General features: G+C 39.1%; 5 protein-coding genes, 1 long non-coding RNA gene and 1 pseudogene across 12 annotated transcripts; 3 read left to right on the forward strand and 4 right to left on the reverse strand.

The window, feature by feature from the left end:
• The first annotated feature begins 5,383 nt into the window (after window positions 1-5,383).
• On the forward strand, window positions 5,384-7,896 carry LOC149001062 (uncharacterized). Of its 5 annotated transcripts, none has more exons than XR_016170861.1 (5): window positions 5,384-6,211; window positions 6,623-6,974; window positions 7,119-7,197; window positions 7,323-7,459; window positions 7,669-7,896. It is a non-coding gene; the product is annotated as an uncharacterized LOC149001062 (long non-coding RNA). The 5 variants fall into 5 exon arrangements; XR_016170860.1 differs by having other exon boundaries at window positions 5,384-5,887; window positions 6,079-6,211; window positions 6,623-7,197; XR_016170858.1 differs by having other exon boundaries at window positions 5,384-5,681; window positions 5,772-6,211; window positions 6,623-7,197.
• An 11,927-nt stretch (window positions 7,897-19,823) lies between these two features.
• Window positions 19,824-34,140, forward strand: LOC149001063 (elongation factor 2-like; annotated as a pseudogene). Its single transcript, XR_016170856.1, has 8 exons — window positions 19,824-19,928; window positions 20,029-20,281; window positions 20,376-21,939; window positions 22,084-22,153; window positions 26,954-28,902; window positions 28,996-29,042; window positions 31,704-31,761; window positions 31,894-34,140. The product of XR_016170856.1 is annotated as an elongation factor 2-like (transcript).
• A 25,229-nt stretch (window positions 34,141-59,369) lies between these two features.
• On the reverse strand, window positions 59,370-99,796 carry LOC149001064 (formin-like protein 14). The gene is given in 20 exon segments (XM_089139827.1): window positions 59,370-59,844; window positions 62,295-62,361; window positions 62,440-62,508; window positions 62,696-62,812; window positions 62,976-63,047; window positions 68,796-68,890; window positions 68,978-69,059; window positions 69,336-69,386; window positions 70,032-70,112; window positions 70,190-70,231; window positions 78,435-78,533; window positions 89,939-90,010; window positions 95,230-95,353; window positions 95,903-96,126; window positions 96,129-96,271; window positions 96,274-97,702; window positions 97,788-98,009; window positions 98,087-98,790; window positions 98,954-99,122; window positions 99,222-99,796. Coding segments are annotated over 19 exon segments (3,900 nt in total). The 5' UTR covers window positions 99,027-99,122; window positions 99,222-99,796; the 3' UTR covers window positions 59,370-59,710.
• Window positions 99,797-101,102: 1,306 nt separating this feature from the next.
• On the reverse strand, window positions 101,103-197,499 carry VPS54. 2 transcript variants are annotated; one of them, XM_089139668.1, is made up of 19 exons: window positions 196,011-197,498; window positions 185,724-185,786; window positions 177,621-177,700; window positions 173,873-173,990; window positions 170,601-170,675; window positions 161,085-161,241; window positions 160,860-160,948; window positions 152,538-152,791; window positions 146,030-146,201; window positions 145,876-145,959; window positions 145,358-145,782; window positions 144,344-144,497; window positions 140,681-140,762; window positions 134,462-134,541; window positions 130,137-130,298; window positions 129,903-129,970; window positions 126,331-126,411; window positions 125,962-126,223; window positions 101,112-102,740 (listed from the first exon to the last, which is right to left on the reverse strand). In XM_089139668.1, the coding sequence occupies exons 1-18, from the start codon at window positions 196,917-196,919 to the stop codon at window positions 126,088-126,090; spliced, it is 3,189 nt and encodes a 1,062-aa protein (XP_088995794.1). In that variant the 5' UTR covers window positions 196,920-197,498; the 3' UTR covers window positions 101,112-102,740; window positions 125,962-126,087. The 2 variants fall into 2 exon arrangements, with proteins under 2 accessions (XP_088995795.1, XP_088995794.1); XM_089139669.1 differs by lacking the exons at window positions 125,962-126,223; window positions 126,331-126,411 and having other exon boundaries at window positions 101,103-102,740; window positions 196,011-197,499.
• A 5,494-nt stretch (window positions 197,500-202,993) lies between these two features.
• Window positions 202,994-205,674, reverse strand: TMM (Leucine-rich repeat (LRR) family protein). The gene has a single exon (XM_089141034.1). The coding sequence runs from the start codon at window positions 205,528-205,530 to the stop codon at window positions 204,169-204,171; it is 1,362 nt and encodes a 453-aa protein (XP_088997160.1). The 5' UTR covers window positions 205,531-205,674; the 3' UTR covers window positions 202,994-204,168.
• A 4,966-nt stretch (window positions 205,675-210,640) lies between these two features.
• On the forward strand, window positions 210,641-213,929 carry LOC149001067 (structural maintenance of chromosomes-like protein, putative (DUF3531)). Its single transcript, XM_089139941.1, has 8 exons — window positions 210,641-211,066; window positions 211,170-211,257; window positions 211,405-211,490; window positions 212,058-212,136; window positions 212,251-212,310; window positions 213,075-213,196; window positions 213,289-213,360; window positions 213,475-213,929. Exons 1-8 carry the CDS (start codon window positions 210,711-210,713, stop codon window positions 213,575-213,577), a joined length of 966 nt encoding a protein of 321 aa, XP_088996067.1. The 5' UTR covers window positions 210,641-210,710; the 3' UTR covers window positions 213,578-213,929.
• A 1,003-nt stretch (window positions 213,930-214,932) lies between these two features.
• On the reverse strand, window positions 214,933-242,934 carry MIA40 (Cox19-like CHCH family protein). The gene is made up of 4 exons (XM_089139333.1): window positions 242,300-242,934; window positions 229,771-229,802; window positions 229,562-229,687; window positions 214,933-216,100 (listed from the first exon to the last, which is right to left on the reverse strand). Exons 1-4 carry the CDS (start codon window positions 242,397-242,399, stop codon window positions 215,927-215,929), a joined length of 432 nt encoding a protein of 143 aa, XP_088995459.1. The 5' UTR covers window positions 242,400-242,934; the 3' UTR covers window positions 214,933-215,926.
• Between the last annotated feature and the right edge of the window lie 859 nt (window positions 242,935-243,793).

A 243,793-nucleotide genomic window follows, 5' to 3' on the forward strand; every position in this document is an offset into this window, starting at 1 on the left:
CATGATTTCATATTGAAACAATATAATTGTATTTATAGTAAGTCAATTACATAATACATATGAAACCATGAGACTATACATATGATAAAGATGTATCTAATAATGATTTTGACATGAATAGGAGTTGTAGGTCACCTGAATCATGACTGATCTAGATGTACGTTTATCATCTCCTTCAATCCTTGGGTAGTATAATTTATGTGAAACATTGAGTCAATTTGTCCCATTTCCAAAGAGATGTTAAATTTCTGGTTTCTCCCAAAAACATTACTATGGGAATACACAAAACTGCAGTTGAAATTCAACATGAGTATAGCAGCAGATCAGAAAAGCTGTATCAAGCCAGACATTTAAAAGTGTGACACCCTTCAAAAGGACCATGGTCTAACATTTCATTCATAAAAACACATTGAATTGTGGCCAACTCTTTGTTATGGATTATGTTTCATAGAAGAGATTATAAGAGGTTTGGGATACAATCACTTACGCACTGCTATACATTCAATAGCAGCAAAATTTTTAAGAGAAAACTAACATTCCTTACTCAATTCATCTCTAATTGATGTGGGTACTATAACATAAATACAAGACTCAAATTCCTAAATTGACTCAAAAAGATTACTCCAACTCACACACACACTCAAATGCTGCACACAAGACCCAAACCTTAAGGTTGGTTTGCTACGGGCCTAACCAAGATCAAGTATTAGATATAGCTCCAGGCCAAAAGGGTTAGGTTTGGTTAGGTGCAGCTAGGACTTTGAAAGGTCTCCTGGGTTATGGGAGAAATGGGATGACTTTCAGACTGAAGTTTGGGGTAATTTTATGTAAAATTGCCCATTGATATCATTTGGGTATAAAATTATCCATTCATATCATTTGGGTAGGTTCGGTAATACTCCAAGTTGATTAGCTTAGGCTTCAACACAAAATATGTGAAGTCTTGAAATGAGGAGAGCAAGGAAAAACTCCTTGGGATGGGTTCGGGGACTAAAGGTTCTCTGTTGGCCTGAAACTTGGACAGAACCTGGGTTGTAAGCCCTAGGAGATGCTGGCCGAGTTTGGTTGAATTTTTTATTTTAGTGACTCAGGGATTCAAATCAAGAATCTGATATATAGGGTTTGATGGTCACAATTGAAGGGGTTTTGGATCAAAAGTTCTAGTCTGTGAGGGGCTTGAGTTGTTGAAATTTGAAAGAATCTTGCTGCCTGGATTGGGTTCTTATAGAGTTTCTTGAATTATAGGTCAAGGATGATTGAATGGGGTACAGGGATTCAAAAAGAATTTAAAGGGGACAGAGAGAAGGGGATGGGATGCTGGCTGCCATACATCTGGATGGGGGAGCCTTGTAAGATACTTTGGATGCGTTAAGAGTGCTGATGTAGGCTGATTTCTCAAACAAAAGAACTATCTCAGCATGTCTTCACCAAGAACCATTTTATAAGATCCTTGAAAATACCATACCTAAGCTGAAACACTACTCTGATCCAGATAATAGCAGTAAAGCTGGGAGAATTTCATTAATATCATCAAGGTAAGTAGAATTAAGACTTAAACTGATTTTAGATTTTAGACTTGGACTAACATTTGGTCTTAAAGCTGACCTTTACTTAAGACTCCCAACTGAGGCTGGGTATTACAATTTACAACTCAACTTAAACAAAAGATTGACTTAGGCTCGATGACTTAAATAGAAAGCATATAAGGAAAACCCGCGCAGAGGGGGAAAAACCAACACCCCCCACCCCCCCCCCCGGGAAAAGGGCCGCGGCAGAAGCTGGACTAAACTGCCCCTGAATTAAAATTGGAATAATTACAAGTTGCCCTCACCCAACAAAAAAAAAAAAAAACTGAAAACAACTACGGAGTACTAGTATACAACTTCAGCGCTGCTGGGCAGCAAAATCAGGGGTTTCCTTGGGAATTAGGCTTCCACATGTCGTAGGTCTTGGGACCTATATCACTCCTACTATACTAATAAGAAAAACAATAAATGAATTGAGAAAATTTTGGTTTACATCTAACTTTTTAGGGTTGAAGTCATGAGTATATATTTTTGTATTGTTGCTTTAATTTTACCTATATTTTGTCAAAAAAAAAAATCATTATCAATAATTTATAATTTTTTTCAAATATGTGTGGGCCCCACAAAATTTTTGTGGTCTATTATTTAATTTAATAAAATAGTTTAGAAGTGGGACCCCAAATGGAAAGGTTATCTGGCTTTCATTCTTCGGCCCCCCACTATTGCATCCTGGGTCCGCCACTAGATGTAGGCAACTACTGAACCACATGTGATATGCATTCTGCTCGTGGATAGAAGCATTTTTAATTTGTAGGATGGACATGCAAACTTGGTACTATCTTTGACTGAAGAGTGCAATCATTAAGGTTGTTTACCTACCTCGAAATACCTAACCACTAACCAAGAATTCTAATTATTCCTAACCACTAACCAAGAAGAGATGATTGCAATCAAATTATTCCTGAAGAGGGAAGGGTTGGAGGTTGCAAAACGGAGAGCGAAGGCATTTGGGAGACGCCATTAGCTTGTTTACCTACCTCGATGCACTCACACGGAGCGATGAACAGTTAGCGTTTGATGTTCAGGAATTTGGATTTGTAAATTGTTAAAATATAAAACCCTTTAGTATAAAACAAAGAAAACCTATTTGCATTTAAATCCCTACATTTTTAATACCTACGCAGAATTCACCGATAAAAATTGTTGATTTCTTTTTTTTTTTGGTAGAATAAAAATTATTGATTTCGCTGGATGTGAAATCTGGTCCAAAGCCTTCATTCTCGATTCTTTCTCTAATCAGACAGATACTTGGCTACTACAATAGTATTATATTGCATGAATGAATTGGCAACCAATTGAAAAGAATCTTTAACTCTTAAGGATTACAAAAACACAACAGACAGGGTTCACATGTAATTATCTAACTGCAGCAACTTCAGCTCCCAAAGTAATTATCACTTAAATATTTGATATGTGAAATGTTCGTTTACCAAGGTGTTTTATCTATTAAATATTAAATTTTAAAAACTAACACGTAAACTACAAAACACAACAAGGGATGAGATTGCATTTAATAGGTTAGAGAAAATGGAAACTGATAAGACACCTTGCGTATGAAGTTCACAAAAACAGATTAGAAAAACACATCTTTTAGATTTTGTTGCCTGTTCATCTTGTTGCAGGGAAGAAGTTGGGAGGAAGTTCAGTGTTTGCGACTCCGACGAACGAGATGAAATTTATGATTTCTATTTTCAATAGTTGTTCCAGGAAAAAAAGCCAAAAATAAAATTCGGATTCTGAAGATGTCTCTTTCTTTTTTGAATGTTTTACCTCTAATTTCTCATTTTTACCTCTAATTTCTCAGAAGCAAAGTACCTGATATCTTGAGATTCATAACCTTTCTCACCTTAATAGCAAAAAATTCAAGTTCTTTGCCTGCAAAGATAAAGGAAGGAGTAGCAGGGAAGAAAAGCGATTCTACCGAATGAATTTTCAACAAAATTTCGATTATGTTTTGCCATTTGTCAGAAAATCGCCGTGGCATTTCTGGAGATCCATCAAAAACGGTTGATCAACTCGTTACATGTAGGATGAGATAACCAGATTATAAGGTGTGGAATCGAAGCACCTTTAGAAACCTTCATAGGAAGATTGGCCAACAACTGAATTTATTGCCCAATTGGAAATTTGGCCCCACACTGATGGAGTTTCATATCTGATCCAACACTCGAATAGCGGTTACAATTCAATTATATAAACCATAAAGATTTAGGTTTAAATTTATCATTGTAGGGTTAGTCGGTTGTGGTGGAGATATTATGGGATAAATAAATAAAAGAAGAAAATTTCAGTAGAAAAATTCCCTAAGCCACCTCATACCCTAAGCCACCTCATACCCTACGCCACCTCATACCCTACGCCACCTCATACCCTAACCCACCTCATACCCTACGCCACCTCAAACCCTACACCACCTCATACCCTACGCCACCTCATACCCTAACCCACCTCATACCCTACGCCACCTCATACCCTACACCACCTCATACCCTACGCCACCTCATACCCTACGCCACCTCATACCCTACGCCACCTCATACCCTAACGCCACCTCATACCCTAAAGCCGTCGTCACCCCAAGACCACCGGCACCCCAAGACCACCGGCACCCCAACACTTCTGAAACCCCCAAGACCGCCGGAACCCCGACTACGCCGGCACCCCAACACTGCTGAAACCCCCAAGACCGCCGGAACCCAAACCCTAAATTTTGGCAGAAAGGATTAGAAATCTTCAACAGACGCAATCCGAACCCTATAATAAAAAAAAACACAACAAAAAACAGAAAAATAAATTTACAAAACACGAACGATGCAACACAGTAGACACAGCAAGAAACAGAAAAGGCAATTAAGACAGCAATCAAGAGAGCGTAAATTAAATCAGATGGTAACAAACCTCGGTTGAGGGGATGTCTTAGGGGGGCTTCAAGTGCCCTAAAACATGTAGTTCCTCACTACAGGGAACCGTTTGCTCAGAAAAAAATATTAAAGAAACTAGGTCAAACAGAGATGATTCTTGTTGTGGTTTAATTGTCAGCATTAAATCGGATCACTAAACCTTCACACTTTGAAGCTGATAAAGCTGTTTACATGAGCTCCCTTAAAACGACACTCATTCGAAAGATTGTACTGTCAAACAAAAAGTCATAAAGATCAAACTTACTCCATGCTTGCTTCAGAGCATCATTCAAAACAGTCCGGCTAAGTGGAAGAAACGGCAACCGCTACACATAGAGAACCCTTCATCTTGTGTGAGAAAAATAGAATCCCTAGATCCGTCCAAATACTTGTATTACCATCACCCGATAATTTCTCGATACGAGTTAGGCCACCAGGGTATGGCTAACTTTCTTGTCAAGAACCAAACCTTTAACAAGCTCTGTGTCATCAACAGTACCGCCGACCTTCTTCACGATCTTGACGGAGAGAACAGCGTCGACCGCGAGAGGAATATTCACAGTACCGCTCACACGAAGTTCAACAATCAAAGACCGTTCTTCCGCTGACTCTCTCCTCCGAGCGCCGCTACTGACGAAGCTGTTGAGGTATTACCCAACTTAAACCCTAACCCTAACAGCTTCCCTCTATGCTTTTCTCTGTCTTTAATTTAACTAGCGTTTCATTTCACTGCTGCGTGTTTTTTCGGGAGCTGCGAATGGTGGAGATCAAGCCGTGTCGTTCAAAAGTCTAATAGCCGTTGATTTTGAGCATATGGTATTTTGGTTTTTTTAAGTGAAGTAACGGAGTATTTTGGCTCGGCTCAAGGAGATTTCAAACCAAACCAATTTTAAAGGTCCGAACCAAGCATTTCAAAATATGCCAAATCGAGGGAAAGTTTCTCCTTCGTTCTTCTTCTTCATTCCACCTTGCGAACGGGTGGGGTTCCGACGACGACGAGGGAGAAAGAGAGAGAAAGCTCCGATAAGGGTTCCGACGACTTCCTGTTGAAACCTGAAATCGTGCGAACTGACCGTGCGAAGGAGAGAAAGAGAGAGGTTAGGGTTTCGACGATATTTGCGTTTCCTTCTCCTTCTGCTTCTTCATTCTCAAATAACCGAATGAGAGAGAGCTGAGAAGGTGATTTCCTACAATGGTAAGGACGAACACAGAGGGACAATATTCTTGTTTTGATCGGTTTGTTCTATCGATTTTGTTTCACATCTTCTCTTTTTTTCCTTTTCAGGGGAAAAAAATAAGAAGAAGAAACCTTAGGGCTTCCTACATTTTCTTTACTTGATAAGGCTCCATTGAACAAGTTGTCTCATCCCTTAATTTTACCCAATATTTCAGAATTTTTTGGTATAGTAATTCTATACTTATTTTACTCTGAATTTCTATTTAAATGGACTTATGTTTTCAGTTTCTTTACCGATTTTTATTATTCTTTGCATATCCTAGTTGAAGCTAACTTGGAAATCTACCAGTCCAGTCCTTTTATGCATAAATTTTGTTTCATTACGTTAACTGCTGCTTCGGTTAGGACTCCAAAGAAGCTACAGGTTGTCAATTTTGTAACTAAGAGCTGTTTTGGTATGATTGCTGTTAAAATCTGAGGACGATGTGGATGTTGGGTGTTCTAGACTTGCTTCTGGATTGCTCATATCAAATGGCAGATACAGACAGGTAAATTGCTACGGAAACCAGTGAGAGTAAAAAGAAAAGTTGGAACTTGATTTGTTGAGGAAATTTTTTTTTAGTTCTGACCTGTGTATTGAAACTTCCCTTCAGAAGTTTTTTGCAATATGATTTTGGAAGTATGTAGCAATTCCATAGCATCTACTAATCCTCGGGAGGAACGAGTTGCTTTTTAGAAATAGGGATTTTTTTGTGGGAAAAGATCTTGAGGATTACTTGCCCTTTCGCATAATGTAGCGGGAGCCCACTCTAAAACACTCTATCCATACATAAATTGTAGATCCTCTACTCAGAGAATCTGTCTGTTGTCCTCTTATTGGGATGCAGTTCCATGTTCTAGCATTCAGGAATACTTCTGCCCAATTTTTATTTATACTTTCTTAGTTTTTTTGTAATTAGCTACTTCAAAGGGAGCACCCAAACATTCACCTAATCTGTTATTTTGCATTACGAGTGGCATCTCTGGCTTTAAAAAGTTCAATGGACTGGAGATACCTAGGGGCTATATTATCTGAAAATAAGCACTTGAGGTGGAATTGGCATTGTCTCCTATACAGAGGTCTTCTTATTCCTTTGGCATTTTATATTATGTGTTGTTTCAAGTTATTCTATTTCGAGTCCCCATACATGCCTAATTCCCCCTCCCCCAGTTATCACCAGTAAAAGTATTTCCGGAAGAAAGAGAGGTAATGTTCGACTTACTGCAGGTCAACAACGAATCAAACGGAGTAGGATAAGCGTTACCTCCAAGGTCGCTGATTAGTTTACCATCTACAAAAATCACCATTCTCAAGCAATGAATTATTTACTATGACAAAAATATTTCCACAACATGATTTGTCTTCATCTTGTCTTCTTTGATTACTCACTAAATTGCTAAATATGATTCTTGAAGGTAGTAGATATAATTAATGGCTCACAAGAAGATGCCCGGCCTGCAGTTTTGGTTAGTGCAACAACCATTGGTCATTATGGTCAGTTTTCAACACATAATCTGCTTATTGTTATTTATAGTTATGTTTGAGCATTGAGTCAATCTTTTGTTAATGTTTTCTTCTTGAAATAATTCCACTGATATAACTGCATTCATACTGTCAAGTGTTAGGTCTTGGTCATGAGAGAGGATGGCAATTGTAAAATCAGTGAGTTACCAGTTACTGATTTAATCTTTTGTTTTGCGTGCGTGTGTGGGCGCATACACTTCTTGTGCATAATTGCACTCATACATTAAACATGGTATGTTTATCTTTTATATTAAAAATAGATAGTGAAGACATATGGTTTTCCTTCTATTATATCCAGTTGAATAACCTTGAATGAATGTGCAGCTTGTGTAATTTGGATTTTTAGATTTGTCTGGCATTGGAAACACATGCAGTACTCAAATTTGTAGCCAGATCTACTGGGGTAATGAGTCCTAAATTCTGAGTTTTCCCCCCTGGCAGGTGGAAGGAAGGGCTTGTTTGTTTGGGGAGGTGAAAAATGGGGTAGAAAGTTTGAAGCGTAAAAGGCTTCGACGGCTAAATTCGGGAAATTCTCCTGAAATTACAGCGCATAATAATATGATGACCAGAAGTGGAGGAGACGGTTTAAGAATGTCTGCATCATGTGGAATGAAGTTTTATGGAAGTTCAGATGCCCATTTTCAATCTACTTGGTACTTCAAAAGAAAAGGAGGCATTTTTAAAGCGCAAGGTGGAAAAGTTTGACACTTCTAATCGGAATGGACTGATCAAATTCGGGAATGCCCCGTATTCTGATCCAACAAAAGAGGAGTTTGAGGATCCTTTAGTCTATCTTCAAAAAATTGCCCCTGAAGCATCAAAATATGGTATGTTTGTCGATTCTGTTTGTTTATAATCCAGAGAATTTAGAATTTTCTTGTCATTGGACTACTCTGTGCTTTGAACTTTACTTTTGCCAATAAAAATTATATGTTGAATCCTGTAGAAATTATGTTCTTATCTGATCTTACTTAACCGATCTGTTTTTGAATTCCTCTTTTCAATCCATTTGCCTGATTTTAATTGTTACTGGTGATTGCGGCATTCCTCCACTTTTCCTGGATTTTATAAAAATGCGTGTTCTTTCAAATTCTTTAATGAGAGCTTGGAGCTTGAATCATTAGTTATACAACTCGACTACTTAAATGTAGATGCCAGAGTGTTTCATTTAAACATGAATGTAGTATTCATGGCATCATGACATAAAGTAGATCATTTCCTTGTCATAATTAGGTTAAGTTGTTCTTTAGTTATATTTTACTCTAGTCTGTACATGCAAACAGTATTTTCTTCTTTTTTTATTTTTATTTTAATTGCTTCATCTCTTATGGTATTGACAGTAGTACCAATCTATGCTGTTCTAAGTTATCTATTTCATAGAGCCTCCACATGTTTCTTAACCCCCCCCCCCCCCACCCCAAAAAAAAATAAGAAATAGAAGAAAGAAAAGAAAAGATAGAGCCTCCACACTCTGAAAAAGTAGGAAATGTAGATGTGCTTTCTTAATTGCAGCTACTGTTCATATTTATTGTTCATATTTATCTGCAGGTTATGTGATAGAAAGAAAAGAAAAGATAGAGCCTCCACACTCTGAAAAATTTGGGTGTTGGATGGCAAGCACCAAGTGAACACCTGCACATTCAAATTCAAATTCTGATGGACCGAATCACAATGTTGGCTATTGGATTCTTGTTCTTATGTGTGTGGGTTTTGTTACTTTATTGTGATGTATTTTTTATGCAACCAAGATGTAAAAACATCTCTTTTTTAAGAATCGAATGTAGCTCCAGGTGGCCTTAAGACAGCGGTGGGTCCTGTGGGAAACTGAAGACCTAATTGAATTCTCAATTTTGTTATTTTGGCTTCGTTGTGCTAGTTTTTTCATGATATTTGGGACAAAGATGGTATTTATTTTGAACTAAACTCTTATAGGTACTGATTGAATCATACAACAAAGCTATTGTGTCGACTATTTCATGATATTTGGGACAAAGATAGGTTTTTACATTCTCTCCAAAGTTTGCATATTAGTACATTTCAACTCTCTAACTTATTTAAGTATTTTTTTCACAACAAATGAGAGATAGATAGGTTTTTAACCTTAGATCCAATTCAATCGAACATGAACATCCTGATAAGTTTGCTTGGTCAATTTATAGATAATATCAAGATACATCTCCTTAAATAACTTGGATTGTGATGAGGAGTGAATACATACATTCATACAACTTCATGTATTCAACTTAGGATCCTAGTCTTTACCAATTTTTTTAATTAAAAAATAAAGGTAATTTTTTCCAAACTCAATTGGCTATAAAAAACTATCATATAAGGACAATGATTGATCAAATTTAATTGACTTAAAGATGACTTTCAATTTGGGGAAAGTTGCAATCACGCGTTCTGAAAACCTATCTTGATAATGAAAGAAAACAACAGCCATGGTTCATTTCCCAACCATTAGGATCTCACTGGAAAAAGGTTATGAAGTTCATAGTACTTTTGCAAAGGATTTAATGAATAACTAGGTACCAAATCACCAACCTACACATATAGCTAAGCTTTCTTATATCATTCACCAACTCTAACAATAATAGTTGAATGCTTTTAGACTTGTTTCAGCACAGATTACAAATAAATATTCTATATACCAAATCCTGATGGAATCGAACCATCATCCCCTAGATAATATCTAGGTGCTCTCCCAGTTGAGCTAAGGATTCACCTAAAAAATCAAATATGTGAGAACTCTCTTAAGTTTTATAATGGAATTTCAATTTTAACACCACCGTTCACCCACGTACTCAGAAAATTGACCAAAAATCTTTACCTCAAATGATGAACTGTTAACTTGAGTGAAGTCTATGATCTCATATTCAAACCATATAATTGTATTTATACTAAGTCAATTACATAATACATATGAGAACCTCTTAAGTTTTAGAATGGAATTTCAATTTTAACACAACTGTTCACCCACGTACTCAGAAAATTTACCAAAAGTCTTTACCTCAAATGATGAACTATTAACTTGAGTGAAGTCCATGATCTCATATTCAAACCATATAATTGTATTTACAGTAAGTCAATTACATAATACATATGAAACTATGATACTATATGCCACCTCAGACCCTAACGCCACCTCATACCCTACGCCACCTCATACCCTAACGCCACCACATACCCTAACGCCACCACATACCCTAACGCCACTTCATACCCTAAGCCACCTCATACCCTACGCCACCTCATACCCTACGCCACCTCATACCCTACACCACCTCATACCCTAAGCCACCTCATACCCTACGCCACCTCATACCCTACGCCACCTCATACCCTACGCCACCTCATACCCTACGCCACCTCATACCCTCGGGCACCCTACAAACCGCCGGCAGCCCCAACACCGCCGGCCGCCCAACACCGCCGGCACCCCAAAACCACCTTCATGGCGCCGGAAGCCCAACCCAAGAAGCCGGCCGCCAACAACCGGAACCCCAAAACCACATTCATGGCGCCGGAAGCCCAACCCAAGAACCCAGCCGCCAGCAACCGGAACCCCAAAACCACCTTCATGGCGCCGGAAGCCCAACCCAAGAAGCCGGCCGCCAGCAACCGGAACCCAAAACCACCTTCAGGGCGCCGGAACCCCAACCCAAGAAGCCGGCAGCCGGAACAACGTCTAATCTGGACCCCCGCCGACGGTCCACATTTCACCATATTTATAAAGATGGCGATTCATCATCTTCCATGTTGGACAGCAGCCCTATACTTTCCTTCAGCTCTTGGGACTTCTCTTGAGGTGGTCCTGCAACTTCACATCAAAGATCTTGTAAAGTACCAAAAGGCTTCCAAACATGGACCTGTAACGAGTTCGGTTAACTTCAGCTGCATCGCCATCTTTACTTAATTTGCACCCAATTTGATGGGAGTTCCAACTGCGTTCATAAGCCCAGAATTGTTGAATACCTAAATCTGAACCTTGCTGTTTTGGTTTTAGATTCAAGTTCCAAAAGTCTAAGGTTATGGGAAATTATGGTTTCAATTTCTAGGGTTTCTACAGGGTAACCATGCTAGGGTTGAGGTCAAGTACTAGATGGGAGAGGAGAGGTTGTGTTTCTAGAAAGCAAAGGGATTTGGTGGAGGGAATTAGGAGATATGGGATTCTAGGGTTTTGGGGAAGAAGACAATATGCCGCAGAAAGAGAGGGGAAATAGTAGGGTGTGATGGGGAAATATTAAGGATGGGCACTTCTTGAATTTAGGAGGTTAGGGATGAAGAGTTGCTGAAGAAAAACACCAAACCAAGCTGTCGCATGAGGACCCTACTCTGCTATAGAATCCAAGAAGCTCTACCTCTGCTGTAACTCTCTCTGCAATATTTTTTTCATCAAAAACTCCTTTATTATTGTGTACTCATAGCCTTTTATTGGATGACTCCTACTAGGACCTATCTTCAAAACAAAATCTAAAGAGGACTTCAATTCTAAATATAACTTCAATTTAAAATAAGACTGCTAGAAAATTACTCGACTATAATTAGGCTCATTGGCTTGAATAGGTCTGCCCCTAAATTACCAGAATACCCCTAGAGCCAAAACCCTAAACACGAGTGACTTACATGTTACGCTAAGTATATCTAGCCATACAATTATACAAGTGGCAATGTTAAAACCATCAAATTGTAAAAAATTATTAAAAAATTACTTAACGTGTGGAACAATGAAAATTGTACGTCTAATAGACTCCCAAACCCTAAACCCCAAAATTCAAAACCCTAAACTCAAAACCCTAAACCCAAAACCCTAATGACCAAATTGCCCTTTATGACTAAAAAGGCCAAAATACCTTGTAAGGCCAAATCACCTAAAATGTCCTTTATGTCCAAAATACCCTTTATACTAAAAAAAAAAAACAAATTGTAACTCATGAGCAAAATCCCCTTTCGGATCAAATCACCTAAATGTCCTAAATGATGAAAATACCATCTAGGACCTGACCCAAAATGTTGTTTATGACGGAAATGACCCAAGTAAAATTCCAAACTGTCTCATACGAGCAAACTACCCTACATGACCAAAATACTCTTTATGCCAAAATGACTAAATTATCCCTGAATGACCAAAATACCCTTTATGCCAAAATGACCAAATTATCCCTAAATGACCAAAACTTGCTTATGCCCTAATGACCAAAATAACCTTCCTGTCTATAACATTTAAAATGACCAAAATACCCTTATGCCAAAATGACAAAAATGTACTTATGCCCTAATGACCTAAATTACCTTCTTGCCCAGAACATTCAAAATGAACAGAATGCCCTTCATCCTATTGACCAAATTGCCCTTTATGACTAAAAACGCCAAAATACCTTGTAAGACCAAATCACCTAAAATGTCCTAAATGATGAAAATACCATCTAGGACCAAATGACCCAAAATGTTGTTTATGACTGAAATGACCCAAGTAAAATTCCAAACTGTCTCATTGGAGCAAACTACCCTAGATGACCATAATACCCTTTTTGCCAAAATGACCAAATTATCCCAAAATGACCAAAATACCCTCAATGTAAACCTCTTGAAAGAGTGAACAGAATAAAATCTACAGACAAATGGGGAAAAGAAAGTATGATTTATGGGTTTCCCTGGTTTCTTATCCTCCCTAAGGATGCAACTGCTACGGGCGCCAAAATGATTTTCTTCCGTGAGACCTTCTCTTACATGGGTGCTCAAGAAGGAGATGCTTTGAAGGTCGTAGAGAGTTTAGATGGCCCCATCATGCAAGGATACGGTGCTCTTGCTAGGTCAATATCCAGTAACTTTTAATCTACGCTTGAGGTTTTTGAGTTCTTTTTTGCTTGCAAGCGATTGTAGTGTCAATTGATTGTGTCTCTGATTCGCTTGTCAAAAGCTCGAATAAACGGAGTTCAAATTCAGGGATTATCAACGGTGAGGCAGTCCGTCGGATAGAAAGGAATAGGGTTTGATTTTGTAAATTTCTAAACTACAAAACCATTCAAGGTAAAAAAATAAAATTGTATTTACATTGATGCCCCCGCACTTTTAATCCTAGCCGTTGGATCTTTCTTTTTCAGTTTTGTGGAATTTGCACCGTTAGCCGCAAATAAAAATCCTGGTGAGAAGACATCATTTCAAGTATATGGGTGTTTGTGCTGCGAGCAAAGAGAGGAGAGAGAGGGGAGAGGGAGAGAGAGAGGGAGAGAGAAAGTTTTGTTTTTTTTCAGTATATAATTGAGAAGTGGGACTCCTAATGGTTCATATAACGGCCCACATTGCGAAAAACCGTTAGTGCTTCCCCAAGGGAAAGTTATCTGGACTTTCATTCTTCGGCCCCCCTCCCCAGTGTTGAATCATGGTTTCGCCCTTGCTCTTAACTTAGCCTATTCTAACCCTAATGTTTAGAAGTCTTTAAATTCCTGTCACTGACCATGAATCCTGAAACTTGACGAACCAGCCAAACCCAAATCTTGCACTGATTGTCCTTGATTGGGTTGGGTCTTTATGATTGCCTTGTCCTACCTGACCTGGCCCTAGCTCTAACAAATTTGACATAAATTTAAGCATGACTGTGTGCTTGTTGCCTGTAATTTCCGTCGTTTTCTCCATTGTTTAATTTTTTTCCCCCCTTTACTATTTATTTATTGATGTGAGACATGTCAAGTTTCTGTTCTAACATATGCCATTAAGTTCGTTGTGATTTAAGGGTGCATGAGCCTAGCTTGTAGGAGAGTTCATATTAACTGTGAACTCTTAGCGTTATTTATAAATCTACTAGGTAGAAGCAATGGTTCGGATACTCTAAATTAGATATTCAGAATATAATGTATTAAGCAATCATGCGTTTAAATCACAAACCCTAATATTATTATCTTAACTATTGATGGCTTATCTTCATCTAGACATGTAGTGAGATGGTAATGCCCATCGGCCGAGGTAGCAACGACACCATGTTCCCAGCTGCACCATTCAATTTCACTGCCTACGTACAAAACTGCAAGAATTCATATGGTGCGAGTCCTCGGCCTCATTGGATCACAGCTCAGTTTGGTGGTCACGTAAGTCTTAATTACTTAGCATGACTAACAAAACTTCCTTCTTCTTCTTCTTCTTACAACTTCATTCCTGAGATTAATGGATTAAAACTGCAGGATGTTAAGCGTGTTCTTGAACGTTTTGGAAGCAACGTCATATTCTCCAATGGACTAAGAGACCCATATAGCATTGGGGGGTTAGTAACTTACAATGTGTTTTAAGTCTCTATGTATCAATCTATTATCTGTTTGTTTAGCAATCTGACTTTGCCTGTTCTAATCACTAGGGTATTGGAAAGCATATCTCCTAGCCTTGTTGCGGTCCGCACGAAAAATGGTTTGTCTTCTACTTCTTATTTTTCTTTGGCATTTTAAAAGCGAGTAGGAAGTTATATCAGTTGGCAAAGAAGAACACCTCATAATGAAAAATCATGAGTTCATCCTTAAGATATTTATTTACGAAAATCTTTGTGCATCATCTCATTGCTTGGACATAGTAAATTCTTCGCCAGAAGACCAGAGTGGTTAGTAGAACAAAGGAAGACAGAGATAAGAATAATGGCTGGCGAAGTATTATATGGATCTTGAAGCAAAAATATACTAGCTAGGATCGAAATTGCTTCTCAAAATCTTTTAGAAAGGATGATTGTCGAGTAATTATTTTTAGAAACTTCTTAAAGTAATTATAAATTGAAAATGAAGTACCACTTAAATAAAAGATTTCTCTTTTGCACTTCTTGTCTTTTTGCTTTTTCCATTGTCATACTTCTTAGTGAAAAGATCATGAAAAAACGGTGTTAAGTCGGTATCAGTTTTGGGCTCTTCAAGTTCAAATTGAAAACACTCAACCCCAAATTACACCCAAAGTTTTGGGTTGGGTTCAGGTTGAGCTAACAATTTAGCTGTGAGTTGGATCAACTTTGAGAATATTTCCACCCATTTCAAGTTAAATTATGGTTTTTTTATTAAGTCTTGAACTTGGACCATAATACATTAAAACTGCCTATGAATAATCAAATCCCATGGGCCAAACAAAAATTTTCTTCAATAAATAGATCAATCCATTATTACACTCAACTTATAGGGGAGGTTCCGGAGGGAAGATCACTAATTATTTTGTTTATTTCAGTTAATTTATAAGTTTTACCAAGAAGAATCTTGTATTCCATGATCTATAACATTGGGAAAAACATTGGGAAAAACTAGAAGGCCAGAAGTGACGGGGTAATATATGTGGAAATTTGTAGAATTATACATGGAATCTTCAAGGTTTCGCAATTCAAGGGCGGAGATAAAAGGGCTTGACACAGTGTGCTCGTTCCTTGCAATACAAACCCTCAATGTCTTTCCAATAGTAGTCATCGATACCTCCGTAGTAATACACCGTCTGAACTAGATATCTTGCTCCTTTGATCACAGGAATCATGTAGCAATGCTTCTTTTCAGATTTATCAGGAAACCTCCATAGTAATATGTCGTCTGAACCAGATATTTCGCTTCTTCGATCACAGGAATCGTGTAGCAATGCTTCTTTTCAGATATGTCGGGGAAGAACCTCATTGTAGTCAAAACTGGTACCAAATTCGGCTGGTCCATGGTGGCTTTGCTACTGCCGGAGACAAATCCTTCGTCTGTGATCCATCTGAAACTACCCACACTGGCATCATTCGATGAGCCACAGTTGAGGTAGAAACCTGCAATATATTTATTTATTTATTTTCGAAGTCTCAACGAAGGAATCAAGACTACTCTTGTAGGATGGACTCCCCTCCCTAATTCTTCACCTACAATAAAAACCAAAAAGCAGGAATCAGTTGAGGATGTTCCTTGTGGTAATACAGTTGAGGTCGTGTCTTTGATGGCAAGGTCTCTACAGGTTTGAAGGTTAGAATCATGGGACCAAACTTTGTACCTGGCCAGAAGAAGGACTTGTATGTTAAGAGTGTCCAGAGGACTGTCATCTGGATGGGAAAGAAGCAGGAATCAGTTGAGGATGTTCCTTGTGGTAATACAGTTGCTCTTGTTGGTCTTCACCAGTTCATCACCAAGAATGCTACCCTGACAAATGAGAAGGAAGTTGATGCTCATCCAATTCGTGCTATGAAGTTCTCCGTCTCACCTGTTGTGCGTGTGGCTGTACAATGCAAGGTTGCTTCAGATCTTCCAAAACTTGTTGAAGGTCTTAAACGTCTGGCCAAATCAGATCCTATGTTTTTTTTTTCATTTACAGAGGTTAATGGGGTGAAGTGAGAAGCAAGAAGTGATGCAAGTGTGAGAAGCAACAGCATCCCAGATAATAAATCTTGAAGTTGAACGACCCAGGTGATGATAATGTAATGGATCTGAATTGGTCTTAACTGGATATCCTAACCAGGAACTCTTGGTCTTAACCGTCAAATCCATGGCATTGGTTAGAAGAACCTTAGAAATGTTGTATGCACCCTCTCGAAGTTAAATTACTTGTGAAGAATCCCTACTTTATTTTGTTTCTGGTCTCAGACTCAGATTGAAAAATTATCTGGTCTTTATTCTTTTTCACTTTGTTCTCAGTTTATTTATACTTTTCTTTTATTACATGTAGGGCTTTCTTCACATGGCATTGCAATATTGGCTCCCTATTGTTCCAATGGTTTTCACAGGGACACCCCTAGCATGGATAAAAAGCAGGTTTACTGTTAGCCCAGCACCTCACTGTGAAGTTTCTTCCTCCCACAATCAAAGTGCCAATTACTTTCCACTCAACACCCTTGTTAAACAGTTGCAAGTTTGCAGTTGAAATCTTATCTCATAGCTTAATAGGAAAGATGAAAAAGGGCCAATGGATATAGCAATATCTACTGGTAGTTATCTGGGAATCAGTTTTATGTTTTTCTGTGTGGAATCTGTCACCTTGGACTGTTTATTCCTTAATTTTGTAAATAGAAAAATGTTGACTTTATTTTTATTTTATTTTATTTTATATATTTATTATGTAGGCTCCAAGAAATGTAACTCTTGGCTGCTGTCCAAATGATCTTTTCAACTTAATTATGTCCACAGCTGCTCGCAATTTTCAGCAGAACAAACAAGTACTTCAATGGTTTCTTTATTGACAACAGTGATCTCCACTCTTATTGTTTTCAATGTTAGATCTCCGCTCATCATATCTTATGAAGGATCAAAGTTCGTTAAGTAGCTGTTCTCTTACCTCCATCAAACTTGGTTATTAAGTAGCTGTTCTCTTACCTCTCATGAAGGTCAATGTATAAAGCCAAAAATTTATCTCTTTCGGCTGGAACTCCAACTTCCTCTCTCCATATCATTTTGCAAGTCGGGTGAACATGGAAGCTATCGCTGCCCTACCACTGATGATGAGGTTCGTATTGGAAATATAGTGTTCATCGTGTCACGCAAAAATTAGAATGGGCTCCAATGCTAAATAACAATAGATTTCCTCTTTGAAGGGTGAAGATCTGTATCTTATTTACAGTATATTTACCTAAACATAGTGTTGCTTATGTACAATATTTTACATTGGAAAAACTTGTACTGCCAGTGCACCAGTGTTGGATAATACTTGGGCAATTGAAGATATGGGCAGCATTCAGATAGGATCTATCTCTTGCTTGCTTTGTTAACCAAGTAAAACTTTTATTTATTTTTCATGGATGAATGGTATCCATAATCTTCTTAATAAATTATTACAATACACTTCTCCATGATCTCATATTGAAACCATATAATTGTATTTATAGTAAGTCAATCACATACTACATATGAAACTATGATACTATACGCCACCTCATACCCTACCCACATCATACCCTAAGCCACCTCATACCCTAACGCCACCTCATACCCTACGCCACCTCATACCCTAACCCCACCTCATACCCTAACCCCACCTCATACCCTACGCCACCTCATACCCTACGCCACCTCATACCCTAACGCCACCTCATACCCTAACGCCACCTCATACCCTAACGCCACCTCATACCCTAAGCCACCTCATACCCTACGCCACCTCATACCGCCGGCAGCCCCACAACACCGCCGGCAGCCCCAACACCGCCGGCAGTCACAACTACAACGCCGGCGGCCCCAACACCGCCGACACACCTACAACACCGCCGGCACCCCAACACCGCCGGATGCCGGAACCCCAACCCAAGACCCAAAAACCCTCAAAGTCTTGGTTATCAACTCTAGTTTTACTCCGAGAACACCTGAAACAAGCAAAATAAACAAGTTACAGAGAAAATTGATAAACAGTTTAAAAGTTATCATAACAAACAAGATGAACAATACTACTGCAAGGATAAGGAGAAGAAACACCGGATGTTATTTCACCCGTGCACTTGTTCTCGGTCTGTGTTTCTTAAAAGTAACGAAACAGAAACTAACATCGCCCTTGGTGCGGCTTCTGAAATCGACGGCGAAATTGGTGGCGGTGTTGGTGTCGTTGTCAGCAGGTAAGGAAGGCAAGAATGGTGAAGTGGAGCAACATGGCGCAGATTTCTATTGAAGAATGGCGGTGCTGTTGTCGAATGGTGCACCTTGAGCACTGTTGTAAGCACGAGCCGCGGTGTAGTAGCGGGCGGCGGGTTGTCGGCGGTGATGAGAATGTCAGTGGTTTGGCCTGGCCCAACCATCAGCACGATGGTGCTTCTGGTGGCGATTGTGTTGGCGTGGAAAGACCTTGGCCGAGATATGGAACAACGGAGACGGCTTCTTTTGCCTTCCTTCTCTTTCAACTTATCTCCAACGCTGAACCACCTCGTCCTTCTTTTTCTTCTTCGGGTTCCTCCTTTGCCTCACCGGAAAATTTGTCGCCACGAAAGACCTGATTCTTGGGATGAAGCTTTGGGGTGTAAAGGAATTTCTTGAATATTTTATGACCAGTTAATGCATACCCAGGTGGCTTGGGAAGAATTTTGGATGGTTCTTATTACTTGTCGGATTGAAAATTTCAATTCTAACCCAGAAAGGGAATAACCAAACAAGTCTAGCCTGCCAAAGAGACCATTCTCTAAATTGGCATTGGCCTAATTAGATGAGCTTGAAGCTGGTTAGACTGGGTGATTACCCTATTCTGATTTCTTTCTCGTACTCAACCACGATTAACCGATGCTTCTTTGACAACCACTTCTTCTTCTCTTGTTTTCTTTCTCTCTGTTTCCAATGCCTCAGGTGGTTTCGACCATATAGTAGCTGTTGTAAGCGATGACAGAACAAGAAACTAACCATTCATCGATCATCTTCGCTCACCTAGTGTGAAGAGATAGAACGGTAGCTCACAGAGAGTACAATCTCCCTCTGCCTCTCGCTCGCCGCTAAAAATGAGGAAGAAGAGGGTGTGAGGAAGCGATGCATACTAGGGTTTTTTATTTGCCGACGGTTTAGATTTAGCCACGTCATCACATTTGAATTAATGGTTCAGATTCAAACTTAGATATTAATTTTCCTTTTTACATTTTAAAGAATGAATTTTTATTAATTTACAAACTAGTCCTTCCTTCGCCCAATACGACGAGGGTTCTTGCTTCGTGCTGAAACCGGAAATCGTGCGAAGGAGAGAAAGAGAGAGGTTAGGCATCTGCTTCTTCATTCTCAAATAACCGAATGAGAGAGAGCTGCGAACGGTGATTTCCTACAATGGTAAGGACGAACACAGAGGGACAATATTCTTTTTTTGATCTCTCTCCTTCGGTTTGTTCTATCGATTTTGTTTCACATCTTTTCTTTTTTTCCTTTTCAGGGGCAAAAAAAGAAGAACAAAGCTTAGGGCTTCTATTTACTCTGAATTTTTTTGTATAGTAATCCTATACTTATTTTACTCTGAATTTCTGTTTAAGTGGACTTATATTTTCAGTTTCTTTACCGATTTCTATTATTCTTTGCATATCCTAGTTGAAGCTAACTTGGAAATCTACCAGTCCAGTCCTTTTATGCATAAATTTTGTTTCATTATGTTAACTGCTGGTTGGGTTACGACTCCAAAGAAGCTACAGGTTGTCAATTCTGTAACTAAGCCTTTTGTTTAGTCTTTATTTGTCAATTTTGTAACTAACAGCTGTTTTTGTATGATTGCTGTTAAAATCTCAGGACGATGTGGATGTTGGGTGTTCCAGAGTTGCTTCTGGATTGCTCATATCAAATGGCAGATACATACAGGTAAAATGCTACGGAAACCGTGAGAGTAAAAAGAAAAGTTGGAACTTGATTTGTTGAGGATAAATTTTTTTTGTTCTGACCTGTTCCTAAAACACTATCCACTCTGAGGAGCCTCCATTTTAAATTTCGAAAGCAAGTTTTCCTGTTAGATTTATTGCCAACTATAATATGAAGGCCATATTTATGTCTATTCATTCTTATTCTGCACTTAAATGGTCCACCCAGCTGGAACTCAGGGCTTGTCTCTTTTGTAATGGACAGTAGAGGTTCATTATCAATGACTACAATTTTTTTCGAAACTTGTGTTGTTATGGAAGCCAGTATGATTATAACTCTCTTTATATTCCTTTTCCTTAGTTTTTCTAACATGTACTGGCTCCTTTGTCTGCTTTATGTACCTGTTTGGTTCAGGACTTTCCTGGAATCATAATTATAGAAGAACCAGAGTGGAGAGGTTGCATTCAGGGTTCAACTGTTGTTGTTAAATTTGCAAGAATGCCTATAAGTACAAGATGGTCTTTCTTAGGTTAGTGAGATAAAATATTAACGTATTCAACTTCTTGGTTTCTTCCCGGGGTACCAATGTCCTCTCTTCTACTTATAGTATGTCGAAGTAAGGGGGCAGGGGGTGATTTTTTCCCTACATGAAAGGAAAGGATCAAACCACACTATCCCATGCAATCAAGCCAATTTCTTTGATGAGGAATGTTAGTGTTTGAATATTTTGGAAATGCTCTTTTCCCCTGTTCATGGAAGGTGATGATTTTTTTTGGAGATTATGCATTGGCAGTAACATTATTAATGAGAATCCATCTCTGTATTCAAACTTCCCTTCTTTGCAATATGATTCTGGAAGTGTGTAGCAATTCCATAGCATCTACTAATCCTCGAGAGGAACGAGTTGCTTTTTAGAAATAATGATTTTTTTGTGGGAAAAGATCTTGAGAATTACTTGCCCTTTCACATAATGTAGCAGGAGCCCACGCTAAAACACTCTATCCATAGATAAATTGTGGATCCTCTACTGAGAGAATCTGTATGTTGTCCTCTTATTGGGATGCAGTTCCATGTTCTAGCATTAGGAATACTTCTGCCCAATTTTTATTTGTACTTTCTTAGTTTTTTTTTTGTCATTAGCTACTTAAAAGGGAGCAGCCAAACATTCGCCTAATCTGTTATTTTGCATTACGAGTGGCATCTCTGGCTTTAAAAAGTTCAATGGACTGGAGATACCTAGGGGCTATATTATCTGAAAATAAACACTTGAGGTGGAATTGGCATCATCTCCTATACAGAGGTCTTCTTATTCCTTTGGCATTTTATATTATGTGTTGCTTCAACTTATTCTATTTGGAGTCCCCATACATGCATGCCTAATTCCCCCCTCCCCCAGTTATCACGCATAAAAGTATTTTTCAAAAGAAAGAGAGGTAATGTTCGACTTACTGCAGGTCAACAACGAATCAAACGGAGTAGGATAAGCGTCACCTCCAAGGTCGCTGATTAGTTTACCGTCTACAAAAATCACCATTCTCAACCAATGAATTATTTACTATGAAAAAAATATTTCCACAAGATGATTTGTCTTCATCTTGTCTTCTTTGATTACTCACTAAATTGCTAAATATGATTCTTGAAGGTAGTACATATAATTAATGGCTCACAAGAAGATGCCCGGCCTGCAGTTTTGGTAGCCATTGGTCATTATGGTCAGTTTTCAACACATAATCTGCTTATTGTTATTTATAGTTATGTTTCAGCATTGACTCAATCTTTTGTTAATGTTTTCTTCTTGAAATAAGGCCACTGATATAACTGCATTGATACTGTCAAGTTCCTTTTTTTTTTTTTTTCCTTTCAGTCTTTGGGGGGCATTGAACTGTTTTGTTGGATTTTATATAAATTTGTGTGTGTGGTTAAAGTCTGTAGTAACTGCTTTTACCTGCTTGTGAACCTTGAAAGGGAATGGAGAGTGAATGGATGATCATGGAACTGTTCTCTTTCTTTTCTTTTCTTTTTCTTTTTTTTTTTTAGGATCTAATGAAAAGACAATCTCACTGTGTCTGAAGATTGCAGCCCAAACTAACTTAAGAGACCACTTCACTGTATCTTGCTAGCTATGCAGACCTACTTTAGTTAATGGATTATTCATTGAAAGAAGAAGAAAAGGATCAGAGATAGTGGTTTTCTGCGATGAGAAATTTGTAGGTAACTTTGACACTACTTTTCTGCGATAAGAATTGATACAAAAAGTGCCTTCATGCAAGCATGTGATAGGAACAGTTTCTTTAAAAAAAAAAATCATTTCATTTCCTTTAAAAATGTAACCAAATGAAATCACATAAGAAAAGAAAAATAAGTACCTTACACAGGTATTTCTCCTTTTTAACTCACACATAACACATCGAGATTCGAGAGTATGTTTGGTTGCAGTGTAAGAGGGGATTGTAACTGGAATAAAGTGAGATTAATTTTACCAAACTGTTTGGTTTAATTTAAGATTAATGCAATTTTTTCAAAAAATCTATAAATGATAGCATTCCATGACACAAGGAGCGTATTGCATTAAAAACATCACATTCTTGTCGGTAGGCCTACACTTCCCATACGTATTGATGATTGCATTGCTAATGTGCACAGTCAAATCCGTTCGCTCCTGTAACACGATAGATGGCCTTGTCCAGCTTTTGTAATTTCAAACTTTCAAAATGCAATATGGAGAAGCAAATTGAATTACTTTTGGCTACCAAGGCTCTCATTCAAGATGGAGAGTCAAAGACATGAGACATTATGTGTTTGATTTACTTGTATTTTTGACAACTAAATTAAAATTACATTCTCATTTTGAAATGTGAAAATTATTCTACCTGGAATATATAATATCTGGCATCCAAACACCTAAATTACTTTCCTTTTCTCTCTCTCTATATATATACCCACACTATACAACAACAATTTGCATTTCTCAAAACGCTTAATCCAGCAATTCTCACCCCATCTTCGTTGATTTGGCTTCTGGCCTTCGACACTCTTCTATGACTTTAGAAGTCTTGGAGTTGAGTTTGATGCCAATTCCACCTCAAGTGCTTATTTTAAGATAATATAGCCCCTGGGTATCTCCAGTCCATTGACTTTTCAAATCTATACTCATGTTAGCCGTTTAGGTTTAGTGTTTTTTTTATAATAATTCCATGGTTATAACTTATAAGTGCTTACATATTAAAATTACCGATTTGGCCCTTGTGGTGGATTTCAACAAGGTTTTCCGATTTTTTTTTTTTTTTTTTTTTGGCAACACGGTTTTGGATTATTAAATCATATATTAAAATCGGATAAATCCTAATCGGACATTATTCGATCCGATTCTCTATTATCATCTGTTGCATCTTTCTTTTTTTCTTATTTTTGGGGTACTCTCGAGTCAAATGAGAATATCAGTTTCTCTTGTATTTTCTATTTTTACCTCTCATCCTTCGTTTGGGAGGAAAAGAGTGCTTTATTGGATTGTCTTGCTCCAAAATCTTTTTGACAATGTAAGTGAACCAACTTGAAAAATCATGCTCGACTAGTTTGATTGAGTAATTAACGACCATCAAGTCAATGAAGCTCACAATTTTAGAATACAAAAACAAAATTATAGATCTCAATGTTTAAGGGAATAACTCAATAATGCGTACCTGATAATGTTGAAGGTTATAACATAGGAAGTTACTTGTGTTGTGTGGTGATGGAGTTCAACTTAAATTCTATAATTGTTGCTAACTTAAAAGAGGAGAGAGTATTACTTGGGTTGGTTGTAATCAAGTAGTCTCATCTAAACTCTACTATTACCAAAAAAAAAAATCTAAACTCTACTAGCAATTCAAACTATTTCACTTGATCATAATCATTCTGATCATTATCTCTATCATAAAAATGTTGATTATAATTCATATTGTATATATATTGCTTAGTGCCTTCGTTTCATATATTTATTTATAATGTGATTTGGTCATTCTAGTCCTCATTTGGTCGTTTATTGTGTATAATGATGGCAAATTCTAACAAATTAAAGAAATTAAGTGAATAATGTCCATAAGATCACCGAAGATAGCCGTTTTAAAATTCTAATACATATGATGAACTGTTAACTTGAGTGAAGTCCATGATCTCATATTGAAACAATATAATTGTATTTATAGTAAGTCAATTACATAATACATATGAAACCATGAGACTATACGCCACCTCATACCCTAACGCCACCTCATACCCTAAACGCCACCTCATACCCTAAACACCACCTCATACCCTAAACGCCACCTCATACCCTAACGCCACCTCATACCCTAAACACACCTCATGCCCTAAACGCCACCTCATGCCCTAATGCCACCTCATACCCTAACGGCACCTCATACCCTAACGGCACCGCCGGCACCCCAACCCCGCCGCCGGCACCCCATACCCTCCGGCGGCCCCCCACCCCGCCGCCGGAACCCAACACCGCCGGCAGCCGGAAACCCCAAAAACCAAATCCGGCCGCCGGAAACCCAAAAACCAAATCCGGCCGCCTGAAACCCCAAAAACCAACACCCAACACCACCTTCAACGCAGTAGAGTAGGTGTTCGCATCCACCAGAAACCCATTATCAAGATAGCCTTCATTGCATTGCTGCCAGAACTCCCATTGCAGTTGCTACCAGAACTCCCATTGTTCTCCATAGCAGGTGGAGTCTTCACCGTATCATCAAGAAAGTAACTCTGATTCCTGGGTGGAATTAAGAAGTGATGGGGAGTATCCAACAACGAGTTTTGGACATGAGGCGAATCGATCGTAATCGTAACGGGTTTGCGTTGATTGATCTGATAAGCTTGCTGGCATCGAAGAGCTGCCATGCAAATCAGTTGGGTCGAAACCAATCGTTTCATTTCCATCTCCAGTTGCCTCGGTCACTTCAGACTCCAATTTTCTGAAGCAGTTTCTTCACTTTCTGCTTGCATCCATCACAATCTATGTTCACCTTTAGAACACAAGTCTGTACAAATACCCAAACACAAACAAGAAGGAAAATAGGTTAACGATGCCATCATATACAGCAAGTAAAAATGAGAAAAATTCATCTTTCTCTTCTTTAAACTTTCTGAAATCCGAATAGAAACCTTCAACAGATGCAATCAGAACCCTATAATAAAAAATACACAACAAGAAACAGAAAAACAAATTTACAAAACACAAACGATGCTAGACACAGCAAGAAACAGAAAAAGAAAAAACAAAACAAAAGCAAAGTTAGAAGAACTTACTGTTGAAGGAAAAGGAGGGACTCAGGTTTGAATTTGTCGTCACCGTGATAGCGAGAGTCAGAAATCTAAGACCCTAAAACCCAGTGACATAAATGAAGAAAAAGCAATATCTAATGGACTTTGTTGACCAAGTTTGCTTCTGAGGTCCCTCCATAGAATAGAGTAATGCAGTGTCTCCTCTGACAAATGCAATATCCCCCAACTCCTCGTCCAGGCACCGGAAAGATCCACAATCACCCGAATACAAACTGTTGGTGTGACACGAGCCATTTTCACTTCCACATCCACTACATATTCCCCGTCCCCGAAATTCTGATGGTGCACAAACCGCAGAGAAGTCATTGACCATCTGATCAGCATCCTTTCCTTTTGGACCAACCACTTTCTTCAGATGATTAATGGGGTAGTTCCAGCCTGTAACTTCCTGGTAGAACTTGTGAGGCAAACCCTTATGAATGACTCCATTAACGTTGATATCAAGGTGATTGGAGTGAAAGCGATGTAACCCTTCTTCCTTGAAGGGACGAGCAAACAAATCTCTTGTCCTCTTCTCTTCCCTCCGCACCAGGAACACCAAGAAGTCGGCTAAGAAAGGGTTTCGATTCTAATCCGCTCCAAAGGACGAACAAGTATAGAACGAGGAAGTGCAGAACCTATCTCTGTCCTCTGATTCTTCGAAGCGACGAGGTGAGATGAGTTTCGGCTAAGAAAGGGTTCTGGATGAGTGTTTCGACTGGGGATTTGGCATTTAGGGTTGTGAGTTAAAGGGATTTTTGTGCTTCGTGGTCACAATGACTTTCTCCGCAACTAGGTAAGCCGAGTAAAAACCGACACCATACTCACCGATCATGCTCGCATCAGCGCCAGCCTGAAGGCCTCCATCAACTCTTTGGTGCAGGAGTTAACGAACGAGTAAAGAACGACGAAGGGTTTGAAGCGGCGCGAGGTGAGAATCGTGAGATGAGTTTAGGGTTTAAAGGGTTCGATTTGGGTATTTAGCATTTAGGGTTGTGGGAGAGTTAAGTCTAGCGATTTTGCTTCAGTCCAGCGGGCCGTTGGATCAAAATCCAAACGATCTCAACCGTTTGTTCACTTTTAAGAGGTTAAATGTAGGGAAAATTACTAGATTAACCATTATTAGCTTTACTTTTACAGTGTTCTACATTTGGTATACCTACTCTGTCCTTCAAATCGATGAAAACATTAACGTTTTTGTTGAACAGGTTGCACCGATCGGACCTTCTTTCTCCGAAATAGTAGAACTGCTCGACCAAGATTATAAGGATAAAGAAATGGTGGATCAAAGATTTCAATCACTTCAGTATTGATGGATGGTAAGCATTTTTCGTTTCCAATCTTTCCTTTGTTGGTTAAGTTTGTTCCAATCCATCCACCCCTCCTTTTTTTTCCCTTCCTCTTCTTCTTCTTCTTCTTTGCTCTCACTACACCCAAAACCGGATTGCTGATGCAAATCAGGTAGGTATCATTTTCTTCTTTTGGTTACTAACGATTAGTTTTCTTCCTATTTTCATTAAACATATTGAACCTTCTTTCTTTTCTATTAAGTATTGTTAGTTTTCTGTCTGTTGTTCATTCTCGATCTTCACATTCAATGGTTTTGCTGCTTAATCAAAAACAAATTAAAAGGATACATTTGTATCTTCTAATGTTGTTTGTTACTTGTTAGCAATACAAGTGTTCGATGTAATGCCTCAATGGGACAAGGGAACTCATAAACCCTTGTATATTGCGAAGCTCACTTTTGCTGGACCCATTCTCAGATGAGAACAATGGGAGAGAAGCAATTTTTTTTTTTTAATTTTTGTCAGAAGAAAATATTCATTAAATGCAACGAAAAAACTTACAAATGGTGTAATTCTAGGTGGTTTAATTTTAAGAGATTACATAGGAAATCACTATAAGGAGGGATACAGAGAAATGTTCTACCATATTTTGCACTCTATGTCATTTCATTTTCATTTCAATGTAAAGTACACGGTTAAAGATCGAGAAACAACACCTAAGAGAGAGATTTTCTCTTTATATGGATTTCTATAACGATATGTCTATGTATAAGAGTAAAATGATAATTTTTTGAAGTCTGGAACCTATTAGAGTATGCCAAGGAGGGCGTAAACTAATCTTCAGACTTCTAAAACTGATTCTAACTATTGAAACTTCAAAAATAAATAAAAAATAAAAAAAAATTTGTAAATCTGAAATATAGTATGACTATCATTATTGAGAGAGATTTATTTTTCTAATATGGTTTCTATATATATATATATATATAGGTGGTTTTCGTAATATAGACTTCTTTTGATTGATCTAGCATGTTGTTTTGTAGGTAAATCTTTAGCTCAAATGGAAGAGCACCTAGATATTTTCTAGACAATCATGGTTCATTCCCATCAGGATTCATTGCTAGCAGTAATATTGAATTCTATAGAATACGGAGAATTCCTTGGTGCCTCTTCATTTTACTTTTTTTGAAATAATGGGGACATGGATTGAGTTCTTGTTTTTGTTCTTTTCTGAATCTTCACGTATATGTGATCCATATGCTTTTATATGTTCAAAAGATGATTTTCTTAACTTATTACTTCACTTTTTAAGTTGTTTCTTGCCTTACAAATCTATCCCTATTGAATGGAATACCCTTATATGCTAGTAGCTCCCCTGGAAGGCATAAGAACTGCAAGTACATGTTTGGTCATGGTGCCTAAAATAAATGGTTGGGTCCTCAGCAAGGTGAGCTTAAAGTGTTTGTGGTATATTGGGCCCCATTCACCAAATGAAGCCTACCAATGCTTTTTCTTTACAAAGATGATTATATTGCTCTTGACAACTGCTATTTTATACATTGCAGTCTTCGGCATTATAGTATTCAATCTACAATTTGGATTTGCTTTCTTTCTTGGAGACAAATTTATTGGGTCCTCTAATCTGTCTTTTGTTGACTGTGGGGAAGCAGGGTTGCCTTTTCTGCATTCCAAGTACCCTGCATTTAATAAAGATTCTTTCTATATGAAATAAGATAAGCCAAGGTACATTTGATTATTCACCCTTCATTAATGGATGGATAGGTACACTTCTTTGGATGGGAGTTGGGACTTGGGCACCCATACTAATCAACCGGCCTAGTCTTTCATAACAGAAGATGCAGCAGATAGTATGAGTTTATTAAGGTACTTTTGGGCTTCTATTGTTTGATTTTACCCTCTAACTGATTTTTTTCCCTCTCTCTTACTTGGATGCATTACAGTGAAAAATCATGCTAGCAGGGGTATCTATATGAAACAAATGAACAAGGTAAAATTGTTCTCCAACTGTATTCAACTCTATTGTGACATTTTCCACATCTTCTTACTGAACTTACAAAAATTGGCACAAATTTCTGATGCTGCACGAGGATGCATGAGGTAGGCCGTGAAAACGAACATTACTTTTAGCTTCTTTAAATCTCAGCTTCCTTTTTTGGGTGAATAAATCATAGGTCTTCTGCTTTCATTAACCCTTCTTTTCCTTACATGTCTCTAGATAAAGATGTATCTAATAATGATTTTCACATGAATAGGAGTTGTAGGTCGCCTGAATCATGACTGATCTAGATGTACGTTTATCATCTCCTTCAATCCCTGGGTAGTATAATTTATGTGAAACATTGAGTCAATTTGTCCCCGTTCCAAAGAGATGTTAAATTTCTGGTTTCTCCCAAAAACATTACTATGGGAATACACAAAACTGCAGTTGAAATTCAACATTGGTATAGCAGCAGATCAGAAAAGCTGTATCAAGCCAGACATTTAAAAGTGTGACACCCTTCAAAAGATATCTTATATCTAGCTAGACCCACTTTGAGATTTAAGAGCCAACTTTCCCCAAAAACCCTGCATGAATTACAGCCTCCATCACCGGCTTAACTGGAAACAAGCTTCCTATACACACTTAGAAACCTGAATCTACCAACTGATGCCCATACCTATTAATCCAAAAGCTAAGTTGTCCACTAATCCCATAATCTTCATCAACAAGTGGCTTTCAAATTATGTTTCCAGAGTACCATATTCAAATTTGAGCAAAACATTACCATCAATGGTGGAGAGGCAATCAGAAATAGTACTCAACTTCCACCACAGCAGAGCTTAAATTAGGGAAGGAAATTAAGGGCAACTTACTACATGTACATAAGACTCATTAATTTAATTTCACTGTACTCAAACAACATGCACATCATACCAAAATCTGGAGCCTTATCTGAGCTCCCAAAGTCTATAAGATTAAGTAGAACTGCAAACAAGTTAGTAACAAGGCAAGTAGATCAAACTAGAGTACAATAGAAGCTCATACTTTTTGGTACAATAATTACAGATTCTCACTATCATAACCTTCATTACCATCATCATCAGCTTTATCCTCTGCTTACAAGAGGAAACCATCTCTCATCAGCTTTATCATCTGCTACGAAGTATTTAGGGCCACTCATTTCAGGTCACAAAGTAAGGTGGAAATCATCTTATGAGATCATAGTAAGGTGGAGTAAATTTTCTATTATTGTAACAGAGTAGGGAAATCATCTTATGAGATCATAGTAAGGTGGAGTAAATTTTCTTAATGGAAAAGGCATTTAGATGTAGGATACCTTGCAATGCAATTTAATGCAACTGATGGATTGCTAGATATACGTTCCTTTCACCTCCAACCATTATTTCAACTTAAGTCTCTCTTTCTTTTGTTTCCATTCTTGGTGGTTTGGTTTGGAATCTTAAAATTATTTTTATATTTTATTTCATTGAAGCATGTGATTTAAAAGAATTGGAATAAGGACGAGTGAAGGAAGGTTTCCATGCCCAAAGCTCAGCCAAAACAATTCAAAAGTCACCTTCCCATAACAATTTTGTTTCTGTATTTGCCCAACCTTGTAGTTGAAACCTAATGTCAAGATGCTTAAGAGAAGAGTATAGCATGCATGATTCTTGTATTTTGTTAGCTGCTTCTGACTCAACCATGCAAACTTCATGGGAAAGTTATACTAGATCCAAACTACTTAAAAGAATTTAAAGAATTAAAAAAGAGTGATCCATACTCTAAAAGTAGAAATCAGTGAAACTTAAAAGGTGGTTTAGGCATCGCTTTAGATGGAACTTGTTAAGACCCTGGATAACTGGTACCAATCACACACAAAAACAGCACTCAATACACATTCACAAGAATGCATAAATAACTCAGAGCAGAATAAGATGGGAATGCTTCTTAATTGATTTCAGAGAACCATTACAGACTAATAATCTGCCCAGCATTAATAGCAAAAAATTCACACAAAACCTACGGCACAAAAACTTCAATTCCCAAACACTCACATGAGAGCTAAGCTCTACCATAACAAGCCCATCGATGTTCTATTCCTTCTTCCAACTGCATTGTTTTGATCAGGTGATATTCTTAGCATGGTATATTGTGGAATGCCTTGTTCCTGAAGGAATTGAGCAAATGGACCTAACAACATGCATGTAAAGAACAGCAAAGGAAGTAGAAAGCCATTTATTACTCAGACAAAAGGAACAAATACAGTAATCACTGAATCCTGAACGTGGATGAATGAACCCTCTAATTTGGAGGCTTTGGGTTCTGAAGCTCTGGAAGTTATCTAACCGTTGCCTCTAGAATTGAGTCAAAGATGGATAAACTTATCAAACTAAGTGCCACTGTCCCTGCACCAGTGGTCTAGCAGTAGAATAGTACCCTGCCAAGTAAATATAGCAGTATAGGGCTTCTGAAATAGTTGTATAAACAGAACAGCAGTTTCCTGCCAATATATAGACTACCTAGTTTCATGTCTACCTTGCTCATGATTAAGTCCTCTTCACAACCACGAAAAGAAAACTTATCACTTTATGGGTGAATTTGTTGGTTCTTTAGCTTCATATTGGTTGTATTACTAATTTATGTCTAATGATTATTGTTTTTCTACAGGAACTTTTCCTTGCAATATCATTTTTAGGGAGGTTGCTTACTAAGAACAGTCAAAATGGTAAGCTGATTAATTCTCACCTGCATCGGTAATTTTGTTTCTGTAATTTAAGTCGCTGATTGGTATCTTTCAGAAGTTATGTTGAGTCCTGCTGCTACTTTGTTTTCTTACCTTGTATTTTGAACTTGTCAGGGAAGTCTACTCTTACCGATTCTCTTGTGGCTGCTGCTGGAATCATTGCTCAAGAAACTGCTGGAGATGTTCGGATGACTGATACCCGTGCGGATGAGGCAGAGTGTGGTATTACTATTAAATCAACTGGTATTTCTCTCTACTATGAGATGACAGACGAGTCTCTGAAGAGCTACAAGGGAGAACGTAATGGGAATGAGTATCTGATCAATTTGATTGATTCACCTGGGCACGTTGACTTCTCATCTGATGTCGCAGCTGCTCTCCGTATCGCTGATGGTGCACTTCTAGTGGTGGACTGTATTGAAGTGTCTGTGTCCAAACCGAGACTGTTCTTCGACAGGCACTTGGTGAGAGGATTCGTCCTGTCTTGACTGTAAACAAGATGGACAGATGTTTCCTGGAGCTCCAGGTGGATGGAGAAGAGGCTTATCAGACCTTTCAGAGGGTCATTGAGAATGCTAATGTGATTATGGCCACCTATGAGGATCCACTTCTTGGGGATGTTCAGGTTTACCCAGAGAAAGGAACACTTGCCTTTTCTGCAGGTCTGCATGGTTGGGCTTTTACTTTGACCGATTTTGCCAAAATGTATGCATCCAAATTTGGTGTAGATGAGTCAAAGATGATGGAGAGGCTCTGGGGTGAGAATTATTTTGACCCTGCTACCAAGAAATGGACCAGCAAGAACACTGGTTCACCTACCTGCAAGTGGGGGTTTGTTCAGTTCTGTTATGTACCCATCTCAATACTTGCATGAATGATCAAAAAGACTAGCTGTGGCCTATGTTGCAGAAGCTTGGTGTGACAATGAAGTCTGATGAGAAAGACTTGGCTGGGAAGCCTTTAATGAAGCGTGTTATGCAAACATGGCTCCCTGCTAGCACTGCTCTACTTGAAATGATGATCTTTCGCCTTCCATCTCCTTCCAAGACCCAGAGTTATCGTGTTGAGAACTTGTACGAGGGTCCTATGGATGATGTCTATGCTAATGCTATTAGGAACTGTGATCCTGAAGGACCTCTTATGCTGTACGTGTCCAAGATGATTCTAGCCTCTGACAAGGTAGGTTCTTTGCTTTTGGTCGTGTCTTTGATGGCAAGGTCTCTACAGGTTTGAAGGTTAGAATCATGGGACCAAACTTTGTACCTGGCCAGAAGAAGGACTTGTATGTTAAGAGTATCCAGAGGACTGTCATCTGGATGGGAAAGAAGCAGGAATCAGTTGAGGATGTTCCTTGTGGTAATACAGTTGCTCTTGTTGGTCTTCACCAGTTCATCACCAAGAATGCTACCCTGACAAATGAGAAGGAAGTTGATGCTCATCCAATTCGTGCTATGAAGTTCTCCGTCTCACCTGTTGTGCGTGTGGCTGTACAATGCAAGGTTGCTTCAGATCTTCCAAAACTTGTTGAAGGTCTTAAACGTCTGGCCAAATCAGATCCTATGGTGTTGTGTATGATAGAAGAGTCTGGGGAGCACATCATTGCTGGTGCTGGTGAACTCCACCTTGAGATCTGCTTGAAGGACTTGCAAGAAGACTTTATGGGAGGTGCCGAGATCATTCAATCTGATCCAGTTGTCTCTTTCCGTGAGACTGTCCTTGAGAAATCGTGCCGTACTGTGATGAGCAAGTCACCAAACAAGCACAACAGATTATACATGGAAGCAAGGCCCATGGAAGAAGGTCTTGCAGAGGCTATTGATGATGGTCGTATTGGTCCAAGGGATGACCCAAAGGTTCGTTCTAAAATCTTGGCTGAGGAGTTCGGGTGGGACAAGGATCTTGCCAAAAAGATCTGCTGTTTTGGACCTGAAACCACTGGGCCAAACATGGTTGTTGATATGTGTAAGGGAGTGCAGTATCTGAATGAAATCAAGGACTCTGTTGTTGCTGGTTTTCAATGGGCTTCAAAGGAAGGAGCGTTGGCAGAAGAAAACATGAGGGGTATCTGTTTTGAGGTTTGTGATGTGGAACCATAGAGCTGGCGAGGACCTAGGATGTTGTAGAGCACGCCCAAATGGTGCCAAGGATCAACCAACAGACTGTTATGTTTGTATCTATTTAACTCACTGGTGTGATTATGGAATTCCAATGAAGAGTTTCTAGAGATCTGATCCTATAACCCTTGTGTCCAGCACTTGAACCGGAGTGAACCTCAACTTAAGCCGATGGGGGCTTTTTGCTTCTTTTTTTTCCTGCGCTGTTGGTGCTTTATCTACGCAAGCTTGAGGCTATCATAAATGTAACTATTTAATTAAAAAAAATATATGGAAATACGATAATCCTTGTTTGAAGTTGAAGGTGAAATGTTAATAGTCTCACTAACAAGATTTATATGTTCATTGACTAAGTTAAACTCCCTTCAATTTGGTATTGGCAGTAAAGATCCTACCTCGTCCTTTGAAAGGTGGAAGATGCTTGAAAAAGAAGTGATTGAACCTCGAAATGTTGAACGACAGCATATACCCTAAACCCTAAAGCATGGAAAGACAATTGAACACAGTGAACTAGTTTTACTGAAATACTTGAGAGATCAATTTGAAGAAAATGCAAATAGTATTACTCCAAGTCCCAAGATTTACACAATAAACCACATACGATGGTAGAAAAAAAGGCATAAACCGCACATATATTCATAACATCAACTACATAATTGCAAATACAACGTCTTCATCTGAGACTCCGATGCATTTGACAATGTGTAACTCTTGGTCCTTCCATTGGGTTGACATGTTAAGTTCAGCTGGTTTCCATTTTGAGTAGACTGCAAAAACAGGTAGAATTATGTCAAGAAAAATCGTATATTTTGAAAATAAATACAAGAAAAAAATTTCCCTAACCCACCTCATACCCTACGCCACCTCATACCCTACGCCACCTCATACCCTACGCCACCTCATACCCTAAGCCACCTCATACCCTACGCCACATCATACCCTACGCCACCTCATACCCTAAGCCACCTCACCCCTAAAATTCCCAACACCGGCGGCACCCAACATCGCAACGCGCACGCAACATCGCCGGCACACCCGCAACACCTGCACACCGCCGGAAAACCTACGAAACCCTACACCACCTTCAAGACCGCCGGAACCCCAAAACCACCTTCATGGCGCCGGAAGCACAACCCAAGAAGCCGGCCGCCTGCAACCGGAACCCCAAAACCATCTTTTCGATGAATTATGCATTCCCTCTCACGTCTCTCTCTTGTAAATGCTAAAACCACTCAAACACATCACCTTATACACAAAGGATTCTGCATGTGGAAAATCATTATCGGTTTCCTCTATTCACCAACACTAATGATATAATCTTTGGCGCAAAAAGATACCTTCACCAGCATCATCTTGCTTCCTAAACAACGAAACCCTCGAAGAAGCTGCAGCAGCAGCAGCACAGCCTGGCCTTCTTTGTGGCGCTTCTCTTTCCTTCCCCGTTATTTTTCTTTTCTAAGCTCACAGAGATCTTGATTGACAAGTGCAGCATCCCACTTTTGATTCCTTACAGTGTCCATTTCCTCAGGAAGACATTTTGCGACCCTAAAAATCAAATCATCTGCAAGGAAGTTCATCATGGACAGTACGGTAAAATATTTGGGAAGACCAGTAACAAAAACAAAATTAGAAGCAAACAACTACAACTTTTAAAACCTGAGTTCAGCATCTGAACTCGAAGACTGCAGATCTGGAAAGAAAATTTTCAGATCTGAATCTAGGATGAAATCTAGAGAAAAGGCGTGCCCAACAAGATGCTTGAAAATAAAGAAAGAAGCGAAAAAAATGAGAGATAGATAGGTTTTTACATTCTCTCCAAAATATGCATATTAGTACATTTCAACTCTCTAACTTATTTAAGTATTTTTTTCACAACAAATGAGAGATAGATAGGTTTTTAACCTTAGATCCAATTCAATCGAACATGAACATCCTGATAAGTTTGCTTGGTCAATTTATAGATAATATCAAGATACATCTCCTTAAATAACTTGGATTGTGATGAGGAGTGAATACATACATTCATACAACTTCATGTATTCAACTTAGGATCCTAGTCTTTACCAATTTTTTTAATTAAAAAATAAAGGTAATTTTTTCCAAACTCAATTGGCTATAAAAAACTATCATATAAGGACAATGATTGATCAAATTTAATTGACTTAAAGATGACTTTCAATTTGGGGAAAGTTGCAATCACGCGTTCTGAAAACCTATCTTGATAATGAAAGAAAACAACAGCCATGGTTCATTTCCCAACCATTAGGATCTCACTGGAAAAAGGTTATGAAGTTCATAGTACTTTTGCAAAGGATTTAATGAATAACTAGGTACCAAATCACCAACCTACACATATAGCTAAGCTTTCTTATATCATTCACCAACTCTAACAATAATAGTTGAATGCTTTTAGACTTGTTTCAGCACAGATTACAAATAAATATTCTATATACCAAATCCTGATGGAATCGAACCATCATCCCCTAGATAATATCTAGGTGCTCTCCCAGTTGAGCTAAGGATTCACCTAAAAAATCAAATATGTGAGAACTCTCTTAAGTTTTATAATGGAATTTCAATTTTAACACCACCGTTCACCCACGTACTCAGAAAATTGACCAAAAATCTTTACCTCAAATGATGAACTGATAACTTGAGTGAAGTCTATGATCTCATATTCAAACCATATAATTGTATTTATAGTAAGTCAATTACATATGAGAACCTCTTAAGTTTTAGAATGGAATTTCAATTTTAACACCACTGTTCACACACGTACTCAGAAAATTTACCAAAAGTCTTTACCTCAAATGATGAACTATTAACTTGAGTGAAGTCCATGATCTCATATTCAAACCATATAATTGTATTTACAGTAAGTCAATTACATAATACATATGAAACTATGATACTATATGCCACCTCAGACCCTAACACCACCTCATACCCTAATGCCACCTCATACCCTACGCCACCACATACCCTAACGCCACCACATACCCTAAGCCACCTCATACCCTACGCCACCTCATACCCTAACGCCACCACATACCCTAACGCCACCTCATACCCTAAGCCACCTCATACCCTACGCCACCTCATACCCTAACGCCACCACATACCCTAACGCCACCTCATACCCTAAGCCACCTCATACCCTACACCACCTCATACCCTACGCCACCTCATACCCTACACCACCTCATACCCTACGCCACCTCATACCCTACACCACCTCATACCCTAAGCCCTACGCCACCTCATACCCTAAGCCACCTCATACCCTAAGCCCTACGCCACCTCATACCCTCGGGCACCCTACAAACCGCCGGCAGCCCCAACACAGCCGGCCGCCCGAACACCGCCGGCACCCCAAAACCACCTTCATGGCGCCGGAAGCCCAACCCAAGAAGCCGGCCGCCAACAACCGGAACCCCAAAACCACATTCATGGCGCCGGAAGCCCAACCCAAGAACCCAGCCGCCAGCAACCGGAACCCCAAAACCACCTTCATGGCGCCGGAAGCCCAACCCAAGAAGCCGGCCGCCAGCAACCGGAACCCAAAACCACCTTCAGGGCGCCGGAACCCCAACCCAAGAAGCCGGCAGCCGGAACAACGTCTAATCTGGACCCCCGCCGACGGTCCACATTTCACCATATTTATAAAGATGGCGATACAGCATCTTCCATGTTGGACAGCAGCCCTATACTTTCTTTCAGCTCTTGGGACTTCTCTTGAGGTGGTCCTGCAACTTCACATCAAAGATGCTGTAAAGTACCAAAAGGCTTCCAAACATGGACCTGTAACGAGTTCGGTTAACTTCAGCTGCATCGCCATCTTTACTTAATTTGCACCCAATTTGATGGGAGTTCCAACTGCGTTCATAAGCCCAGAATTGTTGAATACCTAAATCTGAACCTTGCTGTTTTGGTTTTAGATTCAAGTTCCAAAAGTCTAAGGTTATGGGAAATTATGGTTTCAATTTCTAGGGTTTCTACAGGGTAACCATGCTAGGGTTGAGGTCAAGTACTAGATGGGAGAGGAGAGGTTGTGTTTCTAGAAAGCAAAGGGATTTGGTGGAGGGAATTAGGAGATATGGGATTCTAGGGTTTTGGGGAAGAAGACAATATGCCGCAGGAAATAGAGGGGAAATAGTAGGGTGTGATGGGGAAATATTAAGGATGGGCACTTACTAAATTTAGGAGGTTAGGGATGAAGAGTTGCTGAAGAAAAACACCAAACCAAGCTGTCGCAGGACCCTCCTCTGCTAGAGAATCCAAGAAGCTCTACCTCTGCTGTAACTCTCTCTGCAATATTTTTTTCATCAAAAACTCCTTTATTATTGTGTACTCATAGCCTTTTATTGGATGACTCCTACTAGGACATATCTTCAAAACAAAATCTAAAGAGGACTTCAATTCTAAATATAACTTCAATTTAAAATATAGGACTGCTAGAAAATTACTGACCATATTTAGGCTTCGCTGGCTTGAATAGGTCTGCCCCTTAATTACAGGAATACCCCTACAGCCAAAACCCTAAACACGAGTGACTTACATGTTACGCTAAGCATATCTAGCCATACAAGTGGCAATGTTAAAACCATCAAATTGTAAAAACTTGTTTACCAAAAAAAAAATTGTAAAAACTTATTCAAAAATTACTTAACGTGTGGAACAATGAAAATGGTACGACTAATAGACTCCCAAACCCTAAACCCCAAAATTCAAAACCCTAAACCCTAAACCCTAATGACCAAATTGCCCTTTATGACTAAAAAGGCCAAAATACCTTGTAAGACCAAATCACCTAAAATGTCCTTTATGTCCAAAATACCCTTTATACTAAAAAAAAAAATCAAATTGTAACTCATGAGCAAAATCCCCTTTCGGATCAAATCACCTAAATGTCCTAAATGATGAAAATACCATCTAGGACCTGACCCAAAATGTTGTTTATGACGGAAATGACCCGAGTAAAATTCCAAACTGTCTCATACGAGCAAACTACCCTACGTGACCAAAATACTCTTTATGCCAAAATGACTAAATTATCCCTGAATGACCAAAATACCCTTTATGCCAAAATGACCAAATTATCCCTAAATGACCAAAACGTGCTTATGCCCTAATGACCAAAATAACCTTCCTGTCTATAACTTTCAAAATGACCAAAATACCCTTTATGCCAAAATGACAAAAATGTACTTATGCCCTAATGACCTAAATTACCTTCTTGCCCAGAACATTCAAAATGAACAGAATGCCCTTCATCCTAATGACCAAATTGTCTTTTATGACTAAAAACGCCAAAATACCTTGTAATACCAAATCACCTAAAATGTCCTGTATGTCCAACATACCCTTTATACTAAAAAAAAATCAAATTATACCTCGTGAGAAAAATCCCCTTCCGGATCAAATCATATCATACTACTATATAAAAGGAAAATCTCCAACACTTGTGGCATGTATTTTCTTAGACCAAAATATCCCTCCTAAATAAACATGAACCTTCTCAAAAAAACCCGAAATCAAACGACCGCACCCCTTCCAGCTCTTCATACCCATCCAATCCCACAATATCATACAACTATATAAATCATATCATACAATTATTAAATTTAAAAAGACAAACACAATTTATGTTCTTTTCTTTTAGTTGACTATAATAATATCCATCCGGTTACCAAAAATAAAATAATATCCATCCCTATTGTAAAGTACCTTTTCGATAGATATTATAGCCCTTTCATTTCTTTCTACCAGAAAAATTGTCTAATTACTTGATTTCCAAAACCACGTCTCAGGATAAAATAGATAAGAAAAACCATACATCTTCACCCGACTTTTCGTCCACCATACATCCCCATATGGATATACATAGTTCCCAAATATCATAAGATTCATAACCTTTCAAATACATATTATAGCTGTTTAAATCATAGTAAAACTTGAACCGGTAAGCGTGAGTCGCTCTACCAACCGACGTCACCTTGAAGCCATCAACCCAACGCCCCGTTACTATCCAACGTTCTAATGAGGTTTTAGCGTCGATCAAACCTCATCCGACGGACTGGTTCTTGAATTCTGTCATTACTACGGCCACCGATTTGTCGATAATCAATCATTTGTATCCCCATCTAATTGCTAACCTTACTAGATTTACTTTGGAATGCGAGTTCGGCATCCGTTGGAATTGTATGGTGGCAAGCTCATGATGATATAGTCCAGCGGCAAGCTCTTGACGATATACACAATGGTGAAGGACACCACAACTAGATGATCCAACAAACCAAGGAGAAGGGCCAATTCTATAGGAATCAGCAGAAGCAAGCGTATTGAGTCTGTGACGGATGAAACGGCATAGACGTCGTCATCGACCATGCCAAAGAAGCTGAGCACCTCTTCACTGTTGAGAACCCCATCCCGAACCTACTCATCGACGTGTAACTACTTCAAATCGTTTCTTCCATTCAACCAGGAACTTTCTGCCAGGGAGGCTAGGTTGCCTTATGCTACCCTCATTTCTGTCGTCACAGTGGCCATCGTGAGTTATTGACTGAGTTTAATTTGCTTCCCTAAAACTCCCAATTGCTTAATATTAATCTCATTCAATTAGTTATAATCTTTCAACTACACCAATCTGCTTTTGAAGTGGAGACGTGAAACATTGTTTCATAATTTAATTTTGTTGGTTTGTACTTCGATTAGCCTCCAAAATTACAGGCGGAAGAACGCGGGGAGTGGGATAGGGGGTTGGTATTAACTTTAACTAATGTCACTAAAAAATGATATTTATCTTGAAGAACATTTAATGTTAGTTTACCCCCCCCTAAAACTTTAAACGGTGTTCATTGAACAGATCCTGATTTTAAATTGTTGGCTTGGTTGAGATTCATGTTTTGATTGGTAATGCTTAGATCATAAACTTCTGAAATTGGGATGCTACACGTATACCCATTGAATTTTAAACAAAGACGATGAAGATGTTGGTGTGGAGTTTGTTAGCAAATGTTATTCCTCAATAGATGAGAAATTAACTTTTATAGTAACTATTGCCTTTCAGTTGATTCTGGATGCTTCAACGGTCAGGAGTCGTCTCTACTTGTGAATGTCCACAAACGGGAAAGTTTACAATAAATTAATCTCTAAACAAACATTGGAGCCTGGGAGGTATTTACAATTTTCTGTTATATGTTTTCCTTATGTTCTGACAGGGTGACCCAAGTTTCCATCTATTTGGCCTTTTAATGTATAGGTGCTACTACGGTAAGGGCACTCAAGTCAGTACTTCAACATTCTACCCAAAAAAAAAAAAATTCAGTACTTTAAGGGATCGATTCTGCCGTCTTCTGAAGGGTAAGGAATGTCAACTTACTTCTCTGTCCAGATTATTGGGCAAATCGTTGGATTATATTCAAATTTATGATGAAACTATAAAGATACTGAAGATTTACAGTCTATGTTTCCAGATAAAAGTTGAACTCATCCATGAAATCCCTTTCATACATGCCTCCCTACGCTGTTGTGTTCCTTCATCCTACATCACTTTTGACAGAGGAAAATATGGTAGGGATCACGCTAGCACTTGTTAGGGATGATTTTAAAATCATTTGGTATATTGTCTTCACTTATGCACTTGCACACCAGTGCGCTTACTCTCTACGTATGCTCCAATGGTGAGAGTAAAATACATTGCTTATTTCTATGAAATCTTATTTGTTCTATTAATAGGTTCATGTGAATCCATTTTAGAATTTCTAAGTTCTGCAAATTGAGTATTTAAGTTAGTATTGACTATTACCACCTTCTGACATTTTCTTCTCTGATGATTTGGCAAGTTTCTGGTTTACATTCAGCTTTCTGAACAGTGAGAAATGGGGGAAAATCTCTATAATGAATAAAACACACTCCCTAGATATTAAAGAAAAATGAAAGAGACTTAAAAAAAAATGATGGGACAGAAGAATTATTGAATTGGAATTACATGTGTTTATTCAAAAACTTTCCAAGATTGTGGAGAAAAACAATTAAAGAGACAATTAAACAATGATGGGATAAAACAATATATTACACGTGTTCATTAAAAAACTCCCCATATATTTCACAACCTTGTGAAAAAAACAATTATCGGACGCTAGAGATAGCACATAGGTGAAATGAAATAAATAAGAAGAACCTTTACCACAAACTGAAAATGAAGGGCTTAAATTTAGACGAAGGGAAAAAAGAAAAAACAACAACTAAACAATGATGTCAGAAAAGGCAAAAGAAATGCAGGCACTAACTTTTATTAGGTTGTAAAATTAAAGTTTGGACTGTTTATTTGTCAAGGTAGAAGTATGTGCTTTCTTCACAATTCTTCACCACATATCAGCTAGCACTTCTAAGAAAAACATGAAATGTCTCTGGGAAGAAGGAAAAAAAAAAACCAATATTTTGTCTGCCAAATATTTAAACTATAATTAGAAAAAAGACATACAAAACGTCAAAACCTACGTACATTTGCACTTACTATTGTACCAGTCACCTAAAATGTCCTAAATGATGAAAATACCATCTAGGACCAAATGACCCAAAATGTTGTTTATGACTGAAATGACCCAAGTAAAATTCCAAACTGTCTCATTGGAGCAAACTACCCTAGATGACCATAATACCCTTTTTGCCAAAATGACCAAAATACACTCAATGTAAACCTCTTGAAAGAGTGAACAGAATAAAATCTACAGACAAATGGGGAAAAGAAAGTATGATTTATGGGTTTCCCTGCTTTCTTATCCTCCCTAAGGATGCAACTGCTACGGGCACCAAAATGATTTTCTTCCGTGAGACCTTCTCTTACATGGGTGCTCCAGAAGGAGATGCTTTGAAGGTCGTAGAGAGTTTAGATGGCCCCATCATGCAAGGATACGGTGCTCTTGCTAGGTCAATATCCAGTAACTTTTAATCTACGCTTGAGGTTTTCGAGTTCTGTTTTGCTTGCAAGCGATTGTAGTGTCAATTGATTGTGTCTCTGATTCGCTTGTCAAAAGCTCGAATAAACGGAGTTAAAAATCAGGGATTATCGACGGTGAGGCAGTCCGTCGGATAGAAAGGAATAGGGTTTGATTTTGTGAATTTCTAAACTACGAAACCATTCAAGAAAAAAAAAAAAAAAAAAAATTGTATTTACATTGATGCCCCCGCACTTTTAATCCTAGCCGTTGGATCTTTCTTTTTAGGTTTTGTGGAATCTGCACCGTTAGCCGCAAATAAAAATCCTGGTGAGAAGACATCATTTCAAGTATATGGGTGTTTGTGCTGCAGGCAAAGAGAGGAGAGGGAGAGAGAAAGTTTTGTTTTTTTTTGAGTATCGACTCTCATTGTGTTTAATTTCAAGAGTCAATTCAATTGTTTCTGGGTAACCGTGTGCGTGTGTGTCTTCCTGATGGCTCCCTCAATCTTTTTAGCATTTCCCTGCAAAGGCAAAAGGGTCTTCTTCTCTCTTCTTTTCCCCATCAGTCTATTCATCTTTAATCTTCATCACTGACCTTCTCTCTCTTCTCTCCACTCGCTGAGTCAATCACGTACAGAGTATGTATAAGTATAAGTTCTACTCACAAAAATAAATTTAATCATTACAGTGGTCTCTTTCCACTCATTAAAAAAATAAAATCAAAAAGCTTCAACCCAATGGCTCGTTTCCCTTTTTCCGTCTCTTTCTTTGATTTTTTTTTTCAGCAATCTCAAACAAGATCGTTTCCATTTTTATTTTTCAACAATCCGTTTCGATTTTTTCTTTTACCGATCTGACTAACAAAACACCACAAGAAATAAAAAATAAAAGTAGATTTAGAGTCGGTGGAGGAAAAGACAAAAACAAAAAACAAAAAACAAAAAACACCTTTTTTTTTTTTTTTTTTTTTTTTATCGAATAGAATATGTACCGTAGAAATTTCTACAAGAAAAGAAACCTTAACAATATTAAACAGCTTAGAATTATTTTTATGTGGCCACCTTAAGTGGGGTAAAACTAGTGGGAAAAATTATTAGTGATTCTCTCATGATTTTAAATTTTGAAAGTCAAATCTTAATAAGGTGTAATGACTATAATGCCCCTCTCTTATTCAATCCCTAGGTAGGTGAAAAAAATCTTCCTTCGCTCATTTTCTTCATACACCTCGTCGAAAACCGCCCACCACTTCCCCCTGCCACCTTCTCCCCCTATCGGAAATTAGGCTTTTAGGTTTAGGATTTAAGTTTGGATTACATACTCTTGTTTTGTAGTCCATCTCAATACATAAACTAACTCCATTAATGGTGATGATGAGCAAGCTATGGGGATGCACAATGGAACCCCATAAGAAAATCACAACATATTGTTCATTACACTTGTAAGGGACGAATCAAGTTGGAAGCCTTCCTTTTCCATATATTGTACATTGTTGGCCTACAAGTATGAACCAACTGAACCCCTCCTTCAACAACAAAACCCAAATTTGATAGAAATAAAAACTGAGAGAGGAAGATAGAAAGTTACATTGAAAATGCAAACAAGAAAACAAATATCACATTTCCTATAACTTATGTCAAGAATAAAAAAAAATTAAATATGTGTACATTCTTAATAGTGATTGTACCAAAAAAAACTGATTTATTTATGTAAAAAGTAGAGGAATTCAAAATCAATATCTAATGAATTAGGTTTAAGTAGTAGTTGGAGTTCAATGTTCTACGGGCCCAACAAGTACATTGAACGTATGTTGGTTATGAAAAACTGGATGGAGAAAACCAAGCTTATAATCATTGCCTATAAACTATTATGAGAAATCTCAGTTGGTAACAACCACTTAACACCTTAAGAGGTTAAGCTTTGCATTTATAGCCACACACGTGGCATGTTAAAACCATCAAATATATATATAAAACAATTAAAATGACACGACTAACAAGACATTTAGACAATTAAAATATTACTTAACGTGTGAAACAATTAAAATGACACGACTAACAAGACATTTACACAATTAAAATATTACTTAACGTGTGAAACAATTAAAATGACACGACTAACAAGACATTTAGACAATTAAAATATTACTTAACGTGTGAAACAATTAAAATGACACGACTTACAAGACTCTTAGACAATTAAAATATTACTTAACATGAAAGTCACATGACTTGTTACTTGTTTGAAACCCGAAACCCGAAACCCGAAACCCGAAACCCCCGAAACCCTCTATGGTGACGGGTAGTTGGAGCAATATCCCCTCCTGCACTTCTTTTGGTCCCTTCCTTCCTCTCAGTGAAGGAACCTGGGTTTAGACGATTCAAGCTGTTGCTGCTCTCTGATTCATTGTCATTGTTACTAGCCCCATTTGTCTTTGTACCACTGGCTCTGCTATCTAAATCCTCACGGTTCTCACCATATTGTTTGTCCTCAGTTCCAGATAAATTCACCGACTCCATGTTGTCCAAGTTCATGTATGAACAAGTCATCAAAAGCTTCCCCTTCAGATTTTCTCTCCACCATTCCCTATCCCAGTCCGTTTCCCTTTTCACTAACTGAGCAGGCTTACCAGCTGCCTACTATTTCCGTTACCAAAACCAAAAGCAAAAAGCTTACGATCAAACCCTAGAACATCAAAAACCAAAACTCACAGAATGTCTAATCAAGAAAACCAAACCACAACATTACATTCAGGATTCACAAACCAGAATATACACCATTCGGTTCCTCAATCCTCAAACGCCATAACACTAAAATGTTCTGGGAAGGGGATAAACATACACAGTTCGTACCTCGCCAACAAGAAGTACTACGCCATTACAGTCTTAACCAGAGCATGACCACTGTAAGCTACCTTAAATTCTCCGCCGAGTTCAGAACCGATTCAACCGAAAATAAAAAATTCGTCGAACAAAGAATAGAATCGCTTACTTCACCAGTTACTTAAGAAGCCTCATTACATAAACCTCTAACCCATAGCCACCTCATACCCTAAACCCCAACACCACCGCCGGCAACCCCAACACCACCGCCGGCACCCCTACAACACCGCCGGCACCCCCACATCGCCGGCATCCCTTCAACACCGCTGGCGGCCCCAACACCGCCGGAACACCTAAAAAACCACCTTCAAGACCCGCCGGAACCCAAAACCCAACACCACCTTCAAACTTAAACCACCAAATTTTGAACCCCTGTAGTCAATCACCTTCAAACTTAAACCACCAAAATTCGAAACTACTCACTTCTGAGTGAGGATTTTAGCCCGCTTGAGCCCTGAAAACTGAAAAAACTCATCCCAAGCAAAGATGGAGCTTGGGAACACAAAGACTCCTCGTCCAGGCACCGGAAAGATCCAGAATCACTCGAATACAAACTGTTGGTGTGACACGAGCCATTTTCACTTCCACATCCACTACATATTCCTGTCCCTGAAATTCTGATGGTGCACAAACCGCAGAGAAGTCATTGACCATCTGATCAGCATCCTTTCCTTTTGGACCAACCACTTTCTTCAGATGATTAATGGGGTAGTTCCAGCCTGTAACTTCCATGGCAAGTCTGTACATAAAGATTGTGATGGATTCAAGCAGAAATAGAGAAGCTTGAGAACACAATCTATGTTCACCTTGACAACTCAAGTCTGTACAAATACCCAAACGCAAACAAGAAGCAAATTTTCAGTCAGGATAAAACCACCGCCCACGTTTGTGGTCTTAAAAAAACAGAGAGCTTCAAAAGTCAGGCAGAAGAGAGAGAGAGAAACCTGGATCCTGAGAAGCCTGAAGTCTTCATCTTTAGTCATTTCTTCAGTTGTCTGCTTAGGATCTATCACTCTACGCAAAAAGAGGAAAAAGAAGAGAACTATGGTGGTGAAAAGGGTTGGGTAGGAAGCTCTTGAACAGATTCTTCTTCCCCAGTTGTTCTTATCAGCAAAAAACCAACCAAACCCACATGGGTTCTTTAGGTACAAATCAATTAAAAACTCCTGAATAAAAGAAAAATACAGCTTCACTAAGCAGGCTGCCAAGTACAAAACAACACCAAAACAAAAGTGAAAAAAATTTCAAAATAAGAAACACGACACAGTGGCCAGTGGGGGAGAAGAGAGATAAGAGGACATAAGTGAAAAATATTTCAAAATCGACTTTCGATTTAACCCTTCTTCCTGGTGCGGAGTGAAGAGAAGAGGAAACGCAGGTCATGGTCCGAAAGTCGAAACCCTAGAGAAGTGAAGAACGAATGACTCTCTCTGTCCTCTGGTTCTTCGAAGTGAGTTAAGTTAAGTCATAAGTGGTTACATATTATAAATTTACCGATTTAACCCTAGTGGTTGATTTCAACATCAGTTTTTCCGGTTTAGGATTATTAAATCATAAATTCTGATTTAAAGGTCAATTTATGACTAAAATCGCCAAAATGCCTTAAATGACCATATTACACATAATACCCTTTATAATCAAATATTCAAATTGTCCCTTACGACTAAATCACATAAAATGTCCAAAATACCCTTTATACCAAAAATTTCAAATTGTCCCTCGTGAGTAAAATTGCCTTTTGGATCAAAACACCTAAAATGTCGTAAATGACCAAAATACCCTCTAAGACCAAATGACCCAAAATGTTGTTTATGACTTAAATGTCCAAAGTAAAATCCAAAATGTCGAATATGAGCAACTATCCTAGATGACCAAGATACCCTTTAAGCCAAAATGACCAAATTATCCCTAAACGGCCAAAACGTGCTTATGCCCTAATGACCAAAATAATCTTCCTACCTAGAACATTCAAAATGACCAGAATACCCTTTATGCCCACATTGACTAAATTATCCTTAAACGAATACCCAAATGACCAAAATAATGGGCCCATAACATTCAAAACGACCAGAATACCCTTCATGCCCAGAATGACCAAATTATCCCTAATGACCAAAATAACCTTCTTTGAATAACATTATTCATTGAAGCATAAAACCTATGTAGATGTGAGCAAGAAAAGGAAACCAAAATCTATAAAGAATCCCACCAATGAATCAAAAAGGGAAAACTAGAAAACAAAAGCATAAATTACCTAAAGGAATTCAATTAAAGCTATTATTTCTATGAAAAGTTATTTTTGTTGTTTTTTTATGAATCGTTTCATTCTCTCAAAAGTCTTTTATGAATTATTGGCGTTCATGTATCACTTCATATGCTCTCCATCAATATTCTTACATCCACTTAGCCGTGGTGAGAAGACACCATTTCAAGTATATGGGTGTTTGTGCTGCGTGTAAAGAGGGGAGAGGGAGAGAGAAAGAAAGTTTTGTTTTTCTTGGGTATCGTAGACTCTCATTGTGTTTCTGGGTAACCGTGTGCGTGTGTGTCTTCGTGATGGATGCCTCAATCTTTTTAACATTTCCCTGCAAAGTGGTCGGCAAAAGGGTCTTCTTCTCTCTTCTTTTCCCCATCAATCTATTCATCTTTAATCTTCATCACTGACCTTCTCTCTCTTCTCTCCACTCACTGAGTCAATCACGTACAAAGTATGTATAAGTATAAGCTCTACTCACAAAAATAAAGTAATCATTACAGTGGTCTCTTTCCACTCATTAAAAAAATAAAATAAGAAAGCTTCAAACCAATGGCTCGTTTCCCTTTTTCCATCTCTTTCTTTGTTTTTTTTTGTTTGTTTTTTTTTTTTTTCAACAATCTCAAACAAGATCGTTTCCATTTTTATTTTTCAACGATCCGTTTCGATTTTTTATTTTACCGATCCGACTAACAAAACACCACAAGAAATAAAAATTAAAAGTAGATTTAGAATCGGTGGAGGAAAAGACAAAAACAAAAAACAATAAAAACACCTTTTTTTTCTTCTTTTTTTTCATCGAATAGAATAGGTACCGTAGAAATTTCTACAAGAAAAGAAACCTTAACAATATTAAATAGCTTAGAATTATTTTTATGTGGCCACCTTAAGTGGGGTAAAACTAGTGGAAAAAATTATTAGTGATTCTCTCATGATTTTAAATTTTGAAAGTCGAATCTTAATAAGGTGTAATGACTATAATGTCCCTCTCTTACCCAATCTCTAGGTAGGTGAAAAGATTCTTCCTTCACTCATTTTCTTCATACACCTTGTCGAAAACCGCCCACCACTTCCCCCTGCCACCTGCTCCCCCTATCGGAAATTAGGCTTTTAGGTTTAGGCTTTAGGTTTGGATTACATACTCTTGTTTTGTAGTCCATCTCAATACATAAACTAACTTATTAATGGAGCAAGCTATGGGGATGCACAATGGAAACCCATAAGAAAATCACAACATATTGTTCATTACACTAGGGATGAATCAAGTTGGAAGCCTTCCCCCGCCTTCATTTTCCATATATTGTACATTGTTGGCCTACAAGTATGAACCAACTGAACCCCTCCAACAACAAAACCCAAATTTTATAGAAATAGAAACTGAGAGAAGGAGATAGAAAGTTATATTAAAAATGCAAACAACAAAAAAGATATCACATTTCCTATAACTTATGTCAAGAATTAAAAAAAATTTTAGATATGTGTACATTCTTAATAGTGATTGTACGAAAAAAATCTGATTTATTTATGTAAAAATAGAGGAATTCAAAATTAATATCTAATGAATTAGGTTTAAGTAGTAGTTGGAGTTCAATGTTCTACGAGCCCAACAAGTACATTGAACATATGTTGGTTATGAAAAGCTGGATGGAGAAAACCAAGGTTCTAATCATTGCCTATAATCTATTATGAGAAATCTCAGTCGATAACAACCACTTAACACCATTAAAAGTGAGGGGGGCATACAAGGGGCAACATTCATTATTCTTTAAAATAAAAATATTAAAATAATTACTAATGGTCAATGTACATCAAAATGGCTAATACAATTGTTTCAATTGGAAAAATAGAAGTTATTCACGTTTAGTTTGGACCATATACAATATAAATTCATATTTGAACAAACATTGCATTTGTATGTGTAATTTTTTTTTTGAGAAAGGTAGCTTGTATTAGACTAAAGGAAAAATTACATGTGATGGAAAAACCCTCCTGTTGGCATCCTCCATTATAATTTTGGATAGAGCCTCAAGGATGTTTACAGAAGTATAATACATTTCAGAAATAGTAGAGGAAGCCTCTAAACATAGATTGAAAAACCTCAAAAGGCAAACACCGGTTCCAGTAACTTAAAAAGATAAAACAAAAGAAGCTAAAATTACCAATCAGTACAAGGAAGAACAACAGAGAAGCGAATGTTCAATCGCCATGCCTCACTCACTTCCAAACCCCCCCAAAAGCCAAAAGAAAGAGAACATAGAGGGAAACCGAGAAACAACTCATGAAAACCCCATCACAAATCAATGCGACTCCCAAACCAGTACCTCCACACAGGGGTAGTAAAAGAAGAATCGAAACACAACATATTGAAGGACCAATATCAACACAACCGTGCAAAACAGATTAAAAAGAAGATCTTGATTTCCTACATGGGTTCAAACTCCTCGACTTTAAAACAAACAACGAACAAAACAAATAGAGAACAGAATGAGAAGGAGAAAACCAAACGATGGTTTACCGTTTGAGATTGCTAGGTTAGCTGACACTCCTGAAGTAGTATCTACCCTTAGTTCTGTCACGCGCTTTCTCTCACTTACCTTCTTCTTCTTTCGAGATGATGTAATATTTCGCACAAGAGCTTCAAGAAAAGTAACTAGTTCTTTTTAGAAGCTTGATTTTGAAATAAGTGGGAGGCTTGACCTTGAGAATATGAGATTGATATGAGACACAAAATGGAGATGAGTTTAAATCCAAAAACAATGGAAGAGATATGAAACCGGAAACCCTTATTCGGCAACAACAACACATCACGAAAACCCCCTTTCTTTCGCATTTTATGAAGTAGGTTCGAATAGTTTAGTGCATGCATTGCGCTAACCTGATGCAATTTCCGTCGATGATACTTTAAACCTCACGGATGACCTCGAGATTTGGATTGAAACCGATCGAGTTCGTGAGAGGTAGAAGTATGCCACTGGTTAGGTGAACATATTAGTGTGAGTGACGACCGGATTAACCATATTAGTGTGAGTGACGATCGGATTAACCGGCGTCCCCTTCCGAACATAGAAGATTTTCCTGGACTGAATCTGAAATGGATTCCGCGAATCAGAACCAAGGTTTAAGCATACAAGCGAACTCCAGGAGCTAGTCAAATCCAGTTAATCGTGTTTCCCAAAATAAAATTCCAGTTAATCGTGGAGTCCAACCGAAGGAAAAGGCAAATGCCTAGTGTAGCACTAATGACAAAACTCCCCACTTTATATATTCACCCTTTTTTTTTGGTAACCTATATTTCTACTTTGAAGTATTAAAAAATAATGAAAATTCTATGAGCTTGCTACTATGGACGGCTCAGATTCAATATATTGTTATCCCACGGATGAGGATTATCGCAAGCTTTGCCAACCATGTGAAGTTTGAAATTAAGAGGGGAGTGGAAATTGTAAATCTTGAGACCTAGGGTTCGACCAGTGGGCTCACCGCAAGTGCTTGTTTGGTAACGGTCTTTCTTGATAATGATGTTTTTTGCTAGAATCGTTTTCTAAAGTTTGTATCAAGAAATGGTGGTCTAAGCACAATTTTAGCTGTTTTAAAAATTTTGTATTAAAAACATTTGAGATGATAGAGAATTAAAAAAAAAAAAAATCTTATGAAGGCGGAAAAAAGTTAAAAGTTAATGAAGTTTCACTTGAGTGTCCCTTTTTGATGCACTTTTAATATACTTTTTGTTTTTAAGAATAACGAAATAATTCGAAGTTGTTTTGCAAAAAATACACGACAATTGGACCAATTCATTACCTGAAAATGAAAGAGCAACCCAGTACCAACCATTTTTTTGCGTTCTTCAGTGTTCTGAGATCGAAAGAACGCTAAAAATTGTTCCTTGGCCCCTACCAAACGCACCTTATGATCAAGAAATAAAAACAACGATAAATAATAATTATTATAAATTAAATTAATTACATAAAATAAAAAACAGAGTTCGTCTCATTTAAAATAGCCCAAAGTTCTCATTTAAAATAGCCCAAAGTCTGGTGGGGTCCTCTGTTTCTTACTGTCCCTTCCCTCATTAGAGCAAGAAAGTTTTCTTTTGTGCTATTTGAATAAAAATAATTTCTATTGATAAAAAACAAAGAAATAATATGCAGCAAATTTTTTGTAAGGCTGCTACCAAGATTTTGTAAAATGGTAACTCATTATCTACATGCTCAAGACCATAGGGAGTACAAGGACATATTTCAAAAGGGATGAACTCATCCTTGGATGTAGGCCTACATGTTCGAACTAAGTAAAATGTTGTGTGTATTGCTTTTGATTTCTTTTCTTTGTTAATTCCGCTACTATAATGTATGAATTTCTTAACATATTGGCATCAGAGCCATGTTTTCGTCATGTATATTGTCTGATATGATCTTGTATGTTCTTGATTGCTTCAATCGCGTGTTCCTCTATTATTTTCTGGTTGATTCTTGATCTCTATTTCAAGCATCTCTATGATTCAGTGGTTGTACACTAAAACCCTAATTTTACCTAAACCCTAACTTAGAGTTTGACCTGATTTCTTTAGGGCTTTTATTCCTAATCCTAATTGACGTTGATTGCAACCGAAACCCCCAATTTATTGCATGAAATTGTGACCCACAAACTCAGATTGGGTCACTTGAGGGTTCGACTACTAGAGTTTCTTGTATTTCTAATTCTTTGATGTTAGAAATTGATTCTCTCTCTTAAATTGATTTGAGACTTTTGCATGTTGTATGTTGTATGCATGAAATTGATGCTTGAAATATGTTTATAATCTGATGGTTATGAATTGACTGTTGTTTACTAATTACATATTGTTTGTAATTGGAAATTGATTATTTCTCTCTGTTTCACATTCTTTACTAGAAAAATTAGCTAAAGAAATATTGTCATTTTTATGACTAAAATGCCTTTATACTATTTCCATTTCTTTTCTTCAACTGATTTCTAACGGTTAAGATAATACCATGTCTCTAGATTAAATAACAATCATCAAGTAAACCACTTACCAATCAAACTAAAATAACCAACCCAAAGAAAAACCAAATCCTTTTTTCTAATTTTCATCCTCAACACTTTCTCAAGCGTTGGCATCCCATTTCTCGACGAGTTGCATGATAATACATCCCAAATTCACTCCAAATGAGAGTAAAACCGGGAATTCAAATGGGGTGGAAATAGTTAAATCGATAAAAAGGTGGGTGAAGATTATGGTTATGTAAACATCTCTATTGATTTGAGAGTTTTACATGGTCTGAGAGAGGAATGGATGAGCCGCTATTGTCTGACTAGACTTCTCCAAATGATTATATTGTAGCCTACCTAGACAAAGCTGGTGTCGTATCTTAATGGGTGTCTATTTAGATAGAGACTATGCATTGGTTAAGAGTATAGAAGCATTATCTCATTACATTGCATATCATACCATGTTATCATATATTAACTCATGTTTTGAATGGCAGAAATTATACACTATCTACACGCCCTTTTCAAAAATTACAAGTTACCCATTATATTTTGACCATTTGACTGTTAATTTTTCAAATTTAAAATGTTTGAAGATAAGAATACCCTCAATTGTTCAAATTACGTTATTGACCCTGCTTCCCTCCCATTGTCTCTCTTTTCTCTCGCAAATACCAATTAGGCAATTATGCCCTAACACTCAAAACCTTATGTATGGAGGTGGTGTGACTCTGAGCAGTTCCAGTGGAAATCTGATAGTTCTGATGCATCCAAAACTGGATTTTAGGGTTCATTCGAGAGCTTACATTCAGGGCAAGCTTGTTAAACCAAATTTCTTCAAAAACATCGATTGCACCGTTGTTTGACCCCAAAAAAATCAATGTTGCGATTTCGCTCAACAAATCTTGCACATATGATTAGATTTGCTTTCACCTGTTTAGATTCTAAGAATAGAATAATCCCAATCTGAATTATCACTCCAACAACAATAGATAGGCCACGGTCATCTTCGCTGTAGATCACTAAAACGAAACGAAAAAAAAGAAAAAGAAGAAGAAGAAGAAAACAATTCTCGACAGTGTGAGGAAGAAGGGGAAGGTGGAAGAAATTGATTAATGGATCAGATGCCTCTCTCAAAAACGATTCAAAACCCTAAATCGATGTTTCAAAATCCTAGATGTGAAATCTCAACAATGTCGATACCAACTAGGTTAGATTTGAACTTTTCATTCGTACCGACTTACAATACAACAGTCGCGACCTACTTTGATTCAAAAAACAAAAAACAAAGGCAAACGGTTTTTTTTTTTTTTGATACTGAAAGAAAACTTAGTATTAAATAAGAGAACAAGTACACAGACTATTAGCATCTATGACTTCTATTCTCCCTTGATGTTCTATGGAGGATATATATGCTATATATATAAGCCATTCCTGGAGTGTGGTCTGGGTTAATTGTTTCAGACTAGGTTTCTTAATATTACAAAATATATTTATCAAAATTGGGACATAATCTATTGGCCATTTCATGTGGTTATGTGGTGAGAGTAGTTCTAGCACTTCCTTTTCATTGCTCCATATTTCTTCTAATTGTATGTTGTAAGCTAGTGCCTTTTCTATTCCATCCATCATTCCACTTAGGATAGCCTCCACGATCTTTCCCTTCTTCAGTCCTCCTGCACTGAGATACCTTAGGTGTCCTTCCCAGAATAGTCCCACACTCCATCCAGTACTCTCTAATGCTGCATTATGTACCCCTGCACACATCAACATAGGTAAATAGCTTAAGTTAGTCATAGTTTTACATAAACATGTGTGTGGTTTAGAAACCATCGTCTCTCTAGGTGTGGACCCTAACGGCATCTTTGTGTTGGTTTCTAGAAATTGGATCCAATTGTAAGTGTTGAACAACACTTTTTCTGGGTTTGGATTCAGCTTCTGAAAGATTTTATTGTTTCTTTATTTCCAGATGAAATAGCAAGTGATAATAAAGACCGATACTACCCATTTCTTATTAGCTTCATCTTGCCTAGCGTCAGAAATAAAAGAGTTGCACAGATCAGTGATTGATGCATGTGTCACTCTCTCTGTTCTGAGGCCTAAGGGTCCTGTCGCCCAGATTCTTTTTGTCCATTCACAAGATAAAAAAATATGCCAAAGAGTTTCAACACAGTTACCACACATCTCACATATTGGAGATATTGAGGTCCATTGGGCAAGTGTCTCTTTTATGGGAAGTCCTGTATTTATCAGACGCCAAAAGAACGTCTTGAATTTCGGGTGTAAGGGTAGTTTCCAAAAAAACTTCCACCAGTTGGTGAGTGGATTGGTTTGAAATAATGTTCTCAAACGAGATAGTGATTTCCGTGCCAATTTGACAGTAAAATCTCCATTGCTTGAAAGAAGTAGTATCCAAGCATCATTATCAGCATTGAGATTAATATTTGACAGATAAAAAGATTGAGAAGTTTGAGGCAAAGATAACTCCCTGTCGTCAATATTGACTAAATTTCTCACTTCCGCTACTGTTGAATTTCTTGCCCACCTATCATTTTTCGGAACTTGAAGGAACCTGTGATCTGGATTTTCAATCCATGGATCAAACCAGAAAGATGTGTTCCTCCCATTTCCTACTTTTCTCCACACCATTTTTTGAAGATCTGGCAGTACTCCGCATATGCTATTCCATGTCCATGATCCCTTTTTTTTCATCACTTTCGGATCGAAAATAGAACTGTTTGGAAAATATCTTGCCTTCAGAGTCTGTACCCACACGGTTTCTGGATTCTTGAGCATTCTCCAACCTTGCTTTAGTAACATTGCTTTATTTATGTCCTCCATTTTGTTGAACCCCAGTCCTCCATTTTCTTTAGGTTGGCAGCATCGGTCCCATGAGATGAGTGTAAGTTATTTTTCCTTGGTTGGATTTCCTAGCCAAAACCTTTGGCATAAAGAATCGATTTTTCTACACACCGTACTTGGGAAGGCGAACGGTTTGGCAACAAGCAAACGGCTTTCTATCATAGTTGCAAGGGGGGCTGTTCGCCTTAACTACTTAAGTACCAAAGGCTGCTTTCGGTTGGTTTTTTAAGGGGGCTGTTCACTACAAGCTATCAGCGCTGTCTTAGATTGAACGGCAATAAGATAAGTCGACGTTCAATCTCTAAGGCGGGTTTCCGCTGAGAACGGAATAGTGTTCGTGTCCAAAGGTGAGCAAAGCCTTAGCTTCTAGAGTTCGCTGCTTTTCCCAGGTCGGAGAAGGGCTTGCACACCAATGCACATATATACCAAATGATTGGCTGAGAAAACAAAGTAAATACAAGACTATTGAAGATTTTTAAATTTTAAAATTAAGCTTTTAATCTCAGCCAATCATTTGGTACAAAAATGCACTGTTGTGCATAGCAGAGGATGTTTTTCCATTCTTCTCGGTTTTCGTTTGGAAATTTTCCCAAATGAAGCCTTACAATTGATTTATGTGTCTAACTAGAATAATCTTCACCTTTTGAAACCCAAAGATGAAATTTTAAGGAAGAGAGTATAGAATACAAGGCAAAACTTAATCGTTTTCAATCTGATGAAATGCGGTGTACGAAAGACCGCCACTTTTTTTGTCAACCTTCTCGCTTAATAGTGAGTTCACATTTGCACTCAACTTGGGCTTAACTATGCGTTTCAGGTTTAAACCAATTCTAGTACTCTGAAATGAAGGAGGAAAAAGAAAGAAGTGTGATAATTAATGATGAAAGATGAAAAGAATCCCCACTTTTCAGCACAAAACATTTAACGCATAATTATTGTCCTGAACCGAAGGGAGAAATTTTTGGTATGATATCAAAATCATTTAATCCAAACAACATGAAATTATTCAGAATCAAGTGAACAAGGAGGAATTTTGTACATTTGAAAAAAAATTAAGTTTGGTAAAATAAAAAAATTTATATTTTCCTTCACCTTCAATTTCAAAGTTAACAAAAAAGTGATTATGCGTTTGTAACTTTTGAAAAGGCCAGTGTGACAACTTGTAATTTTTGTCACTTAAATGGAAAGTCAAAAAACTCAACCATTTTCATTCATGACCAAACACAAATTCTTGTACCCATTTCTTTTCAATAGGTATAGTTGAGAATGAAAATAGACACAAAAAGGTCCTTAGTCCACCAATCTAAAAAGCTTGGACAAATTACATATAGACTCCTACGTTTGCAATCAATTACATCTAGTACCCCTAAAAAAATAAATTACAAATGTCCCTATTGTTAAGAATTGAAAACTATCTACTGTTACGAAGACAGTTGTAATTAAAAAAATTTTCAAGAATAATAGATGTAATTAATTGTAAATACAAGTTACCTATATGTAATTTGCCCTAGAGGTTTTCCTAATGGTGTTCACAAAGTCAGAGCTTAATGATTTAGATTAGATTCAGACGAAAAGAACTTTCGATTAGATCATCAACCATCCAAGCCTCATTAAATAAAATTAAAAAACCATTTTAAATCTCTGGTTCAATGATACAAGCATAAAACATATCCTTTTGTCTTGTCTAAATGAAGTTCAAAGTGTTCTCTATATGTTCTGAATAAAATTTATACAATAAAAATCATCCCTACACAATTTTCAGGGCAAGTCCCCTAGCTTTTGTGATTGCGAGGATCAGCGTGTAGCCCCAAATTTAACTTGTAGAACGGGACCGCTGAAATTAAGTTTGAACCAATACACCTAAGGATTATCGAAATCTTGAGATGGATAACCCAAAACGAGGGTCCTACTAGGTATTTGCAATGAACCACAAACTTCTTATATCATCCATCCTCCCAAGCAATGATTAACAAAAGCACTAGGATATTTAATCCGAAAAAATATTTAACAACTACAGTTGTGTCCACAAGTGATGTAGAAAGACTGCTCAGAACAAATTACAATTCCCCCCCCCCCCCTTTTATGGGGGTTGCGCTGCACGTATGAAATTCTGTTCTAGCCTACTGATGCACGCCTTCTGATTCTTCCAACCAATCAATACAGGCCAGAAAAATTAATCAGTCATCTAACAGTCTTTGAAAAAACTATTAAAAGTCTTTTTTTTTTTTTTTTGGTAAAGACTATTAAAAGTCTTTAGGGGCCTAAAACAAGATCACCACAAAGGGCTCCACCCCAGGAGGTCTCATCCTCGAGGGTCGTCAGAGTCCCAAGACTTGACCACATAATAGATCTGTTTAAAAAATAAAAACAAATTAGTGAAGTTACAGCGAATGCACTGACACAAGTGCATGACCAACTTTAACCAAAAAAAAAAAAGTGCATGACCAACTTACACAAAGGAGAATAATACTGGGATATTACGTCTTAAAGGCACATGCAAGTGAGTTTGTATACTCGAAAATATAATTGGATAGCAGATCAGTTAGCCACCCCCCCCCCCCCTCCCCCCAATCCCAACTAATACCACACCAGTTCATATGAATATGAAAAGCAGTCCTTGCTTTGTCAACACTGTAACACAACATTGATCCCTATACACTGAGCTACAAGGATGTTGAAAGGAGGAAACCAAAAGCCACTGATGCTGTATGGAAATGAATAGAACTAATCCTGTTTCCACAATATATAACGAGAAATCCTGTGAAAAACACAATCGCCTACCAAGGAGGGGGGGGGGGGGGGGGGAACCACTATGGTCCTACTGGACCCCTTGATTTTTTTGCATAGTCCAGGGGCCGGCCGCAGCAGAGCAACGGGGCATAGTGGTGCCCTCGCCTGGCACCATTCCCGGACCTAGCATCAGATGGCGGGCCGGGCCTGAATTCAGACTGGACCAGACTCTTCTTTGTTTGAGCTGCTCCTACGCATGATAACCGGAAAATCTCAGTTGTCCTGGACTGGACAAGTACGTAGATATCTTCGTGGGACCGGAGAAGGAGTCTCAGTTGATCTTTTCTAAGATTCCTTATCATGCCACGCACGGAGATCTTCTCATTGATAGAGTTGACCCCCCCCCCCCCCCCCAACAGACTCTACAAGGATGAATGCCAACTTGCTGCCAACTGTTATGAAAGTGGATTTTCATCACCTCTTCGGTGCCTGATCTACGACCACCCTCCAGCATAGAACCCAAGGTGAAGAGTGTACTTTTGGGGGTTTTCTGATCCTCTCAAAGAATGATGCATTGTGCTTGTGAAATTTTTATATGGAATTCAAAATGCAACTAAGAAGTTTCACAATTATCAAGCCAAAACATTGCTTACAGTATAACACTCCCCATAAGCTTTCTAGAACATCTAATCCTAGAACGTTGACCACCCAATTACAGAGGTACTAATTATTAATTTATTTTTAATTTTTACTTTCCCACCCTGTACTATGATATTGCTTCGATGATCTTAAAATAGTAGATGACCATTCAGGTTTGCCACAACCCCTGCAAATATTAATCAAAAATAAGGATGCTATTCAATTTTCATATTCTTGATCCAAAAACTATTTGACTTGACTCATTTTAGGACATCAATACAAAACCAAAATCAAAATTTAACACAAAAAGCTTTCATTCATATGGCAAAAATAGGATTTCAATTCCTAGAATTCCTTTACTTCAGCATACTATCACCCCCGGGGGAAAAAAAATGAAAAAACAGAGGTTAAAACCCTGTAAACTTAATCTAGATGAACCCACAATGTACCAATTACAACATAATTTGTTGTCTGCTTCTCCCAATGGCTTAAACTCTCACATTTTCTTGTCTCATCATCCATCTTATTTTGCTGAAGAAATTGCTCGTTCTTTCATGGCATCCTTTTCCAGCTTCTTTCTTTCAGCATCAGCTTGCTTAGCATTTTCCTCGCGTGATTTATTGAACATCCTAATGAAGATTACCAATATTGATGTCACTGCACATGGGAAGAGGGGAATAGAGTTACTACACAAAAGGGGGAAAAAGTTGGGGAGGTAGGGGGGGGGGGGGTGCATGCACGGGGAAAATCAGTCATCCATGAACCCTGGATTCTACTCAATTGCTAGTCCAGAGAAAATAGTGTCTATTTACAGGCTTCTTTCATCTATATACCAAAATCGAGAATAGTTGATTATATCTCAATGCCTCAGGTTAGATTGTAAGAATCTCCAAAATGTTTCTGGTCTGACAAGTGAAAACTGCTAAGCAGAACACGTGAAATCCTGAAAAACTGTCATCTTATGGTGGAACAAATACATGTCAGTATGGTGGCTGTTGAAAGAAGCATTCCCGTTGATGCTTAGCAGAAAAAGACACAGAACCCAAAGTGGAAGATCAGTTGGCAAGGACCAACACCTGACAACCAAGAAGTCAAGAATTAAATTCTCCTTAGGGCCTACTGATGTAAATCAAAGTCCATAAGTACCCACAGAAACAAGTCCAGCCCAGTGAGGCTGTGGTATGCAACTTCTGTGAAGGGCACTGATGACGTGGAAAGTTTTTGTTGGTTCAGCAGAACACCTCGTAAGGCAGCCCCAGCACTAAAAGCAAATGGATCCAGGCAGAAGAGAGTTACTATTCACAAGAAAAGTGAGGTCAAATATGGACAACTTTTTTCCTACTTTCGTTTAGTGATGTTAGTTTACCTTGTATCTATTGTCAGTTTCCAGTTTGTTTGTTATAGGAGATTAAATACTTTCCATGTTCAGTTTTATCAGGTTAGTACAAATACAATTTTTTACTTTAATTATTTATTTATTCTGGGTAGGGGAGGGGGGGACCTTGTGAATATCATTTATGTTAGGGATGGGGTTATCTCCAGATTCTCTACCACAGGTTTTGATGATAACAAACATGTAACATCTTATGCAGCATCAAATTGATAGTCACATATAAAAAGAAAGCCAAAAGTAAGACAGAACTAAGACCAAAAGATTACCTTCATATCAACTCTAGATCATGATGGTTCAAGGTGCTTGCACTCCAAGGATCAAGCACCACCAAGGGTTCATTTGCACCTTAGAACACTTTAAAAATAGTTGTAACATTGCATACTCTGTATGTATTTTGCATCACACATGCACATAACCTAGATAGAACCTAAGAAGTGCCTGCTTTATGTAATATCCCACATCAAGAATTTCTTTTCTTTTTGTACTCTCTTGTTATTCTAAATCAATACTGACAGTGTCTCCTTGACACAAGTCATGATAGACTTTGGAAGCCCAAACCCAGAAAGCAACAGTCAAATGGTTTTTGGTCCAACAAGGATAGGAGTTAGTTTTATTCAATTAGCATTATATATGCTTTGGGTTACCTATGTAGGAATAAGTAAAGTTAGAATCTGAGTTGCACTTTGTTTTTCAGTTTAATAGTACATCTAGAATGCATTATATTACTTTCCTTTAAATACATGGTTGTAACCCAGCAATTGACAGAGATTTTTGAATAGAAGACTGTGTTCATTTTGAGCTGAGTATTTGTGTAATCCATTTCCCCTGGCAACTTTTCCTTCTCCTTACAAGCCAGCCACTGCAAATTGGTGAGTCACTTCCTGTTCAGCCCAGCTCCTTTAACTGTCAGTCAGGGTCACTTGTTATATTCGTCTAACCATCATTTGCTGGTGAATTCAAAGTCACCTTTTGCCCTATTGGATTCCTCAATTTCAAGAATTCTAAAAGGGAAATTTCAGTCACAAATTTAGCAAAAACCATCAATCTGCGCATGCCTAGTCTTCAAGGAGGGATAGACAATGGGAGACAAGAATCTAGGTAATGAGAGGCCCGGATATGTAGAGGAATCACTAAAAATTTTACCCACTTTCTAGTTCATCAGAGTCATCTGCATCAGAAAATGAAAGAGGACCATGAATTCAGTTGGATATCCAAACCCAAAACATCTGCCACGGGTTTGTATGCTGAAAACATACTTTCTAAAATTGTAAATGAGGACAGCCAACCCTTGGTCATTTATAGGTAACAGATAAAACAATTCAAAGGCTCCAACTTCTTTTAACCCAACCCTTGCACTCAGAGGTAATCAATAAATCTAATATAGAAGTATCCTCAAAAAAGAAACATTCCTGTCCACACCATCGAGAATGTCAATGTACCAGCAGTTAAAATCTTGAAATCACAATTAGCAGATCCCAGTGGCAAATTCTCAGCCAATTAATTTGGACCATCTAAGCAAAGCAAGTGATGAGCAACCACTTACAAGAACACAATGTTTCCAAGAAATAAACATCAGAAAATAGTGAATCACAAAATAAATTCATGAAAAAATTCGATCAGTCACAGCATCAGCCCACAGAGGTAAGAGTACACAGTGAATTTGTTTACAGACTGTGTAGACAAAGCACTAAAGTAATACGAGTAAGATAGCAACCTTGCTCAAATGGACAACGAGCTGGATCCTCCCCAAAATACTGGGATAGACAATCTGCATTTCTTCCCTATAAGACAGCGTATGAAGTGAAATCAGAAATAATCTGTGCTTTCATAACCGTCAACAAATCAAATTATGAACTCACCACTTCAGAATATAATGATATGAGTGACCTCACTTCAGCTTCAGCGGTATCAAGGAAATTCTTTAAAGCCTGTGAAAAAGAAACTTCACAACATTAAGAAGATACAAGCTTTTAAAAAACTACACTGAACATGGGAATAACTAAATATTAGCAATATAAGAACTGTTAAATCAACACATATGGGAGAATGCTACTGTAAGCCTAAAAAAATTAGATTTATCAGTTGAATGACTTCATTTTCCGTAATTCCCCTGACCTTCTGAAAACCCGTAGAGATGGCACCATCATTTTCGGAGGTAGTGAGCTCTTGCTCAACCTTTTCCAGACCTTTGCTGACTGCTTGCATTTCTTCAGCTAAGGACTTCAATTGGATCTAGTCATTTTCAATAAAAGTATTGGTCAAACATGGGAAACAGAAATCATAAAACAAAATCTACTTTCTTCAGGGGTAAGAAAAATAAATGATGGAACCAAACCATGGTTGCAACAAAACAACTAAAACAAGAGATAAAAGGTTAGCAAAACATCAACTCCACCTTAGATGCTGCCTCCAAATGAACCAGGTCCTTATCAAAATCCAACAACTCTGGCATTTTCTCCGCAAGAAGCTATTGATGATAAGCAAATAGGTACAAGTAAGAGTTAGCATAAAAAAGGCATTAAATTTAATCACCAAGTAATAATAAGTGAAATTGTATGAGAAGTCAAGAAAAAGATCCAATCCTATATAGCGGACAGATTATAATGATGTAAAATTGTAAATCCCAATGCCCCAAGTTGCCAAACATCCATTTGCCTAGTCCCAAGGATGGCTATGTATTGACTTATACAGTTATACCACAAATGTAAAATAACAGAGGACTCTTAAATAAGAAATATCCAAACTAGATGGATGCTTGCACACTGAAACCAAAATCTATAATCCTACACAGTCAAAAAGTGAAAGTGTGCTGTAATTTGGGTACAACGGTATATTTGTACAAGGATATAATAGTATCTTTTTACTTCATATGATCTATCATAAATAAAGAAGGCATGTGCCTCATTGACATAAATTCAATTCTATAGATATAGACCTCTGACAATGATGAGCACTACTCAACCCACAAAGATAGATCCTAGAAGACCTACATATACAGGGGAGTATTGAGGGATTTCCACATCAATTGTGGGTGCTTTGACTATCAAGTACAAGATTTAACCAAGCCGTCCACTTGGAACCAGTTGGTTTCAAAATGGAAACTTAATATGATATCAGAGTAGGGAGCATGGACTTTGCGATCCAAGCCTAGTTACTTGCGAAACCCTAAAAACTTATGCCATCTTCCTTTTCTCCCTCACGCCTTCACCACCACCACCACTCATTACCGCCCTCACTGTCATTAGGCCTTTTAGTTTCAACCCCTAACTTCCACCTCTCTTTCAGCTTCTCAATTTCAACCCCTGATGAATGCAAATCTAGGCCGTAATCAAAGTTTGAAATTTTGCCTCATCTTGCTATCTCGCCCTTTGGCAAGATGACCGAAGTACCGAAATTTTGCCCAAATCTAGGCAAAATTTCATATTCTTTTATTTTGACTCAATATTTCGGTGGGTTTTTTGTGTTTTTTTTGTATGGTTTTTGGTGTCCAGCCTAATTTGAAGTCAATAAACACAATAGAAGTGTTATTTTTGCCTAAAACCTAACCCAAAATAGTGTTTTTGATTGGCACATGCCCCACTGTATGCAAGCAAAACTTGTGGTTAGGAACATGCATTTTCACAAATGTAAATATGGATATTATGCGAGACAACACTGAGATTTTCAATAAAATGCAACAACAAATACAACAAGTAGAATTCAACATACAAGTATGTTTTGGGCTGGATCCATTCCCTGGGTCATGGAGTACTTTGAATAGAACATAAGCAAGCCATGACATGGTACGAATAAAGTTATCCATGTAGTTTGGTATTCTATACATAGCATCATCAACATTAAGTAGATATTCCTCCCTTAGGAATGTGTTGTACGGGCATGGACTGTAACTTGGTCGCGAAATTGGAATAACTGGTTGTCCTGGTCCTAATGGATATCCAAAGATGGAGTCCACAAATAATTCACCTGATCCATCTCTATACCCATAGGCAGACATGCTATTGGAATCAGCAGATTAATCACCATATCCATACCTATAGCCATAAGCCCTATATGGTACAAACCTTTCGAATTTTCAAAATTTTCGTCAAAATCTCACTAAAAGTTTTGAGATTTTGGAAAAAATTCAAAAATTTCATCGAGATTATACCAAATTTTAATTTCCCCAAGATATTGAACTCTTTCATTTTGAGGCTTATTTCGTTTCAGTACTCACTTAGATGGCAAAATTTCATATTATGGCCTTAATTAGGGCTCTTAGACTTGTCGCCTTGGCTTAGAAGCCTTTTGAAGCCCCTAGGCTTTCTGCCTAGGAACACTCCATGTCATTATTGTTTTTTTTGTAGATTTTTTTATCTGGATCCGTAATTTCAAGGGCAGTTTAGTAATTCTACCAAAATTTAAGTCACCGACAACAAGGCCAATTAGGTTTGTTAATATTTGACTTTCTATTTTGGCTAAGGTTTCAATTTGGTTACTTTCTAGTTTTCTCAATGCTTGGTTAACAAATAATCTCCCTAGGGATAGTTTCTTTTTTTAGTAGAATTGGGAGATTTTATGAAGTATCTAATTCTACTTTTGGCTGTAATTCAGTTTAGGAAAACTTCCTAAATTGAGATTTGATTTTATATTATAAATAAAGTACCAAGGACAGCCAATATACACATGCAAGCTCTCCCCCACCTCCTATTTTTCTTTCTAATTTCCTTTTAGTCCCTACACAAGGAAAAAATTTCGGTTGAAACTTGAATTTCAACCCAAGGAAAGGCCGAAATTTTGGTCGAAACATGTGATTTTTTTAATAAAGTTTTGATCAAAATGATCTGTTTTCTTGCATATTTCAAGCATAATAAACAAAATGAAACTACTAGTTTACCAAAAAAACCGTTGAAAGGGTAACATGCAAGCAGGGGCGGAGCCAGGATTGAACATTGGGGGGGCCAAATGTATGTGGGCCAATGTGGGACCCATTGTAGGTCCCATCTCAGAATATATTATTATATTTTAATATGGAGTCTATATTAAAAATTAGGTAAATTAATAGAAAATTCGTGAGTTTGAGAGAGAGAAAGGAATAATTTGAGAAAGAGAGAGTGAATACTTGATGTGGAGAAGATTTAGGAAAATTCCAAAGTTTGCTTACTACTTCAATATTTTGTGAGACGCGTCAGAAAAAAAGAGAGAAGAAATAGGAATAAAAGAGGAGATTCATGAGAGAATATAAAATTAGAAATTCATGGATCGTGAGTTAGTTTTTAAGTTAGTTTTTAATTAGAATTTAACCTTTTATTCCTTAAAACTAGGGATTTAATGATAACCAAGAGATAAAGATTATGAATGATATTTGTACCCATCATCTTTATCTTAAATTTTTTTAAAAAATTTTTGGAGGGGGGCCAAATAGTGGTTTTTCACATTTAAAGATAGAGAAATAAGGAAGAAAACAAGGATATTTACAATTTCAAAAAATCCAGGGGGGGGGGGGGGCATGGCTCCTTCCGGTCCCAACGTGGCTCCACCACTGCATGCAAGTATATAGATATATGAGAAGAACCAAGAATATTACCAAGTACAAGTCTGCCTAATACATGTCTCCATCTTCCCTCTGCACTCCATGCAAATGACAATACACGTCCCATGATGTTTGCTTCATATAGTCGACAACTGCAGCTCTGCAAGTGACCTTATCCACATGCCTAAGATGTCCTGATGTGGGAAGTTGGGAATCTTCGGATTAGGAATTGGCTCAACTGCATATGGAAGGGCTGGTGGTGGCTGTGGTATAGAATAGAAGATTTGCTTAACAAATGAAGAAACACCCTGGTCGTCGGCAGTGGGAGGGACACCATAAGCTCCATAATGATAATAAGGTTCCAGTGGCTGACTCCGATAGGTGACAGTGGGAGGGACACCATAAGCTCCATAATGATAATAAGGTTCCAGTGCCTGACTCCGATAGGTGACAGTGGGAGGGATACAATTAGCTCCATGACCATAAGGCTTCAACGGTGGCTGACTCTGAGTCTGATAGCCAGGGGGGACACTATAAGGTCCATAACCATAAGTTTCATAAATCAACTCAATCAAACCAAAATTCTCCAACAGTATCATATGAGGACTTTGCACGCCTATGCATTCGGATCCTCAGAGGCGGAGTCTTCTGGAACCATCTATGTTCATCAATCTCATAGATCCCACCATGTTCTTTGCATCAGCAAGATGGTAAGACCCATATGATGGCATGTCCTCCATGCCATATCCATGCTGTCTCCCCTTCCGCTTCCTCAAATATGTCGACGAAACATTTTTGCCTTAAGATGCAGCTCCAACTGTCCACCATGGTCTGAATCCTATGTTATATAGGTGAACTGACTCTAACCTATGAATCTCAGTGGTTGTCCTCCCGCTCCTTGATTCTCACATACTGCTGGAGTTGCTGGTGGTGGTGGTCTTTCCCTAGGATCAGTTGAATCCTGATCATGAGGTCCAACACTCTCATTATCCCCTCTGTCATCATCATTGTCATCATCATCGTGATGCCTGAGTCGCATCATCCTCGGTGTTAAACCAGGCAATCAAATTCTCACTCTGCGTGGCACTAGGGTGTGGCATGAACAGACGGGCAGGAGCTGCATGTGCACTCCCTCCTGGGCCATGAACTCCGCCACATCAGTCCCTATCTCCTTTGCAATCTATCTATTGGGACGACCTCCCTCCTCATCCAGCAAGGGCTCTCCACTGTCCCTAATCAAGTCAACTACTAGGTTATCATCATCATCCATCTCAAATATGTAGTTGAGCCAGTTTCTTATCCGGAGATTCTTAACTTCTCACCATCAAGACATCTTAGGCATATGGATGAGGCCACATATAAAGCTACAGTTGCCGTCTACGTCGCCAAATATATGGAGCAAACATCATGGGATGTGTATTGTCATTTGTATGGGGTGTAGAGGAAAGAGGGAGACATGGAACAGAGCAGACTTGTACTTAGTAATATTCTCGGTTCTTCTCCTATATACTATATACTTGAATGTTACATTTTCAATGTTTTTTTTGGTAAACCAGTAGTTCCATTGTGTTTATTATGCTTGAAATAGGAAGTATGCAAGAATCCAAATCATTTTGAGTCCATATGAGGTTCGAAATTGATGTTTGAAACTTCAGGAAAAAATCACCTATTTCTACCGAAATTTCAGTTGGAACCAGAAAATTTTGACCTTTCCCTGGTTTCGACCAATATTTATTCCTAGTCCTACAGCAAGCTTAATTCTAGGGCGTAACTCCAAAATCAAAACCCTAGAATCTGGTTCACATCGCTAATCCGATACCTAATAGGAATTAAAGACCCTTCCCAATGCCCTACAGTCCACCGTTAGTTACGGGCTGACAGCCCTTCCTTCCACTCCAAACCCTATATCTCTGCAACTCATCTTCTTCTTTAGAAAACCCTAAACCCTATAACTTCAAAACTCTAAATCTCCTTAACCGGTCATCCAAATCTTAATCCCTTTCAGGATTAGCATCCTCATCACCGATTGAACACTTGACCCTAACCTTAGCCTTAACCAAACCCTAGAAACCTTAATTTTCCAAAACCCTAGTCTTGAATTCAACTCTGAAACTAAACAGCAAGGATTCAAACTTGGTTCATTAAACCCTAGCTGAACCTAACCCTACCCTTTTCCAAACCCTAGAACCCTTTAACCCGCAGAATTCCTTCAACGTAGGGTCCCAGAAGATTGCCGATTCACTTGAAGAGGATCCTCAGACCTAGGGGTTGCATCAGTCTATTGAATCCTAGATCTTGGTTCACATCATAACCATATTGTTTACCTTCCCTTCTCACATCTGTGAGGTATCTTGGTTAGCATAAGATTTACCCTCCATTATGCACAAAATATTACTGAAGAGGGCAGGGCTTTGGAGAGCGATGGGGTAAGAAATTCTGATTGCCACGTCAGCTGGCAATCCCCTTTAATTATCCAGAGTTTGTCTTCTCATTTCTCCCACCCTGGCAACCAAAAGAACATGGTTTTTGGTATGTGGAAATTTTACCTCTTTCCCACCCCCTATTTCTTACAAACAGATGCTTCCCCCAAAGTTCATGGGCATGTGATCAAGTAACATTAAGTTAGAAATTTTTGTTTATTTTGCGGTAGATGAATTCAGAAGTTTTACTATCAGTTTTTGAATAATAAAATTTTTCCATCTCTACCTTGCATAAATAATGCATTAGAGTCAATTTATTGTTTCTTGCACGTGTGTCTGACAATTTAAGAAGGCTGTCCAATTTGAATCCTATTGCTGATCCTGCAAAGAAATGGAAGAAAAAATATGACGTTGACATATTGCCTTCAGTATGTACCAAATAAATATGGAAGTATTTCAAACAGTTACCTCGAGTTGTTCCCTGATTTAACGCATTTCCCAGAGTGAGAATAGTCTGCATTACCTGACGCAACTTTACAGATTCTCTTACCTATGGTGAAGTAGTACACATTAGAAGTACTCAACACATGTCACATAATGGTCATCTCAGTATTTGGAAGGTGACAGCAAGTTTCAAAAGCAAACATTGTGCCCAGTCACTGGTAAGATCAGGGATTGAGTCTCTTGACCTTGAGCAATATGCACCTAGCTCCCTCTCTCATATCAAGGTTGAAGGGCAGCACTTTTACATGTTCATATTGCACACTGACTACACTTGACCAGAAAGTGTAAAAGAACAAAGAAAGATTTGAATTTGGATGCATACCTCTTTAGAAGCACTGTTGATTGTAATCAGATTAGATCCTAGCTCCTTCACCTAATCAATTAAGGATAATAAATATAAATTACATAACTAATTTTACTTGAACAAAAACGGATTCTAACCACCTAACTACGAGATCAACAAAAAACACAGTGAACTAGTGAGGGTAGCTTACTGGGAATGTTTCATCAGATTTTTAGATATGTACATCTAGTTTCTACCGTCAGAGAGTGAAAGGAGAATCTATAGCACAGACCTGCTCTGCCTATAGGAAAGGGTGACTCGACCAGAGTGGAGATAATCTATTTCGTTGTTGGTATGAAATTTGTCTTAATAGAAGGTGATTCAATTATTAGGGCAAAGGGAATACATCTAACCCTACTGACCTATTGCACGAGTACCCTCACATGTGGATCTTTGATGGAGTGTTACACTGGTCATTGGACAAGTGGCCCCTCTTGTGTATTACCATTTCATTCAAAGCAAAGGGCAGTGAATGACACAGCAAATCTTAATAACAACGCAGGTGGCACTTACACCAACCATGTAACTGTAATTTGGTTGGCACTTACACCTACCTTGTAATTGTGATTTGGTTTTCATTATATGATTTCTGATGCCAGTTGGCCTTGCCCCTCTGGGCTTTAATGCTAGTTGTCCATACTTCATTCTTAATCAATAAATTGTTAACAGGAATACCTGAGTAGAAAAGTTGATTCTGAATGAGAAAACCCTTAACTTGGATTCTACTCGAGGGACCTTCATCAGCTCCAGGAAAAACTGAAAAGTTTGTTGACTAGGACAAAGTTAACCAATAAGATAAAATGATAACATGAACAAAGGCCACAAGTATATACCTGTTCACACCTTCCAAGCATTTCCTTGTTGCCAGTATAATTCTAAAAGAACAAAAAAGACAAATAATAAATAAGTGAAGCTTATGAACCATTCGTTCTATAATTAATGAAAGACAATAATAGCTCCTAACATGAACTCAATGAATACCTAACCTAGGGATAAGAGAGAAGCCGGTATGACCCTGGAATACAAGCCAAGATTTCAGTATCTTGGCTGTCTCAACACAGCGAGATGAGACAAAACTTCAAACATTGTCAACACTGCTCTTACAGAAAATAAAGGCGAATCCATTTTTGCTGATGAGGGAGGAATGACTTGACAGTGAATTTAATTTGGGAATGAGACAGCGGAATGTTTGGTTAATAGAGAAAAGCTAGGAGGGATTGAGGAAGAAGCTGCGAACTGCTTTGATAGGATCCTCCATAAAACTCCACGAAACTCTATACAAATACTAAAGCCATCGGGGCCAGAAGCATGATTAGGCTTGTGGAAGTTGATGGTAGACAGATTTCAGCATTTGTGAGGATGGCTTGGTGGGAATCAAGGACAGAGGAGGTACAAATTTGTTGATGAGGTTAGGAGTGATAAGGGGTCTGGGAGGGACGGAAGAGGGGACAAGCAGAGATGAGAAAAAATAACCACTTCCCTCTTTATGCTGTCAACCGTAGAGATCCAAATGCCATCGACAGAGAGGTGATTGGGATGGAATTGTAGTTGCGGCAGGCTTTGAGAGAACACTTCATTCTGGATTTTTTATGGAGGAAACTCTCTTCTTGAGTGCTGTTCGAAGGGTATGATGGGTAGAATAGGGCAAGTTAGAAGATCTTGGGTTACTCTGTTTCAGGGATCCTAGTTTCCATTTTTTGAAGTTTCTTTTTGGTTAGTTTCCTGTTCTAGTTGTAATTGATGACTGCCCTATAAAAAAAACATCGGCTGTAGGAAGTGCATGCGATGAGTAAGGCCTCCTAGCCTATTCTCTAAACTTCTTCCTCTTCCTCTCACTTTTCTGTTCTCCAACATACATGATATCAGAGCAGCAGACCGTACCTATAATTCTTGGTGACCCATTGCCGCAAGTTGAGGGGCCTTTAGGTCATGATTGCAGGGGCAACAGCACCTAATGCTGTATCTTCCTGTTTGTTGAACAATTGGTGAAGCCATCTAGCTCCATTTTTCATGGAAGGAGAGCTGCACAGCACTGCGTTGAGGTAAGAACCTGTTTCTGCACTTTTACGAAAGTTTTTCTTTGGAGATTTTGAAGCTGTTGAGTAGAATCAATTGTTTTTTCCGGAGATGAAACTGCTGGTAGAATCAATTGCATGATAGAGTAGTGTTGATTGTTTGAATCTGTGTTTTCTTCAAGCTGTGCATTCCTAGAGGTTTACCTCTGACTTATGAAACCCAAGAAGAAGTCGGTTGTTGGTTATGGATAATCGATGGTTCAAGTGTGGTTTGGTTTGCTGGTCTAAGAATATATGTTGGTTTTGGCTCAGTTCTCGTTCAAGTATTACCTATTCCTGATTCAAAGTTGTGGTCCAAAATTTGGTTTAGTTTTGTTCAATTTCTGGTTTGGGCTGTTTTTGACCTATTTCTTAGTTAAAGAAAAAGGGTTGTGGTGGATGAAGCTAAGATAGAAAGGAAAATCATGACCGAAGTGTTATCCTCTTCCCCCTATCGGCTTACCGAGCATAAACTTGAAGGGGTTAGTAATTTCCAGCAGTGGAAGAAAATTGTTCGAGTAGTAATTCTTGGTAGAGGACAGCGGGACCACTAAACCAAAAACCCTGATACTTCAGACCCTAATTGGGAGACAATGGATGCCCATATTTTGGGACAAATGTTTTTTTTCTGTGGAGAAACATATTGTGGACCTTGTTACCCATATTGATATGGTCAAGGAACTGTGTGAATACTTGAATGTATGAGCTATCCCAGGAATTCTATAAAGTTGATAGGAAGGGACAGCCTTCAACCCAGTATTTTGCAGATTTTAAGAGGATATATGAAGAGTTGAATTCCATACTTCTTATTATTTCTAATGTTACTAAGATGCAGAACCAACGTGAGAAACTGGTTGTGATGAGTTTTCAAAGGGGACTTGGGAAGGAGTTTGATTCAGTAAGATCTCAAGTCCTCAATGGTGACAAAGTGGCCACCTTATTTGACACCTTGTCCAGGTTCCCTGAGTATCTAAAGAGAACTCCCATGATACTACATCTAATGACACATCTGCACTTGCCACACTCACAAATAATCGTGGACCTGGTTCTGGAAGTACTCATGGTCGCGGGATTGCTACGAGAGAACCAAAGAGAGAGAGAGAGAGAGAGAGAGAGAGAGAGAGAGAGAGAGAAAGAGAACAACTACCACCTCTCAGGAGTCTACAAATAATCCAGTTAGGACATGTCATCATTTTGGGAAGCCAGGTCACATTTAGAGATTTTGTTGGAAATTGCATAGCAAACCCCTCAGGTTGACAACAATGAAACTGCTTCAGAGACCACATCTCCACCCCATAGTCTGAAGATAAAACAGTGAAGATGTTTGCAGAAGACTTTATTCGCTTTACCCAGTTTCAGGTAGCCCAATCTCAACCACTTGCAGCTATATTTGCACAGACTAGTAATGCAACAGCTTGCCTCTCATCCGATTCTAGGCCCTAGATTATCAATTCTAGTGCCACTAATCACATGACTAACACCCTAGGTATCTTTTCTTCTTTTTGTTCCTCCATTTCAATGGTCACCCTTACAAATGGTTCGCGTGCCACAGTTAAAGGCACTGAACTATTCATCTTATCCCATCCTTAACCCTATCCTCTATTCTTTATTCACCAGAATTTCTATTTAACTTATTGTTTGTTCATAAGCTTACCATAAAATATAATTGTTCTGTCTCTTTTTTTCTTGGTTTTTGTCTCTTTCAAGATCTTACGATGAAGAGAGATGCTTGGTAAGGGTCGTGAGTCTGGGGTGTTATATATGTTCGACACGTCTGTTGCCTGTTCAAGCATCTCTCTACCACACTAGATTCATTGCCAGTTGGGTCATCCGTCTTTGTGAAGTCTAAAATTACTAAATAGTTGCTTTCAACATACTTTTGAGTTACAATGTGAGTCATGTCCGTTTGGGAAGCTTCACCATGTGAATTATCCACCTCGGGTTGTGAACTGGTCTTCCCACCCTTTTGCTTTAGTTCATTCTAATGTCTGGGGTATGTGTCCTACAGTTTTTACCTTGGGTTTTAGATATTTTGTTACTTTTTTGGATGACATTTCCAGAGTTACCTGGCTTTATTGAATGAAAAATCATTCTGAATTATTTTATATGTGGAAATTCATACTCAGTTTAGGATTACGGTTAAGATTCTTCATAGCGATAATGCTAAAGAGTACTCTTTGAATCGATTTACCTCCTTTATGAGTTCTAATAGCATCCTTTATTAGTCCTCTATTGCCTGCACCCACAACAAAATAGTGTTGCGGAGAGAAAGAATCACTATCTTATAGAAGTGGCACGTTCTTTGTTGTTTGAGATGAAGGTGCCTAAACCTTTTTGGATTGATGTAGTATTGACTACTTGTTTTCTTATTAATCACATGCCATCTTATGTTTTGAAGGGAGAATTCCATATTCTACTTTGTTTCTTATTAGTATTGATGCATTGCACCCGCACAAAACAAATTAGATCACGGGCAGGACAATGCTTTTGTCATAATCCTTCACTTATTTTGGTCCACCTTGTCAATGCTTAGAAGTAAATCTTCCTTCTAAATGTATGGGAAAAACCCCTATGGGTAGAGGATCTAGACTCCTACAAAACTTCCACTCCTTACTTAACGGAATTTGCGTCAGTTATGTGCAGGACTGTCATGTGGTACATCTCGGTCTGTCGGATCGAGATCTTGGTCAAAATGGTCAAGATTGAGATTCAACGTTTGAGATTGAAATCTTGACTGGAATTTCGGATCCAACGGTCCGAAATTTCGCTTGTTTGTCATGCGCATTAGAATAATGCGCATGACTGAAGCAATTTCCTTATTCAATATGCAAAAGGACCGGATTGCCCTATGCCTAGCTTCTATCACTACTGTACAACAGAAAAATTTTAAAATTCTTCTCCCCACTCCAACACACAAAAGCATGCAAAAGTACTACATTGTCCCCCATAAAGGTGAAAGTCCCACCCAAAATTATGCTTGTGTTGGGGGTGTAAATGAATAATTGAAATCCGCTCCCAAATTCGCATCCTCATCCGTTTAGCGATATCTGAATCTGTCCCGTCCGTTTACTAATAGGATGCGAATATGATATACTACTTTAAAACCTATTATTCTATTTATCCGTCCGATAAATTTTTTTTTATTTCTAACCAAATACAAGCTTACTACCTCAATAAAATTAAAGGAAATAAAAAATTTGGTTAGTGATTTGGTTGTTTACTTGTTTATAAATTATAACTTATAACAAATTAACAACGTAAATTAAAGTATACAACAAAAACTTAACGACTTAAAAGTGACTCACCAGTCAAGTGCAAAGGATGCATCAAGTGTGTCTCCCATCTATCATCGATGATCATCTCGTAGGATCTGAAGAAGCCAGGGGCAGCAGCTTTAACCAACTCTTTCATTTGCTGGAGGGCAGCATATATGTGGGGCATTGTGGGCTTCTTCTCCGAATCCACCACAATAGGCTCTAAAATGCCCACTGTCCTATTTAGCTGCCTCCAAAAGGAATCATCAATAATGGTTTGTTGAACTACTACTGCATCAGGATGGCTAGATCCACGCCAATTAAACCACTCCTCACTTGCAAATATGTGCTATAGACCCACCACTTTCTTCTGGAAGCTTTTCAGAGCTACATAGTTGGTGCCGAATCTAGTCAATCCAGGTCTAACTCGATCACCCTTACATTGGTTCCTCATCATCTTCAGCACATAACCATGGTTATAAATAAAATTACTAACCCTTCTAGCCATGTCAACCACATCACTGATTGACATTCTTTTCCCCAAGTCCTTCAACATAAGATCAATCGAGTGTGTTGCACATGGTGTCGAAAAGAGGTGGATCCTGCTGCTCTTATTCATCAACATTTCACCAGCTTTTTTAAAATTAGCACCGTTATCTATGACAATTTGGACAACATTGTTTGGCCCTACCTCGAGGACCACCTACCTAAGAAGCTTGTAAAGGTGGTCATCATCTTTAATTTTATCTAAGGCATCCACTGACTTAAGGAAAGATGTCTTTCCATTGCAACTTAACATGAATTAATGATGGATTGGCTAGTATGACCAGTCCATCCATTAACCATCACAATAACATCATATGTAGTCAATCTTTCCTTCAATGAACCAATGTATTCCTCCACCTCCAGCTTCACCTTTGGCAAATATTTATTCATTACTTCCCAAGTTGTTGGGCCTTTAACCCCTACACCTGCCTTAGAAACTGCATTGATCATCCCCTGATAGTATGGAGTTTTGGCTACTGGCTGCAATGTTGTTGTAGAGCATGAATTTGTTGATTGCCAACCTAGCTTCCTCCTCCCTACTGCCTTCTCTACCTCCAGCGAACATATATGGAATACTTCTTTGATAGGTGTCTTGATGCTTGAAGAGGGAGGGGTCTTGGTCAAATATGATAGTCTTCCTCCTCCTTTTGGTCCTCACTTCAATGAAAACTATGTCTAGGTGGCATGGATGCCCCTGACCCCAAACCACCTGCTCCTTTTGTTTGTTCATATTGCCTCACATTCTAAAAATGTAAGGACTGTGTGCTAGCTTCCATTGCAGCCTTCATCTGTCTCCACTCGACCTATGACTCAATATCCATAACCCTCCTCCTCTCCTCATCGTCGTCTGATTCCTCATCAACATCAACAAAAGGTCTAGCCAGCACTGTATCCTCAAATTCCCTTTGCTTTTGTGCCATCTCCTCCTTTTTTGTCTCCCACCCTCTAAAGTTGTTGTAATTGCTTTTTGCAATTCATAAGGAACCTTGGGACACTTGGAAACATCTTTGTAGCCACCAGCCAAATGTTGCTTTAATCTAGTTGAACCACCAGAATTCAAAGTCTTGAGGCAATACTTGCATCGGGATTTTTTCTTGTCGGCAATCAGTGGATCCCCATGTTGCCAAGCAATGTCCTAACTCCTAAGTCCCACTGCCAGTGCCGCCACTCTCACTAGTTGTCATTTAAGATAAAAGTCTACAACACTGAAATACATATATGAATGTTCCCAAATAATCATTAGAATAACTTTTAGATAAATAAAAACATGTAAAAATAATTTATAAAACAACAAAACACACACTTTGTTCTAAGATAACATATATACAATAGTCAAATAGACATAGGCTATTTAAAAAAAAATCAAATTTTGGGAAAAATCTTACATTTGTTGAAGATCTAGTTGAAATAGGCTTGAATGATGATAATCTGATGTTGTAGCCAACAAATTTCGGCAAAAAATAAAGTTTCCGGCAAATTTTGAGGGTTGTAGTGAGAGAGAGGCGAGAGATGCCTCTCTCGAGCGAAATAAGGGGTTTTAAAAACCCTTAAACTAGGTGGTTGGACCACCTTTGGCGAGATCTCCATCTCTCCCATCTCGTCTCTCCTCTTGTCTTGCTATCCCAAGATAGCGAGATATCTTGCGAGATCTCCCACCATGCATTTATCATCTCTAGACCCTCCCATACCTAAATGCAGCCCTTTATTTAAGCTCTTAGGTGATTATGTGTACCTCAAAACCATCCTACAGGGATTTTGCCCTAACCTTCTCAAAACCAACCCATATCAAATTAGCCAAATCCTAACTTGGCTCTAAGATCTTCCCAAGGTCCTAACCCATCCCATATGGCCATATCTTCTCAACAAAACCTTAAATCTATCCTAATTCCTTGGTTAACCAAATTCTACAGCCCATTAAATTTTTGTTAATCCCAATTTTTTACCAAAACCCTAATTCTCCTATACATTAATCATCCCATCTAGGATTGTTAAAATCTCCCATTCCCAGGTCTAATAATTACTTTGTTGGTTCACAAAAGAAAGGATTCTGGGCTAACCCTAATTCTAGGGGGGGGGGGAAATCACAAAACCTTAACCAGAATTGTGGTTGAATTGTGTCCTCAAAGAAAGTCACATTGGCACTAACAATTTGTCTACGGGTGATAAGGTCATAGAACCGGTAACCCCTTTGAGTGCGAGAGTGAACACACATTTGGTTGTCTAGGGGGGAAGTTTGTCATCAACCAGATGATTATTTGCAAAGCAGAGACACACAAACACCCTAGGTTGTGCAAGAAATGGGGATAAGGTGGGAATGCAATGGAACAAGTGAATTTATTTGAGAGCATAATAGAGGGCATCCTGTTAATGAGATGTCAAGCAGTCAAAACCCCAGCACACCAATATTATTTTGCACATGCATATGCACAGGTTACCTCAAGGACGTGGTGATTTCTCCTTTCGGCAACCCCCTTTTATTGTGCGGGTAAGCAAACAACTGGTTTGGTGAATAATCCCATTGTGCTCACAAAAAAAAAATAGAAATATAACGTCAAGCATAATCTAAGCAGTGTGAGATTGAACAAAACTAAATAGGTAAAGAGAAATGTGTTTCAATAGATGGGTATACATATTGCTAGAATAACCGGGACCTGTAGGATATTAGGCAGGTGGTTGCACACCAGAGAAGAAAAGGCCAGAAAAAGTGAGCAGAGGAAGAGGGTTTTGGAATAACCTTAGGCTAGTTATAGAAGCTCTGATACCAGGACCTCTGTAACTAGCCAAGAAGCTGAGAAGAAAGAAGAACCAGAAGAAGAAAAGGAGAAGCAGCTGCAATAGGGTTGAGAAACCTCCTAATTGCAGGATATATATTTATAAGATCATAACAACTAATGGAAAGCCAGTTCTGTCCTTCCCTGACTACCGGCAGAATTACAACAATACAAGAAGATATAAAAAGTTAGCAGCCATATGCATCTAGGATACTAGTGAACACAAGATAATTAAACTGCATTCTTTTCTTATCAAGTGTTAAGTCTGCTGTAATTAAATGCAGCCGAATATTGGCATGAAGGTTTGATGAGTCTGCAAGGAAGCAAAGCAGTAAATCATGCCTGAAAAAAACTAGCCAAGAAATAGATGACCTCTGGTTTTGGTTGCATGATGCTTACAACATCTAAAGCAAAAAGAAGAAACTGGAATGTTAAATAAAATGGATGCCATACCTTCAATGTTTCCATTTCTTCTTTCGTAGGACAAAATTTTATGAGATTCTCAACTTGGTCAATGTCTAAAGCTGATGTATCCAAAGCTAGCACTGCATTCTGGCACAAGTCAATAAGAACCAAGTTATGCACTTACAAAGAAGGTCCAACCAAAAATGCTAAAGATTCTCTGATCCCCAAGGACCTCAACGTGATGCTAAAACAGTTAATGGAGAATCTGGAATCTAGCCAGCTGTGTTTTAAGTCTTTCTCGAACTAACATGAAACTCCTATGCAATAGAAGACGTATAAATGGTTTGCAAAACCAGTCCCGTAATGAGAAGAAAGAAAGGATGGGTAACTTCTATATCTTAAATATATGATCACCCTTCGCATATTGATCTACAAGATACAACACCAAAAGGTAAAGCATACCCATAAATTATAACTATCTGACTGAAGGTTTTTTCATATAAATGTCCTACTAGGACTAAATGCAACCATAGCAAGTAGCGATATGGCCCAAGGAAGAAAACACACCAATAGAACAACAAAGAGAGCGAAGATATCAACCCAAATGGAATGATGACATTGACATGGTTGCATAAGGGCCTAAAAAAATAATACACTTCGTGACAAAAAATTTGTATAATAAAATAGACATGGCTCTATACATTTTGTATAAAGGAAAATATATTTTTAAATCATAAAAATAAAAGAATAATACACTTAGCAAAAAACATTTCGACACTGTAAGTTTGTAGATCGGCCCATGGAGTTCAACATTGAACTACACTTCAACATGCATTTTCGAAAAATAAATTAGTTTATGAGAGAATAGAGTACATTCATAATAAGAAACCTGCAAAAGTTGATGAAATCAAGCTCAATCCACCTCCATATTGCGTTTGTCAGCAAGATTGATGTAGAAACCCCAAGATTTGAGCAAGGAATTACCCAAAAGGGTGAATATTTGAAGAAGAAACAAAGAAGGGAAGACTAGAAGCTGAAACATTGGTTTGGGGCTCAGTCTGAAGAAGTTTCACACGAAATGTGCAAATTTCACTGAGTTTGAGTTTATAAACCCCCTATTTAGAAAGAGCTTGCTCCTAAAACCTATATTTTGTAATTTGACCATCTTGATTGGAACTTCCCGATATGTTGACAAAATATTGCCGAAACAATGCACATATTATCACATTGTCCCGTTTCATCTCGCCATGGTCAAAACAAATTCACTCTGAAATTCAACAACATTTTGCAAGATTTTGTTACCATTATTATTAAAAAAAACAGTCTAAAATACTCAATTCCACACATACTATAGTCATAAAAAGTAATTAAATCATAAATTTATGTAAAAACAACAAAAAACTTTAACAAATTTCAAATTACATCCTCTTGGATGTGCTTTAGTTTAAGCTAATTTTGGTAATAGATGTACGCTAAATCAAATAACAATTATTTGCAACAAAAACTCCAACAAGTTCTTTAGCAAAAATAAACCAAAATCTCCAAGAACAAAGATTTTAGCAGCAAATTCAAGCATATTGTCAAGGCGAGGCGAGGCAACAAAGGACAATGAAAAGCAAGGCGACACCAAGCAAGGCACCAAGACAAAGCCTAGGCAACATGGCGAAACCAGGTCGCCTTGACCCAAAAAAGGGCTAGGATGCCTAGGCGTTGCCAAGGTGACATAGAGGCGATGCCTTGAAAACTATGAATTCTAAGAACTTGACTGAGTTGGAGCAAGATACCTTGTGTTGATTAAGTTATGGGTTCTCTCATATGTAAACATGGTTCAAAATCTAGTCAAACCGACATCTTGACTCTGAAGGTGACCATGATATCTAAAAGCATAAGCTCTCGTGAGATCTCGGCAGAGATCTTTTTTTAAAACATCGAATCAAGATCTCATGCTAGTTAAGCCAATTAAAAAACTACAATACCTCAACCTAGATATCAATTTGAAATCTTGGATCTGGTAGGATCTTGCTCAACCCAGTCTTTATAAATACCCCATCCTAGTCGAGATGAGTCAAAATATCTCAATCTCAATTTGACCTGATCTATCTCAATACTCCTTCCCCTTTTGTGGGTTTCGGTGTTTTGACTAAATTTTTCAATAGAAAGTTAGTCTAGTCTTTTACCTAAGCTGCATCAACAAGTTGCTAAGCTCATCTACAACTAAGATTAATTAATTTTGAAGCCAATCCTGAAGCAAGGTGAGTGTTCTACCCAAACTTCATTTTTTTGTTTTCCTTTAATCTATATACTACATTGGTGGAGCAGGAGTTAGAGGAGTTGCCAAGTTATTGATTTCACTCTTGTACTCTCATGACACAACTTAAAAGTACACCAATGTTGTAATGTAAAATTATAAATAACTGAACATGTTTAATGTATTATTTGGCTTTAAACCTTTATGCTTTCATTTACATCAAGTAATGGTTGTGTAAATCATATTTTTAAGTCTGCATGTTCAAACGTATCGATTTCAAAGTCAAGGTTGAGTTGGAACTCATATACACACTTGTTTTCTTAAAAAATCAATGCCACCACTCTATTTAGAGGGCCTAAAATAAGCTAAATACCAAATTCCAACACAAACTGAGTCCTAATACCCACCGAGATGGGCCTTAAGGTTAGGTTGAGTTGATTGGGGATTTCCTAGATCTCAGTTTTTTAAGGGACCGAGATACCTATCGACACCAAGATCTCAAACCATGCTCACAAGTTGGAGCAATGTCTTAATTCATCGTCTATAATGTCTCACCATTTGAAAATAGTGAGATATCTCTTGAGATCTTACAAGTTCTCAATTAATGTGAGTAACACGCACCAACTTAAGGGGGAGTGTTGAGAACTGTAACCCATAATGGTATCCTTGGGCTCTTTTGAGGTTTTTACTCCTTATAGTTAGACTCTATCTAGTTCCCAGAGCGTTAATTTGGCAAATATTAGAGAAAAAAAGTGTTGCAAGCAAATATATGGACATAGTTAAGGATATGTATGATGGTTCATGACAAGTGTAAAACAGTGAAGGGACAAAGTAATGACTTCACAGTTACAGTTGAGCAACATCAAAGACCAGCTTTAAGCTCAAACTTATTTGCACTTATAATGGATGAAATAACCAAAGACATTCAAGACGAGCTTCCTTGGTGTATGCTTATTTTTATGATACTGTGTTGATAGATGAGATTCTAGTGGGATAATACCAAATTAGAATCATGGAAAGTAGCTTTGGAATCAAAAGGCTTTAAACTAAGCAGATTGAATGCAGAATATCTAGTTTGTAACTTTGGCCATGATCGGGCAAATGATGAGGTGGTGAAAGTTGACGATAAAGAGACTCCTTAGAGCAGTTAGTTAGGTACCTTGGTTCAATCATAAATAAAAAAGGTGACAGAGGATGAAGTGGATAGGTTTGTCTGGCGTCTTGTGTGATCGACTATTCCTTTAAAGCTTAAAGGAAATTATATAGTACCGACGTTTGACTAGTTATGATGTATAGTGCAAAGTGTTGGGCTATTAAAAAGAACCATATAGATATGCAGTAGAAATGAGGATGCTAAGATGGATGAATGGCAAAACTATGAAGGATAAGATAAGGATGATCATATTAGAGTTGGTCTGGGAATAGCTCAAGTAAGTGATGAGCTATGAGAAAGTCGTTTAAGGAGGCACGACCACTTTCAATAGAGGCCTGTAAATGTCCCTGTACGGAGAAGTGATATAATCCAAATTTGAAGGAATTAGAGGAGCTAAGGGCAAAGCTAATATAATCCTAAAAGAAGCGGTCAAAAAGAATATGCATAGTTCAAGCCTTGTATCTCTGTTTTACTAAGTTTATCTATATAATGCTTCTTAATAACCCACTATACATCATAATTAGTCATATGCAGTCCTACAGATTTTCCTTTAAGCTTTAATGGAATAAAATGGACCTCGAGATCTACCTACTCACAAAAAAGAGCCCCATTTGACTTACAGCATTGCAGATATTTGGGCTACACATGAAGTGCATCAAAGCGGTCCATGACATGAGATCTCCAACATTTATAATAGTATATTTAATTATTGATTGGACAACACCCAAAAGATGGCAAAACAAGCTTGCAACCAGCCTGCCCTTATCCCGTATTCCTCATCGCACCACTGATTCAATTTTGATGACTAAAGCTTGCTCAAATGCTTTGAAACCATAGTTTGAAATTTTGACTCATTTCGCCCTCCCAAAAACCCACCGAAACATGGCACCAAAATTTGAAAAAAAAAAAAATTTACTTTCACCCAAAACATTGTTGTTTTTTTTCTTTTTCTTTTTCTGTTTTCAAATCTCAATGCCATGTTTTGGAGGGAGGGGTTTCAACTTGCATTTCAGTGTCCAACCTAATTTGAGGGCAAAAAACACAATAGAAGTGTTATGTTTGCCTAAAACCTAACTTAAAGTGGTGTTCTTAATTGGCACATGCTCGGTTGTATGCAGGCGAAACTAGAAGTTTGAAACATGAATTTTAACAAATGTAAATAACTAAATATGCATATCATGCAAGAGAACACTAAGATTTCCATTAAAAAAAAACAACTAGAATTCAATATAAAAGTAGAAGTGATGTAGAAGTAGAACTAAGTAGTCAGTACACGGTTACAAAAATAAACCTAGCAATAAATGAATGAATTACATTTTACAATGAATGAGAAAGATACATATAAGAACTAAGAAGTCCATAATTACAATACACATGAGACCTACTCTAACCTAATAATAGTTGTTATGGCGGGCTGGATCCATCCCCTGAACCATAGAGCTCTATGTATAGTGGACACACTCGACTAAACTAATTGATGTCAATAGTTATCAAGGAAGTCATTCATTTCCCTTCTATAGGTAGCATCATCCACATAAAGAAGCCGAGCAATCATAAGCAATGTGTTATAAGGGAAACAACTCGGGTAGCACGGCTTTAGCTGTGGTTGTGGCTATGATACAGTATAACCAAAAATGCACTCCACAAACAATGTGGATCCATCCTCAAATCCATATGTAGTAGAGTGGTATGATCCATATGTAGCGGCACTACCCGATTAGCTGACAAGCCACCATATGCTCCACAATATCCATATGCATACTTGTAACCAAGCCCACAAGCCCTGCATGGTACAAACCCCACACTATCCCTGCGATCCAAGCCCATTGATCCTATCTAGTCAACCAAGCTACCTACATCCACGTCCATCTACCCCGATGGGTGGAACTGGCCACGTAGACCTCTAGAATAACCCATTGATGTGGATGCCCTAGTCCTATGACGAGGTATGTCACCATGGTGCTCATCCTCGGTGGCATGCACGGATTGTGATTCCCCGGTGAATCTAATGGGGCTCAGCTCTATCTCCGATAATGGAACCGCAATTCGCTCTGAAAGTTCACCACCACCATTAGCATAATCATCATCATCATCATCATGCCATCATCATCACCCCAAGCCTGAGTCTGACTGGGAAGCTAGGTCTCATCCGCTTTTTGTGCATATATGGAAGGTACAACCTTATCGTCGTGCAGGGGCATCAACCAATCGTTGTCTACAATGGCAGCACCAATTGCCTTATATGCATGTACCCAACCCTCTTCAGTCATGAACTCGCTAACATCAACGCTCATTTGCTAAGCAATATATGGATCAGGGCTCCCTACAAGCAAGTCCAGGACACCCCTATCCCTCACCAAACTAACAAGGGGTCCTCATCATCTGAGTCCACCTGGAAGATATCTGCGAGATCAATGATGTCTCGCTGCGCATTACCCTCTACTCAGGTCCGTACATGTTGAGCTTCAATCTCATATTGTAATGGACAAAGACAAGGTCATTTAGGCACTTATAGCCCAATCTGTTCCGCCTCTTTGCATGGATCAAGGAAAAGGTGCTCTAATTCCTTTCAATCCAAAGGTGGAGCAAGTTGCGAGAGGACCTTGATTACCACTCTCTTGAGGCTCCTGCACTCCTACCATAGAGAACTGACCACTCAGTTGCATTATAACAAAAACGTTAAGTTATTACTTAATAGATAATCTAATAATTTATAGAAGGCAATAATTCTAACGAGCTATTGATCTAACCTAAATCTATGCATCTCCATCCCTGCATAGCAAAACCAAAGGACCCATATCTGTCCCTAAAAACTTTGATCTACAATCATCGCCTCAATTAGCTCCATATTTAACCCTAAACATTTGCCTATTGGTCTTTGGGGTTAATATAGTAAGCTGCACAGTTATAAACTCACAAGTAGATAGGCTATGGATTTAACATCAAATGAATGAATTACCAATACTTTGCATATTCACTTACTAGCCTTATGTAGTAGATGATAATATGTGCAGTCCATCTATCATCTATGAACTTCTGGAAGTTCCTGTAGACTCTTTGATTTGCTTGAAATATGGCATCCCTGATCGCCTAAATGGTTGGGTATAGATGGAGCAAAGTGGGCCCTTTCATAAAGGAACCCACCATGTGTAGGACCTTTATAATGAGGTCCATCATCTCCAACATTATCCCTAATTGTCTCCAGAAGTTCTCTGATGATATATTAGCTTGTGTTGTGCGCCTGCGTTGGGTGTCGGATCCTCTCCAATGAAACCACCCCTAAGATTAAAACATCGATCTCAACCCCGATCTCTTACCCTCAATACTCCCCAAGGCAATGCAGTTCATGACTTTGTGGCAAATATCTTGATACTAGGTCACACTATGTCACCCTTGCATATCCCCTTCATCATGTGAAGAGCATTAAGTACATCACCTGTCTAGCCCTATCCACCATGCTCTCAACAATCTTGATCCTCCCAATGTCCTTCAACATAACGTTGATGCAATGAGAAGCACGCGATGTCATAAAGCCATTGTAAGCTTTGGACCGCATGACCTTCTCTTCAACCTTTTTGAAGTTACTGCCATTATCGGTGACAATCTACATTTTTTACGCCCATCGCCACCACCCCTTACAAGAGCCCAAAAATGTACTTGTGGTTTTTCACCGGCCTCAATGCATCCACAGATCTCAAAGATATGTCCCTTCCATCAAAATACACCATTAAGTTGATGATGAACTTTTTAGTCGGACCGGTCCATCCATCACACATTATGGTGACCCTATATGTCTCCCAGAGGGGCCTCATCAATGCAATGTACTACATAAGCTCCTTTTGTTGTGTAAGATACTTGTTCATGACCTCATGGGTGGTGGGGCCAATGTTATCTAGACCTACCTGTGCAATGGTGTCAATCATGGACTGATAGTAGGGGCCTTGTGCTATGTTAGTTCGAATGGTGTTCAAGAGCATCCACTTAGCCACTGCTTCCTTCACCTTCCCCTTTATATTCTTCCAAGCTTTTGAGATATTGGGCTGCTTCGCCCCCTGCAATCTTGTGATCGTGAAATATCTATTGATGGAGGAGCATTCCTACTCTTAAATCTCCTAAACATCCCAAAATCACCACTAGACCCAAATAATCTAGCTCCTGCAACTCTAGAGGGACCAACTCCTACAATGCCTCTAGCCCTCTCCTACTGATGCAGCAATGCCCTACTCCCTGCTATAACCCGGGTCAAATCCCCACTCAACTCTATTTAAATCGGCAGAATCATCATTGTCCTCATCGGAATCAGAATCACCGGGTAAGCAGAAGGCCCTCTTACTGCCTCATCAAGTGCAGCCGCCACTCTCTATTTCTCAGCCTTCTTCTTTCTTACCCCCTTTTTCAACTCTCTTACTACCCATACAACCTTAGATGATACCATGTTGCACACAACAACATCCTTCGAACTAGCAGCGAGGTGCGTCTTAAACCTACTGATGCCACCTTCCATCACCTTACACCCACAAAAGTTACACTAGGTCTTTTGCTTATTACCATCAACCGGTGCCCAGTACGGCCAGACAAGGGTCACTGTTAGGACCCTAGGATGAGGCCATGTGAAGGAGAGAGAGAGAATTAGGGTTAGTTGGGGGTAATAAATAGAGGGACAATGGAGTGGGAGAGGTTATCGAATGTTTTATGAGAGTTCTTGGGCAGCCGTAGGCTGAGGGACACCACTGTGAGGTGTGGGGGTGAATGCACCATTAAAACCAGTTTATCAATGTTATTTCTTGCATTTTAGTATTGATTTTCTAAGGTATTAATAAGGGTTTTATCAACTGGCATCAAAGCATTCACCATTCCATGGAGGTGAAATGGTTTTGTCACCGTTTTCTGGTGATGGAAAGGCACAGGAGTGGTTAATAGAAGTTGAGCAGTTTTGTTGTCAACACCAGATTAAACACGAACATTGGCTCGCAATAGCTCTCAAACATTTGGTTGGGGATGCGTTTGATTGGATTTATCAGAAGACACGGTCAGAATTCAACTGGACAAACTTCAACAAAGGCCTGAAAATTGAATTCGATGGCGGGACAGAGGCAGAAACGAGACCAACTTTGATGAGTTTTTGTAGTGGAACAGCGACCAAGGTGAAGGAGAACGATTCGCAAAACCACCCTGTACAGTCAAAAGCAAAGGCGGTGGGAGTTGCAGCCGGCGTGGATGAGTATCACCGAGCATGGAGAAGAAAGAAGAAGAGAGGGAGAACTTTGGGTATCGATGTCTACCGGATTAAAGATGCAGCAACGAGAAATCATGCTGAGATTCGATGGAAGCCAAAGCCAATCGGTGGAAAACTCCCTACAGCGGCTGAGGTTCCTGTTTGCAGAAAATGGGGAAGACGACGATGGTGTTTGGGGATTTTTAGGGTTGGTTTGAACCAACTCAAACCGGTTTACAGGTTCGTTTCACTCATTAAGAACCAAGGTTTTTCTAATTTGGGCCCAACTTAGGTACGCTTATTTTCACACATAGGGCCCAAACGAACCAAATTTAAAGTCTGGGCCATCTGGTTCCCTAAGAAATCCCCTTGGGCCCAACCCATTCCATTAACCCCAAGCCCATCTCATTTCATTAACCTGTATTTTTTAACCCGTTCAAATGAATTATCATGGGCCCATTCCACTTTTATGGCCCAAAGCCCAATTTAGCCCATCAACCTTCGTTTCCAGTGATTTTTTGTGCACTTTTGGGTAGGGACGACCCATTTACACGGGCCCTACTTGGATGACTGGCACACATGTGAAGACTCAACCTCAAATTTTCCATCATCTTGAGGACAAGGTGATTTTCGAGGGGCCGGTAGTTGTTAGGACCCTAGGATGAGGCCATGTGGAGGAGAGAGAGAATTAGGGTTAGTTGGGGGTAATAAATAGAGGGACAATGGAGTGGGAGAGGATATCGAATGTTTTATGAGAGTTCTTGGGCAGTCGTAGGCTAAGGGACACCACTGTGAGGTGTGGGGGTGACTGGCACCATTAAAACCAGTTTATCAGTGTTATTTCTTGCATTTTAGTATTGATTTTCTAAGGTATTAGTAAGGGTTTTATCAGTCACCCTCAAGTCTAGAGCAACAACATGCCTCAACTCTTTGCCTTGAACCAGACTCTCCTCTCTGTCATCCCCCTACCTTAAGGGACGGGAACCACCCACTCACTGTATCTATGATGTTGATCGCTTCATACTTCTAGGCATTATAATGATTGCATACACAAAATAAATGCATAAGTCATTAAACAACATCAAAATAATCTTTTTTAGATAAAAAAACACTGATGAACCTAGCTAGTAATTTTTCCCTTGCCCATGTATTTCTTTTAAATATAAGACCACTTTTTAAAATTTTTTGACAATAAAATTGGCTGCCCATAGCAAAATCGACGATGAAACCATATGGACAACACTTCAAAAACATATAGAAAGCCATTACATATTTTTCTATAATTTTCAAAAACCTCTTTCCCAATGTTTTTATAATTATTTTACTACTTTTTGAAAAATAAAACAATTATTTATTGGGTGAAAAAATATTTCAACTCCGTGAGACTATAGATCATACCTGGGAATTCTACATATATTTATACCATCACCATACAAGGTCTATATCATATCTTTTTTACATTTTATATGCAGGATCATAAATTTTTTACTAAAAAAAAATCCACTTTGCGAAAGAAATTTTCGACACTATGAGTTCATAGATCGGCCACGGTGTTCAAATTTATTTTCATTCCCATCCAACAACTATCTAACATGCATTCTAAGATTTAGTTTAGAGATTAATGGTATACCACAAAGATGAAAAACTCCAAGGTCTACTTGAAACAAGGCTCAATCCCACCTGATGCATGCGTTTGCCAACAAGATCCACGCAAGAACACACGAAAAACCAAGAAGTTCGAGCAAAAAATCACCAAATCCAACTAGGGGGTAAAAATCCATTGGGACTATCAGTTGAAATTTCGCTCTAAATGAACGAAATTTTGCCCAAAGTCCAGCTTTTATACACTTTTTCACCCAACATCTTGCGAGATACTCACTAACTCGCGAAATCTAGCCCAATGGTTGAAAATTCAGCCGAAATTTTGATGTCTCACATTTTGATCCTGATTTCATTTTGCCATTGTCAGAAACTAGAGAAATTCGGCAAAATTTCAAACCATGTTTGAACATGTGATGTGAAGGATTTTTATGTTAACCACCACAAACCTGTCCCGCCCATTCAATGTATCTCTAGACTCTTATAGGTTCCAGCACCATGGTGCTCTCACCCAAGCAAAGCCAATCAATGTTATTGAATACTCAATATTCATCTTCAACAACCACCAACTACTGGCAAACGAAATGTTTTTCTGCTCTGCTCACCAGTGCAGTATCTCACACAATTAGAGATGTCAAGGATATTACATCTGAAATGACAACCTTGCTCCACCAGATGACCAAATTAGGAAACCTAATGGCAGAAGACAAATAGACAGACAATCTAGCTGTGCAACATACACAAGAGGACAGCAATGTAAGGGGCAGAGGATCAGAGATGTATATCCATGATCCCCTATATGCTTGTTTTAGTCAATTTAGATTGTTCTTGGTTAGACTGTTTACCTCACTTGTACATTACCACTCTTTCTAAGGATTTTTCTGTTAAACATACAGAAGCCTGAAAACAACAACAAAAATTCCCCAAGTACACATTTGCCACATGAAGAGCAAAGCAGATAATCTTTCAGAAAATAGTAGAGATGATAATAGAAAGTACATCATTTATCTAAGTCCCATTTGTGTCTGAGACAATTAAAAAATGAATCATATTCATCAATTCCCAAGAAAATGCATAGCATGCGTATGGCATTAAAGTGTTCCGATTCTGTGCAAAAAACAATATCAAATAAATATAGGCAGTCATGTTCTAAAAGGCTTTGACCTTACGTGTGAAACCCATCAAGATCATGTAACTGAACTCCACCACAAGTCCATGTTAATGAATGCAGAGAAAACTACAACAACTACAACACAACAATAGATGAACTCTACAGTAAATGCTCAAATTGATGGAGCATAGCTACAATTGTTTGGATACGATGAAGGTGGACTCACAATCATATCTGGCAGAGGCATTTTTATTTTTGTAAGCATTATTTCACAGTTATATGCTCTACGCAACTCAACCTGAAAATTAATAAATGAAAACAAAAATACATCATAAGACAATTGGAAAAATATTTTTAAATACCAGTTCCAATAAACAAACTTCTTTGGGGGAAGGGTTGAATATTTGAAGGTGGTGGTATGTATTCAGTAATATCAGTATTATACAACATCTTTCGAGTCCCATGATCTAGCTATCATTAATCTTTAAAACTTAAACCAAAAATAAAATGCAGCATTTCATCTCACAGTGTTTATGCAAGGAATAAGTACTCATACATATTGACTCAAAGAACCTAAGATCGAATTAGATTCATTCTGGAAGAGAGACAAAAATACCACTAATAAAATTGAGGATAGCCCTTTTTCAAATAAAAATGCAAGCTTGAGTTAGATCAGCATCCAATCATCATGCAGGTGCTTATTTATGAAATATCCATTTATTTTCCATCAAATCATAATCGTGTGGCTTGTGAGTTGACAGCCTTAAGCCATCCTCCTTCCTTGAACATTGTTAGTCCCAATCTCTTTGCCTCCTTCATCAAGACAATGTTGTGTGTAGCACCCATGTCAACTGTCAACAATACCTTGTGGTCTTCGTGGAATGAGATTTCTTGAGATCTCAGTTTTTTGAGGTCTCGAGACGATCTCTAGCAAGACCTCCAAAATGCCATAACTCAACCTAGATCTCAGAGTGATCAAGATATCAGTGCATTCCCTAATTTAAAATCCCACATTTCAAGCAAGACATGTCGAGATCTCGACCTATCTCGCCTCCACTCGCCGACAGCTTCCCAAGTTCATTTTTTGCCTCCTCTTGCTAACAGCTTTCTTAAGCAACAACAATTATTCATGGGCCCAAGCCAAACCGCAAAGGAATCCAAGGCCTAAAGGGATATAAGACCTCTACAGGCCCGAGGGCACTGCCCTTTGCAACCTTTGTCGAGGCAGCCCCCCGGACCCCTGCCTCTCACCAAGGAGTGGGACCCTCATGTACGTTGGGGGAAGGTCATCGGCAACAAAATGTGAAGCATAAGCCATACCCAACACTTCTGTTATAAACTTATAATTTATGTTGAACTTACAATGGTTGTATTATTATATTCTTGAGAGTCGAGAATGTGATGTTGTATTGTACTTATATTAAATTCTGTTGCTATTTAAGTTATTTGATGCATCTTATCACTTGATTTTCATTTATATGTCCTAATGGTTCTATATTTCAGGTTTTATAACCTTATATGTTAATTCTTGTAGCATTTGCTTCAAATTTAGGGTCGCATAAGAACTTATACTTACATTTGTTTTTCACAAATCTAAGACCACCAGCATATTTAGAAGCCTAGAATAGGCTAAATACCAACTTTAAGCCCAACCTAACCCTTAAAATCCCTGAGATGGGCTCTAGAATTCACTCGATTTGGCTGGGGGGGGGGGGGAAATACCAGATCTCGAGTGAAATCTAGCTTTTTCTCAAAGGCGAGATTCACCTCAAGAACGTGATCTGGTACCATCGTTGTCTTGACGTTGACACTTGCTTCCATATACATCAACCCCTTTTGAGAGGTAGGGACCTTAACCTCCACTGGTTTGGCCTTAATGGCACCCATTTGTTTACGGGACCCCATTGTGCATTGTCCACACCTTTCTCTTCGAGCAATGCATAGACAGCCTTCCTCTTACAGCAATCCCTAGCCCAATGGGGGCCATCACAAAGGAAGCAGTTGTCCTTGGGTGTGAACTTACTCTTCTTATCTTGCTGTGACATGTCTTCTTTAATTGAAGAGGGCTTACCTGTGCCTTCCTCGAAGTGATTGGCCTTGGACACTTTTTCTCCCCCACCTTTGCCAACATGCTCCTTCTTAGCCTTCAAGTGGTCTTCTCTTTTGAACTCCACCAATGACTCTGCCGCTGCTATGGTTTATGCAAGATCTTATACACCACAGCATTGTAGCTCTTGCGAAGCCCAACCTTGGAGACCATACATGAATTCTCTAAGAGATGTAACCTAAACTAGCTACAAGAGAGAGAGAGAGAGAGAGTAGTGTTCTCTCCTTCCCCTATAATGCTTTATTTATATTGTAGTTTACAGTCCTAAGTTGTCTAGGAAAGTAAATATTGATTAGAGAACAACTTATAATAACCAAAAATAAAATAATGAATCAACCAAAATCTTTGACTTGTGGTCCACATTCCAGCTCTAACGTGTGCTCCAAGTTAATTCAACAAATTCAAAGAGAAGTTCTTCTTCGATCATGCTCAAGACCTCTAGCGTAAGTGTAGAGAATTCTTTGACATAGCCGGAATAGACCCCATGTGCTTCAGCCTTTTAATACTTCTCCGAGCCAAAAAAGCTACATTTTATGGATATAATTGTTTCTTCAGTCCCTTCTTGAAATCCTCCCATGTTTCTATGGTGCATGTAGCTCTCACCATGTCAGCATGCCTTCTTTGCCACCATAGAGTTGCCACATCGGTGAGGTAGAGAATAACAGTCCTTATCTTTGTTGGCTCATCCTCGATCACGATTGCATCTCTCTTCTGCTCGAACGGCTTGGGCTTTGGCACCTCCATCTTAGGCACCCCACGAGATATAGTGGCTCCTTCGGCCACCGTCCTCCTACAACGACTGCGTCCAACCAAGGCTCTAATGCCAAATGTCATGGTCTTAGTCTTTCACTAAGCCAACAATGCTGGCATGTAGCACCCGGCTCATAGTAAGTCAGCCTTCAACACCTTAAAAGAGTGAAGAGGAGAAAATTTAGAAGAGAGTTTGAGACAATAAAGGTATTCTATTGCTTGAGAACTTGCTACAAGCTTTGAAGTCAATTTCTTGATGCTCTACACATAAGGCCTCTCCTATTTGTAGGCTTTCTTCTATACAATGAATGGTTATGATATGTACAAGGGTCCTCCATCCAACGAACAAATGTGGAGAACCTTCTAGGTCTTACATATTTTTTTGGGGAAGAATTCTAGAAGCTAGATATTTTACAAAAGAGTTAGATCTTTTTAGATTTCTCCATAGGTGTAGGATGTTCTAGATAATGGGCTAGTCTTAGCCCAACAAGAACCATCTAGGACTAGACCAATGTGGCCCTTATAGGTTAGGCCCGCTGGGCCTATAGTTCGGTAAGCTATGACGGCTGGTCTAGGATGATCGGAGGCTTTCTTGGATCTAACTTTATGGATCTCAAAGGATTCTTGATATTTTTAGTGATTCTTGAATGCTTCTTTCTTTTTCTTTCTTTTCTTTTCTTCTCTCTTTCTTTCTTTCTTTCTTTCTTTCTTTCTTTCTCTTTCTTTTTCTTTTTTTCTCTTTTTTTTTTCTCTTTTCTTCCTTTTTTCTTTCTACGCTGCCACACGATCAAGAAAGGGGAAAGAAGAGGCAAAGAGGAGGGGAAGGGGTGAAGCTGCTGCCACTAGGAATGGGGGAGGGTTGTGTGGGCTTAGGAGGTTGGGAAAGGGGCAAGTTTGTACTTACTTGGATGAGGAACTTGTAGCTTGTTGTAATGCTTGAATTAGGTTGTTATCATCGGCTAGGGAGAGGAAGAAGATGAAAAATTGCAGAAAATAATCAAACTCTCAGCCATTGGTTTCCTCTTAAAACAAGAGGAAACCCATGACTCCACACTTCCTTCAATCTCAGATTTTATTCAATAATTCAAGTCTGCCGTTTATGGCTGGGTATAGGGCATTTATATAGCCTTTTAAAAGAAGAAAAGACACTTGGACTCTAATTAGGGAATCCAATTTGGATTGGGAATCCCTTTACAGCTCAATAACTAATTAACAACTCAATAACTGACAACTACGAGCACAAAAATAACATAATAAAGTAATAATTATCCAAAAGGAATCTTTTGAAACTAGATTTCAACTAAGACTCCCACATGGCCTAAGACTCTTCAATAACTTGACCATGACATAATCAACTAAAGAAATAATCTTAGATTCATAAGACCCTCAGGAGGAATGTGAAAATGACCAAAATACCACTTGGGACCATGGTGGGAGATCTCGCGAGAAATCTCGCTTTTTGAAAGAAGTGAGACAAGATGGAGATCGATAGCTGAAAGTTGGGATATCTTGCTCGAGGTCTCGCCATGTCTCACCTAAATCTCGTCATATCTAGTTGGAACTATCAATTTTTGCGGATTTTGGCTGGATTTTCACTTGCAACTACTCTTAGCACATCCACAACATTGAAGGAAGATCAATCATTCTTTGCTTGTCTTATGAACTTATGATTTAATGACTTACATAGAACTTATAATGTTTGTATAATTTTATTATTCTATTCTTGAAAATTGAGATTGTGATACTCATATGGATGGAATTTTGATGACATTTATGTTATTTGATGCATTTGATACACTTGCTTTTGATTTATATGCCTTAAAGGTTCTATATTAAATGTTGTATAACCTTGCATTCCATAATCTTACAACATTCCGGTTTCACACTATAGGTAGACTTAGAAATCATACTTTAAGGTTGTTTTCTAACAAATCCAAGGCCACCAATATGTTCAAAATGCCTTAAATAAGCTAAATACCAAGTTTCAACCCAATTGGGACCCTAAAACCCACCGAGATGGGCCACCGAGTTGACACAAAAAAATCACATAGCTTGACCGAGATCTTGCCGAGATGGTAGAGATCTCGGTTTTTCAAGGTGGCGAGATCTCGCTCTTCTACCATGCTTAGCATATTTGGCCAGCTCTAGCCGCCACATGGTTAGGGGGCTATTTTAGGCCCAAATTTCGATCCTTTCTTGGTATCCTGAACCTGGTTACATCACTTTCGTTTTCCACATGAGAAAATGAAGACTTTAGCAGGCACAATATGCAAAAATGTTCCAGCAACATGACATGAAGAGCATTGAGTTAGTGCACTTAAAGTATACAGCGTGTAAAGATATAAGAAACTGGAATCTTTAAAAACATAAGTTGATAAACTGGCAAGTAATGGAACGTGAGCCACCAAAGTTTATATATTACACCCCCCCCCCCCAAAAAAAAAAAAAAAAATGTGACATGTTTAACACGGCTACATTGAGTAAAGAGAAGGTTCAGGTATCTTAAGTGTGATTTCATGTGAGATCTTGCATTAATACTTCTTAACACAACAACCGACTCTTCAGCCAAAGAACTACACAAAAAATGTTTGATTTATCCAACTACTTTTAGCCCATCAAATTTTTTTTTTTTTTTGGAACTCAGTAAAACATATCACTACCAATTGCACTTTCTCTGGTTTGTTGATGTTAGAACCTCGACGAATTCCACCAATGTCCTTGCCACTCCCGTCAGAATTAGCTGAAAACAAACTTTCAAGTTCTGAAATATCTATTTCAGGGGCCCTGTGCAAAGAAGAAAAAGAGGGGGGAGTAAAAGAAGAGAATAAAAAGAATCAGCCATTTTGTGTTCAAAATAGGAATTATAGTTTAGACAGTGTGAGTATGAGAAGCCTTCTCAATGCATGATATGAGAATTAAAGATTCTAACACCACATAAGAGGTCATCATCATAACCACTCTATCCATGGACAACCACACAAGCTAGCTGCAACTCAAAAATTATGTTATTCAAGGCATTTCCCGTCACTCCAATTGTAGCATGGACATGTCACAGATTATCATTTTACTATAAGAATAAATACCTGAAATCTACCCTTTGGGAGGGAGGTGATCCTCTCAAGAAGTATTTGGACACGTAAGATCCGCGGATAAATTACAAAGTGTGTCATTCACATGAAGCATGGGCAATGTATTCAACATCAAGTGTATCTACCAGAAATCTAAAACTTAGTAGTGCATGTAAAATACATAGAGATACTGACATATAGATGTTACAAGCATGTTAATACACAAAAAGCATTTTCAAGAACCAAGAGAAAAATTCATGCATACCTGGACTCATTTTCTTGTCTCTGGGAATCAGCCCATAAGCTACCTTGCATTGCCCTGGTAACTTTTACCCAATGTAATGGCTTTAAAGAAGCTTTCTTGGCTGCATTAGGAGCACCACGACCTCTACCATGGCTTACAGAAACTGGAACTGATGAAGCTCTTCCCCTTCCAATAGACTGTGGGGGAGGTGGCACGCTAAAACACTTCCCATCAGGAGGTGGGGGTGGGGGGGGGACCTTTTGCTTGTGACGGAAGTGGAGGGATTGAAACTTGTCGAGCAGGTACCATGGGAGGTGGGGGTGGAACAGGAGGAGTAGAACCACCAGAAGCTAAGGGAGGTGGGGGAGGTGGAGGAGGAGCCCCATGCATAGGGTTATTGCTAGATGCTCTTAAGCTGCCTGAACTAAAAGGAGGCGGTGGTGGCAGAGGAACATTATTATATGAATTATGCAAAGGTCGTGGTTGATGACTAAAACTACTAGAGCTAGAGGGAGGTGGCGGAGGTGGTGGAGGGCCTTGACGAGAACCAACAGGAGGAGGTGGAGGAAGCCGCACATATGGGTTGTTACTCACGATCTTTGGGGGAGGTGGGGGTAGAGGTGGTGTGCATCTATAGGTGACACCACCAGAAGGTGGAGGAGAAAGGCCTCTTGTAGAAGTAGAAAGGGATGGCGGAGACGGAGGTGGAGGTGGAGGCATGGGTGGTGATTGCAGTGGAGGAGAACCTCTACCAGAAACAAGGGAAGCCGGTGTGCTAGGGGTTAATGACACGTCTTTGCAAGAAATAGAAGAGAGAGGAAGAGGAGGCAATAGGGGATTTACATCAGAAATAGAGGTCTGAAGAGTAACCGAGGTTTGAGCATCTCTCCCAGAATAGGACAATAGAGGTAGGGGAGGTGGGGGAGGGGCCCTAATAAGAGAGGTAGAAGAATGTGATGTAGCTGGAACTTCGAGAGATACACAATGTAGGGGTGGAGGAGGTGGTGGTGGAGGGGGCTGTCCACCAGAAACAGTAAAGAAAGGTGTCATCGTGGATTGAACACAATTAGTGATCCTCAAAGGAGGAGAGGGGGGTGTAGTTACTCCACCTAGAGGGCGTGGTGCACTAGAATCTGAAGTAAATCCATTCTTAATTGCAGGAAGAGGTGGTGAAGGGCTTTGCAATAGTTTAGTTGTATTATCAGCATTATCTTCCAGAGTTTCAAGTTGAGCTGATAGACATAGCCGTGGTGGTTGTGGTAAATTTGGTGGAGCAGAATCTGTAGCAGGGGTACCATCGCTTAGAAAGTGAGGAAGGACAAAACAAACTGGACTTGATTCTGAATCTCGAGTTGGAAAAACAGAAGGGGGGGAAACAAAGTCCTGTGGAAATGTAACATCTTTTAATTCAATGTCTTGAGCTACAGAATCATTAAGGGAATTCATACACGGTGTGGCTGCAAGTTCTGCATCTGGACTGGTTTCAGATTCTATAAGATTCATTCTAGCAATCTTTGAATTATTCTTTTCCTCCTCAGAGTCTGTTGGAGATGTTTCTACACTAACCTTACTCTGCAGTCTTGACAGCTCACTCACATCAGTTAAAATTAGTTTTTCAATTTTGTCTTGTAAGGCATTTGCAGAGATTTGCTTGATTAACCATAAAGCAGCATCCTCATCACTATCAACCCATTCAACACCACTGAAGAGCTCTTGAACCCTTGAAAAAGCTTCAATGGGCAACCCACCTTTCTCTTCGCCATTTAAAGTTACAATTGGAGCTCTATGAGGAGATATGCTCTCAACCTCAGCAAAGAGAACCTGAGTCCATAAGATTGAAGTTAGAAATGATGGAATTCATTTTCTTCATAAAAAATTCACACCTACAGAGAATTAAGAAATTCACCTCAGCCCGAAAGCCCTTTGGATACCGCTCTTTTGAATCCCAAAGAATGTCCAAATCCTCAGAATTCAGCATCAGAATGTTGGATCGGATAAAAGCAGTATTGAACATTATGCGGAACATCATGATTTCCCTTTCTGAGTCCAAGTCTACATGGAGGCACTCCAATACAACATCCCCTTTAACCAAACATTGTATGTCAATTTTGATAACATCACATTCCACCTGTGGAAGGAAACCACCCAATCTTAACACCAGCAAACAAGCTGGAAACCAGAACTCTCATATGATAGGCATTTTACCTGTCGGTAATGCCGAAGGGCTTTGTTCTTCTTGGGCAAGGAGAACAGCATCTGAGTTGAAAGTCCATCCTTGCTCAGGAGGTTTCGACCAAAAATACGAATCATTGGCCTACATCCAGAGTGGGAGTCAAAGCTTGGAATTGCTCGAAGAATGAGACAATCCAAGGAAAGAGCCCGCTCTGAAGGTGGCCATTCAGGGGAGATGTTTCTCCGGACTACATAATGCAAGTAACGAAGCTGAGATGGTAATGGGTTCAGAGGGGACAGAAGCTGTAATAAACCCTTGGGAGCCTCGCGATGGACAATTTCAAGAATCCTCTGCTCACTAATGTGCAGCTTTTTGAAAACCAGGAAGCTAGCTAAGAGAAATGCCAACAGTGGCCAACCACCCCTCTCACAATGAAGCAAGATAATATTTTGATGATTCCCAATAGAAAGCCAATTCTCGCAAACATGCAAGAAATGCTGAATTAAAGATAATGGAAGGAGGGGACAACCTTCATACTGCCGGGGATAATCCAAGACAGTGACATCGTGTTCACACAGAATTTCCGCAAATTGGCTTCTTTTTTCTCCTTCACGGAAGTTGAAGACAAGAAATGAAGAGCACGAATACTCTTCATGAAGCTCAGTAATAATCTCATGCAAGTAGATATGATACATTCCCTCTCGTAAGACTTCTGTTGAAAAGCATGAATCAAAAACTGCAAAGCCAAACGAAAGAGGACAAAAATTAATTAATTCATAAGGACGAACAGCAGTAGAGTAGACAAATAAATGTGCTTAAGGCATTAGTGCACCTTCTTATCTTCCTAAAAAGATGGGGCAACAATACCCAGTATTTGAACAAAGGATGATGATACTCACCGTATACTCTGTCAACAACTTCCAGTAAGCCATCAGGAGGCCTTCTATAAAAGAATCGACTAAAGAGGGACATCTTAACTGCAAGATCACAACTCCGATTGTACACTATATATGATTCATCAGGCTGATTCTATCCCATTGCCAACAGCAGCGCCAAGTGCAACCAACCCTGCAAATGCGACTTGAACAATATAAGAACGAAAACTAACCAACTCATCAAAAGCATTATCCCAATCAATACAAGTTTGGGTCGGCACCAGGATATTACAGCTTAATTATTATTAACAGTGCATCGCAAGTACGCGAGTAGTAAAAATTAGGGCAACCTGCAACCTTCTTATTTCGTTTTCGAAACAAAGATGAAAATTAACCAAAACTTTCTGTAGTTCCCGGGTAAAAAAGGAGGAAGGAACTCATCCCTACTTGCAAAATGAAAACGAGGATAAGAGGATGGCTCAAACAAGTCAAAACGGAGCTTGGTTGCGTTGTAAAGTTAAGTTCGGTCCAACTAAAAACCACCAATAGCAACTAACCAGTGATTCCTGAACAGTGACTTGTTCTGCGATCAAAAATTGAAATGATAGATTACAGGTAAAGTGGAGAATGAGAACGATGTAACTGAGTACGGTGAGCGTTGGTGGTGACACCAGGGTGGTGCGGATTTATATAGAAATACATTCACCTCCAGTCTCGGGAACGTAAAAGAAAAGCTGCTACCAGTCAGAGGGATGGTGCGAAACCTCGACCATATTTCGATTCCAAACTCACCACCGCGCAATCTCAAAAATTTGATTGAGCTTTTCAAAATCGAGTACCCAATGAAACATGGCATGGAATTTGAGTTTGTAACATACAGCCCCAAATTTGCAAAATATCCCTCCCAACCCCAAGGCCCCAACTTCCCCCCCCCCCCCCCCCTTTGGCAAATCTTAAGGCTGCGTTTGTTTGCAAAGGTGGGGTGGGAAAAAAAAAACATGTGGGTCCCATATGTAGTGAGGTGAGGGAGAAGGAAAAGAAAGAGTTTTGTAAAAAAGTGATAGGGGTGGGTCCCACTTTTTACTTTTGCATGGGGTAGAAAAGTTGGGCTGCCATATCAGCAGACAAGTTTCCTTGATTCAAGGAAAGTTGTCTCCCACTTTCCCACCCCAAGCAACCAAACAATGTACCATTTTGGGATTTAAGGCTACGTTTGTTTGCAAATGTGAGATGGGAAAAAAAAACATGTGGGTCCCATGTGTAGTAGGGTGAGGGAGAAGGAAAGGAAATGAAAAGATTTTGTGGAAAAGTGATAGGGGTGAGTCCCACTTTTTACTTTTCCCAACTTTCCTACGAAGTCCCACCAAATATGTAGGGTTTTAAAATGGCATGGGGTGGGAAAGTTGGGCTGCCACATGCAGACAAGTTTCCTTGATTCAAGGGAACTTGTCTCCCACTTTCCCACCCCAAGCAACAAAACAATGTACCATTTTGGAATTTAAAGGAAAAGTAAGAAATCTACACTTTTTTCAAGAATTTTCCCACCCCTTTTTTTCCACCCCACTTTATTCCAGCAAACAAACGCAGCCTAGAGGAAAAAAAAAATTAGTCAGCGCTTCTTTTTTTTTTTTTTTTTTTTTTTTTTCTTTTCCCTTTTTCTTTTAGAAAGCATATTTATTCAATCTGATAAAACACCTGACAATGAAAAGAGCATAACAGTTACAAATAGCCAAGTAATGGATATAGGCCATGCTCCACCCCCAAAGGGAAAGAGTGGACCTTGTCGATTCTTAAGTTAACCCCCAAAGGCAAAAATCGTTGACAAGGTCGAAAAAAGTGGACCTTGTTGATTCTTAAGTTAACCCTTTGAGGGGACGCGACATCAATTCAAAGATCCGGCTCAATGATGTTGATCCAAATGATGATGAAGTAGAGCCAAAATGAAAATGAAAAATTTGAGGTAAGCATTAGATCCAACAAATAGGTTAGATGTGGTAGAAGTTGTAGTTGTGGAACTTGCAGAGGTCAAGGAACCAAAGAGTGGTGTCTCGAATGAGAAGCCACCAGTAGATGGAGCAGTAGAACCAAGAAGAGATGAAGAAGGTGATGAGGTTGATCCAAATGTAAACCAGACTGAGTTTGCCGCGAGGAAGAGGTGGTGGTGGTGGTGCCGGTGATGTTAGGGAAGGAAGAAAAAGGAGATCCGAACAAAAGGTAGACAAGGAGAATCGTTGATTCAGTTGGATATATTTAGTTGATTTAATAACGTTGGATGCTTTGGCATAATCTCAATCTTTAGCCGCAGACAGCAAGACTGCTGTAAATAAAAATCCACTCAAATAGTCTGGAGTGTAATAAAAAAATATATCTTTTAGGGCGGGCTGGGCTTCCAAAGGGGGCGTTGGCCGAGTTTGCTGAAGAATTGAATCAGGGCTAACAATCAAAAAGAATGAGTGTGGTCTACTTCCATTCAACGTTTTTCGTATACGAATATGGTGTACCTTGGGAATTTTCTTTCCAACAAAATCATTTCCATTTGTTTTCGTTGTCCGTGGGGGTTAGGAGCACGAGGAGATCAGGGCATGAATAGCTAGTTTTCCGAACTCAGCAAAGGGTTGCAGTGAGCAAAAGACCACGTTAATTGCACGCTTCCCAAACGGGTCACCAAGCTTACACCTCACGCATCTAAGATAATTCAAGCTCACTTAAACTTCGCAAGATTCAAACTCACACTCACTTCCACAGAGCAACTTCTTTCGGTTCGTGCAAAGCTCTCATCTTGAAAAACAGAACAGGGGCATCATTAAATTAAACACAAATTATATTACATCATTATGTTTGCATACAAGTATACAACTACGTTTACAATCGTGGGATGCTTCCTGCAGTTACAGACAACCTTAGCAGGCCAAAAGCAAGATCTGGATTTTTCTGTTTTTCATTTTAAGCCAAAAAAGTCTCTCCGGTCTCCAACAACTAAAAGAGGTACCCCTTTATATATATTTTTTTTCCAAAAACAAAAATTGTATCAGGAATATTTCCAAAAATCAATTCCAACCTTCAAGCAAATGCACCAAAGAAGCCAACATTTTCGTTCATCTCTATCAACCAATGTTAACCAATTTGTTAATATAATAGGCAGACGCAAGATTATAAGCCTACCCTATAACAGATTAGGAGGCAATTTTACCAAGCCACATAAACGCCTGACTGCTACCACCATTCCACGACAAATCATGCATTGATGATGATCACCATTCGGTAAAATTGACCTTGGAGATTGTGTGATTCAGTTGGCTAACATATTGGCTGTATCCGTAAATTCCCAGCATTTTGCTGTCGGGTAATTTATCCAAAATGGGTAAACCAACAAAAGGTGAATACAGATAATCAACAAATGAATCTCAAACGCCAAAATTTTCCACAAACTAAAAATGAAGACTAATGATCTGAACAAGAAATCATGCAAGCAAACAGGAAACTTACATCAAAACAATACTCACAGATACAATTATTTTCGATGACAAATGATTACTGACCCAGGAGAAAATGAAAACAAAATTTGAAACAAACGCTCATTTTTGTTCAGTGTAACTGAATCATTGAACAAAAAATTGTTTTGACTAGACCTAGAATTTTGATCATGGAAAGTGACCATGAAGTTCAGTAATATTCGCAATTGTGTATGCAGCAGTAGGTTAACATGATCACCTGATGAACCCATGTATTTCTGGTTGAAACCCCACTTTACAGCAAGAGAAAACAGGGGTCAAATCCTTTGTCAAAGTAATGGCTGGAGCACATAGAACATCTGGAAGGTAACAGTAACTACAAGTCAGTAATTCATAGTTCAACACTGAAGTACACATATTAATAACAAACTATACAGAAGGAACACCAACCAAAAAGGGAGACAAAAGAAATGAGAGACAGAGAAGAGAGAGAGGGGGAGGGGGGGGGGGTTGGGAAGGGACAGGAGAGAACTGCAATAGACAGGGCCATTCATTGAACCTTGAATGAGTATCATAATGCATATGTGATCGGAAATATGTCCAGTCAATTAAAAAGGTGAAGCACTTAAATCATCATGAACAAACAGATAAGAACTAATTTATGAGTAGTCTAGACTCTCATGCATGATAAGTGCATTGTCATGATGGAGTAAAAAGATCCAGGGACAGGCCTAAATGACTCCAGAAGAGATGGTAAGAAAAGGCATGCATAGTTTTTTTTTTTTTTTTTTTGGGTACAAAGGGGCTTTATTAAGCCGGGGGATGGGGATATTAATATGCCTCAGCGAGAGTTGAACCCACGACCTCTTCACTAAGAGGTGTTGGTTTCAACCACTAGAACAGCTCTGCGTTGGCAAAGGCATGCACAGTTAAGTGGTTAAGACTGATAAAAAGTTTTGGCACTGCTTTGACAGAGTTGATTGTTGAGAGAACATTCATGCAGCTCACTCCATTATATGGGACCAACATTGATCTGAACGATGTTTAAGGATTCTTTTAGGGAAAGAGGAGAAATAAAAGGCCACAGTAAAAGAAGGACTGCTGTTCTCAATTATAGGGAATTTATAGAAGGCAGGAATATATACAAGGGACTCCAATTTTGCACGGAGTGTCTACCCAAAATGTTAAGAATAATCCTTTTATGTGATTTATCTTGAAACACCTATGAACAAGACCTTGAGATTTTCTGTCTGAAGGTATGCCCTGGAAACAAACATGACTTAAGTGTGCTTTCTAGATAAAGACTCTGCCTGACATGTCAGCACCCAGAATTAAACACTGTCATGTCTAAATTGATCATCTATGCCAGTCATAAATTTGAACATTACCAAGATACTATCATCCAAGTGCAAAAAGCCCAACTTGAAACATTTTGATGCTTACATTATAAGGGAGCCTTTCCGTTTCTTATCCCTCATTATAATAGATAAGATTATGCATTATAGATACAAAGAATCAATGATAAATAAAACTAAATACATTTTGCTACAGCAAATCTAGGGGAACGGTCCAGAGGAAAATAAAGGCATAAAAAGTTTCCCCCCCCCCTTTTTTTTTTGGGGGGGGGGGGGGGGTGGAGGGGGTTGGGAGTTTAAAAGTTGAAGAAACAAAACCTAGCCGGCACCCACAACTTATTCTAATCCAACAGCAACCTACTTAGGCTAAGAACCCAGTCAATTGCCAACTCATAGAAACTTATCGAGCCTAGCTGGAGTATCATCTTTTATGCTTACCTTCAATTCTTATTTGCCCTTAATTCAAATCCTAGCCAGCACCCACAACTTACTCTAATCCAACACCAACCTACTTATCCTAAGAACCAAAGTCAATTTGCCAACTCATTGAACCCCTGGAGCTAGCTTTGTATCATCCTTTATGCTTACCTTCAACTCTTATTTGCTTTAGCTTAATTCAAATCCTATCCTAGACTTAAGTTTTCCGATCAAAATTGTTACTATGCTGCCAAAGGAAGTTCGCTATCAATAAGAACTTTGATTTTGCCAACCATCCAGGGCCCCTGTAAATCTGTTTTCCATGTTTCAAGGTGATGTGAGGATTTTGATTTTGCTAACCATTGGATATACAAATTAAGATTCACAATTTGGATTTGAATATTTTTTCTTCTATTTCCAGCTGTCTGTTTTTCTCTCCCAACTATTAGCAGGAAGCTTAAGGCGACAAGTTGAAGGCAAAATCAGTGGGCCTAGCCTTCGTAAGTCCGCATCTGAGAAGTAGAGTTGATTCCTTTGTGTACTTGACTCCATGGAACAATATGCTATGCTATTCTTCGCGGTTTCCTACCTTGACTATTTGGATATTGAAACTGGATAAGGGGCTCAGGCCCCACCTTTGGTACGGAGAAGGGTTAGGTAGGAAGTCAAAATCCAACTCAGATGGAAAGATGAAACTTGACTAAATTTCCAAATCTCCTGGATTAAAACCAAACTCTAGGAAGCAATAGTTAATAGGAAAGACAAGCACTTTTTGGAACATAGGAATGATCTGACTAATGGTTTAGGAGAAATTTATGAAACCATGATCACAAGGGTGCAGATCCTAGAAACAGTAGAACTATAATTAAACCCAGTTTAACCAACAACATTGAATTAAAGAATGGGTTGATTCTCTACTTCACCAACCAAATTCAAATCCACAAGCTATCATAGAAATTGGATGACGGGACCAAAAATAATTTGAAAACTCAGGTCTTATATGAAAAATAGGACAGAAGTCAGAGACTTTAAGCAGTTGACCTAAATCAATGGGCCATCCTAGAGGGCATTTTCTTTTTCCAGGCAAAAAGGCTTGAAAACAGGGTATCTCCCAAGTCTATTTGTGAGGGTTCTTGCTATTAAATCTTATCATGAAAATGTAAACAGTACTCAAGGAGACAAAATTTCACAATCTCAGGTTGTAGTGAATTACAGCAAAACATACAAAGAACAGATGGTAGAAATACTTAAGTGAGAAGGAGAAAATAAGAGTTAAAAGAAAGTGATAACCAGATAACTATGGGTTATTTTCACCAAGAGGGTAGAGAATCTCACTGCCTCCCAGGGATAAAGAGAAGAAAGAGAAGAAAGAGAAGGATAAATATGGCTTCTCTGAGCATGTTTGAGTAGGCTTTTAACAGCTTTATGTAAAGGGGAAAAAAATGTTCGAAAAGAAAACCTAATCTAACCAGGAATGAAATTCTATCGCTTATTACATAAACATAGTTTAGAAAGGAATCAAAATACTACTGGGAACACTTCAAATAACGAAGTACAATCCCGAATACCTCCCTTCTGCCCATATTTTAGGCCCAGTAAAATAGCCCATTACAATGAAAACAAATGGAATAAAAAAGCACAATACAACCATAATCCATCCTGAGGTTTAACTGTTATAAACTAAGTCTATCTTGTGATTTACCTACACCACACTGATAATGACATGTGGAAGATATTACGGCAATAGAGGAAACCTTTCTTAGGTGTGTTATCAAAGAAACCAGACCCATTATACAGTATATGATGATACATACAAAACCATGAACAAAAGAAAATATTCGGGAGGTAAAAGTGAGACCATATAAATGTATTTGCATAGGTTATAACGGCAAAACCAAAGATACAGAAAATACCCTTTCTCTCCACCTTTTTTTTGTGTGTGCGTGTGTGTGGAGGGAGGGGGTGAAGGGGTGCGTGGGACTGTTTGGAAAGGTGGGGTTGTTAAAAGTGGAACTCAAAAACTAGTAGAAACTTTTTTTTTTTTGGGATGGATGAATAATTAAATTAACTGAAAAAAGATAGAATAAACAACCTTCAAACAGGAGGCTGGAAAGAGGAATTAGACCCCAGGAAACAACAATAAGCCTATTCCTTGGGGTGTCAATAATAGGGGGATGGGGAGAAGAAAAAACTTAGCAGAGACATCAAAATAGATGGCCTTCCAAATCATGTCAATAGAGCAGGATTTGGAGGTCAATCTTCTGAGATTGCGTTCCCACCAAAAACGATGAACAATAGCACTGAATACAAGCTTACTGATCCAGTCACAAATAGAGGAACCTGAAAAACTTATCAAGACCCAAGACCAATCTCTAGCAAACCCAAAGGAGTGACGCAAGCAGGGCAAAATAGAAGCAAGGGATTTCTCCAAAGGAAGTTGGAGAAAGGGCAAAGGAAGAATAGGTGGCCAAGGTCCTTATGGTTACACCAATAAAGGGTACAATTTGGGTTTATAGGGATGTGACGGCTAATGAGGAAAGCTTGGGTGGGAAGGGCAAGCATGAGGGCTCTCCAAAGGGTAAGTGAGTGGCGGGGGATGTGACCTTTAAACCAGATCAACGGGGGCTAGGGGGTGGGAAGGGGTACGGAGGAGGTCCCAGGCCGAGGACGAGGTAAAGCTTTTAGTGGGGGTGGGGAGCTAGACAGTATTATCATGAAGGGAATTAGAGAGTGAGGAGGGACTTCCAAACTTGTGTGAGACAGGGGTGGGGGGAATGGGACCAGGAGCCATAAAAAATAAAGGAGGATAGGGGGGTGGATTTGGGATAAGGGTATTGTACACAGTGTGGGGGCCAAGGAAGGTGGAAAGAATGCCCATCGGATGCCACAGGTCTAGCCAAAAGGAGGTGGTGGTGCTAGTGGAGATAAGAGTATAGATCGCCGTGAGTGCACGCGGCCTCAGAAGGAGAAGCTGTCTCCAAACTCAAGAAGGGTTGGAGGGGATGGGAACGATCCAGAAGGAGTTAGAATGGAGGAGGTAAGAGTGAACCCATCGGACCCAAATGGAATCTTGTTTGGATACAATCTTTTAGATGAGTTTGACGAGGCAGGCCATATTGACATCCAGGATGCGGAGAACACCAAGGCCCCCTTTAGATTTTGGGCAACAGATAGCTGACCAACTGATGGGATGAAGGAAGCGGGAAGCTTCTTGACCCTTCCAAAGGATAGCACAAAAAAGAGATTCCATAGTAAGGATTGTGGATTTGGGGAGGGAGAAGATACCACATTAATAAAGGTAAGAAGAGTGGAGGATTGAATTGATGAGCACGACTTGACCAGCAATAAAGAGAAGCTTACCTTTCTAGAGTTGAAGGTTTTTGCGGATATGATCAAGCATGGGGGAACAGTGGTGATAAAGTCTACCAGGAATAAGGGGAAGACAAAGATAGGTCACCGGGAAAGAACCAGACTTGAACCCTGTAAGCTGGAGGAGATGAGTGTAGGGAGTCAGGAATACCAGAGAAAAAGATGGTAGACTTATCAAAATTAACTTTGAGGCTGGAAAGGGACTCAAGGGACTCAAAGTTAGAGAGGGCTGATAGGATGGAGGAGATGGATTGATGATCAACTTTGGATATGATCATTAGGTCAACGGCAAAAGCAAGGCAAGTGAGATTGAGGGACTTGCATTTAGGCATGGGGGAGATGAGACACTGATAAGAGGACCTAATGAGAACCTCTAAGGCAAAAGAGAAGAGGTAAGGGGAGAGGGGGCAACCTTGACGGATACCAACACGAGAAGGGAAGTAACCAACCAGAGTGCCATTGGTGATAATGGAGAAGTGGGGGGTAGAGATACAAATCTCAATCTAGTTGATGGAGGGCGGGAATCTCATGTGAGAGAGAACATCGTTGATAAAGTCCCAACGGATATAATCAAAGGCTTTGTGGAGATCAACCTTCATAAGAGCAGCGGGGGAGTGGGAGGACCTATCAAATCCACAAATAATTTTCGCACAAAGGAGGATATTATCTGCTATGCTACGACCAGAGATGAAAGCAGATTGGTAGGAACTCACAAAAAGGGGCATAACCTTCTTGAGTCTATTCACAAGGACCTTAAAGATGAATTTATAGAATAGATTATAGAGGGAGATAGGGCGGAAGTCTGTGAGAGAAGAAGCACTCGGCTTTTTGGGGATGAGACAAAGGAAAGTTTGATTGATGGAGGAGAGTTGGGAAGGATTAAGGAAGAAGCTACAGATGGCTTTCACAAGGTCATCCTCAATAAGGTCCCAGGCTGAGAGGAAGAACACCATACTGAATCCATCAGGCCCAGGGGCAAGATTAGGCTTATGGGAGCGAATAACGAGAAGAATTTCCTCTACAAGCATTGTCATCAAAGCGTCCGCCAAGGCGCGGCAAAGCGGTTTTTAAGCTGCCTAATTTTCGACCGCTTAATTGATAGGCTGATTTTGGCCGCTTTTTTGCCTAGGCACTACCGCTTTGCCGCCTTGTGTGCCTTATTGTTGCCTAGACGCTACTTTTTTTTAATCATATTTATTCTACAAAGCCGTATATAAATTTAAATAGGTGAGTCATTTCGGAATCGAGGCCCAATTTGCAAATGAACTCTGAGGCCCAAAGTGCTTGTCGGCAACAGAATGTGAAGCATGAGCCATACTCAACATCGATAATCAATGAATCATTAAATAAACAATGACTTGGAAATTGGAATAATGAGATCTATTAATTTATCATGTCGGCACTATTTGGTAAAAAAAGGAAAAAATGGATACATCAATTTTGATTCCAATTCGAATATTATTCATGTATATTTAAGAAAAAAGTTATGTAAAAAATAATTCGTAAAATAATTTCACTAAACAATATATGAATAATATTGTTGAATGTTTGTTTAGCTTATAATAAAAAGTATTTTATTAAAAAGTAGTTGTATTAAAAATTTTGACCCAATCACTTTAGTCCCTTTATTGCCACCTAAGCGCCGATTTGTCGCCTAATTGCCTAAATGGAGCCCCAATCACTTTGGCCATTTTGCCGCTTTGACAACTATGTGCGGAAGGGATAACACAGAGGGAAGGGAGAGAGGAGGGGTCTAGAAATTTGTTAAGGAGATTGGGGGGAGGGGGAACGAGGAGAGAGAGATGAAGGGGAGAGGAGATTGGAGAAGAAAGAGGCGACTTCGGCCTTGATACTGGGAGGATCGGAAATCTAGGAACCATTACTAGAGAGAAGGATGGGAATGGAATTGTAATTTTGGCGAGCTTTGAGGGACGGTGAAAATAAGCAGTATTGGAGTCCCCAAGCTCGAGCCATTTGATTCGAGTTTTCTGGCAGAGTAAGTTTTCTTCTAGGAGGCAAGAGAGGAAAGCTTCTTAAAGAGCAAGATTTCAAAACCAGCCAAAGAAGAGTTGAAAGGGTCATCATGAATGAGGGACTGGATACAGAGAAGATCCAATCGACAATAAGTAACCCTAAAGGAGATATTACCAAAGGTGGAAACATTCCAAGAATGAAGAGCTTCTTTGGTGTTTTTGAGCTTACAGGCGAAAGCAATAAGGGGGAGAGAATGGCAGTGAACCGGTTTTCCCAAGCCTTAGCAACAATGGGCATAAGGGAAGAACTAGTAGTCCATATATCAAAGAATTTAAATGGCTTTGGACCAAAGGATAGAGGAGGAAGAATATGGACAAGACAGGGGAATGATTGGGAAGGCTAGGAGGGGAGGACGAGGCATGGGAGGAAGGGAAATTGGAGAGCCAAGAATCATTAGTGAGGAATCGATTTAGCTTAGAAGCAATTCTAGCCGAGCCCACACGACGGTTATGCTAAGTAAGAAGATGGCCCGACCAACAGAAGTCAGAGAGGCCAAAGTCTTGATGTAGGAGTTGAAAGCATCAACCGCAACCGTGTGAGGGGGGTGCCCACCAATACACTCATGGGCGGAGCGGACAATATTGAAATCTCCACCAATGCACCAAGGCTGGTCCACAATGGATGAAGAGATCGAACGAATATCCTCCCAAAGCGGGATACGGTGGGAAGCACGATTGAATCCATAGATGATGGTGATGAAGAAAGGGTGAGAAGGGGATATGTTGGGGTGCATAAGTTGGGGAGAAGAGTTTATGAGAGAAATTTGGAATTTTGAGGGGTCCCAAAGAATCCAGATTCTCCCATTAGAGGAGTGATCATAGTTTGAAATGAAGGACCAAGAGGGGGCTATAGCTCGAGCAATCCAATGGGCATTATTTTGGAGGACATGGGTTTCAAAAAGCGCACAAAATGAAGCTTTTGATTATTTGAGGGAGTTCTTAACTTCCAATTGTTTAGCTAGGGAGTTAATACCCCTCACATTCCAAATGAGAACATCAGACATAATAACGGGGTGGGGGTGGGGTAGCCAAATGGATATTTGAGTTGGGGCTGATAATGGTAGGGGAATTTAAGTTTAGCTGAGAAATGCAGAGAGGGGAGATGTGGTCTGTCTCACATAAGGGGGAGTTCAAGGGAGAGGGGGTTCCAAAGAGATCTGGGTCAATTGAGGACTCAGACAGAGAGATGGGTTCAAGGTAAGAGATATAAGGCAAAGGTTGGTTTATTGGGATGCGTTCAGCACTGTTACGATGGGATATTTAAGGGTTAATAGTGTGAAAAGGGATAATGGGCTTTCAGTTGTTATGGGCTGGTGTAATGGAAAGTGGGTTAGTGGTGGGCTTCAGAGGAGATAAAGGAGGAGGCCCATTAAGGGAAAAGTGGGCACAGTTCAAATGTCGTGGTCCAACAAGGGGGGAGTTCTGTGAGAGGCTTAAGCCAAGTGTGGGCCCCTCATGGAATGGGTAGGTGAAGGGTACTTTAGGCAAAAGGGGGTTTAGGTTGGGAGTAGAAAAAGGGGTTGGGGACAAAGGGAGGTCTGGTTCGACGAGGAGGTCAGAGGCGGAAGCCAGAGGGAGCAACAGAGGGTTTGCTTCGAGGTTTTCAAGAGAAGGGAAAGGTGAATCTTTTTCGTCAGCGGTAAAGGAGTAGGGATCTCTCTGTGACCGATCTATAGTAGGCGTACCTTCAGGCAGAGGTGGAATGGCAGCAGTGCATACAAAGGTAGTTCCAGCATTCTCAGAAGATAGACGGCCAGGTTCAGAAGTAACCTGCGAAATTTTGGGAGCAGCGATGACCGTACATGGATTACTTCGTCTCTGATAAGTATTGGCAACCGAAGGTTCTTTCATGTTTGTTGCAGCAGGCACATATTCAAGTGCTGTATCCAATAAAGCAGCAGCGGAGGTAGATGGGTCTACCAAGACACTGATTTTTTCCAAACATCTATTATTTTTGTTGGTGGAGCTTCAGAGACTTCATAGGGCATGAAATCCAGAGTTGGATTTGGTTTTGTTGTAGAGGAAAGGCGAGTGCATCTAGGCAGAGATGAGCAAATATTTGTGTCATGGCCGAAACAGGAACGGTGGTTGCAACGATTAGGGATCCAATCATATAAAATCAATTGATCATATTTTAGACCATTGTCATCTTCAATCTGAACTAGAGGTGGCAGAGGAGCAGCAGCTAAGAATTCGATACAACTCCTCACATAAGTGAGGCGTTCCAAGTCGATGGTTTTCGAGTCTGAACGAAGGGGCTTCCCTCTGGCCGAACCAATATGACTCAGACAATCAATATTCCAAAGCTTGAGAGGGAGCCCAGGGAGGTTTATCTACAGGGGAAGGGTGTTGAAGTCGACCTTATGGAGGGGCATTGAGGGACTCCAAGGTTTGATAAAACACGGAGATTTGCCGATGAACCATGGTGAGCCTTCAATAGCACGAGACTTACACGCCGGGGAATCAAAGTTGAACAGGAAAGTACCAGAGTCAAGGAGGTGAGTTTCCACGATACTGATGGCTTTCCATTGTTTGGCCAGGGAGGTCTTAATGATATTTGTGTGTGGAACAGGGCCGAGCAATTGTCCAAGGATGGCATGTTGCCATCGAAGGATTCAGCAGTAGTGGATGTAGCAGGGCAATGGGTAGTAAGGGTAGTAGTAGCTGGGTCAGTGGGGAAGAAAGAGGTCTAGAGTCGTAACTGAGGGATTGCAGGTTTGGAAAAGAGAGTCCATGGTTTAGTGGTTTCAGTAGGTGGGACAGGGGGGGGGGGAGGGGGGAGTGGTCAAGTTCAGGGTTGGCAATGGTAGTTGGAGATGGAGGGAGTACAGAAGGGTTAGGTGGTGGGGACTGACGGGAGGTTGAGGGCAGGAAGCGCAGAGGGGGATCCATGGGGGGGGGGGCGAGGGAGAGATTCTTACCAGCGAGGAAGATTAGAGCACTCACAAAGGGGGGATCAGAGCACTCATCTCCTACCTGGTTGGTTGTAGGTCAAATAGGTGGAGACCTAGTAGAAACTTATAACATGTGCAGAGTAAGATCTTCGAATTTTGGGTCAGGGGTCTTGCTGAGTTATACATGATGGGAGTGCTATAGAACTTTCTTCAAATGTTCTTCATGCTTAAGATGTTTTTTGTCTTCCAAACACAAAATATGAGGATGGTGTTGTAAATCTCTTCTTGTTCTTGAAACATGAAGGCTCTCGAAACTAAAATAATCCATCTTCACATATAATTGGAAGCCTCTTCAAATCCTAGTTGAATTTTGACCTTTAATGCTATGTCATCCTTTATTGGTTTGACCCCATATTTACAGTGAATCGAGGTGGACTAAAATGACAACATTCATACAAACACAAAAATAAAATTTATTTTCCTTGCGTGAATATTAGGCTGGCCTGAGATGAAAAATTCAATCAAACAAGATTCTTTCAAAAAAAAATTTCGATGAACAAAAATATAGATAAAAACCCAAAGGGAACAAAGAAGAAGGTATAATAGGAGGGGGAACTCTGAGGCTATGCTAGCCAAGGAGGGGAAAACGAGTGAGTCATTATCAAGTGCCCAAGTAATAAGAATATGCCTATTCCTTGGGGAGCCTACAAGAGGTTTCTTGGGTAGGGTAGCAAGCTTGGAGTTAATATCCCTGCAAATGGCCTTCCAAACTTATTCAGTGGATTTGGGTTTGGAAGTCCACCTGTGGAGATTGTGCTCCATCCATATTTGCAAGATACAGGCGCCAAAGATAAGCTTAACAATTGTGTTAGCAATCGAGGAACCACTAAAAGTAGAGATGAGCCAACAAAACTTGGAGTCAAATGGGAGGGGGCGCCTAGATTGGAGCCGTATAAAGGCAATGGCAAGAAGCCAAATACATTTGGAGGGGTAGGCAAAGAAGAGGTGGGGAATGGTTCCCTCCTCAAAGCAGATGTAAGAGGGGTTGACTAGAATGTAGCAATGGGTAAGGAAGGATTGGGTGGGGAGACATAGGGAAAGAGCTCTTAAAGAGTTGGAATCTTGATGAGGGATGTGGGCCATGTGGCCTTTGAACCATATAAGGTTCAACTAAGGGACTTTGCGAGAGGGGGTGCATATGTGGTGTCTAGTAGAGGTTGTAGTGTAAATGGGCAAGGAGACAAAGGAGCTTATCTCTTGATGAGCTAAGGAAAGGAAGAGGAGGGAGGAGATTTCAAATGGGGTCAAGCTTATGGAGGGAGGGAGAGGAAAGAGTCTAGGATTTGGGGGTGACGAAGTAAAAGGGGGAGTTCTTTGGAATGCTATAGGTGTATGCCGCACACGATCTGACAATATGGTAGAGAAAACCAAAAGGGTAGCAAGGAGATATTAAATCTGTCAATAATTGGCAAAGATGAGGCAGAAAGAGCTAGCAGGTACAATGAGAGGACAAATCACCAAGTCTAGGATGGTTGGAGGGGAGTAATTGGTTTTAAAGGAATCACTCTTCAAGGAGTGGGAGTATGTAGACCCAGTTAACACAAATGGAATTTTCTTCGGAAGATATTCTCCAAATGCATCTGAGGAGGCCTACAATGTTGTAGTCTTTGATTCTAAGAATGCCTAGGCCACCTTTATATTCAGGTTTACATATTTTGGACCAACTGATGGGATGATGCAATCTATAAGTTTCTTGGCCTTTCCAAAGGTAGAAACAGAAGAGAGACTCTATGGCTTGACTTGTGGATTTTAAGATAGAGGATGACTCCACACCAGTAAATGTAGGACAACTGAAGGACAAATTTGATCAGGAAGAGTCTACCAACAAATGAGAGGAGCTTGTGTTTCCAAGTTGGAGGCAAAGGTTATGCATGGGAGTTCACCATTGGCTACAAAAATGCATGAGGATAAGGGGCATGCTAAGATATTTGATTGGGAAAATCTGAGGAAGAAGCCAAAGATTTGGAGGGAGGAAATGAGGAAACCGGGGACCCTGAAGAGGAAGAGTTTTTATTTATTTATTTACTTATTATTTTTAGGTGAATAAGATGAAGAGTTTACACTTGAGAAGGTTGTCATGAAGGCCATAGAGATTCGAACTGCAAGAGAGAGTTGGTAATAGAGAAGATGGAGATGACATCAGCTTTGTAGAAGATCAAATGATCAATTGTGAAGGCATGCTGAGTTAGTTTTGAAACATTGCACTTAGGGAGGGGGAGATTAAGTGCTGGTGAGTGAGGGTTTGGATACTACAAGAGAGAACTTCCAAGTTAAGGGAGAACAGGTAAAGACAGAGGGGGCAGCCTTAGCATATATCAACTATTGAGATTTGCGTATTTTATGGAGATGCTGCCTTGGTGCACAAGTCTTAGAGCTGCTGCATTGGTGCACAAGTTTTGAAGCTACAGCCTGTACTTTCCCTTTCGGATACTTTCTATTTTAGTTACTTTCTATTTTTGGTCACTTTCTATTTTTCTTATTGCTTGGTTGTCAAGTAATCTCCCTGGGATAGTATTTTTTTTTAGTAGATTTGAGAGATTCTATGCAATATGTAGTTTTCTTTTAGTAGTAACTCACTTTAGGAAACTTTCCTAAACCGAGACTTGATTTATATTATAAACAAAGTACCATGGGAGAGCCAAAATACACATGCAAGCTCTCTCCCTTCTTCAGTCTTTTTCTATTCTTCTTCTTCTTCCTAAATTTCCTTTTAGTCCCTAGGCTGATTACACTTGCTGAAATTCTAATATAGTATCAGAGCAGGTTTAATCAGTCTAGGGACTGTTTTTTTCTCTCTTGACTGCTCAGTTTTCTCTTCTTTCTCCCCCATTATCTAGTGCAGCCCAGATTCAGCTCAAGTCATCTCCTTCAGTTCAAGATTTGCTGTGATTGCTACCGCCCTGTTGTGTTCTCTAGGATGTCCTTCTACCTTTGATGAATTACAATTTTTATCTGGACAGCAATATACACTGGCTGCTGCTTGCATTCTTTTCTGCTGTCTGAGGTACCTGCTGATTGCTTCGCACTAACTGATGTTGCTGTTTCTTTTGAGGATTGTTCTTGCACAATTAATAGAACACCCGATCCAAGTTCTTGAGAATTTAGATGGCCTGATAAGTGACTTCTCCAAAACAGACCTGCAGATGCTCTGCTTTTTCATGTCTCAATGACCATGTGTGAGCCACCTTGTAATCTCTACTTTACCGAGTTGATTCTTCTTCTTGGGATGCATTATCCTTTGCCTACAGCCACATTTACTAAGTTCTTTTAGTTGAAGAATCTGATGTTGTTACTTTCAGAATCAATCTGCTGATCCTTTTTACACACACACACACACACACAAAAAAAAAAAAATGTGATGGTGATTCTTGGATTTCCTTTCTCTCCTGCTTTGTCTTCTTCGCCTGTTTGGCTTCGCCTCTGGCTCACATTGTAGATGGGACCTCTTCCTCCCTTTTTTGATTCCTTAATTTTGTGATTAGGTTTTTTTCTTCTTCCTATCTTTTATTTTATAATTTTCCCTCACGGTACACTCTACTTTCTGTATGCAGTATGCCTTAATGTATTTTATGTTACCAACTACCCCTTCCACACATACATTACCATCTCTTTATTAATTTTGGCATCCACGCTTCTGAAAATTACAGATCTGCCATCTCTACTTTAACTTCAATTTATTTACAGATTTGCCATTCTTTTCCTATATTTACAAATAACTCCTTGAAAAATTCTGGTTTATTATAATAGTGCCATTATTTCCTTAAGTTGGGCTATTTTGCTCTGATTTTATGAGCCCATGAGTTACCAAGATGGGTTTGAAACCCAGGATTGACTGTTATTTGGTAATTAATTTCCACGTGTAATCCTACACGTGAGGGGGAAATTTGAGACTCTTTTTATATCTACTCAGGATTTGTTGAAGAATATTACCGATGAAGATCTTTGCCCTCCTAATTCCTAAAATGGTATTCTATAGCAACACCTACCTACATATTTGATTTGCAGTAACTTAGCTAAAATACACATGTAAGCTTTCACCCTTCTTCTTCTTCTTTCTAAATTTCCTTTTAGTCCCTAAGCTAATTACATGTGCTAAAATTCTAACACTAACCTTGGAGGGGAAGAACCCAGCCAGAGCACATTGATAAGGATAGAGAAAGTGGGGGTGGAGATGCATGTGAGGATCCACTGGGAAAAGATTGGGGGAAATTTTCAAGATTAGCACATACAAAAGGAAGTCTCAGCAGAGGGAGTTGAAGAGAGACAAGAGGATGTTATTAGTGATGCTCTACCCAAAGATCATGCAAATTGGTTAGGGTTGACCAAAAGAGAGACAAGATGGATGCGGTTTGCAAGGATTTTTACAATGAATTTATAGAGGAGATTACAGAGAGAGATGGGTATGAAAGTCTACCATGGAGGGTGCCCCACTAGATCTAGGAATAAAGCACAAAAAGGTTTGGTTAGTTTGGCCGAGCTGATTTTTTTTAAGGGGGGGGGGGGGTTGGGGGGAACTTTAAGGAAATCATCCTTGTAGGTCCTAATTGGAGTGAACGAATCCCATACCAAATTCATCAAGCCTACAGGCACAGTTGGATTTGTGGGCACGCACAATAGCTCTGTCCCTTTGGGATACTTTCTAAGCCATTGCTTTGAGGGAGGGTGGAAGATGGAAAAATTAGAAACTTTGAGATCCAACCACTTGATGTGGGATTTCAAGTAAAGGAAATTTTCCTCGTGTGGCAAAGAATGATGAGCTCCGTCGAGAGTTGTTGTGACATTTTAAATCTTGAGTCCAACTTGCAGAGCTTAGAGGCAAAAGCAACAAGGGGGATGATTGAGGGTATTAGGGTGGGGGGTCAATGATAGGACTAAAGGTCAAGAGAGTATTTTAGAGTCGGATGTTGTCGGGTGTTGAGGGCACAGACAATTATGAGGAAAGAGGAGGATTGGGAGTTAGGGAGGGAAATGAGGAGATGGAGAAGCTTGTGGAGCATCGAGGGAGAAAAGGGAACGGAACCACAAGAACCAGATTCGACCAAAATTCATAGTTGGAAAGGAGCGACTAGGAAGGAGCTACGGAGCATGAAATTTTTTGGAGTTGTCATAAGACACCTGGGTTTTTAGGAGGGCCAAAAGAGTGGATTCGGAGGTTTCAATGAGATCCATGATGTTGCCTTGCTTTGTAAGAAAATTAAATCTCACACAAGTCATTGGCTAGAAAGGGAGTCAGGGCGGGAGGCTAAAGCCTCTGAAGGGTGTAGGCCAAGATAGATAGGTAGAGGGCAAAGGGGGGGGGGGGGAGTCGGTTGTCAATGGGAGGAAATGTTGGCAAGGGAGAGGAGGGAGTCTGGGTTAAAGGGTTAATTGGGTTTGGGTGGGCTAGTTTGAGTGTGGGATGGGTCCAATAGGCTAATTGGGTTTAGGTTAGAGGGAAGTGGCTATGGAATTAAGGGTTGTAAGGGCTCAAAGGCTTGGGGGTTTTAAGTGAATAATTGGGTTCAAGTGGACTGGTTGAATGAGGGGTTGGTCAGATGAGCTAATTGGGTTAAGGTTTGAGCAGGGAATGGGCCCAGAAGAGGGATGAGGCCCATTACGATTGATAAAAAGGGACAATAGGTAAAAGGGCGGGGACGCACGTGGATATGAAGTAAAGTTAGGGTATTTGGGGGTGGGGGAGGCTGCTTGATTCCTAGGTGGAATAAATGTAGTGATAGTTTGATTCTTCGTCGTCGTAATAAATAAAATAGGAGAAAAAATTGAATATCATTCTTCGTCTTTACAACACCAAGGTAAAAAAAGAAAAAGAGAGAAGTTAACTATGACACGTTCCCTTAACAAAAGAATCTTTTGTGGCTAATCATTTATTAGTCAAAATTGAGAAACCCAATACGATGGTAGAAAAAGAGAACTTGGTCTCCGTCTAATATGAAGGTAGAAAAAGAGATAACTTGGTCTTTGTCATCAATCAAAAGAACTCAACTAAATTCAATCAGAAATAAAAAAGGGGTAAGATTTATAATCAACCCAAAAGAAAAGAGAATATTTCCATATAATCTATTTTGTATTATTTTGGCGGCATGGTCGAGTGGTGAGGTGAGGGACTGCAAATCCCAATCCGAGTGTTACCTGATTAACCAAAGACTTTGAAGTGATGCTTAATAATAACTTGAGTTTGTGATAATTTGTAGAAGCATATGCTTGCAACAAGGAAGATTGATCATAAGAAATCTGTGAATTCTTACAACTTATACTAAAAAGCGACTTTTCCATAGTCGAGATAAAGTGAATTGTTTTTTGGTTTTTTCAAACTGCGTGAATAGGAAAAATTGGGTGCTATCATATACCTCAGTGTCGGCTAAATTCATTGGTTGGAGCGACTTTTCCATAGTCGAGATAAAGTGAATTGTTTTTTGGTTTTTTCAAACTGCGTGAATAGGAAAAATTGGGTGCTATCATATACCTCAGTGTCGGCTAAATTCATTGGTTGGAGATAAGTGGACTCGAACCACTGATATCTGCCACATTCCAATTTTTTCCTGATACCTCCCACGGGAAATCTTGAATTGCGTCCAAAATTGATGGGTTAGTGTGATCTGCATTCTTCGAATAAGAATCCATTTTTTGAAAGATCCTGATTTAGTACTTTGGTGGGTCGTCCGAGATCCTTTCCATGATCTATGTTGTGGTCATATCTGGTGAGATCGAGATCCTTGTCGAGACTAAGATCTCAAACCATGGCTATTGGTTATACATTCAGGGTTTGTTACATGCTCATTTATAAGAAGTTTGTTTGGTCAATAATCATCTTTCATAGCATTTGTATTAGATAGAGTCACAAAATCAGCTTTCCAGTAATAAAGCTGAAAGAAACATGGATGCACAACTTTTTATTGTCTGGGAATATCAAAGAGGTGAAGAGTACTGTCAAACAAAATTCTATCATTTGATTGAAAAGTGAAGGTGGGCTAGGCTTGAGAAGATTGAGAGATGTATAATATGCCTAGTGCCTGCATGTAATAAATGGTTTGGAAAATCATGCATGACAACTCAATTGTGAGCACTTTCACAAGGTTGATATATTAGGGTTTTTTTTTTTTTTTTGGGGGGGGGTGGGGTGTGTGTGTGTGTGTGTGTGTGTGTGTAAAGGAAGTGGGTCTGTCATCTTTGATCCTACAAGAGGATAAAGAAAATCTGGAAGCATGTTAAAAGCTGCCAACGATGGGCCATAGGGTTGGGATGAACGCTAAAATTTGGCCTGATCAGTGGGTGGGTCTTTCTCTATTTCAGATTGTACTAGGCTTTACTAGCCCTACTTCATGATTAAGGCAAGGCTAGCGGGCTTTATAAATGACGGTGCGTGGGAGCTACCAAAGGTGCACTCTCCAATCATAGAAGTGGTTATCGAAGAAATTTTCAACATAAATATTACAAGGACAAGACAAGACATTTGCCATTGAAGATTTGAAGTAAATAGGGAATTTATAATGAAATCAGCCTAGAACGTGATCTGAGAAAAGGCTCCTGCAGTGGGATGGTTTGGACAGAAGACAAAATTGTAGCCAAGGCAGCTGTTATTTGTTCGGAAACTGCTAAGGGAAATTGTGCATAAGATGATAAAAAGGAGGGGGACAGATACGGTGTAGCATTGCAAGCAGCCACGAGGTACCATCCATATTCTGTCTAATCACAAACACCCATTTACAACCCACCGGTTTTTTTCATGGAGGAAGAGTGACCAGCTCCCAAGTATCATTTTTCTTCATCGTCTGCATTTCCTCTACCATTGCTGCCTTGCATCTTTTATCAGCATAGGCTTCCTGCCAATATTTTGGGACAGATACATTAAATAAAGAGGATATAAAAGCACGGTAAGAGTCAGACAAAAATCCATACAAGACATACTTAGCTATAGGATGTTGGGTACATGATCTTAACTCATTTTCTAATAGCAATAGGAAGATCAGAAGAACCGAAGAAGATACCTCAGGGGAAACGGTTGAATTAGAATTTGAAGTAGGAGACTGAAGTGGTAACATGTCAACTTTTTCTACTTGCTGTTGCCGATTGGGATTCTTCCTCTGACAAGTCTACACAACTTTTATTTGGTCAATCTGTCTTTGGAAGATCTAAATAGTGTGCCCCACAAGAGTGGTCTCCCCCCGAATAAGATCCTCACAAGGTTTAGAGGAGGGAGTAGGAGAATTAGTATCCTTAGGTATGATGGCCAAAGGCTTTCCTTGGTCAAGAATTTCTTCTTGAACTTCTAAGGGTTGTTGTGTCGTTGTGTATGGATCTATACATGGGATAGGAGTGTTCAAATCAGGACAGTACACCTCTCCTCTTAGACTCTCCCCTTAGACAGGTGTATGATAGTGACTAGACTCATAAAAAATCACATCCATTGACATAATTATCCTTTAGGAAGGAGGATGATAACACTTGTAACCCTTTTGAGCAGTAGAGTACCCTAAAAATATGCAACGTCTGCCTTGGGGTGCCAACTTACTATTGTTGGTCCCTGGCACAACACACAACCAAAGACTTTAGGAGCAATAATGAACAAAGAGATTCTTTAAAGAACTTCATTGGGACACTAAAAGTCAAGTATCTGACTGGGCATCCTATTCATTAGGTAGGCAGCTGTGAGTATAACATAACTTTAGTATTGGTTTGGTACATTCATGGCAATCATAAAGGAACGAGCTATCTCAGAGAGATGCTTCTTCTTTGTTTCAGCCACCCAATTTTGGGCAGTTGTATCAACATTAGCTGGTTTAGTGTATTATGCTAGAGTTAGAGAGGTATCTTTGAAGTTCTCCTTCAACATACTTGGTTCCATTGTCACTGCAAAGCATTTTCACAGTGGCATCGAATTGAGTCTTAATTATGTTATGAAAATCTTTAAAACATTTGAAAACTTCAATTTTTTTTTTTTTTTTTTTGTTTTAAAAGATAAATCCATGTGGATCGAGAATGATAGTTCACAAATGTGACAAAGTATCTATGGGCAGTAATAGGCACATGTCTGCTAGGTTCCCACACATTTGTATGAATTAACATAAAAGAAATTGAACTTCTATTATCATTGGAAGGTAAATAACTGAAATGAGTTTGCTTTGCAAAAATGCAAGCTTTACCCAAAAAATCTTCCTTATTACAAGATGAAACTTAAGGCTGGAAAATCTTCCTTAGAGTTCCTATAGGGGTTGACCTAAGCTACAATGCCACTGATGAAGATTTGACAAAGCTGAATTGACCTGCTAGAAAGATCTCAATTCAATATAATATTGTCCCATAATCAATTCATTCTCTGCAGTCTCATGGAGTTTTTTCTGTAATTCATAGATTTGCACATCATTTCCTAACTGTCCATATGTCTCTTTAGTAGCCTTCCAGATCTAGGCTGCTGTATCAAGCAATAAATATCCACAGGCAAGATTTGGATGCATGGAATTCAGAAGAAACGACATAATTAGAGAGTCGTTTGAAATCCACTTATTCTGAGGTGTGCCTGTGGCTGTAGGCTTGGTCATGGTGCCCTTAATGTGGCCAATAAGTCCTCTTCTAGCAACAGTTAGATAGGCCGAGTGAGACCAAATCAGATAATTGGATCCATCGAACCTGACCGAAAGAGGGGTAAGAGTAAGGTGAGTTTCAGAACCAGTTGGAGCAGCAGTACTGTCGTTTGTTGTCATGTCTTCACAGATTTCTCTACCCACTATTCTTCATTCTTCAACCTTCCAAAGTAACTGAAACGTTGTAGGAATCGCAGAACTTCAACAATCAAATAGATCTAGGTTTTTATAGAGGTAGGATAAGGGACAACATCGATTCCCAAAGAATCACCTCATAGATGCTACCCTAGGAGGAAAAAATTGAATCAGAAAGGTTACTGCCAGCTGTAGAAAGAGAGAGAATACCGGCAGCGGTAATAAAAAGAGAGGGGGTTGCGGAGGTGGCAGTAGAGAGAGAAAGGGGCGGTGGCAGCGGTAGGAAGAGAGAGAGTGTGTAGGTTTTTTATTGTTAATCGATTTTTGGCTCTGATGCCATGTGGAGAGAAAATCTGAACTGAATGGCTTGAATGATCAATGTGATGCCAAGCCCTTTATTTATAATGATATGGAAAAATACAATAGTACATAATTACCTTACTGGGAATAAGAAATAACAAACGGAATAAAAAAGACCAAACCACAACTATAACTGAACCAACCAACACTTTTCTAGGGTTTTTAGGATGGGGTTGGGGTTAGGGTTCAAGTTGAAGGTAGAGAGGGGTAGGAGAAAGTTATTAGAGTTTGGGCTTTGGGTGAATAGTTAAGGAAATACAGGGATTTGAATTAATTAGGGTTCTAGGGTTTAAGGGAGGAAGATGAATTGTAGGATTTTAATAAACTATATAAGGGTGGGGCAGTGATAGGAGTTTGAAGAATGAACTTAGGAATGGAAGGGCACTCGATGGCTGCTGGAAATCGACTGTCTCTAGGCTGCCACAAGCTTGAAGATTTAGGATGCTAGAAAATTGCAGAAAACAGTAACTCTTGGGAACCCACGACTCCACTCAAGTCTTCCTTCAATGCTATTCTTCATTCATTCAAAAGAAACTGTTTTGTTTATAAGGGGGTGGCTCTATTTATGGCCTTACAACCATAGAACAAATTTCCACCGAAATATCTACATTTTTCAAAATCAAAATGAAACATGCAGGATTTCGCTTTGTTACAATGTTAACGGTCTGAAATTTTGACCAAAATTGGTAGGTTTCGACCATTTTCGGTCAATTATTCCTTATAAAATCCACTATCTTGATCGAAACCTGCCTGGTTTCGACCTATATTTGCTGATTTCTCTTGTTTTTTGTAATTGCTAGTTGCTACCCCATTTTCACCCTATTTCCACAACTTCTTTGCCTTCAAACACCTATTAAGCCACAACAGTTATTCATGGGCCAAGCCCAAACTACAAAGGAAACTCCGAGGCCAAAGGTGATATAGGCCTTACAACTGAAGGAAATCATACTAGACAAATAAGAAACCTCATTGGACTTAACAAGGGAATCGAATCTATTTAGGATAGGATTCCCTCTTACAGTTAGACTAAAATAGAAAGGCTCTTGTTTTAAAGATTTCCTAAACGAATAAAATTACTGAAATAAGGCTACCTACGTTAAGAAGGAATCTAACTTGAAAATAAGACTCCAACACTCCTAATCAAACTACGATTCTAACCACTTAAATAAAAAACAAAAAGTAGACATTGGCTCCTAAAAATATTTTATTACTTCCAAAACCATTTGGAGCTTCAAAAGGGAGAAAAAATGACCCTTTTGTGCCCTTTAGGGTTTGGCCACCTTGTAGGGCCACCGATCAGGGTGGGCCCAATATATGCCTTCCCCTATGGGTGTCAATCCTGGTTACATCAAACAACGAAGTTTGATGCAAAAGTTGCAATGGTTTGAGAGGAAAGAAAAGTCCACGGAACTAGGTATGGCATGACTTAACGGCTTCATTTATAGCACATCTGGTTATGTGATTCCATGGATTTCAAATCCATTGATACACATTTGGTTACTTTTGTTAATGATTTGCATCAAAATCAAGAATCACATAGAGTTATAATTTTGCCTAGGAACGAAATTATTTGATTTCACAGTTTGACGTTAAATCCATGGACTGTTCCAAACTAACCTTGACTAAAAAAATCCTTAAGTAATCATGTAATTTCGAAGATGAATCAGTTCATAGGATCAGGGTAATCAAACAGTTTAGTTTAATGAACTATGATCCTATAGATTCTTATTACATGTATTTGAAATTGGAAACAATGCAACCATTGATGGAACTCACTATTTGATACCCTACTTCCTGTGGCTTGAAAGAAATGCTACAAGATACGAAGGGACTGCTCAGCCAAATATATGCAAAAGACAATAAATGTCACGAGGGAGCTGGCTTTGCACGAGTATAAAATTCGTGATAGGACTATTATTCCAAGTTTCCTGATGCCGCCAAGGAAAATAGGAGTGTGTATAAAACTAGCTTGCAGAAAGAAGATGGCAAGTGATGTGGGCGAGGCCCCACCTAGGATGGTTAAGGTTCTCAATACTGGTGGACGTTCAATAGGGAACCCAAGGTGCGGGTGCAGGAGGGCTATTTCAAGACACAACAACAGTCAACAAGGCTCATTGAAGCTTAGCGAGTATACCTGGGTGTTTGAACAAATATTAGGCTGACTTAAAAAACTAGTAAGAGAGCTGGACGTGCAAAACTGCAATGACTATGGATTTAAAGCGACTTGGCAGCCATGGTCATGCAAGCTCAAACAGGTGAAGTGACTTGGTTTGTGTCACAGCATGAGTGGGACCTAAAACAGTACAGGGATGGAATAGTATGGAAGATATTGCAGTGCTTTCACAAACAAACATGGAAGCAGATAATTGGCTTTGTGAGCTGCTAATAAAAGTCAATTGGCACAGATGGAGTGCTGACCTGTGATGATTTGGACTGGAAAAAGATGCATTAAGTAGACCAAGAATCAGGTTCTGACGTCAGAAGAGAATGATGGGATAATCCTCAAGTAGCTGAGTTTCTGCCACGATACTCATGTTAGCAGTGAGAGAGACTGTTTTTTCTTTGTCAGGTATATTTGTTTCTTTTGCTGCATATTCTCCGATGACTTCTTTTTATTTTTCATAGAAAAGACCTCTAAGTGCACGAGTGCAGTATTTTTTTTTTGGGGGGGAGTGGGGGGGGGGGGGGATGGGGTGTGATTTATGGAATTTTGAGGTTTGAGAAAGATCCCATTCATTAGGGTAGAGAAATTCAACTATGATGGACATCCAAAATTTTATTTTGTCTCTCTCTCTCTTTTTTTTTTTTTTTGCAGGGGTTTGGGGGGGGGTATTTGCTCATTCGTGAATAATATCGTAATTAGTAAGCAAATGGAATACAGATATTAAGCATATATAGGTGCAATACAAGATTCTACACTGATATAAACATTGTGTGGCACTTGGCAACACCTAGGTGCCACCTTCATAACTATGTTCAGAAGGCATATAAGTTATACAGATCTAACTATCTAAGTACGACCAAGAGCCACTAAATGAAATACAGTACATGTAGTTTACTTTTTTTGTTTAAGTTATTTTTATTTATTTTAAATCATTTAGATTATGTCCTAAATAACCCAACAAGTAATCTTTTCGTTTCTGCTATATAACAGAATATTTTGAGAGAACAAGAATGATTTACAAGTGCAAGCAACGTGGCATATGAAGGAATTGAAAACAAACATATCAACCACAACCAACAAAGTCAACAAAATAAACCGAAAGTAGATCGTCTAATTAATGCAAAAGCAAGAGAAGCATCCCATCATTCCTTAGTACTGTATCTACTGGAACTACTAAAAAAATATAAACAGGCATGAAGGCATAGATTACATCACCTTACTTCCATTGTACAAAGGAAGTGTAGCCCAAAGAGTTACATTCCTTGCATGCCCCTCAAAATGTTTCCTTCATCTTTCATTAGTCTTCATGCAGATGTAATGCTTTGCTATTTTACACATTATTCAGCCAGCTTCGGCTCCAAACATTTGTGCCAAGAATTTATCAAGTTCCCCAGAATTTGGCACACCATCTATGCTTTTACTATCAGAAGGCAATGAACGAATGCATCCAAGAATATGTTGTACATCTCGATGTAGCCTGGAACATCAGGACACTGGATTTTAGTACTGCTAAAACTTACACAAGGAGAGAAGATTAGGAAAAAGGGGGCAGAATTCCACATGATGTAGACTATGCCACAATACCGTTTCTTTGCTTGAGGAGTGGTAATCTCCAACTGTGAAAATGCTTCTGAAATTTGATGATGGAAAATTTGAACCACTTGCCTGCAAGTAGCAAAATTATGTTTTGTTTTTTGGGATGAATAAATAATCAATTAAAGACGAAGAAGCAAACTACAAAGGATCCAAAAGACAGGATCAAATAGGAGTATGGAATTGGGAGTTGAGTCCTCAGGATACAACAAGGAGCCTGTTTCCTTGGGGAATCAACAACCCGGGGATGGGGAGCGTAAGAGATCCTAGAAGAAACCTCAAACTATATAGCATTCCAAATAGTGTCTATAGAGCGGGATTTGGAGGTCCAGCGCCTAGATTTCGCTCCCACCACAATGGTGGACTGTTGCACCAAAGACAAGCTTACCAATCCGATCACAACTAGAGGTACCAGAAAATTTACTCAAAATCCAAGACTAGTCACGGACAACCCCAAATGAGCGGCCAGACCGGGGCCAAATGTAGCTAAGGGCTTTTCTCTAAAGAGCGCTAGATAAAGGGCAAGAAAAGAACAAATGCTCAATGTCCTCAATACCATTCCAGCACATGATACAATTTTGGCTCACAGGAATGTGGCGGGAAAGTAGGAAAGTCTTGGTAGGTAGGGCTAGGTTTAGGGCTCTCTAGAGGGTGAGGGAGTGACGGGGAATGTGATCTTTAAACCAAACCAATGGGGGCCAGGGGGGGGAGGGGAGGGGTGGCGGAAAAGGTTCCAAGCAGAGGAGGTAGTGAATGATTTGGTAGTGGAGGGGTTCCAAATAAAAATATCATGGAGGTGGGGAAAAACGAGGGGGGGGGGGATGATTTGCGTGAGACTATGGTGAGGGGATGGAACCCAGTTACCTAGGAACCTCTAGAGATAAACTCCGCGAGAAGGGTAGATTTGGATATGCGGGCTTCATAGATTGTGTGGGGAGGGAAGAGCGAGAGGAGGATTCCCATCAGATGCCACAGATCTAGCCAAAAAGAAGTAGTGGAACCATAAGAGATATGGGTGGTAATGGTAGGGAGAGCTCTGGGACGGAGAAGAAGAAGCTTCCTCCAGGTCCATGAAGGATTAGAGGGGAAAGAGACAGTCCAGAACGAGTTAGATTTGAGAAAATAGGAGTGCACCCAATTAACCCAAATAGAGTTGTGTTTGGTGACTATTTTCCAGATGAGCTTGAGTAGTAAAATTATGTTATGTTGCAGGCATCATCAAGTAAGCATTAGGCATTAAACTTTCCCTTTACTAAAGTCCGAACATAATCAATGGAATAATCACATGATACACAGAGACCAGAACTCCAAGAATAGGCTGTAGATAATAATAGAAAACTAGAAAACATAGATTCCACATGGACCAGATGGTGCTTGCAGCAACGAAGGAAATTTCTGAAAGGATGAACAACTTCCTGTCTTCTTGTGCTTTAGGTTAGTGACATGAACACAATGACCCCCTAGCCGAAACCTTAAGTGGAGCCCACATAATAGATCCAAGACGCCTCCATAGGCTGGCCGAATCCTGTAAGAGGGGTATTTTGGGAAATTTAGCCCTTAACTTACCTCTGAGTTTTAACTTGGGAATTATTTCAGTATTTCATTGAGTCAGTTTGAGTCAGTTTAGGATTTGCTTGGAGAATTCTATTTTGAGTTAGAGTTATTTTGAAAGAGTTGGTTCTTTAGTTTTAAGTTATCTAATTAGCATGTGCTTAAAAAGTAGCTTAAAGTGTCTTAATGAGATTCCAATATAAGGGTTGTAACCTTGTGGTAATTTGATTCCTCTTTTAAGTGTTGAAGAGTCCTGTTATATATGTAATAGCACCCTATCAATAAGGAGATCCTAGTTAGAGTTAGACTCTATTATTTAAGTCTATAAATAGCCTATTCATGCATTGTTATTTTCAGATTTAATGAATAAGAATTTGAGTTAATAGCCTGAGTGTTGGCAAGGTTCCTAAGAGTGGGACCCTGCAGTTGTCTTTGAAGCTTTCAATTTCGTTTCCAGCATTCAAGCATTCCTTCAAGTTCAGAAGCATCAGACCAGCAACCCCAACAATTATTCAAGTAAGTCCAAGAGCCCCACCCCATTCCCAGCTTCTTTCTTCTGTCCGCAGCCCTTCCCACCCTTCCCCCTCTCTTGCGCAAACCCTAGAGGCCCCTCCCCCATCAACCGTAGCATTTTCCAGCCCCCTCCCTTCTTGTCTGACCTAGAAAACCCCCCCCACCTCATCGCAAATCATCTCTGCCCCTTCCCCTCTGTTTCTCTTCAAGTCCTAGCAGACCTAGCCCCTATGCTAGCACCCGCAGGCCCCTTCCTCTCCCATGGCAGTCAAATCCCAACCCCATTAGGAAACTCTAATTCTGAACTCTGTTCAAGCCCTTTCTACCCAAACTAGAACCGCAGAAGCCTCTAGGTATCATTCCTAACCTTAGTTTCCCCAAAGCAGCCCAATTTCTGGAGTTTGAAAATTTCCTGCACTTCATCTTCGTCAAGTGATTTGCAGGATTTTCGAAAATTCCCAGAAAACCCTAATAGCATATACCTCAGTCCCTCAACTTCTGACTTATATATCAGTCACATTCTCAGTTCTGAACAGTAAGACAGCAAGCCTAGCCCCTCTCCCAACTCTAGCCGAAACCCTAGTTTGCCTAAAATTCATATCTCAAATCTGAGTTTCAAAGTCCAACAAAATTCAGATCTGAATTTCATTCTCAACAGGCTTGAATTGTTCTAAAACCCCTAAAACCCCTTTACCAATTGCTGGAATTTCCTGAGCAGCCACAAATCTAGGGAAATTACAGCTTTGCCCTTAACCTGAAGTCTGGTTTCATTTTTTTCTCCCAATGTTGAGTTCGGTGAAGCGATTGGATGAATCTAGCTGAGAAATTGCTTAAAATCTGGAAATGATATGAGAATTATAAGAAGAAAATATATAAGAATACTTAGGCTTGCAGTCACACTCCAAATAGTAGAAAAATGACTCACCATCAATAATTCTCAGTAGTTTCTATGAAAATCAAAACTTCTCCAAGTAGTATTCCCACAAGGAAGACTTAGATGTGTGCAGTGTGTCAGTGGTCCCATAGGCATCTAAGTGGTCAAGTTCAACCTAAAATAATCACTGGCACCAGTCATAGTAATCCTCGCAAATCACAACAATGCCATATTACCAATAATAAATCGAGTGGGCTGACTAGTGAGGTGGCTTTTGAATCCTATATAGCATCATGGGACCTCTAAGATGAAACCTCATAAAAAAACAGACATCTGTACAGGACCAGATATGTGAGGCAACATCAACCTTAGTTCCAACGACAGCAATTTGATGTCCATCAACAGTAGCAAAGGGGGATGGATATTCCTCCCACAATTTAGACCCAGATAAAAAAAAAAATTTACATAAGGAATCTCATTCTAAATTTTCTAATTGAAGAAGCGCCTATCTCATGACAAAAATGAAACAGAGGAGAAAATTATAGTCCACTGGACATAACAACAGTAAGCTATGTATATTATATGACTACTTTGTACACACTGGGAAGTTAATCTCAGGCCTCACCTAAAAATTGCTTGAACATCTGCTTCATGCAGAGTACGAGATAAGACACGTTGAAGAAAGCCAACTTCCTGTAGACAAACAATTTAACAGCCAATCAGGACTAACTGGTTAAACACCGGTCACAACAACCAAAAAAAGAAAAAAAGCAAAAAAGAAAAGACAAGACAGAAGTTTGACACAGATCAAACAGAATAAGAGAAAAAATTAAGGCATAGAATACAAACAGCACTGCACCTTAGTTAAAGACTTAGCAAACTGACTGGGCTGTAGATCATTGTCCTCTGGTCTATTCCAACCCTCAACAATTCGACGTAAGTCACGCAAATGTACTAGCAATCTTTCCCTCATTATCTGAACTAACTTCGTATGTATCTCATCACGATGAACCTTATAATCCTGCAATTTGAACGGTTGAAAGAAAGAAATTCCAATATGAATAACTGGAACTGCCAGCATGCTTAATCAAACCATCAACCACATACATTGACACATTTGTAGTAAATTTGGAATTCTCATGAGAAAATATTTACAGAAGAAAGTGACAGAAAACTTATTTATTTATTTGTTTGATAAGTTATAATGGAAGTTAAATGAATTAAAATATTTTTAAATAATATCCTCAAATCATGTGGAATCAATCTAGAGAGCAACCTTTGTGCAGCCATTTAGGATGTTCCAATGTGACCAAATGGTCATGGGTTCAAGAGAGGAACAGCCTATCTACAAAAGCAGGGTGAAGCTGCACCTGTTATATCATGCCTAGACCCCAGTGGGTGGAGCCTCGTGCAACAGGTACACCCATGGGGCATCAACCTAAAAATCAAAACATGGATAGTCCAAATATGTTAACTTAGAATGCCAACATACATAAAAATGTATGCAGTCCCATGTCTTGCAATGGTCCCCACACCCATTAATTCAATAATACAATGTGACATGAAACAGCTTCAGCATTTGAACAACCAACAGTAGTTTGTTTCTTACTCCGCCATGTGACCAAGTTGACACCAAAAAAGTGTATTAACCAGAAGTTCATTGTCAATCATCATGAGAACTAGCCCAGTCAAAGTCAATGAATGCCTCCACTCGAAGATAATCACGTAGAGGGGTTAAAAAACTTTGCATGGGCAGCCTTCAAATACCATAACATCCGTATCATAGCATCCCAAAGGGAAGTATGTTATGCTTGTATTGGCTGACCATACTAACTACAGGAGCTGTTCAACTGAGTATGAAACAGATAGATCAGCTTGTTTACTAACTTTTGATAAAGGCCTTTATTCACAGGGTCATCCATTTACCCAGAGAAACGAGCATTTGCTTCAAGAGGTATGCCAGAACGTTTACATCCAAACATGCAAATCACAGATAGCAAATCCAGTGTAATTCCTTTGAGAGAGATGATACAACCACAATGCCAATCAAATGCTTCATTGTGCCAAGGTCTTTGATTTCAAATTTCTTCCCATGTCATAATTTTAGTCGAGCAATCTCTTTGATGTTGCTGCCTGAGACTACAATATCACAAACATAAATGGCAAGAATGGCAATCTTGATCCAAACCGCTTAATAAAAAGGATGTCTTAGTATTGCATTAAGCTGTAGCCAAATGTGACCATTGCCCTATGGAATCTTCCAAACCAAGCCCATGGAGGCTGCTTTCAACCACACAAGGTGGGCTTCAACCAGTACACCATCCCATAAGAGTGGCAAAAACAGTAGAGACATTGAGATAAGCTTCTTTCTACAATCTCTTGTGCACTCTTTATATCTAGTTGTTGCAGCTCCCATCTAGGTTAACCGCATATGAAAAGATGACACACATCGTGTTCATTATTGCATGAGCGGTAACGTATCTTGGTAATCAAGGCAATAGGTCTATGTGGATCCTATAGTGAAAAATGAGCTTTTTGCCTATTGATTGTGCCATCCATATTTTGTTTGACAACAAACACCCACTTGAAGATAACATTTTTTATTTTTTCTATGAAGGGAGAGAGACTAAGTCCCTAGTGGCATCTTTCTTTTTTTTGGATGAATAAATAATTTATTAAAAAAACAGACGCAAATACATCAAGCCCAAAAATTCACAAAGCTAAAGAGCAAGAACAAAGCTAAATGGGACAGGACCCAACAAAAATGGGCCGAACAGAGGCCAAAAGAAACTATTTTGCAGAATTTTTCTTTTTCTTTTTCTTCTTTCTCTTGGAGGAATTGAGACCAACCAGGAAGTCATTACCGAGTGGGTTGTACCCTTTGATAGGACGATTACTCCGTCTACACTCAACATGATCAAAATCATGCGTAGGAGAGGAGAGCGGAGAGTCAAGAGTGGGCACAATAGGGGTTAATTCACAAATCAAAGGTTTGGAAACGTGAGTGTCGTCTGAAGAGACTAAGGTCTGGGCTTCAGTAAGTGTGGAAAGAGGGGTTGAGAGTTGGGCTAGGGGGAGAGCCACGATCAAAGGAGGACGATGGGCAAAGCAAGATGGAATTAGGGTGAGAATAAGGAGGGGGACCCAAAATAGAAAATGGGCCAAGAGATATGGGCTTGGTTCGAAATTTAAGATGGGCCGCCATAGAGGGAAAGGGAGAGGGTTTGAGGGTGGATAAATAGGGGGATTGGGAGAGAGGGGCAATATCGCTAGGAGAAGAGGGAGAAGCGGTAAAGTGTAGCAGAGAGGAGTCAGCGCGATCCACGGCTTTGTTCGTCGAGGAAGGAGGAGCTGATAGGTTAATGGAGGCGTGATCAACATGGATCAGAGCCTCTATACCATCTTCAGAAGGGTCAGGCGGCTCTCCAGCATTGTGAAGCAGATCGATAGAGATGGAAGCCGGCGGAGCTCGATCCGTGTGCAGCAGCACATCGGAACTGGAATCAGGCAGATTGGCAAGTCCAAGTGATGCAGTGGGAATCTTCAGCGTGGCTACAGGGTCACCAGAGACCAGACTATGGCAGGAATGGTTCAGGACCTCGGGAGAAGAGTCGGGCACCACCGGCGGCAGAGATTTGGACAGTCTTCTTCTACTGTAGGTGTTTGCAATCACCGGAGGAGTAGCAGTCGCCGGAGAAGAGACGGAAGGCCTTGCAGCATCAACATCAGGGTCCTCAACATAGATTTTTTCTAGGGTGTCAATCATGGATTGAGGAGGAACTCCGTCGAACAGATCAGCAGAAAGAAAGCGATTGTCGGGGAGACCACCATCAGCGGTCATACGGTCTTCTTGGCTAGGCGGTGAAGGGGCTAAGCAGGGATGAACGGAAGCATTAGAGGAGCATGAACGGTCTTCCTAGTGGCATCTTTCTTGACGGCATGCATTTTAATGTTCATGGTAGCCTCCCACTTCGGATCACAAACAGCTTTATAACAGTTTGCAGGAAAAGAAACAAAATGACAATGAGGAAATAAAGGCAAATATGAAGGGGAAAGAGAGTCATTCAAAACAACTCCAGAAGTGGCATGTTGCATAAAAGTTTGAACCCGTCTATGAACAACAGGACAAAATTCAAAAGAAGGATCTGAAACAATGGGTGAAGGGTGAAGAAAGATTAAATGGAGATTGGGTATCCAATGCAAGAGGAGTTAGTGTACCTGGAGCAGCTAAAGCGGGGTTTATTTGCATCCTATGAGCCTGATGGAGTAGGTATGGGTAGTGGGACATTTCACAATGGGCTAAGCATCCCCTAAGGAGGAGATCCTGCTAAGTAAGAGAGCTGGAATCCAAAACAGAAGACATAGGAATAACAGGGTAGGAATATCAAGCATATCAAGCATATCAAGCACATCAGCATTGACTAAGACACCCTTTAGGCAAGATGCTGAAAATTTTGGTACAACTTCATTGACAACATACATAGTCGCATACACATGGCGGCTTGGCAGATGAAGGCATTGACAACCCTTTTAAGTAGGAGACAAGCCTTAAGCATGGCTCAAGATCTTGCTCTCAAGGGCAATCTCGCCCTTGAGAAAAACCGAGATCTCGGGCGAGATGGTAAATCTCGAGGGCCCATCTTAGGGGTTTTTAAGGGTCAAGTTGGTATTTAGCCTACTTTAGGTCTTCTAAACACAATGGTGGCCTTAGATTTAGTTGATCTTGAACATTTTTTTTAGGTAGCAGAGATTCTCAGTTTGGAAAGTTAAGACACAAATAAAAGCGAAGGCCCAACACAGATAAGTAAGAAACCTCATCCCTCTGGTTACACACATGAAATTTCAACACTAGTTCAATCATCTTGTGCAAACTGATGGTCAATTCTGTTAGCCAACTGGATTCATCATAATTTCCGCTACAATGACAACTTTAGATGTTGTTTTCCGGTCACTTTTAAAGAACAACAAATCTCATTTTTTGGAGTTTAATATCTACGCTTCCTAACTTTTTTTTTTCTTGGGATGCATATCTGTTTCAGAAGTAGAAAGAGTGTTTCTTCATCCATAGACCATAGCAAAGCTACTATAATTAACATTGGAAGTGAATTCTGATAAAACAATTGTTCAGTGAAGTACAATTGTACAACAACAAGATCAACAGAGAAGCATCAAAGGCAATCATACCTTCGCTACACGATCAATCTCAGACAAAAGCAGTGGCTTACGAGACTCCGGTATTTTGAGGAAAAGAACACGTCTGATTTCTTTATTCCAGAGGACAAAAGTACAATGTAAGAATTAAATAAAAAAATTTGTATGACAATAAAAGCATAAAATATCCAAACTGAAGACACTTTTAAAAAAAAAATTAATAAGAGAAAGAACTCAAAAGGTGAGCTATATAAATATAATCAAACAATCATCATTTTTAAATAAAATGCTAGTAGCACTCAGCAGAGCACTGACAGCACAGAAAGTAAGAGATGCAAACTGACGCACACAGTCCTTACATGGATAAAAATTGGTTGGTCCAGAGGACTTGTGGTTATGCACATTGACATCATTCAAACAAAAACCATCTTCAAATGAGCAAGCTTTGAAAGCTCGTTTCATTTCACTGTTTCGACCAGCTCGAGACATCGTAATTTCACTAAAACCTGGTAAAATGTTTTGGTTGATGGTTTTAGTGGGTTTTAAGGTAGATTTTGACCTGGTTTTTGGTGGACAACATATATTAAGGCCAATAAACACATTTGCAAGGTTATCTAGTAACACATAATACAAATTGAACTTCTTGATTCGCACATGCTTGGTTGTAAGTGGACAAAACTAGATGTTGTATTTTCACAAATCTTAATATGATTGAAATATAAATTGACATAAATGATAAGGAATTTTCAATTGATAATCAAGAAAACGTTGAAACTTGATTAAAATGTGCATGACAAACACATAAGGCATAAGTAGAACATCCCAAAAGTAGTCATATCTTAATTACAATTAACAAATTACAAAACACCAACTCATAAGTCATTACTCATAACAAATACAGAACCAAACAAAATCCTCAAGGCCTAAGCTAATACAAGCTGCTATGTCAGTCTCTTGCTCCACCTAACTATAAGTCTGTTGGATCCGTTGTGCATTGCGCTCTTACATCCCATTACATGACTCTGAAATATACTGAACATAACCAGACACCAGCTCCATGCTTATTGCATCATCAGCAGAGTGACCCATCCACGTCAAGCACACGTTTGTTGGCAACGATTTCGAGTTTCCCTTTTGTTTCAACAAGAACAGAGTCAAAATGGTTTTAAATCAAAAAATGGAACCGCAATGGGAGCTTATGTCTATTGCACATGAAATTCTGACGAGACACTAGCTCCATGTGTATTGCATCCATCATCAGCAGAGAAACCCATCTACATCAAGCACATGTTTGCTGGCAACGGTTTCGAGTTTCCCCTTGGTTTGAGCAAGAACAGAGTCAAAATGGTTGAAAATCACAAACTGGAACCACAATGGGAGCTTCTGTCTCTTGCATGTGAAATTCTGATGAGCTTATGAATACACTATGTAGCAATTACAAAGAACCCACGAAATTCTTGAAATTTCACCAGGGTTTCACCGAAATTTTGAAATTTCACCGAAATACCAATGTTGAAATCTCGCGAAATTTTAATACGCGAGATTTCATACCATGCAAATAAGAATTTAAGTACAAAATAACATGTAAAGGAACCTCTTCTGTGCCTGAACAGAAGAAATAAATCCAGAACACAATGCCACTGACAAACAGAGTATCGTATGCCCGAACGTTTGGCAGGTCAAGATCAGAGGAGGCCAAAAGAGGACCTGAACCACAGTGGAAAAATCTTTCGTCTAACATGACTACAAATTGTCCATCACCTGAAATATGGAATTCTGAAAGGGAAGGATTGATCTCCTGCAAAAGAGATATCTGAACCTACCCAAAACTAAAACCCAAGTAATCCTGTTAGAATACAATAGAAGGGCAATAGGGAAGAAAAAGTAGGTCTCGAGATTGGTGCCTGGTGCTAATCCTAAGAAGGGTTCTGTCAGCCGTTTTCGGTCTTTTTTTATTCCTTTTGGTCTCTAACTCTTGTGACTGATTTCCTAATTTTACTGAGTGGAATTCGCGGCTTTTAAAATTCACATGAAACCTTTTACAGTTGATGTGAATTCTCTGCTTTCTCCTTCTCTGTTTCTTCTAGTTTCAGTCTATGTTTACAAAACCCCAACCCCCGGACCTGCTATATGATCCCCACCAACACATCTTTCTTAACTGCAACTTCACTTATTTCAAGGTCTTTGATCTGAGGAGCTTGATCACCATACTACTGAAACTTCAAAACATGGATTTGCCCCCATTACCCACCTCAAGCATGAAACCATATGTAAAAACTTGCCATTGCACATGATCCCCTTCAAAAAATTGGTACAAATGGATTAGACACGATAGGATTTTTCAAGCAGTTCATCTCACGGTTTCTTTAGGCTGATTTACCCTTTATCACAAACTAGAAACTACTTCACCCAAAGAGAACTAATGTCCTGCGCAAGGCCTAAGCCCAAAACATCTCACCTCTGAAAAGACACCTGAACACTAAGTAAACAGACAGGGGGAAGAAAAAAAAAGTTGGGAAATTTCACAGAACATTGAACCATGGAAATATACAGCTTGCTAGACTGAAAAATGTTGTATGCTGCCCATCACAATGTAATTCAAGTGGATACTACTTAGTCAAGTAGAACAGCCAGCTTAAGAGCTACTAGCTGGGAGAGAGTAGCTTATGGGGTGAAATCATTGAGATGGAGAAATATGGCTTTTGCTCATGGGATGGGGATGCCACCAATCAAACCTAGGTGGGCATGTAAAGGTCTTCCCCTAAAGTTAAGCAGGATCTAAATGGGATTGGGATATATTCAAGTTCTTGATATTAGGGTTTGGAGGAAACTCTAATTTCATAAGTCAGGAATTGGAGTTTAGGATAATTGTAGTTGTCCGTAACTTCACTTAAGAGTTTGGGACAGATCTAATGGCTTTAAATGGGGTAGATTAAAGTTTGAATTTGGGTTTTTCAGAGAATCAGGATAACCAAGAAAAGTGATTGGATGGTCAAGAAACTGCAGAATGGGGCTAAGAATAAGTGGTCCAGCAGGCTTACCTTACTGCCAAATTCATAGTTGTCAAGGCATCACCTAGGCGCCCTGGCTCCTTTTTTTTCTCAAGGAGACCTGAGGCCGCCTTGCTTGGTATTTGTTGTACTCTATTGCCTTGCCTTGCCTCGCCTCGTCGCCTTAACAACTGTGCTGCTGATATAACCTTTAGTGTATCAACTTATGTGATGAATGAAGAGTGCCCTTAGGTCACAACAGACCTTGGATATGAGTCACTGAGAAGGCAAGAATCCTAGCCACAACTTGGATATAACTCATCAAGTCTTGCTCCAAGTCTCAGCCCAAATATGACTCACAGACCAGTCCCACAAATGAGAGAAGAAAACAACAGCAACAGCTCTTTGCAACCAGCAAGAAAATTCTTAATTAGAGTCCTATACCATTCTTCCCACAATGAATCCTGTGGTATGAATGCGGCCCTAACCAGCCTCACAAAATAAGTCCTAATGGAACATTGGGACCTAAAGAAATAAAAACAGATTAGGACTAATGTATGCAAGCTTGAACAAAAAGATCGTATTTACTAGTTAAATAAGACCAGAAAGACCTAAATCCTGCAACTTAAACTGAACTAGAAATTAAACAAACAATGGTTAAATTAAATCTTTCCAAGAAAAAAGAAACATAAATAAAATTAAGGTGTATTTTTGTTATTCAACTCATGCATCCCTGTTTTAAGTCCCCATTAAGTTGACCGATTACATTGAAAACCCATGGAATAAAGGCCCAATACCTATATGGCCCAAACCCTACACCTATATTTAGGAAAAAGAGCCCAATGGTCTCAATTTAGTGCTGGACCTGCATCACCAACAAGGTGACAATAATTGTCCACTTGATCTAGGCGATGCCTTGACAACTATTCTAGGCATACTTTAAATTGACCCAAAAAGGTTACATATTATATCATATCATACTTCATAGCACCATAAAAGTATAAACTTAGGATTACATCCTCAATAATTACATCTTTTAAGAGGGTTCCCTCACAAGATTCACATCTCTTCATTACTAGACTAAAATACTGCAACATGCCCTCAGCAGATAGATCTTCCCTCAAAAGTCCCAATTTTCCAAAATAACCCTACCTATTATCATCAGTTACATCTCTGAACACAACTCCCTCTTAAGAGCAATGAATACCTCCACCTGTTCTTAGTAGGTTCTCTCAAGAGGTACATCGATTACCCAAAAGAAAAAGGTACATCTCTTCAACTAACACCATTTTACCTCAAACCTTATGCCACCTGACAAATTACCACCTCCCTTATTTCTCTCCTATTAATATTATTTACAATCAAAAAATTTCTCATTGGAATGAAACCACCTGCCTTTAGGGGTTTGGATTTGGGAAGAGAGAGATCTGGGGCGAGAGAAGGGGTATAAGATCCAATAATTGCAATGAAACCACCAACCTTTTTGCTCCTCCTTGTCATCAAATGTGTATATAAGATCCTTCAACTGTGCACCTCGCATATGTACAAACCTCACACAAAGTACGAAGCTAATGACATCCATGAGATTGGATTTCCAGCGCCACTGGGGCCAATAATTGCAGTGAAATCATAAAACGAACCAATGATTTGGTGACCTTTGTAAGACTTAATATTCCAAGCTCCAGACAGACTATTTTCCCTGGTGAAAGTAGGGATGGCAATCTTCGCAAAACCCAACCTCAACCTCTAGTAGAGTTTTCTATTCAAAACCATAAGATGATTTAAGCAGCGAGTGTCCCTAAAAGAAAACTGATACCATATGTAGGGTTTCCAAAATTTTTTCTCTTTAATCCACTTTTGTTTGAATCCTTTCAACACGCGATCTCTCTCTCCAAGAGGGTGGTATCCGGCGGTGGTGGGTGGTTTTCGGAAAGTTGCAGGAAGAAGATGGGTGAAGGGGGACCACCTAAGGGTTGGGCATGTGAAGTAGTTTAGTAAATTGATATTAAGAGTGTATTTTGGTCATTATATTTTGGGACTTAACGAGACTAAATGAATCTGTTATGTGTGAGTAACTTGTAATATTTAGGAGAGTCACAATTAATTTTTGGCACTTAAAGGAAGGCACCTTCAGTTTCACCCCCACTTAAGGGAGTTACAAGTAAAAACCTCTTTAATTAATAATTTCCACTCTTTTACCCCTGGAAAAAAAATCCGCTCTCTTAAATTTCAATTATATTTTCCTCCCTGGTGAAAAAACACAATTCACGTTCTTAATCCCTTAAATTAATAATGAAACAAGAAAAAAACCAGAAAGCAAACAATCAAAATAAATTCACACTTTCAAAGGAACATCCCTCAGAACTTGGGGTGGGGGGGGAACCCCTATTTCCACTCAATAACTACCCTGAGTTCATTTTGAATATTCAACCAAAACTATAAAACAATTTTCAACCAAATAAAAAACCCAAATTCCTCACGTTTCATCTCCATTCTCCATCACTCTCTCACCATCAAGACTTTAACACAATAAAAAACCCAAGTACAAAGCCTCTTTTAAAAAGAAGAGAAAAATTATACTTTTGGTAAAAGAAAAAAACTTGTACTTACAAAGCATATTAAAGCCTACATTTTTTTGTGGGTGAAGAAGAAAAGCCTACTCGCTACCAGGGGGAAAAATTATACAAACATGTTACTAAACAATTACCACATCAATGAATAAAACATTTATATATTTTATATACAAAAAGGGATAACTTATCCTTCGCTCTTAATCTCTTCTCCTCCTAAAATAAAACATTTATATATTTGAACTATTCCAAAAAATAACAAAAACAACATGCATATGCACGTGAAAGTTTGCTAGTAACTCTTTAAAAATCAAACCACAACATAGAATAAATTATATTTAGTACCAAATATTATTGGGTCTGCTCTTTGAGCATCTTCTAAATCAACCAAAGAGCGAAAGATAGACACGCGGGGGGTGGGGGGGAGCGAGAGCGACAAAGACAATTGAAATTTTACACCCCTAACTACCCAACAAAATTTCTTGTTCTCCACAGTTCTATCAGCATAAAGAATATCATAATCACAAAGTCTAGCTTCTACTACAAGACATCCCAAAAAAATGATTAGACATGTGACGAAGTAAAGAAAACCATCAAATCCTTTATCACGAACTCTAAAATCATAGAAAGGAATAAGATGCAGATTATCTCCATTGGAAGTAGGAATTAGAACTGCAACTTATACAATGTACCTGGAATAATAGCACAGGTAAAACTGATAACCTGACTAGCAAGAGCCAAATGCTTAGAAGTAATAGACTTCAAACCAGACACCTGCAATGCCACATGAAAAAAGTCAAGCGGAGCAAAAGCTATTACTTGATAACATCAAAAGCAGCAATAAGGAGCACAAGAAACAAGCACAAGCTAAAATCCTGAAACTATATAGCAGAATATTACAATGTAACACAAACTAATTACTATAAGAGCAATTATGAAGCACCAAAATCATCATCTACTATTAAAAAAGCAACCCAATAGTGGAATCTATTCAGAATAATTAGGCTAAATGCCTAAGCATAATAGGATAAGAATAAGGATGCCACTACCGGATTAACCATTAAAATCAATTGAATAACTATTCTGAAACTGACAAAAATAACTATGTCACAGGCATCTGAAATGTGCTTGGGCAGAGTATGCAGGTGTTTAAAGGCCACATCCACCTAAGCAGTATTAGAGATTAGGGTAGCCAGGATCCACCAGCTACATATGGGTAAATGCACACTCCTCATATGACATTCATTTATGATATCAAATTAGCTGGTTAATGAATCTGTCTGTTGGGAGGAAGACAAAAAAGTCCCCCTCAATCTAGCACTAACATTAGGATTGAGAGGGAGGGATTTGCACATGGGCTCCGCTCCTATTTCGTATTGGAGTCTTGAGTTCCTTCATTTATTTATTTTCTGTCTTGCTTTTATTTCCTATTTTCAGTTCTACATTGGTTTTCTATCCCTACTCAAACTAGGATTTGGTCAAACTATAAACTATAAATTCCCCATCAGTAGCTATCAATAACCAAACTTTCTCTGAGCAATAATCTCTTAAGCTCACAACCGTAGTTGTCACAGCGACGAGGCAATACAATGCGGTTTAGGCTAGTTGAGGCGATGAGTCAATGAGGCGCCCTCCGAGGCGCTTTTAAGGCGGTTGAGGCGTTTTAAGTGAAATTTATAGTGTACATCTCATTTAGCCTAACTCAAGTCATCCAACATACTACAAACCACACATAGTAGGTCCTAAATAAAAAGTCGCAGGAAGACCAAGAGAAGAAGTCGCCTGTCGCTGGCCACTGCTTGCCGGAGTGTCGTCGTGGGAATCGAAGAGAAGAAGAGAGGAAAAGAGAAAGAGATTAGGATTAGAGTGAGAGTGAGAGTGTGAAACTTGAGTCAAGAACTTATTCTCTTTTGATTTTGTTTGTTTTTATTTTTTTTATTTTGATCACATATGGTGTCATTATAAATATGCATATAGGTTCAAACAATAGATACTTTACAATCGGAATCTAATAAGTAATTCAATATATGCCTTCAATTTGGCATCTTTCATGTGATTTAAAAAAGGAAAAAAAGCGGATGCCTTAAGGTATAAGGGGTCCGAGGCGCCTAAGGTGACGCCTCCTACCCTAAGGCGGTTGCCTTAATGCCTAAAAATAAGGCGACGCCGATTTGAGGCGCTCCGAAGGCACTCGGACGTCGAGGCAACGCCTTGACAACTATGCTCACAACACTATGTATGCATCCTTCAACCAAAACAAAAAATAATAATAATAATAACCAATGTACAAAATTTGATCGAAACATGCGAAATTTTGCACTTTTGGAACCTCAAAACGAAACTTTGGGTGACCCAAAAAAATCCCAAGTTTCGATTGAAACCGTCGAAACCTGAAACCTAGTTCACCCCAACTGGACCAGCTGGTTCATGAGAAAAAAAAAATTCCCAAATTTCATGGGAAACATGGAAAATTTCATAGAAACCTGAGACTCTTTTTCTGCAAGTTTTATAGTTTTCCCAATTTTTTGATTTTTTTGTTTCTTTTTTGTTTCCTCAAATACCCCCTCCATTAGGACTTCCCAATGCAAATTACGTATTCCCTCAAATTGGTTATCTTAGGCATGTTGATGACCAGACTTATATAGCTGCAATTGTCAATTACCTTAACAACCATAGGCATAAAATGTCATGGGATGTCTATGTTCGTTGGTTGGAGGAGAGGTTGTTACAAGCACACTACTACTCAGCTCACGAGATGGATCTACTGAGGCACTCCTTTTGGCACTAAGTTGTACTTTCCTTTTATAGTCAGTTACTTTGTATTTGATGTTTTGAACTTAGAAGTTATATCTTGAATGTTATGTACTTAAGTAGTTAAGTTTATAGTGTACTTCTCAGACAACTCTACATTGACGTTATGTACATTGGATGACATATCTATACTGATCTTTTTAGCAAAATGCATGTGCCAATGCAAAGGTCACACCCTAAAATACTCCCTAAAACCTGTCGAAACTTGATGTTGAAACTTGCATGAAAAAATCTTAAGTTTCCCTAATATTTTCCAGTTTCCCACCAAGTTTTCGCATTTTCACTTTGTCAAAACTTGAGTTTCCCTCGAATTTTTTTCTATGATAACAACAATAATAGTAATAATATAATAATAGTTCTGAAAATAGTGGGCAAAATAATTTAGAGTTTACAAGGTTGAAAGGGCATGGAATTTAAAAGAAAGAATAATAGGTTCAAAATCTTTCTCTGAAAAAGAGATGGATGGAGGATATTTTGGCGGATTCAACACATATTCCACTTCATTCTGATTTCATTTCACTTCCAATGAAAAATTCTGCAGCTAAGATGAAAGGAAATGACATCATTCAACCAACTCAATCAAATGATATACGGTTCCAGCAAACATGGTAGAAGATCTCGCTCTCGAGAGAGATCTCGCCACCTTGAAAAAGAGAGATCTCGACCATCTCGGTGAGATCTCGGTCGAGATATACAATTTTTTGGCGTCAACTCGGTGGCCCATCTCGGTGGGTTTTAGGGTCTCAATTGGGTTGAAACTTGGTATTTAGCTTATTTAAGGCCTTTTGAACACGTTGGTGGCCTTGGATTTGTCAGAAACAGCCCTATGTATGATTTCTAAGTCTACCCATAGTGTGAAACCGAAATGTAGTAGGATTAGGGTAATGTAATGTTATACAACATGTAATATAGAACCTTTAAAGCATATAAATGAAAAGCATGTATATCAAATGCATCAACTAACTTAAATGTCATCAAAATTCCATCCATATGAGTATCACAATCTCAATTTTCAAGAATAAAATAATTATACAACCATTAGAAGTTCTATATGAGTCATTAAATCATAAATTCATAAGACAAGTAGAGAATGATTGATCTTCCTTGTTGTAGATGTGCTAAGAGTAGTTGCAAGTGAAAATTCAGCCAAAATCCACAAAAAAATGCAAAAATTAAGAGTTCCAGCGAGATCCAGGGCGAGATATGGCGAGATATGGCGAGATATGGCAAGATATAGCGAGATATGGCGAGATATGGCGAGATCTCGAGCGAGATATCCCAACTCGCAGATCTCGACCTCCATCTCGTCTCGCCAATGTGAAAAAACGAGATATCTCGCGAGATCTCGGCGCGAGATCTCGCGAGATCTCCCACCATGCCAGCAAACTCCAATACTTTTAAGCTTCAAACTTCACAAAAAAGTAGAATGGTCAATCCACGCACACATTAAATTGAAAATAACAATATGATGAACAATTCCAGGAACCAACTATTATTGTTGCTTATTCATTTATGCTGCTATAAATCATAAAAACAAACAATACCTGCATGGCACCAGCTCCAAGAACAAGCTGACAAGTTCTCGTGTTGAAGAATTTTAGAAGTTCTACAACACGGTGCACAACTTCAGGTGACAGCGCAGGCAAACAATTGTTCATATCAACATACTCTGACAGCATCTTCAGCAATATCAACCCACTGAGGTAGAAGACAACATTGCTTAGGTTAATTACTTCAGCAAGTCCACCATAAATTCAAGGGAAAAAATTATGAAAGTGGGAATACTAAATGTAAAAAAAGTATTGTGAAATGTCTCATGTCACCATGCCATATTTACATGTAGATTTGATGTCTATAAGTGAATTCTAGTGATAAAGGATCTCAAACCAACCACAACGGTCCCCTCATAGCTTAAGACAAGCATGAGTGAAGTTAAAAAGCGAGTTTGAAGTTCCAAAAAACCACATGAACACCATTTCACAAAAATAAAGCTTTCAAGTCATTTTTAAGGCACTTCACCTAAAGAATAAACAAGGCATAGCATGTCTAGAATGGCAAGAATCACCTCATCACTGGTTAAGGGGTCCTGAAGAATAAACGAGGCATAGCATGTGGCAAGAATATGTAGGGAGCCCAAGCACAAGTTTTGGAGGTCCATTAGGGCAGGTGGTGTCATAAGAGGTAGTTTAATATTTCTCTTTTTTTGTGCAGATCTCTTAAGGGGATTACTCGATCATTATTTTATAGTGTTCGTCATGCTTTCCAGCTAGGTCTCCATAAGTTAGATGGTGCATCAGTGAAACTTATATTACTTGTTGGGCAGATTTCAAACCCAGCATCTCAATTTTACATGAGACAGAGACAATTTGCAAATTGCAGTCAGTTTCAACCGAGAGTTCCAATGCATATAGCTTAAATAATGAGAAACTAGTTGATGAATCAGTATCACACAACCGAACCAAGTGAAAAGGAGATAGCATATGGAATCAGAAGAAAGAGTGAAGATTCATAACTCCGGTGTTTAAAAAAAAGAAAGGGGGAGGCAAAAAGTATCTTACCAATTCACCATATGATAACCAAGACCTTTATATACAAGAGTTTGAGAGGCAGACTTCCCTTGTTCCTTCATGTAACCATCTTCATTTCGAGTAGAAAGAGCCGAAACATCAGTTCTACTCCCTTGTTGTCCACTAGACAATGAAGTGGATTTGACTTGCCCGCCATCATGTACTGAATTCTCAACAGAGTCAGGCTGCTCAACATGCTGTTGAGAATAAGATTCCCCACCATCTACCAAGGGTGGACCACTCATTTTTGAGATTTCTTCAATATAGCTTCCAGCCATATTAACAGAAGCATCAAGCTGGCTTCCATTGATACAAGATTCAGAACAAAGGAGTGAGTCCACAATAGCTTGGAACTCATCAGGTACATCTACCGCAACCCATGTTTCTTGGTCAAGAACTGCCTTAATCTTTGCCATCTACAATAATCAATCAAGCGGTTAAGTAAGGCAAGAATATGTAGTACAACTTAGAAAGAACTAATATACTTCAGCATTGTAAGAGAGACTGACTCTAGACTCGTGCTGGAAATCAACAAAGGCTTTTGACTGTGACTGTAGTGTTCCACGGATGCTATACCCCAACCTTCCGCCAATCTGTTCATGTAAGAGCAATTTAGCATCATAACCACAAACAATAGTATTACAACTCATATACAGTCAGTACCTTCTCAGTAGCACTAATGAAATCTTGAGTGATGTTGTAAATGCTTAAAAACTCCACCAATTTTAACTTAGGGTGCAGAAGAGCACGAACACCAAGGAGTTTTGCCCATCTTCCATGAGCAGCATCACAAGCTGCAAACACAGCTTCTGTGTTTTCTCGCAGCACATCAGCTCTGCATGACAGTTGTATCAGAACCCACAAGCTATTTAAGCATCAACTCTAAGATGAAACACACTGAGGCTGCATCAGAAAACACCGGAAACACCAAAACGGGACGAGATTTTGGACATTGGAAACAACCAAGGATGTGATTCCTAGGATGAATTGAGTTATTATTTTTGCTTCAAGGAAACTATTTTAAAAAATTATTCTAAAATATCAAAAAATAGAAGAGCTACACTGAAAAATCAAATGTTTCTGAAAACAGAAAATAAAATCTGTACATACTCAAATTCCCTTAAGCATCTCAATTGAAGTTGTATCATAGTTAATGAGCCAGGACTTGTTTGCTTTAGCTTGTTATATGTGGCTTACAGTATTGTGCACGGTTATCATGGCATCTAGGTGATGGCCGGCCACCATGGCACCTTAGGAGGGATGCCTAGCCAAAGCCCAGGAGCTACGCCAAGCATCAACCATATGCAAACATACATTTTATAAACAATTTATTAGGAACAAATTTAAATATGATACACTAAAAAACCATAACGGCACAAACGAGAAAGGCTCAAGAGCAGTCACATGTAGAGGTCCCAACACTTGGTTTTTAGGTACAGGTGTCTCAACAAATAGAATTGCTGATCAGATGAAGCGTAAACCCCTCTCCCTGCCAAGAAATGCCTCGACAACTGCGGTCCCCTCCCTCCCTTCCCGTATTTTTTGGAAGTACTAGCTTGAAAGTCAGTCATCTTCCAAAAAGATAATTTCTTAGAAGATCAAAAAATAAAAAATAAAGAAAAAAAGAGAGATCAGTCTGTAGCTCCAAATTAAGTCAGTAGAGAATCCAGATTTGCACCTTACTTATCCAGACTACCACATGTAAACCATTATCAGAAGGAATGAATGCAGCAAGAACAGAAACGGTAAGTGGGAACCCTCTAAACATCTGAAGGAACATCAATTTTTGAGCAAGCAAACTGATCAGAAGAAAAAGATCCCTTATGAAATACCTTGAAGCCCAATCAAATAAGTAAAGAGCTGATGTCAGCAAAATTGTTAGGAAGCATCTCAAGTTATTTTTAATAGTCTTTTCCTTCTTTCCAAAACCCTCCAGAAGATGGAATAAGGAGTAAATTCTATAAAACGAACCCCTTTTGGATCCCCAGGTCATGTCTAGGAAACTCCAAAATATACCCAGAAAATTCTGCCACATCATTAAGGAATGATACAACTGAGAATGAAAAATATGTAAGGTCAAGTTCTCCTACAATGTTTAAATTGAAATGGACAGAATTTGGTGAAATTATGAGTTTTGATGGAGTGCAAAAGAACTAGGAAAGATAAAATAAGGACTGAGCAGATTTTAACTAAACTGGAACTTCCTTCCAATCAATGACATGCCTAAGCCTAAGGTAGTAGCATCATATTCAATGGAGACCAATGGGCACCCCAGTCAAGAATGATGTCCACCTAATTGAAGAGGATAAAGGAGCAAGTGAGGGACAGACATAAAATGATGTTGCGAGGAACAACATGCATAGTCTAGGTTCATACCTGCTATGACCTCAGATAGAGCCTACCAGGCAGCAAGAACCCATGTAGCAGCGCCCATTCAGCTAAGATTCTCCTAACTTGGTGGGCTATGCATTCTTCGTCTAACATTTATCTCTCTTTCTTCCTTTTTCCTTTTTAGCTCCCACCTCTCATTTGTCATTATTCATCTAATCTCCAAACCCTCCTCACTTCCTCAGTCTCATTACCTTTTTCCTTTCTGTATCAATCCATGTAGCTGATTTAATTAAGTTAAGAAAAGGTTGTGTTTCTTGTTGTATGTCAGTTTCAATCTTTCAATGATCACGAAATGGAACCGCATGTGGAAAACAAAGAACACAATATCTTGTCCCAAGTGAGAAAGTAAAACTAATCAAAATTCTTAATTCTTAATTTTCTGCTATTAATTTATTTTTTGAATATTTGTATTTAAAGTATATCATCTAAAAAATAAAAAATATAAAAAAATACTTACGATATGAATGTGATTATCATTTGTTTAACTACATTGAGAGGGCTACAACCCCATGTATTCATATTTTGAATATCATTCTTGCTGTATTTATTTTTAGTTTTTTATTCAAAAAATTGAATAAAATAATTATGAAAATAAAATTTTATTAAAAAATTATCCGTCTTTTTTTTAAAATGATGCTCATATCATGTAGTTTATTTTAAAAATAAAAACATGTCTGTTCGAGCATTTTATATATGTTATCTTAGAACAAAGTGTGTGTTTATTGTTTTATAAATTGTTTTTACATAAAATAATTACGAAAAATAATATTCTATCAAAAATTATCTTCTTTTTTTTTCTTAAATGATGTTCATATTATGTCCTTTATGTTAAAAATACAACCATGTTCAAGAATTGTATATATGTTATCTTAGAACAAAGTGTGTGTTTTGTTATTTTATAAATTGTTTTTACATGTTTTTATTTATCTAAAAATAATTCTAAAATGTTGTAGACTTGTATCTTAAATAGCAACCATGGAAAAAAATTCGATCGAAATGGTCGAAATTTCGACCGCAATGCCTGCAAAATTCCAAATTGAAACGAAATGTAGTAGTAGGCACGAAATGTATCCATATCGTTTCGTATCGACCAAAATATTGGTCGATACGAGTCGATATTTCGGCCCGATACCATATCGGGCCGAAATGATACCTGCGTATGCTTTAAAGTATCCAAATCGACCCAGTTTTCGGGGTCAAGGGCATCCATGCCACCTAGACATAGTTTTCATGGAAGTGAGAGGACAGAAAGGAGGAAGACTGCACATTATGATGCCACATTTGACCAAGACCCCTCCCTCTTCAAGCATCAAGACACCTATCAAAGAAGCATTCCATATATGTTTGCTAGAGGTAGAGAAGGCACTAGTGAGGAGGAAGCAAGATTGGCGATCAGCAAATTAATGCTCTACGACAACATTGCAGCCAATGTAGCCAAAACACCATACTATTAGGGGATGATCAATGTAGTTGCTAGGGCAGGTGTAGGGTTTAAAGGCCCCAACAGCTGGGGAAGTAATGAATAAATATTTACCAAAGGTGAAGTAGGAGGTGGAGGAATATACATTGGTCCATTAAAGGAAAGATGGACAACATATGGTGTTATTGTGATGGTTGATGGATGGACTAGTCCTACTAGACAGTCCATCATTAATTTTATGTTGAGCTGCAATGGAAAGACATCCTTCCTTAAGTCAGTCGATGCCTCAGATAAAATCAAAGATGTTGACTACCTTTACAAGCTTCTTAGGCAGGTGGTTCTCGAGGTAGGGCCAAGCAATGTTGTCCAAATTGTCACAGATAACGATGCTAACTTCGAAAAAGCTGGTGAAATGTTGATGAAGAAGAAGAGTAGCAGGATCAACCTCTTTTGGAAACCATGTGCAGCACACTCGATTGATCTTATGTTGAAGGACTTGGGGAAGAGAAAGTCAATCACTTGTTGTGGTGACAAGCTAGAAGGGTTAGTAATTTTATTTATAACCATGGTTATGTGCTGAAGATGATAAGGAACCGCTGTAAGGGTGATCTAGTCAAACATGGATTGACTAGATTTGCCACCAATTATGTAGCTCTGAAAAGATTCCAAAAGAAAGTGGTGGGTCTATGGCACATGTTTGCAAGTGAGGAGTGGTTTAATTGGCATGGATCTAGCCATCCTGATGCATTAGTAGTCCAACAAACCATTGTTTATGATTCCTTTTGGAGGCAGCTGAATAAGACAGTGGACATTTTAGACCCTATTGTTTTTGTTTTAAGGATGGTGGATTCGAAGAAGAACCCCACAATGCCCCACATATATGCTGCCCTCTAGAAAATGAAAGAGTTGGTTAGAGTTGCTGCCCCTGGCTCCTTCAAATCCTACGAGAGGATCATCGATGATAGATGGGAGACGCACTTGATGCATCCTTTGCACTTGGCTAGTGAGTCACTTTTAAGTCTTTAAGTTTCTGTTGTCTACTTTAATTTACATTGTTAATTTGTTATAAGTTATAAGTTATAAATTATAATTTATAAACAAGTAAACAACCAAATCACTAACCAAATTTTTTATTTCCACAATCAAGCTTACTACCTCAACCCAAAGTACCATTAAAAGAATGATTTGGGGCTTAATGTAAGGTTGATGAATGCGGTGCAAGACATGGTGGAGAAGTTTGTGTCAAATCCCATCATGCAGGGGACAATTAATGGAGAGGTGAGAACTTATTCAACTATTTCTTCAACTTCTTGCATTAGTGCATATACAGTAGTAAAAGTACAATAATTGAACAATTAGTGAATAAATCAGTGAGTTCAGGGATGCCTCTAGGAGTTTTGGAAAGCCTTCTGTGGTTGCAACGAGGCAAAAAAATGATCTTGGTAAATAGTCCATTATTATAACTTTGTAAATAATAACTAATAAGTTATATAAGTATTAAGACTTACTTCCCTAATGCCTTCCTATATTTGGTAATGCAGCTGACTGGTGGGTGCTATAGGAACTAGTTCGCCAAATCTCAGGGACATAGCAATTAAAGTACTCTCATAGTCTTGCTCATCCTCTGATTGTGAGAGGAACTGAAGCACCTCTCGCTCATTCATAGTAAAGTACAGAACAGATTGGGGAGTAAGAGGCTCGAGGACTTAGTGTATGTGCATTATAACAGAGATTGAGGGTAGGGCATATACAAGATGATATAGACGACGAAAATCGAAAATCGATTGAGTTGACTAATATATTCCACGAGCCCCCCGCAGAGGATGAGGAAGATGATGTTATATATCAATGGGTTAGGGATCAAGGTGGCCCAGTGCTGGATGGGCCAGGAGGGAGGCCGGATCCTACCATTGTTGCTGCCATGGGCCCAGATGTTGTGGCTGACCACATGTCTTCTGATGAGGGTCAAGCTGCTGTAGCAGCATCAGTAGGACCAAGTGTATCATTTGTGGAGCCACCTGGTCGACTTGAAACAACTGCAGTGATGTCTAGTAGTGGGAGTTCAGATGATGCCAATGATACCGGAGGGCCAAGTGGCCCAAGTCAGCCATCGAGTCATGAAGGTAGTCAGGCTGCTGGTGGTGTTGCTGGTGGAAGTCAGGGTCAACAAAGGGAGTCACCTCCACTAGGTCTGAGTCATCCGATACATACAAGCCATAGTTCCCCTATCTCTCGGACTAATACTAGGAGTAGGAAGAGCAGATCAAACAAGGGGCAAACGAATGATGATGCGAGCATACAGGATCTTGAATTGAACATGGGAAGCATGAGCCCAGATCATGGTCACAATGGTTCACAACAACAAAGTTTGGCCAGTTGGCAGTCATCGGGGTACCTATACGGGGATCAAAGCACCGAGTCAGATTACACTTGGTATTCTTCTTATGGAGATCATGCTATTCCTCAAGACCCTGCACCTAGAGAGTACACATATAGGAGTGAAGGTGGGCTGTTGACTGATTGGTTTAGAAACCCCTACCCATATATTCAACAGCAACACGAACAACAAGAGCAACAATGGCTCTTTCACCCACCCACGATTGATGGTTACCCCAGAATGTTATTCCTCCAATATTCTGACATGGAGACATATCGGTTCCACATAAACCGATATGTGACATAGTACAGTGATGAGTTGACTTGGGAGTCATACATGGCCACCGTTCAAAACTAGTTGATGCAGAATGCTAAGTGATACTCTTGTTGTCTTGTAGTTTTGTACTCTTGTGATTGTGAACTTATGGATTATGATTTATGACTTACTAAAAGTCTAATACTTCTTATGGTTGTAAAATTTTGAAGACATTCAAGTTCTTTGATAGTTTGATGTGTAATGTACTTGATACTTGATAGTTGATAACTTGAATTACTTGATATCTCTACATTACATGTTGTCTAACCTTGCATTTCATAGCATTTCAATTTACACATAGGGTCGACTTAGAAGACATACTTAGGGTTATTTTCTCACAAATATAAAGCCACCAGTGTGTTCAAAAGGCCTTAAATAGACTAAATACCAAGTTTCAGCCCAACCGGGGCCCTAAAACCCACCGAGATGAGCCACCGAGTTTATGCCAGAAAATTTGTATATCTCGACCAAGATCTCACCATCTCAGTCGAGATCTCAATTTTTTTAGCTCGAGAGCGAGATCTCCCACCATGTATACATATGTGTGTGCGTGTGTGTGTGGCACACCTAGGCAAGAGCCTTATCATTCCCCCCCCCCAATGCCTCGGGTCCCCATGACAACCCCACACACAGAGCAGAAGTAATTAAAAAAACAAAAGAAAAAATACCTGAAATTTCTTGACATATTTGACGGACTTGAAGCATCATTTAACTTTCCCTGAAATGAGACCTTAGAAGCAGTCTTCTGAAGAGAATATGGCACCGGAGAACTAAGCAGACCATCAGTATCTTGCGCTATTTCTGCAGCTACTGCACCACGTGCAACAGCTGCAGCAACAGATTCTGCAGCAAAGTAGTCATCCAGGTTGCTCATAATCCACTCAATGGCTTTTTTCACTTCTGCAGCCCGTAATAAACGTGCCTGCAATCACTAAAGGAAGAGAATTACATTACGTCATACTTAAGATGGTAGTGAAGATGCACTAGTAAAAATTCAGATGGAATTAGTACCATGGAATACATTGGTAACCAGAGAAAAGCACTGAATAGGAGACATTTTCCAAAGGTTTAAAATTTGTTAAGCCAAGTAATACTTATCATCAAAATCCAAACATTATTTTATCATATTGTATTTCAACAGTTGGTATACGTTTGACAAAATTTAAATATTCTTTAAAAAAACAAATGCTTTGACATTCCCAATTTATTGACTAAATTGATCACCCCACACTACTGCAACACTAGTGGATTTTTATAAGCAATTCAAGTCAACTTATTTTGTTCTTCCCCTTGTCCTTTTAGAAAAATCAGTTTATATCACATAATAACATTTCAAATATATATATGATATTGTTGTAAGACTTTCTACCAAAAAAAAAAGATATTGTTGTAAGACAAATTTAGTAGTAAATCCATATTTGGGGTTTCCTTGTGTAGGGTAGATTTGCTAGGATCCTTTATTGTCTTTTATTTTCTTGTAATATTCCCAAACTAGGAAGATACGATTTGCTTTGTATATGGTAGGTTATGACCATAAATAAAGTTCTTGTTGTGTCCTTTAGACACAAGTCAGGATTTCTCCAACTCTTCCAACATGGTATCAAAACCAACTTTAATCCATCACTGAGCACCATCCTCTTTCTCATCTTCCCTCTCAATCACAGAGCACAGAAGAAAAAGGAAATAAAATCCTCTACAAAGAAAAGAAAAGAAAGGATGAAAAAAATCATTGCAGAGAACTCTGCTACTTCTTCTTCTTCTCTGCTTCTCGCCAACCACCTGCAGCATCACTGATAACCAGAAGCACCACCATTTTCTCCTCTCCCATCACTATCCACCTACAACCCATTGCCATGACATCTGCAGCCATTACCGTCACACACGCATTGCAGAAACCAGACCATTCCACCACCTGCAACTCCAATCACACAAACCAGACCAATCACGCCTCATCTCATTCTTCTTCTTCCATCGCCTGCAACCACTTGCAGCCATCCACCATCGCAACCTGAAAACATCAAGTTTTTGTTTCCTTTTTTGAATCACAATGGCCTCCACATCCAGGAGAGGGGGGGAAAAGAAGGAAAAAGAAGGGGGGGGGGGGGGGGAAAACCTGCGATAGAAAAACCTGAAAACCAGAAATCTGAGATCCATCGCCTCTTCCTCCATCACCCAACCCATTGCCTCTTCAACCTGCAACCTAACCGATCGCCTTCTTCCTCCATCTAGAACCATTGAACTCCAGGACAATCAAACCCATAAAAAACCCAACCAGTTCCCTCGCTTCATTTTCTCTCCATCGAACTGAACTAGATAGGTTCTAGAAGCATCCATGTGCCATAATTTTTTTTTTTTTAAATTGTTCCAAATTTTTTCTGAGTATTTTTCCCCTACTACAAAATTTATTCCTTAGTCTGTAACATTTTTTGGTTCTTGCAATGGCTAATCCAGCTACCCCCGCCTCTTCTGGTATATATGGTATTGACAGTCCTCCTGCTTCATCTATTTTTTGGGACCATAACTCTTCTCCTTTCTAGTTGACCACTAAGATTAATGCGACTAAATACCTTCTTTGATCTCTTTTTTTTTTTCTTTTTTTCTTTTTTCTCTTGAGGTTGGTGCTCGTGGTCTTACTAGCCATCTTCATGGAACTTGTACCAAGCCTTCTTCACCTGTTACGGATCAAGATAAGTGGGAGACAGATGAATGTTTGGTTACGGTATTTCTTCTCCATTCCATTGAACCAAGTATTGCAAAGAGTTACCTTCTCTTCTTGATCTGCCACGACTTAGAGTTGCCAAGGAACTGTATTCCAAGATTGGGAATGATGATGCTCAGTGCTTTGAAATTAGAAAGAAAATTAATAGTTACAACAAAAGAAGCTTACGCTATCTCAATACTACAACACTTTTCAAGGCTATTATTAGACCCTTGACTTTTATACCTGTTTTATTCCATCCTGTGCTGCAGATGTTGCAGCTTATCAAAAGTGGGAAGACAATGTCAAAGCGTATAACTTTCTAGCAAGGCTGAATATTGAGTATGATCAGGTTCGAGCATAGATTCTTTCCAAGGAACCTTTTCCTTCTTTAGAGCAAGCCTATGATATGGTTGACATTGAGGATAGTCAAATGACAACTATGGTACACTCTCAGACATCCAACAAGTTTGCATTAGTGGCTGGTTCTAGCGATTCTCGCAGTCCAGTGAAGTGTAAGTACAGTGGAAAAGAACGTCATACAAAACACACATTTAGGTAGTTGTTTGGACAACCCAAAAATTCGGGGGGGGGGGGCGTAGGAATGGAAATCGGGTCAGCAATCAAGCATCTGCAAACCAAGCTAGTTCTGAGTTCTCCAGCACCACTTTCCTCATACGAGGTCCAACACCTTCGCTAGTTGATGTCTAAATTAGACATGTCTTCTCCAAAACGCCAACTTCCAGTGTGAGTGTAGCTTTTGTTATTGTTCCCTCCGCTGATCCACAGTCCTCCATAAGTATTTTCAGTTGTCACAGTGTCAATTCGACTTACCCCTCCAAGATAATTGACTCTAGAGCAACCGACCATATGAATGGCTCATCTTCCTTGTTTCATACTTATTCCTCTATTCCATTTGCTTAGGATGTTCGAACGGCTGATGGGACTCTTCCCGTATCTCTGGGAAGGGAACTATTATCTGCTAGCCTTCTCTAACTCTATCTTCTGTTTTGCAAGTTCCTAAGTTTTCAGCTAATTTTTATCTATTAGTAGCCTTACTCATGATATGAACAACAAATAACATATTTCCCTTCTCATTGTGTGTTTCAGGACCGGAAACAAGGGCGCACAATTGGCAATAGTAGATAGAAAGGCGGGCTCTACTTGTTAGACGAGTCTCCATCAACTCTACGGCCTCTAGTTCCACCTCTCATACCCTTTTTACTATATTGTAGTGGCATCATCGTCTTGGGCCTCTTGGCCACATTCCTTTACCTATTTTGTCCAAGTTATTTCTAGATTTGGTTAAAAGATGTAATTTGAATGATTTTATTGAGAGGTTTGTATTTTAGCCAAACATACTAGGCATGACCCTATTACAGACCATCATAGCATTGTTCCTTTTCAATTATTCACTCTATAGTGTGGGGTCCTTCTCAGACTGTTTCTTTGTCTTGCATAGGTAATTTGTCATATTTATTGACTATTGCACTAGGACTACGTGGGTCTATTTACTTCTCCTAAAGAGTGATATTTTCTCATGTTTCCAAAACTTCCATAATAATGTGTGCTAGCAAACTCTAACTCCACATATGCAGCCCATCCTGGGGGAAGCTGGAGATCAAAATTGAGGTTCCAACTCAAGGAAATTATATGGGAGGAAATCTGATTTCATTGATCAAGCAAGGGAACTTACCAGTAGAACTTTGGAACAAGGCTGCCTATATGAAAAAAACTAGAGGAACAATTCGTAGGTCTTTAGAATCTGATACACAGGAATGAGGAATTACATGGGTCCGGAAATACTCCTCTAGGTGGGGTTGCTTTACCATTTATTCTTGTTCGAAGATGTCCCCACGCAACTCTTGAGGTGGAAATATCAGAGGACCTGCAATTAGTGCATTTTTACTTCTATAGTACCACTTTTGAGCTACAAAGTTACAATTATATTCTTAAGGCATTAAAGTTTAATCACAGACCCGAGGGAGAGAACTATACCAAAGATTCGAATGCAAGTGGAGCAGCAGCGGATTAATGGAACAGGTTCATCTAGTCTCAGGAATTGAGTTGGCTCAAGCACTACAGGATAAGAGCACTCTATTTCTGATTCGAGTCGCAGGCTGGCCTCTGTCATGTATACGTTTTTCCAGATGCTTATGTGTGGATTGGTTGCAAAATTAGCATGGTTGTGCGGTAAGCACATGAAAACCAAGCTTTTGACTGCACCTTACCTTGAGGTTAATGTTCCATGTCACCTTGTGGGCAAGGACACATGGCAAGGACTCATTGGGGAGCAGCCACATGCTGTTGGGAATATCCAGAGGGCATGGCTGAGGTGGAAAGGAGTTAGTTAGGATTTGTTGGATATGCTTTGGAATATTGGTTTTTAGTGTATATTAGAGGAAGTAGAGGAAGGAAGGACGGGAGAAGGATGGTGTAAAGGGAAGCAACGAGCAAAGCTCGCAGGTGAGGGGAAGACCCTCGGTTGGAGCAAATCACTTTGGGTATTCAGGATGGGGGACTTTTGTAATTTGGTTGGTTGTTAATCAATTTCAGAGTTGAATCAGTTGAATCCATTAAGCCATTACAGTTTCCTAGCTTAGTTCACCTATCAATGGTGGGAGATCTCGGCAAGATATCTCACTTTTTCAAAGAAGCGAGACGAGATGGAGGTCGAGAGCAGTGAGTTGGGATATCTCGCCATATCTCGTTCTGGATCTCACCAGAACTCTCAATTTTTGCCTTTTTTTGTGGATTTTGGCTGGATTTTAACTTGTAACTACTCTTATCACATCTACAACACTATGGATAGACTTAAAAATCATACTTAGGATTGTTTTCTGACAAATCCAAGGCCACCAATGTGTTTAAAAAGCCTAAAATAGGCTACCAAGTTTCAACCCAATTGAGACCCTAAAACTCGTCGAGATGGGCCACCGAGTCGACGCCAAAAAATTGTATATCTCGACTGAGACCTCGCCGAGATGGTCGAGACCTCGCTTTTTCAAGGTGGCAAGATCTTTCTTGAGAGTGAGATCTTCTACCATGAAGATGACTGATGACATGGAAGGCAATCAGAGGCATCTCCATGGAATACTTTTTGAGGCATTTCTCAAAGGTGGTTTCTTTCCCCATATTCTATTATGATTGTATTCAATCCCCTCTACAGTGTGCATGTTGTGAGGTTTGGAGTTTGAGTGTGAATTCAGGTGCTGCTGAGAGGAAGTTGCAGCAGTGAAGCTTGGTTCTTATCAACTGATAACAGTTTCATTGTGCTACTTTTGTGAAAACTATTAGTTTCATTGTGTATATTATGATTTAAATAGGTAGGAGGCAAGAAATCAGATGAAATGAAGGTCATGTAAGATCTATCAAGTGTAGAGAGAGGAAGCATAGCTGTATGCCAACAATCCACTCTGCGTACAAATGCGTATGACTCCGACTCTCTGGCGATAGGCTGCAATATCGTCTACATTGGTCTGCTGAGTGTTTCAGTGGTCGATCTTCTACTGTAGTGCACTGAGAATGTTGTGATACTGAGAGATTGATTGACATCTCCCCTTGTTTGGTCTCATGAACCTGTTTGAGAGTTCATAAATCTAAGCCATGTTCCCAACCTTGCCTCAGGTCTATTTGGCAACAACCCAAATACTAGAAGCAGTGTCAAACAAGAGAAGAGTTTAATGTAAAATCTGGATGTGTAAAGTATCATGTTACGGTCTGGCGTACATTCCCTCAAGGCCAAAACCATACCAACTCTATTTAACTTTTCACTGCCAGTGACGGCTCCTCTCACCAATCTGAAGTTGTCTGTTACTTCTGTGAGATATTTTCCCCTCCCACCAACCCTCTTTCCAGATAAGCTCCATGACAAGCTCATACCAACACGCACCCACCCCAAAAAAGAAGGCCAAAACTTCCTTCATGCCATGCTTTATTCCTTATCGATGCAGAAACCCACATTGTCATCCTGTTCCACAAATCCGACAAGGCTCTTGACCCAGATGGATTTAGCATGGAGTTCTTCCTTTCTTGCTGGGATATCATTAGTACTGACCCTACCATCCAGAGTTTCCTTTTATGCTCCTAACCACAACTTTCCTGCCTCATCTTTAAGAAAGAAGGGACCTCAGCCATGGTAGCCCCATCTCGTTAGGTACCACTGAAGTTCACTGCAAAACTCTACAGACTTGAGATTGTTGTCAACACCTTGGTCTAGACTAGTCAATCTGCCTTTATAGCAGCAGCATAGTAGACAACAACATTATCAGCCAGGAGATTGTTCAAGGGTTTGATTTACAAATTTCACTCCCATCCACCCTCCTGAATATTTATACTCATAAAGCTCTTTAATAAATTGAATGGGAATTCATCTCCCAAAACTCTTCTCAAAATGTCTGATTCCTTGGTCTTTTTTAACTGGATCTACCCTATAGAAGTTATTATAATATTCACATTAACCAAAATAAGAGACCCAGCTTCGAATTCCCAAGGAAGGAACTCCAGGCTAAAACCAAAGACATGAGCTTTCTAGGAAGCTCCACCCTATCAAATATAAAACCCTCTTGAAAATTGATATTCATAGAGCATTTGAACCCATTAAAAAGGAATCCATCCCCCAAAAATCTTCTCAAAATTCTTTTTTTATCCAGTCTTCTGACTAGATCCAACCTCTTGAAAGATATTCATAAAGCTTTTGAATTCACTAAATGGGAATTAGTCTCCAAAAACTCTTCCCGGAATGTCTTTTGTTAACTAGATCCACTCATGCATCTCCTCTCCTCGATTATCTGCACTTGTCACCAGTGGCAGCCCCTGCTGGACACTTTAGCCTCTTATATCAAAATCCACCAGCCCTGTCACCTTCTCCCCCTGCCTCACCCACACCTGCAGTATCCACTCCAAAACTGACCAGCAAATCATCTTTCCCATCCCCAAATGTGAAATCACCAACCTCATCCACCTAGCCTCAGGATAATCCAACGATCATCTCAAAGATCCAACCAAAGGAACAGACTCTGGCATTAAAACTTGTATGCAAATTAGTTAAAAGGACATTTGGCGGCAAAATTAGCTTCGAAGGACAGAATTTGGATCTCCTGGGTTTAAGAAGGGCAGTCTTTGATCTGTTGCCCCCAGCCCTCCATCTCAAATGCTTCGTGGGTCTGGCGTAGGATCCCACAACTCAGGTACCTCACTGTTGATGCATCTCCTCCAGGATTGATGATGACCTCTCTACCTAACTTTGATTTGACCCAATGCACCTTTCTACTGTCCTCTCAATAGTGTGAGCTCTATGTGAGCTCTACAAACACTATTCAGATCTTGACACAACAGAATAAAGGATGAGGGGAGAGATAATTTGAGGAAAATAAGGGGGTATAGTGACAAATAAGATGTTGCCTCCAAGTCATCTTCTGTAAGATAACCACTAGATTGCACGAAGGAACCAGGCTGCTTCTGGGTGAGGTATCAAAATAGATTTAAACCGAAATCTAGGACACGGTTACCAACTGCTGCTAGTAGAATCCAAAAAATCACCATGCAATTCAACAAATCCAATTCTGAAATCTGATAGAGGTTTTATAAAAGAGGGAGCCTTTGGGAATAAAAGCTCAAGACCCGGGTCACCCTAGAGGAGTGAACTAGCTCCAAAATTAGCCTTGCTAGTTCTTCAGTTTACTACCTGTGACAGTTAAAGAACAGAGAGAAGAGAACCAGGATAAAGCGACTGGGAAGAAAAGGAGGAAAATAGGAGCAGAAAAGATGTAGCAAGTAAAAACTGAGAAGGAAGAAGAAATCGAGAATAACAGGGAGAGTAAAAAGTAAACAGCGGTAAAGTGCCAACTGCCACAGCCGCACAGTCAGACTCCAAAATAAAACTCAATGCTCTAAATAAATGGATTATGAGCGTATCTGTCAGAAACTCAAAGCAAACTTAAGCAAGGAAACTGATACTAGAATATCCTACGAATTTAACTCCTACACAAAATTATAGATTACATAATCTGCAGAAATATTCAACTTTCCAAAAAATAGAGATTATAGAATAATATTCAAAAATGATCAAACACTAAATATCCTACTAAGCCACCAAAAAATAAAAAACTTAGACCCAGTTCATCCCGTTACAGGCTTCCATCTTCTTGGAACAAAAAAAGTCAGGAAAAATGATGCAACGAAAGTTTCCTTCCTTTTATCATATAAAATCATTATCAATAACAAAAGAAAGTGGGGCAATTCATAAAAACCATGTAGGCAAGAAACGAAATACAGTCAAGCATTACCTTACCTGTACAACCTTGAAAATAGCATCCAAAACTTGAATAAAGCTCTCAGATGAAAGGTTTCGCAACTTGCTAGCAAGGGATGAGCCTCCACCTGAGTTGCAGCATTAAATTATCAGTTTTGCAAAAAAAAAAAAAAAAAATCTAGCAGACAGCAAAACCTCTAATATGACAGAAGACCTATAAAGGCAACTACAGAAGAAAATGATAATATATTAGATTCTTCTCACCATCTGTATCCACTGATCGTTCTCCAGTGATCAAGTCAGTGTCCATGGGCCGTAAAGTCAAAACACGAAGCAGATCTGATACTGTGGTCTTAATGGCAGTTTTCATATCGGCAATAAGTGTATCACGATATAACCTCAGCACAGATGGAAGTTTTGCCTGAAAGAAACAAAATAGCAGAAGATGCTCTAAATGGGTTTTATTAGAAACTCCATCACCTAGAAAGCACATTTTACCCCTTTTGATCGGTAGCACAAATCTTGTGTTAAAATATGGCATAACATCACCAGACTCACCACTAGAGACAGCACTTGCAAGTAGGTAACAGACAAGATTGCAACATTTAGAATCCACATGACAAGTACATTGCACTCATTTTCCGAAAGGAATTCAAAAGAAAAGAAGGTATAAACAACCTCCAATAATGTAACTTCGTAAAAAATACAGGCACAACCCAAACCATTACTGTAACAACTCGAAACACATTATAAGTAGTTAAGTACCACAATATTACAACCCTCTCATTGCCATCACAATACAACTCCATTCTATACTGTTTGCCTCAACAAATCCCCAAACAAAGGAGAGATAGAGTCATGGCCATCTTTTCTCTCTTTATTCTTTTTTCTTTCTTTCTTTTTTTTTTTTTTTTTTTTTTTTGTGTTTTTTATTGTTATTATTATTATATATTTTTTTTTTGGGTGTGTGTGTATTGGGGGGATGCAGATAGATAACTGAAAGCTGTTCAAAAATTAACAAAAATATAGATGTTCCCCGGCTGGGGTATATGTAAGCATTTAATGTTGAACAAGATGGTTGTCAAGTCACTGAGGGTGTTCAAATGTAAAACATTGCATTTCCTACTCAGTTCTAAATTTTATGGGGTTGTTAATATATGTTGGGTTTGGGTGTCTTGTATTCTGTGGGTCCATGTAATTATGGTCTTGGTTGTATTTTTAATTGAAACAGGGTTTGGGTCAATTACTAATACTGGGGTAAAATTGTAATTACATTGGGATTAAGGTTTTAGGTTTCCTTATAAATAGTCTCTGTGGGATAACCTATAGGAATTAATCCCTGTAGGAGATTGGGGAATCAATCCCTGTAGGGGATTGGGGAACCCATCCCTGTAGGGGATTGGGGAACAGGGATTGGGGAACCCATCCTGAGGATAAGGATTGGGGGCAAGCAAATGGTAGCACCTTGTGGGTGTGAGAGTGGTGTGAGGTTTTTCTGAAATAGTGGAGCTCCTTTTCTCTCTAGTGGACGTAGGCATGATTTTGCCGAACCACGTTAAATCCCTCTTGTGTGCTTTGCTTGTGTTCTTCTCTGTTCGTGGTTGTGCATCCATTATCCCTAACAATATATTCCTTGTGCAAATTTCAGTCGAAACCTAAGTTTCGACCCGACAAAAACCGAAATCTCCATTTCATCAAATTTCTTGTCTCCTGTCTATTTAAAGCATAATAAACACAATGAAACTAGTACTTTGCCCCCAAAAAAATCACTGGAAATTTATCATTCAAGCATACTAACAAATGACTGGTTCCGACAAGACAAACCGTATTGCATACAGGCATAGAATCATTAGCATACATGAATTGTTTGATAGAATGATTACATATACAACAAGTCAACAAAATACAATGAAACTAGATCAAGTAACAGTGTCTTACAAATATTAAGTTCAAGCCCATATATCATGTATGCATATGTACATAATTTAGAAAGAAAAAAAATTTAAATCAGAAATTAAAAAATAGTAGCAATAATAAAAAAATAAGTTTAACAACAAAAAATCATAGGTTATAGTCCTAGACTAAATATATATTTATTTCAAAGCAATATAAGATCATTTAAGGCATAACAAAACAAAAAATTTTAAAAATGGAAAGTTTGGATAGTTGGGTATGGCTCATGCTTCACATTTTGTTGCCGATGGAGTTTCTTTGTAGCTGATGTGGCTTAAGAGCTATTTTAAGGCAAAATAGGAGTAAAAGAGGTGTTTGAAGGCAAAGGAGTCGTGAAAATTAGGTGAAAATGAGATAGAAATCAACAAAAACAAAGGAAAAACAAGTTGGAGTGTCGAAATCTGCAAAATCTCGGTTGAAACTTGGTAAAGATACAAAATATTGGGAATTTCGTTTCGATTTGAGAATTTGCAGGCATTTCGATAGAAAATTCACATGTTTTGACCGAAATTTATTCCATGGTTATATTACGAGAAAATATTATATGCTTTACTCATAAGGTTAAGGGGATACTGTAAAATTAGAGATTTATTTATCTTAGCATACAAGTTTAAGAGAACTATCAATTCAAAGAAGAAGATGCAGACTGGAGTATCCTAATCACCTAAAGATTATATAACAAGGATACCCAAAGAAAACAAATTCAATCAGTTTTAACCAAGATATCTTGATTCCATGGATAACCAAGATAATACCTAGGGGTAGCGGAGTTGTTAAAATAATAAAATATACCAAGTTTTGACTGGTTTCAAGCGGTTTTGACAATAATTTAGAAATTTCAGAATTTTAGACCAAAAATATAAATTTAATCAACTTCTACCAACCCAGTTCAGCATTTTCGAGCAGTTTTGACCAGCATGTCACATTTTGAGTTATAGATACTAGGTCTTCACCTGGTTTCAATCAGTTTCTGGCTGGTCAAAAACTATATCAGCATTGAAATATTTATCCTTGGGAAAACCTCATACAGAACCAAAACCAGCAACTGACATTTAATTGACATAGAAAAAGACAAGTCTGATGTGGCACAAATCCCAGTTTAGACAGCAAACATGGAGACAGAATAAGCCCTTAACTTTTGAACTGGAACCAACGTCAGATTTCCACATAATAGAAGATTGCAGTAGAGTTGAAATCAGATTTGAAAATATCAGTGTAGCTAGAATGAGGGAAAAGATAAATGGAGATATCAATCATGCCAAATGCATCAAAGGCATAGTTGTATAGTCCTAGTAAGAGAAGAGAAAATAGAAGAGAGATGGAGTGATTATCTCTACAGCTATTTAATGAAAGCCTTCCAAGTTACAGTAGGTAAGATATAGACATTATGTGTCACAACACCTGTCACAGGTACACACGTAATTAGGGCTTCTGAAGGAAAAGAAGCACTAAAATGAAAACAACAATTTCGGGTTAATTGATTGATGCAAAGCCCTAAACCTAGGTCCACCATTAGGATGCTCTTCTAGAGAAGCAGTCCATTAGGGGTTGTATGGCAATGTTTTGTTCCCTTTCCCTCTTTCTAAGTAAGAAATAGTTTTCCCTGTATCTGCTCAGTGTTTCACATTGTTTTTGGGTGCCGAAATTATGTGTGGTCACACACGGAAAAAGAACGTCTCTGTAACAGAAAAAACTAATGAACCAGGGAAAGTTTGAGTTGTTAGGGTTTCAAAATAGGAGGTTACGTTTTGATATAAAAATAAATAAATAAAAAGACAAGAATGCCCCTCTGCCTTTTTCAAGGGAAGCATTTTTCAGAGCTTAAAAGTGTGCCGAAGTGCCAGTTCATTTCAAAAATGAAAAAATAAAAATAAAAACTCACACACACACACACACAAAAGAAACAAACCGAATTAAACATGATTTGGGCTGTTTCTGTTCCAAAAATGTAAACACACACAACAACAACAACAACAACAACAACAACAACAACAACAACAACAACAACAAAAGAGAAAGAAAGAACCAAAAACAAGGAAAGGGGCTGAATGTATACAACCCCTATGGGTTTAGAACACCCTACGGCAGAAGGGAATAGGTTGGTCATGGGATTCAAGGGTTGGGAAAGAGGTGGGTAAAGTGCAGATAGGTCTTGGAGGTTAGGGCTTTGAATTCCAGTGTTACTCCTTTGCTGTAACTTTATTTTCAGACTGAAATTCATAGGCTATGTTTGTAGGGTTTGAACTAGCGTTAGGGTTAGGATCAAGTGTCTCTTGAAGTTGAAGTTGAGTGAAGCTAACTCTAGAAGGATTTAGGGTTTGGATGAATAATTGAAGGGAAATAGGAATTGAAATCATAGGGTTTAGGGTCTCTAATGAGTAATGAAGAAGATGGAATTTCAGAATTTTCTAAGGTTCAGAGGGGTGGGAAGGGGCTGAATGTCAGGATGGAACGTAGGGTACGGCAGGGGATTCTAATTTCTAATAGGGATAGGTATTGGTAGGTCAAGCCTAGTGCTTAGGTTAGGGTTTTCTGCTTTTCAAAAAATGGAATTTCCAAAAGTGCCACGAGATTTGAATGATGAAGAAGAAGCGAGGGACTGGGATTAGTAGTCTAGGGTTTGGGAAGGTAGGCGGTGTAAGGGTGATGCAAACCCCTGGCCAAACCCCTAAATTGAGCCCTAAAGCCCAACCAAAGTGGTGCACCTAGTGGGTTGGCCAAACGCTACTACAGGCAAAAAATGGTCACTTTCCCACTTATTTTATTAAATATTTTATTACAGCAATTTTTGTCTTACTATTGTGAATCTAAATCTGATTTTACTTATTTATTTGAGTAAGCAAAGTGAGTCCTGGTTAGAAGAATGTCTTTTGGAATCAATTTTAAATAAAGCTCCCTTTGGATAATTAGCTTTTTTAATGCAAGTTGTTTTTTTGTTAATTGTGGCTGTCATTTAATTAAGTTATAAAGGGGATCCTAGTTTATAAAGGATTCCCTAGTTGAGTCAAGTTTTATTTCCTACTTAAGAGTCTAAGTCTTTCCCTCCACTTGTAACTTGTAAGACTATATATAGCCCACCTTGCTCAATTGTAAAACAAGTTGAATCGAATACAAGAATCAAAGATTTTGAGGGAATTAAGTCATGGTCTTCGTACAAGGGCTAGGCGGGTTTTGAGATCATCTTATTCAAGTTCCAGCAAGTTCATCCAATCCCCAGCAACAACTCAACAAACCAGCGGCATCTTCAAGTAAGTACAACAGCCCGGCCCCCTTCCCTCTCTTCCTCCCTCACCCTCCCTCATTCTTGCGCTACCTTCCCCAGCCCTCCCCTATCCCTGCGACAGTCCCAAAACCCCTCCCCAACCCTAAGACCCACCCCCACCCCCACCCTCCCCCTCCCCCGTAACCTGCGGCACCCTCCCCATTCTTCCTTCTCCCATCAGCCCCCTCTGTCCCCTTCTATTTCTTGTGGCAGATCTATAATTCAGAAAAGAAAAGAAAAAAGCAAGAAAAGAAAGAAGAAAGAAAAGAGAAAAAAGGATGTAAAAAAAAAACAACAGAAAGAAAAGGAAGAAAGAGATAAAGAAAGTGCCCAAAAACTTACCAAGATCCCAAGAACCATTCCCACATCTAAAGATTCTACACGTTGGCCAAAAAAAAAAAACAAGATTCTACATGACATTACAAAACCGCTCTACCACTTTTCTTTCAACCGTAGGGTGACTTTGGGTATCTCAAAACCATCCATAGTGATTTGTTAAAACCCTATCCATCTCAAAACCAACCCATACCAAATTTGCCCGTCCCTAACTTGTCTCTAGGATCTACCTAAGACCCTTCTTCGTTCCATATCTCCACAACAAAACCTTAAACCCATCCGATGTTTTATCCGTTAACCAAATTCTACAGCCCATTAGGTTTTTGTTAATCCCAATCTTTAACCAAAACCCTAATCTTTTCCAAATCTTTTCCAAAATTAACCATCCCATCTAAGTTTGTTAAAATCTCCCATTATCAGGTCTGATAATTAATCTGCCAGTTCATAAAATTAAAGCATTCTGGGCTAACCCTATTTTTAGGGGAACAATCACAAAACCCCAACCCTAGAATCGTGGTTACATCAAAGGGATTAAGGTTGGGAGAGGGGAAAAGGGCTGCTGCAGGGTTTGGGAGGGGATGGGGGTGATTTCTGAAAGGGAGGGGAGGCTGGAATTGCAGAATTAGGGTTAGGGGGATGGGGTAGGGCCTGCAGGTGAAGAAGGTTGCATAGGCTAGGGGTGGGGGGTACGTACATGTTGATGGCTTGACGCTTGAGCTTTCAGATTTCACAAAATTCTGAAGAATTCTTCCTTCAACAGTAGCCGCTAACTACACCTAGGGAACCCAAGTCTCCAAGTCTATGCTCCTCCAATTCTCACCTAATTCCATTAATCTCAAAACTCAATATTACATTATAGTGAGGCTTATTTGTATAGCCTTCAGAAGGAACTCATGCTAGGATCTAATTTAGAAGACGCATCAAACTGAAACTCCTATTTGACTAAGGACTCTTACTCACACAAGGATCCTTTGATATCTCACTCCAGAAGAGTCCAAGTTGAAATCTAAAAGTAGCTATGGGATCCATGCAAGAAGTAGGACAAAACTAGAGGACTCCTTCACAACTTAGTAATCCTAACCTAACAAGGACTGTTTCAATAACTTAGCAAATAATGACTACAACTCAAAATTAAAAGTAGACCTAAGGTGCCACAAAATTACTGGCCCAACTAAAGCCCTATGTGGATTCAACCAAAAAAAAAAACTTACCAAAATACCCCTGCTGGTAATGGATGGCCACAGGGTACGAGAAAGTTACCCCAGGCCCTGTTCGGCCCTGGATCTGGTTCACATCAGAAATGGGTATGCGTCTCAAACAATTTCACAGCTTTTGCTAATTCCAACATGATACCTTGGGAAAATTGTGACATTTGCGCCTTTTGCCAAACCATTCCAATGCACACATGCATGGTTGTCAAGGCAACAAGGCGAGGTAAGGCAAGAGAGGCAATGAAAACCAAGGCGACACCAGGTAGCCTTAATCCAAAAATGGGCCTAGCTGCCTATGGGGAAGTTTTGACAGCCATACACACATGGAAAACAATGTCATACTAAGACTCTGGAGTAGGCGAGTAGCCACTGACTTGTTTCTATTTTTGACTCCCATATCTTTGACTCTTTTTAATTAACCATGCATATGTATAACATTTGATAATTATGAAATGGATTTGATTTTATTTTGTTCCTTCCTAATGCATACTTAATTTGTTTTAGAGAGTTAAGTGTGTTCCAATAACAAATCTTCTGCAGAATAGTCCATCGTACAGAATGTATATGATGCAGATCCAGCACCAAAAAAAGCTCCTTTCTTATAAATCAACCTTGGGTTGATAGGTTGTGGGTTGGGCCTTTATTGGTTGGGGTTTCCCTTGTAATCGGCCAGCTTAATGGAGACCTCAAACATGGTCCATGAGTTGAATATGAAAATTCCGTACAAGGTATATTAGTAGGTCTCCTTTAAGTGATGGCAGTAGACTTTCTCCATTTAATTTATGTAATCAGAATAGGAGTTTTAGTTGATTCAGAAGTCCTTAGAGAAATAGGTTGGCTGATGATATTATCATTAGTTTAAGGAACAAATTGCATTTACAACCCCTGTGTTTGCAAAGAATTATGTTTACACCCCCTGTGTTTGCAAAGAATTATGTTTACACCCCCTGGAATTTATTCCATCACAAATGTCCTCCTATACCTAACACCGTTAGTTTTGAATATAAAAAGACATATTTATCCTCAGTGAATCTTAATGTAAGTTTTAGTTTTAAAAAACTAAAATAAAATAAAAATATACAGAAAAGTCAGTTAATTTTTTGGGAGAATCGACTTTTCTTTTAGGTGACTTTCTAGGAAACTGCTTAAAAAATAATTTTCTTTTTTTTTTGGAGTAAAAGATGGGAGACTTTCAATTGTTTTCTTCTCTTTTCTTTTCTTTTTTAGGGGTTTGAAATAAAGAAGGGTAATTTTAGGAATTTTGAAAATACAATACCTGCTGACTCATCACTTAACCATATTATTCTAACAGTAGGGGTACAGTTGTTATATCATTCAAAACATAAGGGGTGTAAACGTAATAGAATAAAAATTCTAGGGTGTGTAAACGTACTTGTTTGCAAACACAAGGGAGTAAATGTAATTTGCTCTAGTTTTAGTAGGCCTTAAAAAAGGTGGGCTGGTAGTTAGGATTAGGTAGGATAATATCCTAGAGTTATTTTAGGATTCTTTTGTATGGCAATTAGCCTATTATTCAATGCCCCATGTCGAAGAATAAAGATAGGAAAATTGAATACAATTGTTAGAGTTATGAGCCTTTGAAGTTGCACCTGTTCTCCTCTCTGGGTAAATCATGAGTTGGACTCATTATCGACCTCCGAAGCTGCTGGGCAGCCATCCATCATTGGCCAGGCAAGGCCCCAAAGAGAAGTCTCAGACTCCCGGGCAGGAAATGTTTTCTGCTCTGGCAACTCTTGTTCCCCTTCTTTTGTCTTCTATTTTTGGCCTTTAACAGCCTGAAAGAGACCCGGTTCAACAGGCCCTTCCCCCCCCCCCCCCCAAATTGAAGCTCTAATAATTCCCCATCCCCTCACTGGAATCCTTCTCTTTTAATATACCAAAGACCTATATCCCCCCCCCCCCTTCTTCTATGAGAACCCAGCTTAATCTGAACCCTAGAAGTCTATTGACCAATAATCCCTTTTTTCATACAACAAACTCCTATATTTTAGGAGCACTCCATTGAGGCTGAAATTCAAATCAGTCCTCCTATCTGTATCAACCTACCCCAAAAGCCACTCCTCAAAATGAAACACACACACCCCCCCAAAAAAAAAAAAAAAACCCAAATTAATCCTCAGTGCGGTTCGAAAATAATTAAATATGGTTCTATTTAGAGGATCCTGGTGTATTGCTGCCTCCAAGGACACCCAACCAAGGGCTGCATTAATATTTAAAACAGCAAACAGCTCATACAAGGTCTGTAGTTGAACTACCATTTCTGTTGTGTGTGAGAGAGAGAGACTGTGTGTGTGTGCATGTATGTTTTTAAGAATAAGGGCTCCACTATGCTTATAGAGCCTAAAATAGGGTTTCCCTACGACTTTCAGAACCTAATTTGGCCATGGGCCCTGGAACACTCCACCGAAACTTGCACCGGAAGTTTGGTGTTTCACAAAATTTTCACTTCTGGACCAGGCTTGAACCAGAAATCTTGAATTATGCCCATTACACAACTCAATGAAAAAGGAAGAAAAAAGCCATTGAAAGTATTCTTCTTCTTGAAAAATAAATCTGACCTGTGCGTTTAAGCTAATGGCATTTAGTTGGTATCTTATGCCCTTCTAGGTTGTATACAAATATACAAGCATGAACGCCAAAAAATATATAAAACCTAAGTCCACTCAATTAAGCAGTGTCTCACCTAGCTATGTCAGTACAATAACAAGCTCTCTGCTCTTCTACTAGGCAAAACATGAATTGGAGAAATTACAAAATGAAAATGCATTATTTTCTTCCTCCACTCCCCCGCCACACCCCCAAAAAAAATAATAGAATAAATATAAATAAATAACAACTACTGCCTCACACCCATACTCAGATGAGAAAAGAAGAGTTCATAGTAAAATTACTTTAACATTACCAGAGAAGAAAAAATAATCATCCATAGCCCACAGCTGAAGATAATATGTTTCATATATTTTAACACTCCATACATAAATACAGATAAAAACTCACTGTTCTGAGCAATCCAATAATAAGAGGTAGAAGACGATCATGAAAGTTGGCAGTTTCCTCTTCATCCAGCTTAACCTGCTCAAAAATAATTTCCACACGTGAGATTTATAATTGCCTTTTCCCTCAGAATCCTCTAAATCCGCACCATGCCCCAATTTATTTAACAAAACACAGGAAATGCACACAACAAAAGCACATGCAGACAAACAGACAGCCTTTGGTACATTCATAAAAAATATACTATACGCTTGATGCCAAATGTAATTTGTAAAGTTATCTTATATTAACCATTTCAACAAGATTGCATGCACACATTAACCTGGCCATAAGGCCCATAACACACATTTCCTGCTGACAATCTGGATAGGAAAACACCAGACCATGTCCAACCTTCAAAAGAGATGAGTTGGAAGTTGGAACAATCTATCAAGTGCAAAAAAGCAGATATGAAAAATCAGGCCTAATACCTCAAACAATTACAGAGAACAGGCCAAGATGAAATCAGAACAACAGAATCCAGTGCAAAGGCTCCCGCCGCGGCGAGATCTGGGGAGAGTCAAAAGTGTATGCGGCCTTGCACCTGCTGGCTGTTTCCAGACTCGAAGCTGTGCCCACTTGGCATATGGCATTAAAAATAAGGACCACAATAATCATACCACAACATAGTTCTGAAAGCGGCAAGGACAACAACAACAAACAAATGATAAAATAAGTCATATGATGGACCACTACAGTTCCAAATTTTCATATTTGATCCTTAACTAGGGAGACCTAGGGCATAGCTTTATTTAAGGTGAACTGGGTCCCTCATGCTATGCATCCTTATGGGATTTTGGCTTTTAATCTTTCTCCCTGAAAGAGGCTGACATCTGTTGTGACACTAGTGATTGTGCTCCCGCAGGGGGGGGGGATTGAAAGAACGTTGTAGCTTGGGTGAGATCCAGAGTCACAGAACAGCAAATTGATATTCATTATCATGTTGGTCACACCATGGGCAACCACTCAGGAGATTAGTTGAGCAGAAAACGCAAGTCATCATCAAACCCTGCATTTAACACCTTAGGTGGGGAAAAGAAGAAGAAAGATAAAAAAAAAAAAAAAAAAAAAGGAATACGAAATGTATGCCAGGAAAAGTAGGTATTGACAATTGCCAAGAAAAGTAGGTATCTCGGGCCAGAGTATTGCAGACAACATCCTTCTTTGTGTGGAATTGTATGCGGGTTTGATAGATCCGCCCATTCCCCAGCTGCACTCCTTAAGGTAGATCTCAACAAAGCTTTTGACTCGTTTCGCTGGGACTTCATTAGTGATGTCCTCTCCTATATGGGCTTCCCTCCCCCCTTCATCCACTGGATTGAAACCTGTATCTCTTCTCCCCGCTTCTCCATCATTACTAACGGCTCCTCGGTTGGTTTTTTCCCTTCCCAAGTTGGCATTCGCCATGATGCCCTCTCTCCCCCTACCTCTTCTCCTTAGCCTTGGAAGTCCTCCCCCGCATCCTCCAATCCAAAATTGATCAGCTCCTTATCTCTCCCATTCCCAAGTGCAAGTCCCTTAACCTCACCCATCTTGCTTTTGCTGACAATCTCATAATCTTCTCTAAAGCGGACCTTCTATCCATCTCTTCCATCCTCTCGGCTCTCTCGCAATTTGAATCTCTCCCTGACCTTCGTGTCAACCTCAATAAGTCCACCCTCTTTCTCTCTGGTGTCTCTGATCAGATCCGGAATTCCCTCCTCTAGCTCTTGGGCTTTAAGCCTGGTTCCTTCCCTGTGGTCTATTTGGGTCTCCCGCTCATTCCTAGTATGCTTACCCGCCACCACTGCCTCCCGATGCTAGATCATATTCGTAAGAAGCTTCAACTCTAGAAGGGCAAGCTCCTATCTTTTGCGGGTAGAGTGGTCCTCATCCACTCTGTCCTTCAATCTTCTTATCTCTATTAGTGCGGAATATTCTTCATTCCTAAATCAACCATCCAGGCTATGGAATCCTTGTTTTGTGCCTTCCTTTTGGAAAGGGTAGAAAGCATCCCGCTTCATCCACCCGGTTAGTTGGTCTTCATCTGCCGGCCTACTTCGAAAGGAGGTCTGGGTATTCGTCGGATCTCTGATGTTAACCTAGCCTGCCTCCTCAAGCTCATCTGGAAAATTGCCTTAAAGCATGACTCCATTTGGGTTAAGTGAGTCTATTCTTACCTTCTCCAGTCCGATTCCTTCTGGACTGCTCCATTGCCCTCCAACCCTTCATGGGTATGGAGGAAAATCCTCTTGCTGCGTCCCCGCGCGACCTCTGCTATTTCTACCATCATCTCCTCCGGCTCTTCCACTTCCTTTTGGCTTGACCCGTGGCATCTAATGGGCATTCTCTATAACCACTTTGGTCCCCACACTGTCTATGATTCCCGTATCCCCAAGTCCACCCCCTCTCTACTTTCATCTCTAATGGAGCCTGGTCCCCGTTACCCTCCCCTTTCTCACACAGGTTTGAAATTCCCTTCCCCCTCCAAAACCTTTTCCACTTCCTCTACCTAGAACGTCCTCAGACCCCACAAACCCAAACCCCCCCGGCCCCTATTGGTTTGGTTCAAAGGCTTCATTCCCCGTCACTCCCTTACCCTTTGGAGATCCCTTAACCTTGCTCTCCCCACCCAATCCTTCCTTATTAGCAGTCACATCCCCACTAACCCCAACTGCATCCTTTGCTGGAATGGTTTGGAAGACCTAGAGCACATTTTCTTTTCTTGCCCTTTCTCCAGATCCATCTGGGGAAAAGCCCTAGCCACCATTTGGCCCCGTTCAAGGCAATCTTTTGGGTTTACTCGTGATTGGTCTCGGATTTGAGAAACTTTTTTGGCACTTCCATTTGCGATCGGATTGGTAAGCTAGTGTTTAGTGCCTCCATCCACCACCTTTGGTGGGAGCTCAATCTTCAAAGATGGACCTCCAAATCCCGCACACCATAGACAGGATTTGGAATGCCATTTATTTTGATGTATATTCTAGATTGGCAGTTATCCCCCATCCCCCAGTTGATGATACCCCAAGGAACAGGCTCATTGTTGTCTCCTGGGTCTTAGTTTTTCTTTTCGGTCTTCTTCTTAAAGACCTTATTCCCCTTTTTCCTATCTTAATATAATTATTTATTCATCCAAAAAAAAAAAGAATTTCAGCCAAATTAGTTAACCAACCAATACTAAAAAGAAGAACAAAACAAACAACAGGAGTATGCAATTCAAGAAAATGTAAATAAAAATAAAAAATAACCGCACTTACTTGTTCATCTTTCCCATTGGTGAGACTCGAAGACTTTGCTTTCACTTCTGATAAAATTACCCGATCTACATCTTTGTTACCATGCATAGATGCACGCATAAACTCCGCTGACAGAATGCTACAAGAATGAATTTTACAAGTTACAAGCTAGATTCAGTTCAACAGAGACAGTATTCTAAAGTGAATGGTTTACACATCAACGGAAAGTCTTACAAAAAAAAAAACTGAAATGTATAGTAATAAAATGGAACAGACAAATTTCTAAGTATATGAGATTAAAAAGTCACCAAGGCCCATGTAAGATCAACGACTAATAAAGGAATTCAGAGTTATTCAGGATGAGAGACAGATGCAAGGTGCCAAGGGGCTTCATAGCACATGGAGCACAAGGCAAAATGCACAATTTATAATACAAAAGAAGTATGAAATTACAAAACAATTTGAGAATGCTAAAACAGAACTACATAAGTACAGGAAAAACAAGTATCAGCAACGAAGTAATTACTTCATGCAGAAGATAACAAAGCCTAAGCAACAGAAACAATTTGGCATGAGCGCATTTCATGTCACTGACTATATTAAGCAACAAAAGCCACTGGTGCTTTTTGACTGCATGGTACTGTTATTACCAAACTTGAGTCTATTTTCACTAATTTCTTATGGACTAGCCCATCACTGGAAAGGAAAATGCACTGGATCTATTAGGATGATGTTTGCAAGCAAAAAAGTAATGGGGGCCTAAGCATTAGAAGGATTATGGACATGGATGTAGCTGGCAACAGATCTGGTGAATCTCTTCAAAGAAAGACAGTATCAGGGTGAAATGGACGTACAACAGGTATCTGATCAGCCAGGCCCCCCCTCCAATTGCTCCTAGGTTAGGAGGAAAGCGTTGCGATACAGAGACAAAACTGAGCTTCTAATTGGGTATTGCAAAAACACCAGGATATAGCTTGATAATTGGCATAATCAAAAGGATACTAATTAAAATATTTGGGAGTTGGGAGGCATGGAGCAGGGACTCAAAGGATGGCTATGCTCGCTAGTTTTACAAGGGACGGGCAGTTGATTCCTTGCAAAGCAATTTCCTCTGTGTGGAGAGAGCTTGCACATCCTAGAGGCTGCACCACTCTCTGCAGCACATGAAAGTATGGAAAGGAAATGCTAATGGCCAGTTAAACACCAAGTCAGCATGGGAGACTTGGAAGGAAAGCTATGAGGGTTAAATGGTGGAAAGCTACCTGGTTCAGGCCCTTCAGGGAATATCCAGAAACACTCCTTCACTGCTTGATGATGACTAAGGGATCCCTCACCAACAAGAGATCAACCAATCAAAGAACAATGAGAGAACAACATCACTGCAGACTTTGCTGGGCAGGAAAGGAACCATTTTTTAGAGCAATTATTGAACAATGGTCTGAAGCTGCATCTTTAGGTATCCAGCGAATGCCCTATGGGCTTCCCTTTGGGTTCTTCACCAAATGAAAAAAGAAGAGAGTATAGGAAGACTTAGGAAGCTTACATTGTGTGCTACTAATTATCACCTCTGGACAAAAATAAATTTCATAATTCCCAGAAATTAGACCAGGACTAAAGAACAGCAGGTTGCAGCAACTGCTTTGGAAATGGAAATTAAATGTGGAGCTCTGGCTCTAGTGGGAGAGCAAAACACAGAAAAGTGCTACCTTACTGATAACTGGAGAGTGGCAAATTGGCAATCCAGTCAGAATTCCAAGAACTGGTTCCTGGTTTAAACCGAATGCAAACATGGTTGCTCTACATTGGGATGGTGGACAGCAAATGCAAAGGCAATTTTTGGTGGCCTCATTGGCTGATTTGTGGAGAGTAGGGGGAACCAATTGGCTTTTGCAGGCCTAGGTGAAGAACTGTCAGTGTTGTGAATGGAATTACAGGCCATACATATAGGGGGATCAACCACTGCACTGAAACAGGTCTGCAATCCAAAATTGGCAGTTGGAATCATTAATTGAAACATTCCGGGCCTTGGAAGGTGCATAACATAAAGGGGGCTATTCTGCATGAACTTTCAATGCTTAGGAGGAGGAGGTCGTGCATGTGTTGAAGAAGCAAAACCAGCCAGCACACTTCATAACTGCTGTGCAACTAGGGGGTATCGAGCTGATATGGAACCTAGGAAAATTCCGGATGAATATATGGACACTATTAGAAAGGATGCAGAATTTCAGATCTGTTTATTGAATGTAAAATGTAGAGGCCATTGTACAAGATCTCGCGAGATCTCAGCAAGGTCTAAGAAGAGATCGCGGTTTTCCAAGAGGTTAGGTCAAGGTTAGGTCGAGATTAGATGCAAGACATAGAAGTTACGAAAACTCGACCAAGATCTAAGTTGAGCCGAGATCTCGATTCGAATCTCAGATTGACCAGGATCTGGGTCCAACTTGACTGATTTTTACCCAAACTCGAAAGAGATCAAAGCGAGATTCTTATCTCATGCAAATGCTCTTGGTTCCGTCTCGACACCAGCTGTTGTGTTCTTCAATTTTGGCCAGATTTTTTGAGAGAATTTCACCAGCAACACTTCTAAGGAGTCCTTAGCTCATCTACAACAACAAAACAACATCAATCAAGGGTATTTGAAGGAGTTATTCAAATAAGGTTGTGATGGAGGAGCTGCTCAGTTACCCTTGGGCCTTGATTGATTTCATTTAACCTTGTTCTTATGAAGTTATGATGCTTGTATTGTATTCTCGAGATTGCTGATGTTGTATTGTTCTATTGAGTATTGAACTACCGATATCGATGGAATTCTGAACAATTTAAGTTAATTTTTTGGGTTAAATTTAAATTATTCGATGTATGTTGTCATTTGGCTTTCATCTATATCAATTAATGGTTCTGTATTTCATGACTCATAAGACTGCATGTTCATTCCTTCATCATTTTGGTTTAAAACTCAGGGTCAAGCTGGAACTCATCTATATGCTTGTTTTCTCACAAATCTAAGGCCATCAGTGTGTTGTGTTTAAAAGGCCTGAAATAGGCTAAATACCAAGTTTCAGTCCAACCTGACCCTTAAAATCCCCTGAGATGGGCCCTCGAGTAGGCCACAATTTGTTACCATATCTTGGCTGACATCTCGCGAGATCTCAATTTTCTAGTTGACCAAGATCAGCCTCAACACCAAGATTTCTTGCCATGGTAGAAGCTTTTTTTTAGGGGCAGCCTTGGCGCAACTGTTGGTGGACCACAGATATAGCCGCGAGGTCAAGGCATCAAATTTGCTTTAACAGAACTTACAGAACAATCCAACCACAGGTCCACAAGGATGCACAAAGAAGAAGAAAACCAAAGGCACAAAAAACCCCATCATTGCACGTTGGCTAAAGGTTCTTCATACTGAATAAATTCCCCCTCCTCTCTCTCTCCCCCTTCAAAAAAATCCTAATAAAGTTGATACAAGTAATATCCTACAGTTAATTTATTCTTAACATTGATATGAATTTTTTATGGTGTCAAAGAAGAAAATTTCACAGATCATTCAAACCTCACTTTTTCCCTCTATGTACCTTTCCATATATATATAGAGGGATATATATATATATATATGGATATATATATATATATATATATATATCCCTCTATATATATTGCAAGTACTAAGCTATTTTACATCATAAGAATATTAGCTTGATATATTCTGGTCCACTGATTTGAAGTTGCAACTGCTTCCTGCACATTGTATTAGCTCTGATAACTAACCACACACCTGTTAATCGAATCCAGAGATGTTGCTAACTGGTCCCGGAGGTGACGGAAGCAATGAAGACCAGTAAGCTCATCACCATCCTGTTAAACCGAAAAAAACAAAAACAAAAAAAAAAGAAAAGGAAAAAAAACAACTCTCAGATAAGAATAAATAAATCAAGAAGAGAGAATGAGCACTTTTCCTGAACAAACCAGTTTGTAAAATTAATCATGCAGTAAAAGAAACTTGTTGAAAGTGAAAATAAAAGGTTCTTGCCACAAAGTCATGCAGTAGACCAACCCACCCCAAGAAAAGCCTCAAAGAAAGTCAAGCTAGCCAAAGAAAAATATATTTCTCTCTTTCCCTTTCATTAAAATCAAATGCCTAGAAGCAGTACCTGCAAGAGAGAAGAGCTCCATAGAGAGAAAAAGGAGGACAAAGAAGAGTAAAATAATTTTTCCTTTTCCACATAGAATAGCTTCAAGTTGTGTAATAGCAACTAGAAACAAGTAACAGATCAGGAAAAAGAAGGCCACCAGAGGGTGAGAGGGGCATTTTGATCCATGAGGACCATCAAGAGTTAGTGCCAGGTTTGCTGGCTCTGTTCTAAGTTAAAAAGGATTAGGGATTGTTAGTTCCTAATCTAGGTTATAATCAAATTCCTAGTTGTATTCAATCTCTTTAAATCTATATTTCAATCTCTTTAAATCTATAAACATTACAGCCTTGAGGATTCTACAACAAGAAAGTGAAGCCTCAGCTTAACCATGGCCTCTTTCCATTATTCTTCTCATCTTCTTCCTCCTCTTTTCTCCGTGATTTTCACTTGGAAAATGCCATGAGATTCAACTACAATCAACAAATACATAATCCAGAAACCTCTGAACCAATAAGCATTTAATGCAAACTCAAATGTTTAAAATGGCTGAATTTTGTGAACTGGCCCTTTTACCCTCCATTAGTATGACCACATACATATAAAGATGTACTAATAATCCACTTGTCTTTTTAAGTTGAGGAAAGTCACAAATGTACTTAAACATTAACACACAAAACTACTCTAAGAGAATGCAATGAATGGGACCTGCTTACATGGCAATCAAGCCTTAGAATGCACTACCAGCAGAGAGATTCAATCCAAGATCTCTTCACACAAGAAGACATACTTCAAGAGCAAAAAGCGTATGACGCATGTTGTAATAAAAATAAACTTCTATATTTTCCTGTTTTGAGCATATGTGCTTGAGCTATTATTGGGTCAGACCTTAAGATAGTTGACCAAACAACAACGACAACAATAAGCCTTGTCCCAACTAAATGGGGTCGGCTACATGGATTCTTGCCCTCCAATCAGTTCTATTCGAGGCCATGCTAGATACAAGGCCTAAGCTATACATATCTTTTCTCACCACTTCTCCTAAGGTTATCTTAGGTCTACCCCTAGCTCTCCTAGTTCCTTCAATCTGGATTATATCACTTCTCCGTACAGGGGCATTTATAGGTCTCCATAGAACATGGCCGTGCCACCTCAAACGACTTTCTCAAAGCTTATCACTTATGGGAGCAACTCCAAGACCAACTCTAATATGATCATTTCTTATCTTATCCATCCTAGTTTTGCAACTCATCCATCTTAGCATCCTCATTTCTGCTACACTGAGTTTATCTATATGATTCTTTTTTACAGCCCAACACTCTGCACCGTACATCATAGCTGGTCGAACAACGATCCTATAAATTTTCCTTTAAGTTTTAATGGAATACGCCGATCACATAAGACCCCGGACGCACCTCTCCACTTCATCCACCCTATTTTAATTCTTTGGGAAACCTCATCCTCTAAATCACCTCTTTTACTTATGATTGAACCTAGGTATCTAAAACAATCACTCTGAGCAATCTCTTAATCGTCAAGTATCACCACCTTATTATCTGCCCGATCATGACTAAAGTTACAAACTAGATATTTTGTCTTCGATCTACTAAGTTTAAAGCCTTTTGATTCCAAAGCTACTCTCCATGATTCTAATTTGGTATTAATCCCCACTTGGGTCTCATCAATCAACACAATATCATCCGCAAAAAGCATACACCAAGGGACCTCATCTTGAATGTCTTTGGTTAATTCATCCATTACCAGAGCAAATAGATATGGGCTTAAAGTTGACCCTTGATGTAGCCCAACTGTTATCGGGAATTCATTACTTTGTCCCCCCACTGTTCTAACACTAGTCACCGAACCATCATACATATTTACTTGCAACACTTCTTTTCTCTAGTACATGCCAAATTAACGCTCTAGGGACTCTATCATAAGCTTTTTCTAGGTCAATAAAAAACATATGAAGGTCTTTCCTACATTCTCTATACCTTTCCATAAGTCTTCTAATGAGGTAAATAGCCTCCGTTGTAGATCTTCTCGGCATGAACCCAAATTGGTTCTTCGTAACTGTAGTTAAGTGTCTTAAACGGGTTCCAATTATTCTCTCCCATAATTTCATAGTATGGCTCATCAATTTAATGTCCCTATAGTTATTACGACTTTGAGTATCTCCTTTATTTTTGTAAATTGGAACCACAACGCTTCTCCTCCACTCATCTGGCATTTTCCCTGTGCTCATAATCTTATTAAACAACTTAGTCAACCAAACTAGTCCATGGGTTCCTAAACTCTTCCATACTTCAATTGGGATTTCATCAGGACCTTGTGTCTTGCCAAGTTTCATCCTCCTTAAAGCTTCTTTTACTTTGGACATCGAAATTCTTCGAATATAAGTTCGGACATTGGTGCCTTGTTGAAAGGTGTAATCGTCCGAATCATAAGTGCTTGAAGAATGCTCATTTAGTAAACTAGAGAAATAGGTTTCCCATCTTTTCTTACTGTCCTCCTCACAAACTAATACTTTACCATCTCCATTTTTAATACATCTAACATGGTCAAGATCTCTACTCTTCCTATCCCTCATCTTAGCTATCTTATAAATAGATCTTTCCCCTTCCTTCGTGCTCAGAATTGCGAAATATAAGTGATGGTCGTCGATTTCTTGACATTTGATTGGATCGACTGTCAGAGTCAATAGCCTGATGGTTGTGACCATCATCCTGTCGGACACTCTGCAGGTCAACCATCAACCGACCATCTAACCAAATAAACTTTTGACAGCTAGTCGTGTGGGTTGACCAACACACTGTACAGGTTAACTGTCAGGCCAAAAAAGTTGGAATTCAAATTAATCCCACATTTTGGCTTTAAATAGAGGTCCTAATGACACTTTAAAGCACAATTAAGAAGACATTAATTAGCCTCTCATTCTCGGATGTCTCTTTAAAGCTTTGTCTCCCTAGAAGTCCAAATCCCATGAGTCCAATTGCTTTAAATTGAAAAAGTTGGTGTGAAGAACTAAAGGAATCCTCCCTCAAGTGTCATCAAGAGGAAGTACAACATAATTCATATCATTGTGCATCATCATCACTCACTCAAAGGGTATCGCATTCCCTCCGATAGGGGTAACATTTTTATCACTCTTTTCTTTATGATGGTTGATCATACTAAGACTCTAGACTGGTCTTGGATTAAGGTACAAGGACTAGTTCTTCTTGTCCTGAATCAAGATTGTTTAGAGGTTTTCTTCTTCTTAACAAGATTGTAAAGCTGTTGTTTGCCCACCTATTGTACTGAAAGGGAATCACTAGTATAATTCTCTTTAAGGTTGGAGAAGGGTGGACCCAAACTCAATTGAGTCAAACCACTGTCAGTCTTGTGCATTGCCTTTGGTCTTGTGTTTATCTTTCCATATTGAATTTACTTTGGCTTATTTCTTTACAAGAGGCAATTTTTGCTAGTTCAACTTATTCACAGACACCCGCCCCCCCCCCCCCAAAAAAAAGGGTTAATTTACACTAATGACAACCTACATATTCATAACTCATGAGACTAGTATAGAACCTACAGACAAACTCTAAAGCTAACTCCAAAAAAGACAATTATTTAAAATAAAAGAATCACATTAATATAAGACACCTAAAAGGTTACAAGTTGGGCATGTTAGCCCATTTAAGTGCTTGATGCAATTTTATATAGAACAAGATGGAGTCCGCACTTTATTCCCCAGCCGACCATCCCTGAGATCAGGCGGAACACAAGCATTCTTATACACAGATTAGCTTGCGAAGCAATTTGATCAGCACCCATGCAATTCTCAAAGTTCCTCCTATCCATCTTTCATAAGTAAGGATGATAAAGGAGCACAGTAAGAATGGCATAGGATAACCCGGAACAGTAAAGTGACTAAACTGAACAGAGTTGGCACACAAGTACATCAAAGTTAGCACATGAATAAGAACCAAGTAGATGTTAGGAAAACCCCACCATGCTTGTGACAGATTTAGCGTGCTTGGAAGGTTAAGAGTTTAATTTTTGGGGTGAAATTATGTTCAAAAATAAGAATCTAATGAGTACAACCAGAGGCAAAAACCATCTACTGCCATAAATGATTTGTCACCTACAGGTTGCAGGTAAAGGTAAGCAGCACCATGACACTGCTTACATAAAAAGGACACAAAACTCATGTTTGCCTTTTTTTCAGTCTTCTAAGTCAAGTCTGACAACCCAAAAAGAAAGAAAGAAAAAGAAAAGTTTGGTCTGGGTGACAGATCGAGTGCTAATATAGCCTGACCTCCTGTTGAAAGGAATATGGACTTGATGGGTTTTTCTATATTAAATATGACATACAAGGCAGCATCAATAATAGATAAAGGCCCAATATGAGCTATTCCTAACAGTTGCGGCCCCTCGATTCTGTGAAACTCTAAGTCAGGTTAGCTGGTGGATATTAAAAAATCAATTAGAGCATCCTTTGCTGGTCAGCCCATTTTGACAGATTCCACACAATTAAGAATCCATGGAGTGTCAAGAATAATTAGAAATTCCCCATTCATATCTCCCTGTCGCAGCCGATTCTTCCAAAAACTACCATTTGTAATACCTCATGTAGTTGAAAGTCTGTCAGATACAAGTTCTAGTTCAGATTGAAGTTAGTTTTAGAGTTAGTTTACAAGTGCTTCTAATACAGAAACTTGGACTGTCCATCCATTGACAGTTGAAAACTAAATATTAACCACAGCAGTCTGTTAGGTGATGTCCGAGCCATCATTGAGAATAAAAGCCTTCCTGATTCTTCTCCATGCCTGATGTATTCCTAGATTGATATATCAGGTAAGATACTAGGTAAACCAAAATAGAAAGTAACAAATACCAGGTGAACCAGTCCACCAGTTTGATGTCAAAATTGGATCAAATGGAGTAGGGGATGGGTAATACCATGGACTCCAAATTACAGCCTGTTGATATGGCCGATTGTTGAGACATGAACTGGAGTCAAATTAGAAGGCTAGAACAGATCCTCAAACCAGCGGGTATTATGACATCAGACTAGGGACTGAGTATGTCATCAGGTTACAACGGTTGTACCAGTAAACCAACTTCCTAAAGCAAAAGAGGCACAAGGAAACAGCAATAGACCAGATCAACCTACAAAAACATAACAGTCACTTCTCAACCAGTCGTCCATAATATCATATAAATCCTTTTCTTCCTCGGTAACTTTACCAAGGGCTATGGTCCTTCAAGACTCAACCAGTTCTGATCAGTGGTTGCAGAGTTATGATCTTCACAAGTTGCAAAGTGAGACTGAATTGCAGTAACAGCAACATCCTTCAATCAAGGTAATGTAACCTGATTTCTAGTGTTTGGAGAGTTGATTTTAAACCCTAAATTTTGGGTTCACTCAGGATCCTCTTCTAATGAACCAGCTAACAAACAAATAATTTCTGGGAACTCTTGAGGGAAGGTAATTGAGTAGAATAGGATATGGGTAGAATTGGGAAGTTTAGGGTCTTAACAAAATACGATAGGGTTTGGGGAACTAAGGTTTCAATCAGATAGATGGGATAGATTTTGGATGGATAAGGGCCTTAACAATTTAGGAAAAAGCTTAGGAAAAGTTAGGGTTTTAACCATGCCCAAGATGGGATGGCTTTGACGAAGAAATGGGGGAACTTCAGGTTAACAGAAATCTAAATGGGTTGCCGAAAGGGTTTAGGGTATTGGGAAAAATCAGAAATTAACAAAATCCGACTGGGAAGGGCTTGGGAGACTTGCATTTAGGGGAAACGGGGTAGGGAAGCCTGTGGTTGGTCTGGTAATGCTTTGGAGGCATTCTAGGATCAATCTTGCTGGATCTTGACTTCTTTCTCTGCCTTCTTGATTTTCTTTCTTTTCTTTCTCTCTTTTCATTTCTTTCTTTCTTCTTTTCTTTTCTTTCTTTATTTTCTTCTCTTTCTTCCTAAGCTGCCGCAAGATCAAGAAAAGGGGAAAAGAGACAGAAAGAGAAGGGAATGAATTGGGGAAACCCTGCAGGTTGGGGGGAGGAGGGATGTTCTGCTGTCGCAAGGGAAGGAGAGGGATGGGGATGCTTGCACAAGGGTTAGGGGGGTGTTGCTGTTGCCACAAGGGATAGAAAGGGGTAGGGGTGGTGGCACAAGGACTAGGGAAAGGGGCTGGGGTTCACTTAATGGGGTGAGTGGACGGGTACACCCTAGCTGCTGCAGATGCTGTCACAAGGCCGCCGTAGGGAGGAGGAGTTGAAGAAGAAGCTTGATCACAATCAGAAATGGGGATCCCTCTTGGAACCCACGACTCCTTCAATGCTCAGAGTTATTAATCCAGTCTGATCTTTACACGAGGGGTGGCTCTCTTTTATAGCCTTACATTGAAGGAAAATTAAACTAGGACCCTAAGTTGGAAACCAACTAAAACTCTAGTTGGCTTACCCAAGAAACTCAACTACTTTAACATCAAAAAACTATATAACTCTAGAGAACTCCAATCTAAATTCTGAGAGTAGATATGAAGTCCTAATATAACGACGAATTAGGGGATCCCAACATAATTGGGAATCTCATCTAGAATAGGACTCTTAAATAAATTGAACAAAACAAAACCAAACTCAAGAATGAAGTAGATGTGGACTCCTGACGGTAGTCTGCATCTAACAGCCCCACTAGGGCTCCAAAGAGGTGAAAAATGACCCCAAAAAAACCCTGGACAGAAACCGACCTGACCTTTGGTGTGCCAATTGGACTTGGTTCCAGGACCCATCTTTGATGGGCTTCTTTTTCCTTTTTCATATTTCTCTTTTTTCTTTTTTTCTTTTTCTTTTTCTTTTTTTTTTTTTTTTTTTTTTTTGGGGGGGGGGGGGGGGTTGGCCTGGTTACATAGAGGTAACAGCAATTGCAGCTTTTGGAGCCAAGGATGGCTTATAATTTTCAGTTTGTGTTCTCAATAATTGTTGCAGGCACAAACAGTAGCAGCAGCAAGGAATATCAAGCAGGGTAGGCAAAAGATAAGGGGATATGCAGAGATAGAAGCAAAGGGGTACGGGGATGAACTCTCTCAGCCCTGTGCTTCTCACCCACAGCTCTCAACTGTTGAACATGGATTACTCCATAGTCCATAAGCAACGGCATGACATACAAATTTTATTTTATTTTTAATTCTAATTTTCTATTGCAATTAAAGGACCTATTTATAGCTAGGCCAAACCTTCACAAGGAAAAAAAAGACTGATATATATATTTTGCTGAGGATTGGCTATTCCCAACAGTTACATAGGAACTAAAATAGAAATTGTCTAAATTAGAAATAGAAACTATGTTAAATGTAGAACTAGGATTTGTAAATCAGTCAACAATCGAAATTAGAAACTGATACTATTGGAAACTACCAAGTCTGTAAAGTTATGGAGAGGAAGGGAAGGAGATGAGCTGCATTAGTAATTGACATAGTGATGAGTACTGCAGAATACAAAACAACTTCATACAAAATGAACACTGAAAGTAGGCAGGTGCAGCAACTATCTGGCATTTCTCCTTGGGGGAAAATGCGTATTGTTGATAATATGGTGATGTAGGAAAAGTAAAAGAAATGAGCTGATTATATTAAAATTCATTATATAATACAATTGCTCTCAAATAACCCAAAAGGGGGGGGGGTAAATAAAGCTTCATATAAAGTAGGATATACCCCCAAAAAAACCCCAAATTTCAACAGATTTTAGAACTCACCAATAAATTTTGCAAGTCATCAATGACATCCAACGCTCCAGCACAATCTGCTGCCACAACTAGCTGCACACAGGGTAAACAAATAGATTCATGAACATGAGAGATATTCATAAAAAGTAACTGTAAAAAAATTCACTAAACATTGTTTTAAACAATCAGCCTAGTAACATATCAGCCATGAAATAACATAAAGCCATAATAATGAATTTCCTCCGCAGAGAGACATGTAGACAGGGGATAAAAAGTTATCAGGTCTTCACATATTTGAGGACGCTTGTGGAAGTCAAAGCACGGTCCACTTCAACACAAAATCAGATGAACAAAAAAAATGAATTTTGTTGGTAGGTGGAAGATTGCCATTTTACAGGAGATAATGCCTACATTGAAAATGAAAGAACTTTTGAGCAAGCATATTTTATAGATCTCTCTTCACAATGCTGACCCCAATAAATTTTTTTGGCGAAACCCCAACAACTTAAGTGTTGGAAAATCTCAAATGTCACTTCCTTTAACAAAGAAGAAGAATTGAGAGAACAAAAAGTTCACTGTTTACTGGACTTGGAAGAGGATTCATAAACAATGCAATCCCCCCCCCCCCCTCACAAACATGGGGAAACTTTTTTTTGGGGAGAAAAAAGAGGCAAGTGGCCTCAATATCAGGATGGCAGACTAATAAACAAGGTTGTTCTTGTAAAATGGCCTTGGGCATATCAGCATATGAAAGTCAACCTAAAAGGGGGGTTGACTAGGTTTATACCTAGTGATTTGTGCTTGTACTGCAGAAAATAAAGCAAGTAATCAAGACACGGGTTTTATAGTGGTTTCGAGTTCAACTGAATCTACGTCCACTCCTTTCAAGAACTCTAGAAAGTATTCACTAACATGTCCACTTTTAGTACAATAGGTGGGGACAACACCTTTTTATAAAACCCTAGCTTTTAGGCAAGAGAACCCAATCAAATCCTTGATTCCAGGCAAGAGCACCCAAATGAATCCTTAATTCTTGGCAACAGCACCCAATTACAAAAATGTAAAATAAATGAAATCAAACACTTACAACCATGGAGGGGTGGCACTTCCCTTTACAATGAATGCATGCAAGAGTGAATGAGCCCCTACCAATCCTAGAGATCTACTCTCAACCTTCTTATGAAAAAGGAATCTCCAAAAAGATTTGGATAGATGACACAATAAAGATTGCAAATTAATGCCTTGGGATTCAAGTTAGAGAGTGTTAGAAAGACCTCTAGTTATAACCAAATGATTTGTCCAAATATGGTTCTAACAAATATAAATCGGTCGTATTTTTGAACATCCGGTCGACCTGGTCAATCAACCGCCTCAATAGTGCCCTTGAGGATATAGCCATTACAAGCCAACTGTATGACAACTGTCAAACTGGTCTATTGGCAGTTGACCAGGTTGTTTGACTGGTTAGGGTTAAACAACAAAACTAGTTGATCGCTAGTCATCTGGTACATACGGTGGGGCATTCTGTGATGCACCCGGTCGTAGGCTTAGGGACAAGACGATAAACCGGTACATAGTCCAAATGCCAAAACAAGGGTTTCCAAGGGCATTTAGGAAAATGGTTTATACCCCTAAAGACTAACCTAATATGTCTCTTTGCCCATGTGATTTGTTTCCTAAGATGTTTAACTTTATATTTCCATGCACATGTGCCACTTTCCGTAAGTGAATACATGGTATCTAAAGATAAACAGCAGTCTTGGGTCTTCAAGTTATGCTCGCAAGTGGTGAAGTCCATTTTCAGTCTTCAATGCCTTTGGCCCTTTTGGAACATAATCTTGTGACTCTGGAACGGCTTCCATGCAACAAACGCTTCCTACTTGGACATGTAAGGATATGTATCCCTATGCTTAACTTTGAATCACAAAAGTAAAAGGTTAGAACAAAATAATATGTACTTGTTATCATTAAAACACTTGATGGGTAGATAGGGTCAATTCCAAAGTCAATACCAAGGGTAGTTAGGTCAATTCTCCAACAGCATAGAAACTTCTACATGGAAGCTTATTGAATATGCCACTGTGCAAGCATTTACAAATGGAATCCGAGTAGGTTTCCAGTATCATCAATCCAGTAAAATGGGCATGACATTCCCACAAAGTGAGCAGAAGGTACAAAAACACTTTGGAGCTCTGAATGGAAGCAAGAAATATCTGACTTGTTTAAGTCCTACAATTCCCATAACCTACCAGTGATTGCAAGGGTGTTTTAGACCATATCTTCCATCTTAAGCTTAGGTTTTTCTTCATATGTTAAATTATGTATTTCTACTGTAGGAAGGTTAGGGGCAGAACTGGTCTTTTACGTCATTGAAAACAATATACATTGGTACCAAGCAATTAGGAGTTGTTCAACCTAATAACAGTCAAGGTGCGAGATTTTGGTCATTTCATAACCGAAATTCTGAAAGTTCGCCTAGTTAGTTCTCGAAATCTTCTATTCAGATTTTGACCTTAAGTTTCAATGGGTTTTTGGGGTCATCATGACCTAGTTTTCGGTGTCCAGCCTAATTTGAGGCCAATAAACACACTAGTAGTGTTACTTTAGCCTAAAACCTAACCCAAATTGGTGTTCTTGATAGATACATGCCCGGCTATATACAGGCGAAACTAGAAGTATGGAATATGAATTTTAACAAATGTAAATATGGATATGATGCAAGAGAACATTAAGATCTTCATTAAACTGCAATAAAAAAGACAATAACTAAAATTCAACATACAAGTAGTCAAGGACAAGTGTAGAAGTTACTAGTCAATAGTACGTGATTAAAACAGTACAAGTGTAAAACATAACAGTATACCAATTAATTATAAATTACATATTTACAATACATATCACACCTATGAATAACCTAATAATAGTCATTGTATTGTGGGGGCTCCATAATCTCAACCATGTCACCCTGCCTCAAGGAATGGTGTACATACTCAGCCCATGTCATCAAACCCATATAGTGCTCCATATGGTTGGACATTGCCATTGTGTAGGTAGCATCATCCTCATAAAATAGCCTACCCATCTTTTAAAAAAAATTTAAAAAAAAAAATTGTCATAAGGGTAAGGATTGCTGCAAAATTTCGGCGATTTTTCAAACTTTTTGATTTCAATAAGGGTTTCTTTCACCAAGTAGCGAAACAGAGACATTTCGCCTCATTTCGCCTCCTGGATTGCAACATGGTATCAAAGTCTCTGTAACTAAGCCTGGGGATTTCGCCAAAAAACTTTCCTCAAATCTTGACTTCTAAGGTTACAGCCTCTTGTGTTGAGCCACCTACTGCTGCCTACACATGTAATGTTTTGCGCCTTCTCCAACCATGTTTGAAGGATTAATGTGCTACAGATCTATGGACTCTTACCCTCTTCAGACAGCCTCAATCTGTAAAGCCAGCGCAGCGCAGCCTACACTCTAAAGTTTGATCTGCTTTGACGCCATTCCATGAGAATTTAATTTTTGTTCCTACTGTGATATGGGTTTCTTTTGGGTCTCACGGACAGGTATGGCTAGTTGTATTTCATTCTACTACATGTGACAGTGCTGCTGCCTTGTTTCATAAATTTTCTGCCTCTGAGAATTTCCGATTGGTGCCGTACTGCTGCTCTACTAGATCCAATACTGTTTTTGGGTGCTACACATCCTTGGGAAATTTTCTCAGAAATACTGTAACCTTTTTTTGTCAGAATTCACTGCAACTTGGAATTTACTTCTGATAATTGAGATTTTTCACTAGCGCGTGTTGCCCCAGTCTTTTTCCTCTGAAGAAAAGAAAATTTAAAAGTTGTTGGAGCCGTATTACCCTTCCTACTGCTGCCAGTATTTGTTTCGGGTGCTACAAGTCCCTGAATGAGAAGATATTGTTGTGTGGTGCACTGCTGTAGTTATTGATTACTGAGTTTATAATTATGGCCACAGATTCCTCTGCTGCCTCTTCAGAAAACCCTATACCTACCCTTTGTTTGAGCACCTGGACATTCAGATTACTTCTATAAAGCTTCAGAACAGTCCTAATTATCTTTTGTGCGCACAAGCTCTCTGTGTACACATATTGGCCAAAGGAAATAAGCACTCCAGCACCCACTACTGAGGAGAAAAATTATGATAGTTGGTCCAATGCAATCATTATGATTTGGTTTTAGAATAGTATGGAACCTAGCGTTGCAGCCAATGTTAGTTTTCATTCCATTGCTGAGGGAATATTGAGCGATTTGAAAGAGACATATTCTCAGGACAAAAATGTAAGTCGTGTCTACAACATCTATTAAAAACTTATTCAGTTCCAGCAAACTGGGAAACCTCTGCAAGACTCTTATCATTCATTCAGAGTAATGATGGAAGAATTAAATATGTTTCAGCCTCCTACTACAGAGACTGAGCTACCTAATACTCAACACAATGAGTTCCAAATTTCTTGCTGGATTGGATCCCAAACTTCAGCAGATAAAAGGACATTTATTGGCTGGAGAAAGTGTGCCTACCCTGAGAGAAGTATTCTCTGGTCTCCAGTGCATTGTCTCTTCCGGTGACTCTACACTGATACACTCTACCCAATTAGCTTCTTCTAGGGGAAACAGTTCAGCCTTCACTTCTTCCAGTGGTCGTGGTTCAAGGGGAGGCCATTCATCTAGGAGCCGCGGTGGCCAACATATGCATCATGCTTCCACCAGAGTACTTTTCATAGCAAGTGTGGACATTTGGTGGATGTTTGTTGGGCTAAACATGGCAAACCAAAATGGACTCAACAATTAGCCAATCATGTGATGTCTAATGGCAGTTCTGATACAGTTCATCCTACCAATACTGCACCCACCAACTGTTCAAAAGAGCAATCCAAGAATCTATGTGATGATGTGAACCAGCTTATGCGCTGCTTACAGAACATTGAGGCATCTACTTCCGCTTCCCATGGGGCTTCTACATCCGCTGCCACATTATCTCATGCAGGTACTTCTGCCTTCTAAGACTCTACATTCTTACCTTGGATCAATGATTCTGGAGCTTCTACGCACATGACAGGTAAGTCATCATTGTTCACTTCCGTTTCTGTATCTAACTATTCTTCATCTGTCATTATTGCTAATGGTTTGTCCACCCCTATTTCACGAACTGTTAAAAGTATCACCCACCCTTCTCTAACCTAGCCATGAGTTTTATATGTTAATTAGTTCCTATTTAACCATTAATCTGTTAACCAACTCACTAAGCCTTTAAGTTGTGTTGTGACCTTTACCCCTACATCTTGTACTTTTTAGAGCCTTCACACTAAGAGGAGGATTGGTGAAGGGTATGAGATGTATGGCCTGTACTACTTGGACTACACAACTCTTTCTTGCTCCGTTGCTGCTATTTCTACTGGAGGAATATATGCTTTTCAACAACACTGTAAATTAGGACACTTATCCATTACGCATTTACAACTGTTATTTCCCTATTTTAAATCTTTATCTAGGCTCAATTGTGAGGCGTATGAGTTAGGAAAACACCACCTTGTTTCTTATCCCGCTCGATCTGATAACTGTGGTACTTCATTATTTGCTTTAGTACATTCTGCTATTTAGGGTCCTTGTCGTGTTTTCATTTTTCAATAGCTCTTTCTTCTTCTCTTTCTTCTTAACGAGCATGAGTGTTGAAGTCCTACGATTTTCGTAATCTACCAGCAATTGCAGGGGTGTTTTGGTCCATATCTTCCATTTTATTAGGTTTTTTTCATATGTTATAATATGTATCTCTGCTGTAGAAAGGTTAAGGGCAGGACTGGACTTTATCTCAATCAAAATAATATATTACTGGTACCCTGCAATTAGGAGTCATTTAACCTAATAGCAGTATCTCTCCACACCTTCCGATAGCTCTTTCTTCTTCTCCTTCTTCCTCTTTAGTTTCTTGGCTGGTGACAGAGATCCTGAATTGCACCATGACTTACTTTCCAGCTACTAGAACAAAAACTTACGAGGTAGCCAATATTTTCAGGACAGGAAATAGTACAGTCATTTGGAAGGTGGAACTTATCTCGTAAAAAGACCTCACTTCAAATATTAAGAAAATGCCATCCAAAAACCCAAAATATGGACATTGAAAGAGAGGGAATTAGCTAAAAGATTTTAAAGCATAAAATGTATCATCACTGATGAGGTGGTGATGTGGGATTACGACAAGCATCCTTTATCCTTTATGCATCTCCAAGTAACCAATGACAACAGTCTTTTCTAAATCCTACCATATTAAAGAGTAAATCAGTACCACATCTCCATCCCCAATCTCTACTCAAATCTCCTCTGGATCATCCGCTTCTTTCTGGTTAGATCCTTGGCATCCGATGGGTATATTGTTCTCCCTTCTTGGTCCTCGAGCTGTCTATGACCCCCGCATCCCCAAAGCTATCCCTCTCTCCTCTTTTATTGTTAATGGTTCTAGGTCCCCTTCTCCCCACCCAAGTCTCACACAAGTTTGGAACTCCTTCCCCCCCCCCCAGATCAACCTCTACTTCTGACCACACCTTATGGATCCCTTCCCATACCAAAACCTTCACAACCGCCTCTGCTTGGAACCTCCTCAGATCCCCATCTCCCTCTGTCCCATGGGCCCCCTGGTTTGGTTCAAATGCCACATCCCCCACCACCCCCTCACCCTTTAGAGATCCCTTAACTTAGGCCTCCCTACCCAAGCTTTCCTCATTAGTCGCCACATCCCAACCAACCCCAACTGCATCCTTTGCTAGAATGGCATTGAGAACCTTGAACACCTGTTTTTCTCCTGTCCCTCTCTCAACCCATTTGGAGTTTAGCCCTTGTTTCTATTTGGCTTAGATCAAGACGTTCTTTTGGTTTTGCTCAAGATCGGAATTGGATCCTGTTAGGTATCTGAATGAGGCTACTTAACAAGGTGGAATAACTCAAGAAGAAAAAATGGACTTTGAATAAAATTTGAATAAGAAACAATACATTCTACCAGCAGTAGGTGATTCCTACGGCTACCCAAGAGCAATGGCTCTCACATAAACTTCTCTATATCTCAAAACATCTCTCTTCTACTCTTCCTTCCCTCTTCCTTCCCCCTATTTATAGCAATTACGTTCAAACAATATTGATTAACAGAATCATCCCAATTCGAATAGGACTCTTCAAAAGTAACCTGAATTCGAATAGGACTCTTCAAAAGTAACCTGAATGTAATATGACTCTAACCTGAATGTAATATGACTCTTCAATCTAATCCTAAAAAGTAACCTGAATACAATAGGACTCTTCAAATCTGCCAATCGTTTCCTTCCCTAGAATTTAGGGATTTGCTTTCCCTGTCGAGTGTAGACTCGTGACACTAGGGACCTATCAGATCCTAAGAACTTTTTCTGGCTCCACGATTTGCGACCAAGTGGATAAGCTCGTTTTCGCCACCATTGTTCACCATCTTTGGTGGGAGCGCAATATGAGAAGATTGACTTCTAAATCTCGGTCCCGAGTCATGATTTGGAATGCCATATATTTGATGTATCTTCTAGGCTTCTTTCTCTCCCCCACCCCCCCAGTTATGACTCTCCAAGGAATAGGGTGATTGTTAGTTCCTGGATTCCAAACTCCTCTTTCATTGCCCTCTTGACTGGTTGTTGCCCCCCCCCCCCATTTTTCTCTATGTATCTCTTGTTGTCTCTTGTTTTAATATAATTATATATTCATCCAAAAAAAAACAGAGTAAATCTGTAACTGATTCACAAAGACTGTTCCTGTAATTCTGAAACATTCTAATGTTACACAGTCACTGCTTCTGATTCTTCATTATTTTTTCTATGGTAAGGTTTTAGCTCATAGCTCATTGATGAAATTTGATGCAGAGCATCCATCTGATCCAGCAGCCGGCCCCTCAGAATAACTTCATCTGTAATTGTCCAAGAAGAAATCTGGAAGGAGAAGCCCAAGTCCAAGACTAAAATCCCTGCCTAGTCTGGCCATGTTCAGATCCAGCCCTTCCCAGCCAAATAGTTGACTCTTGAAACAGTCGAAAATTTCAGGAAATCACATATCATCTTCTAGCAGATTCTTTTTTTTTTTTTGTCCTTTCATATTCCAAAGCACCAATAAGTCCTTTCCAATTATCAGTTTTCATTATCTTGAGTGCAAGTTTTCCATGTCTATGAATTGTTATCTATAATTTTTAAGAGTTTCTTAATGTTATTTCACTGTACTCAAGACGTCCACCTCTTTATAGTGCAAATCCTGTCTACTCTCAAACAATGTTCAAGAAAAAAATCTCGTCTCAATGTAACAAGGTCGAGACAACCGAGATAACAATGGCTAACATACCATGCTGCGGTTGAGTGTTTCAGTGGGTTTTCAGAGGTTTTATTGTCTAATTTTTTCTGTATAGCCTAATTTATGACCAATAAATGCAATGGCAATGTTATTTTTTTTACTAAAACCTAAACACAAAGTCTTCTTGATTCAGACATGTCCTGCAGACGAAACTAAATCATGTATGTTCACAAATCTAAACAGGGATATACAAGAGAATATTGAACTTTCAGTAAAATGCAATAACAAATACTAATTAGTCAAATAACAATTATAATTTAAAAATTACAAATTAGAATCTGTAGCATACAACCCCTCGAAATTTTCAAAGTTTCAATGGATTTTCTAAGATTTTGGCCAAATTTCACCAAAGTTCTAAAATTTCTGTGAGATTTCATTGAGACTCAATCAACCTACTAGATCTATTTCGTCTCGCCAAGGTCAAGATAGCCAAAATTTCACGAGATTTTGAACAATGCGCTCAAATGCACCCATCAAATTATACAGCACCCAGAACTTCATGAAAATCCTCTCTTAAGATCTTACGACTTGTGAGAATCAACTGTGGTCCTAGGTGAGATTCTTATGGCTAGCAACCAATGGGACTATGGCCATTCACCTGTCTAGCTTCATCTTCAACTATTATCATCACCATCATCCTCATCATCTCCATCCGTCATGCTCATCATCATCACAAGTATTTTATTTTCAATACATGTAATATTCCCTGCTAGGGTTCATCCAGGTGCGATAACCTTTAAAGGCTACACCACATTTTGTTATTCAACTTATGACTGAAAAGGGCATACCAGGTGTACGAGGCTCCCAGCCTCCCACCACTTCCAGGACGGTCAAAATGAATGCAGCCTTACCCTTGCTTTTATAGAAAAATTGTTACCAGGCTCGAACTCATGACTTCACTAGGTCTCAATACCTTTACCACTGCCCCAAGGCCCATCCTCAAGATATGTGTTTAAACTTTTGGCTAAATAACCACAATTCAAGAAACGTCTTTTAAGCAAGTTGCAGGCTTCTAATTGTCACTTTTCTAGATAACTTGACCTACAGGAAAACAGATTCTGTATATTTCCACAATTTTGCTACAAATGCTATCTTGCGATTTGCCTGCTTGTTAGGGATAGGGTTTTTTTTGTTCCCAAAAAAACAAAATCCTCTGATGCATTAATTGACCTGCAAGGCTGCATTTGGCATGGAATTATATCCCACACGTCAGACGACGGTGCTCAAAATGCTGATTTCAGCCACCTCAACTGGTTTTCACCAGACTGATAGAACACATTTCAGGGACAATGGGAGATTTTAGACACATATCTCCTGCTAAGATTCCATGTTGCACAGTGGATGCAGTTATTCACAAGCATGAGGAAAGCCTTTGTCTCTATATATTTTTTTTTCAAGAAACATTCTGAAGATCAGGAAAAGGAAAGTTGTTCGCTTCAATGATACCCCAAGTTTGAGAGAGGGAAAAACCAAATGATAAGATGAAACAATATACGACCAGATATACACATAAACTTAGCATATATTAAGATGAGAACCAATGGGAATAGAAATTGTAAATTCAATTCGCTAAAACAATCCTTTTTGAGAATCAATTTATTGAACTTCTAATGTAGCTTCTTAACCTTCTGAAATGGAGAACCTCACTAAGGTTTGGTTTTGCTAACATAATAAATTCAAGAAACGCTTGGAGGTTGTGCCAGCATGGGATAATTCAGCACATCAATCAATATATGTTATGAATTATGATACACCATAAACAACGAGAAACAAGACAAGACTGAACAAGGGTAATCTCATGACAACTAGGTAATAAATCCAGGACGAAAGTAGTGGATATTGAATTCACACAGTTCATGATTCAGGAATTCAGTACGGAGACAGAAATGCAGGAAGTACAAAATGAACATAAAAAAGCTGCCCGCAAATCATAAAAGGAGACGACACAGTTACCAGTTTCAGAGCTGAAAGTGCTTGGTTCACATTTAAGATGAGCCTCAGCTTCTGTTGGAGGGCCAACAGATTGCCCCTCGTTACATTTAACTCCTGAATCTGCCTGGCGGAATCAACCAAATCCAAGTCCAAGAGCCTTATGGTCTCCTTTAGTTCACGGATCCGACCGCATGCCTCCAAAATCTTGATATTCAAGTCTTGCAGTTGCCCCTGAGCTTCGAAGAAAGAATCCGATCGAAGAGCAATTTCCTTCACCAAGTGCAACTCAACAACATCCAAGTACTGCGACAACTTCTCCTGCAGCACCACATTTTCCGATAGAGTCGAAAACGGGCAAGCCGCACGAAATGTCCCCCCATCTTCTAGAGCAAAATCCTCTTTGAAATACAAAGATGGGACTTCTCTCAGACACGCAACAAGAGCTTCACCTTGACCACGGGCGACCTCTCCTTCTCCGGTACCGTTAATACTCAAAGAATTCAACGGCGCCATACTGATCTCCACCGAGTCACTATTTTCTTTCGTGGCATGGTGCCTGATGTCCTCGAATTTTGCATACGACTCCAAGATCGAAACCAAGTAAGGCTGGAAATCAGATCGGTTCACATCGGTGAAGGACACCGCTTTGTTCAACGTCAAAGGAGCCAATTCAGGCGGACCGCCGCCTGACGAGGAAGACCACCAACCCACCCAAGAAGCATCAGAACCATAAACACCAGACTTTCCAACGTGCGGATTGTTGAGAATCGAAGCTAAGCTTTGGCTGCCACCAAAAGATGAAGATGCAGAAGATTCATGCTCTGTAAGCGACCTGATCGAAGCCGAACTGGTACGACCGAGAGCCAAACTATTACTACTGCTAGTCCTCTCAACCACCGACAAGCTTCCCGGTGAGGAAGATGTATCCATTCTCTACGATCTATAAACCATGAATTAGGCTAGATTTTGATCCCATCCTCTAGCCGATTTTGTCCATCCAAAATGAAACACATAAAAAGAGAATGAGAACCAAACTTAACTGAGAACCCAGAATTAGTAAGCGTTTTAGGGAGAACAGTTTCAAAGGGCAACACGTGATCTGCTATCGACCATACCAGATCGTGACAGGAAAATCACAGATCCGATTCAATCCATCCAGTTAGTCCACATGACCAAGTGTTAATACAATAGGTGAGAACAAATTCAAATGCGCAGCCGACGAAGGGAAAATACTAGGCTTCTTCTTCTGTGAAAAAACGCATATGTGTGCTCTCAACTATCAAGTGAGCAAGATCAAGCTTCTCGGATGTTGGATCTGTAGTTAGGACTTAGGAGAGAGTCAGAGAGGTGGACGAAGGAGGTGCTATTGTTTCTAAGGCAACATGAATTATGTCCCGGATGCTTTGCAATTGAGGTTTGCTAACCTCACAAATTCGCGAGTCCACCCACGCTTCGAATACCTTGCGCAGACACACAAGGAAAACGGAAAATTTCAGCTACACCCCCAAGACAATTGAATAAATAGTTTTTTGACCCGTGACCCTGGGGGTGAAAGTCTAAACACCTCCTTGAAGGCCAAATATTACAACTGCAAAAAAAAAAAAAAAAAATTATTAGTGACTTAAGACTGTGTTAGGCATGATTTTTATTTTTAATTTTTAGCCAAGTAAATAGAAATGATTGTGTTTGGTACAATTTATGCAGCATATTTTTATTCAAAAATGGTTGAAAAAAACAAATGTCCTTTTCCTATGAAAATCACTTCCATTTGCTTTTTACAGTGGTTTTAAAATGAAGTTAAATGATAATTTTACATTCTTTTATAAAAGTTGTTTGTTTTCGACCTCATTATCGAAATCTCTTCAACTTTTTAAAACCTTCATTCCCTTTAAGGAAATTGCAGAAATTCTGGACGTTCAACGATTCAGGAAGAAGGACGAGAACTAGGAGAACTATCTTTGTTCCACCTTTGATAGGTTCATCCTAAGATTTTAGCCCATTAAATGTTTTCTTTTCTCTTTTAATATCTTTCTCTATTCTTTCACCAAAAAATCTTTCTCTATTCGTTGATTGATCTATGGCCATGTGCTCATGTTCAAAAATAAAACAAACTGGCAAAAGATTTGAAAGATCACATTTGCTTACAGCTTTTTTTATGGGTAAGCAACTCTTTTTGTTTATTAATCCTCATATTTCTATTTAAGAATGAACCTAATATGTTGGATCCTGGGGAGTGATGGTTGTTAATAATAACCATTCATGTTTTAAGTCCATTGTCACTATTAAATTTATTATAAACATTCACACATAACGCAAAAATTAACATAGTTCGACATTCAGTGTGAAGCCTACATCAAAAAAAAAAAAAAAAAAAAAAAAAAAAGAAAAGAAAAGAAAAGAAAAGAAAAGAAAAGGAAAGAAAGAAGAAGAAGAAGAAAGAAAGAAAGAAACAAAGAAACTTAAATATAAAATAATAAAAATACTACAATAAAAATTAAATTCTAATATGACTTTCCCTCTCTGCTAGTCTCCTTATAGAGTTAGGAGACTAGCAAGTTACATTTATAACACTCTCCCTCAAGTTGGATCGAAGACATCATATGAGGTCAACTTGCTTAACGTGACTTAAAACAATCATTTTGACAAGGCTTTAGTGAAAACATTTGCAAGCTAATTTTCACTTTTTACTTTTTATAGTTCCATCATGTACCTTCTCACAAACAATATGACAATCTACTTCAATGTGTTTAGTTCTTTCACAAAACACCGTATTAGAGGCAATGTGTGTAACCGTTGATTGTCGCATAACAACTTCATTGATTTTTTAGAACTTCCCACCCCCAATTATTGAAGTAGGGCATCAATCCATATTAATTCACTAGTTGCAAAAGCCATTGCTCTCTACTCTGCTTCAGCATTAAAACGAATGACAACATTTTATTTTTTTACTTTTCTAAGAGACTAGATTTTCTCCTACGAATACACAAAAGCCAGTAGTTGATCATTGATCAGTAAGATTGCCAACCCAATCTGCATCGGCATATCCTTCAATGTTTGTGTGTCCATTCTTTTTCATGCCAATGCGCTTCCTGAAGAAGACTTCAGATAACGTAATATATGATTAACCAATTTCATGTGCCCTTTGATAGGATTATGCATAAACTGATTGAGAAAGTTCACTGCATATGCAATGTCACGTCTGGTAATGGTCAAATAAATAAATTTTTCAATAATTTGAAAACAATTATTATCTTGTAATGAAGAATCATTATTAGTAACCTAACAAGTGTAATCCATGGGTGTGTTTGGTGGTTTCACACTGAATTTGCCAGTTTCCTTCAACAAGTCAAGAACATATTTCCTAGGGCTGCAACAAGGCTGGGCTGGGCCGGACTTTTGTAATCCCAAGCCCAACCCTATATATTATAATCTAAACTCATTCCCGCCCTGACCCTAATTCAGAGCCAAGGATTATTGTCCCTAACTCTAAGCCCTACAGGGCCAAGCCAAGCACATTCTTGCCTTGATTAGCCCTGTCCTTGGCCCTAATTGGCTCTGTCCCTAGCCCTGATTGGCCCTATACTTGGTCCTGTCCTTGGCCCTAATTAGCTCTGTTTGTCCTTAGCCCTAGCCCCGATTGACCATGTCCCTGAACCTAATTGGCCCTGTCTCTAGCCCTGATTGGCCCTATATTTGGTCCTGATTGGCCCTATACTTGGCCTTGGCCCTAATTGACCATATCCTTGTCTTTGTTCCTAATTAACTAAGATCAAGCATCATGGACAAAATTAGGGCCAGAATCATGGCTAGGGTTAGGGCCAAAAATCAAGGACGGGTAGGGACAGGCTCAGTGGGCCAAAGAGTAATCCTAGGCCTGCCCTTGGCCCTAGTCAGGGCCATAATATTTAGCCCAGAATATTTGGCTCTAATCTGCCCTCAAGGCCAAAGTCTTGAGCCCAAGCCCTATCCGGGCTCAGGGTGGGCTTAGGGCATATCAGGGCTGTCAGGGCCAAACTTGCACCCCTATTCTCAACCACTTCCTTTTTAGTCTCTATACCCTAGCCACAATCTTAAATTTGGGTCACTGAAATACCCATTAGAATTGGTGGGTGTACTCTGTGATCTAAGAGAGAGATTTTTCGGCAAGGGATGGTGGGTAGAGAGATTTTTTGGCGGGGGTGTGGTGGTTGCCTGCAAAGGTGGGCAGTTTCCGGCAAAGTGTACAAAAATGGGTGAAGGAAGAACCCACCTAAGATTTGGGTATGGGAGGGTTTATATGAGATGGTTGTGTCATTTGACTTTAATGAGGGTAATATGAACTTTTCACTCAAGAGCTAACAGAATCTTGGATATGATGTTAACAATATGCAACTTGTAATTTTGAGAGTGTGCAATCTATAATTTAGGGCACTAAAGTGTTGTACCCAGAGTTTAAGCCCTTTAAAGTGTTCAACCTATTAAAAACTCCAAAATTTTTAGTTGAGTAACATCTTCTGTCTTCTAGGTCGTTGTGGATATTACACAAGGATAAGAAAGTAATTTCAATTATAGAGGCAGCAGCAAGGTTGGAAGTGTGGGCGAGATCTCGACAGTTTGTCCCACCGACTTTGCTTCCACACCTGAAATAGAAAATTCACATCAACTGTTTGATTGGTCCACTAAAATCTGATATGTCCATAACAAAAGAATGCGCTAGCTACAAATATTAGTTGTTGGGTTTTGAGGTCTTTGCAGCAGGGTTCTTTGTTTCAACAACCTCAACGATGACATTGTAGTCCTAGGAAGCTCAAGAGGCCCACTGGTGAAGGGTAATGTTGACAGAGTCTAAGAATTCAAGATTTTGAAGGCGGGCATTAACGATACTAGCGGCTTGAAGAAGCTCTTGCATGCTAGTCGCTTTCTTGAGGGCTTCAGTTTCAGCTTCTATTAGCAACTCCTTAGTCTTGCTCTGCAGTGAGTTCGTTGTTTTTATTTCTAATCAGTGAGACACTGATTCCAGGCTTCCAGCGAAGATTTATATTTCAGGGCTTCTTTCTTTCTCCTTCCAATGACCATGATCTTTTATGTAGTTGCAGTGGCAACGTTGTTGTTGAGGTAAAAGATGGGGCATTTGCCTAAGACGATAAGGGTGACGAAGCATGAGGATTCGAACGAAAGAGAGAGATACCAGCAAGGTTCTACGAAGATTCGGCCATTTTCACTGGTATTTCTGTGATTTTCTGACGACTTTTAATCAATATAGATTTCAGCCCCTTTTTATTTCATACCTTGTCGAACCGAGCGAATTTCGGCCTTACCTCCTCCCCCCAGGGTTCTAATCGTCTACGGCCCAAAACCTAGCGGCCATCCAATGGCAGCTTGATAACTTTATGAAATAGAGTTAAGATTGATAACTTTATACTTGAGATGACTTGATTTATGAGTATTTTATCTTTGTTTTAGTGTTAGTATTCATAGATGTTGTCTTATTGAGTCTTAACATGTTGCATCTTGTAAAGGTCATTATTGTCACTCTTGCATGAATTTATCTTCAGTTTAATAGATGAATTTGATTAATCCTCTTTCTCTTAAAAAATGTAGGTGAAGATCCATAATAGGAGAATAACCTGCCCTCTAACTTTGCTGTAAAGCTTGCTGCATTATTATCGAGTAGAATATTCTCAGATCCAATTCAAGTGGAAATGACAAAGAGGGGCTAACTAAAGAGGACGTTATTCTTGTAAATATATGATTGTTATCAGCCCTTGATCTTAGGAAGAATGTTCTAATCCTATGGCCAGGTTCTACCCTAATGATTGAATGCATTTATGGAAAAAATAGAGACAAGGCTGGGGAGAGAAGAGAAAGGGTGTAGAATAGAAGACACGGCTGAAAAGAGAACCAGAGCTGGACTCGTGCGGAAGCAGGGAGAGCTGCAAGAGAAGATGATTTCCTTGGAGAAGAAGGTGAAGCTCTTGTGGATGCATTGAAGCTCTTAGTTTCTTTTCAGTTTTATAACTCTATCTTTTTATCTTCTAGCTTAATGATAACTATATCTATCTCTGTGTTTTGATTTCGGTTATGGGCTAAATTTGTGCTGTGTTGGGATGATAATAAACTTAAATTTTGAGATTTAATTATTATGTGTTCTTTAGTTTTACTGCAATACAATTTATTTTCAATAAATTCAGCATGTTATATATTGATTAATTTCAGTTCTTGATTCATCTTTCATTAACGATTGCTATGATTTAGTTAATTGAAAAGTGAATTGAATCTAGATGCTTGCTGAATGGTGTGGGTTAGCTTTATCTTTAATTAGATTGAGTTAATTAGTAGGTTGGGTAGGAATACCCAGCTACCTCACACTGTCATGATTGGGATTGGGTTTAAATTGCATTCGTATTTTATTTATTCATAGGAATATGCAGATGTTGAATTAGGATGCTAAGCATATTTGTATTGAAAAATACTATTATGCCATTTCATTTCAAGTTCTTGATATATTTTGGGCTGTAGTATTATTTTAGTATTTGCATTATAAAATTCAGGGGAAGGGAAATTGATTCCCAACACTCTTTTCACTCACTAAGTTCCTTCTATTGCTCATTCTCTATTTCGGTTCTTAAGTTTAATTACATGTTATTTGATTATTTAGTTCTTCAATCACAAATCAATCTTGTTTAAATCAGTTTTACTTTTACATTGAAAGTTAAAGATAGAATTCTCCGAGGGATCAATACTGTACTTATTATTTACTACTTGATTGCGATACGTACACTTGCATTATATCTTGAGATATAAGCAACACATCTCTAGATGGCCGCCACGTGTCAGAGGTTGAAATCTCAGCCGCTGACACTTGATTTCCTTATTTCTCAAAATGCATGGTAAGATGAAACAGCTGAACACTGACTGATGGATATGGTTAAACCAAACAGATCCATTGTTTTTTCACTTTTTCAAAATAAAATATATAAGAAACCTAAACTGAAGCAACCGAACCCAATGTCGACTTCTTCGACAAACTATTGCGACCAAGACGATAAATGATTATAGCGACAAGAGATAAGTTGTACTGATTGCCTCTGCTTTAAATTATCGACTCCCTCTTTCCCCTTGTTCGGTTCTTTGAGCCATCTAAGAAGGCATCCGATCCCTCCACATCCTCCTCCCTGGCTCCTCAACATCCATCTCTTCATTACTATAGTCCTCCTCACCAGTGGCCTCTGGTTCACCTTCAGGGCCAAGATCTCCTCCTGATGGTGAACCAGACATGAAATCGAGATTCCCACAAAAAACCCATTTCTTCAAACATGCCCATCATCACTGATAAGTGCTCTAGATATCAATTTCCAAGCTTTTTACAGAAGACTCAATTATAACCCACTTCAAGATCTTTCCCTGTTTGGTCGCAGGGCCTATTTAAGGATACCACTCGGGATTTATCAACCATACAGAATCAAAAATTGACCAGGCCCTAAAAAACAGAGGCATAAATAAGAAACTACCCTGAAATCATCACCACCTTCTACAATGAAACAACTAAATCTATATTTCATATCCAGTTTCAAAAATATATAAAATATTTAACATGAACTAATACATCCAACGGAGAGCAAAACAAGGTGGAAAAGAAGCATCTTATCAAAATTTCATACTTAATGATCAAACGTTTAAACAAAAGAGAGGCTAAAGTAATAGTTAGAACCAAGACGTGTCCTATAATCATTTATCATGCTATCTTGGTCGCAATAGTTCGCTGGAGAAGACGACGCCAGTTCGGCAGCTTCAATTTACGTTTTTTATATTTTATTTTATTTTGAAAAAGTGAAGAAACAACGGACTGGTTTGGTTTTACCATATCGGTCGACTACTGTTTCATCTTACCTCGTGTTTGAAAAATAAAGAAATCAATTTACCATGCATTTTGAGAAATAAAGAAATTATGTGACAACGGCTGAGATTTCAGCCTCTGACACGTGGTGGCCATCCAGAGCTACCGTTGGATGGTCGCTGGGTTTTGGGCCGCAAGGATTAGAACCCGTCTTCCCCACCCCACCCCTTAAAAAAAAAAATCTCATATTGAGGCCACGATGAAAATAAAGCGACTTTTTTTGTGTAGTAGAAATGATGAAAATAAAGTGCAGGAGAAACTCTGTACAGAAGTAAGAAGTGGGTGAGCCTCTAATTGGTTCTGTTAATGCTGTGTTCTTGGTGGTGCTGGTTTTGATTTCTTACAGGGACTGATGTCTAAGAGAAATGATGTAGCAGAACCATCTTCAAGACCGCTATGTGCATCGTAGCAGAGATCTAAATTATTATGAAGCCTCAACTTCCTTCCCATCCTCCAAATGGTTTCTCTTTTGAATGGCAGAGGTCCTGTCAATTGGTTATCGTTTAGCCTCAACTCACTCAGACTATTCAAGCCTTGGAAGTTTGCAGGAATAGAGCCGTTGAGGTGGTTCCTGTCAAGATGAACAACGCGTAAATTCTGCAATCGGCCAAGTGACTCTGGGATGGGTCCCTGCAAGCCCATCTCAGAGAGAATCAAGATAATCAGATCCTTCAACCCATCAAATCCGCAGCTGGGAATTGGTGAAGAAACCGTTGGGTTCCCCTTGAGAATCAGAGCTTGGAGTGAATTTAAACCACGGAAAGAGAGGGGGAATGGACCCAACAGCCGGTTGTAGCTGAGATCCATAAGAATCAAGTTCTTGAGGCTGTTAATGGAGTTGGGTATCTGACCGGACAGTCGATTTCGGCTTAAATCCATCTTTACAAGGGAGGAACAGTCTCCGAGAGTAGAAGGGATGGAACCCCGGAGAAAATTCTGGCTGAGGTCCAAAACGTTCAGGACAGGGAAGCTCAGACCTGCCGGGATCAAACCCACCAATTTGTTTCCGCTCAAATCAAAAGACCTAAGAGCAGTGAGTCGGCCAAGCGAGGCAGGTATGGAACCATTAAGGTTATTCTTGTGAAGGTCGAGGATTTTCAAACGTGTGAGATTACCCAACTCAGTTGGGATGGGCCCGACGTGGCCATTCTCACGCAGAACCAGTGTGTGAAGAGTAGGGCGGAGCTGAGCGAGAAAGTTAGGTATGGGTTGAGGATTAAAAGTGAAGCAACGGTAGAAGAAGAGTGTCCTGATGTATGGGAGCTTAGTTACAGAAGGGGAAATGAAGGAGCGGTTGGGATCACAGGTCGGGAAAGCCGTGTCGTCTGAGAGGGCGCCGAATGAAAGGGAGACCACATGGAAGGTTTGGTCTTTGTCGGGCATGCACTCGATCCCATGCCATCGACCTCGACACACATCTGGGATTTCGGTAGCCCAACCATTGCCGGTGGCCTTCATGATATCGTAAACTGCTTGTTGTTCCTGAGGATCGGTCCGAGCTTTCATGGAGAAGCCTGTCTGCGGCGCATCGATGAGGTTGGAGGAGCCACCCGTATCGGACATTATCACCGTAAAGGATAGTGTCGAAGGAATACACAAGGAGCTTAGCATCAACAGCAGCAGCAGTGGTAATATTGGAGGTAGAAGTGGGAGTGGATCGTCCATTTTTACAGGTACAACAGCGGAGCTAGCTAGGCTCTACAACAACTACAATGGGGAAGGAGGATGGAGAGGGTTAATTTGTAGCCGTTAGCTCAAGGGAAGGTGGTGGACTCGGTTAATGAAATTAAACGATGGCCATCCTTAATTCTGTTTTTTGTGGGGATGGAGTATGGATGGATTTTACTCGTTTAAATAGAGAGAGAGAGACGTGTAATATACTAATAAAGAAGATCACGGGATAAGGGAGAAATGCAAATAAATACAGTCTCATGTTTTATGGATTTTAGTTTTTATTTAATGTTCTTCACGGGAAGTTTGGTCTACCATTAAATTTCTTTCTCACCGTTCTGAGTTTGGTGGCGGCTGTCGAACATGTAAGGAGGTCGCTCCAGTCTCCGGTATTGCCTCCCCTCAGTCCTATTTCTTTGTGTCTGATAATTGGAATCAGCTAAATATTTGAGGAAGTCTCTTTCAAACTCCTTCCCGCATCAACCACTACCAATTCTTAGTGGACAAGGTGGATGCTAGATTAAGTGTGTGAAAGTCTTTTACCAAAATAATAAAAAAAAAAAAGTGTGTGTGAAAGTCTAACAAACTTTATTCTTTTGCAAGTGGACAAGTTCTTATTAAATATGATCTATTCCTTATAGGTTGTTTCCTTCTTGAATTGGTATGTAATTCTCTCGACTTTATTGCTTTCAAATTTTGGAATGGCTATGTTGACAAGTCTTCTAAGTTTTCTGGTATTTCGAAATACCAGTTATTTCTAGGCCTGCAATTTTAGGAAGCCTCGGTTCCGCCATGCTTGGCATCATATGAGCTAAGGTCCACAAGGGTAGTATTTCTCAAATACCCCCCAACACCCCCACGGACTAGAAAAATAAAGGATTTATGGTTTGAAATAACTTTTTTTTTTTTTGGGGTAAGAAAGTCTTCTTTATTAAGCAACGGGCATAGCGGAGGAGGAAGAGCAAAGCGCTCTCAACCAAGGAGTGGAAATGGGCCAAACAGTCGCGCGCGAAAGTGACTGAGCCCTCCGGGCTAGGAAATCCGCAACTAAGTTGATATTTCTAGAAATAAGAGAAAACGTACAATGGGAGAAAATGTTCTTCAAGTGTAGAATATCAGAAATTATGGAATTGACCGAAGAGGGCCTTGAATTTGTTGGCTGATGAAGGAGGTGTATGAGTTCTTTGCAGTCCGATTCCACAATAACAATTTGAATATCTTCACTTAGCCATAAAGGAGAGAAGATCTAAGTGCAAGAGCCTCCCCCTGGAGAGCCGAAACGCCCGTTGTGGGTTCTGAGATAGCAGAAATGACAATGCCCATGTGATCTCGAATGACTAGGCCCAAGCCCAAAAGTTGTTTTTCGGCAGCGAAGGAAGCATCACAATTGATCTTAAAGTAGCCTATACACGGTGGACACCAAATGGGCTCTGTTGCTTGTGACACAAAGGTTTGTGCATCACGCTGTTGGGCCTAGGTGTGCATATGGGCTTTGGGCTTCTTAGCTATCCAGAATTCGGTATGGGCTTCATATATGCTCGATTTGCCACTTCGACAAGGGTCCATATCCTCCTTCTAAAGACCAAATCATTTCTTGCTAACCACAGGTACCCGGTCTGTAGTCTTCTCACCTGAATCTAGTTTCTTAAGACCCTCAAACCACTTGACAAAGCTTAGGTTTGGATCATCAGGGGGAATATGGTGTAGCTCACTAGCAAACCACGTGGCCTTGGCGAAATCACAACCCAGAAGGCAATGTGTGGCATATTTACAATCATCACATCCTTGACCACAAAGTGGATCAATTGGAAGTTTTTTTCCGGTGAAGTCCAGCTGCTATGGGGAGGCCATCTGCACAAACTTTCCATAAGAAATATTTGATTTTGGGAAGGGTACGAAGATTCCAAATACCTTTCCAAATAGACTTTGGGACAAATTGCCATCTTGGTATGGGATTGGTTGAGTGTTGTTGTCCAAGTCTATCCCTGTGCTCATTTGATAATGTATGGTATGTGGATTTGACTGAAAACACCCCATTTTTGTATGGTTCCCAAGTTTGCTTGTCTTCTCTAGGAAATATGCTCAACTTAATCTTTATATTGGCTGCAATATCTGAAGGATGAAAAATGGTAGAGAGGACATCTTCCTTCCATATTCGGCTTATTGGATCAATAAGATCCACAACCCAAGCTGATCTTTGGTGTTGTATACAGCCATGAGGTAAGTGGGGTATCCATCTATCCTCCCAAATCCGAATCTTGTCACCCTTCTCAACCCTCCAAATAAGGTTATTTGCAAGAATTCTTTGACCTTCCATTATACTTCGCCATGCCCAAGAAGGTTGTTGTCCCAAAGATGCTTATAGAAAGGACACATGAGGAAAGTAAATGGCTTTCATGAATCTTGCCCAAAGAGAATCTGGATTTAACCAAAGTCTGTAGGCGACTTTGGTAAGAAGGGCCAAGTTTTGCCTATATGGATCCTGAAAACCCAAACCACCTTCTTCTTTATATAAACATAAGCGGTCCCATGAGACCCAGTGAATCTTTGATCTACCACCTTCTTTCCTCCAAAAGAAACTTGCTGAATTCTTCTTTATATCATCATGAACAGTTTTAGGGATTTTGAAATGCGAGCCTGCAAATTGTAGTAAAGCAAAGGCCACAGATTTGAGCATGGTGTCTTTCCCTGCTGGAGAGAGTAGTCTCAATTTCCAACTTTCCAACTTGGATTGCACTCTTTCTTACAAGTATGAAAAAGTTTGGAATAACTTAACCCTAGTGCTTCCTATTCTTAAAATATTTGTTTAAAAAAAAAGAAAATGGGTTGAGTACGATCCACTTTTGGCATGACCCCTAGATGCCAACTCCCATCTAAAACTATACCTTCTCGCGTTCATAAGCCAAATTTAATTACATGGGTATCTCAAGCTAGGGAGTAGGGGGCGGAATATTAGTCTATTAAAATCAATTTTGCCTACTAATTTTGTCTTCGAAATTCTTCAATCCAGGTTTAATTAGGAAGGTCATTCTAGGCAATGCAACTTATCGCATTCCAAAAAATTTTCTTCTCAAATGGCTATTATTCATACGGCTCTTAAGGCAGGGTTTTAAGTGAAAGTGACCCATCTTATAACCCGTTTTAACAAAAAGATAACCCGTTTTTGAGACCCGGTTCTAAATATAGTTGCGCAACATTTGTTTCTGTTAGGTTTTCTTATTAAAATCTATATTGAGTTTCAAAATTAGTTTTTGCATTTCTTTTATTTAATTGTTTTGCATGTGTGTGGGACCCATGAGATAAGGGTGGTAATGAGGCACCATGAATAAAGGAGACCCTTCATGACATTGGTCGTGGGTCTTAAAGGTCCTGGTCATGGTGATGAGGTGGGCTTATTTGAATGGTAGAATTTACTCAAATTCTAACTTTTGACATTCATTTCTCATTTCAATTTCATGACCATTCATGGCCATTACCATGAGTGGGGTTAAGGTCTTTAAATGGATTAAATCCAATACATTCCAAAGAAGTGAATATGAGAGTTACTTCTCCAAGTAGTGGGGAGGTTAGGTCAAGGGGGTTTATTCACATTAGTGGAAGAGGGACAAGCCCATATGGAGAATTGATTCTCCCCCTTGTGAGGATGTGTGGTTTGGACCTATATAAACCCAACCTTTCCTTGCATGTGGTGTGCAATAGTGACACTCTTCACTCACATTATTTGTTTTACAAAGTTCATTTCTTTCTTTGAGTTGTCGAAGTGTTGTGCTTTAGCTTTTGGCTCCTTAAAGGGACTAAAAGAACTACCTCATCTTCTAATTAGAGGTTGTTTTATCTTGGAGGTGGTGGTGCGAAGAACCCTTGGTAGTAGGGTGCATCAATTACCTTAAAGACAACATTCAAGGTGTGACTCAACCTTATTGATCGGTGGTTCGTTTAGTTGCAACTTCAAGCTCTCCGGATTGCCTAAAGATCTTCATCTCTCAATTGTATTGCAATTTAATTTTGGTGTGTTTGTAGAATTTGTAATACAGTTACTCCAACAGTTTGTATTTTTCTCCCATTTTTCCCGCGATGTTGACTTCATCTTCTTCCCTCCTGTTCTACCATCAATCTTCTTCCGTCTTGTTCTTTCATCGATCTTCTTTCCCTCTCATTTTTTATTCTAGGTTTGAAGCTGATCGTCTGGTCTGGGTTTTAGGCTGAAATATTGACTTCACTGATTTTGGGAAGTGGCTTTGTGAATATTAGTCTGATGAACCTCGTATTGGTTTGTTTGTTGGAATTAGGAATAAGAGAAAGCAAGAAAGGAGGACGATTTCTGGCTTCGATCTGATTGTGAAGGTTGCATTTTCTTTTGAAGATTTGGTTTTGACAAACCATATGGGTGTTCATCATCTCTTGGAGAGATAGGGAAAGGTGGGTCTTAATGTAAAAATTATGGGAATTAGAATCGGGAAAGGGCTGATCTTTTCTGTTAAAACTTGCTTTAGATCAGTCCGTGATCATCCCTTCTATTGGGGTTTGGTATTTTTTTCTCATTTTCGTGTACAGGTTTTTTCCTTCTTTGTCTGGACTGTTGATCGCTTCTTCCCCTGTTCTTGTTTGTACTGCTGCTCTCCTTGGAATTCTCCTGAGTTCTGGGAATCCAATAATCCCTGAAATCGACAAAGATGAACAAAAGGCTCATGAAGTTGCTTCACTGATAGCGGCTGTTGTTGAAGATGATATTGTTTTTCAGAGAGATGAGAGCTTTTCTGCAGAGGCCCATGTAGAAAAGAGAGGGGAAGTTGAAGGCAGGGAAGAAGATGAAGTCGACATCGTAGAAACGATGAAAGAAAAATGGAAACAAATCTTAGGCAACCATATTTAGAACTAGGTCTAAAAATCGGGTTAAATTTTTGTTAAAACGGGTTATAAGGTGAGTTACTTTCACTTAAAACTCTGTCTTCTAATCTGAGCCGTTTAATAAGAATTCGTCACGTCAAATTGTAGTGCCGCTCAATGCAAAGGCCGAAGATTTTTTCCCATTATATAATTTCACACAATTCATTTGACGTTAAGAAACAAGACAAGCCAGTGGCTTTTTTTTTTTTTTGGGTACATCAAGTCAGTGCCTTTATTATGCCCTCAGTCCCAACTCCCAACTACGCTGGGGATAATCCGTTCTCAAGATGACGACGATGAACTGCTACGATGTGAAAATTCTTCCGCGCAATCCATTTTTTCCTTCTTCACTTCTTTATTTTGCCTCTTCCATTCTGTCATTACCAACATCACTGGTAACCTCGGTGGGTGAGTTACCTAACACGAAGAAGCATAAGCCACCCAATCCCCTATTTTCAACCGGCCCGGTTGTTATTCGAGCCATGGTTCACGATGATTCGCAAGGGGAAAGCGGTAATGGCGTCAGCGCCAGGGCAGCGAAAGGGTCGGGAACGACGGCCAGGGAACGTAGATTACTCAGACTCAGAGAGGAGAAGCGAAAGCGTGAATATAATCGTCTCCATAATTATCCTACTTGGGCCAAGTAATTATAGAAATTGCAATCTCCTTTCTTTTAAATTCATCCTCTCTCTGTCTCTCTCACTCGTTGGACCTGTGTCTTGTCTGTAACCACTCGGACGTTGAAGAATCCTGGAGTCTGCATGCAGAGAAGACGAGGAGCTTCGAGCCGTGCTTGGGGATAGCATTGGAAACCCTGAACTTATGAGAAAACGGGTATGTCTCAAGCTATCTGGTACTTGTTATGGTTAATTCTTACGATCTAAATTTCTCATCTTATGTGAGTTTGGGAAGAGCGGTTTGCTGTCCCAAAGCTCTTTCCTGAATAGAAATGTGATCCTTTGCATTCAAACACTTTGACAGGTCGAAGACAGGGTTCGAAAGAAAGGTCGTGACTTTAACAAGTCCAAAACGGGTTCGATCCTTGCCTTCAAAGTCAGCTTCAGAGAGTAAGTAGGCACCATATTTGTTTTCCCATATCCTTATGCAAATCGTGAGGGCTCCCTGTTATTAGGAATACCATCATTCTGTGGGTTTCATTCATTATAAAAAAAAATTAAAAAAGAAAAAAAGAAAAAGAAGGGGGTTTAGTTAATGAGAAATATAATGTTACAGAGCGTTGGCTGGAACCAATAACAATTATCAAAGGTAAGCACAAAAACATACATGAAACGAGAGAACGCAAAGAGTACATTGGTTATACAACTTTTGGAAGCGTTCACCAACGGACTGACTTTCAATTATCCAACATCATTTAGTTGGGATAAGACTGAGTTGGTTTGAATTATGCTAAGTTTTCTTTTTTGTGTCTTAGGCTTTTGCATATAAGAAGTGTAATTTGTTAGAAAGGACTTTTTGTGGATTAGCTTGCAGTACATGACAATGGTCAATGGTAGTAATGGGCATTTTATGACGTGTTTTTTCCCTTTCATTTGGTCCACTGTTAATAACTGATTTTAGGTACATCCACAACTATTTGGTTTTTTGAATATGATATATGTGGTTTCTGGCTGCAGTTTCAATCCCACTGATTCCTTCATATGGTTTGAACTATATGGATCTCCATCTGACCGTGATGTTGACATCATTGGTAGTGTAAGCTGCCAATATCATTCTTCCCCTTCTCCCTCCCCCTCCCGTTTTCTCTGTTCTCCATGATAGCTACTACTTGTTGGGTTTCCTGATTTTATGAACTAAATAAATATGCAGGTTATTCAATCATGGTATGTCATGGGGCGTTTGGGAGCGTTTAACTCTTCTAATCTACAGGTCTGTTAATATTTCTCTTCCTCTCATATTTAGAAAGAATAAAAAGATTGAAGTACTTACTTTTTATCTACCAAAGTTTCTTTGCTTCCTCACTGAAACTAGAACACCCAATGACCAACACCGGAAGTGCCAAAAGTGACTCCAGACTAACAACTATGGGTTGAGAGCCACTTCTAAACTCTGTCATTAACGTCACCATAAACTTGTGCTCCCACAGATAAATGAACTGCATTGTTATGCATGTGAAAATGAAGCTAGTATCTGCTTTTCGATAACTATCTTTGCGTGGAATTGGATTGATTGGTTATTAGAGTGCTGTTATACGTGCCAGGACATTTTCTGTATTTACTTTTAGATGCAAAGATACTCAACAATGGGAGTGTCTGAATGACACCCCTTTCTAATTGCTCCTTGTATTATTCCATAGGATTTTTAAGTTAGGGGTATCAAAGGGTTTCTCCAAATAATTTGAAACTGACATATCGTTGTCATACACATAATACATGTACTCATTTGAGATGATAGATTTCACCCTCATTGGGAAAGAATTGTATGTAATACTGAAAGGGCAAAAAAGCAAGGTCATAAATATTTGAATAAGAAAATCCCTTTAATGACACCATATTATATACCTGAATCGAGTCAAGCAGACTCCACAGCCTAATCCGTTGGTCAGGTTGACATCAATTCCAGTTTTACAGTTTTGGTTCTCATACACCTTCTGTTGATGAAACAAACTAACATTTGCATAATATGCATTGCAGTTGTCAAATACATGCTTGGATTATAATCCTCTCTATGACACAGATAAAGGTTACAAAGTGATGCCATCATCATTCCATGATATTGGTGATGTGGAATTTCAGGACAACTGGGGCCGGGTTTGGTAGGACTCTTGGCTCTGTCCTTGCTTTCATAATTGACGAGTTGTGTTCTTGTAAAATACAAAGAGCTAATACATTTGGACTCAACAAACAGGGTAGACCTTGGGACATCTGATTTCTTTGCAGTTGATGTACTCCTCAATTGCTTAACTGTACTGAGCTCTGAGTAAGTGTACAAGAGAACTGCTTTTTTAGGGTTTGAGACTCTTTTTGGACCTTTATAACCTGTGTTCCTTGTTTCCTCTTAATGGATCATAAATCTTAAATCTTTTTGTCACAGATATATAGGTATTCAACAGGTGGTTTTTGGTGGTCAATGCATGGGTGATTGGGAAGAAGGCATGACGAGTCTTGAGTTTGGATTCAAGAATTTCAAGATTTAAAGTGAGAGTGGATACAGAATTATTTACTTTTCCCATGCATATCCATATGCAGGAAAAAGAGCACATCAAAAACCCCAATGTGTTTTTTTTCCCCTTCTTTTGTTAGTGACCTTTGGTAAATGTGGTTAAAGGGTTCAGCAAGTTGGTCCATAGTAAACGAGATCTTGCAACTTTGGATAGCTGATTCTTCAGCTAGTCGAGCAAATACGCGTTGTGGATATTGGAAACTTACCTTGCAAAAATTATAGCTTTGATTAGCGGCACCTGTTGGAAGAATGTAAGCTTCGCAAAAGATTTTGAGAAATGAGAAAATGTAAGGATGAACCTGTTTCTTTGCTGATTTCTCTTTGTGCTCCTTTCTCTTGTTTTTTTTTTTCTTTTCTTCCTTCTTGCTTATTTACTGCACTAAAATCAATGACAAATCAACACAAGATCTAATATGTGTTAGCTACGATGGGTCTATGTCAAAACAAGGTTTCAAGTCCTTGTGGAGTTTGGACTGATTCCTTAGAAGTTATGCCAGTTAAAAGACTTTAGATAGGAAGACCGGCAAATTCTGGATCCTGTTTATTCGAACATTTGGCTTACTCCTTGTGGCAAGTTTGGAATCTCTTGCTTATGAACGCAGTCATAGTTTGCTCGTATTTTCTCGTCGCGTGCAGAAAGGAACTGTGCTAGATTCAGGAGGGAGTTAGGCTAGTTTCTTTATGAAAGCCATCGTCTGAACCAAGTGTTAATTCATCCATATGTCAAGGGGCTTCAGCTAGTGCTTATAACAGCCTTTTGAAAGCATCTTAACTTTCTGAATGGACCATTCGCGGTCTTCTGACTTGCCCAGCAGCAATGCATAGATTTTTTTCATTCTAACCTGTATGTGATCCTATCACATGCTCTAAATTCTCAAAGCTCAACCAAATTAAAGAACTCAAGAAGAGAAGGTTTTCAAGTTACACTTTTAGACTACATAAAGAGCCTGTCGTCGATCACGGATTATATGTTACCTTTGACTAACTAGAGAACCAATGCTTGTTAATTCTGATTATGATTTCAGCCAGCTCCATGATTGGGGTACCCTTAACTTTTCAGTGGCAGGATTGTGTTGCTACTTTCTGAACCCAAGTCATCTGCCAAAAGCTTCTACTGCGGATCATAATTCAAGGTGCTCCAGAACTCTTAATTTTATTATGTGACATGTAAAAGATATCTACAGAGGTTGTAAATACCGTTATAAGTTTTGAGTTCTGTTTGACCTTACCATCACCGGGAAATTTGAAAAATATATTGAAATACTGTCAGAAGAAAGTTTTAGGGTATTCTGCTAGTTCTGCCAAACCCAATACAATCTGCCGGTTCCTTTTTCTTTCTCTACTTAAAAAACGCTCGTGTATTCGTTAGGCCCATCCGCCTACATCTTGTCTACTGCTCAAGAGTTGGTTCTATTTTATTTTGCATTACAGGCTAGAGGTTATTGTGCTTCTTTTGTCGTTGGCTACATCACTTGCATGTCCATTGGAGGGTTCCCTTCATTTGTTGAGGATATGAAGGCGAGTACATGATACCGCTCCAGCAATTAGGCTCCATTGAAGCTGATGATCAAAGGGAAATTCTGTTGTTGGGTTGATCATTATCTCAGGTTTTCCACAGTGAGAGGTTGAATGGACACTATAGCGTAGCTGCATTTGTCATCAGCAGCACACTGCCTGCAACCCATTTCTGATAATGATAACTTTTATATCCGGAACAATATGCTACTACATGATTCATCTCCATCCTGGATTCTTGCATTATCTATACACCGTGTTATGTTTTAATGATGGCCATAGCGAGTGTCGTTCCCAACTTCCTTATGGGGATAATCATAGGTGCTGAATCCAGGTAGTGCCACTTTGACTCTTTGTACAGACTCCATCCTATCTTGTTGGGGCTTTCAATAGGGCATGGTAATGTGGGGTAATGGCTGTCCGGCTCCAACATAGATATATACATTTTTTTTTTGTCAACAGTTAATCCATTCATTCATTGAACTGGGCAGACTTGAATGCTATGCATTAAATATGCAGCACTGAAGTTGAACCCTAGGACTACTAGCTTTTTCTCTTTCCAAATTGAACACAAAGGATAATATAAATTTAGGATACTCAATATAGTTCTATGCTCCGAAAGAACACCTTTCAACTTCTTGCTGTTTTCCGTTTCTCTTTTTGTATCACTTATTTACCAGAATAATCAACTTGTTAACAGTTACTCAACGAAAAAGGAGCCATTGACCCTAAAAAAACCAAATAAGGAGGAGTCGGGTAGGGTGTACAAATAATTTCTCAAAGCAAATCTTTACCGCGGAAATCCAGATCATTGAAGCTTGCACTTTGCTTCTTTGGCCCAGTTTGGAGGAATGATTTTGTGCTCACGGCTATCTTCTTCTTTCTTGCTCCTGTCTTCATCTAAAACATCCTTCGGAAATGCATCAGGATTTTCTTTGATGCAGTTCTGCAAAGCGACAAATGGACGAACACAATCGGAACCCTACAAGTCACAATGCATCAGTCAGTTTGACATATATGCTTGAGTTTGCCTCCACTTAATCTAGCAGTGTCGTGCAATACAAGAGATGCACATGCAAAGGTTGAACTCGATGGATTGAAGTCTGCCAAGGTCATTTGACAGGAAAATATTTGTAACTGTACGTCTCAAGGCTGCCAAGTTCTAGCATTTTCTGCCTGAACAAAAATAACTGATTTAAACTGGTTGGGACACGAAATCCAGTCATTATGCCTCCATTCCATATGCATTTCTTCTTTATGTTAACAGCTGATGAATAAAAAATTCCCTGACCTACGTATTATGCATGTCACACCATATTTTTGTCAATGGGACAGGGATCAACTACAAATAGAAAAATCTGCTAAGCATCTGAAACCATGACAAAACCACACAAAACGCATGTGAAGGGCAAATCAGTAAATCACTTCTCCAATTATGTTCTATGTTGGCCCGAATTGTTTGAGATCTCTTGGTTCAATCTGTCCTCAACCGGCGCCATTGTACTAACCAAGCTGAACTGGAGTACTTAGTCTTTCTTTAGGGCCTTTGAGTTAGGAATGCTTAGGATTTCTCATTCATGCGATAGGGCTTTCTTTCTTCTCCTTCGTCTCTGTCTATGGTTGTATCTCATGATTCAAGTTGTAACCTTGAGGGGTTTTGATATCTCATGATTCAAGATGTAACCTTGAGGGGTTTTGAATCTCGGTTGAGAGATTATTCTTGTACACAGCTTGGTTGTTCTTTTCTGTAATTTTTTGAGACCCTTCATAGTGCATTTGAGCTTGGTACTGAGCTCCAGAGACGTAGGCTCATTAAGCCAAACTCCGTTAACAAATTGATTGTGTTCTTCTTTTGTTTTCGCATTTCCTTCTGTTCAATTCCCAAATCCAGAATCACAAGGTGTCTAGTCCAATGGTGGTATCAAAGCTCAGTTTATGTGGGGTTTTGTTGCTCAATCTTGAGGTTTTGTCTTCTTTTCTTCTTTGTAGGACTCAGTCATTGCTATTTGGGGAAAACCTTGAGTCGTGGTGGTTTCAGGTCCAGTCCAGGGTTTGAAAGCTTCATGCTTGCACTTGTGATTTCTTTGAGGGTTTCAATTCTCCATTGAAAACAGATGTTCAGCAGTTGATTGCTCACAATTCTTCAACCTCAAAAGGATCTTTGGAGCAAATCAAAGGGGTTAGGGTTCTGTTCAGTCTTCTCCAGTGAGTTCGAACCCCAAGTATGTTGACCTGTCTACTCCTATGTATAGTTCAAGAGTGGACATTGAGAACTTGGATGGAATTGGTGATTTTGCTATCTAGAAACAAAAGATTAGTATTCTAAGGGCCCAACAAAGGCCGCTTAGGGCTATTGATGATCCGAAGGCCTTCTTTGGGAGTGTAGAGCCTGCTCTGAGGAAGGAAGTGATGGAAAATGCCATCAGGTGCACACACTAGAACGTTACAGATGGGGTCATCAGGGATCTCAGTCAAGAAGATGACACTGCGATCAAAGTTTGGTCTGAACTTGAGCAAATTTACCATAAAAAAATAATAATTAGGGAACATAATTTATTTGAAAGAAAAATTCTATGGCTTTAAAATGGATGCTCCAGCTAGCATAGATCAGAATCTTGATGTATTTAAGAAGTTCAAATAAGTTAGATGATCAAGACTTGTCAACTATATTGCTGAATTCTTTACATGATGACAATGTTGTTGATAAAAATGCTATTAACTATGCATGCAAATCGATGACCCTAGATCAATGTATTGAAGTTCTGAAAAATAGTATCCAAATTGCTTTCTTCAAATAAGTTCAAGGGTGACAATTTATTTGTTAAAGGCAAGGGCTTCAATAAAAAGTCCAAGCCCAAGAATAAGGGCAAATCTGGAAATTTTCAGAATAGTCAAGGCACTAATAATTCAAATGACAAGACTGAATCAGCAGGTAGAAAGTGTTTCTTCTGTAATAAAGAGGGTCATCTTAAAAGAAACTGTTATGCCTATAAGAGGAAACAAAAAAGAAAAAGAGTATCCTTTGGAGAGCCCTAAACACAGCCCTTCCAACCCAGTCATTCCTCTTGTCCCACCACATCCTTGTGAATCCAAATTGTATCCTTTGTTGGAATGGTACCAAGGACACTGAGCATTTGTTCTTTTCTTGCCCTTTCTCTAGTTCTCTCTGGAGAAAAGCCCTTTACTTCATTTGGCCCCGCTCCCGTCGTTCCTTTGGGTTTAGCCGGGACTGGTATTGGGTTTTGAGTAACTTTGCAGGTATCTCTATTTGTGACCGCATTGGAGGCTTGTCTTTGGTGCCACAGTCCACCATCTTTGGTGGGAGCGAAATCTCAGGCGTTGGACTTCTAAATCCCGATCTATTTATACTATTTGGAATGCTATTCACTTTGATATTTCCTCTAAGATTTCTGCTAGTCCCTCCCCCCGGTTGTTGACACCCCAAGGAACAGGCTCATTGTTGTTTCCTGGGGGCTCAACTCCCAACTTCATCCCCCTCTTTGATCCTGCCTCTTGGGATCCTTCTTTGTAATTTGGTTTTCGTCTTTTAATTGATTATTTATTCATCCAAAAAAGAAAAAGAAAAAGAGTCTTCTAATAAAAAGACAACATCTAACAATGGTGTTTTTTTCTTCTTTTGGGTTGAAACATCTAACAATAGTCAAACTATTTTATATGAAGTGTTAAATGTTTGTGATGGTGATAGGGGTCAAGAGCAGATACTTGATTCTGGATGCACATTTCATATAAATCCAAATCTGAAGTGGTTTAGTAGTTTACTATGCTAGGGCGTTCCCCGAGAAAAGAAGCGATGCGCTACACTATGGCCCAAGTGTAGTGATAAGTGGGCAAGGGTTAGCTAGGGCGTCCCCTATAAGCAATGCGTCGCATCGGAGCTCAAATGCAATGATAAGTAGGCAAGGGTTTCCGTGTCGTGGACGAGTGCAGGTAAAGAAGCTAGTCCAAAAATGTAGGGTTAGATTGGCATCTTGGAACAAAGGATCTTTAACAAGTAAGAGCTTAGAATTGATAGATGTTATAAGGAAAAGAATGATTAATATAGATTGCATTCAAGAGACTAGATGGAAGGATAAAAAAGCTAAAGAGTTGGATGACTTTAAACTTTGGTATACTGGGGATAAAACTAATAAAAATGGGGTATGTATAATAGTGGATAAAGATTTTAAGAATGATGTGGTGGATGTTAAAAGAGTAGGTGATAGGATTATTGCTATCAAGCTTGTAATAGAGAAAGAGATTGTAAATATAATTTGTGCATATGCACCTCAAGTAGGATTGGATGAAAATCTGAAGTTAGAATTTTGGAAAAATATGGATGGATTAATGCAAGGAATTCGTCAAGGAGAAAAAATTATCATAGGAGGTGATCTAAATGGACATATTGGTAAAGATCAAAGAGGCTATAAGAGTATACATGGAGGATATGGTTTTGGAGAGAGGAATGAGGAAGAGATTTTCAATTTTAGATTTTGTTGTTGCTTTGATTTATCTATTGCAAATACTTACTTCAGAGAGAGAGAGATGAGCATTTAATTACCTTCAAAAGTGGACATCATAGAAGCCAAATAGATTTCTTCCTAACTAGAAGGACTCATAGATTGTAGTGCAAGAATTGCAAGATGATACCAGGGGAAAGCTTAATTGCACAACATAGACTTGTGATCCTGGATATGTGCCTAATCCCCAAAAATTTATAAAAGGTACAAGGTTAACTATCCCAGGATAAGATGGTGGAACATGAAAGGAGAGTGCTTGAAATCCTTCACTAATGAAGTAGTCAAACAAGGAAAGTGGGATTTTGAGGGGGACACTAATGCAATGTGAAATGAGATGGCTATGTGTATCAAGAAGGGGCTAAAGATGTCCTAAGTGAATCAAAAGAAAAACTCCATTCTTATAGAGAGACTTGATGGTGGGATAGTGAGGTTCAAGTTGCCATTAGGAATAAGAAAGTTAGTTTCAAGACATGACAAAGAACTAAGGATATTGAGGATCTTCAAAGGTATAGGTTAGCTAGAAATGAAGCTAAGAAAATTGCGAAAAAAGCAAGGGAGAAGAAGTATGAAGAATTATACAAAAAGTTGGGCACGAAAGAAGGGGGGAAATCTATTTATAAGATAGCTAAAATAAGGTATAGGAAGAATAGAGATCTTAACCATGTTAGATGTATTAAAAATAAACATGGTAAAATACTAGTATTTGATGAGGACATTAAGAAAAGATGGATCTAGTCCACTAAACAAGCAAGCTTCAAGCACCTCTAATTCGGACGATTACGCCATTCAACAAGGCACCAATTTTCAATCATATATGCGGAGAATTTCGATGTCCAATGTAAAAGAAGCACTAAGGAGGATAAAACTAAGCAAGACACAAGGTTCTGATGAAATCCCAATAGAAGTACGAAAGAGCTTAGGAACCCACAGGCTAGTTTGGTTGACTAAGTTGTTTAATAAGAGATTATGAGCACAAGGAAAATGCTAGATGAATGGAGGAGAAGCATCATGGTTCCAATTTATAAAAATAATGGAGAAATTCAAAGTTGTAATAACTATAGGAGCATTAAACTGATGAGTCATACTATGAAATTATAGGAGAGAGTAATTGAAACCCGTCTAAGACACTTAACCTTAATTACAGAGAACCAGTTTGGGTTTATGCCGAGAAGATCTACAACGAAGGCTATTTACCTAATTAGGAGACTAATGGAAAGGTATAGAGAGTGTAGGAAAGACCTTCATATGATATTCATAGACCTAGAAAAAGCTTATAATAGAGTTCCTAGAGCGCTAATTTGGAAAGTACTAGAGAAAAGAAATGTTGCAAGTAAATATGTAGACATGGTTAAGGATATATATGATGGTTCAGTGACAAGTGTAAGGACAATGGGGGGACAAAGTAATGAATTCTCAATTACAGTTGGGCTACATCAAGGATCAATTTTAAGCCCATATTTATTTGCACTTGTAATGGATGAATTAACCGAAGACATTCAAGACGAGGTCCCTTGGTGTATGCTTTTTGCTGATCATATTGTGTTAATAGATGAGACTCAAAGGGGATTAATACCAAGTTAGAATCATGGAGAGCAACTTTGAAATCAAGAGGCTTTAAATTAAGTAGAACAAAGACAGAATATCTAGTTTGTAACTTTAGTCATGATCGAGCAGACGATGAGGTGGTGAAACTTGACAATGAGGAGATTCCTCAGAGTGATTCTTTTAGGTACTTAGGTTCAATCATAAATAAAAGAGATGATATAGAGGATGATGTTCCCCCAAAAATTAAAATAAGGTGGATGAAGTGGAGAGGTGCGTCCGGGGTATTGGGTGATCGACGTATTCCATTAAAGCTAAAGGAAAATTCTTTAGGACCATCGTTCGACCAGCAATAATGTATGGTGCAGAGTGTTGGACAGTTAAAAATAATCATATAGATAAACTCAGCGTAGCAGAAATGAAAATGCTAAGATGGATGAGTGGCAAAACTAGGAAGGATAAGATAAGGAATGATCACATTAGAGTTGGTTTGGGAGTTGCTCCCATAAGTGATAAGCTTCAAGAAAGTCGTTTGAGGTGGCCCGGCCATGTTCAACGAAGACATATAAATGCCCCTGTACAGAGAGGTGGAATAATCCAGATTAAAAGAACTAGAAGAGCTAGGGGTAAACCTAAGATAACCTTAAGAGAAGTGATGAAAAAGGAAATGCATAACTTAGGCTTGTATCTAGCATGGCCTCAAACAGAACTGATTGGAAGGCTACGACCCCATTTAGTTGGGACAAGGCTTATTGTTGTTGTTGTTGTTGTTGTAGTGAGATTAAAGATTCCAAAGTTTTTATGGGTAATAATGATACATGTGATATTATAGGTATTGGTGATGTTAAATTGATTACTCATTCAAATTCTTTGTTTATATTGTATAATGTAAGAAACGTTCTTGGTCTAAAAAGAAATCTGAATTGTGTAGAAGTAGTTGGCTTTGATATTAGGGCTGCTAAGGGTGTTATTACTATTTGTAAAAGCTATTGTATAATGTAAGATACGTTCCTGGTCTAAAAAGAAATCTGATTTCTGTGAGTTGTTTAGATGTATTTGGCTTTGACATTAGGACTGCTAAGGGTGTTATTACTATTTGTAAAAGCTCTCATACATTTTTAAAAGGCCGATTCAGATCTGGTTTGTATGTTCTTGATGGAAAAAACTTGCGTAAATAATATTTCTCATATATGTTGTATGTCTAGTGATCATGATTGTACAAGTATATGGCATGCTAGGCTAAGACATATAAGTAATAACGGTATGCATATTCGGAAAAAACAGGAATTGTTTGGTAATGATAGAGTCAATACTTTCGATTTTATGAATGTTGTGTATTAGGGAAACAACATATATTAAGTTTTGGTAGGGGATTAAACACTTCACTTGCACCTTTAGAATACATACATGCTGATTTGTGGGGTCCAACACAAGTCAAGACTTATGGGAGAATTCATATTTCTTATCTTTGGTAGATTGACTTTTTAGTAAATGGGATCCAACACAAGTCAAGACTTATGGGGGAATTCATATTTCGTATCTTTGGAAGATGACTTTTCTAGGAAGGTTGGGATTCATTATTGAGGAGCAAGGATAAGACATTTGGTAAACCTAAAGAATTGATTACTCTAGTTGAAAATTTGATGAAAAGAGAGTCAAATTCTTAGGACTAAATAATAGATTAGAGTTTACAAAAACTATTGTAAAGACAAGTGTACAGGAGGGCATAGGACTGTGAGGGCCTCTCCTCAAAAGAATGGTATAGCTGAGACGATGAATAGGACTATTCTTAATAAGAGTAGATGCACGCTGATTGGGTATGGTGTTCCTAAGGGTGAGGCAGTTGCTACTGTTGTTTATTGATAAATAGAAGTCCTATAGCCACCCTAGAATTCAGATCGCTTAAACAAGTTTGGTTAGGAAGACCACCTAGCCTTCTGAACTTTAAGGGTATTTGGGAGTGAGGTCTATGTCCATCAAAGCATAGGCAAATTGGAACCAACGAGTAAGAAGTGCATATTTATAGGTTACACCAAGGGTAAGCCAGTTCTAGGTGTAAAAACCCTAGTCAGCAAAGATGTGCTATTTAGGGAGACCACATTCCCTTGCTTGAGCACTGATAACACCAATTTACCATTACAAGACAAAAAAATGGCTGATTTTACACAATTTGAGTTAAGACAAGAAGCTGTTTTAGATTAGAATGATGGTGTAAGACAAAATGAAGGGGAATTAGAAGCTGATCCTACCATTACATCTCTCTATTCACACATCTTCACCCTCTCTTATCAATGATTCATTGGTAAAAAAGAGAAATTCTGAACCTAGTAGAGCTGAAAGTGAATATCAGAATTTACGACGTTACTAGTTGGCTAGGAATAGGGTTAGGAGAGAGATTCGGCCACCTAGGAAATATGCTATTAATTTAGCTGGGCACTTTGAACCTAGTTGTTATGAGGAGGCCATGAAATTTAAGGATAAAGAGCTTTGGCTTCCAGCAATGAATGATGAGATGGAGTCTGTCACTAAAAATCAGACTTGGTTACTTGTTAATAAGCCTAAAGAACAGAAAGCTATTCCATGTAAATGGGTCTATAAAGAAGGATGAGTCAAATAAAAGATATATAGCTAGGCTAGTGGCCAAGGATTTTGTACGAAGAGAGGGTGTGTTGACTTTAATGAAAACTTTTCACCTATAGCTAGATATAAAACAATAAGATTGTTGTTGTCCTTGGTTGTCCAATATGATATGTTTTTTGAACAACTTGATGTTAAAACTGCATTTCTTCATCGTGACTTAGAAGAAACCATATGTATGCATCAACCTGAAGGCTTTATAACTGCTGGAAATGAAAATTAGGTTTGTTTGTTAAAGAAATCTTTGTTGGCTTGAAACAGGCCGCTAGGCAATGGAATAAAAAGTCTGATTATTTCATGGTTAACATTGGTTTTAAAAGAAGTGATTATGACAGGACAATTGTTTGTATGAAAATCCAGACCTCGTTACATACTTTTGTATGTGGAATACATTCTAGTTGCTTGTTCAAATTCTGACCTGATTTGTGAAATTAAGGAAAGCTGAAATCTAAATTAGAGATGAAAGAATTAGAACCTGCTAAAAGGATATTGGGAATAAAGATTCATAGAGATGAGGGGGAGGGAATCATTTGCAAAAATTGAAGTTCTTATTAGGTAAAAATCATTGAAAAATTTAAGATGTTAGATTCTAAACCTACTAAGGTTCCATTGGCTGTACATTTTAATGTTTCATATGATCAATGTCCAAAGAATGAAATTGAGAAGATGACATGTCTAGATTTCTATTCTAATTTGATTGGTTCTCTCATGCATTTAACATATGTACTAGGCCTGATATTACATAGGCTGTTAGTGGGCTTAGTAGGTCCATGCCTAATCTTGGTAAAGAATATTGGTTGGGTTTGAAGTGGCTACTGAGGTACTTGAGAGGGACTATCAAATATCAATAAGGGTTTGATCTTTAAGAAAAACACTAAAAAAATTCTGTTTAGAAGGCTTAATGATTCAAATTATACCAGCAATAGAGAAAACAGAAAATCAGAATCTGCTTATTTCTTTCTATTGTTTGGAAAATGTATTAGCTGGAAGCCTGAAAGTACAGCAGCAATCTATTGAAAGGTACAATAAAGAGGCTATTTGATTAAAGGATTTGATTTATGAATTGCATGTGCTTGAAAATAAAGCTATTATGTTAGTTGAAAATCAAAGTGCAATACTTCTTTGTAAAAGAATCATCCATAACATTATAGGACTAAACACATAGATGTTAAAAAAAATTTATTAGAGAAAAGATTGCTGACAGTGAGTTGTTAGATGACAAAACTAGTGAACATAATCCAGCTGACTGTGATACCAAGGTTTTGCCATTTGCCAATTTATATATGGTCTTAATTTGTCGCAGATGGGTGACTTCATTTACTGATTTTTTATGTTGTTATGGGCTGTATTATATGTTTCTTGTTGTTTTTCAGTCCATGAATCTGCTGTTATGGCAGGGTGTATTTGTTGTGTTCATTCATTGGATGTTTGTTTTAGTTATAATCAACCATGTTTGAATCTGTTTTGTTCCAGGCTTCTTGTTGTTGTTCATGTTGATGAGCACATTTATGTGAGAAATCTTAGGGCATAAAGCATGCATTTGACACAATTAGAGTGGAATTACCTTGGGTTTTATGTTATTTTTGCATATTTTAGAACCCTTATAGGACTTACACGAAGATTTGGAGTTTTCGGGTACAATACACCTAAAGAAGTCTAGTTCAATTTCAAAGTGCAAAAAGGGCCTGATTTGGAACATGATGGGCTAGAGATGTGATTATGGGCCAACTCCAAGAATGTCTTAGAAACAAAGAAGCCAATTTTAATCAATTGTTGAGATTAATTAGAATTTTAATTTATTTTTGTTGAAAAAGAAGAAATTAGTGTATGTATGGGACCCACAAGTAGTCAAAGATTAGGATCTTCTAATTTTTCCAATTTTTCCATAGATTTTCTAGAATATTTATTTTCCAACCTCTCTCTCTCTCTCTCTCTCTCTCTCTCTCTCTCTCTCTCTTGCTCTCCACTTCATTCTCCAATGAATTTTTTATTTATTTGTTCTTTTTTTTCCTTTATTCTTTCTATCTCCATTTTTTCTTTCTTTATTTAATTTTTCTGTTTTTATTTAATTTTACACAATTATTATTATTATTATTTTCTTTTTCCTTATTTGAAATCCCTTCACCAACTCCTATGAATACCCCTCTCCAATCTCCTCTTAAACTTAAGTTGCACTTTCTTTTCTCTTAGTTAGTTTAGGCCTTCTCTAGTTCTTTGAATTCTTTGTGGGTTTCTAGTTTTTAGATTTACTTTAGGTTTATTTTTGTTATGTAATGCATTAGTTATTCAAGTTATTTAGTTTCCTTTATGCAAGTGTATTTTCTTTATTTCAATTTCAAATTCAAGTTTCAAGTTTTAAGAGGATTCATTTTCTCTAGGTCTAACAACTGCAAATTTGGATCACTCCAGATCTGGTTGCTAAGAATGGTTGAGATTTGAGTCGAATCGATCAATGTTTCCTTATTGTTATTCAAGATTCAAAGATGCAAGTAAGTAGCTTTCGTCAGTAATCTTCTCCCCCCTCCCTCCATTCCCGATTCTGTCTGCCCATTTATATTCTTAACTTAGGATTTACTTTTCAGCATTTATTTACTATTTTCCTTTTCCCCTAGGTCCTTATCAAAGATGCCTATAGTCATGTCTCTCCTTAGTTAAGGTTCCATTTATATTTATTGTTTTCTTATTTATTCTATTATTTACTTTCTGCATTTTTTTATTTTATATCCGTTCACCCAATCAGTAGACTGTAAGCTATAGCAAAGGATCCACGATCAAAACCATCTTAGTTTCACTCCCCTTCCCTCGATCCAAGGCTGACACTCAAATCACCTCCCTTTTTTTATTTATTTTTCCGTTGTGATCAATTTTTATTCCTGTCTTTATTTATTTATGCAATTTTTTTTATTAGATGATGAATGGTTAGGTTATGTCTGTTTTTATTTTTACTTCCAATTCAATCATCTTAGACGCATGTGTTAGGACCGCTTATTTAGATATGTTACTTCAGTTTAAATAATTAGTTAAAAATTTGAATCTTCTCACTCTCGCGTTACCATTAAAAGGGTTAAATTAAAGTGGTATATCTCCCTAAGATCGACCCATTAGCTACATGATACTGTGCGCTTGCGGTTACTTTTATTTCACGAACACATGTCTTTTGAACTTGCGGAATTTTCAGGTTTTGTGGTTTGTGTTCTGATTTAATGAGTTGCATGTTTCTTTGTTTAGGATCAATGTTGTGTGTAGTATTTGTTTAGGCTGTGACATGAGTCTGTATTGTTGTTGAGAATTGCGCACCCTTGGTGCACAAGGTTTGTGGCTGCTACCTTGGTGCTCAAGTTATCGAGTTTCTAATTTTAGAAATGGTGACTTGGTTCACAAGTTTTGGAGAGTTTGAGCTGCATACTTTCTATTTCTAGTTTGTTTCTATTTTTGTACTTTCCTTTTCTGTACTTACTATTTTGGACAGATTTTTCAGTCCATGAGATGTACTTCTATTTCCTTTTTTAAAGGGCAAGAAGGTTTGCTTCTCAAGTTGTATTTTTGGACTATGAAATCCAAAAATAGAGACGCTGTGATTCTAGGAGTTTTAGCTAGAATTGCAGACCCTTGCTGCTGTGGCTTATCTCATCTTTTCTTCGCTTCTTCTTCTCTGTTATCTTCTTCAGTTCAGCCACTGTTCAGATTATTAAAGAGTTGATTTCTAACAATTCTTTTGCAGTTTTCTAGAGTGTGTGTATCCTTCTTGCTGCTGCTTTTTGCTAGTTTTTGTTTTGCAGGTACTTTGAGCAATGATGTGAGTTCAAGTGCACTATGGAGACTCAGATTTTACAGATTAAGGGAGAGAATTGTGAAGGGCTAATTAGTAAAGTCTCTTCTTCAGTTATGTTCTATGCTGGCCCAAATTGTTTGAGTTTAATCTCTTGGTTCATTCAATCATGAACCAGTGCCATTGTACTAAGTACTAACCAGGCTGAAACTAAGTATTTAATCACTCTTTAGGGCTTACAGTTTCTCATTCGTGGATAGGGCTCTAATGTAGTATTGTATTTGATTGATCAAAACAGTAGCCAAATAGGACCTTTCATAGGGAATCAAGTTCAGATTTGATAGACTTAAGATGAGGCAGAATGTAGATGTGAAAGAGGGCTGAAACTAGAGTGGTATTATAAAGATAATAGCATAACAATACATGTTGAATAGATCTTCAAAACAGGGGCAGAACTATGATGAAGAAATTGAAGGGACAACATGAGGGAATTGAGAAAAAAAATGTAACACCCGAGCTTCACACCGCAAGATGGAGTGATTAGATCAAACACCAACCTACCTTGATCAAACACAAGGAGTCTCCATAGAGAAAGAATGCTAACAAAGCAATTTGATTTCAATAGATGAGTTGTGTCTTCACCTCTTACATAAGTCTCTTTATATAGCATTCTAAAGAGACATAAACATTAATGGTAACATCCAACCACTAGCTAACACCACCTAGCTATTAATAACTCAACTACTACCGAACTCTTGACAAAGGAAAACTCTTTTGACAATTAGTTCTTTTATTTTCAAACCACAACCCCTTTTATTAACTTTTCAAAAACTAGAGGGCTTAGGTCTAGACTATGAAGTTCAACATATGTGGGCTAACTTTAATCCACTAAAACAGTCCTAGCCCATGAAAGCCATGGGCTGATTCAGGTGATAGCTTTAGGCCTTTGATGAGCCTAACCCAGGTGTTTTTTTCTTTCTTAAATATGTCTTTAATTCTACATCAGGCTCTTTCTTCTTTCTCCCCGTCTCTTTGTGTGGTGGTATCAAATGATTCAGGTAGTAACCTTGAGGGGTTTTGATGGGGTTTTAGATCTTGGTTGAGAGATTATTCTTGTACAGAGCTTGGTTGTTCTTTTCTGTAAGTTTTTGAAACCCTTCATAGTGCATTTGAGATCGGTACTGAGCTCCAGAGACATAGGCTTGATCAAAGCGAAACTCCGCTAACAAATTGCTTGTGTTCTTCTTTTGTTTTTGCATTTCCTTCCATTCGATTCCCAAATCCAGAATCACAAGGTCTGTGGTCCAACAACATGTATATTGGCAAAAGGTTTCACGCATGGCCATGCATGATGCAAAGTCTTACTTGAAACCTCAATATTTAAGATAGATTAAAAATAATGTATGAGCATGCAAAATTAGTAACAATATGATGGATGATGAAGTCATGAAAATTGATGAATGAGATACCACATAGTGATTATTTTAGGCAAGATCTGGGATAAATCATAAATAAAGAAGAAATATACGATGATGTTCCACTGAGAATTAAAATATGACAGGTAAAGTAGAGAGGAGAGTCCAGAATACATGTATGATGATACAATCTTCTGAAACTTGAAGAAAATCATTTTAGGACAGTTGAACAACTGGCAGTGATATACATCAATAAATTATGGGCAACAAAAGGCACATCATATAGATAAACTTAGTAGAGTTGATGACGATGTTGAAAAGAATGTGTGGAAAAAGTAGAGAAGATAGAACAAGGAATCATCAAATTAGGGCTGATTCATCCCCCCCCCCCCCCCAACCCAAAATAAAAAAAAGATGAGTTGACTTGAGTTTGAATACCCTGTAGAAAACCATTGTGGTAGGGCCACCATCAAGATGCAGCAACACACATCTATGAACTGATCTGGGAGAAAGAGCAAGGCCTAAGGGTACCAACAAGAATCAGCTGGTTTAATAATTGTTACCTTTTCTTTGGCGGTGCTCTTAAGAAAGCAGACAAAGGCTTCTGAAAACTGCTCACCACAAGGACCTTTCCGCAATTTAGCAACACAAGGACATTCTAGTGCTTTCTGTGCCTTTGCGTCAAGGGACTGAAAAGAGATAACTGAGCTCATTGTGAAAATAAATGATAAATCATTTAAAATACTCGCTGAACTATTCAAAGAGGACAAACCTCATTCTCATCATCTCCAAATGCTGCAGCTTCTGCAAGAGAAAAATGTACTGATCAACTATATTTTAACCATCTATACTCTTAATGGAGAAAATGGAAGTAATGAGTCAGGATTATATATGCTGTAACAGCAAATGATCAGTGGTAGACACATTTTAAAGTAAAGGCACGATGCATGAAAAACAAAACAGCAAACATTATGTTATGCACACTATTGGTGTTGAACACATCTTTTATGTTTAAATATGGAAAATGAAATGCATCAGAAAAGGATGGGGTTCTTCTTCAGCACAAGCTCAATCGAAGAAACCAAAAGCAAGTTTGGCTGCAATCCATAGCAATTATGACCAATCCATACCTGCTAACAATGTGCCATGTTTGTATCATGTTGTGGGTTATGTCAGAAACAACTGATACAAATGTCACCCATGAACACCCTTTTGAGTATCTAAAATGAATCACAACAAAGAAAATCAATCAGATGAGGAAACACCAGGGGCCGTTCTCCAAACCAACAGCAACACAATTTTCAGGCATGATGGTTACCTTTTAAAAGTGACCATATGAAAATAGAATGACGGGCTTTATGATGCAGGACAGTTCTAGGAATTAGGGAATTCTACAAGGAACAACATCCAAGCTACCTAGGACATTAGGAGAGGTTTGCACAGCACATATTTAAAACTCAATAGAAGAACAATATGAAACATAAATTCAACAATGAAAAATGCAGAGAAAACTTAAAGGCTTAGGGAAGAACAAATCAGATTTACTCAACCATTCCACATAACTAGACGGGGGGGGGGGGGGGGGAATAGGGCCTTGCATTCAAATTAATTAAAAGAATTTACAGCAACAGTTCATAGGTATTGATAGTCCATCCAATAAGAAATAACATACATAACCAATGCTCAATCCCAATACCAACCCAGACTACCATCTAACCAAGTAAGAATTAATTAGGAATAACAGAGCATATAATAATGTAACCAGCAATCTCAAACAGTAATCAACTAAAACAGCAAGGGGAATTACTGTAAAGGGGAGAAAGTGAAGAGAAACAGCAAGGCACAACAGGGATTAGGAAAATAAAAATTGCAAAAAATAATTCTGCTGCTAGGATCTTCGACAGAAGGAAAAAAGGGGGCCAGGAAAAGGGGAAGAGAACTACTGGCAGAAAGTGATACAGCAGTGGGGTAGGGGAAAAAAGAGGAAGAGCAAAAAAGAAAGGGAAGGGAAGGAAACTGATGGCAGAAAGTTAACTTTCTGCCATAAGGGATATGTGGAGGAGAAGAGGAGATACAGGGAAAGGGAAAATAAGGTAATTGACCGAAAAAGAAGCAGGGCTGCCATAGGTTTTGGGAGAAAGAAAGGAGAACAAAACAAGGGAATTGCTGGCTTTAGAAAGGGGAGATTTCAGGAATTTGAGGCTCAAAAGAACTTGCAGAAGGGAGAAGAAAACTTACCTGTCCAGAGGGAGAGAGGGGATTTCCCGTCAGGGGAGAGAGGCCTAGTGCTGATTTGCAATTTTTTTCTTTATTATTATTTTAGGTGCCTTCTTTGGTGCTTTGGATGCTAGTTAAATAAAATTCCCTTCCTAAAATAACTTTAATGAATTAACAGAAACTTCCTAGACTACCCTTGAAATAAAATAAAACCCGAGATATCACTATGCAACCAACAGAAAACGGTGTGGACGATGGTCCTAAGGGTCTCTACTAGTAAATTTCCTTGTACACCTCCCCGAACCAAGCCGAAAGGTTCTGAGGTGGTTGTTTCCATCTCTGGTAGTAGTGAATGATGGGTGCATGACGTGTGATGTCCCCATCACTTTATTTCTATGAAGCATCTAGGGGGGGGATGTGCAGATCTCTAGGACTAAAATCAAATAACAAGGAGATTGTAGATAAGTTGGTGTTTAACAGTATAAGATACCAAATAATTTGCCATATGCCTCTAAGAATTATGATTAAATAAAAGAGTAAATTTCGTGTATGTCACCAGTATCAGCTAGCAAGTCATGCCACCCCATGACTTGAAAAAAGGTATGACCCACCCCTACTAACATCGGACTGGTTCACTCCACTAATGGAATTCTATTAAATTATAATGTCAGGTAGATTTTTTTAATCATATAGTTGGGACCCACCTCCTTGTAGAGAACCATTGCCCTAGTCCTTGGAATCCCTGCAATACTCTACTCCCCAACCCTAGGCACTTTCACTGATTCTTACTTCAAAAGAGAGCATATTGTAGAGCAAAGGTGAAACCCTATAGATAACCGATCCACTTTGCATGCTTGTTGCTGATGGCCTTCTATGTGTCGAGATGCTTGAGGGCTTTATGGTTAGCATAAAGCACAAATTCTCTTCCTACTAAATAGTGCCTCTAGTGTTTCAGGATCTGCACAACTGCATATAGTTCTAGCTCATAGGTGGAATACCTGGACTTAGCTTCGTTTAGCTTCTCACTGAAGGCTATAGGGTGCCCTTATTGCATCAAAACTTCTCCAATCCCAATGTGAGAGGCACCAATGGCAACCTCAAAAACTGGCCAAAATCTGGTAGCTTCAGAACCGGTGCTTCAGTCATCCTCTTCTTAATAGTGTTAAAGGCTTTGGTGGCTGCTGGAGTCCATTTTTATTTTCCTCTGGTGGTTTTTTACACTCTGTGATGGGAGCCATAATAGAACTGAAGCCTCTGATGAACCTTCAATAGAAGGATGCAAGGCCATTAAAACTCTGAACCTCTGTAATGCTAGTGAGAATAGGCTAATCTGCTATGCATCTAACCTTCTCTGGATCTGCTTCAACTCCTCTGGTTGAGATTATGAATCCAAGGAACCTTGGACATCATAAAAGTTTATGTAACCTAAGGTTTAGGGGTGGATTTAAGGATCTTCTAAAGTAGAACCAGCACACAATTCGGGCCTCTAAATGTTTCGGCCCAGGGGTTTAGGGGTCTAAGAACCTGCTGGGAATGGTCTATCAGATCTGAAATTGGATAAGAATTCAGAATTCAAACTCGAGTTTCAAATCCTAGTTGAACTGGGATTCAGCTAGGGTTAGGCTGCTGCTCTGCAGTTTAGCACAAGAGGACTATTCTGCAGTTCAGGAACTGGTTTAGGTAAGTGGACTGAGAATTGAGGTGCTTGAGAAATTTTCTGAAATTCAAAATTCTGCAAATCTTCTCAAGGAAGAAGATGAAGTGCATTCTGAACGCCAGATTTAGGGCTGCTTTGGGGATTTTAAGATTAGGAGTAAGTTCTATAGGTTTGGGTGACTCTAGGAAGGGTAAAATGAAGGGTTTTAGGGCAGGAATGAGGGATCCTAGTTGGGGTGGGATCTTAAAACGTGGGAAGAAGAAGAAGAACGAGGGGGATGGTTTCGAGGGTTTGGGAAAGGGGCTGGAGTTGCAGGGGCTTGAAGGGGAAGGGGCTGCAATGAGTTGCAATGAGTTTGGAGAGGTGGTTAGGGTCAGACAAGGCGAGGGGGGGCTGGGAAAGTTGTGCAAGGTGCAGGAGGGGGTGGGGAGGCTTGTAGACAGAAGCAGGGCTAGGGATGATGGAGGGAAAGGGGCTGTACTTACTTGTATGTTGAGAAAAATTGCTGTGATATTGCTTGAGTGCTGGAAGAAGAAGAAACAACTTGAACTATGCAGAAACAATAACTCAAACCCAGTCACAGGCCACCCTCCCAAGAATCCCACGACTTTTCAAGCCAAGTTTTCACTCAATTGATTCATTAATCATCAAATCTGAAGAATTACATGAAAGACTAGGCTATTTATAGCCACTTAACCCCAATAGACTCAAACAATGAAACTTGGTTCCCAAGAAACCAAGACTTACCTATTTAGGACTCAACTAAAGAATTCCCTACTAAATAGGAATCCAATTACTTACCAAAATTGAACTTTCTAATATACAACCCTATCACACCAACAAACAAATACCAAAATTACTCAACTACTGCAACTCCAAATTAGGAAATTAAAATGGAATTAAAATTCAGAAATAAAAATGGGCTCAGTCAACTAATTAAGCTTAATCCAGGGTAGGAAAATGACCATTCTACCCCTGGACAGAATTTGGCCCCCTGGTTTGGCTCAACTTCCGAATCGGCTTGGGCCCCTTTCTTGGCTATTTTAGGCTGATTGGGGGCTGGTTACATCAAAAGTGCACTTATTTACGTTTAGGTACAGTTGTTCCTTCCATAAAAACTCCAGCACCAATCTCAGATGTCTTATGCTCTTTAGGTTCTTGACTATAGACCAAGATGTCATCAAATTAAACAACCAAAAGCTTTCCCATAAAAGGTTTGAGCGCTTGGGTCATGACTCACATGAAAGTGCTGGGGGCATTAGTAAACCATAAAGGCATCACCTTCCACTCAAACAGGCCTCCTTGTGTTTTGAAGGCTATCTTCCACTCATCTCCTGATCTGATCCGAATCTGGGTACCAACTTTTGAGATCTAGTTTTGAGAAGATGGATGTCAATCAACATATCAAGCATATCATCCAATCGAAGAATTGGAAATCTACATTTTACTGTAATTTTATTGATAGCCTTGCTGTCCCCACACATTCTCCATGAAGCATCCTTTTTTGGGTCCAATAAAGCAGGTACGACACAAGGGTTTAAACTCTCTGTAATGTGATCTTTCTAAACAAGTTCTTCTACCCGTCTGGCCGTCTCTGCAACATGCTTTGTTGGGCTCATCATGTAAGCTAGCAGGTTGGGGAGGGAAGCTCCAGACACCAACGTCTGAAAACTCAGTGAGGAGTTCCTAAATCTAGGGTGGTGGAGGTTCTTCTTCTTGCTAAGGGTTCTCTAATTTGGTAATTAGTGCAAGGATTACACGAGGTTTTTCTTGGGGATCTTCAAACTTCTTAGTCAGAGTCATTATAGATTGGGGTTGGGGAACAGACTCTTCTAAAACTGGACACTTTTCTACCCTCTTTCTATCTTCCTCTTGCATACTGAAGGGAAGAAATACAATGTTTTTTTTTCCTCGGTGCCTAAACTTACAAGTATTATCCCCAACCTGAATCATTACATCAATATCGTATCAACATTAGAATGCAAACTAATCGGAACCAAGCAACTATACCTTACCTTTACAACCTCATGGTTGAGAAGCCTAACTGAATATGGCTTTACATGCTCCTCTGCTGTGGTCTAGCCCTCTATAATATTGCTTCACACATAATGTTGGCACTGCACCCATTGTCAATGATGACTCTTACCACTGACTTGCAGCCCTTAATTGTGTGTTAAAGAGGCTGCTTCTCCTCCAATCTTCATCTTCAATTTTTTATACAAGAATCTTGGCTAGGAAGTTCATGGTTGATCTATAGTTGCAAACATCTTCATTAGGGGTGATATACTTCACCCTAACCTGGCTCTGATACCAATGAATGAAAACCAAGGAGAATGGGATGCATGAAATTTCAAAATTTCCCTGTTTTGCATAAATCTAGGGTTTTAGGTTTGGGTTGGGTAATTTTGGAAGGCCATGGGAGCATCCAAAAGGATGAAACTTTGTTCATCCAAGGGATCCAGGAAGGTTTCAAAACTCTTATGGGATGAGAAGGAAATAATTGTAGGGTTGGATCAAACTCTAGGGAAGGTTTTGAGATCTCTCCAAAATTCTCTCTTTTCTTGCCTTTTTTCTTCTCTATCTTTTTCTTTGCTTCCTCCTTGCATTCTTTCTTTTCTGTTTTTCTTCTTTTTTCTTCTCTTTTCTGAATTTTTCCTGTTTTCTGTTTTTCCGCCGAAACAGATCATCCGAGAGAGAAGGGGGCTTTAGGGGGCATTGAAGGGCTGGGGAGGCGGAGGACTGATTCCAGATGGTTTTCAGGTCTGTACAGGGGAGGGAAGAGGTCCTAAGTGGTCTGTGATGGCTTGGAGAGGGAGTTTCTGTGTTGCGCAGAAACAGGGGCAGAGAGGGAGGGGTAGCAATGGGCAAAAGAAGGCTGGAAATACCTGGAGAAATCTGGGGCTGAATTCTGCAGAACGTAGGTTGCTGTTCCTAGTTGTAAACAATGCTTGAAAGCTGAGACAGAGTGCTGAGATTGCAGGAGCTAATGAAGAAGATCAGAAATCAGTCAATTAGACAACCGTAGGGTCCCCCCTCAACGGAACCCTGCCAAACCTCCTTGGCTGTAAGCTCTATTATCTTTATTTATTCAAAACTGAAAATTTTTGAGTGAGGCTTGAGAATTTATAGCCTTTACAAGACTTCAAAACAAAATCAAACTCTACTCCTAATTGACTTCAACTTAAGTTCCTTACCTAACTAGATAACTAAAGTAAGGAATTTCCTTATCCAACTAACTCAATTAAGATGAGAAATTTTAATTGGGACTCTTAAATCAGATTAGAGTTCCAACTGAAACAAACAACCCAATAAAGGGGGAGGAAACCCTAAAAGGAGAAAATTACCCCTAGAGGGATGCACATGGGCCCAGAAGTGCTAAGCACCCATGCAGCTCTTGATGGGCGTCCTTTCCATGTTCACATCAAGGGGAAAATATTGTTATCAACGCAACACCATGGTGTCCAAACTCCCTATAGAGTATAGCCTAGGCAGGAGCCTTGCTGCCTTGTTGGTTTTGCCTTGCATTTTTTTGCCTCTCCAATGCCATGGTTGCCCTGCCAGCTTGAAAAATATGCAGCAAACAGTGAGTTTGCCTTCAAATTGACTAAATCTTGTTATAAGTTCTTCCAGCACCCAAGGATTCATTGAAGAAATAACCTTAAACACCAAGTTGGGAACATAAATCCTAAAACTTTGCTTAAGTGTTTAGCAAAGAAATTGTTCAGAAAAAATGAGAAAGCATCCCCGGACAGCCATCTGGTGATCTGCACCTAGAATCTATGAACCTTACCTCTACCAATAGCAACTTACTTCTTGGTCATCCAGAAATGACTCCCTACCAATATTTGCAGAGTGCCCTAAACTCATAATGACATGGTACTGGAATCAACCACCCTTGGGTTTGCGTTTTCTCTTGCCCTACACTGTCAACATTGCCGTGAGCCACACTTTTATTATATAAAGATGTTCAATTGCAACTGGAAACAAAGGCGTTACAACACCTTCACTGTTGAAACAGTTTAAACATTGGATAGAAGCCCTTACATTTCTACGTCAGTTATGTATCTGGTATTATACTTTGGAGTTTTACCCAATTGAAGAACGCATATTGCCAACCTCGTATATTTGTTGTCTTGTTTGTGTCACTACTTTAATGTTGTGGACATTAGATGCTCAATGGTTAGTCTATGTTTAAGCCTGTTGTTGAAAGGCAATATGTGTCACATGACTGTTTGTATGGGACAGTGCAGGTAACTGGTAAATTTGTGATTGCCAAAGCCAATGAGAATGGATGATGTGAAGTGCCAGCACCACCCCAAGAAAGGCCGATGGAAGATCGAGGGCTGCTGCCCTACTTCCTGTGGCCGTACAGGAAGGCCAAATCACGTAGGGGGCAGTTTGGTCTTTTTGTCAACTCTATTCGAGTCTTATTGGTTCCCATCAGATGCAGGCTATCATCAAGTATCCAGTCCTACTATCTTTTTTGGCTTTTGATTCAGTCGATGATTAATTAAATGGTAGTCCTAATCTAAGCAGGAGTTCTACTTAAAATAGAATTTCTTATAGTTGCAAGTTTATTTAAAATGGAACTCTTTGTTTTGTTGGGTCCTTGATGTATCCGGGGTTGAGCCTCCCCCCCACCCCCCAAAAGAAAAAAGGGCCCAAGTCCAACCGTGAGTCAAGGAGGCCAATTCCATCCCAGGGGTAGAATGGTCAATTCCTACCCTAGATCAAGCTATAATGAAGACCGAAATCCAGTAAATTAGTTTATTTAGAAGTCTTGGGAGTCAAGTCATTATTATTTCCTTTCATTTTGAAGTTTCAATTGGAAAGAGTTACAGTTGTGTTAACTTAGGAAAGAATTGTTCCTTTTTAAGAAGTCCTACTTTTAAGGATAACTAAATGAGGAAGAATTATTTCCTTTTGGAGTCCCATTTGTTTGTAATTTGGTTGCTTAGGTCTTAAGTTATCTATTTAGCATTAGGTGACTTAAATTGTTAAGTGAGATCTCATATCCAAGGGCTGCAGTCGCGTGGTAATTAGATTCCTTTTGATAAGTGTTTCAAAGTCCAAGTTAAGTTGTAATGGGACCCTAATACTCGGTATATCCTAGTATGAGTCAGAGTCTTTGTTTCAAGCTATAAATAACCTTTCTATTGTAAGTTATTTGCAATGTTGATTAATGAATTGAATTGAGTTTGAGAATTTGACGTTGGGAAAGTCGTGGGATTCCTCTTGGAACCCTGCGGCTTGGATAAATTGCTCTTGTTTTTAGTTTAGAGATTTCTTCTTCATCATCAAGTTTCCCTGCAGATTTTCCAGCAAGCTCACCAACATTTAAGTCAAGATCCCTCCACACTCCCCTTAAGGTCCCCAACCCAAACCCTAACCACGGTAGCTCCTTTCCCCCTCTTCCTCTTCCCCACGTTTTCAGTCCTAACCCCACTAGGATTCCCTCAACTCCAACCCCAAAACCCATCATTCTACCCTCCCTAAAATTGCCTAAGCCTATAGAACCTAGTCCTAATCTTAAAAACCCCAAAGCAGCCCTAATTCTGGTGTTCAGAATTTTGCACTTCATCTTCTTCCTTGAGAAAGAGTTGCAGAATTTTTGAATTTCTAAGAAAACCTAACCTTTCCAAACTTAATCCCCTTTCTCTGAAACAGTTTCTAACTCACAGATCAGTAGTATTACTAATTCTAAATTACAGAAACAGCAACCCTAGCCCCTTCCCAACCCTAGCCAAAACCCTAAGATTCAAAATTCAAATTTGAAACCTGAAATCCACCAAACTTCAGTTCTATTTACCCATTCCAGTAGGTTTTAGACCTCTAAACCCCATCAGCCGAAGCCTCCAGAGACCTCAGTTAAGTGCTGAAATTTAATTAGAAGATCCTCAAGTTAACCCCGAAACCTGAGTGCTAGTAGGAGTACTTTAATTGAGGCGATAATCATATGGCCTAGGCTTGTAATTAGATTAGTTTATTGGCATGGGCTTCTTCCTCGCTGCCTAGGACTTCATTGAGGCTGATCTTGTGCAAGCTATCCGTAGTTTTTTCCTCAATGCTTCCCAGCTCTCCTTCATCAACCAAACCTTCCTCTGCCTCATCCCAAAAAAGCCGGGAGCTTCCTCCCTCTCTGATTTCCGGTCTATCTCCCTCTATAATCTCCTCTATAAATTCATCTCTAAAATCCTTGCAAACAGGCTAAAGCTGATCATGCCTTCTCTCGTTAGTGCTCATCAATCCACTTTCATCTCTGGGCAGCAGATTGCGGACAATATCCTCCTTTGTGCTAAGATTGTCAGAGGCTTTGATAGAGCCAACCATTCCCCGGCTGCCCTCTTGAAGTTAGACTTGCACAAAGCTTTTAACTCTATTAGTTAGGACTTCATTAGTGAAGTCCTATCCGTTATGGGTTTCCCACCTTCCTTAGTCCATGAAATATGCATATCCTCTCCCCATTTCTCCATTATTGCCAATGGCTCTCCTGCTAGCTATTTCATTTCCTGCGTTGGCATTCGCCAAGGCTGCCCCCTCTCTCCTCACCTCTTCTCCTTGGCTTTGGAGGTCCTTTCCTGCATTCTTCAATCCCACACCGACCAGCTTCTTATCTCTCCTATTCCTAAGTGCAAGTCTTTTAAGCTCACCCACCTGGCCTTTGTCGATGATCTCATGATTTTCTCCATGGCTAACCACTCCTCCATCTCCTCTATTCTCTCTAGCCTCTCCCTCTTTTACTCCCTTTCTGGCCTTCAAGTTAACCTTGACAAGTCTACCCTTTTCCTCTCGGGTGTCTTTGATGTTGAAAGCTCTACTCTTCTGCAGCTCACTGGGTTCAAGCATGGTTCCTTTCCTGTGACCTATCTTAGCCTCCCCCTCATCCTGGGCCATCTCACTAACCACCATTGTACCCCAATGCTTGACCATATCCGGAAAAAGCTCTAGCTTTGGAAAGACAAGTTTCTCTCCTTTGCCGGTAGGGTGGTACTTATTCGATCGGTCATCCAATCCTCCTATCTTTATTGGTGTGGAATATTCTCCATTCCCATGTCTACCATTCTTGTCATGGAATCCTTCTTCTGTGCTTTTCTCTAGAAGGGCCACAAATCCTCCCGCTTCCTCCACCCAGTCAGTTGGGTGAACACCTACCAGCCAAAATCTAATGGGGGTTTTAGGCATTCATCGTATTAGATTTTTTTTTTTTTTTGGGGTACTGGTGCTTTTTTAATACTATAAATGAAATGCCGTCCGCAAGGGTCGAACCCACAACCTCTCCACTGAAAAGTATGGATCTTTACCACTCAACCAACCCTGCATTGGCAACATATTGAAGATGTTAATAAAGCTTGTCTTCTTAAACTTGCCTGAAAAAATTGTTTCCAAGCATAATTCCATTAGGGTCAATTGTGTATATTCCTATCTTCTCAAATCTAACTACTTCTGGACTACTACCATCCCTCCTAACCCTTCTTGGGTTTGGAGGAAGCTCCACCTGTTGACACCCCTTGCTCTTTCTGCCATGTCCATCCAAATATCCGATGGCTCCTCCACTTTGTTCAAACTTGATCCGTGGCATCCAATGGATATCACTTACACTATCCTTGGCCCCCACACTGTTTATGAGACCTGCATCCCTAAAGCAACCACTCTCTCCCAATTTATCTCTGATGGCTCTTGGTCCCCTCTCCCCCACCCTAGTCTCACATAGGTTTGGGAATCCCTCCCCCGTCGGTTTGACTCCCCTTATGACCTCACCATTTGGCTCCCCTCCCATTCTAAAACTTTCTCCACCTCTTCCGTTTGAAACTTGATCTGCCCCCCTCCCCTATGGTTCCTTGGTATCCCTTGGTTTGGTTTAAAGGTCACACTCTCCGCCACTCTCTCACCCTATGGAGACCCCTCAACCTCGCCCTCCCCACTCAATCTTTCCTCATAAGTCGCCATATACCAGTTAGCCCAAACTGCATCCTTTGTTAGAATGGTTTAGAGAACCTTGACCACCTCTTCTTCACCTACCCCCTTCTTTCCCATCTCTTTAGGATAAAGCCCTTGCTTCCATTTGGCCCAGTTTGAAATGTTCTCTTGGGTTTGCTCAAGACTAGTCTTGGATCTTGAGAAAAAATTTCCTCCATATGCGATTGGATTGGTAAGCTAGTCTTTAGTGCTACTATCCACCATTTGTGGTGGGAACAATCTTAGACGATGGACATCCAAATCCTGCTCTCTAGGTATGATTTATAAATCCATCTATTTTGATATTTCTGCAAGAATTTCCTATAATCCCCACCCCCCAGTTGCTAACACCCCAAGGAATAGGCTCATTGTTGTCTCCTAGGGTCTTAATTCTCCTATTTAGCCTCTTGCCTGAAGGCTGGTTTCCCTTGTATTTGTTTGTCTTGTTTAATATATTTATTTATTCGTCAAAAAAAAACTCTGCAAAGGGGTTTAAAACCAAGGAAGGCAACTTTGTGGTGTTTTTTCTTCAAGAGCTTTCCAATCCCCTACAGTAAACATCCCACACCATTCCCCATCTCCTACCCTCATCTCTAACATCTCCAAACCCTTCTCTCAATCTTGCGGCACCTAGTATCCTTCCTCTAGGCCCTAAGACTCTACAACTCACAACTCCCTCCACCAAACTCCATCCCCTATAGTAATCAACATCATTCCACCCCCATCAAATACTCCACCTAAGCTTCAGCCACAACCCTTACCCAAAAACCTAGAAACTGAAACCCTATTTTTCCAGAAGACTTTGGAATTGAATCTGAAACTGAAAATATACCAAGTTCATATTTAATTCAGTCAAACTCCACCATAAAACCTTCTTGCCGAACCTAGACCACATTCCTTCGACCCTAAAAACCCTAGAAACCCTAGCTTTAGGGCTTAGGAGCCACATTACCTAGCCGCAAGGAATAAAAGCCCTAATTAAGTCTGCTATTCATCAAGAATCCTTGTACTTTGGCCGTGGCTACATCAATGAAGCAGTGCTGTTAGCATAGTCAAAAATTATACCATGCCAAAAAGTAGTGACCTGAGTGTGGGACAAGAGCCAATGCCGCGAGTGTAATGTCATCAGTGAGGGGCGTCAGACAGTTCCGTTGTGCCAAGTGAGAGTTGTGCAATGAGCATTTATAGCGCACCCGACAGTACTGTGAGGGTTTGCAAGCATAGAGCCATTAGTAGGCTGTGGTGAGCGGTGAAATCAGTTTGACTGATTTACCGCTTCCCCCACTGTCATACCAAAATCCTATACCATTAGTGATTAATCATCCTTTTCGCAAAAAGATACCAAATAGAAGGTTACAAATGACTGAAATATAATTTATGACTGCATCACATAATTCGATTCCCCGTAAAAAGAAAAGCTTCTGAAACTAAAGAATGGAGCCTTCCTTAAAACACATAAACATCGACAAACCTGCAAGGATATCTTCCAGTGAAGTAGGTTGCGGATTGTTTCTAACTGAGTCTTGCTTCCCTTGATCAATGGCGCTAACTTCACTTTGAACTAGACCCATCTTAAGATAAATCCGGTGATGAGAAACTTGACTTTCAATACTCTCCAGATTAGCGATTCCGCCGGAGCAGATTGTGCAGAAATCTTGGAAAGCTTACCACGAATTTCGATGCTCGAGTTCTCCTCTGAGTGATGATGGCTCTGCGATCTCTAGAGTCTGGATCCCCCTGCGATTCCTTGCATTAAAGTGAATTCCGACTTCTCATGGTCACCCATCGAAGAAGCTGCAGGTCTCGGTTTCATTGCGAGAAATAGCAGTGGCTCATGTCTCCACGCTTGCTCTATCCCCTCCTCGGTTTCTACCACTCTGCTTGGTGAATCGTTAGCCCTCAGGGAAGCTCTCTCTTGGGCAGCACAGGCTGGTCTTACAAGTTCGATTTTTGAAACTGATTCCTTTACTTTATGTAAAACTGTTGTAGACCCCTTCCTTCCTGTTCACATGGATGCTGTGCGTGTGATTGAGTACATTCGGAGGATGCTCTCTTCTGAACATTTGTGTGGTCAGGTTCAGTTTGTTTCTAGGTGGGCTAATTCTGGAGCCGATACCCTAGCTAGAAAGGCGCTAGTAGGACTGTTTGGCCTATTTCCGTTCCTTAGCTTCTTGAAGCGTGTACTCAGGATGTCTTGGGTTTTGCTGGCCCTTCTTCTAATTAAAAATCCGTTTACCCAAAACAAAAAAAAAAAAGAAGTAGCGATTCCGTCGCTTTGTTGCTGAATACTGATTAAGAATCTAATAAGATAATAGAATTTTACGTTTGAGTCCTTTGAATTGGGGCTAAACTAAGGTGTGGGCCGTGTGGCCCCATTAGTTCAGTATTTTACATTTTGAGTCCTCCTCATCCGAACACCATCAAAAGTGTTAATGTCGTAAGGAAAACAATGACCATAATACCCTCGATTAAAATAAAAATAAGGGTAATTTTCATTTGGACCCCTAAGGTTTGATTCATGTCATTTTTAGTCCAAATAAATTAAAACTTTGCTTCTACCTCCCTTGAGGTATTCAATAAGATCAATTTGTGATTTTTATAACCAAAATATCTTCACATCTATTCTACTATAAGATTTGCATATTTTCTTCATAATTAAATCCAACCGTCAGATTTTAGACACGTGGATCATTCCAATCAGATGAACATAAATCCATCTAAAAAATACACATTTCCAATTTTCTCTCATCTCCTTCATCGTCTCCAGTCTGGCGTGCCACCATCTCTACCTTTTTTTTCTCTTCAACTCCGGCGAGATCGGAACTCCTTTTTTGGAATTGAATATTTCGGCGTCTTGCTAGCGCTAGAAACCACTCGTCGTCCTTAGACTGGTCTGCTAATGAGGTTCTTGAATTGCTTTGGCATGTTGTGTTCTTTTTAATTCCGTTCTAACCTAGATCTAGAA

The sequence above is a fragment of the Hakea prostrata genome, chromosome 11 (assembly GCF_041222555.1).
Source record: "Hakea prostrata isolate BN-2017 chromosome 11, UWA_Hpros_2, whole genome shotgun sequence".
Lineage (NCBI taxonomy): Eukaryota > Viridiplantae > Streptophyta > Magnoliopsida > Proteales > Proteaceae > Hakea > Hakea prostrata.

Excerpts from the sequence above, each read along its gene's own strand:
- VPS54 (XM_089139668.1), bottom strand. The coding sequence starts at position 196,919 with ATGGATACATCTTCCTCACCGGGAAGCTTGTCGGTGGTTGAGAGGACT. Across the intron at positions 152,792-160,859 it reads CTATTTTCAAGGTTGTACAG|GCACGTTTATTACGGGCTGC; the intron begins GTAAGGTAATGC and ends TAGTGATTGCAG. Across the intron at positions 145,960-146,029 it reads TCATTAGTGCTACTGAGAAG|ATTGGCGGAAGGTTGGGGTA; the intron begins GTACTGACTGTA and ends TTACATGAACAG.
- TMM (XM_089141034.1), bottom strand. The coding sequence starts at position 205,530 with ATGGACGATCCACTCCCACTTCTACCTCCAATATTACCACTGCTGCTG.
- LOC149001067 (XM_089139941.1), top strand. The coding sequence starts at position 210,711 with ATGACGACGATGAACTGCTACGATGTGAAAATTCTTCCGCGCAATCCA. Across the intron at positions 211,258-211,404 it reads CTGAACTTATGAGAAAACGG|GTCGAAGACAGGGTTCGAAA; the intron begins GTATGTCTCAAG and ends ACACTTTGACAG. Across the intron at positions 212,311-213,074 it reads TTAACTCTTCTAATCTACAG|TTGTCAAATACATGCTTGGA; the intron begins GTCTGTTAATAT and ends TATGCATTGCAG.
- MIA40 (XM_089139333.1), bottom strand. The coding sequence starts at position 242,399 with ATGGGTCTAGTTCAAAGTGAAGTTAGCGCCATTGATCAAGGGAAGCAA. Across the intron at positions 229,803-242,299 it reads ACTGGAAGATATCCTTGCAG|AAGCTGCAGCATTTGGAGAT; the intron begins GTTTGTCGATGT and ends TTTCTCTTGCAG. Across the intron at positions 229,688-229,770 it reads TTGGAGATGATGAGAATGAG|TCCCTTGACGCAAAGGCACA; the intron begins GTTTGTCCTCTT and ends ATCTCTTTTCAG.